General features: G+C 33.3%; 28 protein-coding genes, 5 long non-coding RNA genes and 3 pseudogenes across 68 annotated transcripts; 15 read left to right on the top strand and 21 right to left on the bottom strand.

Moving 5' to 3' along the window:
• Window positions 1-380: 380 nt before the first annotated feature.
• On the bottom strand, window positions 381-4439 carry LOC146903356 (Tetratricopeptide repeat (TPR)-like superfamily protein). Its single transcript, XM_085733801.1, has 3 exons — window positions 2057-4439; window positions 1636-1722; window positions 381-1175 (listed from the first exon to the last, which is right to left on the bottom strand). Exons 1-2 carry the CDS (start codon window positions 4209-4211, stop codon window positions 1673-1675), a joined length of 2205 nt encoding a protein of 734 aa, XP_085589927.1. The 5' UTR covers window positions 4212-4439; the 3' UTR covers window positions 381-1175; window positions 1636-1672.
• A 3163-nt stretch (window positions 4440-7602) lies between these two features.
• Window positions 7603-12872, bottom strand: LOC146903357 (factor of DNA methylation 1-like). Of its 5 annotated transcripts, none has more exons than XM_085734172.1 (7): window positions 12727-12872; window positions 10165-11048; window positions 9789-9970; window positions 8814-8903; window positions 8398-8676; window positions 7911-8106; window positions 7603-7817 (listed from the first exon to the last, which is right to left on the bottom strand). In XM_085734172.1, the coding sequence occupies exons 2-6, from the start codon at window positions 11039-11041 to the stop codon at window positions 7918-7920; spliced, it is 1617 nt and encodes a 538-aa protein (XP_085590298.1). In that variant the 5' UTR covers window positions 11042-11048; window positions 12727-12872; the 3' UTR covers window positions 7603-7817; window positions 7911-7917. The 5 variants fall into 5 exon arrangements, with proteins under 5 accessions (XP_085590298.1, XP_085590296.1, XP_085590299.1 ...); XM_085734170.1 differs by having other exon boundaries at window positions 12710-12872; XM_085734173.1 differs by having other exon boundaries at window positions 7603-7828; window positions 12710-12872.
• A 3801-nt stretch (window positions 12873-16673) lies between these two features.
• LOC146903358 (factor of DNA methylation 1-like) lies at window positions 16674-22750 on the bottom strand. 6 transcript variants are annotated; one of them, XM_085734179.1, is made up of 8 exons: window positions 22610-22750; window positions 20291-21174; window positions 19915-20096; window positions 19211-19300; window positions 18791-19078; window positions 18278-18499; window positions 17940-18177; window positions 16674-16910 (listed from the first exon to the last, which is right to left on the bottom strand). In XM_085734179.1, exons 2-7 carry the CDS (start codon window positions 21165-21167, stop codon window positions 17947-17949), a joined length of 1890 nt encoding a protein of 629 aa, XP_085590305.1. In that variant the 5' UTR covers window positions 21168-21174; window positions 22610-22750; the 3' UTR covers window positions 16674-16910; window positions 17940-17946. The 6 variants fall into 6 exon arrangements, with proteins under 6 accessions (XP_085590305.1, XP_085590304.1, XP_085590301.1 ...); XM_085734178.1 differs by having other exon boundaries at window positions 16674-16918; XM_085734175.1 differs by having other exon boundaries at window positions 16674-16927.
• A 1246-nt stretch (window positions 22751-23996) lies between these two features.
• ABCI1 (non-intrinsic ABC protein 10) lies at window positions 23997-27039 on the top strand. 4 transcript variants are annotated; one of them, XM_085734183.1, is made up of 4 exons: window positions 23997-24217; window positions 24780-25453; window positions 25666-25737; window positions 25988-27039. In XM_085734183.1, the coding sequence occupies exon 4, from the start codon at window positions 26113-26115 to the stop codon at window positions 26800-26802; it is 690 nt and encodes a 229-aa protein (XP_085590309.1). In that variant the 5' UTR covers window positions 23997-24217; window positions 24780-25453; window positions 25666-25737; window positions 25988-26112; the 3' UTR covers window positions 26803-27039. The 4 variants fall into 4 exon arrangements, with proteins under 4 accessions (XP_085590309.1, XP_085590308.1, XP_085590310.1 ...); XM_085734182.1 differs by having other exon boundaries at window positions 24780-25218; XM_085734184.1 differs by having other exon boundaries at window positions 24780-25117.
• A 7813-nt stretch (window positions 27040-34852) lies between these two features.
• Window positions 34853-39082, bottom strand: LOC146903360 (glycerophosphodiester phosphodiesterase GDPDL6-like). Its single transcript, XM_085734187.1, has 10 exons — window positions 38734-39082; window positions 38329-38482; window positions 37793-38074; window positions 37403-37515; window positions 36794-37289; window positions 36653-36688; window positions 36269-36550; window positions 36043-36179; window positions 35483-35960; window positions 34853-35351 (listed from the first exon to the last, which is right to left on the bottom strand). The coding sequence occupies exons 1-10, from the start codon at window positions 38752-38754 to the stop codon at window positions 35059-35061; spliced, it is 2292 nt and encodes a 763-aa protein (XP_085590313.1). The 5' UTR covers window positions 38755-39082; the 3' UTR covers window positions 34853-35058.
• A 1362-nt stretch (window positions 39083-40444) lies between these two features.
• On the bottom strand, window positions 40445-42278 carry TIL (temperature-induced lipocalin). Its single transcript, XM_085734188.1, has 2 exons — window positions 41784-42278; window positions 40445-40852 (listed from the first exon to the last, which is right to left on the bottom strand). The coding sequence occupies exons 1-2, from the start codon at window positions 42159-42161 to the stop codon at window positions 40670-40672; spliced, it is 561 nt and encodes a 186-aa protein (XP_085590314.1). The 5' UTR covers window positions 42162-42278; the 3' UTR covers window positions 40445-40669.
• Window positions 42279-44077: 1799 nt separating this feature from the next.
• Window positions 44078-45386, bottom strand: LOC146903362 (temperature-induced lipocalin-1-like). Its single transcript, XM_085734189.1, has 2 exons — window positions 44916-45386; window positions 44078-44479 (listed from the first exon to the last, which is right to left on the bottom strand). Exons 1-2 carry the CDS (start codon window positions 45294-45296, stop codon window positions 44354-44356), a joined length of 507 nt encoding a protein of 168 aa, XP_085590315.1. The 5' UTR covers window positions 45297-45386; the 3' UTR covers window positions 44078-44353.
• A 1559-nt stretch (window positions 45387-46945) lies between these two features.
• Window positions 46946-48150, bottom strand: LOC146903363 (temperature-induced lipocalin-1-like). Its single transcript, XM_085734190.1, has 2 exons — window positions 47759-48150; window positions 46946-47277 (listed from the first exon to the last, which is right to left on the bottom strand). The coding sequence occupies exons 1-2, from the start codon at window positions 48122-48124 to the stop codon at window positions 47152-47154; spliced, it is 492 nt and encodes a 163-aa protein (XP_085590316.1). The 5' UTR covers window positions 48125-48150; the 3' UTR covers window positions 46946-47151.
• Window positions 48151-49531: 1381 nt separating this feature from the next.
• LOC146903364 (importin subunit alpha-2-like) lies at window positions 49532-53335 on the bottom strand. Its single transcript, XM_085734191.1, has 10 exons — window positions 53059-53335; window positions 52808-52895; window positions 52635-52726; window positions 52389-52520; window positions 52121-52306; window positions 51873-52036; window positions 51704-51782; window positions 51117-51245; window positions 50546-50673; window positions 49532-50444 (listed from the first exon to the last, which is right to left on the bottom strand). The coding sequence occupies exons 2-10, from the start codon at window positions 52884-52886 to the stop codon at window positions 50027-50029; spliced, it is 1407 nt and encodes a 468-aa protein (XP_085590317.1). The 5' UTR covers window positions 52887-52895; window positions 53059-53335; the 3' UTR covers window positions 49532-50026.
• A 1732-nt stretch (window positions 53336-55067) lies between these two features.
• EMB3136 (Ribosomal protein L10 family protein) lies at window positions 55068-56147 on the top strand. Its single transcript, XM_085734192.1, has one exon. It carries the CDS (start codon window positions 55136-55138, stop codon window positions 55844-55846), a length of 711 nt encoding a protein of 236 aa, XP_085590318.1. The 5' UTR covers window positions 55068-55135; the 3' UTR covers window positions 55847-56147.
• A 6043-nt stretch (window positions 56148-62190) lies between these two features.
• Window positions 62191-67609, bottom strand: LOC146903366 (two-component response regulator ARR12-like). The gene is made up of 6 exons (XM_085734193.1): window positions 66700-67609; window positions 65590-65742; window positions 65079-65477; window positions 64852-64928; window positions 63542-64605; window positions 62191-63444 (listed from the first exon to the last, which is right to left on the bottom strand). The coding sequence occupies exons 1-5, from the start codon at window positions 66839-66841 to the stop codon at window positions 63559-63561; spliced, it is 1818 nt and encodes a 605-aa protein (XP_085590319.1). The 5' UTR covers window positions 66842-67609; the 3' UTR covers window positions 62191-63444; window positions 63542-63558.
• A 485-nt stretch (window positions 67610-68094) lies between these two features.
• On the bottom strand, window positions 68095-72029 carry LOC146903367 (two-component response regulator ARR12-like; annotated as a pseudogene).
• Window positions 72030-74688: 2659 nt separating this feature from the next.
• On the bottom strand, window positions 74689-78883 carry LOC146903368 (two-component response regulator ARR12-like). Its single transcript, XM_085734195.1, has 6 exons — window positions 78742-78883; window positions 76823-76975; window positions 76358-76729; window positions 76170-76267; window positions 74999-76005; window positions 74689-74901 (listed from the first exon to the last, which is right to left on the bottom strand). Exons 1-5 carry the CDS (start codon window positions 78881-78883, stop codon window positions 75016-75018), a joined length of 1755 nt encoding a protein of 584 aa, XP_085590321.1. The 3' UTR covers window positions 74689-74901; window positions 74999-75015.
• Window positions 78884-83531: 4648 nt separating this feature from the next.
• LOC146903369 (putative Peroxidase 48) lies at window positions 83532-86229 on the bottom strand. The gene is made up of 4 exons (XM_085737921.1): window positions 85753-86229; window positions 85185-85379; window positions 84492-84657; window positions 83532-84282 (listed from the first exon to the last, which is right to left on the bottom strand). The coding sequence occupies exons 1-4, from the start codon at window positions 86113-86115 to the stop codon at window positions 83780-83782; spliced, it is 1227 nt and encodes a 408-aa protein (XP_085594047.1). The 5' UTR covers window positions 86116-86229; the 3' UTR covers window positions 83532-83779.
• Window positions 86230-86918: 689 nt separating this feature from the next.
• On the bottom strand, window positions 86919-90947 carry LOC146903370 (uncharacterized). Its single transcript, XM_085737922.1, has 5 exons — window positions 90302-90947; window positions 89927-89963; window positions 89558-89794; window positions 89423-89470; window positions 86919-87601 (listed from the first exon to the last, which is right to left on the bottom strand). The coding sequence occupies exons 1-5, from the start codon at window positions 90598-90600 to the stop codon at window positions 87341-87343; spliced, it is 882 nt and encodes a 293-aa protein (XP_085594048.1). The 5' UTR covers window positions 90601-90947; the 3' UTR covers window positions 86919-87340.
• Window positions 90948-93889: 2942 nt separating this feature from the next.
• Window positions 93890-97430, bottom strand: LOC146903371 (uncharacterized). Its single transcript, XR_015023650.1, has 2 exons — window positions 94923-97430; window positions 93890-94388 (listed from the first exon to the last, which is right to left on the bottom strand). It is a non-coding gene; the product is annotated as an uncharacterized LOC146903371 (long non-coding RNA).
• Window positions 97431-100148: 2718 nt separating this feature from the next.
• Window positions 100149-104426, bottom strand: LOC146903372 (uncharacterized). 4 transcript variants are annotated; one of them, XM_085737925.1, is made up of 9 exons: window positions 104269-104426; window positions 104110-104160; window positions 103410-103431; window positions 102985-103099; window positions 102577-102609; window positions 102007-102132; window positions 101191-101297; window positions 101035-101109; window positions 100149-100725 (listed from the first exon to the last, which is right to left on the bottom strand). In XM_085737925.1, the coding sequence occupies exons 1-9, from the start codon at window positions 104326-104328 to the stop codon at window positions 100358-100360; spliced, it is 957 nt and encodes a 318-aa protein (XP_085594051.1). In that variant the 5' UTR covers window positions 104329-104426; the 3' UTR covers window positions 100149-100357. The 4 variants fall into 4 exon arrangements, with proteins under 4 accessions (XP_085594051.1, XP_085594050.1, XP_085594053.1 ...); XM_085737924.1 differs by having other exon boundaries at window positions 100149-100746; XM_085737927.1 differs by lacking the exon at window positions 102577-102609.
• Window positions 104427-109806: 5380 nt separating this feature from the next.
• On the top strand, window positions 109807-115004 carry ECR1 (E1 C-terminal related 1). The gene is made up of 9 exons (XM_085737928.1): window positions 109807-109968; window positions 110055-110218; window positions 110325-110527; window positions 111186-111418; window positions 111493-111555; window positions 111649-111705; window positions 111845-111966; window positions 112048-112165; window positions 114432-115004. Exons 1-9 carry the CDS (start codon window positions 109852-109854, stop codon window positions 114717-114719), a joined length of 1365 nt encoding a protein of 454 aa, XP_085594054.1. The 5' UTR covers window positions 109807-109851; the 3' UTR covers window positions 114720-115004.
• A 14983-nt stretch (window positions 115005-129987) lies between these two features.
• Window positions 129988-134078, top strand: LOC146903374 (hypothetical protein At1g04090-like; annotated as a pseudogene).
• Window positions 134079-138515: 4437 nt separating this feature from the next.
• On the top strand, window positions 138516-139779 carry LOC146903375 (uncharacterized). The gene is made up of 2 exons (XM_085732949.1): window positions 138516-138741; window positions 139227-139779. Exons 1-2 carry the CDS (start codon window positions 138619-138621, stop codon window positions 139455-139457), a joined length of 354 nt encoding a protein of 117 aa, XP_085589075.1. The 5' UTR covers window positions 138516-138618; the 3' UTR covers window positions 139458-139779.
• Window positions 139780-143219: 3440 nt separating this feature from the next.
• LOC146903376 (uncharacterized) lies at window positions 143220-149086 on the bottom strand. Its single transcript, XM_085732950.1, has 7 exons — window positions 148869-149086; window positions 148701-148772; window positions 147907-148005; window positions 147378-147816; window positions 146363-147291; window positions 145027-146229; window positions 143220-144928 (listed from the first exon to the last, which is right to left on the bottom strand). The coding sequence occupies exons 1-7, from the start codon at window positions 148996-148998 to the stop codon at window positions 143268-143270; spliced, it is 4533 nt and encodes a 1510-aa protein (XP_085589076.1). The 5' UTR covers window positions 148999-149086; the 3' UTR covers window positions 143220-143267.
• A 3448-nt stretch (window positions 149087-152534) lies between these two features.
• LOC146903377 (uncharacterized) lies at window positions 152535-154054 on the bottom strand. The gene is made up of 6 exons (XM_085737235.1): window positions 153905-154054; window positions 153502-153769; window positions 153317-153413; window positions 153110-153231; window positions 152936-153020; window positions 152535-152826 (listed from the first exon to the last, which is right to left on the bottom strand). Exons 1-6 carry the CDS (start codon window positions 154052-154054, stop codon window positions 152535-152537), a joined length of 1014 nt encoding a protein of 337 aa, XP_085593361.1.
• A 3493-nt stretch (window positions 154055-157547) lies between these two features.
• Window positions 157548-158784, bottom strand: LOC146903378 (uncharacterized). Its single transcript, XM_085737236.1, has 4 exons — window positions 158550-158784; window positions 158329-158440; window positions 158034-158222; window positions 157548-157940 (listed from the first exon to the last, which is right to left on the bottom strand). Exons 1-4 carry the CDS (start codon window positions 158711-158713, stop codon window positions 157548-157550), a joined length of 858 nt encoding a protein of 285 aa, XP_085593362.1. The 5' UTR covers window positions 158714-158784.
• A 2058-nt stretch (window positions 158785-160842) lies between these two features.
• Window positions 160843-164527, bottom strand: LOC146903379 (uncharacterized). The gene is made up of 10 exons (XM_085732951.1): window positions 163850-164527; window positions 163464-163731; window positions 163298-163394; window positions 163073-163194; window positions 162904-162988; window positions 162253-162540; window positions 162053-162170; window positions 161766-161954; window positions 161477-161635; window positions 160843-161353 (listed from the first exon to the last, which is right to left on the bottom strand). The coding sequence occupies exons 1-10, from the start codon at window positions 163997-163999 to the stop codon at window positions 161123-161125; spliced, it is 1707 nt and encodes a 568-aa protein (XP_085589077.1). The 5' UTR covers window positions 164000-164527; the 3' UTR covers window positions 160843-161122.
• Window positions 164528-168738: 4211 nt separating this feature from the next.
• LOC146903380 (NADPH-dependent aldehyde reductase 1, chloroplastic-like) lies at window positions 168739-170283 on the top strand. The gene is made up of 4 exons (XM_085734842.1): window positions 168739-168941; window positions 169164-169540; window positions 169661-170019; window positions 170109-170283. Exons 1-4 carry the CDS (start codon window positions 168819-168821, stop codon window positions 170129-170131), a joined length of 882 nt encoding a protein of 293 aa, XP_085590968.1. The 5' UTR covers window positions 168739-168818; the 3' UTR covers window positions 170132-170283.
• Window positions 170284-171272: 989 nt separating this feature from the next.
• LOC146903381 (P-loop containing nucleoside triphosphate hydrolases superfamily protein) lies at window positions 171273-176813 on the top strand. Of its 5 annotated transcripts, none has more exons than XM_085734839.1 (10): window positions 171273-171621; window positions 171713-172052; window positions 172184-172775; window positions 172899-173021; window positions 173776-173880; window positions 174349-174507; window positions 174609-174677; window positions 174890-174979; window positions 175648-175788; window positions 176365-176813. In XM_085734839.1, exons 3-10 carry the CDS (start codon window positions 172770-172772, stop codon window positions 176626-176628), a joined length of 957 nt encoding a protein of 318 aa, XP_085590965.1. In that variant the 5' UTR covers window positions 171273-171621; window positions 171713-172052; window positions 172184-172769; the 3' UTR covers window positions 176629-176813. The 5 variants fall into 5 exon arrangements, with proteins under 5 accessions (XP_085590965.1, XP_085590966.1, XP_085590967.1 ...); XM_085734840.1 differs by having other exon boundaries at window positions 172662-172775; XM_085734841.1 differs by having other exon boundaries at window positions 172666-172775.
• A 587-nt stretch (window positions 176814-177400) lies between these two features.
• On the bottom strand, window positions 177401-182380 carry APL1 (ADP glucose pyrophosphorylase large subunit 1). The gene is made up of 15 exons (XM_085734836.1): window positions 182038-182380; window positions 181096-181209; window positions 180551-180724; window positions 180318-180410; window positions 180094-180177; window positions 179934-179989; window positions 179727-179820; window positions 179525-179637; window positions 179301-179373; window positions 178812-178892; window positions 178531-178617; window positions 178305-178409; window positions 177976-178082; window positions 177834-177894; window positions 177401-177646 (listed from the first exon to the last, which is right to left on the bottom strand). The coding sequence occupies exons 1-15, from the start codon at window positions 182257-182259 to the stop codon at window positions 177545-177547; spliced, it is 1566 nt and encodes a 521-aa protein (XP_085590962.1). The 5' UTR covers window positions 182260-182380; the 3' UTR covers window positions 177401-177544.
• A 5329-nt stretch (window positions 182381-187709) lies between these two features.
• On the bottom strand, window positions 187710-188349 carry LOC146903383 (uncharacterized). Its single transcript, XR_015021042.1, has 2 exons — window positions 188066-188349; window positions 187710-187974 (listed from the first exon to the last, which is right to left on the bottom strand). It is a non-coding gene; the product is annotated as an uncharacterized LOC146903383 (long non-coding RNA).
• A 2174-nt stretch (window positions 188350-190523) lies between these two features.
• On the top strand, window positions 190524-192474 carry LOC146903384 (uncharacterized). The gene is made up of 2 exons (XR_015021043.1): window positions 190524-190863; window positions 191828-192474. It is a non-coding gene; the product is annotated as an uncharacterized LOC146903384 (long non-coding RNA).
• A 758-nt stretch (window positions 192475-193232) lies between these two features.
• LOC146903385 (uncharacterized) lies at window positions 193233-196548 on the top strand. Its single transcript, XR_015021044.1, has 2 exons — window positions 193233-196043; window positions 196098-196548. It is a non-coding gene; the product is annotated as an uncharacterized LOC146903385 (long non-coding RNA).
• Window positions 196549-197701: 1153 nt separating this feature from the next.
• LOC146903386 (glucose-6-phosphate/phosphate translocator 2, chloroplastic-like) lies at window positions 197702-199539 on the top strand (annotated as a pseudogene). The gene is made up of 3 exons (XR_015021045.1): window positions 197702-198207; window positions 198768-198999; window positions 199283-199539. The product of XR_015021045.1 is annotated as a glucose-6-phosphate/phosphate translocator 2, chloroplastic-like (transcript).
• A 1566-nt stretch (window positions 199540-201105) lies between these two features.
• LOC146903387 (glucose-6-phosphate/phosphate translocator 2, chloroplastic-like) lies at window positions 201106-204170 on the top strand. Of its 2 annotated transcripts, none has more exons than XM_085731311.1 (5): window positions 201106-201891; window positions 202167-202392; window positions 202671-202893; window positions 203462-203675; window positions 203851-204170. In XM_085731311.1, the coding sequence occupies exons 1-5, from the start codon at window positions 201388-201390 to the stop codon at window positions 203860-203862; spliced, it is 1179 nt and encodes a 392-aa protein (XP_085587437.1). In that variant the 5' UTR covers window positions 201106-201387; the 3' UTR covers window positions 203863-204170. The 2 variants fall into 2 exon arrangements, with proteins under 2 accessions (XP_085587437.1, XP_085587436.1); XM_085731310.1 differs by having other exon boundaries at window positions 201112-201891; window positions 203450-203675.
• Window positions 204171-209336: 5166 nt separating this feature from the next.
• Window positions 209337-212719, top strand: LOC146903388 (uncharacterized). Its single transcript, XR_015021046.1, has 3 exons — window positions 209337-209615; window positions 210672-210748; window positions 211302-212719. It is a non-coding gene; the product is annotated as an uncharacterized LOC146903388 (long non-coding RNA).
• Window positions 212720-213478: 759 nt separating this feature from the next.
• On the top strand, window positions 213479-223461 carry LOC146903389 (beta-glucosidase 46-like). 15 transcript variants are annotated; one of them, XM_085731298.1, is made up of 24 exons: window positions 213479-213674; window positions 213827-213955; window positions 214162-214249; window positions 214377-214446; window positions 215844-215936; window positions 216028-216098; window positions 216298-216365; window positions 216904-216979; window positions 217160-217243; window positions 217326-217471; window positions 218395-218486; window positions 218906-218961; window positions 219050-220473; window positions 220558-220624; window positions 220739-220797; window positions 221011-221086; window positions 221197-221271; window positions 221362-221449; window positions 221540-221792; window positions 221974-222089; window positions 222369-222624; window positions 222726-222828; window positions 222922-223030; window positions 223134-223461. In XM_085731298.1, the coding sequence occupies exons 13-24, from the start codon at window positions 220270-220272 to the stop codon at window positions 223417-223419; spliced, it is 1692 nt and encodes a 563-aa protein (XP_085587424.1). In that variant the 5' UTR covers window positions 213479-213674; window positions 213827-213955; window positions 214162-214249; window positions 214377-214446; window positions 215844-215936; window positions 216028-216098; window positions 216298-216365; window positions 216904-216979; window positions 217160-217243; window positions 217326-217471; window positions 218395-218486; window positions 218906-218961; window positions 219050-220269; the 3' UTR covers window positions 223420-223461. The 15 variants fall into 15 exon arrangements, with proteins under 15 accessions (XP_085587424.1, XP_085587427.1, XP_085587426.1 ...); XM_085731301.1 differs by having other exon boundaries at window positions 215844-215931; XM_085731300.1 differs by having other exon boundaries at window positions 215870-215936.
• Window positions 223462-225487: 2026 nt separating this feature from the next.
• On the top strand, window positions 225488-230234 carry LOC146903390 (beta-glucosidase 46-like). The gene is made up of 12 exons (XM_085731309.1): window positions 225488-225655; window positions 225766-225829; window positions 226031-226095; window positions 227261-227336; window positions 227440-227514; window positions 227812-227899; window positions 228006-228264; window positions 228517-228632; window positions 228733-228988; window positions 229068-229170; window positions 229443-229551; window positions 229815-230234. The coding sequence occupies exons 1-12, from the start codon at window positions 225515-225517 to the stop codon at window positions 230026-230028; spliced, it is 1566 nt and encodes a 521-aa protein (XP_085587435.1). The 5' UTR covers window positions 225488-225514; the 3' UTR covers window positions 230029-230234.
• An 87-nt stretch (window positions 230235-230321) lies between these two features.
• LOC146903391 (uncharacterized) lies at window positions 230322-235261 on the top strand. Its single transcript, XM_085731312.1, has 7 exons — window positions 230322-231149; window positions 231231-231277; window positions 232107-232222; window positions 233310-233416; window positions 234477-234526; window positions 234610-234692; window positions 234776-235261. The coding sequence occupies exons 1-7, from the start codon at window positions 231083-231085 to the stop codon at window positions 234888-234890; spliced, it is 585 nt and encodes a 194-aa protein (XP_085587438.1). The 5' UTR covers window positions 230322-231082; the 3' UTR covers window positions 234891-235261.
• Window positions 235262-241849: the final 6588 nt, after the last annotated feature.

Below are 241849 nucleotides of genomic sequence, written 5' to 3' on the forward strand. Positions count from 1 at the left end.
TAATTTTATGTTGAAGTAGTAGTTACGATAATTTGCATTAGGTCCTATTACACCAAAAAATTTATGTGCGCTAATCTCTCAATTCGTAAAAGTTTTTTTTTTTTTTTAACCCTCCAATTTTCAGGGGAAAGGGGCCCTGGTAATCTAAAGTTCGATTGTGAGGTAAGGATAGTTTGATCAAAAATTGTTCCATCTAAGAATCGAACTCGGATTCTCCCAAACGATTCGAACTTGATGAAATCTATTTTGCTGTCATTGTATATTAAACACATCAAGTTTATTCGTGTGATCTTTTTTTCTTTTTTTTATATGTCATCTCTTAAACATTCCACATAATCAGCTATATTTCTCAAATTCAATCAAATTTCAACCCACAAACCTAACAAACCCACACATAAGGTAACATTACTATTACACTAAATGTCATTGCGCACACTTTTTACTTATTTGTTGTTTTGACACTACTAGAGCTAAATAACTTTTGTTCTCGATATACAAGGTTTTTTTTATACATAAATTGGATACAAACTTATTATAAATTGAAAAGAAAACTTATGAATAGTTGTTTCACTACAAACTATATAATGAAGTTTATTAATCATTATCATTATATTAAACACAGAGCTCATTAAATGGGCAAGTTCTTTCTGAGTCATCTCCTAAACCTTTCACATTATGACTTTTATTCCTCAAATTCAAATTTCATCCCGTGGAGCTGGACAGACTCATTTGCTTGGTGTTTACATGGAACGCTCGTGGATAATATCTTACGTGACAAGTATTATCCTCTTTCCAATTTACATTTTTGCTGCTCCAATTTTAAAATTTCTTGGCCAACAGAAAGATATGGCTGATCCTGCTGGAAGTTTCACTCTTTTAGTAATTCCTCAAATTCTCTAACTTTCTTTCAATTTTCAAACCCAAAAGTTCCTTCAGGCTCAAAGTAAGGTTAATGTCGGGTATTACCCCCTCAAGCATTGTTAGTAATGAACTAATCATCTGGATGTCCGTCACAGGCTTGAAATTTTCGGTTGCTGGCTATTTGGACCATTTTGGCTTGTCAATTACCTTCCCTGTTGGTGGGTGACGATCCTCGCATTGTTAAGCAACCAGCAAAAAACACCAGACAGATACGGCAATGCACTAATTGCAACAGTTAGTAGTCAAACGCCATCCTGTAAACGGATATACCACCAAGAAGTTGAGTTGTTTTTGAAATCAGAAAAGAATATATTGTTTAAAAACAATAAAAAACAATAATTTGGAAGTGACAACTATCAGGATTTTCCGTCGGAGGAAAAATGATATGGGACACATCCATGCTTTAACGTAAAGAAACTTATAAAAACACCTACAAAGGCAGTGATCAAATGCAAAAAGTCTGATGGAACAAGATAAGGGCCTATCAGGGTAAAAAGTAAAAACAACTTTTTGTTGTTTCATTGTTTCTTGTATATAAAGCTTTCAAAATAGAAAAGGAATTGTGACATTTTTTTAAATAAAACTGAAAATTGGAATGGAATGGAAACTAAACTGACCCTAAATTTCTTGAAAATGTAAAAGTATAACTAGTCTTCTCACAAAAACCTAAATCAAAGAAGGGTTTTATGAATAGAATTAACAATATAATCTTACATTTTGCATATGTAGCTAGATCATCGCTTCTGTATTGCTACAAGCCACCGCAAACGGAAATTTGTATCTCGTGGCTTCCTTCTTGATCTTCATGAATAAAATCAAATGAAAATAAAGGAAAAGAAATTAAAGAATTAGAATAAAAACCAATATCTCTTTCTCTCTATATTTATATAGATATTCACATCACAAAAGAAAGGCAAGCAGATGGGTCAAATAAATTTTAAGACATGATAATGATGATGATGATGATGATGGTCAAGGTGCCCTTTGTAATAATCCTGGCAAAGGTCAAGATAATTACAAAGTGCACTTTGTATGGATCAAAGCACACGCCAACTGTCCAATCCATACAACAAAATAAAATCATTCTATGGATTGTGTTGATAAGTAAAGAATGGGAAAACCTATCTAATAATACCTGTCAAATTATCAGTAACAGTTTCAGGCAATGAATCAATAAGAGGTTGGTATCCTTCATCTATCATCAATTTGGTTAACAACTCTAACTCTGACCGTATTTCATCAACTTGCGGGTGTTGATTATCTCCAACAACAAACACATGAACCAAACTCCTTAACTCAATCCAGCTACAGCCAGGTTCTTTATTCACCCCTCTGGCTTTCATTATCCTCCGGACACGCTCTACATTTTCCCTATCCCCTAAAGCTGTATATATACTTGATAACAATACATAAGAAGATGACTCTGGTGACCCAAGCTCCACTAGTTTCTCTCCAGCATAAACACCTAGTTCGTAGTTCCGATGGTTCTTACAAGCTCCTAATAATATACGCCACAAACACAGACCGTGATCAACCGTTGCAGATTCAATGAACTCTTTAGCTTCATTGAGCTTACCTGCACGGCTTAAGATGTCAACCATGCAAGCATAATGCTCTACCATCGGAGCAATGTTAAACTCATCAAACATCATCTTGAAATAATCCCAGCCTCTATCCACCAGTCCCATATGACTACAAGCAGAGAGAAGATTCACAAACGTGACTGGATCGGGCTTTATTCCCTCCAATAACATCTCCTCAAACAGCTCCAAGGCTTTGTTACCATGACCGTTTTGAGAAAGTCCAGATATCATTGCATTCCACGAAATTACATCTCTGGAAGGCATCCTCCAAAAAATAAGGTACCCATCATCCAAACTTCCACACTTTGTATACATTGCAGAAAGAGCACTTCCAATCGGAACTTCTAACTTGAAACCATACTTGATGATCCTAGCATGCATCTGCTTTCCCTGATCTAACGCAGCCAGACTGGAACAAGCTCTTAGGACACTTGCCATTGTTAGTTCATTGGGGATAACTCTCTCCATCTGCATTTTCCCATACAGATTGAGACCACCTTCGTAATCCCCATTTTGTACATACCCTGTTATGATAGAAGTCCAAAGAACAACATCAGGTTGTTGTACACACTCAAAACCCTTACAAGCATCCGCTAAGCTACCACATTTTGCGTACATATCCACCACAGCTGACAAAACATACAATTGCAATCCAAACCCCAACTTGAAGGCAAAACCATGCATCTGTCTCCCTTCTACAACAGCACAAAGGTCGCTGCAAGCATTGATCACCCCAACTAAAGTAAACTCAGAAGGCAACACTCCAGAAGAATGCATTTTATTAAACAGTTTCAAAGCTTTATCCGAGTCCCCACCCTGCGCATAACCAGTAACCATAGCTGACCAAGTAATCGAATTCTTATCCCCCGAGAACTCAAAAGTCCGAACCGCATCATCAAGGCTACCACATTTAGCATACATCGTCACAAGAGCATTTGCAACAGAGACAATAGCAAGCAAACCATTTTTAATAGCAAGTGAATGAACCTGTCTACCAGTGTAAACAAACACATCACTCGTCAACGCGCTAAGAACACTAGTGAGAGCAAACTCATTCTGAATCTCTTCCTCACGCCGCATAAGTTCAAAAACCTCAACCGCCTTATCAGCAATGTCACGAGAAGCATACCCAGAAATCATAGTTGCCCAAGAAACCGTATTTCTCTCAGGCATTCTGTCAAACAGTTTACGAGCATCAAAAACAAAACCAGTTTTACAATACATATTAAGAAGAGAACTTCCCACATATACATCACCAGAACATCCAGTCTTAACTGCAACAGAATGAGCTTGTTTTCCGGCTGCTACGTCAGAAAGATTCGAAGCAGCCGAGAAAACACCGGCGAGTGTATGGGCATTAGGAATCACATTATCGGTACGCATCATACGACGAAAGAGGCTTATAGCGAAGGAAGAAGATGAAGAGGAATGGTTTTGGGAGAAAGCGTTGATGAGAGAGTTCCATGAAACGTCGTCTTTGTCGTTGTCGTTTATAGAATCGAAGAGGGTTAAAGCGTGTGATAAGTGATTGGTTTTAGCGTAGAGATTGAGGAGAGTGTTGGCGACGTAAATGGAAGAGATGGAACCGTTTTTGAGGATGCGAGCGTGAAGTGTTCGACCTTTGAGGATGTTTTTGTTGTGAGTACATTCGATGAGGTCTTGTAACAGTTGACGATGTTGCGGAGGGAATATCTTTGGAAGAGACATCCAAACAACCTTTGACTAAGGTTGGTTAATGGTTATTTACGATTCATATATGACCAAAAATGTTTCTTTCTTGCTAGATATTGCACTTCGAGGGATCAATGCATCGTTCATATGCGTGAGTGCGTGGGTATTTTTAACATGTGTTTAGAGGAAGGGTTTAAGAGGGGGAGGAGGGTTTTTAGTTCTCATTTTTAAACCACGGATATCACGAAATGTTTTTTAAAAACTTAACATGTTAACATGATAAACAAACATATAATATTTTTGTCCTCTTGAGCTTAGCTAAGGACAACGCACGGTAATATGCAAGGTCCGGGGTTTAAACTTGGCCACCACCAAAAAAACATATAATATTTCAATCACGTTAAATTTATTTTAGAAAAAAAATATTATATAGTTCGTAATTTAAAAAATAAAAATAAATTTTCACCTCTCTTATCTTCCTAAACCCTTAATCCAAACACATAGGTCTTATTATGTTCGAATCCTCGTGCTAACAATTCTTATTTGGGGTTGGCTATGACTCATTATATTATTTTGTTGTGCTTCAATTGGATTCTCATTAGAGGACAAGTGCTTCAATTGGCCTTTTGTTAATGAACGATGGAATTTATCTCCACATTAGTCGGTCTTTGAGTCAGATAATGAGTTTGGTCATATTAGGGTTGTATCAGAGGAAAATTTGGCTTGCTTAGGATTTGGCCAGAGAAAAGTTTGGATTGGATATCAAGATTAGTTCGTCTAATTTTAGAGTCGGATATCGTCATATCGAGCTTATGAACTAAAGAAATCAAACTAAAACCGGTCAAAATCGATGGCTTGACCAGTCTAAGGGTTGGACCGCATTAAAAAAAAAACTAAAAATGACATCATTTTATAGGTAACTAACTTCATTTTTCTTTCACCGTATTCAGCAAACTGCAAGAGTATTTTTATAACAAGGTCTCCTACCTTGTTTTCTTTAGGGTGAACACAATGGTACCCGTGTAATTTGACTCATTATGTACCCCCCCATTCAGTCAATCCATATCATATTGCATTTTTATATTTATTATAAAATAAATTGAAATGTTGAACAAATTTCACCTAAAAAGCGTCGGTATCCAACCAAATTCCAATGTACATAAGAATCTACCTTTTTAATTAAATTAGCAGCAACTTTGTAACTTCTAAACTGTATTTTTTTATAATATAACTAGAACTTTTACCCGTGCTACCGTCCGGGTCATAAAAAATGGAGAAGCTAATATATTGTGATATGATCCATTACATAGATAATAAAAGAATTAAGAACATACAATGGTTGTTCCCACATTTTGGAAAATCTCCTTATACACTACATTTGAAGTGGTGTTAATACAATCCTTATTGTCATCTGTTAATAATATTTTTAGGACATTATAAATGCAGTAGACAGAAGCAAAATTTTATAGTACAATCCCAATTTATAATTTTAATGTCATAATTTTAAATAGAACTATAAAAGCAGATTACGCAATTGATTCAAAATATTTTTAGCGACATTGAGCAACAATCCATAATTTTTTATTGAAAGAGATTTTGGCAAAAACACCACACAAATTATAAATTACTGAAACAAAGCAAATGTATTTTGATTCCTATCAGTTCTGTATGTAAGTTTAAAATATCTGTCATAATTCTATATTTATGTCATTTATATTGTGCACTTAGTTTTAATGATAATTTTCCTTGTAAATTATCATACGTCAACTATCCTACTGTAAATCATCCTACCACTGCTTGTTATAGTAATATGTTTAACTCCCAAAACAACTAACATAATTATGGCCGAATAAATTAGATTGGTGGTAAGTTGAATAACTTATACATAAACTATATTAGAATAGAAAAATGAAAAAATCCAAAACAATTAGATATGACATAAACAAATTTGCATAAATTGTAAATCTTTTTCTAATAGTAAAATTTGTTGCATGTTAAAATATTTGAGGGATGAAACAAAACGTAAAAATAACAAAACCTAAAAAAATTAGGTTTAGTATTAGGAGGGAAAATATTAGGTTTAGCTACATACATGCAATAATAAGTGTAAATTATACAATGAACGATGAGAAACACATTTGTTTTAAGGTTAGGTAACACGTTCACATATTTTTTGCAGTACATAAATAAATATACATATTTTGTTAGAAGGACATGGCGATGTTTATTTGCTGCCGACGTGATAAGGGGCTCTCTGGCACCCTGAAATGGAATCCAGAGTTTTTGCTACATGATGTATGAGATATCATGGTTTAGATTTAAAAACAATGTTGTCTTTCACGGATCCCTTGATTGTATATCAAAGAGTATAATGGAAGCATTGCCAAAGGTTGATTCCTTGAATTTTTCTTGTCCATAAAAACAACAACAAATTAAAGTATGAGTTCCTCCAACTTAGGCATAATAATAGTTTTGCATTGAAGAAAATTTGATTGGATACTGCGTGCATAATGTTGGAAAAAAGTTTCTTTAAAGCTATTATACTAGTATCTGTTATCTAATCTTCTTGTTTTTTTTTTTACGGTATAATATCTATTATCTGTGAATGTATACATTGAAAAGTTAAAAAAATTGAAAATTCTATCAAAAAGTATATTTTGACATTGAAACCAATTTTTACACATTGAAAACAGTTTTGTTCAAAGCTATCCAAACATTATTTTACAAGAATCATCGCTTCATCAATGCTATCAAACATAAATTACTTTCAACTTTTTTTTAATGAATTTAATATCAACTTACCTTCAAGTAAAATCAATGTATACAATATTTTTTTATTTTTATAGGTTCCTTCTATTTGAAGTAATCTTATTATCTGACACTAAATATAGATACTTCTACTCAGCCATGATTCAAACATTAGTTCTCATCACATTGTGAAAATCTAATCCTTTCCACCATTGGTCTAAAAATTTTTTTACTCCAAATAAAGTTGGACCAATACTTTGTCAATTTACGGAGTCTTACAATCCATAGGGTAAAAAAATATAAGTTTGTTTTTCAGGTTTTCGCCCTATAAAGTAGTCGCTCTTCCCAATTATATGATCCAAAGTATCAAGTTCTTTTTTTTTAGAGGAGAAATCACAAAAATTGTTGAACTTTTTTTTTAAGAACTAAATAGTTTCCAAACTCCATGGTTAAAATTTTGATATTTTTACAATTGTTATCGATTTAATTTTGATATTTTTACAATTGTTATCAATTTAATTTTGATATTTTTACATTGATTTTTTTTGCAAAAGAAAAAAAGAAAGAAAAAACTACTCGTAACAGCTTGCATTACACTTTTTGGATCCATTTGTAAAGTATAAAAAGCAAACATTGGCATACATGTAAAAAAAAAAAGGCATAAAATAAACGATGAAAATATGCGATAACCAGTAACCGTTTCATCATTAGTTCAAACTGGAATAGTAGAAGTGACATAGTCAAAATATTAATAATCCACAATAGTCAATAAACAATGAAGTCCACGAAAATGTCCTATTACTTATAATATATTTATAGCTATCCAAAGTCAAGGTACAGCACTACATTCCCATGAAATTGATCCTACTTTTCCAACTCGACATTGAGATGCTCCTGCAAATAAACTAGCTCAGAATTTAACAAGCATATTAACAGAATTGAAATGAGCACTTCCACAATTATAATCTCAGAAATTCTGTAACATACCTTTTGCCTATCCTCTCTTGCGCTTAAGTTGCTTCATATGTTCCACGATATAAGTAATAACTTCTTTTAGTGTGGCCTTCCTCTGTTCCTTGAAGTTCCATAGCTCAAATTCAGCATACCCTTCAGCATTAAGGTCTCCCATTCTTTTCGTCCCAATATTAGTTTTATTATTACCCTTCAGCATTTCATTTAACCCCTAAAACAATAGAAATTAGACAGAGAAAAATGAGGGGGAACAAGTTTAGTCTCCACAATATATTCACAGCAGAACAACAAAATATCAAATTCTTATTTCCTAAAGAAAGGTAGAGATGATCTTCACGCAGGTACTTTATAACTTAGCATGAAGAAATCTATGCAACTTGTTAGTTGGTTATCGTCAAGAATACAAGAAGATAAAGGTTAAAAGGATACAACAAGCATGAGTAACATTTCTTTTTATATAGAATTAAAAAAAATATATGAGATAAAGTAAATGAGATCATACATTTATTAATTCTTTACGAGCTTCTTGTAGTTCATCATTGCTCTGGCGCTCCTTGTCAATGAGGATTTGATTCATAGACTTCATATCCTCCAAACTTTCTTCCAATTCAGTACTCATTTCTTCTATTCTTTTCTTAATAGCTTCATCATCTTGATCTCCAAGATGTTTCATAACTTGCAATTTCCCTTTTAGTTCCTCAATCTCCATTTCTAATTTTTGTTTGGCATCTAGTTGCTTTTCCAATTGAAGGATCTTGTTTAAGGCCTCTTCTTTTTCTCTCTGGTAGTTTGGAAATCCAAATCAGCAGAAGACATTCGCAATGGATGATAACATTGACAAGTGATTAAAAAAAAAAAAAAAAACATACGCTGTTGTAGTGTTGTCTTTTTATAAACGAGAGTAAATAGAGGGCAAACCTTTTGCTCTTCAATAAGCCTGAAGACATTCTCATCAGCTATCTTCTGCTCCTTTGAAGCCAACAAGAGTAACACATTCCTCGAGTCTTTCTAGAAGGACAAAGAAGTAATATTTGAATCTTGAGGAAGTACACATACATGCTGATGATTTTAAAGTCTCGAGGCACATCAAGCAAGTAGAGATTAGAAAGTGGGATGAAAAAAAACACATCGGGCATTTGTGGTTTTTTATGGATTTTGAAAGATGATTTTTTAATCCAAAAAAATAAAGGATGATTTTTCAAATGAAAAAATGCACACTAATATTTCATAGATTATATGAAACTACAAATCTTACACTAATCAAATTGTCAAAAAATTAATAAAAAGTCAGTCCTAATATTACAAGAACATTAGAATGATTATGATATCCAAATAAATTCTATTCATTAGATTGGAAACTCAAAAAAATAATGTTTTAATTTTTCCAATTAAATCCTGCCCCATCTTATTTTATATATGCATGATTCTCAGCTCTACTACCTTGATCATTTATGCTTTTCTACTTTGCTAAGGTGATCTGATTCTCCTTTTACTTTCCTTTCCTTCATTTTTTGTGTTTGGATACGAAATTTCGACATAAATGAGGTAGTTAAAACCAAAACCATATATTTGTATAAAAAAAAAACTAAAACCAAAGTATACATTGATATTTCATCACAATAATCAAAAGCTTTTGGCATATAGACTCTCGGTCCAATTAGCAGATGGTAGAAGGCCAATAAAAGTTGGATTCACTTAAAGGGAGTCAATAGGATAAAAAAAAAGCACTTTGTTAGGCAAATCAAGAGCAACCAAGGACATTGGTAGGATACCATCGACAAAGACAGGTCTAATCTTTTAGAAGGACAATGGTAGATAAGAACGTATGAGTTATGACCAGCAACAAAAAACATTTAAAATGTGCATATACTAATTGAAAAATGCAATATATACCTTCTTCTTGTCCTCTTCCAGTTTCTGCCTCTCTTGATCGGTTAGTACCTCACGCTTATTTAGATCTCTGCTCCAGGTATCAAGCTTCCGCATTTTTTCATCCAATTCATTACGCAACTTTTCCTGTTCTTCCAAGATCCTTCGCACCTCCTCATGGGCTTTACGCCGCATACTCCTTGACTCTAATAATAAAATAAAAATAAAAATAAAAAAGTGAGAGAGACATTTTTGTAGCATTAAAACCTATGCAAGTTTTTTTCTACTCTTCGGCTTCAATGAACGTACAAGAATAGAAAAACATACATGACCAAACATGAAGCACACAGCCTTTACATACAATAAGGCAAAATCAGATTCTAACAGACATTATACAAACCTTCAACAAAAGCATTGTGAAGCCTGTCTTTCTCCTCCAGCATCCTACTTATGGACATGATCCTCTCATTATACTTATACTGCATTTTGTAGAGGTTTTCATTTGTAATGTCAATTTCATTGGCTAGGTTTTCCGATTTTCTATTTTCTCTTTCAGATGGTTCTTTAAGAAAATCCGAAATTGTTCTCAGCCTTCCTTTGTTCCGAAGGTACTCCCCGATTGGCCCTCCACAATTATAATCATCTTCACGTGCAACCCATCCATAAATGTCTGAACTGGCCTGCATGTCCATTGAATTCCATTCCTTCTTCCCATGATGTTTAGTTTCAAAGGATCTCTCAAATTCACTTGCATTCTTGAAACCATTCCAGTCATTGATGAAGTCTACTACAGCCTGAGTGTCACCATCCATGAAGAATACATGGACATCCAATGGTCTGTACTTTGCAAATTCCTTTAGCCAGTATCCAGAATCATTAAGGTTGCTCTTAATGTTAACAATTATGCCTGTCCATGGCCAGACATAATTCTCAACCTGCGGTACAGGTTGGTTGACAGCTTCGACCAAAGCCGGGGGAGGTATTTGGTCTGCTTCATTTACTAGGTCGGTCTCCAAAAACTTTGCCAGAGCGAGGTGGTTTGCCTTTTGTTTGGCGTTTCTGTTTGCTGAACCTTTGCTTACTCCGGTTGCATGTTGCATCAAATCCTTATATTTGAACTCTTTCTTCTTTTTTCCAGCACAATATGGGCACCTGAGTGTGCCGTTTAAATTCTTCACTTTGTGATTACCATCCTTTAACTCCTTATAAGGTTTGTCAGAGTATTCCTCAATCTCAGACTCACTGATATCTGACTCTTCTTCAGAGTTGTAGTCCATTGAAGCTCTGCATACAATTACAAATGTCAGTTCATAAGTATAAAGTTGCATATAATTTGAAGAGGAATATTAATCAACAATGAACAAATAGCATGAAATTTAAAAAAAAAGTAAAGAACATTAATCAACAATATACAGTTGCATATAATTGAAAGGAAAAAATTATAATAATAGAACAAAGGTTAAATTTTTGAATAACTCAGATGGGATATTTTTGTTTGGTAGTAAAGGGTGGATGGAATAGGCTAGTTAATTTTTAAAAAATAGATATCCCATTCCCATCTATAACACCAATCCACAAACCCTAAAACAGGACACTTTCACAGAATATGAATAGGTTAAAATAACTAAAGTTGGTTGAAAAAGAAAACAACAAATTCAAAGAAGCAAACCAAATACACAGGTATATAGAAGCATCTCTCGATAAGAGCATAAAATATATGTTTTTCATAAAAGAAAACAACATTATAGTGAGATAGATGGACATGAGAGATATACATGATGCAATTAGGAAAAAGAATAAGATATTCCCCAAAGCAAAACAAACTGCATAAGTGCATAACAAGCATTGTGCACAGTATACAAATACAAATTCAGAACATACAAGGAAAACTACAGTATGCATGAAGCAGAGTTACATAAAAATGCACTAATTAAAAATATAGATTAGATAACATGCAACTTAATAACTAAAAATTGTTAAAATACAATCTGCTACTGATTGAAAAAAAGCTATGAAACACTGACATAGACACTGGACATGACATAGACGCATCATGAGGAAATGAATTATTTGAACGTAATCACATGTGTTAATGCCATGTCCAACACCGACAAACAAGTGTGGGACACGCCTTTGATAAGAGGTGTTGGTGCCCCAAAGAAATAAAGACTGGTTGAAACTAGGAACTATAATAATTTAAAAATAAAAGACCTTATAATACCCTAGTTCCTATCACAAAAATGCAGAGCTGATAATGGGAAGGAAAAAAAAACAGCATTTAAACTTTCATGCGAAGGTATTCAACTAAAATCACATATCTCCAAATTAACATAACCCCTGACATAAAATAAAATGAAAAACGAAGAATTTAAAAGAACAAAAAATAAAATTGTTACCGATCCTGCACAATGCAGCATTTATTTCAAGTTCATGAAGTTCAACATCCACTCTTAGCCCTAATTGCTTAATTAACATAACCCTCACTAATTACTAATTAACAGATTTTGTACGAATATGAGAAAGCACATTTGCAAAAATAACTTAATCGATCAAAACAATGACCTAAATTAGGAAAATCAGCAACAAACGTATCACATAATACAGGCAATTCTACAATAGAAGGAAAAAACTAAAACAAAAACTATGTCAGCTCAGAGAAGAACAAAATGGAGAGAGAGAGAGAGAGAGAGAGAGAGAGAGAGAGAGAGAGAGAGAGAGAGATTTTTACTTTGAGGTGGTTACTAGATAGAAAAAGAAGAGAAATGAGAATATGAAGAGTTTATGATATACAAAGGTATTTATAGGTACAAAAAGCTCCCAGAATTATGACCTGAACTTGGTGGAATACTAAGTGATTCTATCACAATTAATTATCTAACAATTAAGAAATACTCCTATGATACAATTAGTAGTACTACTATCTAAGGATGTGAATCAGCAAATACATTCATTATTCTTTAACTTTACTAGGGAAGAGTAAGAGTTGCTCGTCGGGAAGGGCAGCGGTGGTCCGATCAGAGTAAAATGTGAGGGGATGTGGGACCGGGCTTCTCTTACGGAAAAGAGAGAACTATATGCAGGAGTATCATGCTATCTGTGTGTCCTCTTACTCCCTCAGTCCGATATGACTCCCTCGGTCCTAAATAGTATGACGATTTGGGCATTTCACACATATTAAGAAAAATGTAATTAATATTGTGTGGGAAAGAGATATTATGAAATGTTTTACAAAATTATCCTTAATAAATGATATGAGAAAGATAAATGAAAGAATTGAAAGAAGACAGAGTAATAAATAGTTAAGGATATAATAGTAAAAATAACATTAATGTTACATTGATATTGCAAAGCGACATATAATTTGGGACAAAAAAATTTCCAAAGTGACATACAATTTGGGACGGAGGGAGTATATTATAAGAAAAAAATAAAAAAACACACCTATTAAGAAAACCAAAACATTGGTAGTTTGTAACATAGTTTCTTGTGTTATTCTTGAAATAAGTTTTATAGGAAGATGTAAAAATAATTTTCATTGGTTATTGGTTATTGAGAAAATGAAAGAGAGAGCAAATCGAATGAACTTTGCATTTAATTTTCCTTTGGAAAAGATAATTTTTTGAAACAATATGATAAAAATTGGTTTTTTTGCTTATAACATGGGACAAAGAAAATGAGTTTTTTTTTCTTATAATTTAGGAGGAGAGAGTATTAGATTAGGATATTTTTTGGTAATAATGGGGACCCACAAAAAATTGATTTTTTCTAGTAAACACACAAACTTTCATTTTTTTGAAGAACACCCAAACTTTCATTAAAAGCACTACTATCATAATACCAAAAACATGGAGTAGCAAATTGTATAATCTAAAGATGTATTTTTAACCCTATACTAATAAATCATATTATATCTTATTTAATTTAATGATTTGATTTATTGATTTAATAGTGAAAATTGGTTTATATTATACTATATGATTTAAAGATGTATATTTTATACTATCTCCGTTTCAAAATGAGTGTCGTTTTAGGTGTTTACACACATATTAAGAAATGCAATGATTATGAGAAAGAGAATGGTTATTTTACCAAATTATCCTTATTAACTATTGGTTAATTTTAAAAGTAATACTTTGGAAGTAGTGTGCAGAGTATTAATTGGAGGGTACAATTGAAAAGAAAAAGTTATTATTGCATTGGAAACTGAAAGCGACACTCATTTTAAAACAATTTTTTTGGCTAAAGCGACACTTATTTTGAAACGGAGGGAGTATAACTTATCTGAATGGGGTCTATGTGATGTGATCATGAACTCATTAAACACGTTGAAGAAAACATATAAAAAATGCACACAAAATCAATATTTTATTCATTTTAGTTTATGGTTTTCGAATTTAATTCCATGCATGCCTTGAAGTGCTAATTCACGTGTAGTGCACATGTGGGAAATTAGTCATTAATTTATGTTTTGTTATTCAAAGATACTTGGAATTCAACAAGTCAAGAATTGATCTACATCCTCCGGTCACTAATATAAGCAAAAATCCAATTTTTAAGTTCATTCAATTAATGATGTATGTAGTCTTTATTATAGGCTATATACATTATTTATTGAATGAATCTAAAAATTGGATTTTTGCTTATATTAGTGACCGGAGGGTGTATGTGGGAGTAATTTTCATAAAGGCCATTAATGATGGAAATTGATCGCCATGAATTCATACAAGTGAACGTTACTTTTGACTTATTGGAATATTAATCCCATTTGGATCAGTTTGGAAGATCACGCACAAGAATGGTGGTGTTTTTTTTTTTTTTTTTTTTTTTGTGGTTACAAGAATGGTGGTGTTTTCAATCAACATTAGTTTTTTTTTATTTTATTTAGGATAAATATTTGTAAGGCTAGTAATATGCCATCTAAATTTAGGATTTAATTTATATGTTTTATTTGAATTAATTAGGGACCATAGAGTTCATTAGGGAAAAGCTCTATAAATTGTAAGTTTCTTTGTGAAATATATATATATATAGAATTTTGATAAAAAAAATATACTTTGTGTTAGGAGAGCTTTGTCTCTTTTTTGGTTATGGATTAAACCAAGGTTATCGAATCTTATCAATGACTTCCTTACCATTGTGGCGATTCTTCATAGCTTAGCATTCCTTCTTGGATTGGAAGTGAGTGTGACGCGTTCATTTACCTTTACTTTCCCCAAATCCACCATTTTATTTACTCTTTATTCGTATGCGATTTCAGTTCTCTGTCACTATGAGTGATCAAGAAGGCTCGTAGCCTAGAGCTCCATTGCACTTATGAGGGGTGCATGCCTAAGGTAAGGTGTTCTCAAGTAGAACAACCTACATCATGTATAAACAAGTGTGTTGCTGATTTGAGTTAATGATAATAAATTTTGTTTTATGTTTACGAGGTCGACTATGGAAACAATCTACTTTAACGTGTGATAGAGCGATATCGAACGGATAAAAAACATATTTGCATTTAGTTTTCTTTTCTTTGGAGAAGGCGTATACTAAAGTGCCTAGAAAGATTTTATAAAAAGCTCTAAATAAGGAAGGAATTAGGTTTGCTTATATTAAAGCTATCAAAAATATGTATGACGAAGCTCCAACTAGCGTGAGGACACGTAACAGGGCTATATATCGAAGATCTTTCCATAACAATAAGATTGCAGCAAGAGTCAATTGTAAGCAGTTATCTTTTTTTACTTTAGTTTTTTGATGCACTTATGGAACACAACCAAGAGTTAGTATTGAGATATATGTATTTCACGGATACCTGTTGTAGTATAAATTCCCTTGATTGTATATCAAAGAGTAAGAGTATAATCGAAGCATTGCCAAAGGTTGATTCCTCGAATTTTTCTTGTCAATAAAAACAACAAATCAAAGTATGAGTTCCTCCGAATTGGGCATAATAATAGTTTTGCATGGAAGAAAATTTGATTGGATACTGCGTGCATAATGCTCGAAAAAAGTTTCTTTAAAGCTATTATACCAGTATCTGTTATCTAATCTTCTTTTTTTACGGTATAATATCTATTATTTGTGAATGTATACATTGAAAAGTTAAAAAAATTGTAAATTCTATCAAAAAGTATATTTTGACATTGAAACCAATTTTACACACTGAAAACAGTTTTGTTCAAAGCTATCCAAACATTATTTTACAAGAATCATCGCTTCATCAATGCTATCAAACATAAATTACTTTCAAATTTTTTTTAATGAATTTAATTTCAACTTACATTCAAGTAAAATCAATGTATATTTTGTCCAAAAAAAAAAGTAAAATCAATGTATACAATTTTTTTTTCTTATTTTTATAGGTTCTTCTATTTGAAGTAATCTTATTATCAGACACCAAATATAGATACCTCTACTCAGCCATGATTCAAACATTAGTTCACATTGTGAAAATCTAATCCCTTCCACCATTGGTCTAAAAAAAATTTTACTCCAAATAAAGTTGGACCAATACTTTCTCAATTTACTGAGTCTTGCAATCCATAGGGTAAAAAAATATAAGTTTGTTTTTTAGGTTTTCGCCCTATAAAGTAGTCGCTCTTCCCAATTATATGATCCAAAGTATCCAGTTCTTTTTTTTAGAGAAATCACAAAAATTGTTGAACTTTACTTTTAAGAACTAAATTGTTGAACCTATTTGTTTTCCTTTCCAAACTTCATGGTTAAAATTTTGATATTTTTACAATTGTTATCGATTTCTGATCTCAAACATTGATTTTTTTACAAAAAGAAAAAAAGAAAGAAAAAACTAACAGTTTGCATTACACTTTATCTTGTAAAGTGTACCCCTCATTTTGGATCCATTTATAAAAAGCAAACATTGGCATACATGTAAAAAAAATGGCATAAAATAAACGATGAATATATGCGATAACCAGTAACCGTTTCATCATTAGTTCAAACTGGAATAGTAGAACTGACATAGTCAAAATATTAATAATCCACAATAGATAAAACAGCTCACTAAAGTCTGAAGTCCACGAAAAGGTCCTGTTACTTATAATATATTTATAGCTATCCAAAGTCAAGGTACAGCACTACATTCCCATGAAATTGATCCTACTTTTCCAACTAGACATTGAGATAGGATGTACTTCTTCCCTGCAAAGCTAAGATACCTGCAAAGCTAAGATAAACTAGCTCAGAATTTAACAAGCATATTAACTGAATTGAAATGAGCACTTGCACAATTATAATATCAGAAACTTCTCCTTTCTTTGTAAGATTAAAAAAAAAAAACCGGTGCATTATATCAGTCATTGTTTGATTTTCCATCATTTGCTTTTCAAAATTATCCATGATAAACAGGAATAATTGAAAAGCTCAAGGTCTAACAAACCAAATACCTTTTGATGCAGTGATTGCATAGCACAGGAGCATCAACATAGGCCAGGTGTGAAGCTTGAGTTTGTTTGACATAGACTTATCTTATTTGACAAACTTGAAAACTAGTTTGTGGTTACTCTTGGTAAAGCTTACAACAGACATCTTTTATGTCATTTTATGTTGATCAGTTAGCTCGCTTACTAATTTTAACAACCACTTGAATATCAATCAACTAGCTTTTCATTTATAAACTTTTTTTTTTGAAGAAGCTAAATTAGCCCACCTAAATTGGCACCGGAGAGAATCGAACCTGAGACCTAGAGGAGGAGCACACTCCCAGATCCCAAGCCAATACCACTAGGCCAACCCAAGTGGGTTCCATTAGCTACTCGTTTAACTTATAAACTACTTAAACTATTGTCAAATAGATACTAAAGAATAGAGTGTGAATAAACTGACCCAAGTCACACCCTAGACTCATTTATGGAAACCAATCATTTCATTGTTCATAAAAAAAAATCGTAGAATAGATTGTTGTATTGAATTAAAATGCACTATTAAGCTATTAACTAATTAAATAATTCATTCTAGATATTAGACAACTTTCAATATAAACCTAAATTAGTATATTATTTAATTATTTAATGCTGCCCCCGACAAGAGTCTAAAAGTTGTTACATGTGCCTATGAATGCAACGGGGTTACCATGTCATTCTTTCCAAATTACTATTTTAGTCTGTGAAGCTATCAATGAAAAATCAATGCAATGCTGAACAAGAGCTCAGCTGAAATTCTGAAACATACCTTTTGCCTATCCTCTCTTGCGCTTAAGTTGCTTCATATGTTCCACGATATAAGTAATAACTTCTTTTAGTGTTGCCTTCCTCTGTTCCTTGAAGTTCCATAGCTCATGTACAGCATACCCACCACTTGGGTTGTATTCATTTACTTCTTTCAAGGCTGTTTCAACAGCTGAATATATCTCATCTCCCCATTCCTGCTTGAGCTTTTTTAATTTCTCATCTTCCTCATCTATAACTGACTGTGTCAATATAACAGTATTACCGTGTTAATTATTATACTATTTCTAAATTGAGGCATAACTACTTCAAACACACAGAGCATGTCTTTATAGTACATACCTCATGGGTATCATTCACTCTGACCACTTTAAAAGGGTGCCATGCTGAATTTTTCACATTCTCCTGCCAAACAGAGCAAAGCTCCATGGCCTTCATCCCAGCTTCTTCTTGAGAAAGAAATCTTTTCTTGCAGACTTTCACAAAAACCTTCTCATCAAGGTCTCCCATTCTTTTCGTCCCAATATTAGTTTTATTATTACCCTTCAGCATTTCATTTAACCCCTAAAACAATAGAAATTAGAGAGAGAAAAATGAGGGGGAACAACTTTAGTCTTCACAATATATTCACAGCAGAACAACAAAATATCAAAATTCTTATTTCCTAAAGAAAGGTAGAGATGATCTTCACGCAGGTACTTTATAACTTAGCCTGAAGAAATCTATGCAACTTGTTAGTTGGTTATCGTTAAGAATACAAGACGATAAAGGTTAAAAGGATGCAACAAGTACGAGTAACATTTCCTTTTATATAGAATTAAAAAAAAAATTGAGATAAAGTAAATGAGATCATACAATTATTAACTCTTTACGAGCTTCCTGTAGTTCATCATTGCTCTGGCGCTCCTTGACAATGAGGGTTTGATTCATAGACTCCATATCCTCCAAACTTTCTATTTTGTCTGCCAATTCAGTGCTCATTTCTTCCATTTTTTTCTTAATAGCTTCATCATCTTGATCTCCAAGATGTTTCATAACTTGCAATTTCCCTTTTAGTTCCTCAATCTCCATTTCTAATTTTTGTTTGGCATCTAGTTGCTTTTCCAATTGAAGGATCTTGTTTAAGGCCTCTTCTTTTTCTCTCTGGTAGTTTGGAAATCCAAATCAGCAGAAGACATTCACAATGGATGATAACATTGATAAGTGATTAAAAGAAAAAAGCATACGCTGTTGTAGTGTTGTCTTTTTATAAACAAGAGTAAATAGAGGGCAAACCTTTTGCTCTTCAACAAGCCTGAAGACATTCTCATCAGCTATCTTCTGCTCCTTTGAAGCCAACAAGAGTGATTCATTCCTCGAGTCTTTCTAGAAAGACAGAAGTAATATTTGAATCTTGAGGAAGTACACATACATGATGATGATTTTAAAGTCTTGAGGCACATCAAGCAAGTAGAGATTAGAAAGTGGGATGAAAGAAAACACATCGGGCAGATGTGGTTTTTTATGGATTTTGAAAGATGACTTTTTAATCAAAAAAATAAAAGGATGATTTTTCAAATGAAAAAATGCACACTAATATTTAACTACAAATCTTTATAACGAAATTTCAACATAAATGTGGTAGTTAAAACTAAAACCATATATTTGTTAAAAAAAAAAAAAAAAAACTAAAACCATATATATAGTATACATTGATATTTCCTCACAATAATCAAAAGCTTTTGGCATATAGACTCTCAGTCCAATTAGCAGATGGTGGAAGGCCAACGAAAGTTGGGATTCACTTAAAGGGAGTGAATAGGATCAAAATAAAGCACTTTGTTATGCAAATCAAGAGCAACCAAGGACATTGGTAGGATACCATCGACAAAGACAGGTCTAATTTTTTGCAAGGACAATGGTAGATAACGTATGAGTTATGACCAGCAACAAAAAATATTTAAAATGTGCATATACTAATTGAAAAATGCAAAATATACCTTTTTCTTGTCCTCTTCCAGTTTCTGCCTCTCTTGATCAGTTAGTACCTCACGCTTATTTAGATCTCTGCTCCAGGTATCAAGCTTCCGCATTTTTTCATCCAATTCATTACGCAACTTTTCTTGTTCTTCCAAGATCCTTCGTACCTCCTCACGGGCTTTACGCTGCATACTCCTTGACTCTAATAATAAAATAAAAATAAAAATAAAAAAGTGAGAGAGACATTTTTGTAGCATTAAAACCTATGCAAGTTTTTTTCTACTCTTCTGCTTCAATGAACGTACAAGAATAGAAAAACATACATGGCCAAACATGAAGCACACAGCCTTTACATACAATAAGGCAAAATCAGATTCTAACAGACATTATACAAACCTTCAACAAAAGCATTGTGAAGCCTGTCTTTCTCCTCCAGCATCCTACTTAAGGACATGGTCTTCTCATTATACTTATACTGCATTTTGTTGAGGTTTTCATTTGTAATGTCAATTTCATTGGCCAGGTTTTCCACAATGCTATTTCTGCTTTCAGATGCTTCTTGAACAATATCTGAAATTGTTCTCAGCCTTCCTTTGTTCCGAAGGTACTCCCCGATTGGCCCTCCACAATTATAATCATCTTCACGTGCAACCCATCCATAAATGTCTGAACTGGCCTGCATGTCCTTTGAATTCCAGTCCTTCTTCCCATGATGTTTAGTTTCAAAGGATTTCTCAAATTCACTTGCATTCATGAAACCATTCCAGTCATTGTTGAAGTCTACTACAGCCTGAGTGTCACCATCCATGAAGAATACATGGACATCCAATGGTCTGTACTTGGCAAATTCCTTTAGCCAGTATCCAGAATCATTAAGGTTGCTCTTAATGTTAACGATTATGCCTGTCCATGGCCAGACATAATTCTCAACCTGCGGTGCAGGTTGGTTGACAGCTTCGGCCAAAGCCGGGGGAGGTATTTGGTCTGCTTCATTTACTAGGTCGGTCTCCAAATACTTTGCCAGAGCGAGGTGGTTTGCCTTTTGTTTGGCGTTTCTGTTTGCTGAACCTTTGCTTACTCCGGTTGCATGTTGCATCAAATCCTTATATTTGAACTCTTGCTTCTTTTTTCCAGCACAATATGGGCACCTGAGTGTGCCGTTTAAGTTCTTCACTTTGTATTTACCATCCTTTAACTCCTTATAAGGTTTGTCAGAGTATTCCTCAATCTCAGACTCACTGATATCTGACTCTTCTTCAGAGCTGTAGTCCATTGAAGCTCTGCATACAATTACAAATGTCAGTTCATAAGTATAAAGTTGCATATAATTTGATGAAGAATATTAATCAACAATGAGCAATAGCATGTAATTTAAATGAAGAAAAGAACATTAATCAACAATATACAGTTGCATATAATTGAAAGGAAAAAACTAATAATAATAGAACAAAGGTTAAATTTTAGAATAGCTCAGATGGGATATTTTTGTTTGGTAGTAAAGGGTGGATGGAATATGCTAGTTAATTTTTAAAAAATAGATATCCCATTCCCTTCTATAACACCAACCCACATACCCTAAAACAGGACACTTTCACAGAATATGAATAGGTTAAAATAAATAAAGTTGGTTGAAAAAGAAATGCAAAACGAATTTTAAAGTTGGTTGAAAAAGAAATGCAAAAAGAATATGAATGGTGATTCTAAACAACAAATTTTAAATTGCGGAGGAATTTGTCTCAATCATCTGCAGATGCCCTATAGAGAACAAATTCAAAGACACACACCAAATACACGGGTATATAGAAGCATCTCTCGATGAGAGCAAAAAATATATATTTTTCATAAAAGAAAACAACAATATAGTGAGATAGATGGAGATGAGAGATATACATGATGCAATTAGGAAAAAAAAAAAAGGATATCCCCCAAAGCAAAACAAACTGCATGAGTGCATAACATGCATTGTGCACAGTATACAAATACAAATTCAGAGCATACAAGGAAAACTACAGCATGCATGAAGCAGAGATACATCGAAATGCACTACTTATTAAAAAATATAGATTCAATAACATTCACTCTCCCAAAAGAAAAACCACACACAACTAAATAACTAAAAATTGTTAAAATGCAGTCTGCTACTAAATGAAAGAAAGCTATGATACACTGACACAAACACCGACACGGCATAGACACATGATGAGAAAATGAATTATTTGAATTATTTGAACGTAATCACACGTGTCAGTGTCGTGTTAGTGTCTGACACCACCATAGGAATTCAAACTTTCACACATAGGAATTCAACTAAAAATCACATATCTCCAAATTAACAGAACCTCTGACATAAGATTAAAGTAGTAAGTATCACAGATAATATGCAAAACGTAGAATCTAAAAGAACAAAAAATAAAATTGTTACTGATCCTGCACAATGCAGCATTTATTTCAAGTTCATGAAGTTCAACATCCACTCAACCCTAATTTCTTAATTAACCCTCACTAATTACTAATTAACAGATTTTGTACGAATATGAGAAAGCACATTTGCAAAAATAACTTAATCGATCAAAACAATGACCTAAATTAGGTTGTAGATTAGGAAAATCAGCAGCAAACGTATCACATAATACATGCAATTCTACAATAGAACGAAAAAACGAAAACAAAAACTATGTAAACACAGAGAAGAACAAAATGGAGAGAGAAATTTACTTTGAGGTGGTTACTAGAGAAGGGTTACTCGTTGGGAAGGGCAGCGGTGGTCCGATCAAAGTAGAATGTGAGGTGATGTGGGACCGAGCTTCTCTTACGAAAAAGAGCGAACTTTATGTGTCATAATATCTGTCTTGAAGTGAAAGAATTAAAAATTTTGGTCTTTTAGGTATTTATAGAACAGGTCACGGATACCGTGGGGAAGTGAAAGAATTAAAGTTTTTGGCCTTTTGGGTATTTATAAAACGGGTTATGGATTTAAATCGGGTCAATTTACAAACCGGGTAAAAAATCGATCCTTATCAAAAATTGAACAAAATCATTCAAAATCCATCAAAATCCTGTGATTTTGAATGGATTTCACGATTTTATGCGATTTTGATAGGATTTTGCTTGTTTTTGGGACTTTGCTATTGATTTGAGTCGTTGAAGCTACGCAAAGTTGCAAAAACCAGGATTTTGGAACTTAAGTCGCGTTTTTTATAACAATGATTTCAATAGACATTAGGGGAGGTCAATATAATTTTCTAAAAAAATATTCATCTCATTTCATCAATGTTCCTTCTATCTAAAAAAAATAATTAAAAAACAAAACATAAAAATGGATGACACATGGCAAAAATAAAATCAAAGACCGAATTAAAAGGGTAAAAAAAACATTTGTTTAATTAAAAAAAAAACATACGCCCTTCCTTCTATTTCTGAAACAACGCACCTCCTTTTTCTCATATCGTATGTGTTTGGTTTGGCGGCGGAGAAAATTGATTTTGATAGAATTGAGTTTGAGAGAATTGATTTTAGTTAAAAGTGAGCTTGACGTGAATTGATTATGTTTGGATACACAGACTTAAAAGTGATTCTTGAGTTTATGTTGTTTGGATAGTTTAAATTAAAATTGATTTTGATTGTACAATGACTAAATTATCCTTTAATCGTATTTAAAACTAAATATCTCATTCTCATTTTAGATAATTAGTTTTTAAAATCATAAATACATTTTAAAATGATATTCGTTTATAAGAGTTATTATTAATTTTTTTTTATCATTGTATTATTTATTTTTAATTTTTTTGGTCAAGATCATTGTATTATTTTTAATAATAATATAAAAATCAAGGGTGTCAAAAGAAGAAAAAAATATTACGTATGAGATAATTGAATGGGTTCATCACAAAAATAAATCGAACGGGTCTTATTCCCTTATTCTGATTCTTTCTTGTCTTTCCCTGACCTCCAGAACAGAACTGTAGCAAGAACAGTGAAAACGCAGCAGAAAAACAAGGGTGTAGACTGGCGCCAGAAAAAAATAAAAAAATTATATACTGGAAATGACAAAAATAGCCTTCAGTAATAATAATATTTCCATTTCAGTTTCATTTCCCCTTTCATCTGAGAACCAAGTGAGAAGTGAGAACAGAGAAAGTGAAACGGGATCCTTTTCTTCTCCCAAGCATAGCAAATCGATCCACCACTACACCACCGCCGGTGAGCCGCGAGACCACTCTCCTCTTTCTCCATCCATCACCGCCGCGATTACTCTCCTTCTTCTTCAATTTAGAGAGCTTTCTTCATCTCTCTCCACAAACCCTAATTGTTGTAACTTGTAAGGTAATGTGAAATTGAATGTAATTTCCTTCAATTATGATTCTGATTTGATGATTACATGTTATTTAGTTGATTGCCAACCCTAATTGTTGTTAATTGTTAAACCTGTTGTTCTTTGCCCCTTTGGTGTTTGGTCGTAACCTTATTTACTGTCCTTTTGTTAATTGATAAATTCATAATTGCATACCCTTTACTCTCTTTACAAAGATTTTTTAGTTTTAATCATAGCCTAGTGATGGTTTCACTTTCTAATGAAATTACTTGTTTAAGTCTTTGTGGCAAATTCTTGGAGGAATCTACTCATTAATTATATGTGAAGTATAATATTATTGATGTAGGACTAAACTTTTTACATCTTAAACCGCTCCAAATTCAAAGCTTAATGGAGTGGAATGGATGATGACTCAAGTTTGTGAATATTTTTTACCAATGATATGTAGTTAAAATGCAGTATATTTAGTGTATTATGTATAGCTGCGTAATCAATATTTTCTTGCTATCGCAATCTATAATCGCTTGCACAACTTTAAAGTACTAACCGGAAGAAACTACATTTATGCAACAGAAAAGTTAAGCTGAAGATTCAAAGAATCGATTCTATTTTCAAAAGGAAGGCTGTTGATTTTGAAAGAGATGAAGTTGTAATTTCTTCATCCGATATTGTTTTTTGGCGGCCACCCCAAACTTTTTTGTCTGGCTCCGCCACTGGGTATAGTTGGAAACGAATTTGGAGGTTTTGTAAAATTGATTTTAACGGACGCAGAAGCTCCAATTTCTAGCTTTGTGGAAACGTGAGTTTGGAGCTAGATTCACAACTGATTGAAGCGCGTTTGCCGTTTGCAGTTGTCCAAACATCTACAAAAGTGGTGAAATCGCGCTTGACTCTGTAAACTCACGTTTGAGGTAATAAAACGCGTATCCAAACAGCCCCATCATCGCTGCCCATCCCTTTCTCGCCAGTGTAAAACCGGCAGCAACCTTATTGTTATTCTTCATCTCACTTGGCAAGTTTTATTATGCTTTCTTTCCTGTCTCTCTAAAACGTGTTCTGTAAATTCCAATTAATATTCATTTTAAAAATTTGGACCTATTCCGGTTGTTGTTTGAGCAAGTACTCGGTTATGGCTTCTAATATATCGCTCCAGTTCATGTCTGTCAAGCAAATTTTTTTTACCAATGGGATTCAATTTCATGTGATAAAAGAAAGGGGTGAATGTGAATTGAAAAGAGTGATACAGTGTAAGTATGCCTAGTTGTTGTCCTCCAACTGTTTGTCAAATTGCTTCACATAAAATCATCATTGCAGTTAGTTACTTCTACACATTCTGTTCTTGAAACTGAATCAGTGTCATTTACTATTTAGAAGGATTCATAAGGAATAAAGGGGGGCACCGATTGACTTTGTATTAGACATTTTGATATTATTTAAAATTTTATTTGTTTATTGGCAGTTGGAGATTTTCTGGGGGATGAGGACTCATGTCTGGTGTATAACCAAAAGATAGTTACTCAAGTTTGTTAAGGTGAGTGCTCTTTTGTTCCGGGGTGACCATAATCCCAAATTTATCATGCCAATTCCCTCAATACCCGCCTTAATTTGGGATTGATGAAAATGCTTGAACATCAGGAGTAATTTAAACGTTCTACATTTATGTAGTGATTAACTGTTTTTACGACACAATGACATATTTGTTGCGTGATGTTCAATCACTTTTCAGGAAATCAAGAAATTATTTGCTTACAATTAGTAATATTTTGTTAAAAATTTTACAGTGAGCATGTGCTGGAGATGCTTTGTGATTTGCGCCAATTTCGTCATCAGCAACACTAATTTTAGGATCAGAAAGCATTAATCTGAATTTACGGATATTGGCAGTGGTTTTCAATTGTTAAACTTGATGTCTATTAGAAAACCTCCACCCCCTCGTCTCCTCCTTAACAATGTCTCTTGCATGAGAAATGCCTCGCAAGTTCTGTCTAATGTGAATGTCTCTCTTCATGATGGAGGGGCACTTGTGCTAACAGGTGCAAATGGCTCGGGAAAGTCCACTTTCATGCGCATGTTAGCTGGGTTTTCTCGTCCGTCTGCAGGAGAAATCCTTTGGAATGGCCATGACATTCAAAAATCTACAATCTTCCATCAGTATAAGCTTCAGCTTAACTGGGTCTGCCTCAAGCATGGAATTAATGAGAAGTCTACTGTTCTGGACAATGTTGAGTTGTTTGAACTTCTTGATTACAAACGAGGGAAGGCTAAGCTTGCACTTGAGTTGATGGGACTGGGAAGATTGGCTAAGGAAAAGCCTAAGATGCTTTCAATGGGCCAGCGGAAAAGATTGCAACTTGCCAGATTGCTCGCAATTGATCGCCCCATATGGTTGCTAGACGAGCCTTCAGTTGCATTAGATGATGAAGGTGTAAAGTTACTCGAGTACATTATTGCAGAACACAGGAAACAGGGAGGAATTGTGATTGTGGCGACTCATTTACCCATTGAGATAGAAGATTCCATGCTCTTGAGGCTGCCACCAAGGTTTCCAAGGAGGATGACACTTATAGATATGCTTGACCGGGCAGATATTAGTTAACTTTTATTTTTATTCACAGTTCACAATTATTTATTGCAGATGTCATTTGTGACATTTTATTAATTTAGGATTCCTATGTAGTTGACTTTTGTATTAGAGTCTTCTTGGTCATGCTTGTAAACTTACAGCTTCATGCCTATGCTCTTGTATCTTCCATGGAATATTTTAAGAGCCCTGAAAATAGCTTTTTGTATGGTAGTATACCGCTAAGAATGAGGTAAATGTTTATCTGCCAAATTTGCAATGATTCTATCAAACTTACTGTGGTACCAATTTACTGCAACAAGCATTTCATACCCTTTGCACTGGTAATTGTGGTGTAAAATAAACTCAATGTGGGCTAGTGGCTTTAGCAAATGATTTTGTGAAATTCAACGTGGTATCAAACATACCCTACGTGTTTGTTACCGCAAAAAGTTAGTTAGCTTTTACAAATGACCGAGTGCTCAAAGAAAAATGGCACTTGTTAAAGAAAAAAAAATTGCATTGAGAAAAAAATTTAACAGGTGTTTGTTGCAATTTGCAATATGAGTTTGTAGTGGTTTGCTTTGCATCTGATTTTCTAATTGGCTGGACTTCAAATTATAAAATGAACTATATGCTTACTTTGCCAATTAGCAACAGATGTAAACTGTTGCACTCTTGAAGTTTGTATCAATTGTTGTGATTGTGTACATTGTTATCCAGTAATCAAATATTTAAATGGATGTTGTATTTCATTATTTATCAATGCATATATATTCAAGAATTACTGGTTGAAGCGTATCATCGGTGGTTGCACCCTGCTGAAATATTGAAAATTCTTAGGAATTATTAGATTTTTAAAAATTGCACCAGAACCTCTTGACAGGCCACCCAATATGGTTTCTGCCTATGTTATGTTTAGTTTATTAGTACCACCTTTTTGAGTCTTGTCCATATATCTGGGTATGAATTGCTTAAGAAGCTTAAAGTCTGAATCCCTTGTTGATGTTTGTAGCAATTGGGTATTTCTGAATTCTGATGCTCTCATGACAGCCTTCTAGATGCCAATTGTGGAGGCTGGCCTTGGCTGTCTTACTCTTTAGATTCAGCTGAATTATTATAATAGTTAAATTCTTTTAGTTCTGTGCAGTTTTCTAATTGTTCATTGTCTGAACTACAATACATTCTGACTATATATTTTAATTAAAGAATATGAGTTCTAGGCAAAGGCCACCTATTATATTCTTATCAGACAATCTTCTCTATAGTTTGTAGGGCACTGTTAGTAATTTTTTGTTCATGCAGAAGTTTTGCTTCATAGTTAACTTCAGTTCATATTTTTTTTTTTTATTTCATTGTCACTTCATGCTCACAAAGTACTTTTTGACGTGTATTTGATGATTTCAGGTGGATCACTTTTTCTTTTTGATCAGAAGGCTTTGAAGTTTTTCAGAAGGGATGGTCACAATTGGAGAAAGAAGAAAAACATAAATACAGTGAGGGAAAATCACGTAAAGTTGAAGGTAATCATGGAATCTACTTTGGTTTTTAGTCTGTGGTTAATAAAAGCTTTGTGTGAGAGAGAGATACACATAAAATAACTCGATTTCAGCTAATCTTCTCTAATTGGAAAAATAAGTCTTTCTGCTTTAGAATAATGATATTTTGCTTGTAATATCCTTTAAATATAGGTGGGAGGTATTGATGTGTTACACTACCACTATGCCCGTGGAGAAGCAAACAAAAATATCCAAAGGTGAAGCTATCGGATGCTTGAACCGTGAGTATGACGACCTATTTTACTTTTTACTCGTGTAATGATTAGTGCTTTTAAATCATAGTACATCAAAATCGACATTCCACATAGCGGTTGCATTCCAAGCTTCAAAGTACTGCATTAGTGCATTTTTAGTTTGTTTTTTGGGTTATGCTAACAAGTGCCCTGCCCCTTAGGCACTTGTTAAGGATTCAAAGAGGAAATAATTTATAAATTTTATGTAAATAAAGTTGCTTTTTGAAGTTTCAATGTGTTAAATACACAATTACCAAGAAAAGTTTCTTCTTTTAACTTTTAAACAAGTGCCCTTGGGGCACTTATTAGCATTTCCCTTGTTTTTTTAAGGGAGTGCAATTTTAGCTGTCAATTATAATAATTATATTATTTGAGTTTTAATCGTAAGCAAATTTCCAAGTTGCCAATAAAGTTTTACTGAAATATTTTTTATTTTTCTTAAGATTAATCAGCATATGGTTTTCTGAATTATCGTTTTACTGCATGGATATGATGAATATAATATATGTCCACTACTTGAATGCTAAGGTAATTTTGAACCCGTAAGGTCACAGGTTCAAGTCCTGGAAACAGTCTCTTGTGTAAAAACAGGGTAAGGCTGCGTATGCGGGACCCCTTCCCGGACCCTGCATATGCGGGAGCTTCAGTGCACCGGGTTGCCCTTTTTTTTATTTCACGCTGTTGTTATTTTTGGTGGTATTTTTATGGGTTTTTTTCTCATGTGTTGCATATATTTAGACTTTAGTAATGATCTCTCCATTTCATGATGGAAATGTGAAATTTCATTAATGATGTTTCTTTAACAAACAGGTTCTGTAATTTGTTGAAAAAATTATCAAGGAAGAATGCCTTTTATTTATTCTGCTTGTACCATATTTACGTCCTATGTTTTGGACTGATTAAAAGCTGAAGTTTTTATGTCTCCTTTTGTTTTTGTGGGATGTGATAGAGGATAGCTTTAGCTACACTGATAAGTCTCGGAATAAGCTAGTCTAACCTTGTGTTAGCGATCCTTGTAACTGTCAACAGGAAAATAAATGTTGACAGCTCATAGCCTTGGTTAGATTCTCTATATATATCTCCCTCTCAAGGGTTTTGTACACAATTGTAAAAACAGAAAAATAGAAAGTGATTCACAATATTCTCTCTCTCAATCTCTCTTAGTTCCGTTGGTGTAGGAATTCTAATAGGATGAGTTCAACCTACTTTTCTGTTTGTTTTTTTTTTTTTTAAATCGACACACTTTTTCCTCAAAGTACAAGCTTAGATTTCTTGGTATGATAAGAATTCGATATTTGATAATGTTATTATGGAATGCAAACTGTAAGCTTGGTTGAGCAAATTGTGCCAGACCTGTCAGTCAATCCTTTTGTCCCTTGAAACACATCACTTATACTTGCTTAATTTAATGCTTTAAAGTTCACAAGTAATAAAAGCTTTCTGGTGTCAATTTCAAGCATTATTACATCGTTTGCCTTGTGTTGTTGTTTGATGAGGTTCCAGTTTCACTTACTATGCAGGTGTAGTTACATCATACGTGGGCATCTTTTTGCAGGACTTGGGAACAGGGAGGGATTATGGTTCTGGAAAACCCTTCAACAAGGATGGTCACTATGCTTTGTTGCATGGATTATGGTCAAATTCCCTTTTCTTTTCTTTTTTTGCAAACATTTTCGTCAAAGATAATAAGATTACGATGTTGAATTGTTTATTTACACAATGGTTTTAGGTATTGATTCAGTTCCGTCTTTAGTCTTTAGTTTTTACTTTGTAGGCATTAGGCAAGACCTTTATTTTATTTTTTTCCCTACTGTACTAAAAAATATAAGAGTTGAAATGATTGTATTTAGGCTGTCAAATTATTGGATAATATTTGTATCTCAGTTAAATATTATTATTAGTCTTTCATTTGAATCAGAATCTGGATTTCTTACATGTCTCGTAAAGTTTTGTATTTGTTATACCGAACTGGATATATTATTCAGAATCTGGCGCAACCTTTAAAATTTAGTTCAGGCCCTGGATTAGTATTTCTCATGTTATATATCGATTGATTTTAATGAATACTTCCCACAATCCAAATACAAATGCAGTGGCTGATTTGTTGTTCCTAGTTGACGATTTCCTTTGCTTCATCTCAGTAATTGTTTCAAGAACTAGTTACATATGCATTCTATAGTACAAATCGAGATATAATCAAACGGTAAAATATGTTGGGAAGAAAATCAACGATCCAAAATGGCAGTAATGGCAAGTTACTAAAATCAATCAATGACCAGCATAAATCATTGCAACCACCAAAACAACTCCACTTCTAAACCATTGATATTGGACAGCTAGGACAAGCAAACCTGATGCCATATAGTTCATTCACTTATATTAAACATACCCACATCAAATGGAACCTGCCTTAGATTGTTCTTTTAAAAATATTAAAACCAACAAAGAGAGGTAATTTGAAGCAAAATTCAAACTGCAAAAAGTAAAACTTTCACCTTTGTTTGACACTCATGTAGCCCAAAAAAAAGGCCCAAATGAAGATTGAGCAAAAAAAAAAAAGTTAGGGGTATAAATTTGAGCATATAGAGCCTAGATGTGTAGATTAGGGTTTCTGCATTTATCCACACTCCTTTTACAGAATGAGGTTTCTTCATTGATGCCTAACCAGAACCCCAATCTCATGAATTCTGCTCTTTACCCAACAGAAATTGCTCATTCCCAAAGTAGTGCTAATAATAATAATAATAATCATCTACTACTACTCTCTCTCTCTCTTTCTCTCTCTATTGATCGCTATATGCATCTATATCTTTCTTTTCCCATCCTTTCCTTCATTCTTTATTCCTCTTTTTCTCTCTCTCGCATCGCTAAGAGGCAATGACGATGGTTTTGGAGTGTGGATCTGGATGGATAGATCGCCGTTGAAGATAAATGCTTGCCGGTGGCGTGGCAATTCGGTGAAATTGACAATTTTGTCCTTTTCCCGATTTAGGGTTTTGAATCCAATTGCAGCCAACCATGGCGGTGCTTCTTTTTCGGCAATCGATTTCATCTTTGTACCAAAACTGAGCCTCAAATTTGATGAAACCAAAACCCTAAACTGAATCAACGAATTTCCTTAATGCGGTGTTGGGTAGAGTCGTATGGAGTGAAAGATGGGAATTTCTTGTTGGATTCTATTCATTCAATTTTCCCTCTTTCATTCCATATGTCATCTAGCTAGCATATATAGCGTTAACAATTATCCTTTTTTTTTTATTCATTGATTTGATTTTTCTATTTCTACATATGTTATCCATTTAATTTTTTGTTTTATCCGTTTAGTTCCTGTTTCTGATTTTTTTTTCTTCTATTTTTGGATCTTTGTTTACGATGTTATAGTTGGTTTTGTGGTGAAACATGCACGTGCTCTCATATTGGTTTATTCTTTGAACTTCGCAAGAAATAAAAGCTTTCTAATGTTGATTTCAAGCATTGTAACATTGATTGTCTTGTATTGTTGTTAGATGAACTTTCAGTTTCACTTTTGACTTTGCAGGTGAAGATTATGCTGTTGAAATGCACAATTGGTTTGTTAGTCTTTTTAGTATGTACTCTTAACATTGTAGATGGAAATGTCTTTCTTATGCTGTACCAAAAAATGCTGTACTCTTAACTAGATTTTTTAGTGTAAGGTGTTGTATATCATATATTAAGTGGATCATTTGAATCAGATTCTGTATTTCTTACTTGTTCTGTAAATTTTAGCATTTGTTATACTGATCTAGAAAGAATGGAGAAACTTGCAGGTGATTTATTAGTTTTCTTTTGATCTAAATGTATGGGTTTGAGACCTATAAATTCATACACTTCAATAAATCTTAAGAATAGAAAACTGTGTTGAACCCATAATTTAATCTCCTAAATTAATCCCCTCAACCTGTCACCACACCATTAAAGGAAGATTGTGTTAAAGGGTAGAAGATTGTGTGTGATGGCTAAGGTCAACCACAATATATTGCTTGGAGCAGAACTGAACAATATAGGTTATCGTGTTGATCACGCACTCTTGTTCCTGTAATTACGACAAGATAACCACAAAACCATCGCCACTCTCACTCTCGACCTTTTCCACCACGCATACCCCTCCTGGTAAGGTGACGAATAGCTCCATCCATTTTTAACTTGACCAAATTCTCCATAGGAGTAGACCAATGAATATCTATATGAGGCCGCAAGTGTATAAACATTGAACTTGAAGCGGAAATTTAAGGCCTTTGGAGATTGACTCAAATAGCTCGTTAATCTTCCCAACAATGTTATTTTTCAAAATTGGAGCACTCTAAAAAATGAATTCATTCCGTCTCCGCCAGGTAATACCAAACACACAAGACAACCAAGAATGAAGGTCCATTCGAGTAAGAATGAGTTACATGGATTAATTAAAATACGGTTTTAAATAGGAATAGGAATAGTCACGTCTGACTCTTTCGTCATAAGGAATTTAGAAGTAACACCAACGAAACATATTGCGTCCTTGACCACTTCACTTCCAAATAAGTTTGTTTATAAATAGATTAAAGGTTAAAGCCATGAGACTAAACTACGAACGACTCAAGAATGAAAGAGCTCTCACTTGTACCAAGCCAAGCTAAAGAGTCGTAAAAGAGTTGTCATTAAACCGAAAATGATATCTCATATATTGTCAAACCAACTTTCATACTAGTATCTATTGATAAATTCTAAACGATCTCCACAATTGAAAAATAAAGTATAATTTTTATTGTATCACTGTAATACAATGACTCATCCACTTTAAACAATATCACAATTTGCAATTCCTCTTCAAATATTTCATGAGTCTAAAAATCATAATATAAATATTTTCACAATAAACTCGTTATTAAATAAATAAAACAATAACCTTTTGGTTAGAAGGAGATTTGTACTTGTATCGAGAACAATGCTAACTCAATTTTATTTAATCAAATAACATAATCTTAATCATAAGAGATACTCAATAATATAAAATATCATATTATCAATAAAAATGATATTTGTACAAATATTTTTTAACAACTTTTAAAAAAAACTCTTTCTCACTTTCATTATGTTTTTACTTTATTTTGATAGAGAAACAAAATAACAAAGTCAATGTAGTGCCCATTTGGTTCAGCTTTGAATATAATTGATTCTGAGAGAATTGATTCTGATAGAATTGATTCTGACAGAATTGATTCTGAGAGAATTGATTTATGTTTGGATACAATTATGTAGAATTGATTAAACAAAATGATTTATGTTTGGATGCAATTATGTAGAATTGTTTTTGAATGTATAATTACTAAAATAGACATAGCTAAAGGAGAATTGATAACGAATGAGAATTGATAAAGGGCAATAAAGTAATATAACATGTTGTAATAATAAAATATACAAACTTATACACATTGTTCAAGGAGAATTGATTCTAGAAAAGCTAGAAGCTAGGATTTGTAGCTTCATGGAGAATTGCTTTTGGAGGATAAAAGCAATTCTGAAAAGCTGAACCAAACACGTTGTTTTTGGCTAGAATTGTTTTTGGCACTGTAGAGAATTGATTTTGGGCTAGAATTGCTTCTCAGAAGCCAAACCAAACAGGCCCGTAAATTCACATACATAAATTGGGTTGTGGAGATTTTGGTATTACCAATATCTACATTTATTTGTTTATTTTTTATTGTTAAAAAAATTTATTCAAATTTCAAACATTTTACTTACTCTCATTACAAAGGGTAGAATTGGAAAATACTAGGAAAGATGCAAAGATGAGTCACTCGGGTGTATAAATATGAGGGAGCACATAGGCATTGATCCGCAGATTAGGGTTTCTGTATCCATCCAGCCACACTCCTTTTCCCGATCTAGGTTTTGAATCCAATTGCAGCCATCCATATCTTTTTCAACGATCGATTTCATTTTCTACCATAACTCAATTAACTATGTTCATGTATTGGATCGCTTTCTTAATGTGGTGTTGAGTAGAGTTGTATGGAATGAGAGATGGGAATTTCTTGTTGAATTCTATTCATTCAATTTTCCCTCCCTCGTTCCATACATCATCTAGCCAATACTGTGTTAACAATTGTCTTTGGTTTCGTTCGTTTTTGGTGTGAATCGGCGTTCTCTGAGCGAATTGTAGTGACTAAGCTGGGTACCGGTTTAATTAAAAAATAAACTTTTATTTTCTTCATATTTTGAATATGAATCTGATTATAAAATTCTCATTTGTTATACTATACTGAACTGAAATAAAATGGAGAATTTTGCACAATCTTTAAACGTTAGCCTTGATTTGGTTATATCAATCTGTGTAATGAATATTTCAGTAGTTCTCACATTTCTGTTTCATCCCAATAATTGTGTTTGGTGAAACATTGCCATATGCATTCTATAGTACAAGTCGATATATAATCAAATGCTAAAGTATTTTGGGACGATAATTGGCGATCCAAGATTGTGACAGTGCTAATTTAATAAAATCAATGGCCAACATAAAACATTGCAATCGCCAAAACTGCTACTACGGAGATAACAGAGTTGACACCGTACGCCCTTACACCTGAAGAGGGTGGTGGAGGAGTAGGTGCAGCCGGAGGCTCAGCTTTAGCTAGGTTAATCACTGGAGGAAGAGGTGGATCAACAACGTCTGCAACTTGTAGGGCTTTAGGAGGTTCTGCTTTTGGTTTCAAAGGATCTGGAACCATAGTTAGAAGATCACCAGGATGTGCTGGTAAGATGGCAAGCTCATGATTTGGATCGCTACATGGGCTTTCTGTAAATTTGAAAATGGTACATATTAGGTTTCAACTTTTGCTTTTAAAAAAGAATGTATTGGTACAATGAGGAAGGTTATACAGTTTGCTTGAATAATCTAAGAAAGCTAAACAGACTGGTATTACTTACTCATTAATCTGTATGCAGTGGCTGGAAATTCGGTCACGATGCCATCGACAAGCTCCATGTAAGTAGCAATCTCAACATTTGGATCTGACCAAAAATCGAAGGCCAGCGACAAGTATTCATTTTTGAGAATATGGACGAATACTGTTAGGTTTGCACCTTTCAACGCTTTAACGACATTTGTCAATCCTAGCAACAAGGAATTAGATCCTTTGATAACATCGAGTTTGGGAATATTCACTACTTCTGCGTATTTCTTAATTTCTTCCACTGTTTGTACTGGTATATCGTCTATTATATTTTCAATGAGCAACACCCTTTTGTAAGATGGGATATCTTTAAACTTGGATAGGACCGAACTGTCGTCTGATTGGATGAAGACTTGTTGCGTGGCCTGCTTGTCAAAGGTAGCATTGCTCAAAGCAGCTGTGACAGTACCTACAATGTCAAGACCCTTCTTTGATGCGAGGTAAGCAGCATTCTGTGAAGCAAATAGTTAGTGCTTAGCATTAGTAGGAAATTTTCAAATAGAAGTAATATAGGGAATTGGCGATGTTGCTCACCTGTATGTGGATCAAAATGCCAAAAACTGCCTTTGTCTTGGCCAAATCCAAAAATTCAGGTAGGGTAACGAATTTACCATTGTTCTTATTTGCTGGGTTTCTTTGAAACTCGTTGCCGAAAGGGTTGACCATTTGAGCTGAAAAGGGAAATATATACCATTTAAGTTCATTTGTGAAATCTTAAAAGTTGCAATTTAATGAGCTATTCTTGTAAGGAAGTTTTTACGTTTTAATGTTTGAATCTCAGTCCATGTAAGATCAAAGGAGAAAATTCCATTTTTCGGTTGAAGTTCAGGGACACTGGAAGATCGAGACATGAATTTAGGCATAGCAGTGCTTATTTCTAAAAGATCTACGGTATTTGCGCAAAAGGCAATTCCATCTTTTGTCATTTGAACTGAGCAATCTATGATGTCAGCGCCATCGGTTATAGCTTGCTGATATGCAAGATCAGTGCTGCCTGGGTAAACACCACTTGATCCGTTGCTGCTTATGATTAATGTTGGTCCTACAAAAGCAAATGTAACGTTATAGACTTGTTTGTTCTTTGTTTTTTCATGTCATAACTGTAGGATTGAAGAAAATTTGACATTAGTTATAATATATATACCTTTTTTGGGCAAAGTGTTGTTGTGTGCAAAGCACCCTGTAAAACAAAAAAAAAAATGTGAGAAAGGTTAGAAGAGTGATTTTGCTATTTTAGAAATAGATCATGAACTAGAAGTTGGAGATTTCAGATTTGTTATCTCACCAATGGCATTTGATGCCGTAGTTGGGAAATCAGTGACAACACCGTCAACACTATCTCTACTGTCAATAAATTGAAGGTACTCAGCAGTAGGGTCATAGTTATAACTGTAACTTGAAAACAAATCATTAGCAAAACCAGAAGCATATACTTCTAGTCCTAATTTATGTGCATCAGCTACAAGTGTTGTTGGAAGTCCTAGATATTTGTCAGGTTTAACAGGCAATATGAATTCTTTTGGGACCATGATGCCTGATGCGAATGATTTGATTGCCACAAGATCCTTTACTATAATTCCGTATGGTTGTTTGGTTTGTGGTTCGACATCCATAGCGTCAAGAAGTTGAAAGATGACTTTAGTTGCTTTGTTTGGTTGCCTGGCGATACTCTTCAAGAAACCAATATCTGGAGATGAAACAAAGTCTACTGGAAGAGCTCTCAAAATCTCTAGAACAACTTCTACTGCTTTTTTTCCGTATTGGGTGTAGAAACCTGCATTCTGCAACAACAACAAAAAAAAAACTCGATCAACACGCAACACACTGATGAAAGAAAGAAATAAAAGAATGCACTGCGGTGCTTCAGGATTTTCAATTTCAACAGAGAGAGAACCTGAACATTCAACCAAAACCTTGGTGGTGTTTTGGTACTTAGGAGAGCGTCAACATTAGCAACAGGGAAAACACCATCAAAAAAATCGGGTCGAGAAAATATGGCTTGAGTCACTGGAAGTCATAGCAAAGAGAAACTTGAGTTATAAGTTCCAATGCTTAGATAAGCATAACTAGTTCTGACTTTTCGCAGTTCATCTATCATATTTAATATGCACTCGCACCAACAATCCTAGCAGTTTTTTTTATTTTCAATCTAAATGGCTCATTTTTTCAATATATAATCTACATTTTTCCCCTCATTATTTTTCTGGTTCCATCCATGTTTGTATGACAAGGTTTCCTAATAAGAAAACGCAATGGAGAGAATTTAAATTGATATAAGACTCACTTTTTACATCATGCTCAATCTGAGCACTAGAGTAATCTGTAGAAAAGTGTCCTTGCATATTCCTCCCATTGATATTGTAAGTTTTCTGCTTAGGATCAAACATTTCTATAGTTGTTGAATTGTCAAGGGTAGCCCCAGTCACACAAAAGGCACCACCATCATTTGTCAGCTGAAGATTGCACAAGAAAATGCTTATGTCTTGTGATAGTTCAACTGCTTTCTCAGTTCCTTCTGGAAAGAGTCCCGAAAAACCACCACGGGCTATTACAAGTGGTTCGTTTCCTGCAAGGTATGATTTAAAGAATCAATATGCCGAGCAATACGAGAAGCAATGTTGTCGATCACAAATTATGGAAAATAGCGGTTTGTTTAACTTTAACCGCTACACAACATTGTTATAGCGCTACCATATGACAACATTTGGTACTAAATAACATATTACAGAATTATTGCAATTTACCAACATTGATCAGAAGAACAAAGAAGCTTATTCAAATGGAAACAAGGTAGAGAAACGAAGGTTTAGGATTACCAACCACTTAATGTTGACCATTTCTTGACAGGGATAGGATTCGGTACTACAGGTTGATGCGGAGCTATAGGATGATGAGGACCGGCAGGTTTTTGGGCCAATGTTGAATGAAGCAAAAACGAAAACAGAAACAATCTTCTGAGCATTTTTATCTTTTCCTGTCACAATTAAAAATCAATGTCAATCAAAACATGGATCAAAAGGCCTTCATTATGATATTTTTCATTGTTTGGAACACAACCTTTTAACGTTCATTTTGCAGTAAGATTTATTAACCTCGTGCATAAATATTGATATAATAATCTCATACATTATTCAATTAACTTAAAAAATTTATTTTCCATGAATCAAAAGAACATGATATAAATGGAAACAGAAAATATCAAACATCATTCATATGCATGCATACCCAAAAATTAATGATCATCATATGTTATGTTTTATTAGATGGATGAAACAGGCATTCCCTATGACAGTTTTTTCTCGTGAGGAAGACCCTCAAGGGAATGTGAGGGGAAAAAGGGAAGCAAATTGGAGAGTTAAATTATTGACTCAAATAAGAACAATTCTATTTATTTCCAACACATGTTGAGGCGCATAAATAGCTGGTCAGGATTTCATTTCATAGGACAACCAATAACAATGTTATTATTAGAATCTAATTTCCCATGTGGACTGTTTTTGGTTACTTTCCTTTTTGTTCTAAATTGCGTGTTTTGATATTGTGGGGATACCTACCACAATTACCACACGGGGTTAGCTACTAAATCGCAGGCAGAGTTCCGTTTAATACAACTCTTATTTTTGGTACGTAAATACAATATAACTGTTTATTACATGTAACTTATTTGTATATTATTTTTTTGGATCAACCCTCTGATTTTAAGAAGATGAGATTGATAATCTAAAGTTCAATTGTTATTTAGTTAATACAACTCTTATTTTTGGTTCGTAAATACAATACAATACATGTAACTTTGTCAATTTGTGACACTTTTTTTTTTTTTTTTTAGTTTTGATAAAAAAAACGTTAACTTATATCATCATTAATAATCAAAATTATTGTTATTGCAGTACAAATAATAGCAACAAAAATTTAAAATTTATTATAAGATAGACGGTTGGATAGTTCAACTAGTTTGAACCAAGTATTACTAAAATTAGTAGTTATGAATTCTAATTAAGACCAAAGAAAAAAAATATCAACCTAACAACTAATTACTCGTCATTGACCTTTGACTATTGCAACGGTGAAAGTTTTTTCATCCCACCGCTTTGACCATAAATGAATAACAACAAAAGTAAATTAGATCGTTTATTTTAACCAAGATCTGTCGCTCGCTGTTAATAGTTGCACGAAGAAGTTCTAAAGTGTATATACCCCAATAAATCATCTATCAATATATGATTATTGAATGCAAACTAAAATGAACATCAAGACCTCTTTATGTTACAATGAAATTATTGAAGTGAATGCAAGGTTCGGGGTTCGAACCTCGGGCACAAAAAAAAAAAGAAATTATTGAAGTGAATTGCAGGCACAGTTGTCTATCTCTATCAATTCCTGGGTGAAATTCCTGAGTTTTTCACTATGATGACTGCCAAAGCAGGCACAGTTGTCTATCTCTATCAATTCCTGGGTGAAATTCCTGAGTTTTTAACTATGATGACTGCCAAAGAGAACTGAATGTTAGACTAAAAATAGGTGAAATATTCCTCTCCTCTCCTTTTAGCAAATGATCATTTAGACGCAAGTTTTTGTTTTCACACGCCTTTGCCTATTAATATGAAGTTAGAAATCTTCTTGTACACCACCATCTATCATGAATATGAAATTTACACTAAACAGATTACTGAAGGTCATTGGATTCATGCATTCAGTTAGTTAGCCATACCGTATTACCACTTACTGATGGTGACAGTTTTTATGTTTCCTATCATAGCAAAAGGGCTTTCTCGGTAGAATTATCACCATTAAGGCTTAAACACTCCAATAACTCAAGTAAACTTGAATGTTTCATAAGAAAACATTTGTTGGTCATTGCTTGAACCAAATTAAAGAGAAAAAGTAAACAAATAAACAATGCTGTAAAATTTGTTGGCCATTCACACATACTGAATTCTCACAAAACAGCAAACACAATTTGAACATAAAATACCAACTTTACTAAAGTTCACATCTTTAGTCTATATATACAGAACAAGCAAATACATGATGATATATATAGAAATCCAAACTAAATTGATCTGATTAGAGTTCTAAAGACCTTTATTCATGACATGAAATAAACACTACTTCAGAGGTGATTACATAACACTGTTCATAACCATACTTGTTTGTTTATTTATTTTCCAAAAAGGGATTTGAACCACCAAATTCCTTTGGTGTCTTCAGGACCTTCTTGCTCAGGTGGAGTATCACTTTGTGGAGTCTTGCGCAGTTTGCTCACATCATACCCTTCTTCCTTAGCTTTCTCAACAAGCTGGTTGTAGATTTCTTCATCCAAATGGGGTTGCCTGCATAATATCTAGGAACCAAAATGATCCAAGTTATGGTAGGAAACTAACAAATCATTAGCAAAATATTCACAAGCCAAACAAATGCATTCTCATCATTCTAAATTGGAGTTATGGACTTGTGGTTATGTGATACCTTAATCATATATTAGGACGCAATTTAGTACATTTTATTTTTCAACGATTCTAAAAGAAGTACTTTTTTTGGTTTCCCGCGGGTTCCCTCTAAGGAGGGAATCGGAATCCTATTTGAGCCACTATCTGACTCAAATCTTCGTTCAGCATATTGTGGGAGTCTAGCCACTAGACCCGACCGTTGGTCTAAAGGAAGCAATTCAATCGGGATATATCAAAATTTTCAACAAAAAAAAAAAAAAAATTTATCAAACTAACTACAATTTACTTGATTACACAAGGTCACTGAATCACTTAGGAACCTGCATGCTATAACACCATGACTAATTATAAATAAGCATCTCATTGGCATCATTTATCTCTTTTGCTCTCTGAGACACACATTTATAGTTCAATCTATGCACGGCCCTAATCTGAAATATGCATCAAAGTACAATATGGCCACAATTCTGATTGTGATGCCACTGTAAAACCTCTAAAACCTTTATATTGCGGCCACAACTGCGATTGGAGACTGCAATTTAGAACTAGCTAACCAACGACAATAATACAATACAACATCAACTTGGCTCCTCTATAGTCTAGAGTTCCCCATTACTCTACATTCCAAAATCTAATTCATTTTTTTGATGAAAAGCCCCTAAATTATCATACAATAGTTTACTAGCCAAGTGCGAAATCCACCTAAATAACCTAAACAAATTAACATAATTAGAGATTCTGAATTATAACACAAATGGTTTCAAATCACATACATTCAGAAACACAAGAGTATTGAAAAAGTAAAAGACAGAAAGGGTTACATACCCAAAGATAATTCCTGCTAGGTTGTCCAATAAGAGCATAATGATAATCATGATCAAGGTGCAAAACCCAATAATCCCCAGTAATAGGAATGATAGGAAAGATGGGAGGAACATAGAATTTGACCTTAAGTTTAGCCTCATCACTATTAGGATCAGCTTTATAAGCAGTACCTTCAATGTAACTTCTTTTACCACCACTCCAAGTCTCATTCAGAACATTCACAGTTCCATCATCTCTCAGAGTGTAGGTTGCTCTTGTGTCCTTACCATCACTTGGTTGAAACCTTGATGGAAAACAAGCTATCTCGTACCATCGACCCATGTAACGCTTCAAATCCACACCTTTCGCAACATCCATTTCTTTGTTTGCGTTTGCCATCGTTGATGCTATCGAGTTTAGAGAGAAGAACAGAACAAAAGGGTTTCTTTGTGTTTTGTTGAAGCACGACACGACACAAAACAAAGGGTTTTAGGGTTGGAACTTGGAAATGAATTCAGTTTTTCTTTGTGCTTTGGTAAGAAGAATAACGTGGGTTTGGAGCTTTGACGTGGAGATGTGTGGTCCTTACACGTGTCAAACAGAATCCTATGACAATAGGATGATATGATGACTGTTTCTTCTCGAATGTTATCGTAATCTAGAGAGTTGGACCCCACAAAGTTTTACAAGGTGAAACCCTGAAATTGTAGACAAAAAAATGCCTTGAAGCACAAGAGAAATTGCTTCTTGATCAAGAAATGGACAGTGTGTATGTTTCAATCAAATGCTTGAAGCCGAACCGATGCTACTATAACTTGTGTCTTCAAAGAAACTGCTTATTTTTCTTCTCTTCTTTCACATATTACAAACACAATAATGTCAATAAATTAGCTTATATAGTCGATAACTTATAAGCTTTGTGACTGCAAAAAATATCTCTTTGGTAACTATAATTTTTTCACATATTTATAACTTATTTTTACTCGTTTATATGGTTATAACATTTTTTTTAATAAGCTAATTTAAACAACTTAGACCGTTCCCAATGATGAGGTCTTAACCATTTAAGACCTGATTCCTAATAGGTATCTTCACTGGGAATTTTTTTTGAAGGTCTTTCAAAACTCAATGTCTTACTTAAGACTTTTATTCTTAAGTGGAGCCCACACAACTTTTTATTAAAATAATCATTGTATTGTTGGAATGTAAATGATGAAGAGTTATTAGTGAGACTCATTTAGACTTTTGATAAAGGGTCTTCATTGGAGTGACTGAGTGCTTATTAGGTATTATTATTAAAATATTATAAAAAAAAATGATGTGTACAAGTGAGACGAACTCTAAAATGAGAATCTCCATCGTAGATGCTCTAATAACATAACATTTCTTCTTAACTTTATATCTTTTAACCTTCTCTCAAAAAAAAAAAAAAAACTTTATATCTTTTAACCTAATTGAAAAAATTAAATATTAATTAAACACATATTCTTCCATGACATTTCATATTTATAAGATAGTTTAACAGTTGATTTTATCAAACACTACAATTTAATTAGTTAACTTATTGTCTATTAACTATCAACTAACATATCAAGTACTCCCTCCGTCCCGGAATATATGACCCATTTTCTAAAAAAAAGTGTCCCAAAATAACTGAGTCATTTCAATTTTCAATACAACTTTCATCATTCCCAATACAATATAACACTAAATAATACTACTTTTATCATTCCCAATACAATATATTTCACTTTCCCCTTTATTTATACATTTTTCTTAATCTGTGTGAAATGAGCCAAGGGGTCAGATAAATTGGGACGGAGGGAGTATAATCTAACTTATCAACTATTTACTATTTTTTTTTACCAAACATACCAAAAGATATGCTTATCAAACCGGCTTTCAATAAATCACCGTTAGTAAATTATAATCGCTAATTTTTCTAGGAATGTCATATTATATGACAAACATTTAAAAAAAAAAATACTTAGAACCAAATTGCAATTTTTGATATTCCTGAGTAGTTTATTGTTGAAAATTTTTGAGTTCATGAAACAAACGCCTTCCTTGTATATATCCACACACTATTTTTCTTTGGAGTTAATTATCATCAGAAAAAATTAGAAAGAAAAACAAATTATCATCCGAAAAACCATTCCACAACAATGATATGAATGGAATGCCCCTACCCATATCTTTCCACATCAGCCATGTGTAGAGTGATCTAGTAGTCGTAGATAAAGGATAAATCATGGGATCCCCACTGGTCAGCAGAAGATATTCAACAACGAAAAAGGAAAAGTAAACAGCCAATCTTTGCTGTAGAATATCAAACATTGATTCTCACCAATAATAAGTTAACAACTCCTTACACAATTTCAGTATCAAATACCAACTTATCTATAGTTTGTTTACAGAACAAACCAATACACGCATTGCAATTAACACTTCTTATTAGAGTTCTGGAAATCCTTTATTTTTGACTTGAAATTAACACTTCTTCAGCCTGATTACATAATACACTTCATGTCATGACCATAACTATTTATTTATTTCACAAAAAGGCGTTTTGTGTCTTGAGGACCTTAATCTTACTCAGGTGGAGGATCACTCTGTGGAGTCTTGTGCAATTTACTCACATCATAACCTTCTTCCTTAGCTTTCTCAACAAGCTGGTTGTAGATTGCTTCATCCAAATGGGGTTGCCTGCATAGTATCTAGGGACCAAAATAATCCCAAGTTATTGTAGGAAGGAACATTAGTATACACTCAGGCTCATGACATGATGATTGAAAAAATAATCCTTAAATAAAACAATTTTTAGTCATGTAAAAAATAAATTTTAACAACTTAGTCTTTAGCTAAACATTTTCATATCTATGATTTAGTTCAATCATAGCTAGATTGTCTTGGTTTATTGTGGTTCCACAATTTTTCTTAGAAGTCAAAACCACAACTAATCTTTTTTTCTCTATGAAGCTATGACACAGACATGGATGCTACACAGACACATATACGACATTGAACATAAAGATGCTATAATAAATTTTAAAAATGAATTAATCAAATATAATCACATGTGTGGGATGTAACTTGGTGTCGATGATGCCTAATTTAACAAGAAAAAGCAACGTTAGAGATAGGGTTGCTTACCCATAGATATTTATTGGTAGGCCCACCAATGAGAGCATATTGATAATCTTGATCAAGGTACAAAATCCAGTAATCTCCAACAGCAGGAATAATTGGCAAGAATGGAGGAACATAGAATTTAACCTTGAGCTTGGCTTCATCACTTTTGGGGTCAGCCTTATAAGCACTTCCTTCTATGGAGGTTCTTTTACCACCATTCCAAGTCTCGTTGAGAACATGAACAGTCCCATCACTGTTGAGAGTGTATGTGGCTCTTGTGTTCTCTCCATTTTTGGGCTGAAAGAATGAAGGGAAAGAAGCTATCTCATACCACCTACCCATGTACCTCTCCAAGTCTACACCCTTCACAACCTCCTTGTCCTTCCCTACGGTGTTTCCCATTTTTTGTTGTGGATGTTATTGCTTCCTCTATTTCAGTTAGCGCTTATCAGATTGGAGTAACTTTCGAAGGTTTTGGTTGTGTTTTATTATGGTCCTAATAAGTGTGAGTTTATTTATATATTAGTTTTGAATCTTAATTTTGATAAGGTTCTGTTCATTTGTTGAGACATTTGGGCCTTACACGTATACCAATATAAATTTGTGTGGTTTTTCTTTTTTCTAATAAAGGTAAATGACTATGATTGCAAAATGCCAAAATTAGTCCTTTCAGTTTCTCAAGTGTGAAGCCTTGAAACCAAAGAGACGATACTTCCTTCCTGATCAAGAAATGTATAGTGGACCTATGTGTCCATCTCAATCAAGTGTTTGAAGCTGAACTGATGCCATATTCGATGAATTTAAAGAAACATCTTACCATTTTTCATGATAAGAATAAAGAATAATAACAATAACAATATTAATAGTACTATCATTTATAATATAATCATAATCAATGGTATTTTATATTAAGTTTAAAGGTTAACTATTTTTAATCTCTATAGAACTAGGTTTTGAAAAATCAAATATATTCATAATTGAATATTTGTTAAATAGATTAACAATTTCTTTTCAACCAACATAGACAAATGAATTACTTGCATTAAACTATCGTCAATTATGTTTGACTATATATTGATAATTTTTATTGCTAAAAATATTTTCTCTATAGTTGTTAGAGACCGAAATGTCAAATTAAGACAAATAAGTTTATTAATCAAGTAATAATTTTTTAACCTTTTAATTTATGCTAATTTTTAGCAAATTAATTTGTTTAAGGTAGCTAAAAATATATTATTGGAGTAGTTAGCTATAATAACACACTTAATAATTCAATATAAATAAAAATTGTGGGTTAGCCAAAGCTACCATATCAAAAGGATTTGCCCCGAGATGATTCGACTTTAGGGTTATGTTTATAGTCTTCCTTCTGTTTGCTTGGGGTTGGATGATCCTCATATGAGGCTAAATAGTTTTTTGGTGTTGTTTCCGTTTTCACTCTTGTTTTTAATGGAAAAGATCCTTTTGTTTTGTTATCATTTGACTAAAATACTTCTTGTACTCATTATTTTTATATGTATGTACTCTTTTAGAAGATTTCTCCGTTATATATATTTTTCATTCAAAAAACAATATGACTTCCATTTTTCTTTTCTGTTTTAGAAACATATTCTGTTAATCATAGGTCAAGTTTCACCATAACTCAGACTCAACACAAAGATTATAAGAAAAACGTAAGTTTCCCATAGGCAAAATCCTTCGAAAATGACTGAAATCCTTGATATACACATTTGAAAGAGATTGATTAAAATTCAATGCAAGTTTTGATGGATATTGTCATATTGATGCTTAAATTATAGCGTTGTATCATTTTAAGTAGCAACATTTTTTTTTTTCATCTCATTTCAATAATTCTAAGGGTCGATATGCTAACTTGTGCCCTAAGGGCACATATTAAGAAACCTAAAAAGAGTAATTTTGCATTGGAAAACATAATAGTTTAACATTTAAGAAGTTAAATGTACGATTTTTGATATGTATATTTCTATAATGAATTCCTTAACATATGTCTTTGAGGGCACAAATTAGCATTTGCCTAATTCTAAATATCATTATATTTATATTGTTAAAGAAATATCATTACACATTTATTTTTTGAAAGAAAATATCATTACACATTTTTGAAAATTATTACTTCAAAAATACAATTACCCGGTGCATCACAATAGGTAAAGATCTAGTTCCATAACAATGTTCATGACATGGACCACACCTAGTTATTCCCTAAAAGGCCTTTGGTGTTGAGGACCTTATTATCCTACTTAGGTGGAGGATTACTCTGTGGAGTCTTGTGCAATTTGGTCACATCATACCCGTCATCCTTAGCTTTCTGAACAAGCTTGTTGTAGGATTCATCATCCAAATGGGTTTGCCTGGATAATATCTAGGAACCAAAATAATCAAAGTTATGGTAGGAAGGAACATTAGTATACACTCATGACATGATAATTGAAAGAGAGAAGAACACACACATATATAAAATAGAGGGAAGATCAATTGTGGTGCTCGAGGAAAAAAAAATGAAAAACCCAATTTAATCCTTGGAAAAAAATCCATCCATGTGAAAAAATACATCGTAACAACAAAGTCTTTACACAAATGTTCTCATATCTCCAATTTAATTCAACCAGGTGATAAATTAGTCTCATTTACTTCTTTCATGAACTAAAAGTTATTTAAATTGAGGATTCATAATTTTTAAAACGACCACAATAAAATCTACCTATAACACGAATATCAAACACAACGAAATAAATTGGTGTCATGTCAGATAGTATTTTGTAAGTGTCGGAGATACATAGATCTTTCCACAACCATTAAATACAATATAACATGAAAAGTCAAAGGTAGATAGAATTGCTTACCCAAAGAAATAATTTGGTAGGCCCACCAATGAGAGCATATTGATAATCTTGATCAAGATACAAAATCCAGTAATCCCCAAGAACAGGAATAAATGGCAAGAATGGAGGAACAAGGAATCTGACCTTGAGTTTAGCTTCATCACTATTGGGGTCAGCCTTATAAGCAATGCCATGTATAGACTCTCTTTTACCATTATTCCAAGTCTCATTGAGAACATCGACAGTCCCATTACTGTTGAGAGTGTATGTGGCTCTTGTGTTCTCTCCATTTTTGGGCTGAAAAAATGAAGGGAAAGAAGCTATCTCATACCACCGACCCATGTAACGCTTCAAATCCACACCTTTCACAACCTCTGGCTCTCCCATTGCTTGCTGTAGTACAGGCAGAAAGAGAGACATACATGGTAAAACATAGCAAAACAGGACAGAATAGAGGTGATGAGCCATGATGATTAGTTGCAAGACAGTTTATGCTGGTTAATTTCCGTGTTTTATATATGGTCTTGAGTACAATAGTTTATACACTGGTTTTGAATTTTAATTCATTATTGAGATAATCACATCAGAATATGCATTTGTCAATATAATTGATTGTGAACTTGTTCAAAAAAAATATAATTGATTGTGAATATACACGTTTCCTTTCTAATAGATGTTTATTTTATCACTTTTAAAATCCGATTTTTTTTTTCTTTTTTGGTAGATCAAAATCCGATTCCTTTATGTGTCATAATAATTTTTTTTTTAAGGCAATCAATTTTTTTTTCTCACCCACCCTCATTGTTTTTTCACAAACACACTTCCTTGATTTTTTTTGTTAACCCTTCGTTTTTTAGAAAAATAAGCTCCGATAAGTTTTCACCCATAAATCAAACTCAAATTCTTTGAAACTATTAGTGCTGTAATAAAATTATTAGTCATTTGAGTTCAATCATTTGATTGCATCTCATTCCTTTTATTTTCCTCCAACTAAAGGAAATTTTACCAACTTAATTACTTTTTTTAATTTTCCATAAGTTTCCTTCCATCCTTTGCATGCTGCTTGTTACGCAGTTGTTTGATCAATTTCGTTACAGAGCATTGTTGGTTGTAAATTAGATGCTACTTTTAAAAGCTTCAAAAGAACTTGGAATAAAATCTTGGTAAAAAGAAAAAAGTCATAACAAAATCATGCACAAAATAAGTTATTTAAAAAAATAATAGAATATCGAAATCCTTTTCTCAAATTAAAACAAATCAAATCAAATCCACTCATCAAATCAATTAAATATATCAATTCTTTTTTATAAAACCAAACATTCACATACATGAGACCAACTAGTATATAATTTATTCCTAAAGTTTAAAAATCAATGAAAACCAAATTCTTCTTATATATAAAAAAGAAGATGGAAACCAAATTCTAATTCAAATTTTGTGGTCTGCCCCTCGCTCTAGCTATGTAATGTTCAATTGTGACCGGGCAGTGTTTATTTTTTGTGGTGGGAGGTGTTCTGAAATGTTCGGCATATCATTTTCTACTGGTTTTGCGAACAATCTTGGCTCTTGTTCTGTCACCGAGGCGAAGTTGCATGATACCCATCAAAGCCTCAATATGGAAACTAATGAAAGGCTATAGAAAATAGAAATATTATGGTAGTCTCATATACTATTCTTGTTGTCCAACATGGATTGGAGTGTGATATTCTCTACTCTGGAAGTGCATAAAACGTAATAATAGATAAATTAAGGGAAAACTAAGCATAGAAAACATCATATGGTAAACTTGCGGAATAAAATAAATCAATTTGCAAAAATATCATTAAATCAAAAAGTACAACTACAATAGTTTGTCACATTGTAAGCAGTAGACTTTAAACATAAACTCAAATGGCAGCTGACTGTGATAGCTGACTTACTAACGACGTAAACTAAATCTACCAAAACAGCAGCAACCTGACCGCTCTTTCTCTTCGTCTTCAATCTCCTCTTCAAGGTTATCATCTCATCATTGCTACAGGTCACGGGTCCTTCATGCTGCAACATACTTCCTCCCCAGCAAAATATCACAGGCTGACACCAGATACCATGAATTTCAAGGAACCCCCCCACACACACACACACACACACCCCACCTCACACGGGTCCTTGCTGCTGCAATATACTTCACCCCCAGCAAAATATCACTAGACCAGACTGACACCAGATACTGGACCGAACCCTCCCCCAAAAGAGTCACGACATGGGTCCTTGCTGCTGCAACATACTTTTTCCCCCATCAAAATATCACTAGACCAGAAACCATGAAGTTAGTGTCTCATGTTCATCTTCCAACCAATATGTCTCAAGAATTTTAACAGCCTTCTCATAAATTTCATTGTTGTCATGATTCTGCAAGTTGTCAATCTTTTCCAATCCCTCAGCATCCTCTATCATCTGAGCATACAAGTTGACATCTACTGTTTTACCAAAGCTTTTCTCTGCTTCTCCAACCTTCAGAAAATTCTCAAAACCTTTTTCCAATCCCTCAACATCCTCTGTCATCTGAGCATACAAGTTGACATCTCCCGTGCTACCATAGCTTTTCTCTGCTTCTCCAACTTTCAGAATATTCTCAAGACCTTCTAGACAGACAGTAACAATTCTTGGATCAGGGCCAACCAGTAAATCACAGAGAGGCTTAATGCAACCCTGGCTCACCAAGTACCTTGTAGCAAAAACAACATTTGGCAAGTTAAAATGTAAACTCTCAATGATGCCAGCATGAAGCAGAGCCAGAAAACAACAATTAAAAATAACTTCACCTACTTGATTTGCTCGCGGGTACCGCCAGTTGTAGCATTAGTGAGTGCCCATGCAGCTTCTTTTTTAATGTCAAACTCAGCATTTTGAAGGAGATTGACTAGGGGAGCAATCAGACCAGCTTCAATAACAGCCTGCATCATACATATAAGGTAGAGTTCAGCGCGCTTTTTCGGTAAACAAGCGAACTAAAAATCACATATTTGACAGTAAAATGTAAACAACACTCAAGACCCAACCTAAAACAGAAAACATAATGTCAATAATACATTCCATTCAGTAGATGTACTTATAATCACCTAAAAATCCAATTAATACTCTGATTGATTAGTGTAACCTGAGAACTAAATATATCATCAACATGCGTAAAAAAAAAAATATCATCAACAAGAGTACAATGGTTACTATTGCACCACATCTCCATGTTAAACAACACGTAGCTTCATTTTATATGCATGCGATCTGAAATATCAAACTTGAAGTAAAACATAAGCAATAAAGAAATTAACACCGTACTTTATCAAGCGTGATATTTAACATCATTTAAGTATCAAAATAATGGGATTTATTAGCTTACCTGTATCTGCTCTCTGCTTCCAGCTGTAATGTTTGACACAGTCCAGCAAACTTCTTTCTTAATACTTTTCTTGTGATTACTGGTCAACAAGCTCAAAAGGCATGGGAGTGAACCATGATTGATAATAGCCTGACAAAAAGAGTCCCACCAAATCAGGTAATTCTCACAGGTGAGAAGATTCAAGGGGTGAGAAGAAACTAGATTCATGGTAATAAATAGTAATGAATCACCAGAAGTGTGTATCAAGTTATAACTTCTCGTTCTTCCAAAGATGAAACTCCCCAATCCCCTCAAAAAACAAAACTGATTCCTAGGCTAATATTTCTAAAATTTTCAATCAAGCCTCAACACCCACCCACTATAGCATTTCGGCGTTTTCTCTTAATCAAATTAGACTTACAAAACTTACCCATCAATAATTTCAGGTTATAATATGTCAAATTTTAATTATATTTCCAAAATAACTAACACAACACTAATTCAGTACTTTTCTCAATTCAGTACCTTTCTCAATAAAAGGTAAATATAATTAGAAATACATTAGGTAGCAGCTAATTATAACAATACACAATCCATTATGACATTACCTGAGTCTGCATATTGTCTCCAGTTACAATATTTCCCACTGTGCGAACGACAGGAATCAGCACTGAAGGAGATGGGTGCCTTCAAAAGATGCACATACATTTAGAGCCAAAATAATCAATAATTGCAATAGGATATTGGCTGACCGGGGATATAAGAATTGGTACTTACAGAAGGAGCTGCACCAGTCTGCCACATACACCTGCCTCGATCACCGCTTGGATATTGTCATTTGTTCCATCAGAAAGATACGAGAGTGCCCAACATGCATCAGTCAGGACTTCTTCATCTTGGGAAAAAACCAAATGCTTGAGAGCGGGAAGCGCTGGTCTCATCTGTCCATCAAAATTCTAGTATTAATACACAGATAAAGGTCGTCTCGTAGGTTCAGTTTTAATTTAATAAAAACAAACAATTACCTGCTCAAGTGGGGGTTGTGGCTTGCCCCTGCAAAAGTTTGACAAGGTCCAAATGGCATTTCTCAATATATAAAGCTTTGATTGGTCATTCAACTGGGATAACAGCGGGATCAGGGCACCGTGACTGAGAACAAGATCACGACACCTAGGGGAATCACCGGCAATGTTTCCCAATGCCCACAGAGCCTACAATTTCAGTTTTAGAATTCAGCAAAAGAAAAAAGGACAATCCCAGTTCTACTGCTATTACATTTTAGTATAAACATACCTGGGCCCGAACAGCATCACTTGGTGAACTAAGTAGCTTGATAAATATTGGTACTGCCCCATGATCAATTACCACCTTAGTGTTCTCAGAAGTTCCAGATGCTATGTTTGTGAGTGCCCAAGCAGCCTCAAACTAAACAAACAAAGTCACAAACAGCCAATCAAAACAACAAAATTTCAACTACGCGGCTACACCATACTACAAAAATTTCCAAAAGATTTAAAAGAAAAAGGACAAGTTTGAAACCTGAAGTTGAGGAAAATCCTCCCTATCAAGAAATTGAACAAAACGAGGAACAACACCAGATTGAATAACTTCATCGATCGGAGGAATGCGTTCTACACAACAAACATCATGAATCAAAGCAACATAATGATAATGATAATGCATTAAAAACATCAGATAAAATCGACAGTTACCAATGGAAAGACGCTTCCGAAATTCCGTAGTTGCTTCGAGTTGTTGGCTGTTATCATCGGACCAGATATTAGCAACCATTGTGGAAAACTGCAACAGCATCAACAACAAAAATAAATCCAAAATCAAATCATTGTTTTCATAACAAATTATCACTGAATGTAACATCACGAAACAAAACCCAGATCAACCCGGATCAAATGTAAACACAAGAACGCGATTGAGAGATGGAATCACGACCAAGAATCACAACCTTCTTTTCTCGAGAATCGAGGAACAGCGTTGAGGTTGAAGAAGAGCTTCGCGTCGTTTCTCGAAGAGACGATAGTGCTAGGCGGCACCAATCGAATGATTTGGGAATTGATATGCGAAACCCTAACTTGCGATTAAGAAAGAGAGAGAGAGAGAGTTGAAACCCTAATTTGCGATTGAGAGGGAGTGGATTTGAGAGTGAGAGTGACACAGATGTGTGAAGGTTGAAGGTTTATATAGGTTTGGGTAGGAAATCTTTGAACGGTGAGAGAGAAGCACAGAGGAAATCTTTTTTTTTTTTTTTTTTGTTGAGAAAATCTTTGAAAAAGGGATTGGGCCAAGTGCAAAGGAGGCGTCTTCTATCCACACCCTATTATTTTTTTAAAATTGCTGTTCACACATATGAGAAAGCTGAAAAACACCAATAAAAGACGTAAATGCCCCCACGACAGTTAACTGCCGATGAATTAAAAACATGGCTGCAGTTAACTGCCGAGAAAAACTTCGGCAGTTAACTACCGAGGAAAACTTCGGCAATTAACTACCGAGGAAACCTGAAATTACCATTATTAATATTTTATTGATTTTGATTGTTTCAATCATTATTTTGATACATTTCAAACAATTACAATATTATACTTATGCATATATACCTTAATAAGAATAACATTTAAATCTTGACAAAAAAAGAGCCCGTGTGTTTTTGGACTAGTTTTTTACGCCCGGTCCGGCCCAAAAATATGGGCTTTTTAGCCGACCCGTTAGCCCGGCCCATTTTTGACAGCCTAAATATTTTCCTCTCACCGTATTTATTTATTCATCTTTTATTTTTTTGTATCGATAACAACAAAAAGACAAATACGTTGATGCTAGTACTTATAATATCGTAAAATAGATGTTTTCCTTTCCTATACATCACTAAAAAATAAAAATAAAACAGACATTAATTAAATTTATAAACATAAGTAAGTTTCGACCACTAATTTCATAAAAACAAAAAGTGGCATTAATCACTTTTATAAATAATGAGGTTAACTTATTGTAATATTTAATTAAAATAAAATAATTATATATACACCAGAATGAAAAAAGAGAGAAATGCACAATGTGAGAACTTGATGTTTAACTTGTTATCGCATTCGTGACGACAATGAATGGAATTGGACGTTGGAGAGGAGGTATTGAGACTTTATCATGCTATAGTGTGGGTGTTAGATCTTCAGGTATATAACATGAGTTTTATTCTTGACTCTATGAAGGTGGTGAATTATTTACATAAAGGAAGCAATGATATTACCGAGTTTGATAGAATTATGTATGAATGTAGACATCAATACATCATTGTAATTTTGCTTTTCAAAACTCCTGTCGAGTTTAGTCGAAGGCAAATCAATGAGGTCGTTTATACCTTGACCGAGGTAGTCTCATTATTAGTTAGCTCCCGCATGTTTCTTGATGTACCACAATGTATTAGCTAGCTCCCACATGTCTCTGGTTTTCAGGAGAAATGAGGCCTTATAATTTAGAGTTCGATCGAAGGTAAGTAAAGTCTTGTAAAAAATTATTACAGCTAAAAATCAAACTTAAGTTTTCCTAAACAATTACAAGCACAATTAGATTTAACTAACCCGAGCGCAATTGCAATTTTGGTGAAATACACATAACAAAAATGCAATAAGCCTTCAAATAATTCTGAAACTCTAAATAATTTATAATAAATATCATAATTACTAACAAATTTAGAGACCTTCGCACAAATTATTTTAAAATATACGAGCTTAATTACACATTATGTAAAAATTTAAGTACCCAACCAAAACCTTTCTTGTTCATAAATCTAACTATAAATTATTGAGTAATTTATAAACCTAATTATAATTTTATTTAGTTTAGTATCCAATTTCAAAATTATTGAATAGTTAATAGACTTCTAAAGTATTGAAAAATATAAAATAAATTTGAAACCCATTGCAAAGTACCATATTGTCCTATTGTAGTTGATGAATAACCAAAGAAACAAAGCGATAAGATAAGCCAATTTCGATTTTCTTCATCTTTTCTCAATTTTCATCATCACCATGGAAGCTACTGCAACTGCAACTCTACTCAGCTTTTCACTTCCATCCACCAAAACCCAATCTTTTCAAATACTAACCCGACCCATTAATCCATTCAACCCACCCACATCATACAAACCAAGACCCATTTCCAAAACCCACCGTTTATCCATCAACGCCGCAATTTCACGCACAAAGAAAGAAGAAACAGTTGAAACCGTAAAAGAACAGCTTGAAAACTGTTACCTTCTCGCCGGAATCAACTACAAAGGCTTCACCGTTAAACAATTTCAAGAACTTAGAAAAACTCTTCCTGAAACAACGAAACTCGTTGTTGCAAAGAACACATTGGTGTATAAAGCACTTGAAGGAACACAATGGGAGACGCTGAAACCATGTATGACAGGTATGAATGTGTGGTTGTTTGTTCATACCGAAGAGATTCCTTCTGCTATTAAGCCTTATAGAGATTTTCAGAAAGAGAAGAAGCTTGAAGAGAATGATTTTACTGGTGCTGTGTTTGAAGGGAAATTTTATGGTCCTGACGAGTTTAAGAAACTTGAAACATTGCCGACACGCGGCGAGATTTATGCTAATTTGTTGGGTTCTTTGAAAAGTCCTTCTTCTGCTTTGGTTACTACCATTCAAGCTCCTGCTAGAGAACTTATCATGGTTCTTAAGGCACATATTAAGAAGCTTGAAGAACAGGAACAGGGTAGTGCTGTTCTATAGATAAGTTTTTTTTCAATCTTGATTGTGTATTTGTTTTATGATTTTATAATTATGTTACAATGTGGATTTTGTTTTATTGTATTTGAGCATGTTTATTTATGTTTATGTTCCCTCAGATTATGTGTACAAGTACAAGTACAAGTGTACATTTGATGCTTTGAGTTTGTTGTATCAGAAAATGTAGAATGATGCAATTATTTTTTTCTCTTAGGATAGTCATGATGGATAATTTGTTCCAATTGAATGATGTAATTTCACTAATTGGTTATTGTATTTGAGTATGTTTGCTTATGTTCCCTCAGATTGTGTGTACAACTGTACATTTGATGCTCTGAGCTTGCTGTATTTGTAGAATGGTTCAATATTTTTTTCTGTTAGTGTAGAGATGATTGATGGAAAATTTGTTCCCATTGAATGATGCAATTTCACTAATCATGGGTTATTATGTGCATGTACCATTTTGATGTTGTGTTTTTTTCCCTTTGTTTATTTGAGTGTTATATTTTGGAGACTTCGTTCAACTTGAAGTGTTTGTTATTTATACTCAGTCTCAGAATTTGGGTTGGGCTTAACTTAACCCTTACAAAACCGACTTTTCGGTCATATTTTATCCAATGTAGAACTCTTAACATGTATTACCTTATATAACAATATCACACATTCACTCACTCAATTGGATAAATATTTAGTATGGTAAGTTGGCTTGGAAAATCAACTGAAACTGTGAGTTGTTTGATGGCTTAATCTTCATTCAGTTGAACTTATTGACTTACTGCAATGACTATGTCATTTTAGCATGACATAATCCATTTCCATCTAGAACTAGAAAATTCTTACCCATTTTGTGACTTGTAATCATCGCAATCCACTCCATACTAAGAGTGTCTTTGATTTGGCTTCCAAACACAATGGAGGTGTCTTTGACGCTATAAACCTTCAAATATATTTTTCTGTAGAATTCTCTACAAGTACCCCCCACCAAATTTTACGCTTTTAGTTTTCTAGAACATTTCCAGACTCACCCCTCCACAACTCATACAGATTCCCCACTGTCAAAGGAACAAGAAATCAGTGAATTTATATAGTTGAATTTCATGCAGTCTTTGATTTCAATAGAAAGATGCAAGTGAAGTATTAGCTGATGATATACAGCCGTGCATATCATTAGCCTTTATTTGTACTATGTTTATTCTTTATGATTTCGGTTGCATTGTCTCAGCCTGGCAATATAAGGCAGCAATTGCTCTTGTCCTTATAAGCATTGATTTCTTCCTTCCTTAGTTGATGCTATGACACTTGCAAATACGTGGATATACTTAGGTAATACATACACAATTCAATCACAGTATTTAAATAACCATTATAGACAGCTGGAGAATCAAAACCCGTTTCTCAGCCAGTAAAACTAAGTCAGCTATCATATCATATCAACCATATGAAATCTAAGTGTAACATAAAAAATTTAATGAAATGAGATCTCCCCCAAGTGAAATTAAGAAATTCATGTCTTAATTGGCATCACCAACTACTGAGTATATAAGAGAGTTCATGTGGAGAACTCCATCTGTTCTGATTAATGAACATACATGCTATAGCTAATTCCATGTGAATGTGAATGTGAGACAAACTCGTGTTATGTATACAAACACTCAAGCTCTATTTCTTGGTGATGGTAATAGCAATAGAAAGAAACCCAGGTGCTTCCATTTGTTGAACGCCTTGTGAAATAAAATTAAACACTAGAAATTTGGCATTGTTTGTAAGCGATAATTTTTTCCTACTTATCTGGAATTGGCCAGTTTGAAGAAATTATAATGGAAGTGTTATTTAGCGACACGGGAAAGAAATAATTATTCATGAATTCGTCAAGTCTGTTTCACTTGAATTGTGTTTAGATGGCCAAATGGATAGTTGCATGGTTATCTTCAGTTAAGTTTTCTTACAGTTATGTCTGCCAACTGAGACAATTATTTGCACTGGTTTGTTTGAAGCAAGGGTTTATGTAGTTGAATGCACTCTCAACAGTGCAACTAAAATTGTTGCACTTGCCATTAGAGAATAATAATCAATGTTGATGCCATAGTTTCCATTGGCAGACCAATCCATTTCTTTCTGATAAATAAGTATAAACTGCACAAGATAACTACATGATTCTTTTACTATAAGTTATTTACCTAAACAATAATTGCTTGGTTGAAATACAAAAGGGATGACTCCAAAAGGTTAGCATAACGACTAAGAAAATAATTTACATAAGAAGTTTATAAACATAAATAAAAAAAAAAAGGTTGCAAAATTTGACCTTTAAACATTTTAGCGGGACAATCTAAATAGTACGTATCCCATTGAAGCAAGAAGAAAGAATAAAAGTTAAACTTAATTGGTGGTGCATCACATAGCCAACACCACGAGAATCTCAGTAGGCTACTCAATTGGCCTCTTCCCCTCAATATCAATATAATATCATGTAATCTGTTTAACCACATATGTCATGATAATTTGTACCCTAAAGGCTAAATGTTAAAGAACTCAAAGTAGAAAAAATTACATAATTTTCTCGTTAAGTTCCTCAACATATGCTTTTAAGATGCATATCAGTTAATCAACTATACAATTGATCTTAGCCAAAAGGCTGAGAAAGGTATTCAATTTTGAGTATTCAAGCACTTTATTTATATTGAAGTCTTTGGCGTTTGTTGTTTCCACTCAATGGTGTGGGGCTTTGCCACAAATAACTCAGAACGGCACCACCAACAACCATGCTATTCTACTTCTAGGAATTCTTGTATAAACTTTGAATATCGGAAGCATTTTCACCACAATGAATTAACAAGGCTCGATAAAAATTTCTTGTTGAAACTTTCTAACAATGTTTCACAATTAAATTGAGTTTGTTGTGAATTCGATGAGAAAACACACCAATAACAACTTGATGTGTGGAGTAAGGGATAATTAAGCAACCAAAATCAAAGTGTATGGAACAATTATAAACACAAGCCAAAAGTAGGAAACAGCGAGAGAGAAAAGAAGAAAGAACACAAAAGAATTTGTTTACCAGTTCGGTCCAAATTGACCTAGTCTGGGAGAGAGCAGCCCTCTGTTTCACTATATGATGAGTAACGTTACAAAAGAGATATCAATGGGTTACAAGAATAAGTCTCCCGCCTAATTCTACCCAAAACCCCAATCTCTTCCCGTAACCAAGAGACTCAATCCTAACAGTGTTTCCCAAGGTGAATCAACCTTCAAACCCTAGTTTGTTGCCAAGAGACAAACTCTATACAAACCCTAGTTTGATTTCTAAACCCTTGTTTCAGCCCCCTCTATCTCCAAGGTTTACACTGATACAATGTCTATATTTATAGTAAAAGAATCCTCAATAAAACTGGAACAAATCTAGGCCCGAAAATACGTTTCTGTTTTATTTTCTGCTGTCAAAATCGGCCACCGTGCTCACCAAATCGGCCACCGATTTTTACAGAACCAACAGACAAAAAAAACAGAGTCCAAAATCGGCCACCGTGCTCTGAAAATCGGCCACCGATTTTCTGCTACCAGAATTCCAATTTCTTCAATTTTGAGGCACTTTCACAACAATCTCCACCTTGACTCTAAATTAGTGATGATCCAAAACCATCAACCACCTTGCTGCTCTTTCCCTTGTTCCCACTACACCAAGTAGCTCCACAAGTTTACACCCTAACCTCTTCAACCATCAGAATGCCTTCCGCCCTTTTGATGATCCTTGTGTCCAAACTACTCAAGGAATTTTAGGTAGTTCCACAAGTTTACACCTTAACCTCTTCAGTCATCGGAATGTCTTCCGCCTTCTCGAAGATCCTTGTATCCAAACTACACTATGAATTTCAGGTAGTTCTACAAGACTACACCATACCTCTTCAATACGAGACATCTCCCGCTTCCTTGAAGATCACCTTGCATTCAATCACCCTTGGACTTTTAGGGCAATTCCACAAGTCGTGCTATAAATTCTTCAACCTCCGGAATGCCTTCCGTCTTCATGAAGAAATCCCTTGCTCACCACTAGAGCATAACACCCAAGGTCCTCCATAGTCGTACCACTCCCGGTGTGTTCAACTCCACCTAAAGCTGAGCTTCCAACCTCTCAACTAGCAAATGAGTACATCCCACTATGTCTTCTACCTTGAAACTCCACCTCAACAGGTAGATCATGAGTATTCTTACCACCGCCTCTCCAGGCTGATCATGAGTATTCTTACCACCGCCTCTCCAGGCTGATGTTGAGTGTTTAACGTCTCTCCAGACGACCGCCGCTCTACCAGGAATCACCCTCAAGGTGAGAAACATCACCTTCATCCTCCAAAAAACACACCATCAAAGCACCTGCATCATCATAACCCTCAGAGACAATTTGTGCGGAATTACCATTAATCTCCGGACAATCCTTCTTGAAGTGACCCATCTTGTTACACGTAAAGCACTTAAACTTTGTCTTGTTACTACTCTTTCCCCAGTTACCTCTACCTCCACCATTCCCTCTTGAAACACTTAGGCCTTCCCCGTTTTCATCAACTCTCAAGTCTTTCGACTTAGTCAACTCCTTGGTTCTCAAAGCCGCTTGAACTTCTTCCAAGGTAACAATGTCTTCTTTTCCATAGAGCATGGTATCTTTAAACGATTCAAAAGATCTAGGTAGAGCACACAACAAGAGTATAGCTTTATCTTCATCCTCTAGATTCACCTCAATATTCTCCAAGTCATCAAGGATTTTGTTGAACTCCATAAGTTGCTCCATGACGGCCTTTGACTCCACCATCTTGAATGATTAGAGTTGTTGCTTTAGGAATTGCGGATGAGCCAAAGACTTTGTCATATACAAAGATTCCAACTTGGCCCACATCGATGCCGCGGTTGGTTCCTTTGCTACTTCTCTCAAAACTTTATCTCCGAGGCACAAGACAATGGCACTCCTGGCCTTGTCCACCATCTCGGTCTTCTCCCCTCGTGACATGGTGACTGGTAACGAACCTTCACCCTTCAAAGCTTTCTCACACTTTTGTTGTATTAACACCGCTTCCATCTTTACCTTCCATAACCCAAAATCGTTATCGCCAGTAAACTTCTCAATATCCCACTTAGAACCCATGATACTTGATTATCCTTTGACCTTTGCCCCACGGTGGGCGCCAATTGTTATGAATTCGATGAGAAAACACACCAATAACAACTTGATGTGTGGAGCAAGGGATAATTAAGTAACCAAAATCAAAGTGTATGGAACAATTATAAACACAAGCCAAAAGTAGGAAACAACGAGAGAGAAAAGAAGAAAGAACACAAAAGAATCTGTTTACCCAGTTCGGTCCAAATTGACCTAGTCTGGGGGAGAGAGCAGCCCTCCGTTTCACTATATGATGAGTAACGTTACAAAAGAGATATCAATGGGTTACAAGAATAAGTCTCCCGCTTAATTCTACCCAAAGCCCCAATCTCTTCCCGTAACCAAGAGACTCAATCCTAATAGTGTTTCCCAAGGTGAATCAACCTTCAAACCCTAGTTTGTTGCCAAGAGACAAACTCTATACAAACCCTAGTTTGATTTCTAAACCCTTGTTTCAGCCCCCTCTATCTCCAAGGTTTACACTGATACAATGTCTATATTTATAGTAAAAGAATCCTCAATAAAACTGGAACAAATCTAGGCCCGAAAATACGTTTCTGTTTTATTTTCTAATCTAATGTATTAAAAATTTAAATATTTGATTTTTTTTGGATGAAAAATTTTGGTATTTTTTTTAAGGACAATAATTTTGGTACATAAAACCCTTTACTTATTTGTACACCCTCCGATCTCAAATGTAAGAAAAATAAATTAATGGTCTTAAATGTAATTTGCGTCATATTCCCATGTTTAACATTTTTCAAAGATGAACGTGTAGTACTCCAAAACAATGGCAAAATTGAAAAAAATGGTATTTTTTATGGGAAATGCCTATTCCCACGAAGCATGAGCCAACGAAAATCAAGAATTATGTAACAACCCACACCCATGTTTTCCGTCAAAAAACATTTTAAAGAAAAAAAATTCTGATGTGAGCACTTTTCATGTAGCCACGTACAACATTTCGTGGTTTTCGTTGATTTTGATTCGTGGTATATAGCACCACTGATTTTTTATACTAGCTTAAATGCAGTCAATCCACTTTTTTTTTTTTTGTCCAAGAATCTACTTTCTTAATTACACCAATTATTTATTAAAAAGTTGTATATTTAATATAAAATATACAAGTTCTAAGATAAACTTACCATTTTAAATTTCTTAATTGTACATGATAGAAAACCCTTCTTAATAAATGTTTTTTTTTTTTTTTTTATCTTTAAGTAAGGATAAGTATTTAATTGTACATGTAAAAGATTTAAAGCCGAAACATGTATAAAAATATTGATTGCGCAATTTTTACAATTTCAGCTTTAAAACCCCCTACATGTTCATTCAAAATACATGTCAAATGTCAACCTATCTACCTATAAAAACATATGAGAAAGGTATACAGTAACCGTGTTCAAGCTCTTTATTTATACTGAAGTCTTTGACGTTTGTTGTTTCCACTCAACGATGTGGGACTTGGCCACAAATAACTCAGCGGCACCAACAACAACCTTGCCATTCTACTTCTACCTTAAACTTTGAATATTGGAAGGAAGCGTTTTCACCACAATTAGTTAACACGGCTCGATAAAAAAATTCATGTTTATACTTTCTAATAATGTTTCACTCTTACAATGAGTTTAAAAGTGACTTTAAGATTAGCTAAATACATTATCTGTTTCCGTAATACCATACCCTTTTAACAAACCGAAAATAACAAGTGCTAGGAGCAATCCCAAATTCTCATTCCTTCATGGTGTGAACATCCTTACCTCATTCTCTGACTTGTAGTCATACTCATTATGTTGAATTTATAGTAGATAAAAGCAATTCACTGCAAACTTAGAGTGTGTTTGATTTGGCTTCCAAATCAGTTTTATTGTAATCCGTAACAAAACAGCCGTTTGAGGTCGTTTGTTGTAGCTTTTTTAAGGACAAAAGAACCATTTTAAAAAAAAAAACAAATCATTTCAAAGAGTATTGTATCCGTTTGTTACAATTTTATATTAAAAAAAATAAGAATTTATAAAAACTCTAAAAACAATTTCAAACGAAAAGTAGTTAAGAGTATCTTTTCAAAAATAATATCTAAAGCAGTACCAGTCATAAATCATAAATATATATGCAGAGAGGGAGAGGCAACCCAAATGACTAAGAAAATAGTTTATATATAAAGTTTATAAATCCTTAAGTCAAATCTCTTCTAACTTATGACTATTCGTAAGATACGATTTGTAGCTTCAGCAAATTCACGTCCAAATAGTCTTGAGGTGCAAGAAACAAAATTTGAATATAAATCCAAACTATTGATTATACTCGATAGAATGGCTTCAAGACGGGGTAACTTTCACGAATTTGATACTCCTAGGTTCTTGGTAAATCAGAAGGATTCATATGCGTATGCATGATACAACATGGTAAGATCAAATTGCATTTCTCCATCTATCAACGACGTTTCATTTTAATCCTGAATCATAAACATAATTTCACAAAATTAAAAAAGAAATCAATATGGAACTTTCTAAGAAGTGAACAAAACACAAGAATATTTTAATCGTGCATACCTGTTTAACCGCTTCACTTATTGTATCATCCAAGGCAAACAACTATTCTGAACGAATCCATCTACATCAAGCAATTGCTCAAAAAAGCAATCACCACCATTTGATTCCATAGTTCTTTCATCTGAATAAAATTTCTCAACTTGAGGCATCTGAGTGATTAATGGACTATTAGCTTGGGGTACATTATGGACCATGGAACTAGTGCCTGCATTAGAAGAAGCAAGAGAATCCAAGGTATTGTTGAAGGAAGAACCCACGTTTTGCTGCTGCGTGTAACATGAAGCCGCTACAACATTCCCAAGTAATCCATCTTGACATTGCATTGTTTCCTCTAAAGGAACATCAATGACGCGTGTCGAAGAAAAATCAGTTGGGCTTTTCCTAAATTGAGAACTGAGCGAGGCAAACTTTAAGCTATTGTGAGATATTTGATCATTATTAAAATCCTCACTCAATGGAGAAGGACTGGAAGCAAAGTTATAGGAACCACTTGTAGCAGGGTTAAAAGATTTTTGTTCCATAGCAGGACCTCCAACAGATGGGTGATTTATAAATGCTCTTGAATTATGTGTTTGTAGGTGATTGCTTGAGATGCAAGAAAGAAAACTATTTGCATTATTAACATTAGCTCTGATGTCTTGGAAGCCAGAAGAATCTGTAAATGCACTTGAATCATCAATTGGACTTAAGTTCATGTTACCAGGTGGATAAATGTTCCGGTGAAACTGGTTAATTTCCACTGACGTTCGAACACCCTTTAAAGCACTCGAGTTTTCACTTGCAAAAAACAATGGCTGCTTGTAACTGGGAATGTTTTGAGACTGAAGTGGAGGGACTAATGCAGAAGAACTCATTCCTCTCAAGTTCAATCCAGATGGTGCGTTCAGCCGACAATACATGTTACTAGATGCATATGTTGGCAATGTGCTGCTTAAGATTCTTCTTGATCCAGGTAAGGTACACAAATCTCCATATCCAGCTACTGAATTCTTTTGTAGGTGAGGATCTAATGCAGCATCTACTCTAGCCTGTTTAGATGGCCTTTTGAGACTAAGTTTGTATTTCTGCAATAAAAAACAAGAACGAGCTTACATGCAGTTTTCCCACTTATGTTTCATAAAAGAGACTGTTGAAATTTCAACGAATAATGGATATAAAAAACTTTCACACCATATTTGCATACAAGCATATGTTTAAAAGTAAATTATCCCCTTTAACTTCGACGATATTTGCAAAAATGTGGTGATCAAATATTTTAATGATAAACTAGTATGAAATATTTTGACAAAAGGGGAAATTATAGTTTGTACCTGTAAATGGCTAGCCACATTTTCCCTTGTAAGCCCTTCAACATTCATCAAGTCACATATTTTCTTAGGATAAGCCTCTGCAATAACAGTTGAAGAAAGTACATGTTAGGAACAATAATATCCATATGTAAGTTTCAATCATCAAATGGTCTTGTTAAGGTTCCATGTTTTAAAGCCAATCAAATTAGTAAAGTAACAAAAAAAAAATGATTGTCACATAAACTCACTATCAAGGCCGAGTTGACTAACTATAGATACAAATTTTTTATGCAATTCATCATCCCAAACTAAACGAGGCTTCTTCCGAGTCGAGCGTTCCTCATCATTCTCTCTACCATTATCTTCTTCTGCGTTTTCTTCTTCGTCTTCTTCATCCTCACTTTGTTCCTTTATTTTTTGTCCACGGGTTTTATTCTTGTTAGCAATATTTTCAGATGAGGTGTCTTGATTACATATCCCATCAGTAATGATACCTTTATTCGGATCCTTACTTTCAATCTTCTTTCTCACTACATGTTGCCATATGTTCTTAAGCTCTTCCAATCGGATTGGTTTCACAAGATAGTCGCAAGCGCCTTTCATCACTCCTTTCATCACCCTCTCTCTATCATCATTTCCTGACAACACTATATGATCACACAAAAAGAAATCATCACTTAAAGATACCATATGAATATAAGAAGTGAATCTTAGTTATCTGAATAATACACATGCTAAAACAAAGGTGTGTGAGCTTACTGATGAAGGGTAGGTCCATTTCATGTCCAACTTGCTCAAGGAGCTTGAATCCATCCATTTCTGGCATGTTTACATCACTAATTACAATGTCAAACATCTCTCTCTTTTCCCTCAACAATTCTAGCGCTTCAACTGACTTCGTAGTTGTAGTAACTGCAACAACCAAGCATCAAAGTAGTGATTCAGTGAGAGACATTTAAAATAAAAAGGCTTCCTGCGTTATAAAGGACAGTCAATTCACCCAATGAGGTCTATTGTTCCCACTTCCAACACTAATGTGTCAGCCCAATAAAAGTAGTGATCTTATGTACATATACAATTACATTACAATAATTTGCAATAATTTTTACTTATTTTAAATGTAAATTAGAGCAGCACAGAATAATAGAAAATGAGAAAACAGTATTTAGGAAAGTTGAATTCAGCAACACTTCAAAAAATCATATTCATTCATAATTTGTACCAAACAGACTAGCAGTGTCTTTTCCAATCAAAACAACTGAATTATTTGCAAGAAACTCATCCTCTATTTTTATTTTCGACTTTTACCTTACCATTTTCATTGCTAGCAAAGTTCTCTCTATATTTGTTGTAAAGACCAGAAATGTCAAAACAAGACGAATAATATTATCAATTAAATAATAATATTTTAACTTTTATGTTTCTACTAATTTTTTGGCAAATATACTTCTTTGGGGTAGGTCAACATATATTATTAGGGTGGCTGAACATAAAAGTATACTTATTTATACCCGAAATAAACAAAAAATTGGGGTAGCCAAGATTACATCGAAAATATTTTAAGAAAACAAGTGATTGAATGTGACATGTGTCGGTGTTGGATACTAACACACACTCAGCACCGACTACAAAGCTTATAAGTTATAACCAAGACGTCGTGGTTCAAACTCTGAAAAACTAATATAATCATCACTAAATTACTAACAAGTAACATTTGCCCCGATTAAAAAAAGGGTTTACTATATCAATGAAAGTTCCAATTATAAGTTTACACCACTGCATGAGAGGAGAATAGTACGGGAAAACATCAAAGAATCATCAATGCAGAAATGAATTGACTGAAAGAAAGAAGAAAAAATGGAAACGAACCATTATACTTGCACATGAGAAGAAACTTTTCCAACAGTTTGAGACAAGTTTGATCGTCGTCAACAGCCAGAACATGCATTCCCACAGGAAAATCTTCTCCGAAGACATCTTCAACCTCCAAAGGATTCTCCAAAGCCATCATGAACCAGAATCAAATATCCAAAACAGAAAACAAGTTTTGATCAGTGATCAAACAAATCACACACGAAAAAGTTCCAAACTCAAGAAAAGGCCTAGAGAGAAAAACACAAATATTTAATGGCCTTGTTCTGCTATTTGTTGTTGTGAAAAACACAGAGGAATAAGTTATTTTCTCTCTAAACTTGCAAAGAAAGAAATTAATTTCTTGATTTCATAAGATATTTTCCAAATTTATTATTATGGGTGTTTTTTAATGATTTTTAATACAACAAACCAAAGTGTAACCCACAGAAACAAAACCGAGTTCCAAATGTGTTCAATCACCGTCTTTAATCAATGCCAACAAATTGTGTTCTAAGTTGTGACATTTATTTATATTTCAAGCCAACAAATGCGTATTGAGATCCGAAGAAATATTTTGGAAGACAATTTTGTAGGAAAAAAAAAAAGTCGCCGTGGTTGTACTAGTAGGGTCTACTATACCTTTTTATAGTAGATCCTATTAGTACAAAGAAGGTATACTATGAAAAGTCATCGTGGTTGTACTAGTAGTGTCTACTATACCGTTCATTGTCCCCAAAACATGAAGAGACAGATTCAAAACAATGAAAATGAAAACTTGGAGTCTATAATCACAAATTTACGAGTAGGGTCTGCTATACCTTCTTTGTAAATTACCACAAATACTATAAATTATGAGATCCCTGTATGTTAAAGACAAAATGTTGACTACATTAAAAAATATTTATTATTTATTAAAAAATGTCTAAAATTATCAATGCATTTTAATGTTTTGTTTTCTAATAAATAGTAATTTATATATTTTTTTATTGTTCAACTGATATCATAAAACAATGGAATATCAAGAACAATATGGTACAATAAGTATGTTTATGTTCCCTCCGATTATGTGTCTGTACATTGATGCTTTGAGCTTGCATTTGAGTGGTGCATTTTTTCTTTCTGTTAGGGCAGAGATGATAGATAATTTGTTCCCATTGAATGACGCAATTTCATTTTGCTCTTGTATTTTGCCCCCTTGTTTATTGAAGTGTTGATATTTTGGAGACTTTCTTGAAGTGTATGTCCATTAAATTGCGAGTCTAACAAAAATTACATCATCTCAATTCTTAGAACTTAAAACGTTAGTTATTTGATCTTCATCGAACAATACTAATTCACGGACTGCTATTTTAACACGAGAGAACCCATTTCTAAAACTAGGACATCCCTAGCACATTCTCTGACTTACAGTCATGTACTCATTGTATTGAACTTGGAGTACATTGTAGCGATAATACACCGTAAAATTAAGAGCTTGTTTGATGCAACAGTTCTTGCTTGTGAAATCAGTCTTTGATTTCACAAGTACCCCCCAAATTCTAGCTTGCTAGAACATTTTGAGACTCACCATGTGTCACAACTTAGATAGAAACTATCCCTCAAATATCACATATGGTTATTGGTTTGAGGTACAAAGTAAAGAAATGAAGGTACCTATGATAGATATACAGATTTTAATTATTATTATTCATCTTTGCATATGAGGGATGCCGGATGCATAATGTTCATAATGTTGATTACTCTAGAATTTACTGCAATTGGAAATAGATAGTCTAGTTCAAAAATCATAAGGAATACCAGTCACAAATCATAAATATATACGCAGAGAGGGAGAGGCAACCCAATGACTAAGAAAATAATTTATATATAAAGTTTATAAACATAAAGTTAATAATAACAGTTGTAAAAATAAATTGGACTGCTGCTAGCACATACTAGTAATACTAAAGACATAGGTCAAATCTCCTCTAACTTACAGCCAGCCATAAGATACGATATGTCGCTACAGAAAATTCTAGTTCAAATAGTCTTGGGATGCAAGAAATAAAATTTTAAGATAAATCCAAGCTACTAGTTAAACTACTTGATGAAACAGCTCGAAGACAAGAATAACTTCACGGCTTTGATGCTCCTAGATTCTTGGTAAATCAGATGGACTCCGCTGCATGATCCAACATTGTAAGATCAAATTTCTTTTCTCCATTTATCAATTACGTCTCATTTTAATCTTGAATCATAAACTTACTTTTACAAAATAAAAAATCAGTATGGAACTTGCTAAGAAGTGATTAATACATAAGAATATTTTTAATCATATATACCTGTTTAACCGCTTAACTTATTGTGTCATCCAAGGACACACAACTATTCTCAATCAATCCATCTAGAGCAAGCAGTTGCTCAAAAAAGCAATCACCACGTGGTTCCATCACTCTTGCATTGGAATAAAATTTCTCAACTTGAGGCATCTGAGTCGTTAATGGACTATTAGTTTGGGGTACACTTTGTACCATGGAACTAGTGTCTTCATTATAAGAAGCAAGAGAATCCAAGGTATTGTTGAAGGAAGAACTGACATTTTGCTGCTGCGTCGTGTAACATGAAGCCTTTACAACATTGTCAAGTAAGCCATCTTGACATTGCATCGCTTCCTCCGAAGGAACAGCAAGTGTCGAAGAAAAATCAACTGGACTTTTCCTAAAGTGAGAACTGGGAGAGGCAAAATTTAAGCTATTGCCAGAAATTTGATCATTGTTAAAATGATCACTCAATGGAGAAGGATTGGAAGCAAAGTTAGATGAACCATTTGTAGCAGGATTAAAAGATTTTGGTTCCACATAAGCACCTCCAACAGAAGAGTGATTTACAAATGCTCCTGAAGTATGTGTTGATAGGTGACTGCTTGAGATGCAAGAAAGAGAACTATTTGCAATATTAACAGTATCTCTGATGTCTTGGAAGCCAGAAGAAACTGTAAAAGCACTTGTATAATCAATTGGACTTAAATTCATGTTACTAAGTGGATAAATGTTCCGCTGAAACTGGTTAATTTCCACCGATGTTCGAACGCCCTGGGAAAAACTCAAGCTTTCACTTGCAGAAAACATCGGCTGCTTGAAACTGGGAATGTTTTGAGACTGAAGTGGAGGGACTGGTGCAGAAGAACTCATTCGTCTAAAGTTCAAACTAGATGATGCGTTCAGCCGAGAAAACATGTCACTAGATGCATATGTTGGCAGTGTGCTACTTAAGATTCTTCTAGATCCAGGTAAGGTGCGAAAATCTCCATATCCACCTACTGAACCCTTTTGCTGGAGAGGATCCAGTGCAGCATCTACTTTAGCCTGTTTAGACGGTCGTTTGAGACTAAGTCTGTATTTCTGCAATCGAAAACGAGAATGAGCTTACACACTGTTTTCATACTTTTGTTTCATACACTAGCTTGTTGAAATTCAATGAAAAACTGATCTAAAAAAATTTCACACCATTATTTGTATGCAAGCGTATGTTTAAAAGTAAACTATCCCCTTTAAATTAATCATATTTGCAAAAAGGCGGTGATCAAATACTTTAATGATCAACTAGTCTGAAACTTTTTACTAAAGGGGAAGTTATTTATAATTTGTACCTGCAGATGGCTAGCTACATTTTCCCTTGTAAGCCCTTCAACATTCATCAAGTCACGTATTTTTTTAGGATAAGCCTCTGCAATAATAGATGAAGAAACTACATATATTAGGAACAATAATATCCCTATTTAAGTATCAATCATCAAATGGTCTTATTAAGTTTCATGTTTTCAAGTCAAGCAAGTTAACAAAGTAAAAAGAAATAAAAAAAAACCATTGTCATATAAACTCACTGTCAAGGCCAAGCAGATTAACTATAGAAACAAATTTTTTGTGCAACTCATTATCCCAAACAAAACGCGGCTTCTTCCGAGTTGAGTGTTCCTCGTCATTCTCTTCATCAGTATCTGCTTCTTCCTCCTCACTTTGTTCCTTTCTTTTTCGTCCATGCATTTTCTTCTTGTTAGCAATATTTTCAGATGAGGTGTCTTGACCACATACCCCATCACTAACGATACCTTGATTTTGATCCTTGCTTTCAATCTTCTTTCTCACTACATGTTGCCATATGTTCTTAAGCTCCTCCAATCGGATCGGTTTGACTAGATAGTCGCAAGCGCCTTTCATCACACCTTTCATCACCCTTTCTCTATCATCATGTCCCGACAACACTATATCACACCAAAAGAAAAAATCATCACTAAAAGATACTATCTAAATATAAGAAGTGGATCTTAATTAGCTGAATAATACACATGTTAAGGAAAATTAAGGTTTGTTAGCTTACTAATGAAAGGCAGGTCCATTTCAAGTCCAACTTGCTCAAGGAGCTTGAAGCCATCCATTTCTGGCATGTTTACATCACTAATTATAAGATCAAACATACTTCTCTTTTCCCTCAACAATTCAAGTGCTTCCACTGAATTCGTAGTTGTAGTAACTGCAACAACCAAGAATCAAAGTAGTGATTCAGTGAGATACATTTAAAATAAAAGGCTTCCTGCGTTATAAAGGACCGTCGATTCACCCAATAATAGCAAATGTTGAATCAAAATAGTGATGAGGTTTATAGTGATGAGGTTTCTATTACTAATGTGCCGGCACAATAAAAAGTAGTAATCTTTAAAAGATGTAAATTTCAACTTTAGGATAATAGAAATTAAAACACAGCCATCTTGCAAAAGAATGAATTTTTGTATCTAAATTCATGAAAACTGTAGACTGATGTGTGTATATAACCTATATGTAGCTGATGTGAGGGACACCGGAAGACTTATATAACCTATATATACACATCACACTTATAATAATTTGAGAGAATGTAAGTGATTGAATGGGTTGTGTCCGATGCTAATTAACACATGTGTGAGTCCGAACATTCTTATAGCTTATAACCAAGAAGTCATTGTTCAAACCCTAGAAACTAATATAATCACTCACTAATCACTAACAACTAACACTTGCCGATAAAATAAAATAAAAAGGGAAAAAAAGGGTTTGCTATATCAAAGATACTTCCAATTATATGTTTACATGATTGCATGAGAGAAGAATAGTAAGTGAAAACATGAATGCATCATCAAAGCAGAATCAAATTGAACGAATGAAAAAGAAAGGCAACGAACCATTATACTTGCATGTGAGAAGATGCTTCTCCAGCACTTTGAGACTAGTCTGATCGTCATCAACAGCCAGAACACGCATACCAACCGGAAAACCTTCTTCGGTAACATCTTCACTCACCAAACGATCCTCCACAGCCATCATCAACCAGAATCAAATACACAAAACAGAAAACAAGTATTGATCAGAGATCAAACAAATCACACACGAATAAGTTCAAGAAAAGGCCTAGAGAGAAAATGCAAATACATTAAATGGCTTTGTTCTCTTTTCTTAACAACAAAGAAGAATGAGTTTTTGACTCTAAATATATTTGTTGGGGATTTGCCAAACAAAAGAAGAAACTTTTGAGGAAAGAAATTGATTTCATGATTTGATACGATATTTTCTTTCCAAATTTATTATCAGTTTTTTTTTTTTTTTTTTACAATTACTATGTGCTTTACATGTTACGACTAGTACTATAATTTTCAATGCTTGCTTTGGGTTTATTGAGGTTTTATGGACATTAATGTGTGCTTATTTTGGCATCTAATGATTACGAAATTTTCTCACCGCGACGTTGTTATTAGGAGTGACTCGGGAAAATTAAATATTAATTCTATTGAGATTCGTTCAGGAAATATATAATCCTTCGAATATTTTATTTTTCTTCAATTTCGGAGCATGTTTCAAAAATTGTAACAAAAAAATAGAACATGTTTCAAAAATTGTAGCCAAAAAAATAGAGCATGTTGCAAAAAAATTTGTAAAATAATCTCCTTCAAATCTTTTCCTCCTCGTTTCTTTGGTTACATTTCAAAAAAAAAAAATTTGTATATAATTCTTTTTGATTTTATGTAAAAAAAATACTTTACCAACATATCCTAAATTAATTGTTATCGTCTCACAACATTAAGTAATTAATACAAAGATATTTTTGAAACAATAATATTTTTTTTTTGGTAGATAGACGACATGACAAAGTCATCGTAAACTCACACACACAAAGTGGAGGTACCAGATTTCAAACCCCCATCATGACGTCCGACCTAACAATTTTGACATTTTTATCAGTTGAGCTATGACTTATGGACTGAAACAGTAATATTTAAATATTGATCGAGTGATTAACCTTTGCTTATAGTTGAAAACTAATTTTAAAATTTTGAAAACTAATAAATGGGTAGTGTTAACTTGTGCCCTTAGGGCACATGTTAAGAAACCTAAAAGAAGAAATATTTTCTAAAATTTTGTGCATTCAATTCATTAAAAAGTTAAATATTAAATGCAATGCACACTTTCCAATAAAGTATTTCTATATTTGAATCATTAACTTATGCCTTAAGGGCACAAGTTAACATTTTCCATAATAAATACACTACTTTTGATCTTTTTTAGATAGATGAAATGACAAAATCATTATAGACTCATGCACAAAAGTAGAAATGTCACGGTTCAAATCGTGATATCTAGCTTAACAATTTTGATATTAATGACAGTTGAACTATGACTTGTGAATCTTTTAATCTTTTTATTGGAGACATATGAGTCAACAAAAACTCATAGCATATTTGGTGGAAGCATATTTCTTTTTTGTCGTAATAAATATTTTTAAAGGCCCCTTAAAATAAAAAATTAAGGCAATTTTGTCGGACAAAAACGGGTCTTGTACAATGTTGTCTCCCAAAACATGAACTGCCAGAATCGAAACAATGAAAATGGAAACTTGGAAAGTTTTTTTTTTTGGTTACAAAACTTGGAAAGTTTTTAATCATAAATTTACTCATACGGTCTATTATACTTTATGAGATCCCTGTATGTTAAAGACAAAATGTTAACTACATTTAAAAATAATTATTACTATTTATTAAGAAATGTCTAAAATTACCAATGCATTTAATTTTTTGTTTTCAACTAAATCTAGTTTTTATTTTTTGTTGTTCGCCGAGCGACACTTAACTATCATCTGTCTCTCCAACGATAATTAAGTAGTGTTTGCCACTTTTTAGATCATATGAATTATTTTTTAAACCGATTTAAAAATATCTCGAAAAACAGTTAACTACTATTAAGGATAAATAGCTAATTTTGAGATGGATTAAAGAATTTTTGAAAGCCTAAAGAGTAACTTTCAAATAATTTTTTCCCTCAAAAAAAATAAATAAATAATTTTTTATATAAGGCAAAGTTAACATATTAATAGACGCTTGGCAATGATCACCGGTCTAGGGTGATGCTTGAAAGTGTGTGGTCGATGGTCCAATCCCCAACTTTGGCTTGCTTGATGTAGGAAAAATGTTTATCGTACGATTTTCATTACGCACCTTGGTGTAAGAAAAGAAATATTTACAACAATTGAGGCTGTTAGGACTTAAACGTAGAGGAGAGCCAACTTAAAAGATTAATTTATTAGGTAGGAGAGTCCCAGGGTTTAAGTACTACGTGAAACTATTCGATGTGAAACTCCTAATAGAGTCTAAGAATAATCAATTAAGAGACATCAAAAATTGAAACAAATATTTTCCATCACACGTTCAATGAAAATAATTAAGATTGAAAAGAATCATTTGGGCTACGTACGCAAACGGGCTTACAAGTAACTCATAGCTCCTTCGGCCAAGAATATGTCTTTTGATGATGAGTATAGAAAGTAATTCTACTGATTTTATTTTTATGGGTTGTGTTAACCGGTGCCCCGGGGCACTGGTTAAGGTATCTAAAAAAGGAAATATTAAAAAAAAAAGACACTTTTTTGACTTTTGAAGCCTTGATTACACCATTTTCAATTCAAAAGCTTCTACATTTGCTTCCTTAACCAGTGCCCCGGGGGTACCGGTTAACATTTTCCTATTTTTATTTATAAAAAAATATTATATATTAAAATTAGTAGAAATACGAAAATCACACAAATTCAACATATATAAATCTAAACTATTGGTTAAACTACTCGATGAAACGACTCCAAGACAGGGGTAATAACTTCCACGGCTTTGATGCTCCTAAATTGTATTTCTCCATCTATCAATTGCGTCTCATTTTGAGCCTGCATCATAAATAGAATTTCACATAATTTAAAAAGAAATCAATATGGAACTTGCTAAGAAGTGAACAAAACACAAGAATATTTTAATCGTGCATACCTGTTTAACCACTTCACTTATTGTGTTGTCCAAGGCACACGACTATTCTGAATGAATCCATCTACATTAAGCAATTGCTCAATAAAGCAATCACCATTTGATTCCATGATTCCTTGATCCGAATAGAACTTCTCAACTTGAGGCATCTGAGTGATTAATGAACTATTAGTTTGGGCTAAACTTTGTACCATGGAACTAGTGTCTCCATTAGAAGAAGCAAGATAATCCAAGGTATTGTTGAAGGAGGAACTCGCATTTTGATGTTGTGAGTAACATGGAGCATTTATAACATTCCCAAGTAAGCCATCTTGACATTGCATCGTTTCCTCCAAAGGAACAGCAACGATGTCTGTCGAAGAAAAATGAGAACTGGGAGAAGTAAACTTGTAGTTATTGTGCAACATTTGATCATTGTTAAAATCCTCACTCAATGGAACAGAATTGGAAGCAAAGTTAGAGGAACCACTTCTGACAGGGTTAAAAGGTTGTGTTTTCACAGCAGAACCTTCAACAGGAGAGTGATTTATAAATGCTTCTGATTTATGTGTTTGTATGTGATTGCTTGCGATGCAAGAAAGAGAAACATTTGCATTATTGACAGTGGCTCTGATGTCTTGGAAGCCAGAGGAATCTGTAACTGCATTTGAATCATCAATTGGACTTAAATTAATGTTATCAGGCGGATAAATATTCTGCTGAAACTGGTTAATTTCCATTGACGTTTGAATGCCATGTAAAGAACTCGAACTTTCACTTTCAGAAAACATTGGTGTCTCGAAATTGGGAATGTTATGAGACTGAAGTGGAGGGACTAGTGCAGAAGAACTCATTCCTTCCAAGTTCAAACTGGATGGTGTGTTCAGCCGACAAAACATGTCATTGGATGCATATGCTGGCAGTGTGCAAAAATCCCCATATCCACCTACTGAACCCTTTTGCTGGTAGGGATCCAACGCATCATCTCCTCTATCCTGTTTAGATAGCCATTTGATATCAATTCTGTATCTCTGCAATCGAAAATGAAAATGAGGTTACACACAGTTTTTATACTTACGTTTCATAAACTTGCTTGTTGAAGTTTCAACCGTATTTGCAAAAAGGAGGTGAATATTTTAATGATAAACTAGTTTGAGATTTTTTGACAAAAGGGAAAGTTATATATAATTTGTACCTGCAAATGGCTGGATACATTTTCCCTTGTAAGCCCTTCAACATTCATCAAGTCAAGTATTTTCTTAGGCGAAGCCTCTGCAATAATAGTTGAAGAAACTACATATTAGGAACAATAATATCCATATTTAAGAATCATTCATCAAATTAGCAAAGTAAAAAAATAATTTCATTGTCACATAAACTCACTGTCAAGGCCGACAAGATTAACTGCAGAAACAAATTTTCGATGCAACTCATGATCCCAAACTAAACGAGGCTTCTTTTGAGGCGAACGTTTCTCATCATTATCTTGTTCTGCTTCTTCCTCCTCACTTTGTACCTTTCTTTTTTGTCCATGCGTTTTATTCTTGTTAGCAATATTTTCGGATGAGGTGTCTTGACCATATACCCCATCACTAATGATACCTTGATTTTGATCCTTGCTTTCAATCTTCTTTCTAACTACATGTTGCCATATGCTCTTAAGCTCTTCCATTCGAATCGGTTTCACTAGATAGTTGCAAGCACCATGTATCACACTCTTCATCACCTTCTCTATATCATCATTTACCGACAACACTATAAATCACACACACAAAATATCCGAATATAAGAAATGGATCTTAATTAGGTAAACAAAACAGATTTTAAGAGAAAGGTGTGTGAGCTTACTGATGAAAGGTAGGTCCATTTCAAGTCCGACTTGCTGAAGGAGCTTGAAGCCATCCATGTCTGGCATGCTAACATCACTAATTACAAGGTCAAACATATCCTTCTTTTCTCTCAACAATTCAAGCGCTTCCAATGACTTCGTAGTTGTAGTAACTGCAACAATGCAACCAAGAATCAAGCTAGTGATTTAGTGAAGAGACATTTAAATAAAAAGGCTTCCAGCATTATTATATAAAAGACCAGCAATTCTCATATGAAAATTTTATTAAATAAGATTAGTATCATCTTATTTTATAAAATTTTCTTTTGCCATTCAGAAAAAGAAGGAAAAAAAAAAATCACTAACATGTCAGGCCCAATAAAGCAGTAATAATCATTAAAAAGTTTAAAATTTCAACTTTAGAAGTAGAGAAAACACAGACCCTTTTGTTTTAGATTTTTTTAAAAGAAACAAAAAATCAATTTTTTAAACCAAAAAAATACTTATATAATTTTATAGTGTTTGTTTCAGATTTTTTTTAAAAATATTTTGTTAAAAAAATGGAGTAATTTTTAGCCTCAAATCGAAAAGTTATTCAAATAGCTTTTTCAAAATCTATTTTTCTTTTAAAAAACAAGAAACTCAAGTGTAAGTGTTTTAAATCTTAAAAAAATTATTTTTATGATAGTAAATAAATGGAAATTATCTTCGGCTTTTTTTTTTATAGATCTCAAAAATAATATTTATATTTTATAAAAACAAAATAATTTTATTTTAAGCCAAAACAAACACACCCACAACAGTCTTGGCAAAAGAATGAATTTATGTATTTAAAATCAAGAAAATTGTCAACTGATATGTGTGTGAGTAGGTAGCTTTACTGGTAGTTTTTTTCTTTTTTTTTTTGAGGTAGCTTAGACATTCGGGACACTAGAAGACTTATAACCTATGAAGCATAAATATACACTAACACATGACATGCGTCAAATTGTATCAGACACTAATACATATCAGACTCCGGATACATTTACATAGCCTATGATAAATAGGTTGTAGTTCATGTTCTAGTATGATTTAAACATGGTGTTTCTGGAACTGCCAAAATCGACGGCCGATTTGGAGCAATCGAGGCCCAATTTTAGGTGTGGTTTTGAGACTTCTGTCTCGTAAAAATCTGCGCCCGAAGTGAGAAAATCGGAGTCTGGTTTTTAATGATGCAGAAAAAACAGAAACGTATTTTCAGCATGAGATGTGTTACAATTTTTTAGGGATGCTTTTACTATAAATATAAACCTTGTATCAGATGAAAGGTGAGAGATGTAGAGAGTAGAAAAACAAGGGTTTAGAAACCACAACAAAACTAGGGTTTGTAGAGTTTTCTCTTTGCAACAAACACTAGGGTTGGGATTGAGTCATCATTGATTCACCTTAGAGAAACACTATTAGGATTGAGTCTCTTGGTCACGGAAAGAGATTCGGGACTTTGGCAAAAGAATGAATTAGGTTTGTAAAGTTACTCAATAGTTATAGTGGTACGGAGAGCTGCTCTCTCCTCCAAAGTAGGTCAGTATTGGACCGAACGGAACAAACAAATTTTTGTGTGTTCTTTCTCTTTTGTTGTTCTATCTTTTGATTGTGTTTAGAGCTGCCACCCACGTTGTTTTGGTTGCTTGATTCATTTGCTCCACAAATAAGTTTTATTGGTGTGATTTTTTAACCGATTCACAACCGTTCAAACCGTGAAAACTAACCTAATCACCAATTTACTAAAAAAAACTAAGGTTTACTATATCAACGCCTCAAAGAAAAAAAAAAGGTTTCCTTATATCAAAGCTACTTCCAATATATGTTTACACCGTTGCATGAGAGGAGAATAGTAAACATAAAGAATAATCAATGCGTAATCATATTGAATGAACGAAAAAGAAAGGCAACGAACCATTATAGTTGCATGTGAGAAGTTGCTTCTCCAGCACTTTGAGATAAGTTGGATCGTCATCAACTGCCAGAACACGCATACCCGCCGGGAAACCTTCTCCTAAAACATCGTCAACACCGAAACTATCCTCCACAACCATCATGAACTAGAATCAAATACTCGAATGAGAAAAACAGGTAGTGATCAGTGATCACACAAATAACAGACGAAAAAGTTCTAAATTTTCAAAGGAAATAGAAAAACTCAAGAAAAACCCTAGAGAGAGAAAAACACAAGTAAAGTCAAAGGCTTTGTTCTGCTATTTGTCGTTGTGAACTTTTCTTAACAACACCAAAAAGTAGGGTCTTAAAAAAAACACAAAAAAAGTAGGGTTTCGTCTCTAATTATATTTGTCGAAGATTTGTTGTGGATAGCGAACAAAAATAGTGCTTACACTCTAAACTTGCAAGGAAAGAAATTAATTTCTTGATTCGATTGATAAGATATTTTCCAAATTTATTATCTGTTTTTTTAAGTAATGATTTTTAATGCAACAAAACAAGTGTAACCAACTGAATCCATAAGTTCTAGCTCAAGTTTTTTACTTAAATAAAATATAGGATTATGTTTTGACTTCTTTTTTAGTTTTTGTATAGTCAGTCCCTCTTAGCTTTGTTCCCTTTAAAAAAATTTTGCTAATTTTATTCCTTGAGTTTTTACAAAAGCTCATGTTTCAAGTAACTTCTTTTTAACACATGTCATTGATATGACCTTAAACTATCATTTTTTTTTAAGAAGTCAAACTAAATATAAAACTATCATTAACTTCCTTAAAAAAAAAACTATCATTAACTTGAATACTTAACTATATATTTCAGATTTAATTTATTCAAAAAAAATAAAACTATTTCATATTTAATTTAATAATTTAATCTTAAATTTGAAGTTATATTATTAAACTAATATTATTTTAAGGTTTTATCAATGACATGTCTCGAGAAAAATCACCAGGAACATGCGACGTGAAATTTTTTTTTTTTTTGAAGAAGCTAAATAGCCCATCTAAATTGGCACAGAAGAGAATCGAACCTGAGACCTTGCGGAGGAGCACACTCCCAAGACCCAAGCCAATACCACCAGGCCAACCCAAGTGAGTTCATGCAACGTGAAATTTTATAAACAAATATGTATTATTAATGCATTTAATGTTTTGTTAGTAGTTTTTTTTTTGAAGAAGCTAAACTAGCCCACCTAAATTAGTAGTAATTTCTATTTTTTTTACAAGGCAAATACTAACATGTGTCCTAAGTAGAGTAAGGAATTTAAAATTGTAATAATTGTCTTAAAATGTGTACATTCAACTTTTTCAAATCAAAATTTTGTTTTTTTATATGAAAAAACTTCTAATTTTAAATTCCTTAACTTGTGTTCTAAGAACACAAGATAGCAAGACCATTTTTATAATAATGTTGACCGAAGCCTAATAATTTTTACTTTTTGTATCTGATTTATATTAAAATTATAGACCAACTACATCGTAAAAAAAAAAAAAAAAAAACTTTAGTTGTATTTAGATCAAACTATAGCTCCAAAAAGGAGTAGTCCATATTCTAACTTATAAGACGACTATTTCCTATATCATCAAGTTTATGATTATGTTTTTCGTTGTATTCATCTTTATTTAATAAATGAAATGTGTTAAGTACTTGAGTTTGTCGTGTTAAAAAAACAATTAATTACTAATTAATTCTTTTCCATAAAATAGTTCATCGGTAATATTTGTCACTACCAAAAAAACCCTGAAGATACATCTCTTCAAAAAAAAAAAAAAAAAAAAAACCCTGAAGATACATGCAATTAACGGGTCAATTATTTTAAAAATTATACTTGCAGCTTTTTCTCTAGAACGCTTTTGGGAGTGGGGTTGAATTAAATCTAACATGTTTATTATCATTGGTATTATGTTGGGGTTGAGGATAAAACCACAACATCCTTATCACTTAATTCCTAAATTCTAAATTTACATGCCTCAACTATCAGTCTATCAAGTATAATCTTTATAATGTGATATCAAAGTTTATCTAAAAAGAGTATTGGGTTATTCAATATTAAGTCACTTGGATCTTGCTTCATATTTTCAGTCTTGTGAGTCTCACATTGATATGGAAAAAGAAAATTAAAATGAGAGAATTTCTCTAATGTCAATTTTGTAGAATTGATCTAGACATATATCTAACTCAAATTTTTTGATGATAATAAATTTTAATACTCACACAAAAATATCCAATAATACTAATTATTTATGGTTTTTTATTTTTTATTAAATTGCGGTTTTATTTTGAATCTATTTAGATATGAGACTCTCTACTTTTATGTTTTATGTTTTATTTTGGAACTACCAACACCCTACAAGTATACATACTAAGTTCTTGTACTCCTGTTTGGGCATATCTTTAGACCTTAAGACTCGACGACAATCGACATCAACCTGGCTAGATCTATATATTGGTTGCAATAGGGTTGTTTATGAATTAGATTCTGCCGGCCACCAGTCCATATGGTGGTGCACTACCAATGTTGTTCTTGGACCACACTATAGAGAAGTTAAACGTTACCCTGGCCTTCTAGCTAATTTAGACCACTCTTCTCTTAATATTACTTCTAGATAATGTATTACATGATGTGAGGTATAGTAGACTACTCATGTTTCTTCGTAATTTCATTTTGTTTCTTATAATAAAAAATAAAATAAAAAACCAAGTACCATAACAATACTATTCTTTCATACTCGTTGGTTTATTATAATATGTCATTTGAACCTTTTTTTTACCACTATTAATATTGACACACCATGCATTATGTCTCATTAGACTTTAGCTTTTAACCTATTTTTAAGGATATTTTTTTAAAGTTGAATTTGAGATAACGTTATCTTGTGAACGTCACACAATCTATGTCTTCAAATTTAACAGCAAATTGTGAAGATGTCAATGATTCAAAATACTAAAAAGACACTGTCAACTACGGCCTTGGAGTACAACATCATTGTTGATTGGTTTAATACTTGGTAATTATAAGATGTCGATACACTTTTATTATGATGAACCTATATTTATACAAAACAACTTTTACAAATATTAAGAAATGAAATTAATTTTGTATGGGAAAAAGAAACTATGAAAGATTTTATAAAATCATCCATCATTAATAATATGAGAAAGAGAAGTTAAATACTTTTAGCGTAATTCTTATTTTCTGCTGAAGGCTTTTGCATGACAGGTCGGCAACAAGGGAGAATTTGTTCGAGAGAGGCATACTGACAGCTCAACACCAACTCAACTGTGTTTTCTGAAACTCAAACACAGAATCTGCCCAACACTTAATTTTTTTTCTTGTCCAACAAGTAATGTTGTGAGGAATCAAGTTGGATGACTTGGCATGCGATTCATTCAAGATTTGAACTTGTGCTCTCATTTCCTACGACACAGTGGTAAGAAAGGCAGGAAATTCTCACTGCTGGTGTGAATGGGCACAGTTTGGTGCATTTGGCTAAGCAGAAATCAAATTATCTTTAAAGGAAACTCAAGTTTGGCTAAGCATAGTGTCACATATTTAGGAATCACTAAATAGTAGTTCCAAAATGACACAATAAATAATAATTGTAAGACTGTGTTATGATATTGCTCGAATTAGTAGAGAAAGTGATTTGATTTGATAAGCCTTTTTCCCTACAAACAGAAGCATTGCTGCTTGGCCAAATTCAAAGTGATAAAATGTGTGTAAAAGCATCAGATATACTACTCAATACTTAGAGAATATTAATCATTTCTTCCTACTGAAATATAGACAAACAAAGTATCACATACTAGGAACCAATAAACAAAGGTAATAATCAAAGGTGTTGAATTTATATTATATTAAACTAATAATCAAAGGTAAATAACAAAAAAGAAAACAATGAACAAACACAAGGTATTGAGGTCCTTAAGCGTTGTCAACTACAATGTGATATAAAAAACAAAGACAGTCAATCAAACTCAACTCTTTGGACAAAACATTCATTCGGCTAAAACCGTTTGGAGCAAACTCAACTTTTTGGCATACAATTATTATCTGGCAATGAATTTCCCATAAATTCCATCGATTCATTAAAACAACCCTCGGAAAAACCATAGTCTGCTTTCAAATTTAATGCTGTTAAAGAAGCTGATAGCACATAATATCTATAACAATCATCGAGATTGTGCGGCCTTCAACAATTCAAGGAATCACTGAGCTTCTTTGTTAGGAGATTCTTCCATTCTGTCTCCTTCGTCTTCACCTTCTTGCTCTAGATAGTTGCGAATGTCTGGTCCCGCGGCATCCATACTAACTGCTCATAATTGTCAAACATTTCCCTTTGACCTCTACTTGCATAATATGAATGATTGACAGCCACTTGGGGAATCGGGGCGTGTCAAGTTTTCTTATTTTCATATATAATTTAATTTTAAGTCTACATTTGACATTAATTTCGACGTGAAAGCTGATTCCTTATATCCGTGCAACTGTGTCCATGATGGACTGTTGCTTACTAGTTACTAGTATGTATTCGTTAAACATTATGGTTGCATTACATAAGCTGATTCCTTATATCCGTGCAACTGTGTCCATGATGGACTGTTGCTTACTAGTTACTAGTATGTATTCATTAAACATTATGGTTGCATTACATGGATAGCAGAGAAACCATCACAGAAGCAGTTGTGCCTTGCAATATCATATCTAAGCATCATTCATTGATCTCTAATTGTAAGAATTGAATATGGAGCTTGTACAAAAATATACTTCAATACCTTGGAATCCAAGTTTAATAAAGCATAACAGAACACATTGATTTGTTCATATTTATTGCAGCCTTGCAACATTAGAGTAAACATTTAACACAGTGCCACCAAAATCTATAAATTCTGTAACAGTTGTCACTCTATATGGCCAAAACTACCCTAAATGTGTGAGAAACTTACATAGAAAGAAAACTAATTTGCTAAACCAGAATGAAATATATGAACCAGCTCACTTAAGAGCTTACGAGACGGGAGCAATTCAGACGAACCTGACCTTGATTTCCAGTCAAAACATCAAGGTTAGACAATTTCAACATAACCCTTGCGAAATCCATCCGAAAGGTTGATCCGTCATCAGAAGCATAAGCAGAAACCAATCTGGCAGTCTTCTCTTGAGCCATCAGCTGTTGATCAGCAAACAATAACCCTCTTCCTCTCAACAAACTCTGATAGTAGTGAGTGTCAAAAGATGCTCCAGATGGAACTGCAGATGACAATGCTTGCATGTATGACATCCCTTTGTTATTAGAGTGATGAACATCCATTGGCTTTGAAACTGTAAATGTTGAAAATGTGCCGTTGCTGCTGATATTATTCTTATTGTTGTCAGGACAGTTTAGCCTCATCTGACTGAGAAAATCGAGAGGTATACTCGGATCTGGTTGCCCCGTTCCTTGAAAGTCGTACAGCCTTTGCTGAATGAAATCGCAACCAATTTTTCCAATGTTGTGCCCTCCTTTAGATTATCAAGAAACCAACAGATATCATTTGTCATATTCAAGGTTTTAAAAAATGTGAGATCGCAATCTCAGCTACGACATCAGGTTTTTTTTATGTCTTTGTGACCACAGTCGAGGCTGCATCAGGCTCAACAGTTCATAATGCAGTCACGAAATATAACTTATCATATTATATTCATAAATGCATAAGTGTAAAGTAATTTACCAAGGAGGCTGACTGTTTCCCGTGCGTTGAATCCTCTAAGATTGAAGAGGTGCAGTGTGCGCGTAATGTCATCGTCAGGCCTTGGAATTTGATCAGTTGCCTCCTGGAAAAACGATTGCAGGCTATCTCGTCTGCCTGTTAAAACTGGATAGAAAGGCCCACCACCCTGCAATGGCCATGTACATTAATAAACCATAGGTGCAAAAATTATTAACTTACTGAAACATTGCTACCCCTAAATCAGGATATCCATGCAAGAATTAAGAACATGGAAATTGTACTTGCATCATGTATCATCAAAGAAATAGACAGTTGATTGAAACAAAATGAGTCAGATATCAGACAAGTTACAGCTTCAACATTTTAAGGAATTTTGGAAATTCAAAACAATGTTTTCATTGTTTCTAAAAATGCATTCTTCTAACTATCTTTTTATCGTTTCTCTATCACAATTAATCACTACCCAAGTTTTCCATCTCAATGTTAGCAATGCAAAACAAATACAAAGTTTAGAAAATGAAAACTGAAAACGTTTTTGAAGTAAGCACGCCCTTAATCTGCAGGCTAGAAATTCCCATCATAAACCATATCAAAGTAGTCACAAAATAGCATTTAAAGCGAAAATGCATCCGAATTAAAAGCTTTTAACAGAAGAAATATGTTACAAAATTATAGGTGTAATTAGGAACAAACCAAAAGAATGGAATCTCTTGCGGCAAGAGCAAGTATGTCAGCACAAGACACAATGCCAGGACATGCTTGCTCCACCTCCTCCTTAATCAAGTCAACTTTGTCAAAACCTTTCAATGTTTGATTTGGAATAGCTTGCTTCTCATAGGAACTGTTTCTATCATCTTTATCCTCCAATAGCAAGGAAGCATCACAGCCCTGATTTCACACACCACAAGTAGTTAGAACAGCAAATCAAAACCATGATGAAAGCAAGAAAATGCTTTAGTAAACATAGATAGCATATTAATATAAGAGTTTCACTTTTTTTGTTTCTTCAATTAAAGTAAAGTAAACCATTATGAAACAAAGATCTATGCAGTAAATATAACATAAGGAACACAATTTTGGATATCTATTATTCACTCTTTCATAGAGCCTGTAAAATTAGGAAATAACAGAAAATGCTTAACAAATATTAACAGAAAATGCTTAACAAAAACACCCCATTTTCACAGAAAATAAAGAATTAAAGAACAATGGAAAAAGATTAAGTTTATTTGGATTCAGTTAATAAAAAGATTAAATATACCTGGATGAAGCAATCATGAAAGAAGAGACGAAGAAGAGATGGTGCAAGATCTCTATGATCAAAGTAGATATCGGTAACAGCGGAACGAACAATATCTTCAGCTTGAGGGCAAGAATCCCTATAGAAGTTATATTGAAGATTGGAACCATCTCTGATTCTTTGATTGAAATCAAATGGAAAAGTATTGGCTAAGATGACTGAAGGAAAAGAAGTATGAGAGAAAGAAGATGAAGTATCTTCAGTTTGTGTTATGGTGTTTTCTGGTTCTGGTTCTCCTCTAGGGTTTCTGAGAGAGAGAAGAACGGGAAGGAGTACAATGAATGCAAGTATGTTCCATGGGTTGAAGATGAAGAATCTCCTCATTTTCTTGATGATGATGATGATGAAGCAGAGAAAGAGAAGACTTGTTTAGGAAGTTATTGGGTTGGTTGGAATTGTAACTGAATGAATGAATGAATGAATGGTTAGTTAGTTAGCAATTAGCATATTCATATTCTTCTTATATAGGAAAGGAACTAGGAATGGAATTGTGTTATGGGCTTCATTAGAGTATTAGCTAAATAAAAAAAAAAATAGAAGGAAGCAAAAGGGGGGGTGTTGCAGAAATATCTTTCTCAGTGGAAAATGACATTCGACCATTCTTTGATACGTAATTTTGTAACCATTTTGCATTTAAGACGAGACAAGGTAATCAGTGAGAGTTATTAGGATTAATGTTAGTTATTGTGGCCATATTTATATGTTACCTTCATACGATGAATAAAAATAGTTTTGGATTAAACTCTTAAGTTCTAGGATTAGAACTTATAAAGTGAATCTTATTAATGGCTTAGGTTACATTGTGGTGATTCTTCATGGCTTATAAAGTGAATTTGTAAAGAAGTCTTGCATTTTTTTTTATTAGAGAGAAGTCTTATATTAAGAGATAGAGTATAACATATAATAAACAATTGCTTCTTTTTTCTCCTTATTGGATTGAAAGATCCATGTTGTGACAGTGTGAAGTAACTTAAATAAGTTAATGTATCATCATAAATGTTGCTTAATTTTTTATTGTTGGAGCAAAATATATTTGATTGCATAAGTGTAACGTTGCATTATAGAAGCCACAAATTATGAAGATGTCAATGATTCAAATTACTAAAAGACACTGTCAACTACGGCAATGGAGTACAACATCATTGTTGATTGATTTAATACTTGGTAATCATAAGATAACGATACACTTTTATTATGCTGAACCTATATTTATACATATGCAAAACAACTTTACCATAATTTAAACCAAGAGACAACAACTAAACAGGCAAACAAAGCATCACTAAGGAGTTCACCACCTAAATAAAGTTGTCACTATCTCAACAGGATTTAGATCAAAGACATCATCAAGAAATTGATAAAAAAAGAAAAGACACTGTCAAAAGAAAATTGTCGGGTCCTAGACATCCTATAATTCTAATGAACTCATTGGATTGAGTGCCAATTGACAAACCCATGAAGCTAAAGACTAAGTGACATGGGGACTACTGAAGTTGAGCGTAAATTTCCGTAAACAAACACTGATTCTGAAACCTCAAAATAGATGAACCTATCTTTTAACAAATCCTAAGCATTTGGTATGTCTGGAATCAGTAATACTAGGACTCTGAGTGAGTTGTTTGTTTGCTTGGCTAGTGATGGAAAGTTTCTCCATTGTGTTGATAAACTTGCGCAAATACTTGATGTACTCGGGGAAAGTTTCAAGGTTGCAATGGCCTCCACCTTTAACCCACAAGGGGTCATATTTTTCCTTTGAGAGCTCCCACAACCGCTTTCCATGAGAACAATCAACAATTTCATCCTCTGTTCCCTGTAAACAATCCATAAGCAGAAACAAAACTATTAGCGTCAAAAATATCCATATCAATTGTGATGCTTTCTGCAGACCCGAATCCGTAAATAATGAGACTAAGCAATATTATGCAACAAAAACTTGAAAATCATCATAACTTTAATCCTCAAAATCAGCTCCATTTACAACGATGACTACAACGCTATTGCTACATGTTGGCCATATCTCATAAACTAGGCAACAACTAAAAGTTTCCATATTCTGAAATCTCCCCAATGATTGTATCGTTGGCTCTAAAACATAACAAAAGATATCAATTTCAGTATTTCTTCTAGGACTGGAAAAAGATGTTATTAATCACTGTTGTTAAACACCAAAAATGTTTTGCGGTTACCCATTCTATCAATAGTATTGGTAGAACGGGGACACACGGTGATAGATAAATGCTACCAAAAGGCATATATTATATAAATCTATGCTGGATACGAAGTTCCAATCGGACATCCCACCATGATGACCATCCACTAAATATGCACAACAAATTGAACATCACTTAAATATTTTATATCATTTCTTGAACTGTAGATTGCTGTTGTACCTTTAGGTTAACATGCATGAAAAGGAGAAATTACTGATCAACGATAAAGAGACCCTACTCACTACAAACGAATACACCATAAGATTGAACTGCACTCATCCGCCCCCCTTTTCAGTTGGAGTTTCATAGGAGAGGTCCATTAGGGGCACTAGTTATTCTAAGAAACACAAGAATGACACAGACTGATGTCTTCAGTGTTTATTCCAGAACCTAAATTTCATTATTGTATTGTTCTAAAGGAAATGAACAGATTGACACAAACCTACCTATTAACATAATCTTAAGGTATATACCAAACAGGGAGAAAAATATAATGCAGCGACAATACAAGTGAAAAAAGCATTTCTATACTTTGTTATAAAAGGAAATGCTAATAAAAAATACTAGTATTCAAACACCACCAGGTCCCTAAACAATCGAAATAAAACATTTCAGTGGATGGATTACTACTACCTCCAGAAAGAAAACTCAATTGAGCACAACTTCTTCAGCTCAGACTTTCGTTGTTCTTATCATCTGATATGATAGATTTAGGGTCGCTTGTGCAAAATGCTCTTCTCCACCCAGTACCCATTTTCACTCACCAAAAAGGTACTATATACTTTTTCTAGGGCTTTAGAAGAAGATAGGAAAAAAAAGAAGATATGTTTCTTTTATGGATGGATCTAAAGCCGACATGGAAGACAGAGGAATTTAATGAGGAGAGCATGGGATCAAATGGAAATAAAGCAATGAGACAAACTTAGTGCCATCGATTCTTTGGACCTTATTCAAACTGAGGCTTTTATATGTGAGTACACAGGGGTTATTTTAACTAGGGAGCAAGCACAAACTTTGACTAGGAATGTGGGTGGTAATTCATTGATATATCCGAATCAGGATTTGAATACCAGATGGGAAAACAATGGGGTGATTTGTTTATGACACATGCTAATCATGTGTACTTGTCTTTGTATGACATATGCAATCAAGCATTCAGACTTCAGATATGTTTTTAAGTAAATCACAAATCAAATAGAGTAATTCACACAATCCTCTTCTATTGTAAAATTATTTTCTAATTGAGGGTTAAGTCAAGCTTTCATGTGGACAAAATCATCATCAAGCTAAACAGGAAATTACAGAAACACCGCATCAGGACAAAAGCCTCAAAAAGAAACTATTGATCAAATATAACCAGAAAAGGGAACACAATTACATAACCTGATTACATACATAGATAGAAAGAAAGACATACTTACATGTATAACAAACACCGGACAGTTGACATACCGAATTTTGTCTATGTTCTGAAATGAAATTGAAAACTTTTGTTACTACAAAACTCCGTGCTAAAAATTATGGCAGAGGTATAAGAATTGTAAGGCAAAACTTACTTTGAATATGTCAAACCAAAATGTGACCTTTACAGGGTACAAGACCCTTAATCCTGAAAGAATAGCACTGTGAAGTACAACACCTCTCAACTTTTGCAATTTAGAAGCCAAGTGTAGCGTCGGTCCACTTCCAACCGATTGACCATACAAAATCAAATCTTCTTGCTTAAATCCATATTCATTCCTCAATAAATTATATACAGCCTCTATGTCGTAATATGTGTTGAACTCAGATGGCTATCACAGTTGGAAAGAATATAGATAAATCATATAAAAAGACAAAAGTTAGATTCACTTAGATAAAAGCATAATTCAAACAAAAAATTGATAATTTGTGTTAGTTTCATATTAGTAAAATGAGTTACTTACCTTACCTGTGGAACGTCCATATCCAGAATAATCATAGCTGCAAAATAACACAAAGATCCAATAAATACTTAGAAAGATCTTTTGTTTATACTTAAAAATAAATTCAAAACAATGCCATAAAGCTACAAAGTCTAATAAAATAGACATCATAAAACAAATAGTTAAATTAAAAAAACACCAAGATTGAACTTGGAAGTGAAGTTAAAGTTTACATATAAAGTAAATCATAAAACATTAGCTAATGAATAAAGAAACAATAACCATGGCCAATTCAAAAAAAAAAAAAAAAACATTTTTATAATTAATTAACAGACAAAAACTGTTGTATTAATAAAATGAAACATAAAATTGTATATAAGGATTAAGAAAAGAAACCTCATGATATTAACACGAAGATGAGCTCTAAGCTCAATGAAGAGGTCACGCATCTGACCCAAATCAGCAGCATTACCATGAGAGTACAATATAGTAAACCTTGCAAAAGGGTGTTTCCACAACGTAGCAACAACCTTATTGCCTCCTTTTGTGTCTACAATATGAACATCGACGCTTTTATCCGTCGTGCCGGAAATCTTCAACACCCCATCATCGTTATCTTTGTAAACTTCGTATGTTGGTGGCTCCGGCGGGAAAAAAGCAAACTTTGCCGCCACCGTTCCCGTGACATTACCCATTTACAGAAGGGATACAATTTTGTTTTGTGGTTTATTTCATCATAAGATAAACTACGAAAACATTATATAGAACAAAAAAGAGACAGTTATTTTGGGTAATGTTCGTAGATTTCTGGGTACAATTATGTGTGTTCAAAAGTTGATGAGATTGTTATCTTTTATTTCTATTAGTATATGATTTCGAAAAAAGGAAAGAAAATATTTTTGATTTGAGAAAGAGAAGAAGGAAAGGTGTATGTCCGTAGTAAGCGGGTCAGCTGGAAGGAACAACATCTTCTGCTATCACCATTCATCTTTTCCCTTTCCTTCCTTCCTTCTCTCACCTTTTCATCCTTTTCATAAGATACAATATTACTATTTTATTACTATTTTTTTAATTTTAATCATAGTGATTATAACTTGTTTTTTAATATTCACAAGTCTCGTTAAGATTATAAGTTACAAGTCTCGTGAGCATTGTTCAGTTGATAGGACAATGCATTATTATATGCAGGGGTCGGAGTTCGAACCTCGGACACCTCACTTATTCACCTTATAAGGTGAATTCTAGCCACTAGGTTACCTGACAAAAAAAAAAGTTTATAAGTTACAATATTTAGGTGTTTATTCCCACTAATCACTATTATAAACGAAAAAATAATATTTTTTAAGTTCTTTGAATGTATCTGATTTATAACTATTTGATTTATAATATAGACCAAATACATCAATTATTCAACAATATAAAAAGTAGTAGTTTTTTATTTATAATATTGATCGGATGAAGTGCTCATTAGCAATAAAGCATTAACTACTTTTTCATTAAATATATATCAACTCGTTTAATTATTCTATTAATTAGAAATAATTAAGACATTGTTTCCTTAAGCATAGTTTAGTTTGTATAAACATTGTGACATGCAAAGGTCGAGAAATATTAAGAACACCATATTTTTAGCACTCTTTAATATTCACTCTCACATTAGGTGACATCCTCGTGGGTCTCACCACAATGTTGATCTCTTAAAAATAAAATGTCGATAAATTTTCCTTTAAAAAAGTTTTGAGATATTTTATTTTTATTAAATTACAAATATCTTGTTTCTTTCTAGTTATTTCTTATATTTGTCCTATTCATTTTAATGAGATATTCCCTCTGAAATAAAGTATAAATAAAATTAACTTGTTTTTGGAATTAAATATAAACAAATCTTAACAAACTTCTCTCGTATATAATGATAATATATCGATATGTCACTTGTTTGATTTAATTTTTTTAAAAATCCAATCCAATAATGAATTTATTAGTCAAAACAAATTATTTACTCGCTAATTTATTTATTAATATACCATAAATTAATTAAAAAAACTTCCTCACATTTAATGATAATATATTAAAATATCTCTCATTTGATTTAATTTTTAAAAAATTCAACAGTTATTTTATCAGTCAAAGAAAATTGTTTAAATACTAATTTCTTTATTAACATACTATAAATTAATTAATTATGATCAAATATTTTCCTATATAGTAATTTAATCAATTTTTGCTTCTTGTGTATGCACATCTTAAACATCCACAAAAAATCATTATTTTTAGTAACCAGACTAACTATACTCTTTTCAATCTATGTTTAACGTTGTTTATTTTTTTTATTATTTTTACTAATAAAATTATAGGGTGATGGGATAGTATCTTATTCTAAGATAGAAAAGATCTTTGAACTCAAAGAACGATTACAAATATATTTACATTCACCTCCTTCTAAAGACACAAGCGGAGCTCATACCCTTGACTTTTGGGTTCGGCGCATGTCGTTTTACTACTAGACCAAGCACTTGTAGCTAACATTGTTTAAATATGTGCACTATTTTATTTTATTTTTGATATTTTGACCATATTTCTCTAGTAATATATATAAAAAAAATGGTAGCATATAGGATGTTTCTAGATTTATTTTGGATAATATTTTTAAAATATAATTTTTTTTATAATTTTTGTTAATATATAATTAAAGATATTAAATGTCAAAATTATAGATTTGCATATGAAATAGTGTCATTCCGAATTCTATTTCGTCTAGTTACACCACTCATCCAACGCAACATCTGCTACGCTTACTTGATTCTCGTTTTGGATCTTAATTGTCGAACACTTCATACCATACAACATCGTCGATACGACTACTGTTCGATAGAATTTTTCTTTCAACTTAAATGGTACTTTCTTATCACATAAGACACTTGAGACTCTTCTCAATTTCAACCACCTGACTTGAATACGATGAGTTACACCTGCTTCTATTTCTCCATCATTTTATATTGTCGATCTAAGATATTTAAACCGTGTAATTTGATGTATGATATGATCTCCAACTTTCATCTTCAAGATAAAACTACTTCGCCTTTTATTGAAATTACATTTCATATATTATGTCTTGCTTCTACCAAGACATAAGTCATATGCTTCTAAAAGGTCTCCAAATCTCTAACCTCCCATTCAATTTTTCCATCAACTTTCCAAACAAAAATTATAAAATGGTGCTCCAAATTCTTACACTAGACATTACTAGCAACTTTTAGCACGGTCAGAATCAATGTCAATGGTAACCAAGGGAAGAGCTTGGGAATACTAAAGTTTTTCCTTTTCCCTTTATTTTCTGTTATCAAATGGCTGTAAAAGAGCATAAGGAGTCAAAAATGTAGCCATAGACCGCCTAGAATTCGGTGCACCAAACTTTCAGAAGACAGGAGGAAAAAGACCTTGGATAGTAATATTACATCACACTTTTGACAAGCTGCTGACTGGTGTTGACACATTGGATAGTACTAATGCAATAATATGCATAGAAAAGTGGTAGTATTTGTGTAACATAACATGTCATATGCTATTTGCATGGTTAATCAAAGAAGTCTATGAAGAAGCAAGTGATGGGTTATTCCTTTCATTTGAGAAAATCATTCCCCTAATTTATAGAGAAGAAAAGAAAAAGAAAGATGAAACAGTCAGCATCGATGTTCGGTCATCATTAGCCTTTACTTTGGAATATCTCAAAGTTATGGGAGGCATTTCATAGGCCACATGGGATCGAAAGCTCACAAATATCTGCTGCAATTGTCATTGGGTCCATTAAAAAACAAACGTGAAAATGATCTAGACGTGCCCAATCAACATCAGAACGAAAGGCAAGCACACAACAAGCAACACCGATAACTAAATGTTGGAAAATTATAAAATGGCACCACATTAGAAGTTCACCATGACAAATGACAATAGATGGAACATCCTGGATAACCCAACACGCAAATGTGCAAAGATAAGCAAAACATATGAATATCTTTTCTGATAAATGAAACACAAGAATTACCTAACTCTAAAATAAGCAATTAATATCAAAGCCCATGCCAATTCTACACCGTATATTTACGTTAAATACAATGTATTCATTTAGATAAGGAAATAGGATCAAAGCACATGTGACCTCAGATTGTATTCACCTATGCATTAAATACCATGTGATCTTGAAGCAATAACCAAAACGTAGAAGATGGGGATCTTGATTCTTAATTAGTTGCCTTCAAATAATACATGTTCTTCTTTTAAGGTGGTCCTGTCTTCAACAACCGATACCCAACTTTCTGCAACCCTGGTAACTCTTTTTTCTGATAGCTCAACTAAAGTAAAGGCTCTTATAAACGATTCAAGCATTGGTGTGTATATTAATTATTACATGGGTCAGCATGGTCAACATCACCATCCATTTCCCAATTTTTCCACATATATCATTCGAACCAGAACCATACGTACACTACACCAATAAAATTCAAAAATTATTTTGGTATTTGATGTGACAAGCCAGCATTGCAAGAGAAGAGATTATGTGCGTGTAATATAAGAAAATGATCATCTGGTGTACCAAGAGCAGCTTTCTGGATTCTCTATTGGCACTCATCCATGTTTTTGAATCCATATCTAAGAAAAAGTTCAAATTGGATACATCCAGAGCTACAATGGTAACTTCAGTAAAAATGGTAAAGCACCACAAAACATTATGTTCTTGGCAAGGAAAAAAAATTACATCCAACTTCACTTTTACTGTTGCTTATGCCTTTATGAAATTGTTACTTTGCCCATATCATTTATATATGTTCATCTACAATTGATTGTGACAAAAATTATGTTTTCATTGGGAATGTACTCATAGAACAACAACAATAAAATCATTTTCCCACTGAATGATGCATATGGATCGTAATTATAAGGTAAGAAATTTAAATGCACAACGTAACATTAACAAATCAGAGAAGAAACTCTTAGAATGAATTAAATATTTATTGCTTACCATTCTAGCTGAAGCTGAACTTTATCCTCCCACTAACATTTAAATCGAAGTGTTGTCTAAAGTTAGAACATAAATCAGCACTTGCAACTAATACTTAAAGGGAAGATAACAAACTTCAAATTAACTATGCAATTAACATACAGAAAAATTTTGAATCCAAAATTATTAGATCGATGAGATTGTTTGTCTTTGAGTCTGTGTGTAGTGGAAGTGTTTTTCTTTTTCGGAGGGGGGGGGGGGGGGGGGGGGGGGGGGGGGAAATACGGGTGTGTAAAAGATGTTTGCATGTTCACATTGTAAATTCATAGTAATTGTATCTCATCTTTTGTTTTAAAAGAAAATGAAATTATCTAGAATCTACTGGAAGAAGCTAAGAGCATGAAGCTTTTTACCTTGTAAATTTGACCAAACGTAGAAGTAAAATGGTTCCAAGACAAACATGTAAAACTCACCTGTCAAAAAACAGTAAGTGTGCAACCGCCAATGACAGAAAACACGGTTTCTTAAAATCCAACCATGAGATAATTGGAGTCTCAATTTAGCAAAATAAATCCCTCGAACATAGTATATGCAAGAGATGTATCAGTATCACATAGACCTACACATATCTTTGGTATATCTACACATAAGATCTAAAAAATTTCACTATCAATGCTTCATAGAACGGAGTAGAATGTGACATGGACTTATGTTGTTTTCATCATCTGATATAGTAGATTCAGATCACGTGTGCATAAGTCTTTTCTTCACCCATTATCCACTTTCACTCATAAAAAAGGTATTATACACATTTTATATGGCTTAAGTATAAGATAAGGAAAAACATAAGTTTTGTTTCTTTTATGGATGGATCAATAGGTGACACGGAAGATAGAGGAGTTTAGTGAGTAGAGCCTGGAATCAAATAGAAATAAATCCATATGAGACAAACTTAAAAGCCATTGAGTCTTTCAACCTTATTGAAGTTGGGGTTTTTATATGCGAGTACACAGGTGTTGCTTTGACAAAAGAACAAACACAAACTTTGACTAGGAAAGTCAATGGTAACTCGTTAATATATCCAAAACGGTTTTTGAATATTAGGCAGGATTAACAGTGGGGTGATTTATCTATGATATACACTAATCATGCGAGTTCCTCCTATAATCATATCCTTCTTTAGGTTTTTCTTTGGATGTGTCAACAATGAGGAATGTTGCTAGCAATATGAGTCAGAGACCAACTTCCAATGCGCTTGTTCAGTTTGATCACCATAATTTGAATTTCCCTCACCTTATGATGATTGCAATTGAGAACATCCCTCCAATGAGAGACTTGAGCCTAGCTATGAGATAGCAGTTGAGGTTGATGAGAAGTTCATTGTGAACCTTGCTACATGTAATTGAATGTTTTACACTTTGATTATGTAGAAGTTGAGTTTTCATTTAGTTTATTTGTTTTTACCATTGTCTTCACAGTCATTTCATCCTACTTTTCTTCAATGACAATGACATTTCACATAATGGTAGAAATACATAAACTAAATTAAAACTCAACTTCAACATCAACATAATAAAAAGTTGGTAAAATATTCAATTACATATAGTGATGTTACATTGCCGGTGATTTTCTCATTAATATTTGCTACTACCCCATTATCAAGGCTCGAGTCTCTCATCAGAGGGATGTTCTCCGTTGAAAGTAGCATAAGGTGAGGGTAGATCAAAATATTGTGATCAAACTGAACAAACACATTGGGAGTTGGGCTATGACTCATATAGCTAGCAACATTACTCATTGTTGCCACTCCCAAAGCAAAATCTAATAGAGGAACCGATAGATACAAGGAACACACTTATTAGCATGTATCAGAGACAAATCACCTCGTTGTTCATCCCACCTAGTATTCAAAAATCGTTAGGGATATATTAACGAGTTACAACCAGCATTCATAGTGGAAGTTTGTGCTTGCTACCTAGTCAAAAAGACCCTAGTATAATCTCATATAAAAGTTCCAGCTTGAATAAGGTCCAAAGACACAATGGATCTATGTTTGTCTCATTTTGCTTTATTTCCATTCGATCTCATGCTTTCGTCACTAAATTCCTCTATGTTTTGTGCCACCTTTAAATTCATGCATCAAAACAAACAAATTTTTATTCCCATATCTTCTTCTTAAGCCATAAAAAGGGATAGAAAAAGTGCATAGTACCTTTTTGGTGAGTAAAAATTTGTACTTGATAGAAAACAGCTTTTTGCATGAACGATCTGAATCTACTACATCAAATGATAAGAATGACAAAAGTCCAAGTCCTATCCTTCCACTCACTCGAAATAAAACATTTCAGAAAAACAATGAAAATTGTTCCATAATATCATGAAGGATTAAGAAAAGAGGTAGTAGAGTAAAACGAGATAAAAGATGGAAGCAAACCTGTGATATCAACACGATGAAGAGATCAAGCATCTGAACCAAATCATCCGAGCTGAAACCTGTGACATTGACAGAGGAAGATAAATGAAACCCGCTTGAGGGATGAAACAGTTTTGTGGTTTATTTTGACATGAACCAAAACTATATATAGAACAAAAAATAAACGTTTTTTTTTTTTTACAAAACTATAGTAATAAACGTTAATTAATGTTTTTTACTAATTCTAAATTATATAATTATATTATTATTTTTTATTATAAATCAATCTTACACCCTCCGTTCACAGATATAAGCAAAAATTCATATTTTAGATTCATTTAATAAATGATTTAAACAACATACATCATTTATTAAATGAATCTAAAACATGAATTTTTGCTTATATTTATGACCGTATGATGTACATCCTCCGGTCACTATTATAAGCAAAAAACAATATTGTAGGTTCATTCATTTAATGATGTATGTGGTCTTTATTATAGACCACATACATCATTAAATGAATGAATCCAAAATGTTGATTTTTGCTTATAATAGTGACCGGAGGGTGTATTATTTTATTGACTACAATTAATACATTCATAAAAAACCACGAATAATACAAACCCTCTATAATGCTATTTTCCCAAGGTATCATCATTCAATTCTCATGGAAATTTGTACTCATTATATCACTACCATTTTCCAACGCTAACTCAAAAATTGTACTGTACTCATTAAACTACTTCCATTTTTCAAGGCTTAACCGTTTCATACTTGATTGGAAATTTGCACTCAATAGACTACTATCATTTTCCAATGCTAATTCATCAATTACATATTTACACGTGTCTATCTAAGCATGCATGCATTACAAAACCACTACAAACCACTTTTATGTGCATTCGATCGTTAATGCCATTTTCCAAGACTTGTTAATGCCATTTTCCAAGACTTGATCCTTCATCTCTCATTGAAAATTTACACTCATTATACTACTACCATTTTCTAATTCTAACTCATTAATCGTACAAATCTAGCTATGATTAGCATGCATGCATTACATACCTTTCATAAAAAAAATGATATTTGAACAACTATTTTGTGACATCTTTCTCTCTCAAACACATATGATGTACCTTTTTCTTTCTCTATTGATTTTACCAATAAGAAGAAAGAAAAAAAAATTGTCATCAAATGATTGTTCAAATATTATTACTCTTTCCATAAAGATACGTTTATGCGCATTTAATGCTTAACGCCATTTTCCCAAGGTTTAATCTTTCATATTTCCTTGGAAATCTGCACTCATTAGACTACTACCATTTTCCAATGCTACCTCATTAATTGTGCATGTCTACCTATATGATAAACATGCATAAATTTCAAACCCTCCATAAATCTACTTTTATGCGCATTCAATCCTTAATGCCATTTTCCAAGGTATCATCATTCAATTCTCATTGTATCATCATTCAATTCTCATTGAAAATTTGTACTAATTAAACTACTACTCCCTCCGTCCTGTTTTATCTGAGCCAGTTTGGTTTTTCACACAGATTAAGAAAAATGTATAAATAAAGGGGAAAGTGGAATATATTGTATTGGGAATGATGAAAATAGTATTAGAGTTATATTGTATTGGGAATGATTAAAGTTGTATTGAAAATTGAAATGACTCAGTTATTTTGTGACATTTTTTTTAAGAAAATGGGTCAGATATTCCGGGACGGAGGGAGTACAATTTTCCAATGCTAACTCAATAATTGTACTCATTAGACTACTACCATTTTCCAAGGCTTAATCGTCTCATACCTGATTGGAAATTTGTACTCATTAGACTACTGCCATTTTCCAATGCTACTCCCTCCGTTACGGAATATCTGACCCATTTACTAAAAAAAAGTGTCCCAAAATAACTGAGTCATTTCAATTTTCAATACAACTTTCATCATTCCCAATACAATATAACTCTAATTAATACTACTTTCATCATTCTCAATTCAATATATTCAACTTTCCCCTTTATTTATACATTTTTCTTAATCTGTGTGAAAAACCAAACTGGCTCAGATATTCCAGGACGGAGGGTGTAATTCATAAATTACACATGTCTATCTAAGCATGCATACATTACAAAACGTCCACAAAATCACTTTTCTGCACATTCAATCCTTAATGCCAATTTTCAAGGCTTAATCATTCATCTCTCATTTGAAATTTACACTCATATACTTCTATCATTTTCCAGTTCTAACTCACTAACGGTGCACATCTCGCTATGATAGGCATGCATTCATTACACACCTTCCATAAAAATTACTTTTATGCCAATTTAATGTTTAATTAATGTCATTTCCCAAAGTTTAATCATTCACATCTCCTTGAAAATTTGCACTCATTAGACTACTACCATTTTTCAATGCTAACTCATTAACTGTACACGTTTGTCTATGATAAACATGCATACAAACCATCCATAAAGTCGTTTTTGTGCATTCAATGTTTAATGTCATTTTCCGATGCTTAATCATTCATCTCTCATTGAAAATTTGCACTCATTAAAATAGTAACATCATCCAATGCTAACTCATTAAAACTACTCGCCTGCCTATGATAAGCATGCGTACATAAGAGCACAACGCATAGGAAACTTGCAATCACATATCCATTTACCAATACAATTACATTTCATTCCAATGCTTTGCAACTTGAGTGAATCGTTCCTGTTCCCGATTGAGAGAACCCAACATACACACCTGTCGTATTCAATGTGTATACAAATGTGCAAGGCCAAGCAAAATAGATAGGTATCTTCTCTGCTAAAAGGAAAATATGAATAACTACCAAAATCTTAGATAAGGAATTGGTATCAAAGCCGATGTTATGATGTCTATTACCATATATTAACATTAGATACGATATATTCATTTATATAAGGAATTAATATCAAAGCATGTCACCTCGAACTGTTTTCATCTATGCATTAGATAGCATGTCACTTAAGTAAAAACGACAACTTAGAAGATGAGGATCTTGATTCTTAATTGCCTTCGAATAATATATGTTCTTTTAATGTGGTCCTATCGTCAATAACTGATACCCAACTTTCTGCAACTCTGGTAACTCTTCCTTCCGAGAGCTCAACTAAAGTAAAGGCTCTTGCTGTACCATTTGCCTCTAGTGAGGAAATAGGACTTTCAACCTTTAAGCTTCTCATGTCCTCGTCGCTCAAACTTTTGACCCTAGGAACAATGGCCCCATTCAAGTATATGATGTTGTCGTCCCCAACGACAATCATTTTCCTAAAACCCTTGCCATGTGCGAGCTCTTTGTGCATGTGGCCGAACACAACCAAAGGAATAGATACCTGATTATTCTCTTTTAGCAAGGATATTGCGTGTGCTAGATCTGTTATGCAACCATAATAAACTAGGTTAAATCAGTTTCCCATTTTTGCAACGTTGACATCATCTCAACCACATTTGCATCTTATGGTACATGTCCACCAAAACAGAAAATGGCCAGGCAAATCACTACTATACTTCGACATACGAAAAGAACGTACACAACCATTTGAAATGAAGAAAACAAATATTTAACATTAATTTGGAGTGGGGGAAATCAGGACTTGACAGTTGTAATGATTTCCAATAACCAAAAACACAAGATTTTATTTTTAATAACAATCCAAGCTCTCATGTATATATTAATTATTACCTGGGTCACCATGATCACCATCACCATCCAATTCCCAATCTTTTCCACATATATCATTCGAACCAGAACCAAGGCCTGCACGAAGAAAATTCAGGAATTATTTTGGTATTTGACGTGACAAGCCAGCACTGCTAGAGAAGAGATTCTGTGTTGCACCTGTGGGTCCATTATGTGCAAGTAATATCAGAAAATGATCCTCTGGTGTACCAATAGCAGCTTTCTGGATTCTCTTGGCACTCTGATCCATGTCTTTAACTCCATATCTAAGAAAAAGTTCAAATTTGAAATATCAATTATGATTTACAATGGCAACTTCAGTAGTGGTAAAATACCATACATTATCTTCCTGGGAAGTAAAAAAGGCCATCCAACTTCACTTTTACCGTTTCAATGTTGCTTATGCCTTATGAAAACAATGGATATTACAGTCAAGTAACTCTAGGTGGCTGATAGTGCTAGATATTGGGAATACATCAGAAACATAAATAGATGGCAATATGTGGGACCATCCATTTAAGATTAAAAAAAGTATAATTTTAAATTTTATAAAAATTGATTACTTTATCGGGATTTTTATGTAAAGTACAACCTATTTGTTGTTGGTTTACAATTATAAAAATCACTTTTTTAGCATTTTCTTATCTATTTCACTCATTATAATCAGATTATATCTAAGAAGATACTCAAATTTACTTTTCATTACAATCAGATTTCTGACTATTTTTCAAAAGCAAAAACAATTCACAAGTCCTTAAAAGTGGTTATTTTCCTCAAACTATTTTGAAGCAAACTGGCTCTGATGGAAAAATTTTGCAACACTCTTTTCAAGTGACCACATAATTGGAGCAAATAAGAAAACTCAACTCTCTTGTTGGGATTAAAAACAAAGGTTTGAATCTTAAAACATTGAGTTGACATTGGATCTCTTAAAGAGTCAAATTGTCTATAATTGCCTTTACAAGTAATACACACCTTGCAGACAGCAGCTTTTTTCGAAATAATGGTTTACCCCCACATGAAAATGGCCGCCCACCAACGACACTTACTTTTATTAGAGGTAAATCTAAACGTTGATAAGCCACGTGCTCCTTGCCAAGGCTGAGATTCACAGTAATATATACATTTATATCAATAAATTTTCCAACTGATTCTATAAAAACAAAACATTATAAGTGAACTTTTCAGTAAATCTAGAAAGGTGCCAATTAGGCTTTTAAGTAATCTGCTTTCTTTCTCACGCATTGATAACTTCTCTGTACTTAAGAAATTTTGTTCCACAGTTAAAAAGCAGCATAGAGATCTTACAATTCTTTCAAACCCTCAATGGGAAAGGATTTAGAATATCTAGCCCATTTTCTTTTAATGAAAGTATGAACTTGTTACTTTACCCACATATTATATACGCATATCAGCAATCGATTGTGATAACAAATATGCTTTCATCAAGAGTGTACTCATCATGGAACAACAATAAAATTTCCATGCTAGGTGAGGCATCAGGATTGTAATCGTAAGGTACAAAATTAATTCTTTGGAACTTACCATTCTAGCTGTAGCTGAACTCTATCCTTCTCACTGACAATTAAATCAAAATGTTAGTAAAAAATTGAACTGCAAATCACCGCCTGCAACTAATACTTATAGGGCAGAAAGCAAACTGCAAATGAAATACGTAATTAACATATGGACAAAACTTAAATCCAATTTTTTTGGATCCATGGGATTGTCTGCCTCCGTGAATGTGTATGCGTGCACGCTTTTCATTTAGGGAGAGGGGGAAATGCATGTGCGTAAAAATACTGCTTGTTCACATTGTAAATCCATTGTTATTGTATCCCATCATTTGTTTTAAAATGAAATTATCTAAAGTCTTGTGGATGAAGCTTTCCACCACGTAAATTTAACACACACAAAAGAAAAATGATTTGAGGACAAACATGTAAAATTCACCTGTCAGAAAACCGCTTAGTAAACCAGGAATCATGGTTTCCTAATATAACTGCTTTAGCAAATTCAATATTTGCAACACTGCGAACGATTTCAAGATTTTCCTCGCCAAAATCACCTAACAAAATTCAATTCAGTGTAGTTGAAAAAGGATGTAAACATTAAGAGAAGTATGAATCATATGATAAAAAATCATAATAAATCATTGATAGATATAAGAAACAGTTTATGATGAAATAGTGAACAGTTATGAGTAATTTAGATGTGCAAAATAACAATGCCATGGAATTCAACACAAAATTTCAAAGGTATGCACCCGCTATTTCCACACCAACTAGAATAGGCCACAAAGAACCAACAACACTAAATGAATTTAAGAAATATCAACATAGTGTGATAGGTTGAGCAGCAGTAACAATGAAACTTGCCTGTAAAGAGCACCAAGTCTGGCTGCAGTGCAATATAGGTCAATATTAGATTGATTGATCAGATATATGCTTGTTATTAGGTTCATATAAATAAAAATAAAGGAAACTAACTGTAAAACATAAACCACTTAATTCAATTTGCGCACTCACTAAGACACAAACAACACAATCGTTTTCTTTATAGGTATCATGACAGCATATTTAGCATAGCACACACTAAAAAATTAAGCGACTGACTTTTGGAAATTGAAAATTAAGAGCATATGTAAAATTAAGCGACAAAATTTGTAGGTTTCCTGATGGCATATCTAGTATGAATTAAGCGACATAATTTGTAGTAGATTTTTTTCCCGAGACAGCTTCTTATCTTTTTTTTTTTTATTATAACATTTCATAACTACCATTAGAAAATTACACAGAATAGAAGACAAGCGTGCAATACCAAAATATATTAACTCAAGAGAATATTTTTGTATATGCAATAGCATAATCTTCTCTACATTTTCATTCTACTTGTGAACGTGACATCAAAAGGAAGGGAAAAAAAATCATAATTTTAATTTTGAATTCCCTTAATTTGATTGCTTCCGTAATTTACATTCTCAATTAGTTCCCAGCCAAGAGCATAGCATAGCTTTTGGATTAATCTTATTGAATAAGTGCTTATGAAATGACAAGTTATAATGAGAATAATTATTACCTGGAGGAATTGAAGTGCCTTGGAATCTTGTTGAAAGTTCCAGCAGTCATGCTTAAAAAGATTAGGAAGGTTTGAATGAATTAGATTACTATTATATTAATATTAATAATTGAAGATTATCGAAATTAATGTAAAGAGAATTAGTTTAGTTTAGTTTACCACATCACCGACAACCACAATTCGAACAGAAGAAGAAGAAGAAGAAGACGCGGCGGCCATTGAAGTCGAGCAACAAAGCTTACGCTTCCAACTCCTACAACGATTTAACCAAAATAAGGTAGGCGCGTGAATTGCAGACGTGCTGCCAACTAAAGAGTGGAGCCCTCCATAATCCATATTCAAATAAGTTGATGATTATTTATCTATTTTAGTTATATTTTAATAAATAAATTAGGAAAATGCTAAATAATAATGTGTTGTTTTTCGAGTTCAAAAAAGTACCTTTTAATAAGATTGAAATTACCACCGAAGAGATTATCGGGTTGAATCACTATCCGAGTTTGTACAAGATAGACCAACAACCGCGCGTCTCAAGGATAAAACAACCCAGTTCACCTTGATTACGTACTGCACCGTAAATAATCGTTCGAGAAATAAAATATGGTTTAATCGATTGATTAAATCACTCTATATGGTATGAAGACCACTCGAAACCGAAAGGAAAGAAGGAGTAGAAGAAAGGAAGAATGACTCGTTAACACAAGTCGAAGGAGGGAGAACAGAGACAAAATACAGGAAGCATAAAAACTATCTCAATTGAGCACCAAAATATATTTCAGATCAAACATTAAAATACCAAAATAATATTTCAGATTGTGTTTCAAAATAATCTAGATTGCGTTCAAAATATTTTAGCAAACTTTAGGACTAAAAAACTACTTTCTAATAATGATTAAATTAATATTTAATTTATCATTTTCAAATAATAAAATATATATATATATATATTTTCTAGTGCTTACTTCGTTCACGTAATTACCCCCTCTGTCCCTATATCTGAGCACCTATTTGATTTTATTTTTGTCCCTAAATGTAATCTCCCTTTTAAATTACTAGATGTATTTATTACTTTTTTCCCAAACATACACTTAATTAATACTACTAACTTGTCTTGAAATATGAATAGTCAAATTTAATACACATACAAACAAAGGTCAAATTGGTAATATTAATACACAAAACAGACACATTAATTATACTGACAACTTTTCTTAAGAAATGTGGAAAAAAAAGTAAAGGGGGTTGCATTAAGGGACGGAGGGAGTATGTACCCCCGTTAATTAAAGGTACACCCCCACTATATAAACACTACTAATGTGTGGGATCCATCCGATATGAAACTTCCATTTTTTTCAATTCACACTACACTTTTTCCAACAGGTTCATCACACGAATAGTTCTCCTTTTATTTTATTTTTTGACACAAGTTCTCCTTATATTTTGGATTTATGAAAAGTAATTAAATTATACACTTCCATAATTCCAATTATTTCTTCTTGTTATGAAGTTTTAAAGTGTCTAATTCAATCTTATTATTTTTAAAGAAATATTTTGGGCTTTAACCAAAATACTAAAAGGTGAAGTTTGATGTTGGAACTATAAAATTCAACAAAATCTTAAAACATGTGAATTGTCTAAAAGCTTTTGAGGTGATATAAGATAATCGTATTTATGGAATTTAGAAACATATCAACATGGAAACCGATGTCAAGAGATAGAAGAGAATTATTCTCAAGTATAGGATAAAAAATCTATGCATGTCGTTCAATCATTTAGAGTAAAACCCTTGACAACGAGTAAAAATTTGTATGTCTTAATGTTGCGTAATGAATCCTTTGTGATTTTAAAGACTCGTTTACAGTCAATGGTCTTTGCCCCATTAAGTAACTCTAATAAACCACATATTTTCTTTATGGAATTCATCTAATCATTCAAGATATCATACCACAAATTTGACATTTTGTAACTCATGGTTTGCGTTAAGGTTTTAAGATCATTCTCAACTTCAATGTTTTAGTCAAGTTCTAATAGATACACAAGGTAATGATTAGGAATCAATTATTTTATTCTCCCAGTAGACCTCCTCATTATTTTTTCCAACAAATAAAAATTTGAAAATTTATTATTAGGAAATAAGTGCAACACAGGGGTAATAATATCTTCTTCTTTGTTGGTACAAAAAAGAGGGCAGAGTCCAAGAAAAAAAAAAACTAAGCGATTAATCGAACATTTCGAGGCATGCAAGCACCAGAAATGTAATCAAAAAGGAGACGTTGATGCTCTCTAGGAAGAGTCTCAATCATATGTAAATCAAAGGTGTCCAAAGATAGACTAAAATTAGCTAGCCAATCTGCTGATTTGTTTCCTTCACGCCATGTATGGTTGATATGAACATGTCAACTCATGTTTTTTAGGTCACGATGCGCTGAATCAAGATAGGAACATTTCCATTGATGTTACATTTCCCTGTTACCATGTCAACTAAAAATGATGAGTCGCTTTCCACTTGCAAGTGTGTGATCCCCTGTCTCCGAGCCATATCCATACCAATTTACATGCCCCACATCTCTGCATGTAATGCGTCGCATGAACCTATCTTACAAGCATAGCTATTCAAACAATTTCCACTGCTATCACGGAGAAGGCCACCACATCCCGAAAGATTAACTGAGCTTTTATGCGCCCCGTCACAGTTGAGTTTAACCTAACACTCTTGGGGGTAATAATATCTTTAGTATGGAGTAACTGATGGCTAATAATTTCTTCTCGGCACAACCACAAAATATATTTACATTTACTATAAATATCCATAATAGCACTTAGTTTTTTTAGGGATAATAATAGCACTTAGTTAACATGAGGTATGGGAGGGAGTTGGACAATATTAGAGACAATACAAAACAAAACCACAAATTAATAACGGGTTACAACTCGAATTCTTGTTGCAGATTGTTTTTACACCATGAAGATGCTGTCTATTGTTGCACAAAAAATAATTAATGGTGAAAAATACCAATTAGTGAATACCTTCAATTCTAATTACCATCAAATCAACAATGGATGTTACCAATGGAGGTGTTAAACTTTGCTTCATTCTCACAATTTTTGTGTTGGCATTTGTTCCTTTGACTCAAGCTTCAAATTCTTTTTGGTACGAATTGATTCATCCAAGATTAACGGTGAAAATAACATCTAAAATTCCAGGCGGGAATGTTCGTGTTAAATGCATATCGAGCGAGAATGATATTAAAACGGGATATTTAAATTCTTCTAGCATGAAGCCATTTACATTTGAAGTCGAACTCAAATTTCTCACCACAATAAGATACAATTGTTTATTGACGCAACATGATAAAGAAATTGGACAATTTTTGGGATTTCGAAGTGGTTCTTATTGTGCGAAAGGTTGTATATGGGAACTTTATCCAAACTATGCTTTGCGTATATCTTCGAGAAATGGTTATGTAAATCAAACTTATAAGCCAATAGGAAGCCCTGATGATCATGATTATGACTTTTCATAGTTATATTATAATCAACATGACTTGTGTTGTTATTCATGCTTTTACTTTTAGTTTAGAAATATTTACAGATTTTGATTCTTTTGTTTATAGAACACGTTCTGACTATTGTATTTTATGTTTTATTATTATCATTTTATTTTAAACTTAGATATTTAACCCATTTTTTAGTATTACAAACTAAATTTCTGACTTTATCATAATTCACACGTTTTTTTAAAAGCACTGTATCACCATCCTTAAAATAAAATAAAAACACTGTATCACCAGTTCATGCGATTAACAATAAATGATGTATTTGTCATTATTTTTCTGTGAACTAGTAGAAACCTCTAGGAAACATAATATAAGTGGCGTCTAACAACAAAACATTCAAAATAAAAACATGAAGAAATTAAAAATCATAAAATTTGTATCCAAACTTACGTCGTGCACGTGCACGACGAATTCATACAAATTGGGTTGCTACACATTAGACTTGGGTCCAAAAGATTAAATTTGAATCATCATGCATATGATGAATGTTACTTATGAGCGTCCTTTGAGTATCAAAAGTAGCACAACGATCGTTGAGCAAATTAATTGCAAGGGAAGAATCCATAATTTTAAATCATGAAAAATTCTTTAAATGTCAACTTCAAATACAAAGCAAGGTCGAGCCTTAGCTGCAAAAACGCAAATAAATACACTGACATCGTCTCAAAGAGTTTCGCCACAAGATGCTAAATCATATGTTAAGGAGTTAATTAAATGCACATGGCTCACAAAAGAGAAATTATTAATATAACTATTAACTAACATACTACTGGTCATTAAAAAAATAGTACTCCCTCCGTTTTAAAATGAGTGTCGCTTTAGCCAAAAAAAATTGTTTCAAAATGAGTGTCGCTTTCAGTTTCCAATGCAATAATAACTTTTTCTTTTCAATTGTACCCTCCAATTAATACTTTGCACACTACTTCCAAAGTATTACTTTTAAAACTAACCAATAGTCAATAAGGATAATTTGGTAAAATAACCATTCTCTTTCTCTTAATCATTGCATTTCTTAATATGTGTGTAAACACCTAAAACGACACTCATTTTGAAACGGAGGGAGTATATTATAGTACTTGAATGGATTAAAAACAATTGTGCAGGGAAAGACTGAGACTACCGATACCGAGCCGGGGGCGACCGTCCGTTGAACTACCAAAGAAAAAAGGCTAAACCAATGTGATCATGACATTGTAGGTGCTTGCGATGGGGCGGATGCGACTTCCCTCAGTTGGTTTGGGTGGTATAGCCAGTTGCCCCATAAGTAAGTACTGTGACGAAGCGGCTGTTGCTCACCCGACACGATCGTACGAGGTCACAATTCACCCAACACGATCATCCGAATCTCCTAAGGATCCTTGACGGCCTTCGGACCAAAAGAAGTCGCCTTTTTAGCAAGAAGGAGCATCGACTGTGAGGGAATGGTCTCTTGCATGTTTTTCAAACTTTTAATAACCGATTCAAAATTGAATTTAAATTCGAATATTGAACGTCCCAAAATGGAATTCAAATTAGTATATTATCTTTGACTAAAAAGTTGATGCATATTATACAAATTTTAAATTAAATCCATCAACTTTTACTTAAAAAAAATTCTCTTTTATATCTAAAATGAAAGTTTTTTATTTAGGGAATATGAGCCTGTTTGTTATAGCTTTTTTAAGAAAAAAATCACTTTTTTTAAACAAATAATCACTTTTAAGAGTTTTGCATCCGTTTGTTACAGATTTTTAAAAAAATCAGAATCTAAAAATAATCTAAAAACAGCTTCAAATGAGAAGCTGTTAGGAGTAGCTTAAAATAAAATAGATTTTTTTTAGAGGAGAGAGAAAATATAATTTAAAAGATTGAACTAATTTTGTAACAAAAAATCCCTTTTATATAGTTGTATCCAAACAAACTAGATTATTTGTTTAAAAAAAGTGATTTTTATTACAGTAAACAAACGCAAAATAGATTCTAATTTTTCATATAATCTCTAAAATATAATCTCTAAATTATTTTATATCAAAATCACTTTTATTTTAATCCGTAACAAACGGGCTCATATAAAATCAAAGTGAATATTTTTTTTGAAAGAAAAGTGAATATTGTTTTTTTATCGAGCGTATAAATGAAGCAACAAATCTTTGGTTCCTTCATGTTTGCGAGGTTTTGAAAAACCTCATACCATACGATAGTTGCCATGGCAGATACATCAGCGCAAATTCAACAACAACAACCAAGTCGATCAAGGGACCTCGACAAGCTTCTTCTCCGACCCGGCAATCTTGTGGGTCCCAGGTTCGAGCCTGGCGCAGAGGTACTCTTTCTTCACTCTTCTTCAATTCTCTTTACTCCTAGGGTTTTTGGGTTTCATCATCGATTTTGTTGTGTATGTTGTTTTAGTTAAGAGATGATCTTCAAGAATTCGCGAAAGTATTGGTGGTTGGTGCTGGTGGGTTAGGTTGTGAATTGTTGAAAGATTTAGCTTTATCTGGTTTTCGTAACCTTGAGGTTATTGATATGGATCGTATTGAAGTTACTAATCTCAATCGCCAATTTTTGTTTAGGTAAATTATAATTAAAACCCCTTTCCTTAAATTTCAATTTTTTGTTGATTTTGTTATATGGGTATTTTTTTTTATTTGTGTGATTTGTTTGTTTGTTTGTTTGTAGACTTGAGGATGTTGGGAAACCTAAAGCTGAGGTAGCTGCTAAGCGTGTAATGGAAAGAATTAGTGGTGTGAATATTGTGCCACATTTTTGCAGGATTGAGGATAAGGAGATTGAATTTTATAATGATTTTAGTATTATTGCACTTGGTCTTGATTCGATTGAGGCACGGAGTTACATCAATACTGTTGCTTGTAGTTTTCTAGGTTTGTGTTTGTATCCCTATAGCTTATAGCTTATACTAGTTATTATTTATCTTTATATGCTCCTTTGCTTTTTTATTTTGAGGAATGGTGGTTGTGTTTCAAATACTCGACTTGTTATGACGTATTGGTTGTTTTTACACTTTATTATAAATAGTAATTCACACATATTTAAAATTGCCTCTGCCCGGTAATTTACATTGTGTGTACTGTGAATAGGAATACACATAAATTATAGGCTTAGGTGGTTTGAGCATATAGAGAGGAGACATGTAGATTCTTTAGTAAGGAGAGTAGATCAGATGAATGATAGTCAGATCACTAGAGGCAGAGGAAGACCTAGAAAAACAAACCATTAAGAAAAATTTATTAATGAGTTGGACCAAAATATGATTTATGTTAGAACGTTATGACGTAATTTGATCCATGTAGCCTACCCCACTTAGTGGGATAGGGCTTGGTTGTTATTGTTGTTGTTCTGCTCTCGGTAACTTGGCATACAAACTTTCATTCTATAAATTATATTTTGTGGATGTGATACTTCTCTTATCGTATCTGACATAATTATGTTATTTTTCATGTCCACACTCCCGTATGGTTTGCTTCAGTGCAGGCTGCTTAAGCTAATTTTAGTTTCTTTTATTTTGACTGATAAATATAGAGTATGACTCTGATGACAATCCACGAGAGGAGACGATCAAACCTATGGTGGATGGCGGGACTGAAGGTTTCAAGGGCCATGCCAGGGTTATTATGCCAGGGATCACACCGTGCTTTGAGTGTACCATATGGCTTTTTCCACCTCAAGTGAAGTTTCCTTTATGTACCCTGGCAGAAACCCCTAGAACTGCTGCCCACTGTATTGAATACGCTCACTTGATTAAATGGGATGAGGTATATATATAATCGTTCATCTTTTCTATTATTTTGTTACGATCCATTCCTTATGAACTAGGTTTGATGTATAGGTTCATCGTGGAGTGCCTTTTGACCCTGATAACCCCGAGAATATGAAATGGGTCTATGACGAGGTAACTTCTATTTCTTATTGAGTTTTATTTACTCTTTAATATACATTTTTCTCCCATCAATCAGTTACAACTTTCACTATTTATGTTTTATAGGCTGTCAAGAGGGCCGAGCTTTTTGGCATTCCTGGGGTTACCTATTCTTTTACCCAGGTAAATATATATGATTAGGGATGCTCGTTCTCCTTGGCAAAATTACGTTTTGTTTGTTTAATGTTTGTGCTACTTGTTGTTTTCCCTTGATAATCAATTACATTTTTCTCCTTTACTGATCAATTAATTGTTTTAATAGGGTGTTGTGAAGAACATCATACCGGCTATAGCTTCAACAAATGCAATTATATCAGCTGCATGTGCGCTGGAAACATTGAAGATTGCAACAGAGTGCAGCAAAACTTTGTCAAACTATTTGACGTTTGTTCTTTATCTTTTTTATTGCTTTTTTACTTAGCGATTGCTCTATACATATTATTAATTTGTTCACACCTCGTGTAGGTATAATGGTTCAGAAGGCCTCCACACTAAAGTCACAGAATTCGAGAGGGACAAAGACTGCCTTGTGTGTGGTCCTGGTATACGTATTGAGCTGGACCCTTCAATCACATTGCAAAAGGTAAATTTTCAATCAGTGTTTAAGGTTTTTTTTTTCTTTTTTTAAAAATTAGGAATGTATCAGATGTCAATTCCTTGTCTTTAGGAGGTTCAAATATTCCTGGTATAGATTATTGAAATCATATTTTAAATTGTTTGGTTGCTAGCTAGCTATTTATTTATAATAACCTAAAGCCTTACTGACCTTAAAATGACCATGAATGCCTATTTACATTTGGCAATTTTCAGCTCTTGCTTGTCTTTATTTCCTACTGTAGTCTGCAGCTGTTGTATTGCATTTAAAAATGGTTTTTAAACTTAACGTCTTCGGCCTTTTGTCCTTGGGTAGATTTCAAACACACTATTTCGGCAGGCGTAGAGCTTCTTTGTGTCAAATCTCGAAAGTTTCATTGAGCTTCTTTGTACAAGGAATGAATAGAATGCTGAACAGGTAGTTGTTAGGACGTAAGTTCAGGAAGTTGGAGTCAGATAGGATTAGTTGTGCTTAGATAGTCAGAGTGTTAGGCTGTGTTGTAGGTAAATAATAAGGAAAGTACGAGTATGGTTACAACATCTTTTATCAACGTACAATATATTTTTTGCCAATTTCAATGGCTATAGCTGTGTAATTAATATTATCCCCAATATATACCCTTCAGTAACAGTAAACTAATGGTTGTGTGCACTCCTTGTATTCCTTAGACTTGAGCTTGGCCCATTACAAGGTGTTTGAAAGAGTTTATCTAGACTTACCTTATGACATAAACAGCAAACACTGATATAAGTGCTTGGAATAGATTATGAAAATAGTTTATGATATGCTCGTAAGCTGTCTTTATTCTTTTAACTTATTTTCATAAGCTCCCTATAATAGCTCATAGAAATAATTTATTCATGGCATGTGCAGAAAATGTTTTTCCTAACTGATTAACTGACTTAATAATTCCAAGTTCCAACTATTTAACACCTCTGTTATCCTAACAAGTGGTTGGAGAGTCGAATCTTGGCTACAACAAACTGAAAATGACCAAATTCAAGATGGAAGAGACTGAGGGGTTTGAGAGAGGGGTGGGGCGTGGGTGATGTTTTGGAAGGAATGGGGAATCAAACCAATGCTTCGGGGTTAAGCCACAGAGAAGGTGAATATCTATAGTGAATGGAAAACTAAGCCAATGACATACATAGAGAAAGACAACATCTTTGGGAATATAAGGGAACCTTTGGCGGTTGCACATACAGGAGGCGGAACAAATGAGGAATACTGAAATGGCTCAAGAATGAGTAATGGGCAAGGGTGTGCATTAAATCTGGTTTGGGGAATCAAACCAATGCTTCGGGGTTAAGCCACAGAGAAGGAGAATATCTATAGGGAATGGAAAACCAGACCCATGACATACATAGAGAAAGACAATATCTTTGAGAATATAAGGGAACCAGGCCCGTGCCTTCGGCGGTTGCACATACAGGAGGCGGAACAAATGAGGAATACTGAAATGGCTCAAGAATGAGTAATGGGTAGGGGTGTGCATTAAATCTGGTTCACATGAACCATAACTGAAAATTCAGTGAACTAATTTGAAAAACTCGAACCATTAATTACAGAAACCAACCCAGTCCACTTGCAAACTCCCTTCTTCAAGAACCCCCTTACATTAGAAATACCGTTCCATCATACTTACCCAGCCATATGCATCCTCTCCAAAATTGGCAAGGGTATCTCGAGTTTTCAACACTTCTCTCAAGTTGGGGACTGCCATTCTTTCATTTTTTACTTCCTTTTCCCCAAAGCTCTCTCTCCCCTCCCCATCTCCCCTCATAAACTCCTAAACATAGCTTAAGCGACTCGATTCATTAATTAGTAGTTACACAGTGTGTACAAAATAATAGGATGGAAAAAAGGGAAGTAACAATTTCATTTGAGAGTATTGGGATCCTTTTGGTTTTAGAGGCGTAGACCCTCAAAATTCTGCATGTTTCCGTAATTGGGGGATTTTTCCTCCTAATCTTTGGAGCATCGCTCCTGTCAGGAACTTTGTCGAAAGGGTCCATGCTTATTTCATTGAACATGCATTTCACTGTGAAAGGTTGCCACCTATGTAATATTTTGCATCTTGACTCTAAATCGGTGAAATTGTTACTGTGCATGTTGTTGTTGTGTGTATGATATTTATTTATTTTTATATTTTTCAACAGGTCCCATGCTGCTTTTAAGCAGCTCATTTCATTGGTTCATTTTATCATATTCCTTTCTGATGCATGTTTTTTAATCAATTATCAAACTTGTGCAGTTCATGGATCTTCTGGAAGAACATCCTAAGTTACGATTGTCGAAAGCTAGTGTTACACATCGAGGAAAGAATCTGTATATGCAAGCTCCCCCTGTATTGGAGGAAATGACTCGATCAAACCTGACTCTATCTCTTTTTAACCTCATGGGTAAATTGCCCAAGGACATTGTACATGTGAATGGGATGACAAGCAAGAATGACCAAAAAACCTCATGTTTGAGAAAATTACGCGTTGTTTTCAAGGGAGTTGATGGGGTTACAGATATGGATACTGCTGGAGGAGCATAACTTAGGAAAATGTTCTGGCTTTATAAGCACAGGTTAATGTTAGATATCACAGCTTGTTTCCAATATTAGTGAGGTAAGATTAACAATTTCTACTATGTAAACGTTAGTAACATCGGATGCTGCAAATTTGGTTGTCCCACAGGGTGATGATTTTTGATAATTCCATTTTGTAATGTGCACCTAGATTGATGGAAGCACATTAGACCATGGATTGCTGAAATATTTCTCACTACACGTGTTTCATTTCGCTGTATAATTTTTTTTTTGAAGGAGGTTTATTATCAATTTAATTTGTGCTAGAGAAATTAGGATATTTGTAGAGATTTGTAAGCAATGAATGATTATGCAGAACTGTACAGACCGAACAAGTGCATAAATCAGATACACATAAACCAATAACACGAGTTATGCAATAAACCAGGAACAATCAAACGCATGAATATGTAATTCTGCCAAAAACCGATGACATGCATCTTTACAAAAGAGTGGCTTCATCACGATCAATCAAAGAATTTGATTTGGTTACAAATAAAGAACCCTTTGTTCTTGCTCATTTAAATATTCAAGATAATTTTTTTTCCCCAAACCAAACCATTGATCCCTCATCACTCATCGATAGGAGTTTTAAAACTTCTAAGATGATAAGTTCATCAAACACATAACCGGTATGTACCCTTAACGGAATAGCGTCCATTCTTCTCAACTTTCAACAATTTATCCTCGGAGACTTGTTGAATCAAGGGTGTTCTCATAATCACATATGCTATACCTTGATTAAACAAATAATTGATGATGTCTTGTTTTCACTCTTTTGTTGCACTGTCAATGAGTTGATCCACCGTAACATTATATATAAGTGGGTTGGTCCTTGAGTGGAGGCCGAGATGCTTGAACCATATGATAACCACGGTTCCTCCACCTCCAAGATAGGAGTATGCTCCCCTAGACCAATACACCAACCGGTACCTGCCCTACTTTAGGGATAATATCTTGCTATAAACTATCAGGTCTGAATTTGTCTGGAATTTCCATACTTATTTGGCAAACTGTGTGTTTGGTTCCACATCAATTTAAAAAAAACTCTTGTGAAAAGCAAGAAGCTACAAAGTGTTGCTTCATGAAAAACACACGTCTGCCATTCATCACCGGAAACAAACACTTTTATTATTAATACATCCAATGTTTACATTTATTATTAATACATCTTGTGCTTTGAGTAATATTTTTAATATATTTTGCTCTTAATTTTTATTGTTTTGATTGATATTGGTTAATATAATTAATAATCAATCCTTCAACAAATGTAAAACTTCCAATAGTATGTAATTTTTTTAAGGGTAATAGTCATTTTGATCACGAGTAATCACAATAGTCCATTAACGTAATAATAGTAGTTATAGATAATAATATGATATTAAATAAGTATATTAATGGACTGATATAATAAGTCATTTTGGTTCTCAATTAATGGTTGAGCTCATTAACCATCTCAACTTAATCACTTAGTTAATTTTAACTGAATTTTATCTACAACTATCGGTAGACATTCAAACACTAAAATCTCTATCTCTATCTCTATTATATATATTTGCCTTGAAAAATTGTAAAAGTACACGTGGCACTCTAAATTGTTAATCATCATTAATGCTCTAATTAATGCTCTAATACACCTAAAACTTCAAATTTCAACTTGATATTCCATTTGAAATTCAAATTTCAAGGCTTAGTGAAATAGGTAATGACAATCTGACCATTAAAAAAATTAATTTCATTTAAATTGTTTTAAGGTATGACTTTGATATTATTTTTGTAATTTTGAATAGAAATAATAATAATAATAATAATAATAATAATAATAATAATAATAATAATAATAATAATAATAATAATAATAATAATAATAATAATAATGATTTATCGTTATAACATTATTTAGATATCAAGTGTCTATATGCACAACAATTATTGAATTTGTTTTAATGTATAAAACTTATAAAAAAAAAATATGAATCCTTACATTTTTTTAAAAAAAATTACTTTCTTATATTTTTTTTTTGTAATTTTAAAAAAAAAACCCAAAATAGAGAATAAAAAAAATAGTTTGCTTTAGAAGTTTATTAAAAAGGATGATGAACAATATCGATATAAATGCTTGATGGAATTAGCACAAAGCGAGGTTACAAAATTAAAAGAAAAAGATTTCTAATGATTTCGTTATAAAGACTCCTTTTTGAATGTGCTTGGTATGAAACAAAAATACTAAAATACTCTTGCAAAATTGTCTATATAAATGATATTCGAAAGACTCTTTCTAGTTACACCCCTGAAATATTCAGTTACACCCAAATTTCTTTAATAATTTAATATAATACCGGAATAGCCCTTAGTCACATATTAGTTTTACAAACCCTATATTTTCATCTTTCAATCCGACAATTCATCTGTGTGACATACATTCATTGAAGAAGAAGAAACTTGTTAAATAAATTGAGATACAAAACATTCCAATTCATCGCAAAACTAAGCGAATTTTTTAGCAGATTTTATGTTTTTTTTACGGCTGCAAATTTCATGTATGTGGTTTTTTAAATTTACAAACAAACTAACACCCAAGTGAACTCAATTCACGTAGCAGTGGGTGTACGTTAATTAAATTCACGTATGCACTTGAATTTCAATTCAATTGTATTTTCCATGGGTCTTCTTTCAAGAATTTGCTTTGTATTTTCCATGGGTGTCTTTCTTATGTTGTGGCATCCCCCGTTTGATGTGTTTTGTTTGTATTTGCCTTGCCTACATCAATTGATTCGGTGATATTGTACTTACGTATGCATATCCATGTCCAGTTTTTTGTTTTTTGAGATCAGTTTCGTTTTGTTTTATTTATACGTGAATTAAGTTCACGTTTACCTCTTTTGTTTGGTTTTAATTGCACGTGAATTTAATTTACGTATGTGTGGGTAAATTAAGATCACGTACTTTGAGATTTTCGTCTTCCTGAATCAATTAAAATGATAATAATGAGTGAAATTTTGAAAAGGAAGTAGGGGTATTTTTGTCACTTTGGGGTGTAACCTGAAATTAATGTGGTGTAATTAGAAAAACTCTATTCGAAAGACCATTGCAAATTACATTGCTTCTTCCATGTATTCTCTTTTTCTTATTAGTTTCTTTGCTTCTTTTTTTTTTTGTCAATCGTTGGTTGCTAATTTTTTTTTTGTGTGAATGAGAAATATTTTGTTTGCCAAACAATATTTGATTGTTTATGCAATTTATTTATTTTTGAAAAAATATGATCTTTAGTAATAATCGTAATTATAGTAGTTTCCGTATTGTTGTGTTTTTTTGTGTCTTAATGATTATAACTATTTTTCTAACTATTGTGTTTTATTTATTTTTTTGAGAAAATCCATGTCACTGTTAGAGAACTCTCATAGTATGATAAGATACAGAGTTAGGATGAGAAGATTAACGACACTGTAATGGAAGATTATACATTTGTATTTTAGTTGTCATCTATTTTCATATTCAACCAATTCATTATTTTGAAGGATCCAATTCATTTGTTTGCTTTACATGTTGTAGTTTGTAGCTATATTTTGTTCTTTTTTAATGTGTTAGATACACTTTGTTTTTTCATATCATGTTAGAGAAATGAGTGTCATCTTTATAAACATCAAAACTCTTTTGTACATAATGTTTTGTATTATTATTTATTATTTAATCAATTTAATATATTTGTTTATTTTAAAAAATGCTTACCTTAAAATAAATATTTACCTTATATACTTCTGTGGTCAATTTAGTTTATTTGTTTATTTGATTTCAATATTGTTTTATCATATTACTCGAATTATTATTTTACAAATTGAATGATGATATTGTTTAAAAGAGGAACTTATATAATTACAAAACAATTTGAAAAATATATATTATCTAAATTTTATTATATTTTTACACAAAAAAAAACTTATGTATATTGCCTTTTTTTGGTCACATATGTGTTTTTGATTGAAGTTAACACTTTTATATTGATTTATATTTAGAAATATCATAATAAAAAATCTTTAATGTAAAACTTATGTATATTGCCTTTTTTGGTCACATGTGTGTTTTTGATTGAAGTTAACACTTTTATATTGATTTATATTTAGAAATATCATAATAAAAAATCATTAATGTATTTGTTCAAAATAAAATCTGTAATCAATGTTTGTAAACATAAGGTCATAAGTTTCTCATTTTTTTTTAAGGAAGTTTCTCATCTATTTATTAATAAGTTTTTAATTTTTTTTTGTTCAAATATGTTTTTAAATTTATTTATTAATTTGTTTGTAAACATAAGGTCATAAGCTACCTTTTCATAATTTCACATTTATTTTTTAATATGTTTTTTTTTAATTTAATGAAACTAAATATGCAAAAGTATATGTGTATTGTTTCTCCCTAATTAACTGCATACGTAAAATTTTTTTTATTCATAAATTAATATGACCATTAATACGCACATTAAACACAAATGGTATTCTTTTTATCTTTTTTTTTATCCCCTATTCTTTTTATCTTTAGCAAAACGTATTCTTCATCACACATTCAAATTTGTCAATGAGATTATATATTTTAAATGTCCATCAATTCTTAATCTTTATGTTGCATAAAAAAGACAATCTTAACATTTATGAAATATTATACACTTTTTCTACTCAAAACTGAATCAAATTGTTCAGCGCAAATTATTAATGCGCTAATTAAAAACATGAATCATAAGTTCCGGTAAAAATAAAACATGAATCATAAGCATTCAAAATTAAAATCAATTCATAACGTGTATCAAAATTATTCAAAATGCACGTATACGGACCTAATCATTAAGGGGAATATTAAGGTAATTTCTTTTTCATCAATCCAAAAAAATCGAAATTACTAAGTTAAATAATCTCTTAGCCATGAAAGTTGACTCAATTGGTAAGTAATTGACTCATCCAGATGGTTAAAAATTACTTTTGTAAGCGTTCTAGGAATCCAATTCACTTATATTTATTTCCAAAAAAAAAATTGATGTTAAATTTGTAAATTCATACGGTATAAACATAACTTTTTTTTGTATGATTTTCTCTGTAAAAAAAAGACAACAGTATAATGTTTGCTTATATTTTTCCCTAATAAATACATTTGCTTATTGTGCCAAAACAAAATACAATTACTTATAGATCGTGACATTTTTTACTATAGGTAAATGTGTAGGTTCCAAAATATTATACAATTTACTCATTTTTTAATGACATGTTTGGTTACCCGTCTATAATCATCCTTACAGTTTTCAAAATTTTATACAATTTATTTGTGATTGACTTATTTCCAATTATAAAAAATTTATACCTGTTATTCAAGGGTATTTCGATGGGATGATAAGAGATTTTCTTAAGCTTCATCAAAAATCATATGTTCAAATATAGCCTAAAATATACAACAATGTTAAATCTCCTAAGAGAAACCTTTTCCATTCATTGTGGTCTTACTCGACTCCATTTACGCTTAAAGGATACACGGTAAAAAAAAAAAGTCAATACTTGCTTGATTAATTTCCATGAATGGTAGTTACTATAAACATTGTTGTATGTTTGGAACATTAAAAAGTTGTCATCCAACAATAGTGCCTACCAGTTGGGTGGTTTATTGCCTATTTTAGTAACTTTACATTTTTCAAGTATTTTTTTTTGTAAGCCGGGAGAAAGGACAAATATCAAGAGAAAACAACGGCATCTCAACTAGGTTCGCATCCCGTATCCTATGCCGCCAAACTCAAAAAAATTATTAAAAAAGGGAAAAATATATACACAAGAGGGGGACTAAGCCAAAACCTTCAAAAGCTGAAAATAAAAGAGAATGAAAAATAAAAGGGCAACAATTTCTGTTAAACTTTTAGCACGAGTCTCTGGAATTTCAAAAAGTCAACATCACCAGCAACATGGCTTTGATTTTCATCAAATCCACCAAAATCATCAATAAACATCGGAACCTGTTCGACACCGCGAAAATCAAAGATTCCGCAATAATAATTAACAATGGTTTATGAGACGGAAAGCAACTCCTGTGTCCGAGTTGCCAATACCTTAAGCACTCCAATATAGGACAATCATTGGACACTTGGAGATGAAGCACCTCTTGAGCAGGTTCTATACGGCGGTTTCCCAAGTACATGTTGTCTCAATTTCTGTTTTTGCTTCTTAAACAAAACCAGTGTGAATAGATATATTTAAGTTTACATATATAATATATATTTAAAACAATTTTATAGTTTGAGAAAATTAGTCCTAAAAATTCCTAACTCAAATAATAAAAATGTCAAAATTGTTTCATCGGATGTTATGATTGATATTCGATCTCGGACTTTTTCATGGTGTACACAATTTTTTAGGGGAGTGAACACATTTTACAAAGAAGATCCACAATAGAAATCCCATTTTATGTACCTAAGTGGATCTTAAATGTATACGCCGTCTATTTTATAATATACATCTAACTTACAAGAGTTTCAAACTACACGTTGCACATAATCTTGCTTTCTATCATTAGTTGCTTTCAATTGTTTTTTTCTAATTGCTACCATTTGTTCATGTCTCTATTGCTTTAGTGGTCTATTTCTTTTTTGGTAATGATATCTTTGGTACTAATATTTTATAGAAGTTGTCGAATCCAATGCAATTTTTTTTAATGTCTTCCCTTTTCACATTAAACGTATTGAATGCAAATAAAAACGTCTGACAATAATTTTGCATTGATTTTGGGTACCTATTTTGTATTCAAATTTATAGTCATGTCTTCACTATATATACTCACGTTACTCGAATTATTTCTGTACTTTTTCTTTACTTAGTCTCTCTTCACACACATCCAACGAATTTTTATTTTTAATTTACAATTTTTTTATAGGTACAAAACATGGAGTACACTTATAAAAACAATTTTTATATTCATGACATATGCAGAATTAAATAAAATATGCAAAATTATTTTTCTTGCACATTATTAAGTATATTTTTTTAATCTTGGAAAATGTTTTGATAACTTTTCTTATTCTCTTAGTGTTGAATCATTCACTACACGATAGATTCAGCCACTTATCAGCGTTCACTCTGCAACTGATTCAACCACTTATTAGCTTCTTATGTTTGTTTTGATTCATATTGTGCTTGATTCTTAAGCCCGTGTGTGTGTGTGTGTCTCTTATTTTTTTCGTTCTACTTTTTGTGTGTATTGAATCAATTTATTTTGGTTTTTCCCCTATGTTCAATTGTTTCATAAGAAGAATGACTACAAACGATTGATACGAGTAATGATGAAATTAACACTGTTTTTCAACTATACAAGCAATATTTGAATGCCTATTATATTTCTCTATACATCATTTTTTATTACAAAATTCATGTAAATTTATTATTCATTTCATCAATAAATTCTTTTAAGGTTATTCTACTATCTTTTGATAATATACATATCCATGTAGAAGGCTCTTAGACCATCCACAATGGTGGGTGCTTCACCTATTTAGCACCACATTAAATAGACACCCTCATTGTCGAGTATAACATATGGGTGCTTAATTTCAAAAAAAAAACATATGGGTGCTTATGGAGGAGGGTGGTTATGGAAGCACCCTCTCTCTCTCTTCATTTTTCATGGGGTCCCATTTAATAAATCTTAGTAAAATGAATAAATTTTGTTAAAAATGTAATGATATAGAGTTATTTGTAAGGGTCTATTTAATAATTCCTCTTGAGGTGCTAGGTTGGAGAAAATTGGTGCTTATTAAGTATTACCGTAAAATTGGTGATATGGACATAGGGGACCCATTTAAGCACCCAATGTTGGGTGCTCTGTTGTGGATGGTCTTACATTCACAAATATGGAATGAATTTCGATTAGAAATTTCTACCTCAGGTCTGGGTTAAAGGATATGAATAAATATTTGTTTTTTCTAGCATTTGTTCTTCTACTTCTTTTACTTCCTTTTTTTTCAAAGCATTATAATGTATCATTGATGAAAAAGTTCTTGGAAGGTCACAAGGATTTAGACACTTCGATTGGTCGCACACAAACAATGCTTATAACATAATCATTTAAAAACTAATGATTCTTTAATTATTATTTTTCTATTATTTTTGTTCTTTTTATGTATGTGATATCAAATGAAGTGTCTAATTCTTTATGTTCACACAATAATTCTCTCATAGATGTCATTAAAAAGCATTAACATGTATTCAAGTCAAAATTCAAAAAAAATTCATATTTACTTTCTATACCTTTTTTTCTTTCTAAAATATATTTTGTTGTCATATTTACCTTTTTTTTTATGTTGATTTATTCTTTATATATATATATATATATATATATATAAAAGAGATTCATTCTTCTACCAAAAAATAAAAGAGATTCATTCTCATATGTTTTTATCTCTTTCGATTATTCTTCGTTATCTATACCTTTTTTTACACAATCAATTTAAATAAAAATCACACCTTATGAGAAGGAGAATATTACTAAGTGTTCATGTTTTCTTGAACAATTGTTCTCTTTTACATGTTAAGGAGCAACATATATTTTTAATAGGAAATAACACTTCCAACCAACTGTTTTGTTCTTCATTATAGGATTGGTTGAATTTTTTTTCTCAGTTCACTATTAACTTCCATGTGTATGATTGTAACACCCACGACGTGGCTTTCGATATCCCGCCAGTTGGATACGAAAGGTTCCTGCCAGTTGGAACGGGCACTATCCATAAGGATGACCCCACGTTAATAAAAGGAACCGAATCACATCGAAATGAGAGGGATCCGGAGGCCGTGTAGGTATGGGACTACATGGTTGAAGGAAGGCTTATAAGAATTGTTAGGTACTACCCATATCAACAAGATACATCTTCTTTTCGGTAGCTCATTCCATAAGAACTCCACAGTTAAGCGTGCTTGACTTGGAGCAATTTTGGGATGGGTGACCTACCGGGAAGTTTCCTGGTAAGCGTGCGAGTGAGGACAAAACACGCTGAAAAGACTCGTGTTGGTTTGTGGGGTTAGTCGGCAATCCTAAAAGCAGTCTGGGATGTTACAATGATGATTTTGAAATATTTTGTTTTTAATTTGTTTAATAGTGTATATTTTTAGTTTAAATTAGTAGCTTAATGGATTTGGTTTTGAATCCACCTTTTTTTTTTGGGATTTCCTTTTTATTCGAAGTAAGTTGGTCTAAAAGAAGCTGTATTTATCGGATAATGTTAAGTTGTGTGTCAATTTTATAATCCTATATGATAATCCCTTCATGTATATTTGACTTCTTCTAGATTCTTTTTCACAAATAAAAGGTCTTTTGAAATTAGGAATTCGCCTCAAAAGACAACAAATAAGATGTTGATTTCAGGAACGAGTGAGCGATGATCAACAAAAAGTTATAAATGTGGAAAATTATCAAGTTACAGCAAAATTTTACTTTTGCAAAAATTTGCATCAACAAATTAATCAATCTATATAATTTATTTTTTCTTTTTCATTGGTAATTTTTTTTAACATATCTTTCTTAGTGTGAGACTATCTACGTTTGTGATTTGGTGACATAGTCAAATAAGGTCAAGCGGAGGCGTAATATGGTCAAAAAAATGTGGGTTAATGATGGTTTGATAGAGGTAGGTTTATGTTCCTATCCTTCATGAAAAGAGCAAAAGGAAGTATCAAAAATAGAATGAGTTACTGATAATTTTGTAAGTTAGTTGAAGGAGTTGGAAATTTATGATTAATTATTTTATTAAAAAATAGACTTAATTAAAAAATGCCACGTTATTTTAAAAGAGAAATGCTTCTTAGTACGGAACGAAAAGCTAAGGGAAGAAAATGCATTACGTGGCAGCCAATTTTTTACCCCCATACTACCTTTATTCCATCCAATACGGAATTATAATTCTCCCAGCGTGAAACACCTATGAGTTTCGTCTTTTTTCGTATGCAAAGCTCCGTACTATATAGCATAACTGATTTTAAAAATGTCTAATTAGCATGTACTTTATCAATTCAGCATAACATATCTACATTTTTCATTGTTAGACCCCACCAAATATCAAAAGTGAAGATATTTAAAACATGGAGGTTGGATAAAAAAATTGCATGAAAGCGAACGACATCCAAAAACTTATATTTAATATATTTTTTTTAGCAAATGACATCCATATATTAAGTAAATGGATCATCACACTTAAATAATAGAAACCCCACAAGTGAAATTAACATTATATATTCACCCAAAAAATTAAGACATTAAGTGTATTGGAAATCTCACTTATATGTTGCACAATTTCTACTACTGCATCAAATGTAGATGTTTAACTCACACATGACATATTAACATCTTTATCTTAAGGGTTAAATATGTTTTTGGTCCCTATAAATATACCAACTTTTCATTTTAGTCCCTCTAAAATTTTCCTTCAACTTTTAGTCCCTATAAAATTTTCAATCACTACTTTTGGTCCCTATTTTAAAGTAAAATTATATGTAGAATTCATATTTTTCAATAAAATTTTGCAGAAAAATTCATAATATTATAAGAATCTCTCCCAAAAAAATTTAGAATTTTTTAACAAAACATGAATTTAATATGAATTTTTATATTTTTTATGGTTAAAAATTCATATTTAATTTAAGTTTTGTTAAAAAATTCTAATTTTTTTTGGAAAATATTTTTACAATATTCTACACATTTCTGCACAATTTCATTAAAAAATACAAAAATTAACTTTAAAATAGGGACCAAAAGTAGTGATTGAAAATTTTATAGGGACTAAAAGTTGAAGGAAAATTTTAGAAGGACTAAAACGAAAAGTTGGTATATTTATAGGGACCAAAAACATATTTAACCCTTATCTTAATTGTGTGACTCTTTGTGTCTGTGATCAGATGAGATAGCCAAATAAGATCAATGAAACAACATGATAAATTATGGGTTGGTGACGGTTACAACATATAAGGATATTTTTGTTCCATTTGTTCTTGCAAAGAGAGAAAATAAATTAAAAAAAGAAAGAAAATGAAAAAGTAATTTGAACATGATATCAATGATAAGGGAAGAATTTAAGGGGTGTGTATTTTACCTATGATAGTATATGGAATAATGAGTTTCTGTTAGTTTTATGAATTTGTTGAAGGATCAATGGGGATTATTGGGTAATTATGTTACCAAAATATCATAGTCATTTAGGGGGGTGTATTGGATTAGGATTTTGAAGGATTTATAAGATTTTGAAGGACTTTCATGATTTTAAAAGACAATCAGGATTTTCAATTTGGATTTCAATGGATTTACATCATAAGATTTTAAAGGATTTTATGAATTTATAAGATTTCAAAAGATTTTTTGAATTTTAAGGACTCGTTGAAAAGAAATGATTACAACACACTCTCTATCATAATATTTTGAATACATACTCTTATTTTTTATTTTATTTTTATGAGAGATAGAGAGGGGGGAGAGGAGGAAGAGAAGGGAGAAAAGAGAGGAGATAGAGGGAGGAGAGAGAGAGAGAGAGAGAGAGAGAGAGAGAGAGAGAGAGAGACAAGGGGGAGAGAGAGAGAGTGAAGGGAGAGAGAGACGAAGAGAGAAGGGAGAGAGAGAGGAGGGAGAAAAGAGAGGAGAGAGGGAAGGGAGAAGAGAGAAGGAAGAAGAGATAAGAAAGAGATAGTAAAAACTTTTAAAGAAAAACAATCCCAAGAAATCTTATGTCTTCATGAAAGACTTTTTTTTGTTAAAATTTCACTAGACAATCTCACAAAATCCACCAAAATCTAATTTATTAAACAATCCTTTGAAATTTGAATGATTTTGAATACCATGAGACTTTTTTTAAGTGATGAAAAGTCTTGATTGAATACCTCAAGAATTTTTTAAAATGATAAAGAATCTTGATTGAATACCACAAGACTTTTTTTAAATTGCAAAGAGTTTTGATTGAATACCACAAGACTTTTTCATAATTAAAAAGTCTTTTAAAATCCCTTAGAATCCTAATCCAATACATCCCCCTTAGAAAATGCTAGATCAATTTAAAATGTCTAATAACTATGTATTTTTTAAGGATAATAATCATATATTTTGTCAACTTAGCAAAACACATATATATTTTTTCATTGTCTGATCCTACCAAAGATCGACGGTAAAAGAATTCAAAATAATATAAGTTGAATTAAAATGAATGATATCCAAAAACTAAAATTTAAGAGAAAATTAAACTAATGATACCTAAAAACTAACCATATAAATCATCATAATATTGAGATTTATGTGGGAGCGTACATTGAATTGCATCATCAAATTCGGTTAAGAGTAACCACATAAGTGAGATAGCCATTACATCATTATTCACAGTCTTAAAACATTAGGTATATAGATCATCTCATTTTCAAAGTCTTAAAAGATATATGGGTCATCTCACTTATATAATGCTCAACATCTAATCTTGCATCCAATTTAAAATTTTAACTCGACACATTAACATCTCTCCGCTAAGTGTTGAACTCACCGCGTGTGTGGTCCACCACCAAGAACCACTCCTGCTCCCCCACAATGTTGAACTGGAATATGATACAACTGTTGGGCCTTCTTGAGGAGTCGACACTGTTGTGGATCGACACGTTGAAGAAAGAGAAAACACACAAGTGAGAATGATGCACCGTCTTATCCAAAATTTTAAGGTTTAGGTATGAGTTTTTTTCGCTTGATTTTGGTTCGAATTCCACTCTTTTATCCATTGTTGAACTTTAGGTGACACTTGATAAATCACAATATTCTCTACCTTGAGTATGACAATATTCTAGCCCGTGCTTGGCACGGGTCCACATACTAGTATTTAATAATTTACCTTAATTTAATTAATTACAAAACCGGTGGCACAAATTTAGCATTCATCATCTAGTATTAGTACTACGACATTGCTGGCGACTGCGTGTGTATCACATCACATCACATTAAATTAATTTGGGTTAAATATATTTTTGGTCCCTACATTTTGTCCCCCTTTGAAGAATAGTCCTTACATTTCAATAAATGTTTTTAAAATCCCCACATTTTTACTCTGTTAGTACAAATAGTCCCTGCCGTCAATTTCTACCTAATCCCCAAACGGAATGGTGACGTGGCAAATTTTTTTTTTATAACTTTTTAATGGGTTGGGCTAACAAAATGGGTCAAATAAGACCCGACCCATGGATCCAAATTTCCCCTCCTTCCTTCTTTTGCGATCTCTCTTGTTTCCCAAAAACTCTTACTCTTCTCTCTTCTAAACCCTTCAGTTCTCTTCCTCCCTCCTCTACTTTCACCATTTTCTTCTCTCTTCTCTCTAATCCTTCTATTCACTTCCTCCCTCTCTTCTCTCTTTGTTCTTTCTAACAACAATAACAAAGACAAATTCATTAACCCTACACCACCACAATCAAACATTTATCAATGTTTATTTTTGTTTCATTTCATTCATAATCATATAAAGAGCATCACAGTTGTTGTTACTAGATCAAATTTTGAATATCATGCTTTGTCAATTTGGTACTGAATATTTGGGGGAAATCATGGAGGAAGGAAGGGAACGAGTGTACTAGAAGAGAGAAAGTGAGGGAGACAAAACGATGATGATGATAATTAATATGGGTTAACCCAATTTTTTATTTCTGATTTTTTTTTTATGATATGAAGATGATGTTGAATCTGGTTAACCCAAATTTGGTTTATGAACAACCTATGAAGATGATGTTGCTTTATGAATGTTTGTTGTTGATGTGTTGTTATCATTGTTGTGTTGTTGCTGCTGTGTTGTTGTTCTTGTGTTGATTATCAAGATGAACATGAAGAAGATGAAGAATTTGTTGTTGTGTTGTTCTTGTTGTTTTGTTGTGTTATTATTGCTGTTCTTGTATTCTTGTTCTTGATTCTAAAATGAAATTGTTGCTGTGTTGTTTTTCTTAAAAAGCTGCTGAAAAATTCTTATTTTAATTGTATTTTGTTGTTAATCAATTAATTTAACTACACATTAACACTAATCATTTCAATAAATCTGATTTTTGGCTATATCATAATAAATTGGGGCCCACTCCCACTGCCACGTCAGCTTCTCGTTAACAATTTAACAGCGAGGACTATTTTTACTAACGGAGTTAAAATGTGGGGATTTTAAAAACATTTATTGAAATGTAGGGACTATTCTTCAAAGGGGGGTAAAATGTAGGGACCAAAGACATATTTAACCCAATTAATTTCAAACATAAAAGGGAATGAATGTTTTCATATAAAATAATTTCAAGACCATTAAGAGCATAATTGAGTTTGGCGGGATAATTCAATGATTGATGATGATTTTCAGCTTATATCTAAGACGCGTTAATTAATAATAATAATAATAATGGGTATTATAGTATGATGATGATACACGGTAACACGGAATAAACATTTTTGAAAAAGCTCAAATCAATATTTTTTTATTAAGTTCAGTTAATTGTAGATTGATTATGTGATTACATGAAATGGAAGTTGATGTGGTTATTATTATGTTTTTTTTTAATAAATCATTATTATTATGTTTTATAAGGCTTAAAAAAATTAAGTATAGTTAATTGCGTAAAAAAATATTTAGTTTATTGAACAGTATGTATATAACTTTTTTTAATTTATGGTTCATTTTATGAACCATTTAAGTTGGCTTGGTCTCTTTTGGTGCAGTGTGGCTTAGTTTTCCTCATATCTTCCATTACATTATTTTTTATTTTATTTTTTAATTTATATTGTCCATTCTCCCATGTTTTTCTTTCACTCTTAATAATTAATACATTTCTTCCCATTATTTACCTTTCTCCGTGACTCAACCTCAATCAAAGGAACAGTAAGATATACAAGAAAAAACTAAAAAGTAATTCAATTCAAGAATAGGAGAAATCATAGGAAGAAACAGATTATGAATCACCAAATACCAAAAGTGGGAAATGAGAATTGAGCTAAAATACCTTTTCAAAAATATATATGGTAACTCAATTAAAAATATTCAACACAGACCACTTTATATATAGTATATATTAAATATTTTTTTTTTGAGAGAATTTAATATATTTATTTATAGGGAAGATGTGAGTATTTGTGCAGTATCAAATTTGTGTGTGTTTCTTCTCCTAAATTCAATAAGCAAAAGTGTTAGTATCTTTCAAATAAAATAGAGTTTGAATTGTGGAAGAAAGGGATTATAAAAATGGTTGTGAATGGGGGGATTCTTTTTGTTTGTGTTGTGCTTCTCATGGCAATGGAAGTTCCTAGAGCAGCTGCACAAATGGGTCAAATTCCAGGTATTTTTCTTCTATGCCATTGTTACTTTACTTTTCTTAGTTCTTCATTTTTTATTTTTTGCATTATTTAGTTTGCTTAATGCTTCATTGGAGATTCCTGTGTTTGTTCTTTTTGGTTAACATTAGAACAAATATGTGTATATGATTCATTGACACCAAATCTCAATCATTAGATCTAATTAATTCAGCGGCCAACAATATTCTATCTTTTTAAACATGAAAACATATAGAAGAGAAGCATGACACCAATGAAAGCGCAAAACATTATTAGTTAAGGTGCGTTTGTTAAGGATAAGAAAAAATGATTTTGATATTCTATAATTTATAAATTGTATAAAAAATTAGAATCTAATTTGTGTTTGTTTATTATAGTAAAAGTGATTTTTTTTATTTGATTTTTACAAAAGTGATAATTTTATTATAAAAGTGATTTATAGTTTGTTTAATATAGATAAAAAAAAGTAGAATCATTTTTGACAAACAACCATTGGACCTTTTTTTTGTTGACAAATCCATTGGACCTGAATAATGATTTTGTTTGTTTGAATGAAATTATATAAAAGTGATCTTTTTATTATAAAATTACTTCAAACTTTTGACGGTAATTTCATTTAAATTGTTTTCTTATTTTTTTTTTCCTTCCAAAAGTTGTAACAAATAAATAGAATATTTTTAAATGTGATTATTCTTTTTCTTCTAAAAAAGAGTAACCATAGTTTTTTGATATTCCAAGTTTCAATTGTTTAGTCCATGTGTGATTTGAGATATACTATATCCCACCTAATGAGGAAATTCCCCTAATGAGGCTGAGTGCTTTTATTTACTTTAATCACCTAGTTGTAACCAAGTGGAAAAAAACCCCAACTTAGATCCAAGCCGTGGGACAATTTTTCAGTTGAAATCCAATTACGGCACTGTATTTTCTAAATATAGTAATCAAGCTATTTAGAAGTTCCCTAAAAAAACAATTTAAAAGTTGTTGATAGTTTTGTAAAAAAAACTTCACCCGGCAATGTTGTGTGACCGTTTGCCAAGCATTTTTCAAAGAATAAACCCCCAATTCTCTCTCTCACCGTAGGGATTTCATGCAGAAATATTGAATGGCATTTAAAAATTTAAAAAATAGTCATTTCAATCTATTAATGTGCTATGTGTTATCACTAAAATATTTGAATTTATCAAAATAGCATGAACAATGCATAATATATGTAAGGTTCAGGGTTCAAACCCCGGCCACCACAAAAAAAAAGTTGTATAAATCAAATTACCAGGATATAATGATTAGAATAGACACATTTAAGTTTGCGACAAAAAAATAAATGGCCATTAAAGACACATTTTCATAGTAAAAAATGCCTATTAACTAACTAAAGACACATCTAAAAATCAAAATTACTAATAAAAGATACTTTTAAGTTTGTTTTTGTAATTTTAATAAAAAGATTGCTAACATAATCTAACTATAAGCTTTTAAGGTTTTAACATTGTATTACATTATTATCATTTTAAATATTAAGGAAAATGAAACCAACCTGAACGAAGATATGATGTTATCGTATGACGCTTATTCTCTCTTATCTTATATATAAGAAAAAAGTGAGGTAAAAAAAGGTGTACAATACTATTTTTAGGGTAAAGTATTTTGTAGGATAAAGTTACTTATACCTTTTACGATTACTTTTACAGACCCGTCCGAAAATACTAGGTGATATTGTTGTAAGTTTTTATTTTACTATTTGTGTGCAATTGATAACACGTAACAGACTGAGTTCCCTGTTGTGCACACAAGATACTCCATGTAAGAATATGTTAATGTGTCTCATAGACAAATAAGTTTCGCACACAAGATTCACATCCAGAAATTTACATCTCCCTTTATGAAAAGTGATGTAAGGTAAACATGCCAAGTTCTTAAATGATCAGGTTGGTGTATAACTGAAGTTCAATAATGCTTAGAAGCTTATTTATGTAGCCAAACTAGTAGTTCTAGCAGAAACTTCTATTACTATTATTGTGAGCAATCTAAGTCGCACATTGAAAATATATAAGGTTTGCCATACGTTTCTAGAGAAAAATACTCTCGGCTTTACAAATCGATTTTGTTAAGAAGAGTTAAATCTAATATGAATATATACTTCAAATTGTAAAATGACCTTATTATATTTGCATTAACACATTGTGTAATTGTCTTACCACATGTTCATGTTTATTATGCAGAGCGTAAAAATATCTTTAAGAAAAGGCGAAGTCACTCCCGCCCCATTGATACCGTATTCAAGCTTCCAACTGCAACTACTTCTTGGCCAAAAGGTATCCATCATTTGATTTCCATTTTTCTCTCCTTTTATGATATATTATAGTGTATGCAGTGCAGACTCTGATTATAACAACCATTGAATTGCAACATACAGGTAATGGTTTCGCGAGAGGAGTCCTCGATCTAGGTGGGCTCCAAGTGTCTACAGTATCAACGTTTAACAAAATTTGGGGAGCCATTGATGGTGGACCGGATGATAAAGGAGCCTCAGTGTTCGAACCAACAGGAATACCTCAAGGATTCTCTATGTTAGGAAGCTACTGCCAACCCAACAACAAACCTCTTTTTGGGTATGTTCTTGTGGCAAAAGATGTTTCTTCAAGCACCACAAAGAGCACATTAAAGCCACCAATTGATTACACATTTGTATTGAAAGCTAAATCCTATTCAGCTACTCAAATTTTGCCTTTGTATATTTGGCTACCAGTAGCTCCAAATGGCTACCGTGCTTTAGGCCATGTCGTCACTAAAACACGAGACAAACCTCCCCTTGACAAAATCATGTGTGTTAGATCAGACCTCACAGAGAAATGCGAAATTTCTTCGTCGATTTGGGAATCCGGAGACTTCAATTTCTATGACGTTAGACCAATAAGTAGAGGAACTCAAGCTCGAGGCATTCATGTAGGCACTTTTGTTGCACAAAATGGTAGACTTACTAACCCTCCATCTATTTCATGTTTGAAAAACCTTAATTCCATTTCAAAGATCATGCCTAATCTACAACAAATTAAAGCAATACTCAAAGTTTACTCTCCATTTCTATACCTACATCCTGATGAAAAATACTTACCTTCATCAGTCAATTGGTTTTTCTCCAATGGAGCATTACTATACAAGAAAGGTCACGAGTCAAATCCTAGACCAATAGCACAAAATGGTACTAACCTTCCTCAGGGTCCTAATCCTAAACATGACCGCGCCTATTGGATAGACCTACCAGCTGATCATACAAACAAAGATAGGGTCAAACAAGGTAATTTAGAAAGTGCAGAATCTTATGTACATGTGAAACCAATGTTTGGAGGAACCTTCACTGATTTTGCAATGTGGACTTTTTACCCTTTCAATGGACCTGGAAGGTTAAAAATAGGGTTTATAAATGTTAAATTAGAGAGAATAGGTGAACATGTTGGTGACTGGGAGCATGTGACATTAAGGGTAAGTAATTTGGATGGTAAATTATGGAAAGTCTATTTCTCACATCATAAGACAGGTTCATGGATTGATTCCTCTCAACTTGAATTCCAAAATGATACTAGCAATTTTGATTTTCCAACAAAAAGACCTGTTGTTCATGCTTCATTGCATGGCCATTCAACATATCCACATGCTGGCCTTGTTCTACTAGGGAAAAAAGGAATAGGTGCAAGAGATGATACTGAAAAAAGTAACAAAGTTATGGATATGGGGAAATATGTATTGGTTTCTGCAGAGTATTTGAGGGGTAAAGTTAAAGAGCCAGCATGGTTGAACTTTTATAGGACATGGGGCCCACATGTTGACTATAAGTTAGATGATGAATTGAGAAAATTGAAGAAGTTGTTTCTAGGGAAGCTAAAACATGTTTTTGAAAAAGTTATTAGGGGTTTACCAAAAGAAATGTTGCAAGAGGAAGGACCAACAGGTCCAAAGGAAAAGAAAAATTGGAATGGTGACGAACTTTGACTTATGTAGACATTTTTTCAGTTATATTGATCTGTTTTTCTTTTTTTGACCAATTTATATTAATTTGTTAAACTTCAAAGTTGCTTGAGAATAATGTTGGTAAAATTGTAAAACTTCTTTGTAAAACAATGAATGATATGGAGGACAAAATTGCATGAAAGAGTAAACATAGAGAAATCAAGAGAAACCTTAGATCCTCCCTTTAGCGAAATCTCACTATCCAAAAGATGTTTCAAGTGTGTTTCTCAACCAAGAATCTCAACCAAAAGCACTTAATCTTCAACCCTTAAAATTCTCCTCTTTTGGTATCCCAAGATTACAAAACAAAACAAATGTAATGAACAATGCTTAAATATAACTCAAAAACCAAGATAGACGCCTCGGGCTTGCCCTTGGCCCCTCGCGTCCATTGCATGTTGCATCTATTTGCCTCATGAACAAGACAATGGTGAAAAGCCTTGAAACACGAAAGTCCACCCGCCTGGGGGAGGGTAGAGGCTAACCAATCTTCCAACTTTCCAATCTCCTCTTTGATGAGATTTTAAGGCACAACAACAGAGACAATTGTTGTATAATTACTTGATTGTTATCTCAGGTATTGATCCAATTCTCGAAGTGTTTGTTTCATCATTTTCTTTTATTATAATAAATTTATTAGGGTGCTGCAAATGATATTTAATATACTTTTGAGGTGTCAACATAGTTGAGATATGTTAAAATTGTCATGTGATGTTTTTGCACTATAAATCTTGCTTAAAGAAATACACGTAAGTTTGGCTGATCTTTTGATGTTGCCTCCAATGTGTTTGCAAAAATTGTGGCAATTTTGAATGGTTTTGAGATGGCTTGAAGTGAAGAATATAGAGATGATGAGATTGTTGAATTTGATTCCTTGATGTTTATTCAATTTTCTTGAGCGATCCTCTTTTATTTAATCCTTACGCTCCTCTTGTTCATGACATTTTTTAATATTTTGAGAGGTCAAGGTCAATTTATCTCCATCATACTTTGTGATGATTATCCAACTAAAATGGATTCTAAGTCTGAAGCTCAAATGCGTTTGGCTACTCCACTAAGAGACATTTTCTTGCGCTCCAAGGGTTGTTTACCGTGAATTTTCTAAAGCTTGTAGCTTTGTTCCTATTGCATTGAAATTATGGTTTTATACCTTGGCCGAGTATATTTGTGGGCCATCAAAACTTTTTTGAATGATAGATGTTAGTAGTTAGTTTGTTAGATCAATGTTTTGTCTGGATTTTAACCTCTGTTTTTCTTAACTCAAATCAGTTGAACTATTTAACCCTCTAAACCAAGATCAAAATTGTTGTGCAATTTTGAATGATTCGCCAGTGCATTTTTAAATAGGATAACTAAAAATAATAAAATATAATAAGATTAAGAATGAAAGAAAATGTAAAAAAAAGTTATAAGCTACAAATTCAAACGTTACTTAAAATAAATAACATCAAGAAAAGTTATAAGCCAACAAGATAAGTTTGTTTATCAAACACTTTTCATTTAATGAAACAAGGTTATAAGTTAGTACCATAAATTATTGGCTTAATTACACTTTTGGCCCCCTAAGTATCCAAAAGTTGCGATTTTGGCCCCCTAAAAAAAATATCTCTTTTTTGACCCCTTAAGTTCACTTTTGGTTGCAATTTTGGCCCCCCAAGCCAATTTTGACCCAGTCAACAGACACATGGGCGCCACGTGTGTAAATTTTTTTATTTTATTTTATTTTTTTAATTTATAAAAAATAAAAAAAATATTTTTGTAATTAAAAAAATGTTTTTTTATTACAGAAATAAAAATGTTTTTTTAATTACAAAAAAATTGAAAAAAAATCCGAAAATTAATAAAAAATTGAAAAAAAATATTATAAAATTCTTGAAAATTGAAAAATTAATAAAAAAATTGAAAAAAAATAAAAAATTCTGGAAAATTGAAAAATTAATAAAAAATGATTAAAAAAATAAAATAAAATTTCGAAATTCTGGAAAAAAGAAATTTTCGAAATTTTAATTAAAATTCTAATTAGAATTTTAATGAAAAATAAAAATTCTGGAAAATATTTAAAAAAATTCGAAATTTTCGAAAAAATTAAAAAGATTAATCATTTTTAAAAAAATGAAATTTTTGAAATTTTCATTAGTATTTCTCGAAATTTCGAAATTTTCATTAGTATATATGTCGAGCTTAAGTTTTTTCAGTGTATTTTTCGAAACTTCTAAATTTTCATTAGTATTTTTTCCGGGAAATTTTCATTATGTGTGTTCCGGTTTACAAAATATTATGTGTATTCTGGTTTGTAAATACACAAAAAATTATGTGTATTCCGGTTTATAAATACACAAAAATTCCCGGAAAAAATACTAATGAAAATTTCGAAATTTTTTAAATATTTTCCAGAATTTTCAATTTTCCAGAATTCCGTTTTCAAATTTTTCATATATTTTCGAAATTTTTAAATTTTTTTCAATTTTTAAATTTTTTTAATACTAATGAATTTTCAATTTTTTAATCATTTTTTATTTTTATTAATTTTTCCTGAATTTTTAAATTTTTTCCGTATTTTTTTCAATTATTTTTCATTTTTATTAATTTTTCCAGAATTTTTTAATATTTTTTTCAATTTTTTTATTAATTTTTCAATTTTCCAGAATTTTTAAAAAAAAAATCAATTTTTTTATTAATTTTCCATTTTTCCAGAATTTTTATTTATTTTTTAATTACAAAATAAAAAAATTTATTAAAAAATACAAAAATGCGTCCACGTCAGCGTTGACTGGGTCAAAATTGGACTAGGGGGCCAAAATTGCAACCAAAAGTGAATTTAAGGGGCCAAAAAAGAGATATTTTTTTTAGGGGGCCAAAATCGCAACTTTTGGATACTTAAGAGGCCAAAAGTGTAATTAAACCTAAATTATTAATCTACTTAACCACAAGAATCATCGTTTCATCGGTTGGATTTTGCATTATGATATTTTTCTCACTTTTATATGCCATCCGTTTCTTATTCATCTTATCACTCATCACCAATCACATCTCATTAATTTCTTTCGTCTTCCTCTTCTTTTTCTTTCTGCCTTTTCTACACCACTACTAATTGACTAATTGAAGAGAATCATTGTTGTTCTTGAATTAAATTACTCTAAAAAGGTAGTACCAAATACTTTTTGATACTATATTAGGGTCCCACAACAAGTTGTACAACATGAATATCCACTGACCGTAACACATAAGACCATGTACAATGGTCATTTCCATTCAACACCCTTCAACACCCACTTTTTCAATTTCCAATACTCCACATCATTTTCTCTCTCTTAATTCAACACACATTCAATTTTTACCTCTCCAATGGTTTTCATTCAACACCCTACCCCACCACTTTTTATTTCTTATTCTTATTCTTATTTAATTTTTGGTTAGGAAATTGATTTAAGTGTTGATAATTGTTGGGATTTTTGTAGCTAAATGGGCAATCAAAAGAACTTTGGGTGTTGAGTTGATTATTATTGGGATCCATTTCACTAAGTAAAACTAAAACTTAAAAAGAAAAGCTAATAATAAGATTAAGAGAGTAAAAAACTTGGTTTTTTTTTTCTGTGTCCAAATCAAATGATCCAAGTCTCTATTTATAGAGAAAAAAAATTATGAATTTTAGTAAAAAAATAAAAAAATAAAAAAATTATTTGCAACGAAATAATTGAGCTCAAAGTATTAAGAAAATAAAATTCGAAACTGCCAATTGCGTTGCAACACGTGTCCCTCCTATCCCCACAAAGTTTTCTCTCTCCGCGTCCTCTGACGGTTTACGCGCCCTGTCGGCGCGTGTAATGCACGCGCCATTTTTCAAACAATGAGAATGTAACGCGTGGCTCTGCGGGACCGTTTTCAACCTATTGAATACTTTCATCAGCTCTCTCCTCCACCTCATCTTCAATAATGCTTCTCCAATGGTTTCAATAGATGAAACTTGCCATTCAACAAGCCATTGGAGATGGTCTAATAGGACTTGTCTCGGTGGTTTAATCTTAACCGCTAGAGGATACAAAAACAGATAAGAACATTGAGACAAAAATTAATTGTCACCTATGCAAGGGCCAGGGGTATGAATATGATGAGCAATAACTCATAAACAATTCACAACCAAGTATTGTATATTCTCAAGATTGAATCTATCTTTGGATTAGATATCAGGAAATAGTTGTTCCTTGCTGTCCTCATCTCTTTTACTCAACTAGATAGATAACATATTCATTCACAAACATGATTCCTAGCTAGTTAGTGGGAGAATTTGTGGGTCCCATTGGTACCATATGACCCACCAACTCACATGCATGCCCACTCCATACATTTCAACTCACCTTTATTGTTAACCTTAATAATTCCTCCTTTTGTTATCAAAGCTATATATATCGTATATCTTTGGGACAACATGAGAAAAAAAAAACATCAAAGTTGAGAAAAGAGATTAGCATGTTATAACTATAAATAGAATATACTTGGTTTCATGCCAAGGTAGAGAATACGATTATACACAAATATGGAGGTTGCTGTTGAACTTGAAGATGATTTATATTTTGCAGACTTAAGCAAGCAAATTTCACTCTTAATTATGGATGAAGATGAAGATCCTCTTCCTTCTCATCGTCCACACTCTCTTCAGGTTTTTCACTCACATCTCTTTTGATACGCTACATAATCATGTATTTAACGTAGTTACACAATTTGGACAGACAAATTGAACTCAGACTTTCTAACTTTATTAAATTGAGTCTAAAATACAAAGTTGGAACGTGAACTGTCTTATCTTGTCGAATTGTGGAGTTTTGATAAGAAAACTGTTAAATGCCACTAGACATTGTTGTCCCAAAACTCATGAATAATATATATTACAACTCACTCACTTTCTAACTCGAGTCTAAAATACAAAGTTAGAACATGAATTGTCTGATCTTGATCCGACGGTCTAAATGTGAATACAAAATTCAAATCCCGCATATATTCACACTAAATAATTTCCAATAATTAATGGAATTATGGAATTGATCAAACAGTAGTTTTATTCATTATGCTAATGATAATTATAATCTTCATGAATTCTTAAAAATAAATTATAATCTTGATGAATATTCTTAAACAAATTTTCAGTCTTTCTCTGGAGCAATCCATCCTCCTCCACAGTCAAATTACCTGTACGAGCAAATGGCTTTGAGAAGACAAAGCAAAGGGACAGGTGTGTTTATCCCACAGTCAACAACACAACCAAGAAGGAAGCACAGAAAAGGAAGATCTTCTTCATATGCAAAATGTCAAAAACAGTCTCAAGATACAACAAGAACGGTTTCTCAAAATTCTTTTAAACCTATAAATAATGGTTGAGGAATCCTTCTTCAGAACCGCATAATTTTCTACTGATCATTAGTTACTTTGCCAGATATGAATAATTCTATAGATGGTTAATTTCAAGGATTTATATATACATAGGTCATTATGTACATGGGAATGCCAGTATTATTAGTCTTATTATAGGAAGGGTCCCTGCAAGGTTTATTCTGTAACCCATCACCGTGTGGGAAAATTTTTATCTATAGTTTGATAATAAGTTTGATAAGTTTTTTTTATCTAATTGTATTGTAATATACATGATGATGAATCCACTTAATTGTAATATAAGCTTATCTTATCCACTTAATTTCTACAACTATATGTGTTTGGTAAGATGGAAGTTCAGAGAAACATCAAATCAATTCGTACTGTATGCTTATGGCTAGATATTTATTTGTTTTCACTAGTTTCCTATGTCCTTGTAACTAGTGTGTAACCCGCGCTCCGCACGGGTGGCATTACCGACAGCTACGAACCACAAAATATTACTGGGACGAAATAAGATAGAAATCAACAATGCACATCAGGGCATCAACAGCATACCTTGCGCTCACAACGGTTACCATAAAACAAACGTCACACGCACCCACACCAGTATGTTTCAAAGTGGACATCGTGAGTCATACGAATGACACGCCACACACTGAACGATGTGCAGAACACCGAGACACAAAAATTTGATCATGATCAAAAATTAAATATTACGACCAACGAAAGGCTATTGCATCACACGGGCCCTACACAAATACAAACAGCGGAACAAAACCACCAAGAATTTTCCACCACATATTTGGGAATACTATGCCAATGGAACCATACAAATTTAACACATAAATTGGAAATTTTCCCCACTACATAACCTCCTAGTGGCCAACAGCAAGGAAAGCAAAAAGAAGCCAAAGCTGGAAAAAAAGCCTGGCAAAAGCACACCTATAGTTGCTGCAAATTTGACCAAGGACCATAGCATAATAACACGAACAGTCATCAAACAATAACACCACCATGTGAAGCAACAGAACAATAGCATGTACTGTGCACAATGCAGTCTATAAAAAACGCCATCCTCTCCACACAATCTTCATTCCATTCACAAATACTTCATTCACACTAAAAAAGAATGGGAAAGTTTTTTCTAATTTGTATTACTTTGTTTATAATTATTTTCTTCCTGGTTAACATCATCAGCATCGAAGAAATTCGTGTAGATAGCGTAACAATTGTCATGGTCTGCATTTTACCACTGCTAGTCATGGCATGGATTGTTACTATTTGTTTCGATGTAGACACGAAGTAAGATGGTGCCTGCTCCCTCTGACTCCAGCAACTACATAAGGTGATTTTTTCATGTTTGTGCCTAAAAATAGTTTGTTTGCTTCAAATTGGAATGCTGGTTTTAGTTTTTATGCCTCACGCAAAATCATAAGTCCAGGAGATCAAGTTGAAGCCAGCAAGTTGTCCCAAGCATATGCATCCAATCTATGTCCAATAACCTCTAGATTAAACCTTCTAATTGTAATGAAATATTGTCACAAGTGGTGTTTAATTAGAACCTTATGTCGTCTTGTTTCAATTGTTGTTTCATAATATTTATAGTCCAGAAATGAATTTGAGAAAATTAGATTTTTTTCTCCCTATTTTGTGCGAACTTTAACAAAAGTTCATAAAAATGACAAACTCGCCTTTAATTTGCGTGAAAATGAGTATGAGAAAATCAGATTTTCCCCCTTTCAATCAACTCGCCTTTAATCTGTGCGACATTCAACAAATGATCATAAAAATAAAAAACAACAAAAAACTGCAAACGATTAAAAAATCGATATTATGGAACCCTTTCCACTATCCTTCGTATGGTGATAAGGATCACAGTCATGTCTTGCATGACAATGAAGATTCTTACTCGTTAATGGCTTGTCATGAAAAACATTATTGCATCTCTTTTTGTCCTGCGTTACTAATCCTTTTTTTTTTATGGATCTAATCCATTATCTTGTTTTTCAAAGCGCTTTACGGAAGAGTTTAGTGATAATATTCATATCTATTACGAAGCTTAACAATCATTAAAAATGTCCATCGAAGGCAACACTTCGAAGAAATACCAATTTTAGAACTCAGGGAGGAGAATCCACATCAGTACCTCACATTCGACAACACCAAAAACCGGAAGATGAACATAGTAGTTAGGAAACTCATTGGAACAATGCTCGCAACAACATAATAAAATAGTGCAGTCAAAAGCATTAAAAATGTTACGGATGTTTCACTCTACATTGTAATATCTCAAACGACGTCTTTTACCAAGGATTCATGCTAATCACGATGAAAACTATACAGCATGATTTTTTTAACAGTTAATCAATCTCCAACATTGATACCGAATTCCAACTGATGCCAACCGCCAATCCATAAGAATAAAATAAGCTTTATGCATACTCGTATTCTACATCTCCTAATATTGCTCTCGAAAGATAATAACAAATGAAGATATTGCTAAATTATGAATTCTCAGATGCTAAAGGCTAGTTTTATACGGTTAATCACAATCAAGTTACGTACGCCAACACATTGCACAAATAATTAGGATAATAAGTTTTGAAATCACTGTTAAAGTTGAGAATCCAAAGTCACCGATATTTAGTGTACCACGGGTAAATTCAATCAAGTCATACATAATAGAATAGTGTATAAAAAATAAGAATCGAATAGACAACTCAAACATTGAGTTCGGTGAAATGTCACACAACGGATGAAGGGTAACTTTGGAATTTTGCTGGCATACAGATTCTTTATATATAGATAGATTTAAAGATAAGGACATGATGATGTGCCACACAAAATTTCCTAAAGTCCTATCCAAAGCACCACACAGACGTGATGGTACTACCATCAAGAGAGTGTAAATGTAATGCACATGCACATATGTGACAAAAGTTCACCCATTTTTTTTAATCATGCTCTTATCCTTAAATAATGTTTTTATAAGGATCCTTCGGTAATGTTTTTTTGCAGGATCCTTGTCACCAACCTTTTCTTTACGCTATGACGCATGTTTTTTCAAGGATCCTTGTCACCAACTTTGTACTTGGATTGCTTTTTTTTTGCAGGAAATGCATTGGAGTATAATAATAACGCATCATCAGTTAACTCACGCAGCTTGACTTAAGTCATGCATGTGTAAAAACTAAGTCATATTTTTTTATACACTTGCGTCAATTAACAAACAAACAGGGGTATTTTGGTCAGTTTGACCGGGTAGGAGCGAAACTTGCTAAAAAAAGAGTAGATTTCTTTTTTTGTTTGTTTCAATTGCTTGCTCCATCAATAAAAAATGGTCCTATTACCTTGCCCTATTAAAAAATCGTGAAAATACACCATAGAAGAAAAGACAAAATTAAAGAATGCAAATAGTGCAGTTCACACAACATTAAAACCTTGTTTTTCATCAAATTCATTCACTGCACTATAAAAAACGAATAGACTGTTAATATTAAAACAGTACTGGCAACAAAAACCACAAAATATGATAATAAGACGCATAAAGGTCTTTCGTACAATTCTACATTTTACATGCAGTCACATACACATATTACATAGAGTCACATTATGCAAAGATGAGTACTACAAATCACAATTACAAATTCAAACGGCACATTTAAACAATAATAAAGACACTTCAATGCATTCATCAGCACTTACAGACCACCTTATTCGTAGATGAGCAAACATTAAAAAAAAAAAAAAGAAAAAAAAAACACAAAATTAACAACATCCAATCACAAACCCTTGCAAACATTTAACCAACCGGTACTAAATCTTTTGAAACACTTCATGGTAAACAACATTCATGGTTCGATTCGATGGTTGGCCATGATCATCAGTGACCAATATCTTCAACCCTTTCCTAGTCTTCACACGAGACACGGCAACATACAATTGACCATGTGTGAAAACTGGCCTTGGCAGGTATAAACCAACATTCGACAACGTTTGCCCCTGGCTTTTGTTAATGGTCATTGCAAAACACAAACATAGTGGAAATTGACGCCTTTGAAAAGTAATTGACACATTTGCATCAGAAGGCACCAAATTCATCCTGGTTATATAAACCACCTCACCACAGTGCGACCCGCTAACAACATTGGCAGAAATAATATTCTTCCCTAAGGAAGCAATTGTCAACCTAGTACCATTGCAAAGTCCAGAAGATACATCAACGTTTCTAAGCAACATCACCGGAACACCCACCTTCAAATGTAGCTTATGATTTGGCATTCCAGAACATTTGATGTCATTTAAAAACTCAGTTGTTATCCATCGACGATCAATCCCAACGTCTTCATCGCATTTGCAAACAGTATCACAACTCAAGTACTCTCTCTCCTCTCCAGGCATAAGATCCATCACATAATTATTGACCCTTTCAACAATTTCAAGCGTAGGGGCCAAAATTGCACGATTTTGAAAAAAAGTTGGGTCCTTCATTCCCTCGAGTATGTCAGGGTAGGTTGCCCTGACAATATCACCAAGGTGATCACCAGAACTATCAACCAGAAGATCAGCTGGAATTTCAACCAACGCCTCCCCATCTTGCACTTCTCCTAGCTTACCGTCACCAATATCGAGAGTCCACTTAGCAAATTCCCTCAAAGACTCGTCTCCACAACCATCCGAAGTGAACTGCAAGCGCATATTCTTCGTCAACTTCAACACCTTGCACCACTGCCACAACGGAGACGAATTGATGGTAGCATGAACAATATCAGCACGACCTCCTTTGGGGACGACGGGAAGTATTTGACGAAAATCTCCACCAAAGACTATGGTCTTCCCACCAAACGGAAGAACATAGGCACCATCGTCAACACTGGTCATTATATCTCGCAAAGTACGATCAAAAGCCTCAAAAGCTAACCTATTTATCATTGGAGCCTCATCCCATATGATCAAACTCGCCATAGCCAATAACTCTGCCTTCTTACTATCCTTATCAATCTTGCAAGAAGATTCTTCAACCAAAATCAAAGGTATCGCAAACTGGGAGTGCGCAGTCCTCCCACCAGGAAGGAGCAAAGATGCAATCCCACTCGAAGCAACATTCAACACAATCTTCCCCTCAAAGCGCAACCTAAATGAAAGGGCATTCCAAAGAAATGTCTTTCCCGTACCACCAAACCCATCAACAAAAAACATCTGGCCCCTGCGACCATAAACCGCGCTTAAAATTTCTTGGTAAGCAAACATCTGCTCTCTGTTCAAAGAACTGAACAACTCATCGTGTTTTGACAACATTTCAACAGAGTCATACGACAATTCATTGGCCAATAGAATATTATCGTATGGTTGGACAATAGGGTTATCAAGCTGGGGCATGCATTCAAAATCTTCAAGGGACTTCCCATTCGACCGAAGAATTTTATCAATCTCAATCAAACACAATTGCTTCAAATCATCGGATGAAATAGTCAAATCTACCAAAAAAATCAATAAAAACAAATTAAGCATAATATAGCATACATGCATTCATATCCAATAAAATATAATACTCCTTACTATAAGGAGCACTTACCATGAGAGTTTAACAACCTTCTTCTATCATACAATATGCCATCTGCCAATATTTCCCACGTCTGCTCCCAAACATTTAGCGGATCACTGAGTGAAAAACACAACAACAAATTTGCAAATGTTTTCCGAACATATGAGCCGGAACACATCAATGCCAACTCAGCAAGAGCATCAATAAATTCTCGATCATCAGCCAACAAACCTAAGGCACCGCAAGCCTCGCGGTAAGTATCAAAAACATGTCCATCAACAGTTCGTATGTCTTCAAAACTGGTACAACCGACCTGGACATTCAACAATAACCTCATGTAATACAACTCCCGAGTGCTGTGAGGTACAAACGTCAATCTTCCTACGGACTGACCCTTCTTACGTGGATTCCAAACACGATCATCAGAATCATAGACAAACATAGTAGGAAACTTGGTGTACGTCAGATCTCTCCCCAAAGTATACCTCTTATTGGCTTCCATCCATGCCAGAAACATTGTATTTTTCTTCTCATTCCTAGCCAACACACCACCTAAGTCAGAGTTTTCTTTGAAAACAACTCGTTGACCACCACACAAATGAAATGTCAGACGCTGCACTGAGGGCCATCTGTTGTGAATATCAAACTTAAAAATCCTCCATATGGATTCACAGGGAGATAGATAACGGCAATCGTAATACTGCTGGATTTCATCAACACAGTCTTCATCACCAGTATGAAGAGAAGCTGTTACCCTGTCAACCCCTTTGGTGATATACTTAAACAAATACTTGATGCAATTTGACCTGTTACAATACTCAATATTTATGTGAGCCTGATACTTCATAATCAACTTAGGATTATACGGGACAACACTACGATTATCCAACTGGATATCATTCTTCATAACTGTCACTCCAAGATCTCGACGCCGGTAGATGGGATACCCACTCTCATCGAAAGAAGTCCTAGCGACAAATTTCTTTGGATAAAATTTGGAACAACGACGATCTTTCATGCAAGGAGAATTAGGTCTAGCAAATCCACATGGACCATGAATCATGAAACTCGTAACAGCCGCATACAATTTAGGGTAAAGCTTTTCATCAGGCAACTCAGCACAAATCACAGAATTTATGGAATCAGGAGTGTTAAGTTTATCCTTTGGATCAAGCCACAATAATATATGAGCATGCGGTAAACCACGCTTTTGAAACTCTATGGTGTAGAGACCTAGGAAGACAATATCAACCCATTACATTTCACCACAAAAATACAAATATAAACATATATCATCAATCCATAAAATAAAAAAAAAATTATAAGGTAAAACCCAGTATGAGACAAACAAACTAAAACAACTTACTTGCTATAACTCGTCCAAAAAAGTGACCTTTTTTAAAATCAGCCATCATCTCCTCCAGCTTCACATGGAAAACCCTGCAACATATATCTGGTCGATATGGAGCATAATTACCGGTCCTTGCAAGATGACGTTGAATCTCAACCCACTTAGGATTACAGGTGAAAGTGAGAAAAAGGTCCGGATACCCATATTTTTTACAAATAGCCATCGCATCCTGACAATTATTAAACATGTATCTCTTTCCACCGGTGAATGACGCCGGCAACACTACCCTTGAACCAATGGAAGACCCATCGTAGTCACCACGACTAACTGCCTCTTCAACGCCCTTAAGAAAGCTTGATCGTATATTAGCCTGATTCTTTCTAATAAACGATAGCCTCTGGTTCTCAATCATGGAGTACAAATCAACAACAAATTGTTGGAAGAGGCGCCTACTCCGTAGAACAATCGAGTCCTCAAGGTCTCGTTCTTGCAACCGAAAAGCAACAAACTCTCGAACAGAAACACGAACACGTTTTTTTACAGAACCACTGGTCGTCAACTCAGTCAACTCAATGTGTTCTTCATATTGCTTTTCACCAAACGGAAACAACAACGGATACTGGAGAGGAAGGTAGTTCGGATGTGTCTCATGTATACGCTGCAAATAACCATCCCTCTCCTTCACAACAATGTCCCGACCTTCGCCAGAATCATCAAAGTCTCCAATAACCAAAGCAGCAACTTCGGAAATCTCGGGCACATTATATGTGCGAGAATCAACCATCCTATTTCGAAATAAACGCAACCTAACAGGCACATCCTCATTTGCCAAACGGAAATCACGCACCATCCTAAAGCTTTTCACTAACTCATTGTGCTCATCGAACAAACTCATTAAACCTCTCACCAGCGATGGATCAAGATCAGTCCCTTGAGGTCTGTCACTGCACAAGAGAGCAAAAAAATGTAAGGGTAACAATCAATTGGCAGGACAACACTAACGCATGTTTTTTTTTTTAATTTATTTTACCTGAAATGTGACATACGATTCACTAATTCATTCTCGGTATCATATATGTAGAGTTGACAAAACTTAGGCTTATGTCCATCGCCTGGGAGCAAACTTCCAATCCTGTGGTAATTTTGACCAGATATCACAAACTGTGGGGGACCACGTCCATTATTCCGTTGAGTTTCAACCCTCCCGCCCATGGAAGTAAAGGAAAACATGTTGTTGTATGATCTAATGTTTGAGAGGAAATGTGCACTGCGTGGATCAAACCCAAGAAACAAATTTCTAATCAATGGAGGAGGCTCAAGCATGTATGACAAACTAATTTTCCCCTTCATACAACATAGCGAAACTTTGGGCAAGACTGCAGCAAAATGTTTCTCAGTCCTTTCGCCATACCACACCTTCGCACCACATTTTTGACAGATTGTGCTCATTTCGCCAATATCCAAATATTCTAAAAAATGTAAATTTAGTTAAAATTCTCAAAATGTAAAGGTAAAATGACCACAAAAAAAAAACACATGCATGCCAAAACATTGATTACCCTGCTCTTCGCTGCTTCGAAATAAACCCAATAAATCAGATTCATCATTGTCACCAGGATGAGAGATAGGTGCATCATTGTTGGGAGCCGTAGAAGAACCTACGTAAATAAAAATATAAAAATAATTGAAACTAACAATGGAACTGGAACCCACAAGAATGGATATGAAATTATTATATAAAAATAATTTTCATAATTAATATATACGTGCATGGATATGAAATTAGTCCCAACCTCTAATAGAAAACCAATCAATGGTATAATTTCACATTTTTTCCTTCAATGGACACCACTAAAAAACTATCGCTATTTTCGGGTGGTTGCTTTGGAGTATAGTCTATATGCGGCACGATATGTAGTCTTCTTTAATGTCATCCATATATTTTTAATCCAAAGGTTAATGAGCATTCTCACCATTCTCATATATAAATTGCATTTTCATAAGACATCTCCTCTATGCTATTATCACCTAAGTTGTCTCTATTAATGGGGGCAGGCGTATCACACGCCGAGTAAAACTAACAAAATTAACTCGCTTAGAAAGTCTAACTTATGAAAAATAATGTCATATGAGAATATGTATATAAAAAACATACCACGTTATCACGCATATTTTTTACATACATATATTTTTTCTTTTGAATAATTATATACATATATTTTTATTATCACGCAAATTTTTTATATACATATTTTTCAACAATATATCACGTTTCAATGAGTTATAACTTAAAGTTAGGCTGCACACTGCACTAAGAGTATACAGAGGACATTTGATCAATACTAACACCTACTTGGAATTGAATTCTGGAGTGATCGCCGGTCAATCCTCAAACGATTCATACGACCTCCTCCAGCAAGCCTCACTGCAAAATAACAGCATAAAACCTATAAACAATGAGTGGTCATAACAAACAGATTGAAGACAAAACGATAGCAACAATAACCAGCATCCAACTCACAGCCACGCCTAACTCTATAAACAGAGGAGGCAGCCGACATCCTCTGTCTTCTTGCCCTAAGCTTTTCTCTCCTCTCTAGACGCCTTTGTGCAGCCACGGCAGATCGATTGGCATGAACATTGTTAACCATGGCTGTTGACGATCTCTATATTAGTATTAGTATTGGTGTGCTATTATGATGTATGAATTATGATGTATGAAAACAGAGCATTTTTTCTTTCAAGGTACCACACTCCTGCAATGAAAATAGGCTTAACACACCACCATATATATACTAAAATAAATTGAAGACAATGCCTCTACCACCAAGCGCAAACAGACAAATTCAATTGAACATTATTAATTAATATTTAATATTACCAATAGAGCAGAAAAAACAAATTTGTTTGAAAGTAAAAATCCAAAATAGACTAAAAAGCCAATATGTACTTCTTTGGACATACATGGAAGAATTCCATATAAGTCAAAGAACATTCCTGACAAAGTACATATTAAGAAGATTTAGTCAGAAAGTTAGATTTTCCAAGCAGACAAAGGAGAGTTGAACCCATCAAAAGAGACAAAACTTCCTAAAAAAAAGGTTCATAGCATGGCAAACCATACATCCCATTGGAGCAAACCACTGGTAAAAATAAAATAAAATAATAAACAACGACAAAGTCAAGGAATATATGAAATCAAGGGGTGATGCACTGAAAAATTCAAATGGGAAACATCTCGTCAGAAGAAGAAATATAAATGGTAAAATGCAATTTATTTCCCTCAAAACAAATTTACACAATCTTAGTAAATATAACATACACAATTAAATTAGACCAATTAACCACATGCGTCGTTAGGTAAGTTCTGGATGATCCTTGATTAGCGGCGAAGCTAGCATAAATATTTTGCGGGGGCCAAATTCAAAGAAAAATAATTTTTTTTAAATAAACATTTTAAATTCAAAGATAAAATATAATTGTAGTCCAGTAAATCATAACATTTTAGGTTTAGTCACTATAAAACAAAATTATTTTTTGTTGCAAATTTTTACCAAAAAAGAAGAGTGTTTCCAGTCATGCATTTAATCCTAAACTTAACCAATATGTTAAAAAAATTGACAATAATTTTTTCTTACATCAAATGTATATAAATATAAAACAATAACAACGAAAATAAAAATTGACAATAGCTATTTAGAAAAGTTTAACACAGTCCCCGTGAACTTAACTTAGTTGATAAAGACAATGCATAATACATGCAAGGTCCGGGGTTCGAACCCTCGACACGACTCAAAAAAAAAGGTTGGACACAAAGCCTATGAAAAAGTCAATATTGTTCGTAATTGATTGTATACGAAATAGACTAAACTTTTAGACACTACTATTTGCACCCTCATTTACACTACTACCTCTCTTTTATTAAAAATCTCTATCTAGTAGCTATCCATCCAGAACGTGGAATAATATGCCATCAAGATGTACACTTCCAAATAAGAAAGTGACCATGTCATCTAAGTGTTTGGTTATTTTAATTTTTACATTAGTATAGCCGGCTTAATTTTGCCTGATACTTAGAATAAGGAGATGTCTAAATATTGAAATGTATATCTATTGTTAGTCTCAATTATTTGATCACCATTATTGGATTGAATTTGAGATTTTTATTACATCATTAAGCCCTCGTGATAGTGGGTGTATGTGGAATGTGGATGAATATTTTATGGGAATTGTTATGATGAATGAGGGAGTCTCTTCATACAACTCAATTAAAGAAGAGGATTGCCCTCTTTTCATTAGCTACAGTGTAATTATCATGCTAAGACTACACATGTTTTAATCACTGGTGGAATATAGTTTCTCTATTCTTTCCCACACACATTAGAATAATTGCAGACCGGTGATCATTGGTTCAATCTTATATGCATGTTTTCTTCAACAAAAAAAAATAGATATTGCTTTATCAGTTTAAGTGTTATCACAAAGTGGACTACATATGAGAAAACCAAAACTATTTGGGGTCCTGTTTAAATGGTTTTCTATATGTTAAGAGAAAACCATAGCTATGGGGTCCTGTTTAAATGATCAAACAGTCCCACGCATACATAAACACAGACAAAAGCACCCAATATATCACAAGTTCTGCACCCAATATATCTCAATCGAAGTCCACAAACAAAAGCAATAAAAGATCTTAAGGCATAATTGTATCAACCATGTTTTGACTACATAAACAGCAGTGGCGCACCATGCTCATAATAAAGCAAAAGCCATATGCATTCAAGCTTTAGGCAGTCAGGTTTGCACACAAACCAAATACAAATTACATGATAGAAGCCACCTGTGATGCAAATTCATACATCACAGTCACAAAATGCAAAACAAACACAGCACACATGAAGCACGATAGCATGATCTAATAATACATTGCACAAATAGCAATCCTTCGACACCTTAGTACGACAAACCAAGAGGTAGGCTAATACCAAAAGGTAGGCTAATATATATGACAAATACTTTCGAAACCTAAGACACACAACCCATGAGATATTCCACTACTTGGCCTTGTCAACAGATTTCTGAAAAAGTGACCCAAGAGAGAGTGCCAGCGCAGGATCCCCCAAGTCCATTGGCATATCATCGTTGCGACGAACACCTGACAAATGACCACGAGAACTTGATGCCCCATCAGAATGATTAACCGCATCACAGCCACCAGCAAGAGACAGAGCAGTTGAAACCGATCCACCATCCCCAACAGAAGGTGCGAGCCGGACGAATGGAGGCTTGAATATACACTGAAAAAAAACAACTAAACTGTTAGCTGAAAAACAACCAAAACAAACACCTACGGCTCATGACAATTGAGACATTGATCACCAAAAAAAAGCATGGAAGTCTCTTTAAACTTTATATGAAAGGATGAGGACCAAAACCACACAGCAAAATACAACAAAAAATCCGTAAACATGGCTAAAGAAACAAAACAGCACCTAAAATTTTACTTGGTATATTGCCAATTCACATAGCACAAAAAGCTAAAAAAAATGAGAAACAAAAATGGAAGATTTTCACACACGCAATCCTGCTTAACACTCATAAAACATGACATATACCTCAAAAAAACAAACACTCCTCATCGAGGCATAAGCAAAATTCAAAAAAAAGAAGAAATCAAACAATGGACAACACACCTTGAGTGGAGTGTAGTTGTTGCCAATGGCATGGTAGCTCCTAATGGTTTCCTCATTATTTGTGACGCGAACAACCTCGAACCTTTCCCTCCCCGAACACTCAGACCGAGGTATCTTCTTCACAATAAATAAGAAATATTTGTCCTTCATTTCTGCCATCCCACCCTCACTCATAACATACCTCAAGCCCTGCAAACCATGGCAAAATCAATAAAAATCCACCAATGAAGACAACATAATGGAATAAAAACAACAACAGCATCCAAAAATCACACACAACATGTATACCATCCTAATCATGGAACAAAAACCAACCATTGTTTTGAAATGCAGAGATGGAATTCCATCGAGCACGTAATCATACAGCTGGAACCTAGCAGTGCCATTCCCATCATCAACAACAATACTCAGCCTGCACCAGACTCATACATTAATTCCCATAGGAAACACACATCCCCAACACCACAAACAAACAGGTAATCAAATAAAAGGCTCTACCTCACAGATACATTGAAAGTAGTTCTGTTGCATGGGGCACAGAGATACAAACCATCAGATACACTCATCAACTTCCCGCAATCACACATAGGATACCAAATCCTATGGAACTGATAACAACTGACAATCTTAGCATAAATAACGAACAAACCATCCTCAACAGTGTCAACCAACTCAGATACTGATTTCCTTGGAAGAATCAAGTTAAACTGAGTGGGACATGGAGCAATCACAGATGATGCACCGTAAACATTGCCAAAATGACCCCTTCTAACAGACAACAGAAACCTAAAAAAAAAAAACACATGCATAACAAAATAAACTCAAATTACTGCAACGGACAAAAACAAACAAAGAAATCAAACACCATAACCAACGATTTTTTTTTAAAAACAACCTTTGTTTGAACCTAAGAATGTCAGGAATAGCCGGTTCAAACAACAACCTTGTGACCTTTTCAAGAGACTTGACCAAAACAATCCCTAAAAAACAGAGAGATGGATTATGAACTTCAGAATGATTTAACCAAAATATTAATTTAAACAAAGGAACAGACAACCACTCCACAAACCTTCTTCCCTTCCAGACTGAACAAACTGAACCACAACAACTGGTAAACCCTCTCCACAGTCCTTCAAAAGATCCTTGAACATAGCAACATAGCTTCCAGTGAGTGCACACTCAATCCTTCCACTTCAAAACACACAACACCAACAAAATAAATAAAACCTAAAAGCAAATGACCCACCAAACGAAACCTTCAAGTTAGGCAACATACCTGAGGTCAGCTAACTCCAATCTCACAACAGTAGCAAGATTACCAGCTGAATCAACAACATAGTCATAGTACAGACCAGTTAAAAGTCCCATGACATCTGAAAAAATGGATTGAAGGATAAAAAAGAGTGCAACTTAAATAACAAACAAAAATGGTTGGAAAAAAAAAACGTTAAAGACACTAACCAACCAAATGACGATTTCCAAAAACACGCCTCCTGATCTCCATTGCCGTCGACACAGCCAAACCATAACGATGAATCACATAGCTATCATCGACATAAAACTTTGTCTTTGTATGAACAGCAATCCTGTAAGCATGCCTGGTAAGCATGCAAAGCCCTGTATTGGGAAATAAATGGAAGTAATGGATGACATAGACTCCATTTTCATGCAAAACATCTTTGAACTGAATCACACATCTTGGTGAAACAGTTGCTTGGATCCTGTTACCCTACAAACCATGCAAACATAACCACATGAGAAATCAGCAAGTTATCTACCATAAAAAACTAAGACACAACAAAAACATAAACCACACACAACATGTTATAAGATAAAACGCTACAAAACTACATAAAACACTCACATCCTCATCAAGCAACACCATTTCAGTTGAGTTGATCCTTCCAGGTATGACCTCACTCACGTTGTTCCAAAGCTTAACAACTCTAACCTTAATGGTCCAATCCATCCTTGGTGGCCTAAGACTCGATATCGCATTCAGAGGGCGCTGCATTGCTTCGTCAAAGACTTGGAACAAACTAACTTCTAAATGACTTATGAAGAAAGGAGAAAGTAGCTACTTATAAAGGCAAAGATACACGTATGTATGGGTAAGTTATAAAAAGTTCAGTTGTGGAGCTCAGCAACAAACGGACCCCAAAAATATAAAGTGGAATTGTTAATTGATATATTGATATAATATTGATATTGATATAATAGACATAGACATAATACCACATAGAGAAAATGAAAAACAATCCACCATACGTCCGAATTAGTGTGGTAAACTGTTCATAGAAGTGGTACTCTAGCAAGTCACGTGAGAGTAGACTTGATTTGAAAAATAGCCACCTAATACTCAGATTACTTGCACATGCTCTCCGAAGATAATATACAATGAACCATCATTTTTTTTTGGAAGCAATTTGAAAAACCCAACATCAAGTCATACAATGAAGTGTCACACCAAAATTAGCCAAAACATGAAACCAAGGCTCTGCTTAAGATTACCCATTTCAGGACAAAACTAAGATGAAATCCTCCCATCTTTTATGTTCGAAGTCATCTAATTCGACAAAAATCTTACAGTCATACGCGCGTTTTTTTAATAATAACATCATATAGATCACACTCGAGTTTTTCTAAAAATAACATGAGAATGAGAGACACCGAACCACAGTTTTAATCCAAACACTTGTAAGAAAAACCGACAAAAAACCTACATATTAAAAGCGCATTTTTTTAAAAATTATCATCCTATAGATCAGACGCAAGTTTGTTTTAAAATAGCATGAGAATGAGAGACACGGAACCACAATCTTAATCCAAACACTTTTAAGAAAAACCGACAAAAAACCTATAGATCATACGCGCGTTTTTTTTAAACATAACATCAAATAGATCACACGCGAGTTTTTTTAAAGATAACATACGAATGAAAAACACCGAACAACAATTTTAATACAAACACCTTCAAGAAACATCGATACTCGCTTAAACTACATCTACAGAAAAAACACCCAACACCGACAAACAAAACGAAACAATTATACAAATTAACCAATCACTTATTATAATAAATTCACAGAGTGTGTGTTATAATAAAATTAGATAATTCTTAAAAAAAAAACACCCAATTGCATTTGAATCACTGATTTTACAAATGTAGCAAAAAAAGAAAAAAGCTAAAATATGGTATTGGTCCCTGGAAAATAGGCCAGTTTTGGTTTTAGTCCCTGCAATTTTTTTTTTATAGTTTTTGGACCCTGCAAAAATAGGCCACTTTTGGTTTTAGTCCCTGCGAAATTTTTTTTTTTTTTATAGTTTTTTGCTCCCTGCAAATTTGAATCACTGACCTATTTTTGCAGGGACCAAAAAATATAAAAAAAAATTGCACGGACTAAAACCAAAAGTGGCCTATTTTTGCAGGGTCCAAAAACTATAAAAAAAAATTGCAGGGACTAAAACCAAAACTGGCCTATTTTCCAGGGACCAATACCATATTTTAGAAAGAAAAAATACACACCAATCACTAATCAAGTTAACTCACTGGCATGTCCGAAAAGATGGAACAGTCACAGTGCAATGATTCAATTTGAAAAAATCAAAATGCTAGTATGCCAATCCACCCTAACTACACTCGTTGAATTGATAGAAGAAGCAAAACTCACCGCCATGCCCTGCTGCAAAATACATAACCTAAACCACTCCCTCAAACAACATACCATATTAGTCAATGAAACATGTCACAATGACATGTCACACCACATTTGGCAAAAATAAAAATTCAAATCAGTTCTCATCCATTCACAACCAATTTATCTAATGAAACCTTTTGGATTCTGCCAATACAATGCTATCCCTTTCAGACCCCACTCCATAAGTCCCTAAATTTTTTTCATTAGCTATATTTAAACATACATAGGATGCAGTGGGACTAAAGAAATAAAATACACACTTGGTTGGCCACATAATGGATTGAAAAAAACGTTACCCATATTGTTTAGACCCCCAACAACAAAATGGAATGTGATCGATATAACGATATGGCCGGAACGATATGGGACTAAAGAAATAAAATACACACTTGGTCCCTAAATTTTTATCTTTTTTGGCAACCTCAGAAGTCTATACTACAGTGGAAACAATAAAATGTGATCGATATGGCCGGAACACAAAAAAAAAAAAAAACACCCTAAAAACACTTCTAGAGATAAAACTCACCAAAATACACGTCACTACCTAAAACAAACTTATCCACAGAGACAACCGCGGTACAAACGATAACAAACACCGTACATCATCGCTACTCACCCCAAAAAAAGAAGCACCTAAAAATTAAAATCCCATTGCACAAATAATAAAACGAAAGCGAAAGCGGATAATCGATAGAACGAATTTGTTTTTTTTTTTTAAAAAAACAATGGAATGCAATATAATGCTATCAACCTTTCCAATAAAGAATCCGAGACCCAGAAGGTTTTGTTTTAGCGACTGGTACATGAAATTTTGAGGCACTTCCTTATGCCACCATTGCTGAAGCTTTTGGATTTCGGCTGGCAATTCAGTTTGGTTATGATATGGGCCTTAGAAACATTATCGTGCCAATTCAATTTCAAGAGATTGTGTTTGCATCGAGGAAACTCGTTCTTGTATCACTTCTACTGTCGCAACCGATTTAGCTCGCGTTTAAACGAAATAAAAAAAATAATTACTCCGCGACTTTATATAAGCAATATAATATGCCCTCTGGATTCTGCAATTTATGCTAAGATCCACATTCCACATAACTAATTTACAACGCCTATTTAATATATCCACCGTCTACAACACTTGATTAAGAGAATTTAGCAGTTATATAATATTAATGTCTACTGAAACTAAAGCTCCAAATGACACAACATTACCACAAAAAAAAAAAAAAAGATAAAGCATGAAAGCAGCACTATATAATAAACTTGCAATTGATAAAATGACCAAGATTCTTTTCTCACTTTCTGATTTAACTTTGGAGTTTGGACATTTTGTCACATGCCCACACTTTCATGCAAATTATTCATAGTCTTAACCTTTTTATAAAGTAGCAGGAATAAGTGTAGCAAAACACATAAGCCAAACTTACATTCCTCTAGAAAATATTATGCATTGAATTGTTAATTTACTTAAATGGATACAAAAAGTGCAACAGAAGCAAAAAAACAGAAACCTACTTACTACAAAAATCTCAAACCAAGAAGATATGCCACAGAAAAACAAACCAACTTCACTATTATAAACTCAGGGATACATAACTCAAAGAAAGCAACCACATGGCTAAATTCGTTAACATATTACTGCACCAAAGGATCCCACACAACTTATTCCACTACAAAGGGCACAACAACACAAACATAAACACACACATGCGCATAACATAAGACCTAAGAATTGGAAAACAGACAATAACCACACATGGGGTCAATTCATTCCACAATTACAACAACACATAGGACAAACACAGACATAGATCATTCATCTTCAGCCATCCTTCCACATTTGACATGAATGAGTGAGTCAAGTCCATCAACCTCCACATAAGCATCCATGAACATCCTCTTAACACCTTGCTTCACCTCCCCACCAGCAACTCCTCCGACCACACTGGAGTCTCCTCCTTCCTCCACAACGATACCAGCAGATGCAGAGGAATCAAAAGATTCAAAAAGAGAGTCAACAGCGTGCATAACTTCTACACAGTAATCAACTGGATCATAGGGAGGACCATCAACCTGGTTAACCTCAACACATGAGTCAGCTGCATCATGAGCACACTCAATATGGTGATTAGCTTCAACAAATGTATCGGCCGGTTCATTAGGAGATTCAGCATCGCGATCACCCTCAAAATGTTTAGGTTGTCCCTGCAATAAAGGAAAAAAAAACCAGAGTCATCTGATCATTCCTACTCGAAGATAATTACCAAACAAACAGACAAATATCCAGCAAACACTTACATCACAACTATAAGCAGAATGCAGTGGGTTTACCCAGACATTCATCAACGCTGGATCAGAAAGAATATCTTCAATCACATAAGTCATACCAGATTCATGACCCTCCTCTTTCTTCTTGTTCACCTTGAAAAGCATAGGATCCCCAAAATAATCCTCCATCTCAAGAGGATACAAAGAAGACCCTTCATCCTACAATCGAAACACCATGACATAACGGAACAGAAAAACAACATCAAAACAAACCACAACCACCAAAACAAAAAACCAGGTGCATTGTACAATGCATAAAACCTACCATTGACATCAACAGATCGCAAGTGTGAGGTGCAACCATCATCACAAAGTAATCCTTGAGAAGGAAAGTAACCTCTTTCTCATTATCCACAACCCTTATCTTGAGCCTAAACCTACAACCAAAGAGGGAAAAAACGATAATAACAACCATATAGAGGAATCAAAGTAAACTCTGTAACATAAATATAAATATATAAATACAATGTCAGAAAATATGAATACCTAGGAACAAAGCGAGTAGCATCCTCAGGAAGCCACATATCGACTCCCTCTTCAACTCCCAAGTAGCAAGCAATAACAATGAAAACACCTTCTTCATTTGAGGAAAGAAAATCATGCAGCTTTGTTATTTTTTGGTCTCCTACAAAATTAGCAACCCTACCCATTCTCAAATTATGGAACCAAATAAGGACAGTCAAAGAAATGTAACTAACCAAGTAGATACATGCTTTGCAAGTGACTATGAGATGAGGCTGGTGTGCTATATATAGAAATAATAACCAAGAGGAGAGGGAAAACAAAATTCAAATGGTGCATCAATTTTGGATTTTGGAGTAAAGACAAAACAAACAAATTGCAGACAACCCTGACAATGAAACATGTAAAGACAAACAATTTTGGATTTTGGAAGATAGCACAATAAGGGAAATATACATATATATTATAAAGTTCCCTTATTTGGCAACAGGACAAAACAATAGGAAGGTTTAGGAAAAGGCACAACATTGCTGCTAATTGGAAAACCATCCTACACTGAATCTTGAATGATAACAGATATAGGAATTCACCAACCAAAGGGTTTAACGGCCAAACATCTATCTAAACCCACCACACACAAAAATGGAGATAGAAAACAGGGTTTAAACCCTTGATCAATCACACAAACAAAACAATGAAGCCTTAATAATTAATATAACCTTGTTTGCACCCAATCTAATCTAAATTACCATAATAGACCAATACGATCTAACTGTATAATTTTGCATCAGACCTAAAATGAAAAAACCAACAATCTTTGAATACATAACCCATCCCTCACAAAGTAGAGCCACGCAGAACAATCATTAACCTAGTTTCCAATTCCTAACTCGCAAAATTCCGCGGAAAAATAGTAGAGAGGAAAAGCACCAAGCTGCAGGGGAAAAACATGAAATAAACAAACGCATACTGTTATTGTGTGCTTAAAAAAGGCCTACACAGAGCAAGAATAGAATAACCTTGGCATAAAATACCTGCAACCACATCAAAAACTAACCAAATAAACATACATGCAGAAGCGCATAAGTGCACATCACCAACGAAGAGAACAAAGAGAAAGTCTACATCTGGTTGTCATGGAATGAAAACAAAACCCCTTACTGGATCAACTGCCTATCAAAAGCAAAACCAAACACAACATATGGGCCAGAAAATTTGCGTGTGACTCAGCCCAATCCAATCCCCAAACACGATTCCTTCAAATGGCAAAAATATAAATATTATATCTACTCTATGGTGATACATAATGGCGCTATCACCCTAAAAATATACAAACTAACTACAATTTATACATAGTTTTTTTTTAAAGAACACAGTTTACATAGAATTAAAAACCATCTGTTGGGATTTACATTTTCAAATTAAAATACACTACTCCATACGAAATGTATTATTTTTAAAAACCATTTGTTGTCACTCACTCTTCTTAGACAATCAACTATATATGTGTGCTAAATTATCCTTATGTATCTATCAACTAATTGCTACCTTGGACTATAACATAGAATCCCTATTTGTCCATCAAAACGTTGAGGGTCCTAAAGAAGGGGACTAAGAAAATAAACAAAAAAAATAACATTCAACAAAAATAAATGTTGAGTGAAAAATCATGTGACAATAATGTTTTCAATTGAGGCCTAACACTGAATCAAACATTGCATCAAACATTGACATTTTTTTTCTGTTTCTTTTAATAAACCTCTAACCTGAGATTGGAATTATTTTAAAAAGTAATCATAAAACAGGTTTGACAACTTAGCTACTAACCTCAAACCCAATCATGCTCAAACTAAACAAAAGTTCCTCTTGCATTCCATTTAATTGAAGCTTGAATGTCACACTATATGATTTTGCAGCAGAAAAAAATTTATGAACAACTTTTTACATGGACTAACCAGATTATATAATTACATTGATGTCCCTAGGGGGAACAAAATTAAAAGGGATATTATATGCATCTAAGTTTTGTATAAAAAACAAAGAAGTAACATAAGGAAAATTATACAACTAAAGTCTTAAGAAATATGAAAAATTCACGGTGTGACGGCTGAAAAATAATAACCTCAATTAAATCTAAGCACCTCAAAGCCTATGTCATAATTATAGTTGGGTTTCTGCAAAATAACTATAACCTCAATTAGATTAAAGCACTTCTTATTAGTGCTGGACACGATACCGTAACTGATATAGGATGCAAAAGAAGGCATTAAACCAACAGTGGTGTGGTGCACCATTAATTCAACAACAAACCACTACAACTGATAAGATTAAGAAATTAACGAAACACTGATCAACACTAATAACATCAATCATCCAATGCAAAATACAACACAACCACCACAAATATATTACAATGAAAGTTAACTTGACAAAACTGACCCATGGACATACAGGGCCAGCTAGACAGGCAATCACACCACATTACATATTACATTACCCCTGATACAACACAAACACAAACAAATACAATACACAACCCCACCATCCTTATTGAACAGAACACTAATTAAAGAAGCCAAATCCACCAACAAAGGAAATCACTCCTTATTGCTTCTCTTAACACCCTTGACAACACGTTTGGCAAGTGGAGTGACAACACCATATCCTTCATCAGCAGCAGCATCAAACTCCTCAGCCAAATTCCTCCTAACACTTTTGAGTGAACGTTTTTTCCGTGAAGCCTCAACACCAGGCACACCATCGTGATCAACACAGTTAAAATCATCACCCAAATGAACGGGGCCACCACCAAGACCAGGGGGTGCAACCTGATGCAACAGGACACAAAGAACAATTGAGAAGAAATCACACACCCACCAAACAATAAGCACAAGTAAAAAAAGACATATCTGCAGCACAACTGCATCATACTACATCATAGGAACAACAACCTCAACTTCAGCAGCATCATGCTTAAACTCGACATGACTTAATCCAGGAGACGGAGTCTGGGCAACAACGTTGGCAGCAACAACATCACATTGCGTCTCCTCAACAACCTCAACGTCTTCACCCAAATCACCAACACCATCAACATCAGCCAACCCATCCTAACCAGACAGAGAGTGAATCCGAGACTATTAAAATCCAATCATGGAGAATGCCAACACAAAAAAAAAAAAAACAACTGGAAGGAAAATCTAGCACCTAGCACACACAACAAAATACACACATACAAACCTTCTCAGGTGGGCAATCCTCCACAGTCTTTGCAAATTCAGAAATAATTTCGGGATCAACGCAAACCCTTTTAACCCTAAATGATCCATCATACACCACACTAACAGATGCATTCCTCTCGACCCTAAACAACATACTCTTGCCCTTTAGCTTTGCCATTTCGGCTGGATAGAATCCACCATTCTCAGCCTGGTAGACACTCAATATAATCAAAAGAATCATCGTAAAAACATCAAATAGACCAGCACACAACATAAAAAAAGCCAAAAACAATCCACTTCAAATACCTTGGCTGCAGACACCAATGCACTACACTCCACACCAAGAAGGGACTGCATGTCACCATCAAACATAACAAACACAGCGTCACCAGTTCCATCCGCCACAATAACCTTAGCCTTATACCTATCACATTACACACCAACAGATAAAATTCAGAACAAAACATAAATGCTGCTACAAACACGTGGATAAAGAGACATCACACCTTGGCACCATATGGAAAACATGCTTCACACATCCTTTGCAGTAGTATGCACCAGAATCAGCTGTAACCCCCCTATGACACCTACAGGCTGGATACCACCAATCCTCCCCTTCGACCAAACCTTCAATGGTCGCAAAAACAACAAAAGTCCCATCATCCTCAAGCTCATGAAGACCAGATATTGTTTTCCTTGGATACAGCTGCAAGAAATCCTCCCGGAAAGAAGGCCTAATACGCGGACCAAGCGCAGGCACAGGAGCAGATGACTCCACACCATGTAGAGCAACACTACAACCAAGAACAAAGTGATCAAAGGTAAAAACAAAAAAATACAAAAAAAAAGGAATGGGAGGCTTAAAACTCTTTCAAACAGTGGAAACCATGTCTTTGTTTCACAGCAATAATATAGGAAATAATTGCTTTCATTGCTGCAAGTTCTAACATAGAATGCATCACCAAATAAGATGCTTAACTATAAAAATGGAAACTAAATCAATTGAGATGCAAGGGCTGCCAACAAATATTGTTTTATTTTATGACAAATATACCTCTAGAAATAACCAATGCTAATATTAAAACATAACAATAATATAACAATTTCATACAACTGATGCTATGAAATTAGTCACGTCTTATACTATTTCAACATACCCCTCCCTGAATCTCACAGCCTCTTCCATAGGAGGATTAAGCCAAATCTTGGTAGTATTCATCACATTCTGGATTGACACCCTATCTGCAATTAAAAACATTAAAAAACACAATGATTATTGCAAATGCAAAATTACACAACCTATCCAAATCACACAACAGGACAAACCTCTGAAAATCTTAATCTTGGCAAACTGAACAACAACCACAGGCAACCCCTCAACAGACTTTTCCATCATCTTCTGAAGGGATTCAACATAACTACCAAACAAAGCACACTCAACCTTACCGCTGCATAAAACAAAAACAAAACGACCAAAAAAATACCTTAACTAAATATCAAAGGTGAATGGAACAAACCCAAAAAAATCATCACATGGAGCAAAGAGATAACCTATCATCAGTTAGCTCAAAAACAATCATCTTGGTCACCTTGCCATCCCTAACATACTCTCGCTCCGCAGATATTCCAGTCATAAAACCAATAACATCTACACGACAGACAACTGCATTCACAAAGGATTCAAAACAATACCACAAAAAAAAAAATCATCACTCACCAACCAAATAATCATGATCAGCAGATTGAGCACAAACATCACTGATCTTGGTAATTGACAGCCCATACTGCGGGATCATTGAACTCTCAGCCCTCTCAACCTTTGTCTTCATCTGGAAGATCAGCTTATAAGGATGAACTGTGGTACGGTATGAACCGTATCCTGGAGCAACAGAAAAGTATGACATCCTATAAACTCCCCCCTCAGCAAGCTTCTTCTGGAACACATACAGCAGCTGTTTCCTAACGGTGGCGTGAATCTTGGCACCCTAGAACAACAAACCATACAGTTTATGAGTTAAATTGCAAATCAGGAATGAAAGCAACACACCAATTCAAACAACCAACAAAACATCAGAACCTGACCAATCAATATAAACAAAATACCTTTTGATCGATCAACACCATCTCCAGGGAGTTAGTCTCGTCAGGCTTCAAAAACGATGGAACCTCCCACATCCTGAGGACACGCACCTTGATCCTCCAGGTCTCTCTACCGGGAACAATGTCAGCGAGACAATCCAAACCCTTCTCCATCTCAGAATGCGAGAATCCCAGAATCCCACAATCCCACAATGAATACAAACCCAGATTCAGAAAAATTCAAACTCAAAGCAAATTCAAACTCAAAGCAAAACAGAAAAACAACTGGAGATGTGGTGGAAAGCCTTCGCAAACACGCGTATATATAACAACCAAGGGATGGGGGCAAAACGGGTACATGAACAAAATCAAAAACACTAAGAGACAAAATCCAAGCAAAGATATCAAAAAATATTTGTATACGGACCCATATACGACAACAAAATGGTGCCAACATCACGTACAAACAAAATAATTTGAATCTTCCAAAGGGTGAAGACAAAAAACAACATGAATCCAGCCAAACCCTCAGACATTCTCTGCACAAACCACAGTCAAAGCCCTAAATTGTCGGAGAATGAGACAAATTAGGAATAAGGGAACACGACAAAATCCGGCCAAGAAATCAAAGAATTTGAATCTTCGAAAGGGTGAGGACAAAAAAAAAATACGAATGATGCCAAACCCTCAGACATTCTCTGCACGAACCACATTCAACCCCCTGAATTGTCACAAATTGAGACAAATTGAGACAAATTCGGGATCCAGGAACACGACAAATTCTGGCCAAGAAATTGGAGGAAAAAACATTACCACTAAGAATGGAGATGAACAGCTAGCAGAGAGACTATCTTCTCTTGTAAGGGTTATTGATTATTCTCGAAATAGAAGTTTAGTCCAATTCCTTGCATCAATGAAAAAAAATACAAGACTATTGTTTTTTTAGTCTATATATTCTAGAATCCGAACAAAATTTGAATTATAAAATCTGAAACTAGATATTGCTTAAATTTAACAAAATTTAAACATAGTTTGAATTATATAATCTGAAACTTGGTATTGCTCAAATTTACAGAACAATAATGATGTATAGTATTAAGAAGACCAAATTGAAAAAGACCGAAAACATAATATTAAGAAGACAAAATACTTTTTTCTCTTTCAGTTTTATGGGTAAGTTTCATAGCAATATGATCAAATAGCTTGAATACCGGATTTTCGCGGCATAAACAACTAACAATAACTTAAAACACAAGGATGAAGGTTACAATAGTTAGTATGGTTTTTAAACTGACTATCCATGTTACAAATAGACTCAATCTTTGTGCTTATATAGTTCAAGAGTGGTGTATGTGGAGTGTTAGAATTTTATATTGGGTTTTCGGATTGTAAAATCCAAAATTTGTCAGAAACAATTTGGATTATATAATCTGAACCGCGCCAAATTGTGTTTAAGCTTGAGTTTTGGAGGGTTTTTGCGTAGTGCATAACACAAGAAAAAAATTAAATGACATAATTCAACAACGTAAAACAATTTAATAAGATAAGTGATGATGAAATGCAAGATGTTTCATGGAAGGAAACAAACCTTACTCTCCTCCTCCATCTTCTTGCACCACAAAAGATATGATCTTGTTAATAAAATGAGAATATGATATTTTTGGTCATTTTCAATTACGTCTTCTTAATATTGTATGTCAATGTTGTTTTGTAAATATAGGCAATGCAAGGTTTCTTATTCTATAATTCAAACTATGTTTGGATTCTAGAATCCGACTAAAGGATATTTTGAAAAAAAGTAGGACGCACGTGAAACACATAGGGTGGAAGAAGTAATAATCAAAATATAATCATAGTATGTTATCTTTTTTTGGGCCGGCCCAATGGATATACACAATATATAGAAAATTATACCTTATAAGCCTACACATGTACCTTCACCCCTACAAATTATTAAAAATTCCAATACTACCCTTATTGTCATTTAACTTTTTACAAACTTATTTCTCACCCTCCTCGAACATTTGGGAATGCAAATGAGTTCACCCCCACACAATATGTTATTTTTGGGAACCCTTTTTTCAACATTTCTGATATTTATTTTTGTGTTTCTAAAAACACAGAAAACGATTCTGGTCATTCATGCCATTGATAAGAAATTAGAAATGTTTGCTTTTTGAAATCCAAGCCATTGTTAAATCCAAACCTTGACACCAATTTCATTGGGTTTGATGGCAATGTTTCATGTTTTTTGTTAGTGGGTTGTTGGTAGGGCTGACAATGAACCGAACCAACTCGACAATAGTTCGGAACTCGATTCGACAATTAACTCGTTGAACTTGGTTCATGAACCAAACGAGCTGAACTTGAGCTGAAAATTAAGTTCGTTAAATAAATGAGCTGAACTTGAGCTTTATATAATTCGACTCGGTTGGTTCATGAGTTGGCTCGATAATATATATATATAAATTTAGTAAAAAATAATAAAATACAAGCTTTAATATTAAAATACAACACATGTAATTTATTACAAACTTCCTATGATATTTATGTACTTGTTTTGAGAGGAATTATTTCTTTCTTTTTTTTTATCAAAGAGAGGAGGAGGAGTTATTTCTAATTTAATTAACAATTTAATAAAAGAGAGAAAAAATATCACCCAAAAAAAAGAGTGAAAGAAACAACAAGAAGCAAATAACACATTTGTGTAAGATTTTAACTAGACATATGTGCTAAACTTTGTCCCACATCGGGGAGTTTAATAACAGCATAGTGGAAGAGTAGTTATAAAAGAGAAGTGCATTTGTTCATTTAAATAGCTTGCGCTACAGTTGTTTTGATTTTAAAGTACTACTACTTTTTCCTTAGTAGTAGTCTTAAGACAAACATGGTCTATAGTTTTTTTTTAGTTCAATCTTTGTATACTTTTTTAAATAAATTAAAAGGTCAAAATATAAATTTTTGACAAAAACAAAAAAAACTTTTGAATTATATTACTCGAGCAACGAGTTGAACCTAACGAGCCGAACCGAACTGTTCGTGAACTTTAATCGAGTCGAACTCGAGCTGAAAAAAGAGTTCGTGTTGAACTCGAGTCGAGTTTCGAGCCGAGCAAATTCTTATTGAGTCGAGTCGAGCTCAGACAGGTTCGGTTCGACTCGACTCATTTCCAGCCCTAGTTGTTGGATTTGAATCCAAGAGTTACAATTTTTTTATTGTTTTATTCATGACATGAATTTGTCTATAAAAAGAGATAAACTGTTGGTAGAACAACAGGAAAATGTCAATTCCGACATCTAAAATTGTGAGCGATGTTCTAAAAAAAATTGTGAGTGATCAAATTTCAACGTCCATAATTGTAAAGACACAAATTCCTGCATATTCGTTAAAACATGACCTTCAAAGTATTTGAGACGACCCTAATTCTAGCATGATTGAGCTATGTGCGAATCTAGTACTTTACCATGCAACTGACCCGACCTGAGTTGTGTGTGTGCCTCTATCAAGAAGGCATCTTATTTTCCTAGCAACAACAATATTAGAGAGATGAAATCACACATGGGTGGTGTTGCGCCGACCAATAACTTCTTGATCGGCAATCAATATCTAGGAGTGGGCATGGTTTTGTTCAGAATGAAAACTGTTTGTTAAATTTAAAATAACTTAACCGAACCGAACTGTTCTAAACTAAACCAAACTGTTTCGAAATGAACCGAACTGTTATTATTGGTACTGTTGAAAAATATAAAACATGAAACGAAATCGAATTCTAGATGTTTTAAAACCGACCAAACTGTTTTGAACCGAAACGAACTATTTCAAATCAAGCCGGATTATTTTGAACATAACCAAAGGACCAACCACGTATATTTCTATAAAAATTTAAAATTAAATTTTGTTGATAATAATTGTATTAATTTTTTTTCTCTCAAAAAAAAATTGTATTAAATTTTTAAATTATTTGATGTGTTATCCAATTGCATCACGATTAATGCCTTAATATCCCTTCGTTCCACAAAATATCTTAATAAGCACTTTTATACAATTTCTTTTACAGGAAATCTTCATACATCTTAATCCATCAGAGAAAAAGCACCTAGCTAGGTAGGACGAAATTTTAGAATAAAAAAACCAGGTGTACATGCTCATCTTCGATTGTTAATGTAATGCTGTGAAGCCTGGATACGATACGGATACGATACTGCACCGATGCGAGAAAATTTCAAAAATCAAAATACGATACGGCTGAGATACGTTAATAAAAAAAATTATATAATTAGATGTACAATATAATTATAACCATTTTTTTAATATGCAAATATATTAACAAACAAAAGAAACGGCTCGTACCACATCATCATAAATATAAATAATATTGATGATTAAGAGAGTGATGATTAGTCAATTACATACATAATATATCCCAAAAAGAGCACCATGATTGCTATACTATATCCAAAAGGAACATTGTTAGTGTTATACTACGTCGATTCAAAAAAGAAGCACTATACTAAGAGTTAAATTATTTTAGTTAACATTAATTGGGAATTATTGGGGCAAGTATAGGTGCAGGATAATTATCGGATACTTTCCTGATACCTATCGGGAAGTATCGGATAATTATTTTTTTTAAAAATAAAATATAATCTTCGGATACTCTTCTGATACATATCGGGAAGTATCAGGCATGTATCGGTGCATGATACGCAGGGGATACGATACGTCATCCATTGAAGTCCACCGCTTGGCCAAGTAACCTTGAACCAGTGTCATATGACACGTTGGCAGCATGCATTTGTACGTGGCATGCCATCATATTCTACTTGGCACCTATACTATTCCTCTCCTTTGGGATGGATCCCTACAAAAATAGACCTTGTTCAACATCTATATATACACATAAATTCTAATTCTATAACTTAAAAGTCTTATACAGATTCTCATCTCGCTCGGTGTAGTACTATACTTAACTTCAGTTTGAAACCCTGCAAAAATGACAAGTAATGAGCCTAAGTTCCCACCTCAGACCCAGCAAACTCAACCAGGAAAAGAACATGTCATGGAACCACTCCCACAAACCATTAATCCTGACCACAAGCCCACCAATAAACTAAGGGTACGTAGGTACCAATCCATACATAACATTCTCTTCTTTTAAACAAAAAATCTTAGCAATACACTATTTAATAGACTTTTTTATTTTTATTTTTATTTTTATTTTTATATCTCTCTTATATTGATTAAAATTCATGTATTTTACAAAATTTAAATAAGACTCATGATTTGGTGGACTTATTCCCGGTGTGTGTCTATATGCTTGTTGTTGTCAACTGTACAGGGAAAGGTGGCGTTGGTGACAGGAGGTGACTCAGGTATAGGAAGAGCAGTGTGTCTAATATTTGCAAAAGAGGGTGCAACAGTGGCCTTTACATATGTGAAAGTTGTGGAGGATAGGGACAAGGATGATACTCTGAAGATGTTGCTAGAAGCCAAGACAAGTGATGCACAAGAACCATTGGCAATTGCTGCTGATATTGGATATGATGAGAATTGCAAACAAGTTGTGGAACTTGTTGTCAAAGAATATGGACGCATTGATGTTCTTGTCAACAATGCAGCTGAACAACACCTCAAAAACTCAATAGAGGAAATCACTGAACAACAGCTTGAAAGAGTTTTCAGGACCAACATCTTTTCACACTTTTTCTTGGTCAGGTATCAAACTCAGTGATTCTGAGTTTAGCAAAATCATGTGTACCACGTACGTGATTTTGTCAAATTCATTGCGATTCCAGATTAGCACTAGTAAAAAGTGAAAACATTTGGTTTATGCAGGCATGCTCTGAAGCACATGAAAGAAGGTAGCTCAATCATAAACTCAACTTCAGTGAATGCATACACAGGTAAAGCAGAAACACTCGACTACACATCGACGAAAGGAGCCATTGTGGCATTCACTAGAGGTCTTGCTCAGCAGTTGGTGAGCAAGGGAATAAGAGTGAATGCTGTAGCTCCAGGTCCAATTTGGACGCCAGTTCAACCAGCTACTATTCCTTCTGAGAAGATACAGAATTTGGGGTCTGATGTGCCAATGAAACGAGCAGGTCAGCCTTGTGAGATTGCACCTTGTTATTTGTTCTTGGCTTCTCTTCAGGACTCTTCCTACTTTACTGGTCAAGTCCTCCATCCAAATGGTTCGTGCCTTTGCTTTTCTTAATTAGTTGAAAGGTTACATTTCTTACATTAATTTTATATGTTCTAATATGGGGTTTCTAATTTGCAGGTGGGGTGATTGTGAATGCTTAATAATACTAGGCTTCTGTTGTATTTGTACCTTCGCCTGTTTGGGTTATGTTATGCTCCTTTGAATAAGCTGTGTACTTGTTGGATTATATATCAAATTCAATTTGTATCATGTATATTTTGCGTTACTTAAAATACATTGCAACTTTACTCAACTCTGTTTTGTTTATACTTTGTGACTGTTATTCATTCTGGATTTCTCGCCTAGATAAGGATTTGTTTGACACAAACACATTTGATCACATTAAATTATGTCATTAACTAGGATACAATACAATTAAGATGTAATTTCTAAGAATATTATTCTCAATTGGGATTTAAAATGAAATGAGTTAACTAAAATATAGTTTGAGATTTGACTCAAAAACTAATTTATTGAACTTGACTAAAAAAACGCTAAATATTAAATTGAATTGGAAATTAACATTTAATCATCTCTCTTATGCTCGCATTATCTTAAACTTTGTAATTAGTTTTTCTAAGAAATTTAGGTACCACATACCTCAAGATTGTAAGAATTACTTACATATCACTAACTAAAAAAGTCTTCACATCAAAAATAGAAGTTGAATTCACGATCTTGAAGATGAGTCAACTCCTTATCAACTGAGTTAATCTTCATCAATCATTTAAATATTTTTTGTCACGACTTTTCATCTTTTATATTTAATCAAACTCATGTGTCCCTTTCACATTTAAAGATATTGAAAATTTAATATTTTTAACAAATTATAATTTAATATTTTTAACAAATTATAAATTAAATGAGTTTCTAAGGAGTTTAATCCGTTCCTTAAAAAAAAAAAAAGGAGTTTAATTCTGCATGTTCTAATAATGGACAATTATTTTACACACTCATACAACTCATTTTTTATATTCCTTAATTTACGTGCTAATATATGATTGTCATTGGATAAATAAATAAATGTGTAAAATAATTATACATGCATAAGGTATATTAATTAAAATCAAGTTTATTTTTTTTGTCAAGTAATCTAGTGGATAGAATAGGTGAATAAGTGTGGTGTCCGGGTTCGAACCTGACCCCAAAGTTTATTTTTAAAAGTTAAAAACATACTCATTTATTAAATTAAAAGTAACAAAAAATGAAACTTAAAATTCAATCTCTATGAATTTGAAGATTGATAGTAGGAAAGGAAGAGAGTAACAGATACAGTATAGATGGACAGTCGAACTCTATCAGTCTCACATCTTCTTCTTCCTCTTCGTTTTCTTTCTTCATCTCAAAACCCAACTTCTTCTTCTTCTTCTTCTTCTTCGTGTTCATACAATAACAACAACAATTTTGTGAAACTATTATCCTCCTGCAACTCCACTAACATTAACCACCACCGCGTCACAACAACAACAACTCCACAGGCCATTGCCAATCCTACTTCTCCCACCATTCCTCCTACTGCAGACGATGATACAGTCCCCACCACTCTCAGACAATTATGTCAATCACATGTTCCCGACCAATTACTCCAAAGGCAATTTTCCCTTTTCCATTATTCCTTATTATTATTATTATTATTCTCAAATTAATTTCCATTTTGTTTAAGTTTTATAATATGGTTTCAGGATGGAAGAAGTTGGATATGTCATGCCTACACCGGTCCAGAAACAAGCTTTGCCTCATCTTTTTTCCGGTCGTGACTGCATACTTCATGCTCAGGTTCTTTTTTTTCTCTCTCTCTCTCTCTCTCTCCGATTCGTATCTTCTCATTGCTGTTGTTGTTGTGGCATTAATGATGATAAATACAATAATGTATACTCACTTTCATTTCTTATTTGCTATGTGGCCTGAGTTTCCTTACACTCCTGAGTGAGTAAATGAGACAGAAGAACAACTTAGGTTGGGAGGGGAAATAACTTGTGAAGAGATAGAATCAGAAAAATTTCAACATACAAGTTTTCAAAGGTTCAACATCTAATTATAAGCATCCCAAAAATATTTGTTTTTTTTATGATGGTGGAATCCGCCGTATTGGGAACATGTCTAGTATTCTATTCTGCAACTATTGATGAAGCTCTGTCATTATGAAATTGAAGGTGGCTATCTGGCTTGGCCTGCACAAAACTACAATTCCACTGACTCGGATTTTATATGGTTGAAATCATTTTATGTGGATTTTGTAGTAAGGAGAGTAGATCAGATGGAGGGTAGTCAAATCACTAGAGGCAGAGGAAGACCTAGAAAAACTATTAGCAAAGATTTGGAAATTAATGAGTTGGCCCGAAATATGGTTTATGATAGAACATTATGGCGTAATTTGATCCATGTAGCCGACCCCAATTAGTGGGATAAGGCTTGGTGGTTGTTGTTGTTGAAATCATTTTAGATAGGCACTTTTTTGGGCATGCCTTCCTTTCTTCTGCACATGATACAAATTCTATGAAGTTTCTATTATACTTTTCTATGTATATCCTACCATGTTGTTCGGGCTCTATCTCTGTCTAAGTATCATCCCCGATCCATCCATGAAATAACAAAAGGGAGATGGTTAACCTTATTTTATTTCTTATCTAGACAGGTTCTGGGAAGACACTTGCATACTTGCTTTTGATCTATTCCATTATTAACACAAGAAAATCTTCTTTTCAAGCACTAGTTTTGGTGCCCACCCGTGAACTTGGCATGCAAGTAAGATTTTGTATGAGCTATGATGTCATAGTGACATGTTAATTATCTTTGATGCAACATATCAAGGGGAACACCCTTGGAAAAGGCAAATGACTGAGTGCAAAAAATATATTTAATGACAAGGTTACCAAGGTTGCTAGGATACTGGCTGCAAAGCCAACAGGAGTTGAAGGGGAGCAAAGATCATGTACCATCATGGCTTTGTTAGATGGAGGAACATTGAGAAGGCACAAGAGTTGGTTTAAGGTGGAAATCTTTCATCATCTTCTTCAATGAGTTGTATTTTATGGTATTTATAATCAAATAGATGTGGTGACTAACAAATGGTTTCCGTGCAATGCAATTGCAATGGACTTTGTGTTTGCTTATATGTATATCTATCAGTTTGATATAAAAATTGACTCTTATTCAACATATGTGCAACTAATGCAGTTCATTTGTACTCAGTCAGTTAGTTTTTTCCATTCCACATTTTGCAGCCACATCTCACTGATAATAATTGATGCACAATACTGCAGTTTCTCGAATGTCAATCAAGTTTAGGATACTGTCCTTTCTTTTTATGCTGCAATAGTAAATTATTTAACCTGTTGTGTTTGTTTCGATACAATTATTTACTGGAGTAGTTATTTAACTTTACATCTCGCCGTTGGCCAAATTGTGGTATATAAGTACCATGCTCTTGGAGGTGTTTTAAGTCTTATATTTCATTGGATATATCTTATAAGTTTGTGATGCATATGGTTAATGGATGGGGGAATTACAGATTAGGCATGTATGATCAACTAATTCCTTGTGTGTGTTTTGTGTATTTGATATGTTGGACCTATGTTGGGAAATGGTTTGAATTTCCAAAAGCTATATAATAGCTCTGATTGAACACCACCTCTGTTAACGTTGCTTTTTATCTTTTGCTTAACTGCTCACTAGCTGCACTAGTATTATAGAGAATTCCCTTATGCTGCTCATTCAGGCTTTGATCAACTTTCTTCAATTTTAGGCTGAGCCTCCAGCAATAGTAGTTGCAACAGTTGAGAGTTTGTGCCAAATGCTTGAAAGACAACTTTTTTCGCTTGGAACCTTGCGGGTGTTGGTTGTTGATGAGGTAAAAGTTTTCTCTTCGCATTTGAATTGTGGCTTGTCATTGTATACTTGTGCTGTTTAGGGTAAGAACTAAGAAAGCGAAATTCCAGATTTGCCTTCAGTGATTCTGTGTGTGTATTTCAAAACATACAGCTGCACCATTATCTTTCTATAATTGCTTTAAAAACGATATAGAATGTTATTAGTCATCCCATTCTCATCTATCCATGTGATCTAATGTAGCTAAAGAAAGCAAGTAAAGTAATTTATAAGCACCTTAATAGTGTTATTTAGCATATTAGAGTACATTATTTCCACATTTCCATGAGTCGGAAGGGGTTTTTCATACCTTTTGGAAATTTTGTGTTGAGTTGAGAAATATAAAAATATAAAGCCTGGAATTATATAAGCCCTGTCTCCCAACTTCTTTTTTAGTTCCCTTGAGCAATTTTGTAAGTACTTATTATACTTTTTATTCTTATCTGCTTAGGTTGATTTCATTTTCAATTCTTCAAAGCAAGTGAGTTCTCTCCGGAAGATTTTGACCTCATATTCGTCTTGTAATAACCGTCAGACAGTTTTTGCCAGTGCATCTATACCACAGCACAATCGATTTCTTAACGAAGCTGTGCAGCAGAAATGGACTAAGGTATATTAATCTGATTCGTCTGATTATTTGTTGGTCTTTTTTTTTACATGGATTATTTGTTTGTCTGCCTTAAATTCATTCTGACTGTTTTTGCTTTCCAGAGGGATGTGATCCATATTCACGTTAGTCCGGTGGAGCCCATGCCGTCTCGTCTATCTCATAGATTTATAGTAAGAAATCTTGAGTATTAAAGTAACTTCTTGTATTTCTAATTTTCTATTACTTAAAACAAAACTTAGCCTTTTTTTAATGCACTTGTAACTCATCTTTCCCCACCCTTTGACCTTGGAAAGATATAGAATGGTTTAAACTTGGGTCTCTTATAAATACCCATGTTGGGCATTAGTAAATTTCTAATGCTATTCAATTTTTCAATCATCAGGTATGTGATATAAAAAGAAAACTACAAACCCTGTTATCCTTGATACAATCCGATGCTCCCAAGTCTGGCATTATATTTGTTAGTGAGCAGGTATGCTGATAATGTCTTCTTATATTACCTCCTCCTTCAATTTGATTACTCATCAATTGGATAATGCAATCAGTAGTCTATGCTCAGCGAGTAGATGAAATTTACTTTATAATTAGTAAGTGAATTACTTTGTTAATAATTTTTCAGAACATTTGTCCTGTGAGGCATGAGAAATAGTTGTAAGCTACATTAAATAATTTCAAAAATGAACTAATGCCATTAGCTTTTTCGTAATTAATGTTTGATGCATATTATAAGCGATGAGCGTTTTCCATGTTATAGTGTTATTTTGTGCTCAACGGTTAAGTTGTTGTCATGTGACTGAAAGGTCACAGGTTCAAGTCCTGGAAAGAACCTCTTTTGTAAAAAACAGGGTAAGGTTACTACAATATACCAAACGGTAGGACCCCTTCCCGAACCCTGCATATGCGGGAGCTTTGTGCACCGGGCTGCGCATATCCATTAGATGCTTGGGAGTTAATTTAGAGATCAGCTGCCTCATTTTCAAGCAAATAGTATAGGACTTGGTTGCTTGCATTATTTAGTACTTTACAGTTGACACCATTGAAATTATTACCCCAAACGTGTGCATTTAATGTCTGTTTGAATCAGCCCAGGTAATATGATAAAGTTATCAATCATCTAATATTATATATTCTATTATGCAGTCTGAGAAGTCGAAAAAGGCTGGTAATTCTCCATCCACGTCCCTTGTGATTGACTTTCTAAAAACATCATATCATGGTTCTTTAGATATCCTCCTCCTCGAAGATGACATGAATTTCAATTCACGAGCAGCTTCTCTGTTGGTAAGTGCCATTTAATTGATTGATATGGATTGGAAATCTCATTAGTAACCTCTAATTTTCTAGTATCCTTGCATTATTGATTTTCATGTGGCCATCCAAATTCATTTTGCCATTAATCCATGGGTGAATAATCTAATACAACTTATAACTGAGTTTGAAACAAGATTTAATATACAAGTCAAACTCTTATTTGGATAACCAAATTATATTGTTTCAGTCTACCCGATTAACTGGGAACATCGGTTTAAGGACAAACAACATTTTAATAAAATCTTTGATATTGTTTCCTTGGAGGAGGGGGAATCAAGAATGGGGAACGGCTGAGAACGATGTTTATCCTCAAGGGAACATTTAGTTCAAAAGTTGGGATGTCTTTGGCTTCAAATCACCCAAGGTTTCATGAGTGCTACTCTTATAGAATTGACCCTCATCAAAATGCATATTAAGCCTAGTGCGGCTACCATAAGTATGCTAGTTTAAGGATGGTAGTGTTAAAATGCTGTTTCTTCAATTCAGGAGGTAATGACTAGTGTTGAAAAGGGATGGTAATGATTGTTTGCTGTTTCTTCAATTCAGGAGGTTAGGAAAGGTGGCGGCTATCTTCTAGTAGCAACAGATGTAGCAGCTAGAGGAGTTGACTTTCCAGAAATGACTCACATATACAACTTTGATCTGCCAAAAACTGCCATAGATTATCTTCATCAAGCAGGGAGGACCTGTAGGAAACCCTTTTCTGATGTGAATTGTACTGTCACCAGCATTATAGTCTCGCAGGAGCGGTTTGTTCTGCAGAGATATGAAAATGAGTTGAGGTTTGTCTGTACAGAGCTTATTCCATAAACCTCACCTAGACCTTCACATATTTTACTCTGATCAATTATAATGTAATGTGCCTCAAATTGTATTTATCTGAAAAGTTCCCTTATTTTATTTCTTTGATCTGCAGAGATATGAAAATGAATTTTAGCTGTTAAAGCTCTCAATTTATATGGAATAAGATATCTTAATCTTAATTATTGATGAAACTGCAACACATTCATGATTTGATATATATGTGAATATAATATAAATTGTTAATTTTCTCATGAGTCGATGTTTTACTATATGTGGATTGAAAGATAATTTGGGTGTCTGCACAAAGCTCTAATTGAGCCTATGTAGACTGATTCCACATTAGGTTGGGTCATATATTGTTGACCGAACCGTGTTGGGTCTTATATCCTGGGTCAACCTGAAGAGTTTTCACTTTTCACCCGGGTAACCTGGTAAATTTTTCTTAAGAAGTAATTTGACGTGCACTGAATCCTTGAGAGCATTAATTTTCTTTTGAAATCGCCTCTTTCTTTAATTTTGAACAATTTATTTAACTAAAAAAAAAATTGTTGTATTTTTTATAATAAAATGTAATAATTGATTTGTAATAAAGAAATAAGCAGTTCTATTTATATTTACAAATCTATATTTTTTTCACCAGCTTTACAAATCTCATTTCTTTGATAACGAATCCGTGCAGAGAGATTGCAATTCAAGTATAACATAAATGTAATATGTTTTAGTGTGTTAAAAGTGTAATTGAGTCAATAATTTTTATGAGATGTTAAGATAGACAGAATTGGGATATAAGATGGATGATATGCCAATCTATTTATATCCATTGTGTTTTTATTTTTATTTTTACAATTCATAAAAACAGAAACAAAAAAGCTCGTCCTCAAATCCGTGGTAAAATGGTTCAAACAAATGATGGGTGACTTTATTATATGACGAGCCCGTCTTCAATTGTTGAATTTTTCAATACAACAGTGACGCCGGAACGGATGTAAAACCCTTCTGATGATCTATCAGCCTCTTGTACTCCCTGCAGTTAATTCAATTAGCACATAAGTAATGTTTTTTCATCTAAATACACTGTTAAGTAATGTTTATTTTGACAAGTTGCTCAATTGTCATACACTGATTTAGTGATTTGAATCATTTGAGTAAGCTAAAGCAACTTAAGGGTGGAGAATACTTTCATGTACTGTAAGATAATTTTAAAAGCATACCTCTGAGTTTGCTATGACAACATTCTTTCCAATTCTAGCATTTTTGTCAATAATACAGTCTCTGCAGAAAAGTTAGAAGAAATGAGCAACTATAGCAACATAAACTAAATGTTACCATGATAGTGAAAGTTTCGGTTCCTACTTGATTTTGGTGTTTTCTCCTATTCCTATTGGAACTCTTCCCTCAGCTAACTGTGCTGCCACTTCTGCCTCAGTTTCATAGTAATCAGCTCCAAGCATCACTGTGTCCTGTATAGAAGTGTAATACAATAGAACTAAATAAACATACCAAAATACATGGTCTACTACTAAGAATATGTTTTCAAATTTCCACCAGCAAAAACTTTAGGAATATTTAACCTATAAATTGAGACTTGCCACATAACTAGTAAATCAGGTAAGTATATATGGTAATGCTGATAACATAATACACTGTCATCTTTTGAAAATAGTAGATTGGTTACACCAAACCTTTAAATGAACATTTGAGTTTATTCTTGATCTGATTCCAACTACACTATGCTCTATGAAGGCATTATTCACGAAGCTTCCATGTGATATAATTGAATCAACGAGCTGCATAAGAAAGGTCACATAATATATTGAGGTTGAACATTTGATGGCAGAAAGTTGTAATCACATGGTATGGAGAGTAGGGATACAAAGGGAAATTAAGTAAATGAAAATGTAGAATGACCTTGCTATTGTCAATCTTCGATGGTGGTAAATTTCTCCTTGATGTGTACATAGGTTTTGCTGCATCGTAAAAGCTAAACTTGGATGGCTGAAAATTTAGAAAGTAAGCTTTTTTAAGTGACTAATATTTAAATCTCAAAATCATGGAACAAAGAAAATAGTTCTTTCAAATCTCAATGAAAACAAATTAATTGAAATTATGTCTATAGTTGAGCTTTTAAAGCTTGAAGTTTAATTCATTTCTTAGGTTTTCCATCAATTACAACTGAAATTGATACTCACATGCTCAGTGAGGGCTAGATTTGCCTCAAAGAATGATCTGATGGTACCTATGTCCTCCCAGTAATCGTTGAAGAGATAAGCCTGCATTCAAACTTTTGCTATAAATGATCCATAATAAGTGAAAGTGAACATTCTGATTCTGCTGGATGCAAAGGTGATGAATTTATTCACCAATAAGCAATTACAAGTTCAGATCATCTTGTTATAACTTAATAGTTTCTTGCATAAGTTAAAATCTAGTTTTTCACCTTAAATCATTTTAGGAATTTATTCACCTAGCATCTCCATAAGCAGCTATAAGTTTTTAAGACTTTTGTCTAAGTTAGGAATTGAAGACTTATCTCAGATAATTTTTTTCATAAACTAGAAGCTAAAATTTTTATGCTGATTTAAATCCATTGCAATGACAAAGAATGATGCATACTGTCACAACATAGGTGAAATCGTTAAATAAAAACTTCCACAGTAAACCTTCTTTATCAGTCATACCTTCATGTAAAATTCTTTAGCTGAGGCAGGAATGACCTCTGATCCAAAGTCATTTGCAGTTGGAAAGCGCCATCTAAATTAAATTAATTGGTAGCACTGAGCAAACAAGCTTGGCAATAGGATCAACATATTTGTGCATATTTCTGTATATTTTAAAGAATACATTGATAGATGACGTGAGCCACAAGAAAAAACCTAACATTTTGATACAACATTATCTGTACCTTAATAGATTAAGAAGTATCTCCTTCTTGAAGACGTACACTCCCATCGAAGCAATATATGGTTTTTCTAGAGCTTCATCCTTCGAAAGACCAAGAACGGTTGTATCCACTTGCTAAATCATGAAGCAGTATTAGCTGTCAATCTTATTCTTGAAACTTGCAGTATGATAATATTTAGCACTATGATAAACATGAGACTTACCATTGCTTTGAGCTCTGCTCCTTTAGGCTTTTCACTAAATGAAAGGATCCTTCCTTTGTTGTCAATCTTCATCAGACCGAAATCTGAGGCGCGGCTATAATGGTTGCATTGTAGAATTTTAAACAGTAATGTATGTGATAGTATAATTGAGCTATATGAGATTAACAGTAATGACATGAATCTTACTACTTGGGGGAAGCAACCTACCTGTCATCCATTGGCAGACAAGAAAGAGTGATATCTGCACCGCTCTCTCGATGATCCTGGATAAGAAGTTTAAGTCAAAACGTCTTAAGAATCAATTATTTGAATTAATCTACTGAACTGAAAGAGAGAATATTGCTTAATTTCTTGACATGATCCTTACTCTAACAAAGTCCATATAGTCCATACGGTAGAGGTGATCCCCAGAAAGAATCAAAACATCCTCAATATCCTTGCTCCTGGGATCCTACTTCATGAAAAGCATATTTTAGATCATCACACTTAATTGCTTATTGGTCCATAGTATTAAACAGCATAACCTGCATAAAAGAAAAAGCTACAACATATATTTTGTGGTTTTCTTAATTGCTTTAGGCTAATAAATACCTCAAAGAGCCAGTGAAACTGCCGCACAGCATCAGCAGTACCTTGAAACCACTTTTTACCTTGTTCCCCTGGAGTTTGAGTTGCAGCAAGAACCTGAAACAGAACAAGCACACTTAGATAAAAGATAATTTACAAATCAACGTGCGGCTGCTTATCAGTCACACACACACACATAAGCTGACTTAGGATGCAAGTAATATGAGAAAAAAGACGCGACATCGATTGAGAGATACCTCGACATAGCCATCTCCGAAAGTGACTCCAGTACCGGAGTTGTAAGCACGTGCAATATGTCTGTTGAGTGAGGCTGAATTAAACTGAGTGAGAATATACACTTTGTTGATCCCACTATTGATGCAGTTACTCATTGGCACATCAATCAGCCTATAAGCACCTCCAATTGGAACCTAATTTAGGAAACCCCAAAGAAGATAACCAACTTAATATGTAGCTGCTTACATTATGGAAATTGAAGTGCATAACAGCATATACTACTTTATTACCCCATTTACGTTTTTCATTTCCTTGACAGGGTGACCAAACTTATGTAGCACTGATACTTCAAATTGAAAGCGTGCTAGTGTTTGGTTAGTAACACCGGCACTTATTGTTACATTCAATCACTTCTATTTTCTTAATACCAATATCTACGTGTTAGCGTCACAATCGTGTTTGTGTTCGTGTTTCATAGGGCCAAACTATAATTAAGCAACCACTATGCTTATGATGAATGGAACAATTAGGAAAATGGTAAAAGAATAAGAAAAGAAAAACTTACAGCAGGCTTTGCTCGTCGCTTAGTTAGAGGGAAGAGACGGGTTCCAGCTCCTCCACCAAGTATAACTGCCACGACTGTACTTGGATCCCTTTTTTCCACATCTGCATTTTTCAACTGCACTATCCCATATTCCCATTCATCATATGGAAACATTTAATTGATGTTACATAAACAAACTTTTTACAGATGATGATGAATAAGCCCTATATTACTGCATTGAATTTAGGTGGCTTGGTTTCACTTGAAGTTTATTTATTTTGATGTAATGAAGTATATATTTTTATTTGTGAAGCACATACAGAATCTATAAATGTCCTTCAAAATTTACGTGTAGTAAAAGTATCGTCACACTAAACAAAACTCTTAATCAATGGCATGCACAAAGTATAAAGTTGTTGGTTCTATAAATAGTCCATTCCCATGCACACTGAAATGGGAGCAAAGAAAATCTTAATGGAGGGGCCTTGATACAGTGGACCCAAGTAACCCACCATTGAAGTAGTATATAGGTCACAAATATTGAACCAGCTTTAATCTAACAAAAAGTTATATTTATTTGTAACAAAATAAGCTTACCTATACATATATAGTCATGGTATTGCCACTATATAATTGTAAATCCATAGTCAAAATACAAGCCAAACAAAAGTAGAGAATCAAAACTAATTAGAATTTAAATAACAATTCATTGGCAAGAAATCTTATGTTTTTCTTTGGTGAATTAATAGCATAAAACTTACTACTAACAAGACATTCAACTTTGCACCAAGAATTTCACAACGTTTCTACATATTCATGTCTTTTATTTTGTTAACATATTCATGTTTTTTTTTTTGTTTTTTGAAAGAGTTAACATGTTCATGCTTTCTTTCTTGACCAAACAAGAAAGAGTTAATTGCATTGGATATTGAGAAGCAAATTAAGAAGTTCACTCAGATAAACCTTGGATTCGCTAGCCACATCAGCAGTGAGAGACATGGATATATTTTTCCTAGTAACACTCTTGGTGCAACCATTGGTAGCAGCATGAAGCTCAATCTTTCGTCCCATCATTTCTCCATTACAAAACTTCACAACCTTCAAGTTTCTACTGGTCACCATTCCTGGCTCACGTAGCTGAACGGTAGATGATAGCATTATCTGACCACTGGCAGAGACTGCCATTTTTTCCGATCACCGGCGAAGGGACAAAATGGGAATTTGAGATGTTAATGAAGGACCTTTGTCTTCTTGTCCGTGTTTGAAATCAATGTCCTACACATGAAGGTTGTGTAGTGTATAGAGTGAGTTGAGATTTTCATACATGCATAGATATCATATCACTACGCATTTGAAGATTGGGCCACGTTATCCAAATACAATTGTATCCACCAGTTTTGTTACAAACGCCACGAAGTAGAGGGGGTGTAATTAAATGACAATATAGTCCTTATCATTTTTTTTGTTGGAATTGGAATGATACGTTAATTTATCGAATATCCTATGGATTTAGACTTGGCTCTATGATATATTTTTCCAATTTTGGACTAACCCTCGAAAGAGAAGAGATTTGTTTTTTGGCTTAAACCGAATATCTCTATGCGCAACAGTATAGTCTACTTCTTAAAATCATGTATGATTGTAATATGTGGCAGAACTCCGCAATTGGACGATAATATTGAACCCCTCAAATTAGTTGGTCCTAGAGTTGGATACTGAATTTTTAAAAAATTAAGTTGTTGAATAATATATTTTCAACACACATTCAATCCCTTCTATTTTTTGATATATTTATTATCCTGAATTTTATTTTATTTTCTTTCTATTATTATTTATCTTTAGTTTAAATGCACCTTTTGTCCTCTATTTTAATTTTAAAGAAAATGTATTTTTGTTCTCCCAATTTTAAAATTAGTTTTCCCCCTAATTTCACTTTTTATTTTTTTATTTTTTCCCCAATGCCAATTTGTGGTCATTTTCGCTAATCGAACATATGTGACATAGTTTATATAACCGCATTGAATATTATTCACAAGCAAAAAGCATGGTCACATTATTCCTCAAAAATAAAAGCATTATCTACTACCAAAAAAAAAGCATTATCATTTATCTGATTATTAATATAACAAATCGTCATAAATGCCAACAAAATCATAAGACCATCCACAATGCAGCACCCTGTTTGGGTGTTTAAATGGGTCTCAACTGTACACGTCATTCGTTTTATAATTACTACCTCCGTCCCTAATTATAAGACCCTTTTGAGAATTTTTTTTGTCCCTTTTTATAAGACCCCTTTGCTATTTCCAACTACATTAATTATTTCTTTACATACATGCCCCTATTTATTATACATCTTTTTCTTCAATAAGCAATAAATAACATGTTGAAAACATAAACCAACCCTCTCTCTTAAGGGATAAAATTGTAAAACCAATAGTAATTACAAACATATTTAATACAAATATCCACTATCTTAATTCCCGTTATTTTTTCAAAAGGGTCCTATAATTAGGGACGGAGGTAGTAATACTTAATAAGCACCTAATATCTCCAACCCAGCACTTCAAAATAATTATTAATTGGGTCCCAGTAATAACTCTATATCATTAAATTTTAACAGTAATTTCTATACTAATTCATAATTATATAATTTTAAAATATTGAAGTAATTTAATTATAAATTATAAAAAAAGGAAAAAAATAAAGTAATTAATACACGATTTTTTTCAGGAGTAATTAAAAAAGAGTAACTTAAAATATTGAAGTAATTAAATACAAAAATTGTCAACTGCTAATTGTGTAAAATTTCCAACGGTTATATTCTACAAGCAAATTCAAATTCAACTATTATTTACAACTATTATATAATTTATTTTTTAATATCAAAATAATACAATAATTGAATATACAGAAAAAATATAATTAATTGAACATGTGGGACCCATGAGTAATAGGAGAGAGATGATGCCTATAAAAGCACACATCCTTATAAGCACCATATTCATTGATGTCACAATGGGGTGCCTATTTAAAATGGTGCTAAATAGGGGAAGGACCCCCACATTGTAGATGGTCTAAGGAGCAAAATAAACCTAAAAATACCCGCTGATTATGAAATCTTTATCATTATTGCATGTGATAATAAGGGGTGTTCGCGGATTGGATTGGTTCGGTTTTAGGAGGAAAAATCATCTGACCCAATTACTTCGGTTTTGTTATTTGTTCTTCCAATTGGTTTGGTTTTAAAATCAAATCCAATCCAATTCGATAAATCAAATCCAATCCAATCCGATCCAAAAATTTTCCGTTAGGATTGGATTGGTTTTCAGTTTTCATTGTTGTATACTCCCTCCGGTCCTAAATACTCCCTCCGTTTCAGAATGAGTGTCGCTTTAGCCAATTACACACAGATTAAGGAATGGAATAAAGTAGTCAAATGTCATAGCAATTTTACTAAAATAACCTTACTTTATAAGAACAAGACAAACTTAAAGTTGCATTGAAAATTGTGTGAGAGAGAAAAGTTGGAGTATTTATTGAGGGTAAAGTTAGAAGAAAAAAATTAAAGTTGTATTGAAAATGTAAAGTGACACTCATTTTGAAACAAATTTCTTTAGTTAAAGCGACACTCATTTTGAAACGGATGAAGTATAAGAGAAGATTCCATTTTCAGGTTCATTGAATTAATAATGTATTTAGTATATATTATGATCCAGATGCATTAATAATTCAATGAACCTAAAAAAAAATTCTTCTCTTATATTTACGACCGGAGGGAGTAACTTTTCATTTCCACTTAAAAAAAGATATTATTTTATGACATTTCATAAAAATGTAAGGTTACGAAAAAGATGATTAAGTAGAAAATGAAATACTAGGTTAAGTAAAATAATTACAAAATCATAAATTAATAACATTTTTTAAAGAAAGAAAAAAAATCAACATTATTAAAGAACAAGTCTAGAAAATAGTTACAAGATTGTAAATTAAGGAAACATTTATAAAAATTTCATATAATAATATATATACAAGTATATATTTCGGTTTGGATTGGATTGGATCGGTTTATACACAGGGAACCGAAAACCAATCCAATCCATTTCAAATTGCGGTTTTTTTTCAATTTTTGATTTTTCGGTTCGGTTTTTGCGGTTTGCATTTGATTGGATTGGACATGAACACCCTTAGGTGATATCATTCCTCATCGTTTTTTTAGTTAAATAACCTATTAGTTGAAGCTCACACAATAAACATGGAGAAGTGGGGAATCTAGAGTTCGAACCCCGACCCTGCATATATTAAGAAATGTCTCTATCAACTGAGTTTATTTGATTAACATGATTTGATTTTTGTTCTTCGTGATGCCGGTGTCATCAGTTGTAGACACCCACTCATATTGACATTGTAACTTTTGAGGGGTTCACTTTTGACACGCCTTGTGCGGGGTGAATCGCATTTGGTTTATATTATATCTCATTTTGGCTTGTTAAAAAAAAAGGCTAAATTAATCCAATGGTCCCTCAACTAATTCCCAGTTTCCATTTTGATCCCATAAGTCCTAAAATCATCAATTTGGTCCCTCAACTTTTGCTCCATTATTCAATTTGGTCACTGGCTGTTAACTTTAACCCCAAATGTCTATGGTGGACCAACCTTAAGAGTGGTCCACGATAGATCCTATTAATTATTTTAATTTAAATCGTTTGATCTTTTTTTTATTAAAAGAGAACCATTAGATCACGCATGTCTATTTTATCTTACGGTGAGTCATTTACATCTAATTAATTTTCTCTTTCTTCATCTTCTACATCACTCTTGTTCATCATCTTCAACATAATCTTCATCAACACCATCATTTATTCCAGATCTCTCCAAACCCACTCATCCTCTCCAAACCCACCACTAAACCATTGTCCTCTTCTTCTCTCACGGAATCAAAAACTTTGTAGAAATGAAACAATAAACCCATAAATGAAACAACATAATCTTCTCTCAACAATTGTCCTCTTCTTCCCTCCTCATCTTCATACATTCAGCGTGAAAGGGAAATGTTCAATTAAACAATTTTTTATGGAATCAGCGTATACAAGGTTAAATTTAGAAAACTTTATGTAAACTTGTATTTTAACAAAACTTGTATTTCGATTGATTCATTGTGAACCAGCAACAAACCTTGTATTTCAACAACTGAATCTGAATCAGAAGAGGATTTCTTAAACCCTCCAAATCGCTAAGCTTTCTCAAAACAGGAACGTTGACGATCTCGTTTTGAACTCCGGCGATGCCGTCGTTGCCGGATCTGTACCTGCTGCTGGTGGTGGTGGAACCACAGTAGTAGCTGAACTTGCCGTCATGGAAAAGAACGAGGAAGCCAAGGAAGAACAGTGGGAAAAAAGAAGAAAGAAAAGAAAAGTTCTTTTTAATTGATGTGATGTTGTCCGTGATTAATGGGTCGATTTGGGTTGATTTGAAGTGTGTTCTTTTAATTGATGTGATGTTGTTGTTGATGAACATATAGTGGGAAAAAGAAGAAAGAGAAGAAAGGTTTGTGTTAATGAAGTAAAGTGGGAGAAAAGAAATTGATTCTGAAGGGATGTGATGCCAATTCTAGTAATAAGATAGATGATGATGATGATGATGATGATGATATGGTGGTAGTGGATGTTTCTGGATTTTCCTGGAATTTTGTTTATGAATGTTGGTGAAAATGATATGAATATGATGGGGAATAGTGAGGAAGAAGATGAAAAAAGGGATAAATAATTAGGTGTTGACCTACCACATTAAATACAATGGACATTCAATCGAATGGTTAAAATCAAATCAAAAAACGGCATAGTTACTTATTTGATGGAAATGACGTTTTTGAAATTTGTTTCATAAGTTGAGGGACCAAATTGATGGTTTTAAGATTTATGGGACCAAAATGAAAACTGGGAATTAGTTGAGGGACCATTGAATTAATTTAGCCAAAAAAAAACATAATTTAATTTTTTTTTTTTTAACAAACATGATTTATTTGGGTGCAGATCCTCTCCATTTAGAGAGTAAATGACAATCTCAATTTCCCAACCTAAAAACATGACACGTGGAATAGTAGAGTATCAACGGCTTACATACTTTTAACACTTACTCATATGATTTTTTTTTTGAGCAAACTCCTATGAATTAAAACGGAATTGGATCACCTCCTGCGTTTTCTCTCCTGCCCTCTCTCATGTGCAATTCTCATTCGTTGGATTTAATCTGACGGTGATGACAAAAAATGAGGAAAAGTACCGAGGAGAGAGAAATGTTGGCTGTTTAATTTCATTTCCAAATCCTTTCTCTGTTATCGGACAGCACTTGTGTGACATTATGTCACGGTGACATTAAATCTGGGCCACACAACATACATTGCCACACAACATCTGGGCCACACAACACATACAACATATCTGGGCCACACAACACACCACCTTTGTGTGGCCCAGATTTAATGTCACCGTGACATAATGTCACACAAGTCCAATCCCTCTGTTAGGGGTGTGCAAAAATACTGGTTTTTCAGAACTGTTTTAAAAAAACTGGATATTGGTTTAAAAAAACCCAGATTCCTGTATCCAAAACCGACCTGTAACCAAATTAATAAATAAAAAAATAACTGGAACCATATTACTGATAACCGGTTAAATCCAAACCACCCATTACATCCATCATGTTTTCATCACAAACACAGTAACATGAACACAATTTCATAGATACATTCCATCTTTTGCAAAATGAAACAAACACAGTAACGTGAACAAAATATCTCTAATGAAGCCATCACCAAATCTTCCATAGCTTTGTTTCCGTTCACGGCGACTAAACTCTCATGGCGAGGAAGCCATCATCAAACCTTCCATGGCTTCAGATCTGAAAAGCGAAGATTCAAAAAAACGATGGATGAAACTCCAATCTGAAAAAACGGTGATTCAAAAAAACGATGTGATGAAACGCGATTCACGGTTAAATGCGATTTTGATTCCCGAAATATGATTGTGATTCATCTTCACATTCAATTCTGACCTTTTTTCTTTTTTCTTTTTTCCTTTTGTTACAGAAATACGATTCAGATTGAAAAAGCAATTTTTTATTTTTTTTAGTGAAAACCAGTTCAAACTGGTTCCGAACCAGTTCTGAACCATATCCAAACTGGTTGTACTTAAAAACTGGTTTTTAGTGAAGTAGTTTCAGGAACAAAACCAAAACCAATATTTGGTTTTGGTTTTGGTTTGGTTTTAACTTTGCACACCCCTACCCTCTGTTATCTCTCTTCGTTGAACAAAACAAAACATTGTACAGGAGAGAGGGCAAATTACAAACACAATTATTTTCCTGATTCAATTTTTCCTCATCACCTGATTTAATTTCAAAACGCAGGAGGTGATTTTAAAATAGTTAAAATTTGATTCAATTGATATCAGTTCCGAATACTAAATCCTTCTTTGTCAATTGGTTTTAATTGATATCTTTCTTGAATTTTTCCAAAACATAGGTTAACTTAATATTGATATCAAAATTTGAGAGATAGTTAACTTTATTTGATATTTCCTTTTAACCTTGTTGAATTCTGTTGTAATTGGTTTTTTGAAAACACAACATGGTTAACTAAGATAAGTATCATTCTCAAATGGGATTTTCGTAATCATCGTCGTTGTTGTCAGCAATGGGTTAGGATTAGACGGAGACAGCAGATAAGTGGTGGTCACTGGGCAGTGGGAACTTTTGGGGAAGACGGTGAAACAGTTTTCAATTTTCATTATCTTTTTCAACCTTTTTCATGTAGATTAATCTAAAGGCTAGGATTAGCACATGATAGAAACTGGAGAGAACCTCGCAGGAGAGGATCCGGATCCAATTAAAACATAGTACTCCCTTTGTCTCACAATAATTGTCTCTTTACCCATTTTTCTTTTTCTCAAAATAATTGTCACTTTAGAATACCAATGCAGCATTTATTATTTTTTTTCCATTATAATACCTTTATTTATTGAACTTCATCCAACTTAACTACTCCACTAACTACAATTAATAAGGGTGTTTTAGTAAATGATATTAATTTTACCATCAAAATCAACACAATTAATCATTTTCTTAATAATCGTGCATCAACCTTCAACGACTATTATTTAGAGAGGGAGGGAGTATTTGTTTCAGAAACAAAAAAACAAAAAAAAAAAAAACATCCTGATTCTTCGTCCAGCAACCACACCATTCGTCTTCAACAGTGACCTTCACCAGTTTCCGATGCTTGTAACACAACTTGCAACAACTTGCCGGTTCATGTCCGAATTTATATCCTCTGACTGTTGTGCTGTGATTAGAGTTAAATGCCTCAAATTTCAATCTTAATCTCTTCAAATTCTTGTGTTAAATAATTTGTGTTGTGTCTACAGTCTCATAGCCTTGCTGTTTTGCGTTAGATTATTCTTAGATCATAACCAATTTGAGTTGTTATCATGGCTTGGGTCGAACGTGACTACATGAGATGGGATATACACATACCAATTGGCAGCCACCTCTAATACAAAGGGGAATCAGCAACGGTCATCATGTACTATCACGGCGATACGACGGAGTGATTGGGCGGTGGTCGACAGTGGCGTTATAAGAAATGGGTTTAAGAAAATTTCCAAGTTCTATGAACTCGATGAGAGAGAAAGATGAGTAGTTTTCCATTTATTCTCTAAATGAAGAGGATCTGCACCCGATTTTTTTCTCCGTCGGTCCTCCGGGTCATATAAGAAATTAGACTAATTAGTAGTATAATTCGAAGCAATTTAAATGAGCAATTTAATTTTTTTGACAGCTGGAATTAAATAAGGAAACTTTTAAATATTTCCTTCTCATCCAAAAAGAATGAAATGATTTTAAGACAAGTATTTTGAATATTAAATGCCGCTTGAAGGACTTTATGAGAGATTAAAGCTTTTAATGAGCACTACCAAAGAAAATCAAACACTACCAAAAAAAAAAAAGCTTTTAATGAGCACGTGTTAGTGAATTATTATTATGCCAAATTACACCTTTACTCCTCCTTCCATAATTACGGGCGAGAGATTTTTAATAATATTTCACAGGATATTCTTGTCATTTAAAAATTCCACAAATAAAAATTATACATTGTTTTTTTAAAAAAAGAAATTATGTATTGTAAATTGTATTAATTTATTGCTCAAAATGTGAAATATTATATTTTTTCAATAAATTCTTACTATTAGTGAAATGCTTAACATGTAACTTTAGAACACAAGTTAGCATGACTCATATTTTATTAATCATGTCGTAGTTAACTATTAGAAAAAGGATAACTATTATCATGTCAATGTCATATTATGTTTGTATCCATCTCCTTATTCTATGTTGTTTCTATTCAATCATACACATCAAACACATTGACGAACTTCAAAGGATTTAAAAAATATATATGTAAAGGAGAACGCTAAATGGAAACAGGTTAAAGAATTCAACGCGAAAATTATGTATTTATACATTTACTTTAAATTTTTAATCATGTAAATATTGTTTTCATAAATGTAAAAATTATACTCTATACCCGAATATTCCTCTAGAATTCATTTACCATGGCAACTTATTTACTACTGCGATACTCATTATTATGCAATCAAAATTAGAGGCTAAATTATACTAGCATTCCAATTCTTGCCCTACCTCTACGTATATAAGACTTGCTAGTTGCTCATCTTCCTTCACAAAATAACCGTCGTTCTTCTTCTCTGCACATCGTTTCATTGTCAGAAGGTTAGTAAAAAAAATTCCCATCTTCTATTCTTGCATAGTTGAAACTGGAAATAGTTGAAACTGCAAATTGTATGATTTTCTTTCCAGAATGTTTTATCTCTTATTTTGTTGATCAATGGCATATAGTTGATGCATAGTAACTTTTTTTATGCCGATCTCACTCTTACACATGCTTATCCTATAAATTTGTGCATTTATAATTCAAATGTTTAATGGTAAGAGACTAAGTTAGATTTATGTGTTATAAAACTTGGTTAGACTAGCTGCACATGTCGTTTATCCTATAGATTTATGTATTATAAGATTCAAATGCTTAATAGTAAGAGATTTGGTTAGATTTATGTATTATAAGACTTGGTTAGACTAGCTACGTACACATGTCGTTTTTTTGCCGATCCCATTCTTGGACATGTCGTTTATCCTATAACTACACATGTCATTTTTTTTTTTCTTTCCGATCTCACTCTGGCACATGTCGTTTTTTTTCGATCTCACTCTTGCACATTCGTTTATCCTTTTTAAATAAAAAAAATACTTTTATTCAGTTTTATTCAAACAAGTTAATAATCACTTATTTTAGAAAGCGGTTTTTATCACAGTAAACATACATAAAATAGTTTCTATTTTTCATAAAATCTATATAAAAAAAACTTTAAATTATTGAACACGTATTTTTTAATTTGTAACAAATTGATTAGCAAGTTATGATTCACTTTGAACTGTTAGTTTGTTTTCATTTATTTTTAAATCACTTTGATAGTGTTTGTTTAGTATTTTTATTTTATATAAACAAGGTCGTCGAGTGTAAGATCTTCGGATAGGGAGCTAAGATAATTTCTTCCAAAAATCTAGACTTCCCTTTCAAATTAAATTCTCTAAAAAAAATTCCTAACAAAATCATTTTTTTTAAGCTTAAACAAACTCACCCTCGATCTTTTTTAACTTAATGCCATTGTTTGTTCAGGTTCCTTGCAAGTGGCATGAACTTAATTTAATTTAGGATGGATGAATCTTTGTCCTCAAATATGGCATCAAAATCAGTAAATATGCCAGCAATTTCTGATGCATCTGAAGCACATAATCCTCCTCTGGAGTATCCAATAATTGAAGATGTTGATTGCAAGCTAGGAATTGATGACGACTTCGTGGAGAATTATACAGTGTGGACACCACCAACTCCTGATAACCAACCAATGGATTCTCCAGAACGATTCGACAACCATAAGCGTAGAAAGTTGAGTAATAGTGTGGACAACCATCCACATATGACCGGTGCAAAAAGGTCTAGATGTGCTATTTGGGGTTGTGACTCTGAGTTGATGCGTGATGAACGCGGTGTTGATATTCTTCCTTGTGAGTGTGATTTCAAGATATGTGTAGATTGCTATATAGATGTAGTGGAATTAGGAGTTGGAATGTGCCCAGGATGCAAAGCGCCATATAATAAGAACAGATAACTTGATGGAATTGCTATGGATTATGAAATGAACTTTGGAGTTTAAAATTCCTTTTCCTTTTCCTTTTCCTTTTGAATTACCTTGTTTAGTTTTCTTGTGAATTTTGTTTTATGGTGAATATTGTCTAAGGAATATTAATAATTTGCTGATTTCAGTGTTATGTTTAAGAATCATTTTTTTTCTAATATTTTTTTTTGTTATATGATTATATCTATTACTAAGTCTAGTTCGCTTCAAGAGAATGTATATTAATCTTTTAATATTTGACTAACTTTATTTTGGAACCATTTTACACATGGAGATTTAAAATCTGGTATCTGGTTGATGAAATATTTTTGAACTAACTTCTGAAAGTTTTGCGGTAGCTTCCAAGGTCTAGATAACATCTAAATCAACAAGTAATTAGTTTAAATTCTATCGAGTGTAAGAGTTTAGTCAAACTTACGGAATGATGAATCGGCAATTTTGCATTCGTTTGACAGACTGGTTGAGCTATATATTTTCTTATAATTTGTGCTCCTTCCTTTGATTGTTTATTTGTATAAGAAACCTTTGTTTGGTGTGTCTTACAATTGAATGGTGTTTATTTGTATAAGAAACCTTTGTTTGATTGTTTATTCGTTTTGGTCCTTGAATGTGTAACTATTGGTAATAAAAGTCCTTCAATGTATCGGAATTCGATAATAGTCCTTGATTATGCACTTCGTTATTCAAAACGATTATTATCTCATTTTTTTGTTTAATAGATAGATGAAAAAGAAGTGCAAAATATCCATTTTCACCTTTTCTGTTAACCTTTTGAAGCTAATACCCTTATTAACCAAACCTACGGAGAAGATCCTCTCCAGTGACAGGAAAGTGCAGTGGAATAACAACTCCACATTTTCCTACAATTGACTTAGTCAAAATTATTAAATTGTTGTTTCGGATGACCGGAAAACAATTAACCTGCAAAACGGTAAAATGTGAAGTAAAACCTGGGGCGCGACTATGTCACTGGACTAAGGAATTATCCGCAAGATTGCGCAATTCCCCCAGAATACAACAGGTTCTTCCCGGCGATAAACGTACCGAGGCTATCAAGACACGAGAATATTTATAGACATAGTAACTCAGGCACTTAGAATTTTCTGTAGAAAAAGGAGTAGGAAAAGAAGAACAGTACATGTTTTCTTGGTGTAGTTAGTGAAAGCCAAGTTTCTGATATTATAAAGAACATGATATATCCAGAAGGTAACCGCTTCTACCTTCTTAAAAGGCAATATTTTCTCTTAATTACCGATGATACTAACTAATAAAATCATGTTTACGTTCTGCTATTTTTAAGGAAAACATAATCACAAAATATTGGAATATACCAAGTCAAAATCATTTAGCCACATTTAAAACACATTGAACATAATTAAAAGAGTTCAAGAGGATGTTCCACTAGTCCTTTAACATGACAACGTGACATCATGCATATTATGCATAAGTCCATAAATTTTGTTTCCAAATAAATTTGAACAAACTAAAATAAAATAGTAAACAAATTACTTTTGAAATATCCAAAATATACAACAATCCCCCACATATTTCAAAAGTTTTAAATTAAACTATTTTGCCTGAGTAATCTTTGAGTGTGATGCATCAAACTGGTGTAGCAAGCTATATGAACCAGTGCTAGAATGATAAACATAACACACAGTGAATTGGTGTAGCAAGCTATATGAACCAAAGACACTTGGCGTATGTTAGAGGTTTATCACTCGCATCACACCCCCACAATTCTCGTGTTATCGCTGTGTTGCGCATTTAGGCCGTGCGCGTGTCTGGTTTTCATGAGTGCTCTAGAGACCCGCCACAGTCTCATGCAAGCGGCCCCACTTGACACTCATATAGGTGATTCCATCTAGTGCATGCTACAATCACGCACCACCCATAAGGGCTTATGGTAATCATTAAAAGCATATAAAGCTTACCCCTCAAATTTAAAATTTAATTAGCACTTCTCATTGGCATAACACTATAGGAAAAAGACAAAACAATTTAGTGCTAACATAACTAACAAGTGACTTGTTTTTCCCATATGAACCTTTTTCATGGGATCTCCAATCATAAAGGTTGGGTTCCCATCACTTGTCGTTTTCAAGTGGCATAGTCTTATTTCCTTCTCTTTCTTCCCGGGGTTTTTATCAACGAATTCGTTAAGTTGACAAATATTGACTAAGACGTCTCTAAGTCAATTAATCTCATATTTCATCAAGTCTATAAAATAAACTCGGTTTACACAATATACTTATACAAATTTGCTTATACGAAGTAAGCAACAACATATTCATCAATAAAATAAATCTATTTATTTTATTGGTTTATATTCAATTATCATCATTGTATTATTTGAATACAATGGTTCATCCTCTCTAAATAATATCACATGTGTTGTCAAATCAACTTCCCTAATATGGTTTATCAAGTCTACTTGAATAAATTTCAAGCGACAACATCTCCACAAAGGGAAAACTAAACCCAAAGATAAAGTTATTATCCAAGTTTACTTAAAAACCTTTGAGACAACAAACCCCCACATTAGATTAATATAATGCAATGTGTAGATTTATTGTACAAATCAACTTGAATAATTTTTAAGTAACAATACTCTCACAATGGAGAAAATAAATTCCCGTAAATAACATAACCAAAATTTATTAAACATCACGTATTATTGTACGTGACACAATGAATAATATAAATAATATATCACATAGTATTTTATGGTATCTCTCAAATATCCTATAATTCTACCATAAATTTATCAATAAGATATCTCCTCAATTTTCTTTAAATAAGAGTTATCATCATTCTATTATTTTAATAGAGTAGCTCATTCATGTTAAGAAAAGTCTCAATTTACTTTCAAGAATATAAACACGCTAGCATGTTAAAATGAATTCTCACTTTAGGAACATTAATACTCACAAAATTTCAACGTTAGAAAACATGTCTCAATTCTACTCATTTAACTCAAATAATTAGCCAAACAAAAATAGTAATTTCAAATTATTTCATTTACTTTTAACTCCGCACAAGCTATGTTCTAACACAATATCATGCATATATTTCAGAAATTTCTCAAGAATGTCTTTTGTAAATGCACTTCAAATCATGTAAAAAATCTTATTTTGGCATATCAATACATACATAAACACATTTTACAGCACAACAATTGACAAGAAAGTCATATGCATGATTATTATCATAATTTTAATCACAAAAGTGAGGCATGTCACAACAGCAAAGGTCCAGTAATTCATTTACAAACAAATTAATTACCTTTAGAAATTAAGTAATTACTATTACTATAATTTCACAAAAAAATTTAATATCATAGAAATCAAACAAACTCATCTAATAACATAGGCACAACGGATTTAATCCACAAATAAACAATTGATTCACATTCACATAAATCCAATGCATAGTATGGACATACACACAAACACAATATCTAAAAATTAACAACGTATTCCAAGAGACGAGCATTAATGGTCATAAAATCATTTCAAACATTAACTTCTTTAATCTTGATACCCACAAATAATTTTGCATTAGCATTCCAAAAAACTAATCATCTATACCCACTACCAATTCATAAGAGGCACTTCAAATACTCAGCAAGTAATTTATCATGATTTATAATTGGCACAAATAAAACATATATTTTTAACAAGACATATTAATAAGGTGAAATGGAAAGAACCTGGTGGAAGTATATAGCTTTCAAACTTATTCGATAAGGTGAAATGGAAAGAACCTGGTGGAAGTATATAGCTTTCAAACTTATTCGTCATGTCCTTGGCTCCTTTAATTAACCGACGAATTCACAACTCCCATTTATACATTCATTCTTAAAAACATTGCAATCTTGAACTCTTTTAACAGAGAGACTTGTCACCATTATTATAACCATCTCCAGCCATAATTCCTTAGATTGTTGTTTCGGATGACCGGAAAACAATTAACCTGCAAAACGGTAAAATGTGAAGTAAAACCTGGGGCGTGACTATGTCACTGGACTAAGGAATTATCCGCAAGATTGCGCAATTCCCCCAGAATACAACAGGTTCTTCCCGGCGATAAACGTACCGAGGCTATCAAGACACGAGAATATTTATAGACATAGTAACTCAGGCACTTAAAATTTTCTGTAGAAAAAGGAGTAGGAAAAGAAGAACAGTACATGTTTTCTTGGTGTAGTTAGTGAAAGCCAAGTTTCTGATATTATAAAGAACATGATATATCCAGAAGGTAACCGCTTCTACCTTCTTAAAAGGCAATATTTTCTCTTAATTACCGATGATACTAACTAATAAAATCATGTTTACGTTCTGCTATTTTTAAGGAAAACATAATCACAAAATATTGGAATATACCAAGTCAAAATCATTTAGCCACATTTAAAACACATTGAACATAATTAAAAGAGTTCAAGAGGATGTTCCACTAGTCCTTTAACATGACAACGTGACATCATGCATATTATGCATAAGTCCATAAATTTTGTTTCCAAATAAATTTGAACAAACTAAAATAAAATAGTAAACAAATTACTTTTGAAATATCCAAAATATACAACATAAATAACCATTCAATGGTGGAGATTGGCACTCGACTGTATCCAGTGAAAAATTCACTGGAGGGAATTCCCATCATCTGTGTTTGACAGGAGAAAACAATACCTCGTTAAAAAAACATATAACTTTTTGTAGTAAAACATGTCCCAATATGGTTGGAAATAAATTATAAAAAGAAAATAGATAACTATTAAGTGACAGAAAATAGTCTACGACGTTAAAATATTCATTCAATGTTGAGATTAACTCTATATATGGATTGATACGAGAGTACGTATTCGAGGACTAATATGACAATAAGTAAATATATTGAGAGACTATAATATTAACGAAACATTTTAACATAAGACACTATTTTGATTAACGTAGTGCACAATCGATGACTATTTTGAAATTTCGATACATTAAGAAACCATTTTGACTACTCGTTATACTGTCCCACCTTTTCTAGGAAACACCGTTGTCATTCTTGTTTTCTCTTTGGAGTTTTCTCACCATCTCATCTCTTCCATATTCCAATCCTCACCTATGTTGCATAGATACAAGTACAATACCCGATACGATACGGTACTCATCGAAAATACGACAATACATAAAAAATTAAGGTACGAATACGTCAATAAAATTATGAGTTTCGTTATATAATATAACATGAAAAAACTAAATTCTTCTATATACAGCAAAACCATCGCGATAAAAGTTTAAAAAGTCGACCAACTTTGTTATCGTATGCACATATGATACTATATTATCATATTAGTATTGAAGAGAAAGTCACAATTTTCATCACAACAGAATAATGAGCAAAAATGAAGGACACAAGTACTGTTGGGTTTTAGAAGTACACCAACTTTGTTGCTGCCTTTGCAAGTTATTTCCTCGCATTAATCGTCAAATTTCTCTTCCTTCCACATTGTGTATAACTCAAACCATATATCTCATCATAACACACCAAAAAACATCTTGTTCATTAACCTGTGCTATTTTTGTTTTTGCTATACATCATGATACCACAGCCTTTGGAGATTAACATTGACCTACCAGGAGAACAAGCAGCTCAGAAACTCAAAATTGGATTGTATTTTGCAACATGGTGGGCTTTGAATGTGGTTTTCAATATTTACAACAAGAAGGTTTTGAATGCTTTTCCTTATCCTTGGCTTACTTCTACTTTGTCCCTTGCTGCTGGTTCTCTCATCATGTTAATCTCTTGGGCTACTAGGGTTATTGATGCACCTAAAGTTAACTTGGAGTTTTGGAAGGCCTTGCTTCTTGTAAGCATGCAATCTCTTTTGGTTTCTTTTTATTTCATTTTATTGTTTCATATAATTTGATTGCCTCCAAAATTTAGTGTTTTTGCGGTGATTAAATTGATTTTATATTTTTGTATGATTGCTGGAATTTAAATGAGATTCTTTTATCAAATGAAGTCAATTATAATCTTGGGATATAAACCTTTTGACCTCTTTCAACAAGTGCTCTATCATACACACATGTCAGGGATCGAACCAAGACCACATTGTTGAGGGACACATTTATCTTCTAGCAATGCCATGCTTTGTTGGTTCTAGAATAGTTCTTTTTTTTCCTCTTCAAAATTGTAACCAAACTTAGACTATATTAAAATTTAAAACTAGAATTTGAAACTTTTGTCTCAAAGAACTGATTTTTAATATCAAATTGATTGTTCAATTCACTTTTAAACAAAACTGGATTTACAAATTCAATTCATTCAAATCAATTCTCGTCACTGCGAAACCACACAAATTCTAAAATTCTTGCTTTCAAAATAAGGAAATATTGATTTAGTACTGAATGGTGAACTTGAATGCAGGTTGCTGTGGCACATACAATTGGGCATGTTGCAGCTACCGTGAGTATGTCCAAAGATGCAGTTTCATTTACACACATAATCAAAAGTGGAGAGCGAGAGCATTCTTTCAGTGTTCTTGTATCAAGATTCTTGCTTGGTGAAGTATTCCCTTTACAAGTTTACCTTTCACTGCTGCCAATTATTGGAGGTTGTGCACTTGTTGCTGTCACTGAACTTAATTTCAATATGATTGGTAAGACAGACTATATTCACTTACTTACATGGTTAATTTTCAGATGCTTATTGTGTTCTATTATAGTAGATTGAGTTGATAATAGGATGCTAAACTATATAGCACTGGACTTTCAATTAAAGATGGGTTCAGTGTTGACATGGCACTGCAACATATATAGTTACATTCAATATATTGTTCTATTTTCTCATATTATTACCGATATCAATATATCATTGTGTCGTGTCTGTGCGTCATAGCTGTTAAATTTGTAGTTTGTTTACCATTCTTCTATATGTTACAGGGTTTATGGGAGCTATGATATCCAATGTGGCCTATGTGTTAAGGAATATATTCTCAAAAGGGGAATGATAGGAATGTTGTTAGTGGAACAAACTACTATGGTTTGCCTCTTAATATTGTTTCTATGAAATTAGCTTATTTCACTTCAAAATTTGCTCTTTTAACACCCCCAAAAATATCAAAATATTCTCCGGGAGCAGTTGACTACCGTTAGCTAAAATCTCACCAGCAATTAACTTTTGTTGCATTATGGACTTGAAGAACAAAAAAAATGGAAAAAAAAAAAACTCCAATGTCAATTGGCTCAAATTCCTTATCATTTAGATCAATTTAATGTTGGTAACTATTTAGTGACTCTATTCTCACATTTGTTAAAATTTTGGTCCCAATAGATATATCTTTTTAATCTAAAAATGGTTACTTTTTGTGCCAAAAAATATGGTTTATTGCCGCAATGTTGAAATTAGATTTAATTGCGAGGAGGAAGTTAGATATTTAACCTTTTTATGGCAAATGCATGCAAACAAAAAGCATCGTTGTTTTCAATCCACACTTGATTCTGGTCTGCTGTCTGGACCATACCCAAATCACGTGTCTGCGCAGGTTTGCCGTCAAACTACACTTTGAATCAATCTCCAAAAAAACTCTATCATCCGTCCATCAGCGTTAAATTACTAATTACTGAGCAAGTTGGATCGGTGATTAACTGAAACACCATCATCATCAGGTGGTGCTGTCGTTTGATGCATATATTTCTAGATCCATGAAAGCACTTGTAGTAGAATTGGAAATGGCTTGTGGGTCCCTAAAGGAACCAAGGCAAAATCCAATGTTGTACTTGTATATCAACTATCTATGTAACACCAATATTTTTTTTTGTCAAAGGTGTGTTCGGACTCTATCACGTATGAGTATCCGACATCAATACAATACAAATACATATCATCATATTGAATTACGTTTTTTCCTTCAAATTATTAGTGGTGTGGATGTGTCTGTATCGTGTACAGTGAGTTACCATTTACTCTATTAGTCACACACATTAGCCCGGATCAATAATCGACTTCCCAATGCTTGCAAATCCATCCTTAAGCGTGAGCGAAATATAGATAGATAACCCAATTGCAGTAGTAGTAGTGTGTACTATTTATATTCACGTGTCTGTCTTTCCGCTCTTTTGATTGCGATAACGCGTGTAGACTATCAACAATATTTTTATCTATGTTGTTACATTTTTTTAAGGATAAAGGAAAAAACAAATTGACATATATTCATATCGTGTTTACTACACAATATATTTTGTGTGATAACAAAACTAAAATCATATTTGTTATATTTTTGTAATAAATTATTTGAGCTTCTTATAGTTTCTGTTCGTGATGTTTTCATGAGCAGTTTGTTACTTTTTTTTTAATATTTAAATTTACTTTTATCTATTTGTTATATATGCTATTTGTATTGAAAATTGATTGCAATTTTAGAAGGAGAAAAAATCAACTAAAATGAGATAATAAAATAAAAAGAGTAGACAAATGTTAGTGTGTAACAAACAATTTTTTTAGGAGAGTGTGTAACAAACATAAAATAAGATAAACAACTTATAATATTTTAACCAAAAAATAAACAACTTATAGTCGTTTAATCAAAAAAGATAAACAACTTATTGTTTTTTTGAAGAAGATAAACAACTTATTATCTCTTGCTTAATCCTCTTATCCAATAAATTTATTTTATTTATTTTTATCCTATCATCATATTTACCAAACCGCCTCATCATTGTTTAGGGCTTCCACCTGTATAAATATATAGAAGACTCCTCTACCTGTCACCACCTTTCCTAGGAAAAACCGTTGTCATTCTTGTTTTCGTTTTCTCTTTGGACTTTTCTCTTCCATATTCCTATCCTCACCAACTTCAAAGTTTACCAATCTCGCCGCCAATTCAACTTTGTTAGCATATTCCTTCCTCTCCTCGCATTCATCGTTACATTACTCTTGCTTTCACATTCTATATTTCTATACTTCAAACCATAAATAAATAACATCATAACACATACACACACCAAAAAACATCTTGTTCATTAACGAAGCACGTTTAATCATCATCATGATATCACAAGTCAAGTATACATCATCATTACCCTTTACCAACTTTGGTTCATCAAACTCTATTCCAAGGCCTAAACTATGCACATTACCCATTATTCACCCTGTTGGAAAGAACACAAATAACCTCTCTTTGTCTTCTCTCAAACCTCTTTACATATCATCCACTGAAAACTTCAGTTTCTCAACAACCAAACTCACAAGGAGGGAAACTGAGTGTCATGCCTATGAAGCAGATAGGTCACAGCCATTGGAGATTAATATTGACCTACCAGGTGAACAAGCAGCTCAGAAACTCAAAATTGGTTTGTATTTTGCAACATGGTGGGCTTTGAATGTGGTTTTCAATATTTACAACAAGAAGGTTTTGAATGCTTTTCCTTATCCTTGGCTTACTTCCACTTTGTCCCTTGCTGCTGGTTCTCTCATCATGTTAATCTCATGGGCTACTAGGGTTGCTGAGGCCCCTAAAGTTAATTTGGATTTTTGGAAGGCCTTGTTTCCTGTAAGCATGCAAACTCTTTTGGTTTCCTTTTTCTTAATTTTATTGCTTTTCACATCATATGATAAAATTGATTCTTACATGTATGAATGTTTCTGAGTTAATTTTGACTTCAGAATTAAGTGTGTTTCTGCAGTGATAAAATTGATTTTGAATGAATTGGTTATGTAAGAAACACACTTAATTCTGAAGTCAAAATTACAGGAACAAACTCTAAGATTCTTGCTTTCGAAGTACGGAATATTGATTTAGTACTGAATGGGGAATTTAAACTGCAGGTTGCAGTGGCACATACAATTGGGCATGTTGCAGCTACTGTGAGTATGTCCAAAGTTGCAGTTTCATTTACACACATAATCAAAAGTGGAGAACCTGCTTTCAGTGTTCTTGTATCAAGATTTTTGCTTGGTGAAGCATTCCCTTTACAAGTTTACCTTTCATTGCTGCCAATTATTGGAGGTTGTGCACTTGCTGCTGTCACAGAACTTAATTTCAATATGATTGGTAAGACTATATTCACTTATTTACATGGTTGGTTTTCGGATGCTGATTATGTTCTGTTTATAGTAGATTGGGTTGATAATAGGATGTGAAACTATATAACACTAACACTTCCAATTGAAGGTGTGTTAGGTATCCGACATAGACACTGACATATATACTTACATTCAATCGTTCTATTTTCTCTTATTAATACCAGTGTCGACATATCAGTGTCATGTATGTGTTTCACAGATGTTAAATATGTAGTTTGTTGACAATATGTCTTGTATATGTTTCAGGGTTTATGGGGGCTATGATATCCAATGTGGCCTTTGTGTTTAGGAATATATTCTCAAAGAAGGGAATGAAAGGAATGTCTGTTAGTGGAATGAACTATTATGCTTGCCTCTCCATATTATCTCTACTGCTTCTCACCCCTTTTGCTATTGCTGTGGAAGGCCCAAAGATGTGGGCTGCTGGCTGGCAAACAGCAGTGTCCCAGATTGGTCCCAATTTTGTATGGTAAGCTTAACAATCTACACATCTCAACCCATTGTTGTGTACTATTTCATATCCATTATATTTCTAAGGTCTTTTTGTGGATAAACAACTTAAATAAAAGTTTATATCTTAAACGCCAATCATAAAAGTTTTTATGTATAAGCTATTTCTATAACAAAAATAAGATAAGTCAAATTGTTTTCATATTAGCTTTAAGCTGTTTTCATAAGCTATCCTAAAGAGCTTATGGATATGAGTTGAAAGCAACTTATAGACATGTTATAAGTTGTTTCTATAAGCTCTCTCATAGGGTCTAACAAATGCACTGTGGGTCCAAACAGACCCTTAGTCGAACTGTTTTACAGTCTTTTTAAAAGTTAAACATTCATTCGAAAGATATGCGCAAACCATACTAGTGTGTGGAGATCATGGTGATTTAATTCACATAAGTCAGTAATTGAGTAGTCCTTGACCATGAATATTGATAATGCTTCTTCAAAAGGGTCTATGGAGCTAGAAGAATTATTCTATAGTGATTGTGAAGTGTTTGTCATTTGACTAATGAACTTATGGGTAGTAATTTTTTCAGGTGGGTAGCTGCACAAAGTGTGTTCTATCACTTGTACAATCAAGTCTCTTATATGTCTCTTGATCAGATTTCTCCATTAACATTTAGCATAGGGAACACGATGAAGAGAATCTCGGTTATTGTCTCTTCGATCATTATCTTTCACACGCCAATTCAGCCAAACAATGCCCTTGGTGCTGCCATTGCAATCCTTGGCACCTTCCTCTATTCACAGGTCCATTCCCTTTCCTTCTATTTTTGCTTTCTTATTCAGTATAACCATTCACTATTTTTTATGTCCGTTCATTTTATATATACATGTGCGCGCGCCTGTGTGTCAACAATAAAATTATATTTCTCAATACTTGTGACAAAACTAATTTGTTTGTTTCTTTTTATTTATTTCACAGGCCAAACAGTAATGTGTATTTTAGAAGCTGCTATACCTATATGCAAGGCATAATGATTTGAGGATTAAGGCTGAAGGTTCAAACTGATGATATCACAATTGATGTTACTGAGAAAATTATACATTTAATTCATTAACGAGTCGGTAGAAATTTAAGCTGCTTAATTTGAGGCCATAGAGTTATTTCAATTTGATTTTTTTTTTTTTTCATTCTTAATGTCTAGATGAGATTTTTGTTTCTTCCCTGTAATCGGAAGTTTAAAATGTTGTACTGCAGTAAATAAGAATAATGGTTCAGAAATGTTGCAAGTTGAGGCTGAATATTTCTTATGACAATATTTGATTGAGATTGTTCGTTACCAATATAATATTGATGTACTATTTATAAGAAACATTTTACTTTTTTGATTCATTGCATAATGATGTATTTGGTCTATATTCTATACCAAATACATTAATTACTCAATGAATCTAAAAAGTCAACTTTTTCTTATATATAGGACCGAAGAAAGTATATCCAACGGAAATAGGATAAGATAAGAGTGTTTATATGGGCCCTACCATTTTATAAGCTATCTAACATCAATATATATATATATATTTTGTTATTATAATGTAAAATCAATGATTGATTTAAGTTGATACGTACACCCTCCGATCACTATTATAAGCAAAAATCTACATTTTAGATTCATTCATTTAATGATGCACATAATCTTTATTATAGACCACATACATCATTAAATGAATGAACCTAAAATGTAATTTTTGCTTATATTAGTGACCGGAGGGTGTATGGAATAGCTAAACAGATCTTAACAATCTTACTATATTAAAGGGAGCTCAGCACTGCTAGCAAACCCTAGAAAATTTGCTCAGCCAACTCACCCATCAATCTATATATAAAAGTTGCCCCAAGCCAATTTTGAAGCCCTAATTTTTCCTAAACCCTAATGACTAAAATTTCTGTTTTACCCCTAGCCTAAAGCTTAATTCCAAAACAACTATAACCCTGTTTTGTTGTTGAAACAAATTAGCCCTAAACTTCATCTTAATACTTTCATATTTATTTCTTCCTTTTCTCTTGGTTCACGAACTGCAAGCAACATCACTCCCTTTTCTCTTGGGTTCACGAACTGCTCAAAGTGTAATTCATCCTCCTCTGCAATCTTTTGGCATTTTGGGTGGCTAATCCTCCTCTACTTCCATCCTTCCATCTTCCATCAAATTCTCTCTATGTAAAAGGCAAAAAAATTAAGCAAGGTTCAATTCTCACATACATTAAGATACGGTGGTAGCTTTTCGGAATCAACTCTCTATTTACTAAATCAAAATTGCTTCAAGATTCCACAATTTTTCCCTAATTTGTAGAGGTATTCAATTTGTTCTTTCTAAATTTCATATTCGGTTTGTTCTTTCTCATTTCGATTAACGATTTCATTAACGATTTCACCAATGATTCCATTGTTGGTTATACTATCTAAAATCGATTTTGGTTGATGATTCGGTTACGATTTTGATTTTTGATTCGTTTCTATTTTGGGGGTTTAGATTGCATCTCACATGGTGTTGCAATGGACGGGAAGATCAACGCTTGAAGTTACAGTCGTGAGCTTTTTGTTCATTTTTGCAAAATTTGAATTACTATTATTATTCCATTTTTATTCATCTTTTTAATATTCTTTTTGCTTTCCCTCTTCTTTGGTGTCTCAATTTATGCTCTGTAAATATTGAATGAGCTACGACGATGATATGAGCGGGTACGTAGAAATGGAAATTGGATATTGATGAGAAAAGCTATCTCAGAATGTTATCAAGGTATGTTAATGAGAACATAAACTTGCTGAGAAGCTATATGATTTTATCTTCCACCTTGGACATTGTTTCTGCTACCGAATGGTTTTGTGATGGTCATAAGAATCATGTCTTCATATGATGATCTAAAATTTGTTTTATAGGGCTTCAATTTCTTCCAATAAGTTCAAACCATATGGTGTGAATTTGAAAAACCTAAACATTTTAATTTTTTATTTCATTTTTTTTTTGTTGCTTTTGTTTTTTAGCTTATATTGTGATTTGAGTATTTTTCTGAGAATACTGCCTTCCATTTGTGTTTCGTGAGAAATTCCTGATTACGGTTTTTGTTGACATTTTTCTTTTTAATTTTTGATTGCACTATCATTTTAATAGAAAGGGTAAACTTAAACATAAACGAATATGCTTATGACATGGAAATATATTTCTCCAATTTAAATTAGTATGATAGTTACTTTGATTGATCCATTTTATCTTTGTGTATGCTTTATGCACACCTTTGTTTTTTAATTGTTTTTACTCAAGTATTTTTATGCATGAGGAGTTTTGATATTATTTTTGTCTTCCTCACACTAACAATTCAAAGTAAAGATGGTGACAAGTTTGATGAGTCTATACGGACAGACCTGTTAAAGCTGCGAACTTATGGAACTTATGTAAGTGATTTTGCTTTATTTTGAAACGTGCATTATTTTTCATTATTAATTAATCCTTCAATTCTATTTCTCCAATTTGAATTTTAAGCTTTGTACGTCTGAATTTTCAGTTATGCACGTCGTGAGTTTACATGCTAATAATTGTGTTGTTCTCAAATAAAACATTGTACTAAGCAGTGAGAGAGAGCTACTTTGCATTCTTAGTGTTTGATAGGTCACTTTTATTCTTATTCCCTTTCACTTATTTTGTCTTTTTATTTTGCAAAATCACATAAATAGAGAATTGCAGGTTGACACACATTTTTCAATTTGAACAACTAAATGGATAGAGGATTGGATTGGTTGTCATTCTCAAAAGCTGAAGAGCTCTTTTTAGTTAGCATTTTTTGTTTCATTTTGCTGGTTCGTGTATCTATCACACATGGGTTTGTTATTTGTTTCTAATGTATTTTGTCTGAATCATGCTTTCACAGATGTTGCACTACGGAAATGTATATGACATAACAGATCCGACTTATAAGTAGATCTTGAGGCTTAAGTGGTGTACCTATCATGTCGAGTCCATCCAAATGAGGTTTGTGCAATAAGAACTATTTCTTTTTGTGTTTTGTTTGATGCAAGCTGTGTTTTTTGTTGAGTCTATAGTAATCAGATTTTATGTCGAGTAAGTTATATGGGATGTCGTTCAAGGTTTGTAAAAGCAATAAGATTATCAATTGAAATGATAGGATTTTTGCCAGAGGATAATAGTTGTAAAGCAAAAGTGATTTTTGCTGTTTGAGTTGGTATTTTAAATCATATTCAGGTATAGAATTAGTTTTATTGACATACAAATCGATTTTAGAAAAAAATATTGCAACCCATGCCTCTATATGTACCTTTACGACGTTTCTGTTTAAAAAATTAAATAAGTTTAGTTTGTATTCAACTTAAAATATATGGGGTTGTTGTTTTCTGAATTGCCATCTTTATATTAACATAAATATGTGCCCATTTTGTTTCCATTTGTATGCATATAAGATCATAAGAAACGTTCGATGTGTACCAGTCAATTTCACATGATTTATGCTTTTCGTCATTGCTATTTTATTTTGGCTCAAAACATGGTCGTTTATTATTATTTGTGGCACCTTAGATCTTAGATGCAACTACAGTTAAATCATGTATTAATTGATGATTTTTATACCTTCAATAGAATTATCTACTTCTAGGCACAAATTAAATCTCAGGAAGGAAATTGGACATGAGTTGTATCGGTATGTGAAGTTAGTTGATCCAGCTTTCAAACAGTTTGAGGTTTTTGTGGACAAAAAAATTGGAAGTTGTGTTTTAATCATGGTATAGGAGAACTGGAATTGAATAGAACTTAAGCATGTTGCTTCGATTACTTTGATAGCTGTTCCACCACAATTGTTTGTTATTCGGGTGAATGACCGCCATGACAATGAGATTAAGTATCCCATGTATGTTCCTCCATTGACTTTAAGACTGGAGCGTTCAATTTACAGTCCAGATGCAGCCCTTTCATTCGCTGGTATCACCTTACCAATCCCTTATCGCCATGACTCGAACAACTTTAAGTATTCCATCACCAAATGGTTGACTCTTGATGATGTTACGTCTGATTATCTGGTATTTGAGAAATCTAAGTTTAAGTTAGAATTTTTTTTAGCAAACCATCTAATATTCCTTATTGTCATGTCTAACGTGTTTTCATTTTTCTTTTTCCTTGGATTTTCACTTATGCTGGATTTTTTGATGACATCATCCACAAAGAGTGTAAAGATATTGGTCTTCTAAATGATTCAGGACATTATTGGTTGTTGAAATTGGAATTTGTGGATGAATATAAGTCTATCAAATTTGGAGAAGATTGGAGGCTCTTTTGCAATGGAAGACAACTCTATGAGGGAAAGGGCATAAGGTTTGGAATAAGTGGTCTGCGATACAATGGAATGCTCTACTGCACATTTATGAAATAATAATGTGTTTGTTTTAATTTGTCTTTTTTTTTTTGCATGTATTTATTCTTTGTTTAATGTTTTGGATATTGAGCAATCAACCATCGTTTATGGACTATGCTTGAAACTTGCAAGCCAAAATCGAAAGTTTTTTATTTTTTATTTTTTTTTTTATATAAATTTATCCATGAGTTGTAATTTTGGATTAAAATTCCAACTGAGTGATATTATTCATTTTGATACAGCCATGCTTATAAAAAAGTACATATGTCGATTTTTATTTAAATAAATGGAGGTCAATTTCATATTTACAAAATGCTTGGTAAATCAACGTAATAAAAAGGTAGCAGTGTTTTTAAACTTGATCTTGCGCCTAAAGACATATATGAAGCAAATGACATCGATAGGAACTTACGATATACTCCCTCCAGTCCTTTTTATAAGAGACAAATTGAGCAACTAAAATTATTTATTACTTTTTATGATCATTTATGCATCCAGTTACAAAGTCTTCAACCGATAACAATGATAATAGTAACAAGTCTATATGTTTTGGACCGGAAAGATATGACTAATAGACTAATTTAGCCATTCATGTTTATTTATATTTATCATTGAGATTTATTTATATTTACCATTGAGATTTAACAAAGATATGAATAATGTAGTTCATTTTTATCTTTATGACTTATTTTATTACGGTCTATTTAGTATGGTATAACTTATTTGTGTATATTTTACTCGGTAAGACCCGTGCGTTAGCACGGGTCGATGGTCTAGTCAAATTTAAACTGCAACCAGTGCCGCGAAAAAACCCTAAAATGTGCAACTTCATCCATAATTTACTTTGTTACCCCTCTGATGATCCCATTAGAACTCCATAAATTGTGCGCCATGTTGGATAAAACATGTGGGAAAATGATAACCTGCAAATCTCTTTGACAGCAAAACCCTGCAATTTGAAAATGATACACATAAAGGTGGACGGTGCACACCATTCAAAAGTGGACGGTGCAGAGTACTCAAGTACTGCCACCACAGGCACATTAAAATAGACCGATTGGAGCATAAATCTATTGAATGGAAAATTGAGACACAAAATCTCTATAATCTCTATCCCTCTAATTTTCCTCTTCAATTCTGATCTCTACCAAATAAGTTTAGTAACAAAACCTTCTGCTGCACATCAATCTATCATTCCAATTTCTCTACCAGTATCTCGTCTTCGACCACCATCTTCACCAACGCGAATCAACTTTTCTAAAAGCCCATGTGCTACAACAGTTGAAAAGCCCTTAATCTCAAATGGGTTTGGTTCAAAATCTCAACTTAAGGTTGTTTTAATGAATAAAGATGAGATTTTTAATGGTGTTGTTTTGTCAAAATCTGAATTTGGGGTTGTTCAAAACCCTTCAATCTCAAATGGGTTTGATTCAAAATCTGAACTTGGTGTTGTTTCAATGAATAAAGATGAGGTTTTGAATGATGGTAGTTTGTCAAATTCATTGCCTTTTATTGGTTGTAACGGTTATTGTAGTCATCATAAGGTTCAATTTGAATTTTGTTGTAGTTTTTGAGGCTAGCTATTGTCTCTGTTCTATATATATTTTATTCATAGTTAGTTATATTGGCAGTGGGTAGGTTTGGGTTATTTGCGTACAAGTTTTTGATATTTTAAACTCCATGCATCTTTATAAACTTGAGTCCTTAACAAATGATATATCTTTATATGTTCATGGTTAGTTACCCTTTCTTTTGTGTATCGTTAAAAGGTTTCAAGGACTCTTACTATGTATTGTTGTGAGTTTGCTTCTCTTATTCGACTTTGCCAAAAATTGTACCATGAAGAGTTGCTACTTTCTTTGAAACATTTTGGATATTTTTATTCTATTTGTTATGAATATTCAATAGTGCACATTAAGAGTCGAGTCCCACTCATTTTTAGGAAATGAGGAATTTTTCTGGTAATACATCTGCACTTTTTCATTTGGGAGGTCTCCTGCTATGCCCTGTTTTGTTGACTTGCTGCTGCAGATTTTGTTAGGCCATTTTTTCCGCTTCTGGTGTGGTTCTGTTGCCAATTCAACTTACATTTTAATGGTGTAACAGAAGTGAATTTTGACGCCCGTGTTGGTACAAGACCAATAGAGTTTATGTTTTGCTCTTTGAAACATTATAATTGTATCGAGCTTACCTTGATTTAAAGCCTTATATGATTTGTTGTTTTTCACTTCTTTGTCTATAGTACTTCCTGTGTTGCTGATATTTGTTGTAGTATCTTGCTTGACATTATGTATTACATGTTAATTATTTAACATTTGATTCTGATTTTTGAAAGGAACATATGAATCTATTATAATTTTTCATCTGTGTTGCTGATTATCTTGCAGGAACATATGATTTGTGTTACTTATTACTGCAAGTGCGCTTACTTTTGGAATCACATTGTGGCTTACTTTCTATCATGGTACTTCTTTTTTTCATAGAAGGAATTATACAAGACATAGGAAGTGATTGTGACATGAATTATAGCTATCAAACATGTAGATAGATTTTTTTAATTTGACTATGTGTACGCTTATCTCTACCTCTTTTTCAACTATTTTTTTGAATCTATCTTACTATGATATGATCATTTTCAAGTAACATTATATTGCAATATTTGATTAATACCTTTATCTCTCTTTCAAGTAGGTTTGGTTTGTGGTTTCTAGATTACATCAATATAAGTGTTATTGCGATTTTTGGCTTATGTTTTATAAGGATGGTACTATGGTAGGAATAGTTGTAGGTTTTTATAGTGTCATTTGAAGTTTTAATTCTGCTTGAAACTCTTGAAAAATAGGCATAGGTGTAATGTGATTACTTTTGTCGATTGAATGGAAAGTTGAGATTCAAACCAATTTGACAAAGCCTGTTAATGATGTGGACACTGTTGTTATGTTACAATTAGTGGTGATGCAACTCTTCAGGTACTTACTCTACTATACTCTAATCTACTTTTTTTTTTGTTCATGTAGATATTATCATTTTAAAGATTGAAATTTTATGCTGAAAACTAATTCAAATCGAAGTCTACAAATTTATGAGCAGTTATATTTTATAGAAATCATATAGACTTAACTGTAAGTATTTTGTTTCTTTCTCTTGAGTTAGTTAACAATGTGTCCCTTATTTGGTTCTCTGTTAGATGTTACACTTTTTGATTGTTAACATTTGATGCTTTCATTATCTTAATTTACGCCTGCAAGTTCTTATCAATTGATGGAAAATGTGACAGCATAAAGTGTATGAAACGTTGAACATGCTTCGACGAAGGGTATGAATATGAACTAGGCCTTTACCTGCAAGTGTGAATGTTAACTATAACTTAATCTTTCATTCTTTTATATTTCGCTAATATTTTGAGATTTAAAATTATTGTCTTCACCTTATCTAAACTGTTATGCTGATTTGTTTTTTTGTAGTCATAGTAACATATTCTGAATCTATTTTTTTTATTAGAGGCTTTATGGATGGCTATATCAGTTCTATAGATAACAGTACACTTATCAATACAATTGGTCTTAATGGACACACATGAGTTCTCATCATAGCCTTACAAATAGAATTGTCTCTTTGAAAAATTCTTGATATTGTCAAAGATATAATGCCAATTTTTTGTTGGTTAGTTTTTTTTTTTTTTTTTTTTATATTTTTGGTTACTTTTGTTGGTTAGTTTAAAGAATGGTAAGCTAAAAAAAGTTTAAATATTGTTGTTAATTCTTCTTCTTTGCATACCGTGTGTAGGATTTCAATGCATTAAAATAATTTACATTGGACTCCTTAAGGTGCCTAAAGCAAATATAAAGTTCTTCTATTTTGTTTGTGAATTGAGCTAATGCAAAAGTTTCTGTTTTTTGTAGTGTTACTGAAAACTAAAGATGTTTGAAATTTTTTCTTTTCTCAACCTATAATAGCCTATAGAAAACTGGTGTTTTTGTCTTATGAGGAAAGTCTGGAGCATGAGCCTACTATTCAACTATTGGTGCTTTTGACACAGAAACAATACAACGAGGAATTGTGATTTTGAAGGCTAAAAATGTTTTTTTGGGTCCTTTGAGATTAGTTGATGTTGGTTGTGTTGAAGGTTTATTATTGTTATTCAGACATGAGTGGTTTTAATGTAATATAGGTTTTTGGAATCAATTAGTGACCAATTGTATAATGTCGATTCTAATTTCTCTTGCAAAATTTTGATTAAGTTTAGATGATTGCAATGAAGAGAACCAATTGTAATTTTGATCTCTGAAGGATTGGAAATAGAATTTTAGATCTTTGCCATGGTCTAATTTTTAATTTTTTTTTCATTTGTATGAACTAAATGATTCCATGCCATCTCCTACATCTTTATTATTTGAACTTGAAAATTTAATGACTGCTATAATTATGTTGAGGAATGTGTATCAATTGTTGGATATGTAGGGGATATGTTACTTACATTTGATTTATTTCTTCACAGGTATATGTTTGGCATTTGAAGCTATAAGACCTTTTTTTTTTTTTTTTTTGAAGGAAAAAGCTATAAGACCTATACATGCTGGTTCCATTTTTAATATATATAAATAAATTATCTAAAGCACTCTATGAAGTTCCGACACAGACATATGCTGATATCGATATTAATTTAAGAAAATAACATAATTCATTGTAATGGTATGTGTCGGTGTCGTGCCGATATCAAACATGATACATATATGATGTCGGGACAAAAATACTTCTTGGTGTAAAAAGACTTCATTAGCTGATGAGAAAGACGAAGATACAAATGTTACATATAATGTAGATTATAAAGAAGTGGTCCAAAATGTTGTTAGTTACCGTTGTTACCCATGTGGTGTTGGAATGAAGTTTCAATTATAATATATTTCATATTGTTTTAATTTATTTTCATGTGATGTTGTAGTTCTAAATTGCTAATATATTGTGCTCATTATGGACCCGTGCGATAGCACGGGTCACGCGATCTAGTACAAATGAAAGGAAAATATGCTTGCCAACCCTAGCAAAACCCTCGATTGTCATTTTTTTTTACTGATTTACCCCTCCTGGGCGGCAATTTCAAATTGTTTTGAAACTGCAAAATGACAGCCATACAATTGGCCAATAGGAGATGATGGTTCACGTGATTGAACAGAAAATTGAGCAATTGGATCACAAGGTCGGTTTCAGTTTCAGAACAAAACAGAACAACTCCTTCTTCCTCTTTTCACAATCGATTTTCAATTTTGTTTTCACAAACCCAAACCCTCTCTCCCATACACAGCTTCTTCTTCCTCTCCTCCCAATCGATTTTCTTTTTTCTCCTCACAGACCCAAACTCTCTCCCATACTGTTTCAATTTTCAATTTCAGGTAACAAGCAAACAAAATCATTACAATTTGTTTTTCATTTTATGAATCAATTCTTACGCAGTTTTAGGGTTTCAATCATTTCTAATTTTAGTTTTGATTCTGTGCAAAATTGGTTAATCCTATGTTTTTTTTTACTGAATCTGATTGTGCAGGTTGTAGGATAACCACTCAATCTCATTAAGCTGATTTCACAAAGTTGCTGCTACCACTGAACCTGATGTTTTCCCTTTAATTGATGCGTGTGTTTCAAAAAATGGTGTCAAACGTGCTGATTATCAATGGTAAGTTTCTCTAAATCGATTCATTTACCCTCTGTTTGGATGCTTATATGACAACAATTTGAGTTTATATTAAAATAACTTATACATAAGCGCTTAATTAAGTTGTTTATCCAAACAACTACTTAGAGTTTTTGTCCCGCACTCATACTCTTCTTTGTCTTCCTTTTTCAACTTTGTTGACGCTGAACTCATTGTCTGATCCATAGCTCTGAGTCGAGGTGGTCAGAACGAGTCAACCTATTACACTTTGCATTGAGACAGCATTTATATGACGATTCGATTTTGATTGTTGAGGTAACTCTTATATCTGATTATCTTATGATATCAGTTAATTCCCTGTGAAAGTTTGAAAGCAACTGAATCATTTTTTTGTTTGGTTTTGACATTATGAAATCATCTGATATGAAATTTGATTTTGTAGTTTGATTTTTGGATATGGTGTCATTTGTCCGCAGTCAAAGAGAGTTTCAGAGAGGGGACGAAATTGCTTGGTATGCAATAATTATACGATTATGAGGAATGAGTAAAATATAGCTACTACTTAAATTTATGATAGATTAATGGAGACAAGTTAATTAGGTTTTAACTGCACATTTGATGATAATCTTGCTTTTGGTATAGAGTTTCTTGATGTTGATGTTATAATTTTCATTTGATTTATGGCAGACAGGGTATTTTGATCGCACACAAATTCTGAACTGTAGTGTGTAATCTTTAGACCTGGCTTCTGTTTTGGTTTGTCGCTTTTGTATGTGGTTCATTTGTGTCTTTATGTTAGAATCAGTTTGCATGAACGTGTAGTTTAAAACTATGTAATGGTGAACCTATGGTCTAAATCTCTTTTAATCAATGTCAGCGTACTATCTGCCTAATCAGTTTTTTAGTTTGTTTAATTTAGTCATGTAATTATAGTCGCATATACGTTGGGCCTAAAGGCGCTTTTAATGTGCGGCACTATTTCTTATCCGAGAAGTTAGCACTGTATTTGGTATTCGTTACATGACCTGTCATTGTTTGTTACCACATTGATATAGCAGACATTATTTAACATGGTAAGCCACTTCTGCAATTTGACAAAACCATTGTATGGCATAAATCATGATTCTTATGCCGTTTGTTGTTTCGATATGATGTGGGATGTAAATATTAGAGGATTAGTTGTTTTGACAGTTAGGTTGGGATCTCATTTTCTATGGCTAACTAAAGTTTTTATAATTTTGGTCCCTGAAGTTTGATGAGATAAATGTGTGTTTATATAACTATCAATGCATGTGTTCATGCGCGAAACCGTTGCTGAGATAAGGTTTGTATAGGTTTAGGGAAGAGCATGTCATTTTCAAATGTATGCAAACATTAGGTTCTCAGCAATTTTTATCGATCGCTTTCAATATTCTAAATTACCGGACCCTCATATCAGGCCATTTTGTGATTGTATTAGTTTGGAATGGTCATGTTGTGGGTTGTGTTAGACAGGAATGAGCATCTTAGGCTCCTCATATTGTGTATAATGGTGATGCTGTTATGGTCATCAGCACACCTTATGGTTAGCAATTTTTCTGATCTATTCCACTATGGTATTTTTTTGAAGCTCACATTAGCTTGATGAGGGTAAAAGCTTTTACAAAAAACGTCTTATATAGAAAAGTTGTTAGCTTGAACGTGTTTGTACCATTGCCTATAGCAAGTGGAGTCAATAATTATGGTTTGGTTTGATGTCAACAATACGTGATGATACTGAGGTTTGCACATTTTGTTAGTGTGACACAGTGCATATGCTTTCACGCTTACCAACATACAATGTATTTAGGGCACGCCAATCTATGTAGTTATGATTTTCTTTTTATTGGAGAGCTCATCATTTCTTCTGCACCAATTTCTGTTATCAAAGAGATGGCTGCTCCTCATTTCTGATAGTTCATTTGGACCACTATCCATGGATTAAGTTTTTTATACACTGTGCGTGCATGCTACCCTATGTAAGGTTATGGTTTCAATAGTGCATGCCTTCCTAAGAGAGACGAATCCGATGTTAACAGTCATTGAAATTTTTTACAAACATCCTTTTTCTGCAGGAAGCTTATCCCTTTGATGGTGTCCAAAAGTTTGGTTCTCATTTCTACTGCAGGAGGATCTTGATAAAAATGTAAGTATTATAAAGCCTTCTAATTGTCTGTTATGATGAAATTCATATATTTGTTATTGATTTATTTTTAACATCATTTGTGTATTCTTTAAATTTACATACTGAAGAAAAATAAATTGTGAAGGATGCAATAAGTTTGAAGTTTCTCTATTTGGTATTACTTATATTGTATTTTTTGAATGTTGAAAACTTGAAACAGATCAAATGGGATCATTATTTGAATAACTGCCGGAAGCTTTCGTCAAAAAACTGTAAAAGACAATCAAGGTAACTTATAATTGGCTTTGACTTAGCATGATCTCTCTCTTTTCTTGAAGGCGTTATACCTGAACCTGACATATTTTAAATTTTTCCTAACTTCTATGTGATGTCTCTTTTGAAAACAAAAAGAGAATGGACGAGGAAGTGACTTTTGCAGCCACACCCACACTTCTAAAAAAAACTCAATCTCTCCCACTTTCGCTGAAGCTATGGCTATGTGGTGGTTCCTTCAATTGGGTTTTACGGACTGACTTGGACTCTCACAAATATGAGACCAAACACAAGAGTAGTTTTTATTAAAAGATGTAAAAATCAAATGCATTTTTTGGAGTAGCCAGAAACTATGGTTCTAAATCTTGCGTGGGAACTCTCCCCGAACCCATTGTTTTGAAAGTGTGTTTTTTGTGTTGCTTGACTTTAGATGATGATGATGATGATGATTATTATTATTATGCATTTGTCCTTTTGGTTTTGGTACTAGCATATGATTCGTTCTGGAAGGAGTTTTGATGAAGTTATTAGTATCATTGTTGTTTTGTTGCAGTTTAGTTGACAATCCAAAATTGAGGAGGCTCAATGGGCTATAATTGTATCGGTGTTGAATGTGATGGATCGATACGGTAAGTTTCCCAAATGTTTTTTAAGAGTCAATTTATTGAGATTGGTAGCAAACCGAGCATTGCTTCATATATGCCAATGCAGTACAGTTTTATGTTGTAATTTAGATATTCATTTTTCAATTGTTGCAGTTTTGATATTATTTTAATTCTCTTTGCCTTTTTGATTCATTTAAATGTTAGATGCAAGAGGTGTTCATCTCATACACATGAAACCTGATATGATTTTGCTCGAATGACGATTCTTACTCAGAACTATGAAACCATGTATGTGCTCCTTTTATTTCTTTGGTTTGTGAAATACCATCGGTTCTTTATTTGGTTGATTTAATTTATGAAAATTCTGCAGCACATTTAAACTATAAAAGCATATGAACATTGTGGAAAAGAAATCACTTGCAGCCATCGAAAAGAAATCACTTGAATATGCTTTGCATTGCATGTACACACATGGGACTATATAAGTATTTTGATGAGGAATCGATTTCGATTGAGGTAACGCTTAGACCTGCTTCTCTTATGGTATCAGATAATTTGTTGTTTAATTAAGAGCATATGAAATGCTAACGCCGCTACTCTCTCTTCTTCTTCTATTATTCACTCACACTTACATTCACTCACTCAACCAGTTATATTTTGCAGATTCTTAGAATTAAAATTGAAAATAAATTGAAAGTACTTTTAAATTTATTGTCTAGAATCTCAAATTGAAACCCGTGATCTTAATCTTCTTAGTTTTTTGTGAGTTCTATAATTTTATTTTTGGCTTAGTGAAGATTTTGCTGCTAGCACTATATTATTTTTGTTGTTTTTTCCTCACTTTTTTTTGGAGTGTTCTTAAGTTGAAATTTTTATATGCAGCAACTTGCTTGGATAAATGGCTTAATTGTAAGCTATTTTTGTAACAAATAAATGGCCCATTTTCGAGATTATAAAAAAAAAGTGATTTTAATTTTCTATGGTTTCTCCTAAAAGTGCTTATGGACATGTTTTAAACTATTTCTGTAAGCTATTCCAAACAATCTCACAAAATGCTTTATGCCAGTAGATAAACTCAAACAAGGTAATTCAAAAGTTTGGAGTGAAGATAGTCTTTCCACTTTTGGTTTAGATTTTGGATGTTGTGGTCTGGTGTTTGGGACTGTTGCTGCATTATTGAATCCTGTGTCAATTTTTGTTGCAAATAGGAGTGGCTTCTCTTTTATAGGGTGCTCTAAGGCGCTGATTAAGTTAATAATATCATGACAAATTATATTTCCCCCCTAAGAAATGTATTAGAGCGTATGATTTAAGCATGTGTTTTTAAATTGCAACTTAAGTTTCACCTTAATCTCATCTTCAGTAATGCTTATTGCTTGGAAAATATTTAGTATTACAATGGTGTAGACTCTTTTTTCTCACTTAATTAGCTTTGACAGTTTCATGAAACGGCCCAAGGTACATGGAATCTGCAGACATGTGGCTCTAGATATGATTCTCACCATTCTTCTATTACTACAACTACTACTATGTAATTTTCCTTTTACTCCATATCATTTTCCTTTTATACTTTTTTTTTATTCTTCCTTATAATAACAAAGACTTTAATTGCACTTCTGTGTGATATATTGACTGTCCTGAATTCATTTATGTCGTGCATAGTTTCAATTATGTTGTCAATGCGATATTCTCTTGATAGGTTCATGTTTGTTTTACCATATATGTAAATTCGTGTCCAAATGATGAATCAAGCAGAATGGAGATAACAAAAATGAGTGTATTTTATTTTAATAAGTGGAACTAAGTGTGCTTTTGTTTTTTATTTGTTCTATGTACACATATAACTTGATAACTTGATTAGATTATTATATTTACCACCTTAGTATATCTGTAGTTGTGGTAATCGTTTTCAACTTATTAAATTTCCTCTATATGTTGGTAATTCTCCAGATTTACCACACTTTCTGATGAGCTTTTGAAAAAGAAATTCTCATGATAACTGACAGGTAAAAAAATAAGCAGTGTTCTATGATATGTCTGATGTTTATTTTGTACAATACTGACTTATTTGATCATGAACATATGTTTGTATAGCGAGGTTAGGTTGTCTGCGTGCTCTTCAAGAGGGTTTGGTTTGCAAGTTGGTCATTATTGTGTGATCCAAACCAAAATGAGATTGAGATAGCTGTGGAAAAAGGAACGTCTTGGGCTGTTTTGAAGAATTTTTACGGGATTTTTGGCTGGTTCTTGGATCACCGTCATTTTTGCAAAGCGACACCTTTTTATTAATAATTGAGATGGAGTTCTGCTTTGAGTTGTAAACTGCGTTTATTTGTACTTTGCGATGCCATTATTTTTCTTTGTTAAGGTCCTTTTTGTTGAGCTTTGTTTTGATTTACAACTTAGTTTTATTGTTGGTGTTTTGTGCTAATATCAATTAAGAATTTCTAATTATCTTGCTACCAACATGAACATGCTCACAAACTCAATATTACTCGGTGTGTTGAGGCGTTAGAATATTTATTTTTTGAAGGAATCTTAATATTGCATATTTTTCATGCACTTCACATTTTTTTTAAGGAATCTTAATATTGCATATTTTTGATGCACTTAGTTTTTTTTTAGAAGTAAACAGAGTTAGTTCAATTCTAGACATATCCAATCTTCTTGCATAACTAAAATGCCCTCACAAGGGCGCCAAAATGCAAGGCATGTGACATTTCTTGCCATTTCTAGGCATGTTGCTACTTATTATCTATTCTAATGACGTTTCAAATGCGATCTCTTTTTTACTACCATATTTTGTTGTTTTTTATGTTAATTAACCATGCATTTTTAATATATATATTGTGGTCAACGTTGTCCCGTGCGAAGCACGGGTTCACGATCTAGTTAACTAAAAAGCAAATATTGATTCTTATACATTAATTGATTATGATTGAAAAGAATGTTTTTAGCTATGAGTCAGTTTCTTAACTACTCTCTGAAAAAGTTTGATGAATGAACAACAAGTTTGTATTAAAATATAATTAGTGGAAAAGGATAAAGTAAGAGAAAGCTAAAATGAACAAAATAAAATATACCTTTTGTTTGACACGTTATCCACTAACATTAGATGTTAATTAGTGGCTCCAAATTAAACAATATTAGTAGTGAATTTGCGTAGGTGAGCAGTTTTTTGAAATTTTGGTGCAATCATACATTTCCTTTGGGTGAAATAAATTTTGGTGAAATATATTGTTTTCTTTTGGGTCCCAGTGGTTGGTGCAGAGTTGGTGTTCAATCATTTAAACAGTATCTATGGTGTTAAGAATATGAAATTTTCTTTGACATTAATTGAGTTAAGAGCATCAAGTTTGAAGTTATCTACTTTTCAGAAAGCAGTATCTATGGAGATACAACTACTCTTTTTCTTATTCACTACCTATGCTCTTGGAGCATTCTCATTCTCAGAGGAGTTTGATCATTATCCTTTTCCATCCAACTTTCTCTTTGGCACTGCTTCTTCTGCCTACCAGGTTTCTTTACCTTCTTCATGTTTATCTCCTAAAATCTTCATTATTTTAATTAATCATGGCTGATTATTAAACTTAATATTATAGTATGAAGGTGCTTACTTGAGTGATGGCAAAGGATTGAGTGACTGGGATGTCTTCACTCATAAACCAGGTCATGATAACAACATTTCTATGTCATCTAGACATCCATTTTTCATACTTGAATACCTTCATTCATTCAATCACCTGAGTTGCGTAATTACATAATAACATATATTTTTTTCAGGTAGTACTGATGATGGAAGTAACGGTGATGTTACTGTTGATCAATATCATCGGTATCTGGTACACATCATAATACTATTTTTTGGTGAATCATCACAATACTTTTAAGTTCCTCATAATCAAAATCCAATTTAGTTTAAGAGGTTACAACCTTAACAAGTGTTGTGTCAATACTAGAATTTTAGACTTGTCGAGAAAGTATGTGTACCTTATCTACTTTAACTAATTACACCCATTATATATGGTCTAAATGTCAATTTGTAATAAAAACAGGAGGATGTAGATTTAATGGAAGCTATCAAAGTCAACAGCTACCGGTTTTCAATTTCGTGGGCAAGAATTCTACCAAGTACGCATCTTGATTTAACATAATCTCAGTGATTTCAACTAATTAGCAAATATTAAGTACCTGTGTGTTCTAGTCAATTCACAAGCAGAATTTGCAATGACTGTGAGCAGAAGGTAGATTTGGAGAAGTCAACTTGGCTGGTATTGACTACTATAATAGGCTTATCGACGCTTTGCTACTCAAAGGTTTGGTTTCAATCTTCCATCTACTGCCTGTGAGACGAACAAGAGGTGTCACTGTTCGATTAGCTTAACCTGCAAGTATACAATTCGCAGGGATCCAACCGTTTGTTACATTGTTTCACTTTGATTTCCCTCAAGAACTTGACGACAGATATGGAGGTTGGCTAAGTCCCCAATCACAGTGAGCAACTGGTTCTACAATTCAATTTGCTCATACTTCACTTCCTTTGTCATACTTTACCAGCATTATAATGTATTTTGACATGTACAGGGAAGATTTTGTATTATTCGCAGACATATGTTTTAAATCCTTTGGTGACAGAGTTAAGTACTGGACCACATTCAATGAACCAAATCTCCAAGTTTCACTTGGTTACCGAAATGGTAAACACCCACCATGTCGCTGCTCCCGCAAATTTGGAAATTGTAGCGAGGGAGATTCAGAGAAGGACCCCTTTGTAGCAGCCCATAATATTATCCTATCACATGCAGCTGCAGTTGATATTTATAGAAACAAATACCAGGTAATATAGTAAAAAGACCTCACAACTTTGTAGCAGCATGCTAAGGAATCAAATTATTTCTATTTAAGCTAATAAAAAAATAATTATGATGCTAGTTTTACAAATCAAAGTGAAAAGTAAGTATGATTGAACTCTCATTCGAAACATTGTAAACATGATTTACTTTTAACGCTGCATCCAGGCTGAGCAGGGAGGACAAATTGGCATTGTCGTACACGTTGACTGGTTTGAACCGTTTAGCAATTCGGTAGCTGATAAATTAGCTGCTGAAAGAGCTCAATCATTCAGCATGAACTGGTAGGATTTCCTCATTGTTCAATGTCCATGGCTCGTTCGACTTCTACCATGCAAAAGTTTGATTTGGATTTGTTCTACTCACATAGTCACATTTGCAACTGCCAGATCAAGATTGAACAGCTCACTTTTGACTTCATATTTTGGCCTGATTTACTAAAGTCAGAGTATGAGACTGAAATCTTGATCAAATGGTTCAAATCATGTGATTGGACTCAATGCATGATTCTCTAACCGTAGACAATCCACCTGATCATGAAGTTTGACTCTATAATAATGCAGGATCTTGGATCCAATCTTCTTCGGCAAGTACCCAAAAGAGATGGAGGTGATTTTAGGAAGTACATTACCCAAATTTTCCAGTAACGACAAAGCAAAACTGAATCGAGGACTCGATTTCATTGGCATCAATCATTATGCAGGTTACTATGCTAGAGACTGCATATCATCAATGTGTGAGTCTGGGCAAGGAACCTCCACAACAGAGGGTTTATACCAACAAACTGCACAAAAAGATGGTGTCCCCATTGGAGAGCTTGTAAGCACTTCATCCTTTTGATGATTCCATTAGTTACATTTTTATTTATCGTTAACCTTGCACGTCCAACCCAATCTTGAAAGTTGTATTGTTATGTGTAGACTCCATTTGATTGGCTCAATGTTTACCCACAAGGCATGAAGAAAACTGTTACCTATGTGAAGGACAGGTACAATAACACTCCAATGTTCATTACTGAGAATGGTAAGTAAAGAAACACATTGAAGTTGAACCATTTTCATTGAATTTCAACCATTATTAGTCTCTTACACAGACTCTATCCGAATGTTTTTGTAGGGTATGGCAATTTGTATGATCCAAATAACACCAAGGAAGAATGTCTTAATGATATTAAAAGAATAAACTACATGACTGGTCACTTAGATAATCTGGGGGCGTCAATAAGGTAAGAGTCCACAAAAACCGAATAAACATCAAAGTTATCGATATATGGTTTACCTGGTCACACGTAAAATAGCTGAGTATTTGTGTTGGTTATGTGGCTATAGGGAAGGAGCAGATGTGAGAGGATACTTTGCCTGGTCCTTGCTTGACAACTTTGAGTGGCTATTTGGTTTTACAGTGAAATTTGGACTTTACCATGTTGATTTTGCTACGCAGAAGAGAACTCCAAAATTGTCAGCTAGTTGGTACAAACATTTCATTGCAAAACATAAAACCGAAAGCAGTAATCCAGAACATGACACGGATACGAGAAACTGGAACAAACAATTCAAGGCAAATATGCTTAGAACCGTAGGCTCAGAGGGTAGTAGAATAAAAAACTTGGATTAACTTGTTTCATTGTCCCTATAATTCACAACCTTATTACCTTAATTGGTTCTCTCTTCATTTCTTTTATGTTGACAAGGACCAAATATTGATTCTGCATTCTAACGCACCCTTTAAGTACTCTCTCCGTCCCGGAATATCTGACCCATTTTCTAAAAAAAATGTCTCAAAATAACTGAGTCATTTCAATTTTCAATACAACTTTCATCATTCCCAATACAATATAACTCTAATTAATACTACTTTCATCATTCACAATACAATATATTCCACTTTCCCCTTTATTTATACATTTTTCTTAATCTGTGTGAAAAACCAAATTGGCTCAGATAAAACGGGACGGAGGGAGTATGAGTTACTCCCTCCGGTCATTATTATAAGCAAAAGTTGACTTTTTAAGTTCATTCAATAAATGATGTATGTAGTCTATATGTAGACCACATACATCATTTATTTAATGAATCTAAAAAGTGAATTTTTGCTTATAATAGTGACCGAAGAGAGTAAATACAGAGTAAAAAGTAAAGTGTGGCTTACTTCTTAAAAAAAAAAATGGCTTAAGTCACACAATAAGAGGAAAAATAGCAACACACATTTCCAAACACACTTTCTTTGATTGGTTAAAATTTATATAGGTCTCGTCAAATCATGTGCATCTCATATGAATGTGGTATCAAAGAGAGTGTGTTAAAATGTGTGTTGGTATCATTTCTCGTCCCGATAAATTAAGCCTTCCGCTTTTATTACAAGGATCTTTAAAGAATTTCAGTGTGCTTGAATATACTCCCTCCGGTCTCATTTATAAGCAAATTTTCACTTTTTAGGTTCATTGAATAAATGATGAATGTGGTCTATAATATAGACCGTATACATCATTTATTGAATGAATCTAAAAAGTCAAAATTTGCTTATAAATGAGACCAGAGGAGTAAGCCATATGCAATTTTCTGAGTGCATTCATTACTTTTTTTTTTTTATCACACCTCTTATAAATACTATTATTTATTTAGATTTTGTTTTTGAAGGAATTTATTTAGAAATTTGAAAAATTAAAGTTTCACATTAATATATAAAAGATATTTTTTGAACATCAACATATAAAATAGATACGTTGATATACATTTAAATATATGTGGAAAAATTACAATGAGTTAATAAATATACGAGCGATTATAAAATTTTGAGTTTTTTTTTTTGTGGTGGCCGGAGTTTGAACCCCGAACCTTGCATATATTATGCATTGTCCCTACCAACTGAGTTAAGATCACGAAGACATAAACTTTTGAGTCTAGTACCTATACATATTTTCAAACTCCGCTTTTTATGTAACAAAAATAAAAAACTCCGCCTTTTGAGTTTTGTATTTCTTACAATAGAGGGTTACTTTTTGGACCATTTTTTTTTGTAGATAGACGAAATGGCAAAGCCATTATAAACTCACACACACAAGTGGAGGTACCGGGGTTCGAACCCCGGTCATGACATCCGGTCTAACAATTTTGACATTTTGCCAGTTGAGCTAAGACTTCTGGATTTTGGACCATGTTTTTAATTTGACCAATGTTGTTGAGAACATTGTAAGATGAAAATGAAATTGTAATATTGGATAAAATTTGAAACATTTGTTGAAAATAAATTATTTTGATTTTAAAATTTTAATCTTGAAAATAAAATAGCAATTTTTTCACAAAAAATCAAAACAATCAAACCAAATTAAACTGCATGTATTTTTATTTAAAACAATCAAACCAAATTAAACTGCATGTATTTTTATTTTATCGTCTAATGACTTTTAGCCTTAAAGTCGAACCAATTCACATTGCAAACACCTGTACATAAGACATTCATTAACGGTTTTCATTTACTTCTTTCTACAAAGTTTAGTCGAGTTGAGTACTTTTGTAAACTCTTTTTTTTTTTTTTTGATTACAACTTTTGTAAACTCTTAAATACTAGTAATACTTACACAATAATTTGGTCAACGAATAAATAAAAAAAATAAGCGTGTTCCACGTGACAAATTAATTAATAGCAGTATATATAAGAAGAACATACCATAAGAGTAATAGACACTGCATGATTCGAGGCCAAACAGGAAATGGGATTTTCCACGTTGTTGTCAATGACAACTCTGTATCTGGAGATATTGCTGCTGCTTCCTCTCCTCTCAAATGCAGTGGATCTCTCTCCTCCATTCCCCACTAACTTTCTCTTTGGGACTGCTTCTTCTTCTTACCAGGTATATACATATCTTCAAAGCATATAGATATAGTACTACAATTCATTCAAATGTTAAAAAATCAATTGTTTGTTAATTATATCCTATTTAATTTAATCTTAATTTCACAGTATGAAGGTGCTTATAATAGTGATGGCAAGGGACAAAGTAACTGGGATAACTTCACCCACGGAGGTAACAAAAATTTTAATCTGCAAATATTATTAGCATGTTAGTAGTGAAAGTTTGAATCATGATTTTTTTTCTCAAACTCTTTTAAGTGTCTTAGCTCAACCACTTAAACTACGCTTTAGAACCGATTACTTATTGTACCATATGCTTTGCTCGAATTTAAATATACGCCTTAATAGTAGTTTGATTAATGTCTCCTTGCAGGTAGAGGCATTGTAGTCGATGGAAGTAACGGGGATATCGCGGTTGACCATTATCACCGATACCAGGTTACTTTAGAAACTACTACTCCATTTTAAAAATAATTGTATACAAATATCACAACTCCGAATTAAAATCATTTAAGCACACTCATAAAATACATATCATTTACTTATTTTAAAATATATATTATTTGATTCTTTACTCTTAGGTATTTTTTTTTTTCATTCATGTGTCTATTTACTTGTGATGAAAATAAAAAAGTAAAATAAAAAGTGTATCTCTATATCCATATAATCCAATCCTTTGTTTAGGAAGCAAATACTTAAAGTACTAATGAGACAAATCGGTAATCCTATCCTATCCAGTCCTTATAATTATATTATAATAATTAAAAAAAAATCCAGCTTCAGATCCCCTATAAATTATTATATCCTCTTATTAAAAATTTTAGAGAAATACTGTTTATGCAACCATTTTAATACACTTGTTCAAAAAAACAACCATTTAATACAACTTTTAGGACAATTATTTCTCTGATACTTTTATTGTGCTCTTATTATCTTACTCAATTTTTCTTTCTTTATCATTTTTGTCTCAAAAAATGAAAACAAAGGTTGTCGTAATTTTTTTCTCAAAATGATCGTGCAAATATCATTATTCAAAAAATTAATATATCCATTTAATTTTAGTAATTTCAAAATAATAATATAACCTCCTTCAAAAAAAAATAATAATATAACTTATCCATGCAGCTTCTTCGAAAAAAATAGTATAAATATATCCATGCAACCCGCGTGCACAACATAAAATAATGCGATGGTGTTTATTTATAAAATTAAATTAAGATAGTCAAACAAAATAGCATAAATAATCAAATAAAAATTCACAAAATGATAATGAAAGTACACCCACCTACAGTCAAAGTAATTTTATTTTTTAATAGATTTTTAGTTAGTTTAATCTCTTAATTTTTTTTTAAATTTTGCAGTTTATCTTTTTTCAGTATACTTAATACTTGGAAGTTCATTTTTTGTCACAATAATTACGAATTAAATCAATTAAATTGTTTAGCACCGTCTTTCACTAGAAAATCACCAACTAAAACAACACATTCCATTTCAAATTCATTAAATTTTAACAAGGCCACAATTTTGGTCTTTTGCATTTGAATTTGGTGTACAAGACAAAATCAAATAGAATTTTCATAATTTCAATGTGGATCAAACCCAGGAGGATATAAATCTATTGGAAGATTTGGAAGTAAATAGCCACCGGCTCTCCATATCATGGGCAAGAATTCTACCAAGTATGCTTCCTTCCATTATCAAACAAAATTTTTGTAAAATTAATATTCCAACAAATATTATTAGTTGTAATAATATGGATTCCTTGTATATGATTGTGAACAGAGGGTAGATTTGGAGAGGTCAATTGGGCTGGTATAGACTTCTATAACAAACTACTTGATGCCTTGCTGCTCAAAGGTAACATTTGAAAAATGACCTAGATTTCTATAACATAGCAAACCAAAGTTCAAAATCTCGGTTGGGAGAGGTGTCCATATCTAATATCACAATTCACACATGTTTCGAATAATATTCCCTCATGTGGAGGGAACATATGAAAAACAGCAAAAAAAATGTTAGGAAAAAAAATTATCTCTATTTTTTCTCTCCCAAAATACTTATCAATGAAGAATTCATCTTAAATGAGGAGCAATAGTTAATAGTTATTAATCTATTGTAGTATTGCTCAACATTGGTTTTCTTTTTCTTGATCAGGTATCCAACCCTTTGTTACTCTAAGTCACTATGACATCCCACAAGAACTAGAAGAGAGATATGGGGGGTTGCTATGTCCCCAATCACAGTAAGCTACCAGTTTTTCAAATTGACCTGAAGAGTCTTCAATCACAAATTAACCATATAAACTCATAATTAAAGATCATTGCTTTTCTTTTATGTTTGACGAGCAGGGAAGATTTTGCATTTTATGCGGACCTATGTTTTAAAACATTTGGTGATAGAGTAAAGTACTGGATCACATTCAACGAGCCAAATTACCTCGTATCACTTGGATACCGTTCGGGTGTGTATCCTCCATGTCGTTGCTCTGGTTCATTGGCAATCGTAACTTGCATCGAAGGAGATTCTGAAAAGGAGCCCTTTGTAGCAGCCCATAATATTATCCTGTCGCATGCAGCTGCAGTTGATATCTATCGAACCAAATACCAGGTAGGTAATATACACTTCTTGTTTTTGGTTTTCGTATATGTAACACATTGACACTTCAAATTGAATGTGTGTCGGGTGCCTAATACGTCACCAATGCATGTGGTAGATTCAATAATTTCTATTTTATCAAATTATTACCAATGTCAACATGTATGTTCTTGCTGATCGACTTCATAGATTTCTCAAATCATACGAACTATAGTTATTTGATTTGATTGTAAAACATTGTATATTAAAAGTGAAACATATCAGGCTGAGCAGAGAGGAAAAATTGGAATAGTAGTTTCACATGAATGGTATGAACCAATGAGCAACTCTACAGCTGACAAATTGGCTACTGAAAGAGCAAGATCATTCACCTTCAATTGGTATAATTCTCCTTTAGAAACTAATATAATATATAGCTTTTTCTATTGATTCACTCGAAGTATAAGGAAGAGAGCCTCATATACTCAAATAAAAATACAGGATTTTGGACCCAATCATATTTGGTAAATACCCCAAAGAGATGGAGGACGTTCTTGGAAGCCTCTTACCTGAATTTTCTTCCAATGAAAAAAAGAAACTCAAGAAAGGATTGGATTTTATTGGCATCAATTACTACACAGCTTTCTATGTCCAAGATTGCATATACACCAAGTGTGATTCTAGATCTGGGACTTCAAGAACAGAAGGTTCATACCTGACAAGTGGATACAGAAATGGTGTCTCAATAGGAGAAGCTGTAAGTATCCTTCAAACTTATTATAGTGTGGTCCATTATCACCAATAATTTTTCTGATGCTTTTTTTGTCATGTTACAGACTCCATTTAGCTGGTTTAACATTTATCCACAAGGCATGGAGAAAACTGTTACATATGTGAAAGATAGGTACAACAATACTCCAATGTTCATAACTGAAAATGGTAAGCAAGCAAGACATATTAATGTTTTGATGAGTGCCACTAACATTCCTTACAACAATCTCTTTTAAACGCTCTTTTTATGGAGTGAATTCGTGTAGGTTTCCACTATTTGGAAAATGTATTTCACATAAAGTGATGAGATGTATATGAATTCTACTAATAAAAGAGAATATGTATGAAAATGTATGTTGGAGCGAGTGATATTAACATTTTTCTAATACTTGGTCACAATAATTTTATGTGCATTTGTGATAAATCTAAATATTTTATAGGGTATGGCCAACAAGATGATCCAAATCTCACTTTGGAAGATCAACTCAATGATTTTAAGAGAATAAAGTACATGAAAAGTCACATAGAGGCTTTGTCAACAGCAATAAGGTAAGAGTAAAATATAACTTCTTTTTAAATAAAAATAACATAAACGATATAAAACATGTATATGAAGGATTCCAATTTTAACTATATTGTTATCAATTTTCCTTAAATAAAAACCTACATTGTTAGTTATCAATTTTGTTACTCTGGCATCTTATTATAATTTTATCTAATCAAATGTTGGAACACCTGTAATTGTTTGCTTTGACATTAATCAAACATTATGAGAATGAAATAAATTTTTCCAACCGTCTCTGTTGTTTCAGGAAAGGAGCAGATGTGAGGGGATACTTTGCATGGTCCTTGCTTGATAACTTTGAGTGGATATACGGATACACAGTAAGATATGGATTCCACCATGTGGATTATGCTACACTGAAGAGAACTCCAAGGTTATCAGCAAGCTGGTACAAGCAATTCATTGCGAATTATAAACAAACTGAATTCACTGGGGTGCAAAAACTGGTGCAAAGTACATGAGACAAATTTAATGCAAAGCCTTTTCAGCTATGTAAATTTTTTGTTATTTCTCTTTGAGAGAATTGACAGGATCTCATCTATATAATCTCATCATCTCTTCAAAAATATCAATAAAGGTTAATTGATGATGATAGAGAAATGACATTTGTACAACCAATTTATTGTAAATTTTCTCTCATATTCACATTATGTTTTTACTTTCTCTATCTCTTACTTTTGTTTTTGTTTCAATACCTTTATTTTTGTAAATATATGGTTGTCCCATGAGTTTTTTTTTTTTTTTTTTTTTTTAAGATGGTTGTCCCATAAATAGTCATGCAAGTGGCAATAGCGTTGTCAGAACCTGGGACGAGGGGGTTCAAGTGACGAAGCTAGTACATATTTTAAACTCAACATGAGATCGATTCGCTAAGCCTTCTAATAAAATGTGACGAATTATTAATAAAATTCATCAATTTTTTTGGCTACCATGGTATTGGTACGGAGTTTTCACTGCCACTTAACAATGATTAATCTCCGTCGAAAAACCTGTGTGACACACAATGTGGTTCTCCCCTTCCAATAAGATTTTCTCCATACACAAAAGTCAGTAATCAAATTCCTAACCACATGCTTAAGGAATTCAAGTCCCTTATCACATGAACCAATCAATTATTGGTATCAATTTTAAATTATATCATTTTTAATTATGTCAATTTAATAAATTGAGTTAAAATTGAACAAAATTGGTTAAACATAATTCAGATTTACGAACAATGCCAAATACTTTTTGGATTAAAATGATCAAACCGAAGCTAGGAGGGTGCAAAAAGAAAAATCCGAATTTCATAAGGTCTTGTCATGTGAAAATCTTCGACCAAAAAAAAAAAAGAAAAGAAAAAATCAGCATTGCGGTTCCTTGTTCCTGTCTTCTACCTCGCGCCGTTACAGGAAGTAGAGAGCTTTAGCTTTTTTGGTATCCCATGCTAATCAATTTATCAAATTAGAGGGCTTTAGCTTTGTTCCTTTCTTCGAAAATTAGGGTTTGTGAAGCAATCACCTAAACCCAGTCACTATGCTAAACCCAAATTCTCGACGACTAGCTCAAACAGCAATTTCCATCGCTAAGCACCTCTCCACAAGTAATAATTACTTTTTATGCTCTCACATGCTAATTAATGACCTTAATCATCGTTTTTAATCTTTCTTTCTGTGTTTCACAGGGAATTATACTAGAAGCGCCCCAAATTATCATTGCCTCCAACCTTCGGTTAGTCTGTTATTTGTTTTTTTTTTCCTTTCTTTCTATTAATCAGTACTCATAATTTTGATTTTCATTTTGCTATAGTATCCCAGTGTTGTTTATTTTTACCTGAAATTGTAATTTCAACATTCAATTGCTGTTTGGTAAAAAAAAAATAAAATCGATTGCTGTTAATTTTAATTATTTCAAACAGATAACTGCTACAAATTGAATCCGTGGTAAAACTAACCTTTGGTAAACCAGTGCTGCGTAATTTCAACAAATCACTATTGTTCAAGGATATCCTATTTAATACAATGTGTGCCAAATTGTGGCTATTGCGGCCCTATAGTGTAGTAGAATTCAAACAAACCACTGCTTTTGCGATTGACAACACGGCCAAACAAAATAATCCATGAAACTTGAAGTCTTCTATCAATTTTGGTATGGAATTTTAAGATGGAAGAACAGAGTTAACAGTGAGAAAAGAGGAGAAATTAGAGAACTGAATATTGCAAATTGTAATTATTGACATTTTAATAATGGCAATTTGGTGGGAAAATGTTTGGAATTCATATATTTTAGAATATGTAGATATATTTACATGAATATAATTGCACATGCTCCTGGATTACTGGAGAAATAGTTTTATTAAAATTTTACTTTCTTATGATATTGACTTATGCTTATCATATATTTTAGAATATGTAGATATATTTACATGAATATAATTGCACATGCTCCTGGATTACTGGAGAAATAGTTTTATTAAAATTTTACTTTCTTATGATATTGACTTATGCTTATCTTTGTTTCACTCGTGTGACATTTTTTGTTTATTGTTATGTGTTTACAGTTTCAACAGAATGGATTGACTAATTTATACAAGGGAGCCATGTTTAAAAAACATAATTTCCTGTCAACAACGACATCTAACAACACTGCTGAGAGTGAGAGTGAAGAAAAAGAAACGTAAGTTTTCTTTTTGTTTGAGATGACAAATTTTGTGAGAGTATAAAAACACAGTTATGGTTGTGTGCATAGTTTACAACTTATAGTTTTGGATGCAGAAGTGATGTTCATAATCTAGATCAATAATTTCTCCATTAATTTTTTTTGAGGTTTCTGGCACAGTAGCACTTAAGAAAAGTCACTGCATAGGTTTACAACATGGTAAATTTTTTGTTATATTTTGACACACCAAAGATGGACTTTGCCTAATTAATTATAAACTGGCGATTTCTTATTTCTAGCTAGGCATATTTGATCATTGGACAAGAGATCACAAGCGTTACAAACTGAACCTTTTCTCTTACTGTTAAGTTTTAACCTAGATAGGTGGTTGTTGAGACTTGAGAGTAGCAATATATTACTAGTTACTACACTACATGCGTTCATCATACTAGAGCATATTCAATACTGAGTCTCAACAAACTTGAAAGACTTGATAACAGTGTTATGAACTATGAAGTTGTTCGATATGACTAATTTTCAGAGGCATTTGAGAGGTTGTAAATGCTAGGAATGTTTTGTCACACAAGTATTGGGGTCTGGCACTTTGGTTTCCCATGACATGCATGTTAGCATCCCAATTTTCTAGATTCAGCGCTCTCAGCCACGGGGTTGTGATATCTGGGCAGGAGTTAGGTTGATTCTAGAATCCAACACTTAAAACCAAAATGGAAACAATAGCAATCTTTGAGCATAAGTTGTTGCTGCTGTCTCTTATATCTGAAATGATTTCCATTGCATGTCTCACGTCCAATGTTGAGAATCCTCGTAAGTATCAAATCCCCAAGTGGCCTTTAACTGATTGTGACCTTTGAACGTTAACCTTGCTCATGATAAATTATGCAATTAACGTTGTACCTTTTCCATGTATTCTATTTGATGTCAGTTGTGCATCTAGTGAGTGTGACTGATCAAATGACTAGTTAAATATAGATTGGAGTAGTAGCATTTTTGGTTAAGTGCATCAGGGCACCATATCTTCATTTTAGAAAACATTATTTGTCATTTTTCTGATATGCTCCTTACTCTTCAAGACAACATTATGCAGGATATCTGTCACTTTTGTTGATAAGGATGGTGAGGAAAAGCTTATAAAAGTCCCTATTGGAATGTCTATGCTAGAAGCTGCTCATGAAAATGACATTGAACTTGAAGGTATGAACTTAATGTATGGTTTTTACTCTTTCGTCTCTAAATTGATGGTCTTGTGGATACATCTCTGGTTCTTGATATATGGTTTGTGTTTGATAGAGCACACTTAATATTTCATCAATCTAATTACAGTGGTATCATCAATGTAAAATCTTTCATTCTTACTACCTGTTGTGTTGCCTTCTTAATGATAGATACATCAGTCCTTTTCTCGTGCCACTGTTAAAATAACCGTAACTGTTAATACCGACAGTTAGAAACTTGTTTTCTTTGCTTGAAATGATATATGAACCACTGTTAAGCCTGGGTTTACTATAATTATAAACACCGCAATAGTTAGAGACGTAAAATAACGCGTCGATTTAAGCATTGAAGATGTCTATGTTTAACACTTCCATGTCACCAGCGTATATTTTGGATTCTTTGCAATAGAGCTTAATTAATCTACGACCCAAGAAACAATCTGATGAAGTGTTGTTGTCATATATGCCAAATGGATATGGAATTTCTTTATCTCCACAAGTGTGACTGCAGTTATTTGCTGCAACTGTTGTTCCTACCAGTACTACCACCATGGTTAATGCAGCAACCATTAACACATACACTTGCTTCCCATTCATCACTTTCATTCACAAATCAACAAGAGTGAGAGTTGATAGATAGAGAGGATCAAGCCTTTGTAAAGTTTTGTTTTTTTTGTTGAGAAAACAAGCCTTTGTAAAGTGAAAACTATTAATGGTGGTAATACTTAGATTGATAGAGTTGACATTTTTTTTTTTTTGAAGGACTCTACCATATGTAGTGACATATATTAGCATGATCGATTAATATTTAATTATAATAGTACCAAGAAAATTTCTAGGAACTTAGCTGCTTGTCTCTTCCTAGTGAGATCATTTTTTGTTTGAAAGACACAGTTATAGTCCTTCTTAATGATAGATACATCAGTCCTTTTCTCGTGCCACATTTTTTATCGGCATTAGGAGATTGTGTTAGTTCATGTCAATTTGCATTTCCAGTTTCCTCCTATCAAATATTAATTTCTTACTTGACGTTATTGCAGGAGCATGTGAGGGCTCACTTGCGTGTTCAACTTGCCATGTTATAGTCATGGTACAACATGGGTGATATATGGTGTAAATTGCTGTTTGAGATTAATTTTATTATTTTCCTGAAGTGCTGTTTTCAACTTGCAGGATGTAGAATATTACAATAAATTAGAAGATCCTACTGACGAGGAAAATGACATGTTGGATCTAGCTTTCGGGCTTTGTGAAACGTGGGTTAACTTGGAGTTTAATTTTCATGTTCTATTTATGTTCCTCCCAAATTCTTCGTTGACTAATTTTAAGAGTTATGCAGATCACGTCTCGGTTGCCAAGTAATCGCTACACGCGAACTTGATGGAGTTCGTTTAGCTCTTCCTGCTGCCACTCGCAATTTTGCTGTTGATGGTTACGTGCCGAAACCACACTAGTTATCCCTAGAAGTTTTTTGTGTGTAATGCAAAGAATGCGGCTATCTCAGTTTTGTAGCTTCACACCGAGTTAGATAAATGAGCTTTTATTGATCTTAGGCATTTTTTGGTACCGAGTAATCATGATTGCCAAGCTCTTCTGTATGACAGACTAGAGAGATCATGGTGGAATTTCGACGATACAATTGCTTACCAATAAACTACTTGTACTGTATTATTTTATTATTGTACCAGTGTGTGAAACACTTTCTGACCCTAAATAAATGAAAGATGACAAGAAAGCAGGCTAGAGTATTTGGACGTTCTTGTATTCAAGAATATTGATTCAAAACAACCTATAGTTTTACTTTATTATACTTGTTTTGTTTCCACATGGTTTGGAGTTAAATTTGTCTAAGAAAGTAAGTTTCAGGAAAGCCACTATAAGTGACCACTCTTTGGAAGGATGTTACGCTTGAAGTATCTTAGTATGTCATTCCCCGTGATTTTTTGCCAATAAAGACAACAAACAGGTATTTGAGTTGCCTGATGTTGAAAAAGGTTTCATGAGGTCCATTCTCCACCAAGCAAAGGGTCATGAGAGTATGAATGAAATATGCTGACTTAATGAAGGGATAAGTCATCGTTCATGCCTTTCGTTAAAGATTTCTATCGTAATAATTTTGCATCACTCAACTTTTAGGCGACAAAATAAGTAAAATGACGAAGAATAACAGATGAGCGTTATTGAGGGGGAAAAGGAAGAGTAAGTGGTGGTCAGTAAGCATAAGTTTTAATAATTTGATCAAATGATACGTATCAAAGTTATGAGAATGACAACTAAATTGAATTATTATGTTAACACAATTGTAGCTTCTTAAGAAAAAAAAAATCTTCAAGAGAGGGTTGTTAAGGTTATATACAATTGTCACATACGGATAATTTCAGCTTAAAAGTCAAATTTAACTTTTTTATTTTTTATAAAATTGCAATTTTTCACTGCGCAAAGTAAATGACATAGAAGACAGTTGAGGTTAGAGAGTAGGGGAAAGATGGTACAAGAGATGATGGAGTTTCACACATAAGTGTAGGGCAAGTGGCCTCACTATATTTTTATTTTTAGTACCACTACATATATATAGAATTTCCTCATTCACTAAATATTTGGTCAATTTGAGAAATTTATGGGCAAGTGGCCTCACTATATTTTTATTTTTAGTACCACTACATATATATAGAATTTCCTCATTCACTAAATATTTGGTCAATTTGAGAAATTTATTTATTTGTTTCTTTTTATATAAATCTATTTAACTATTAGCCGAATTCTCGATTAACTCTCATCTTCAACAACACTCTCCAGGTTTAACTTTGATTGAATGATTATTTTGCTGAGATTACCTCTCATTTTCAAGCCATTTATTTTGATTTTTTTTTTTGTTTTGTTTTTGTAATACATGTATAGTTGTTGCTCCAAGTTTCTAGTTTTACTGACATATAGGTGGTGTCTTTAACCCATATTCAATTGGCTGGTTATAATTGAAATGAATTACTACTGGTATGTTTTAAAACAGGAATTGGGATGCAGCTTAGACTTTAGTAGATGATCTGTAAAAACCTGCATGAGATGCAGTTCAAACGTGGACCAAATGCATAAATGTTCAGGAAGTGGCTGAATGCATAAATGTTGCTGAGAAAACAAAACAATAACTGTGTACAGTGCAGATAAAACAGTGTGCTGAAAATGAATTGAGGATGGGCCTTTTGGTCCCTGTTGGTCAAGAAACAAAGATAAAGTATGAAATACGTAGGATTAATCAAACGGATGATATGTGAACAGTAGAAACAGACAACAGCAGGTGAAGGAGTTAAATCCCTCAATGAAAAGCCAATGACAGATTACATTACTCATGAATATTGCTATTGAATGCTCTCTGCAAATCCCAACGAATACCCCAACCCCCACCTGTCCCACAACTATTAAATGTAAAGAAAGTTTCCTTTCCCACTAGTTACTCCATTTTTGTATATTCATGTCAACTATTTCCAAGAGCAACACAACCAGGACATGCTTAATTGGTTCAGATGAATTTATTACTTGTATAAACTTCAATTCACGGAATTTGCATTAGTATATCTACATTTCCCCTTATGGATTCATATCTTAATTACTAGTACTCACCCTCTTATTGACTTTCAATTTAATTGATGTTCACTTCTTTGAAATCATGTTACCAACTTTCAGTATTGCTAATTTATGTTTCAAAAAAAAATCCACAATAGTGAATTCTTATTGCTTAATCTATTCAACACCAAACAAAATAGTCTTAGTGGTTAGAGCTAACACTTTTTAAATATACAGAAGTAGATTGTCCGAGATTCGAACTCCAACCCTGCATATAAATATATAATATGCAGTATCTCTACAATAGGTAATTCTATTGTAGAGAAAAATATTAGGTGGCTATGAAAACGTCATCCCTTTCTTAAAATTCTGTGGCTCAAATATGATAATATGTAGTTTTAAAATAAGTGAATTTTATAATATACAATATATAGAGTTATTTGTGCAACCCGTTTTATTTTTTTTAGGTGTTGGATTGGAAATGTTATGTGTTTATTAAGAGCACCCACATCCATGCCACTCTACATGGGTGATATAAATGGGTCCCACGTAATACTTTATATTACTTCACACTTTCCAATTATTTAAACCACTCAACTACATTTTCTAAATATCCATACCACTCTTACAAAACTTACAATGGGTCCCATTAATCTTACAATATATTCCAAAACTTACAATGGGTCCCATTGATTTATAGTTTACATGATATTGTTTAATTGATTTATATCAAAAAAAATGTGTGAGAAAGAGAAAGACACGGTGGTAGAGTTTGGAACCGGTTGCCAAGAAAAGATACCAACTGTTGTGCAATTATCCATGCCTTCCTGACACAGTAGCAACACGTGGACTTTGATAGCCAAAAGACACCACCGATAATGGTGCTCTAAGTAGCAACATTTTAAAACTATAAAATGAGTGATGTATGCACATAAGACCTATTACGGCATCTAAAATGGAGAGTTCCATTGTGGACGATCTAAGTGCATATTTTAAGAAAATCAATAGTAGACCCTTACATTGTAAAAAGAATTTTTTGTAGTTTTTTTGAATTTAAATACACAATTTTTGTTTTGGATAATAAACATACAACTTTTTTGTTTGGTTGAAGAGAAACAAGGAAGAGAGAAAGTGATAAGAGAGAAATAGAGAAGAGAGAACAAGTTTCTTTAGTTTGGAATGGAGAGAAAAAGGAGAGAGAGATACAAAAGTGGTGGGACCCATTGCTTTTAGCAATCTTCGCTCATTAGGGAAGAAATGAAGGGAGAAAGGCCACATTTTTTAAATTTCCAATTTTGCCCTTTTCTTCTAATTTTGTCTTGTTGTGCTTATTGTTTTCTTTTTTATTTTGACAATTGCTTTTTGCTTTGTTTCATGCTCAGTACGTACTGTTTGCTAACCACATATCAGCTATCTATTCATTTGATCAATTTTTTTTTTTTTGGAATTTTCATTTCATCTAATAATAGTTTATTAGTATAAAACAAATATGTTAACAATTTAATCGACCAATAAATTGCTTATATCTTATAACAAATTTTTTGACATATATCTAAAGAAGTTAAATTTGATTAGATATAATAGTTTAATTAATTACCTTAAATTGATAAAAAAATAGTTTAAATAATCTAATTATACCAATTAGATTTTATAAAATTTATTTATAAGGTTTTTTAATTGAGGGGTATTTTAGTACTTTTGAAAGTAATCAACACTTCTCTCTCTTCTATTTCTCTTCAATCTCTCTTCTCCCAAACAATACATCAAATCTACTCTATTTCTCATCAACTTCTCTCTTTCCATACTCTCTCTCACCTCTTTCTCTCTTCTCATTTTCTTCTCACAACCAAACACACCCGGGTAAGAGATAATGTTACTCTTTACAAAATTGACAATGCTTATATCTTCTTAACATAATTTTTTTTCACTATTGGCTTACAAATCAATATTACTCCATCAAAAACTTGTGCTACGTTAAATCAACGTATTCATACAAACATTAGAATTACGAGTCAAAATACATACGTATCACATAATTATACCTCATAAATGTCTAATCTAATCTTTATATAATACAAAAGCATACTCCTATGAGGGATAGTACACGTGGCACCTTAGTATTGCCTTGCATTTAATGTTATTTTTATTGCAGTATTTCAAATATTTGAATTTCAAATGGATTGAATAAAAAAACTATGATTTTGGTCTTGAGATCGTGACAATTATTGTTGGTCGAATAAGGAGTCAAAATTTGGGATCTAATGTAGGAAAGTTACTGAAATTTTTTATAGCCTCATTAATGATTCAATATGTCACATACTCATTATTTACAAGAATCCATTGGCGCACCCCTCACCGAAGTTTTCATTTCAACAACTCATGGTTACTTGAACCTGATCTAGCTCATATAGTGAAAGAAAATTGGAGCTATTATCCTTCAAATAATATTGTTGCCAAGCTAAGCTACTGCATTGAGGATATAAAATCTTGGAGTAAGTCAAACCATCCACACTTTCACAGTCGTATCCAGCAGCTACGCGAACGTATCGCTGAAGCTCGCAATTCTCTAACTGATTCAGATGGGTCGCAACTTCTGGAACTCCAAAATGATCTTGCCAATTTACTTCTACAAGAAGAAAGTTACTGGAGACAACGCTCAAAAGTCTATTGGTTGAGAGATGGTGACACCAATAGTAAATTTTTCCATTGCCAAGCCACTGCACGTCGCAAGAAAAATATAATTAGCAAACTGCGGCATCAAAATGGAAGTTGGCTCAATTCACATGAAGAGATGAGTGCACATGTCTATGGTTATTTCTCCAACATTTTTCAGGCAGTTCAAGGGGACCACCAAATTGTAACATCACGTATTCAGCCATGTGTTACAAGTAATGACAATGAGATCCTCACAAAGCCATTCTTATTTGAAGAATTTAAGGACGCAATTTTCAGCATGCACCCTGACAAATCACCGGGTCCAGACGGCCTCAATCCAGGATTTTATCAATTCTTTTGGGAGGACATCGGTGATGAGCTTTTCACAGCAGCATGTTCTTGGCTTGACGCAGGTTCTTTTCCGTCTTGTCTTAATGACACTAATATTATACTTGCTCCAAAAGGAGACCATCCAGAGACGATAAAAGACCTTCGCCCAATCTCCTTATGTAATGTGCTTTATAAAATTATATCCAAAGTTCTGGCAAACCGTCTTCGTCCCCTTATCGCTAAATTCATTTCTCCGGAGCAAGCCGCTTTTATTCCAAAACGGTCTATCATGGATAATGCCTTATCAGCTTTTGAAATCCTCCATTATATGAGGTGTAAACGCAAAGGTAAATTAGGAGAGGTGGCCTTGAAGCTTGATATCTCAAAGGCTTTCGATAGCGTTAGTTGGAGTTACCTTCAAGCGGTCATGAGAAAATTGGGCTTCTGTGATCGTTGGATATCTTGGATGATGATGTGCATCACGTCGGTTAACTATCACGTTCTCTTCAATGGCGATCGTATAGGTCCGATCACTCCGGAAAGGGGCCTCAGACAAGGTTGTCCTTTGTCTCCTTATTTATATATTATCTGTGCCGAAGGCCTCTCAGCTTTAATGAAGCATCACGAGCGAATGGGTAAGATTCATGGCGCCCGCGTTTGTCGTTCAGCTCCGTCTATCAGCCATCTCCTTTTTGCAGACGATAGCTTCATTTTCTGTAAAGCTACCATTGACGAAGCAACTAGCCTAAAGGATATTCTTCTAAGTTATGAAGCCGCTTCAGGACAAGCATTGAACTTCGGTAAGTCCGCTATAGCTTTCAGCCACAACACGGCTCCTGAAACAATCACCGCAATTATTAATTGTTTGGGAGTAACAAGGAATATTGGTGACAGCAAATACCTTGGCCTTCCATCCCTAGTTGGCAGGAGCAAGAAAGCTATTTTTAATTATATTAAAGACAGAATTTGGAAAAATTGCCAGGCTTGGAGTGCAAGATCTTTATCTAGAGCGGGTAAAGAGGTGCTTATTAAATCTGTTGCCCAAGCTATTCCCTCCTATTGTATGGGCGCGTTCCTTATTCCTTCCTCTTTGTGTGAAGAATTAGAGAGAATTATGAACTCTTTTTATTGGGGCTCAAAGAAGAATGGTAGCCGTGGCATTAATTGGATGAGGTGGGATAAACTTACCATGCACAAATCCTTGGGTGGTTTAGGCTTTCGCAACTTGGAAGCTTTCAACCTTTCTATGCTCGGAAAGCAAGGATGGAAACTCCTAAATGACCCTAACTCCTTACTGACACGCATTCTCAAAGCTAAATATTTCCCTAGACGGGATTTCTTGGAAGCTAGTATTGGCCACAATCCAAGTTATACGTGGAGGAGCATATGGAGTTCTCAGAACCTTCTAAAGCTGGGTTATAGGTGGAAGATTGGAGATGGCACTCAGATTAATGTATGGTCTGCTCCTTGGATACGATCTCTTCCCGGGCTGAAACCATCCACGCCACCACCACCAAATATGGAGGACCTCACGGTTAGAGACTTAATGAATACTGACATGTTATCTTGGAATTCTAATATGATACACAACATATTCTCCAGTCACGATGCCACTGCTATTCTGAATTTACCTCTGCACGCGCGTAATTTTGTTGATATTCGCGTTTGGCAACACTCTGTGGATGGATTGTACACTGTCAAGACTGCATACCATAGCTGTATGTCTCTTGCTGCAGAATCTCAGCCAGCAGCCGCTCACCGTAACTGGAATCTGATCTGGAAGCAACAGATTCCACACAAAGTACGCTCATTTCTATGGCGGCTAGCTCACACATGTCTCCCTATACGTACGAATCTTGCTAAAAAGGGG

This window comes from Medicago sativa, chromosome 8 (assembly GCF_051527215.1).
Source record: "Medicago sativa cultivar Bolivia chromosome 8, Bolivia_mono, whole genome shotgun sequence".
Lineage (NCBI taxonomy): Eukaryota > Viridiplantae > Streptophyta > Magnoliopsida > Fabales > Fabaceae > Medicago > Medicago sativa.

Coding starts and splice junctions, on each gene's coding strand:
- LOC146903356 (XM_085733801.1), bottom strand. CDS start 4,211: ATGTCTCTTCCAAAGATATTCCCTCCGCAACATCGTCAACTGTTACAA. Junction 1,723..2,056: donor TGTTACTGATAATTTGACAG/GTATTATTAGAT, acceptor TTATTCATGAAG/ATCAAGAAGGAAGCCACGAG.
- LOC146903357 (XM_085734172.1), bottom strand. CDS start 11,041: ATGGACTACAACTCTGAAGAAGAGTCAGATATCAGTGAGTCTGAGATT. Junction 8,677..8,813: donor GGCTTATTGAAGAGCAAAAG/GTTTGCCCTCTA, acceptor CCAAACTACCAG/AGAGAAAAAGAAGAGGCCTT. Junction 8,107..8,397: donor CTCGTAAAGAATTAATAAAT/GTATGATCTCAT, acceptor CTATTGTTTTAG/GGGTTAAATGAAATGCTGAA.
- LOC146903358 (XM_085734179.1), bottom strand. CDS start 21,167: ATGGACTACAGCTCTGAAGAAGAGTCAGATATCAGTGAGTCTGAGATT. Junction 19,079..19,210: donor GGCTTGTTGAAGAGCAAAAG/GTTTGCCCTCTA, acceptor CCAAACTACCAG/AGAGAAAAAGAAGAGGCCTT. Junction 18,178..18,277: donor GAGTGAATGATACCCATGAG/GTATGTACTATA, acceptor ATATTGACACAG/TCAGTTATAGATGAGGAAGA.
- ABCI1 (XM_085734183.1), top strand. CDS start 26,113: ATGTCTATTAGAAAACCTCCACCCCCTCGTCTCCTCCTTAACAATGTC.
- LOC146903360 (XM_085734187.1), bottom strand. CDS start 38,754: ATGATGATCATTAATTTTTGG. Junction 38,075..38,328: donor GAAATGGTCAACATTAAGTG/GTTGGTAATCCT, acceptor CATACCTTGCAG/GAAACGAACCACTTGTAATA. Junction 36,180..36,268: donor TGAGATTCAAACATTAAAAC/GTAAAAACTTCC, acceptor TTCCCTTTTCAG/CTCAAATGGTCAACCCTTTC.
- TIL (XM_085734188.1), bottom strand. CDS start 42,161: ATGGCAAACGCAAACAAAGAAATGGATGTTGCGAAAGGTGTGGATTTG. Junction 40,853..41,783: donor CTAGCAGGAATTATCTTTGG/GTATGTAACCCT, acceptor TTTGGTTCCTAG/ATATTATGCAGGCAACCCCA.
- LOC146903362 (XM_085734189.1), bottom strand. CDS start 45,296: ATGGGAAACACCGTAGGGAAGGACAAGGAGGTTGTGAAGGGTGTAGAC. Junction 44,480..44,915: donor CTACCAATAAATATCTATGG/GTAAGCAACCCT, acceptor TTTGGTCCCTAG/ATACTATGCAGGCAACCCCA.
- LOC146903363 (XM_085734190.1), bottom strand. CDS start 48,124: ATGGGAGAGCCAGAGGTTGTGAAAGGTGTGGATTTGAAGCGTTACATG. Junction 47,278..47,758: donor CTACCAAATTATTTCTTTGG/GTAAGCAATTCT, acceptor TTTGGTTCCTAG/ATATTATCCAGGCAAACCCA.
- LOC146903364 (XM_085734191.1), bottom strand. CDS start 52,886: ATGGTTGCTAATATCTGGTCCGATGATAACAGCCAACAACTCGAAGCA. Junction 52,727..52,807: donor TCGGAAGCGTCTTTCCATTG/GTAACTGTCGAT, acceptor TTTGTTGTGTAG/AACGCATTCCTCCGATCGAT. Junction 52,521..52,634: donor AGGATTTTCCTCAACTTCAG/GTTTCAAACTTG, acceptor TTGTTTGTTTAG/TTTGAGGCTGCTTGGGCACT.
- EMB3136 (XM_085734192.1), top strand. CDS start 55,136: ATGGAAGCTACTGCAACTGCAACTCTACTCAGCTTTTCACTTCCATCC.
- LOC146903366 (XM_085734193.1), bottom strand. CDS start 66,841: ATGATGGCTTTGGAGAATCCTTTGGAGGTTGAAGATGTCTTCGGAGAA. Junction 65,478..65,589: donor AATGGACCTACCCTTCATCA/GTAAGCTCACAC, acceptor GTGATCATATAG/TGTTGTCAGGAAATGATGAT. Junction 64,929..65,078: donor TAGTCAACTCGGCCTTGATA/GTGAGTTTATGT, acceptor CTGTTATTGCAG/AGGCTTATCCTAAGAAAATA.
- LOC146903368 (XM_085734195.1), bottom strand. CDS start 78,883: ATGATGGTTGTGGAGGATAGTTTCGGTGTTGACGATGTTTTAGGAGAA. Junction 76,976..78,741: donor TCTCACATGCAACTATAATG/GTTCGTTGCCTT, acceptor GCATTGTTGCAG/TTACTACAACTACGAAGTCA. Junction 76,268..76,357: donor TAATCTTGTCGGCCTTGACA/GTGAGTTTATGT, acceptor CCTAATATGTAG/TTTCTTCAACTATTATTGCA.
- LOC146903369 (XM_085737921.1), bottom strand. CDS start 86,115: ATGAGGAGATTCTTCATCTTCAACCCATGGAACATACTTGCATTCATT. Junction 85,380..85,752: donor TTCATGATTGCTTCATCCAG/GTATATTTAATC, acceptor GTGTGAAATCAG/GGCTGTGATGCTTCCTTGCT. Junction 84,658..85,184: donor CAAGAGATTCCATTCTTTTG/GTTTGTTCCTAA, acceptor TGGCCATTGCAG/GGTGGTGGGCCTTTCTATCC.
- LOC146903370 (XM_085737922.1), bottom strand. CDS start 90,600: ATGGGTAATGTCACGGGAACGGTGGCGGCAAAGTTTGCTTTTTTCCCG. Junction 89,795..89,926: donor ATGGACGTTCCACAGGTAAG/GTAAGTAACTCA, acceptor CAACTGTGATAG/CCATCTGAGTTCAACACATA. Junction 89,471..89,557: donor TTTGGTTTGACATATTCAAA/GTAAGTTTTGCC, acceptor ATTTCATTTCAG/AACATAGACAAAATTCGGTA.
- LOC146903372 (XM_085737924.1), bottom strand. CDS start 104,328: ATGGCCGCCGCGTCTTCTTCTTCTTCTTCTTCTGTTCGAATTGTGGTT. Junction 103,100..103,409: donor AGACTTGGTGCTCTTTACAG/GCAAGTTTCATT, acceptor GAATTTTGTTAG/GTGATTTTGGCGAGGAAAAT. Junction 101,298..102,006: donor AAAAAGCTGCTGTCTGCAAG/GTGTGTATTACT, acceptor ACTTTTTCTTAG/ATATGGAGTTAAAGACATGG.
- ECR1 (XM_085737928.1), top strand. CDS start 109,852: ATGGCAGATACATCAGCGCAAATTCAACAACAACAACCAAGTCGATCA. Junction 111,419..111,492: donor ACTTGATTAAATGGGATGAG/GTATATATATAA, acceptor TTTGATGTATAG/GTTCATCGTGGAGTGCCTTT. Junction 111,556..111,648: donor TGAAATGGGTCTATGACGAG/GTAACTTCTATT, acceptor TATGTTTTATAG/GCTGTCAAGAGGGCCGAGCT.
- LOC146903375 (XM_085732949.1), top strand. CDS start 138,619: ATGGAGGTTGCTGTTGAACTTGAAGATGATTTATATTTTGCAGACTTA. Junction 138,742..139,226: donor ATCGTCCACACTCTCTTCAG/GTTTTTCACTCA, acceptor ACAAATTTTCAG/TCTTTCTCTGGAGCAATCCA.
- LOC146903376 (XM_085732950.1), bottom strand. CDS start 148,998: ATGGTTAACAATGTTCATGCCAATCGATCTGCCGTGGCTGCACAAAGG. Junction 148,773..148,868: donor TTATAGAGTTAGGCGTGGCT/GTGAGTTGGATG, acceptor GTTATTTTGCAG/TGAGGCTTGCTGGAGGAGGT. Junction 148,006..148,700: donor ACTCCAGAATTCAATTCCAA/GTAGGTGTTAGT, acceptor TTATTTACGTAG/GTTCTTCTACGGCTCCCAAC.
- LOC146903377 (XM_085737235.1), bottom strand. CDS start 154,054: ATGCAGCGCCCTCTGAATGCGATATCGAGTCTTAGGCCACCAAGGATG. Junction 153,232..153,316: donor TTGGAGTTAGCTGACCTCAG/GTATGTTGCCTA, acceptor TGTGTTTTGAAG/TGGAAGGATTGAGTGTGCAC. Junction 153,021..153,109: donor TCAGTCTGGAAGGGAAGAAG/GTTTGTGGAGTG, acceptor TCTGTTTTTTAG/GGATTGTTTTGGTCAAGTCT.
- LOC146903378 (XM_085737236.1), bottom strand. CDS start 158,713: ATGGGTAGGGTTGCTAATTTTGTAGGAGACCAAAAAATAACAAAGCTG. Junction 158,223..158,328: donor GCGATCTGTTGATGTCAATG/GTAGGTTTTATG, acceptor TTTCGATTGTAG/GATGAAGGGTCTTCTTTGTA. Junction 157,941..158,033: donor ATTCTGCTTATAGTTGTGAT/GTAAGTGTTTGC, acceptor CCTTTATTGCAG/GGACAACCTAAACATTTTGA.
- LOC146903379 (XM_085732951.1), bottom strand. CDS start 163,999: ATGGAGAAGGGTTTGGATTGTCTCGCTGACATTGTTCCCGGTAGAGAG. Junction 162,541..162,903: donor GCTGTGAGATTCAGGGAGGG/GTATGTTGAAAT, acceptor TCTTGGTTGTAG/TGTTGCTCTACATGGTGTGG. Junction 161,636..161,765: donor AGGATTGCCCACCTGAGAAG/GTTTGTATGTGT, acceptor CTGTCTGGTTAG/GATGGGTTGGCTGATGTTGA.
- LOC146903380 (XM_085734842.1), top strand. CDS start 168,819: ATGACAAGTAATGAGCCTAAGTTCCCACCTCAGACCCAGCAAACTCAA. Junction 168,942..169,163: donor AGCCCACCAATAAACTAAGG/GTACGTAGGTAC, acceptor TCAACTGTACAG/GGAAAGGTGGCGTTGGTGAC. Junction 169,541..169,660: donor TCACACTTTTTCTTGGTCAG/GTATCAAACTCA, acceptor TGGTTTATGCAG/GCATGCTCTGAAGCACATGA.
- LOC146903381 (XM_085734837.1), top strand. CDS start 171,311: ATGGACAGTCGAACTCTATCAGTCTCACATCTTCTTCTTCCTCTTCGT. Junction 173,881..174,348: donor GGGTGTTGGTTGTTGATGAG/GTAAAAGTTTTC, acceptor TTATCTGCTTAG/GTTGATTTCATTTTCAATTC. Junction 174,678..174,889: donor GTCTATCTCATAGATTTATA/GTAAGAAATCTT, acceptor TTCAATCATCAG/GTATGTGATATAAAAAGAAA.
- APL1 (XM_085734836.1), bottom strand. CDS start 182,259: ATGGCAGTCTCTGCCAGTGGTCAGATAATGCTATCATCTACCGTTCAG. Junction 180,411..180,550: donor TCGGAGATGGCTATGTCGAG/GTATCTCTCAAT, acceptor GTTCTGTTTCAG/GTTCTTGCTGCAACTCAAAC. Junction 179,374..179,524: donor ATACTTCTTAATCTATTAAG/GTACAGATAATG, acceptor AATTTAATTTAG/ATGGCGCTTTCCAACTGCAA.
- LOC146903387 (XM_085731310.1), top strand. CDS start 201,388: ATGATATCACAAGTCAAGTATACATCATCATTACCCTTTACCAACTTT. Junction 202,393..202,670: donor ACTTAATTTCAATATGATTG/GTAAGACTATAT, acceptor TATATGTTTCAG/GGTTTATGGGGGCTATGATA. Junction 202,894..203,449: donor ATTGGTCCCAATTTTGTATG/GTAAGCTTAACA, acceptor ACTTATGGGTAG/TAATTTTTTCAGGTGGGTAG.
- LOC146903389 (XM_085731298.1), top strand. CDS start 220,270: ATGAAATTTTCTTTGACATTAATTGAGTTAAGAGCATCAAGTTTGAAG. Junction 220,798..221,010: donor ATCAATATCATCGGTATCTG/GTACACATCATA, acceptor TAATAAAAACAG/GAGGATGTAGATTTAATGGA. Junction 221,272..221,361: donor CGACGCTTTGCTACTCAAAG/GTTTGGTTTCAA, acceptor TACAATTCGCAG/GGATCCAACCGTTTGTTACA.
- LOC146903390 (XM_085731309.1), top strand. CDS start 225,515: ATGGGATTTTCCACGTTGTTGTCAATGACAACTCTGTATCTGGAGATA. Junction 225,656..225,765: donor CTGCTTCTTCTTCTTACCAG/GTATATACATAT, acceptor TTAATTTCACAG/TATGAAGGTGCTTATAATAG. Junction 228,633..228,732: donor AGATCATTCACCTTCAATTG/GTATAATTCTCC, acceptor ATAAAAATACAG/GATTTTGGACCCAATCATAT.
- LOC146903391 (XM_085731312.1), top strand. CDS start 231,083: ATGCTAAACCCAAATTCTCGACGACTAGCTCAAACAGCAATTTCCATC. Junction 232,223..233,309: donor GAGAGTGAAGAAAAAGAAAC/GTAAGTTTTCTT, acceptor AACATTATGCAG/GATATCTGTCACTTTTGTTG. Junction 234,693..234,775: donor GCTTTCGGGCTTTGTGAAAC/GTGGGTTAACTT, acceptor AGAGTTATGCAG/ATCACGTCTCGGTTGCCAAG.